The sequence below is a fragment of the Impatiens glandulifera genome, chromosome 9 (genome assembly GCF_907164915.1).
Source record: "Impatiens glandulifera chromosome 9, dImpGla2.1, whole genome shotgun sequence".
NCBI lineage: Eukaryota > Viridiplantae > Streptophyta > Magnoliopsida > Ericales > Balsaminaceae > Impatiens > Impatiens glandulifera.
Window position 1 is genome coordinate 36936690 of NC_061870.1, and position 226592 is coordinate 37163281.

The 226592-nt window shown below is 29.9% G+C and overlaps 38 protein-coding genes, 3 non-coding genes and 1 pseudogene across 45 annotated transcripts; 14 read left to right on the plus strand and 28 right to left on the minus strand.

Annotated features, from left to right (window-relative positions):
* Positions 1-9595: 9595 nt before the first annotated feature.
* TRNAL-UAA lies at positions 9596-9678 on the plus strand. Its single transcript has one exon. It is a non-coding gene; the product is annotated as a tRNA-Leu (tRNA).
* A 778-nt stretch (positions 9679-10456) lies between these two features.
* On the minus strand, positions 10457-11408 carry LOC124914991 (transcription factor bHLH147-like). The gene has a single exon (XM_047455630.1). It carries the CDS (start codon positions 11106-11108, stop codon positions 10509-10511), a length of 600 nt encoding a protein of 199 aa, XP_047311586.1. The 5' UTR covers positions 11109-11408; the 3' UTR covers positions 10457-10508.
* A 3731-nt stretch (positions 11409-15139) lies between these two features.
* On the minus strand, positions 15140-17002 carry LOC124914923 (probable protein phosphatase 2C 42). The gene is made up of 4 exons (XM_047455555.1): positions 16412-17002; positions 15939-16312; positions 15601-15837; positions 15140-15508 (listed from the first exon to the last, which is right to left on the minus strand). Exons 1-4 carry the CDS (start codon positions 16698-16700, stop codon positions 15296-15298), a joined length of 1113 nt encoding a protein of 370 aa, XP_047311511.1. The 5' UTR covers positions 16701-17002; the 3' UTR covers positions 15140-15295.
* A 1516-nt stretch (positions 17003-18518) lies between these two features.
* Positions 18519-21410, minus strand: LOC124914309 (probable enoyl-CoA hydratase 1, peroxisomal). Its single transcript, XM_047454824.1, has 3 exons — positions 20941-21410; positions 19815-20097; positions 18519-18879 (listed from the first exon to the last, which is right to left on the minus strand). Exons 1-3 carry the CDS (start codon positions 21354-21356, stop codon positions 18775-18777), a joined length of 804 nt encoding a protein of 267 aa, XP_047310780.1. The 5' UTR covers positions 21357-21410; the 3' UTR covers positions 18519-18774.
* A 2265-nt stretch (positions 21411-23675) lies between these two features.
* LOC124916392 (pectinesterase inhibitor 10-like) lies at positions 23676-24566 on the plus strand. The gene has a single exon (XM_047457105.1). It carries the CDS (start codon positions 23676-23678, stop codon positions 24564-24566), a length of 891 nt encoding a protein of 296 aa, XP_047313061.1.
* Positions 24567-24739: 173 nt separating this feature from the next.
* Positions 24740-25297, minus strand: LOC124913656 (bZIP transcription factor 11-like). Its single transcript, XM_047454065.1, has one exon. It carries the CDS (start codon positions 25115-25117, stop codon positions 24740-24742), a length of 378 nt encoding a protein of 125 aa, XP_047310021.1. The 5' UTR covers positions 25118-25297.
* Positions 25298-26954: 1657 nt separating this feature from the next.
* On the minus strand, positions 26955-28254 carry LOC124914380 (lichenase-like). Its single transcript, XM_047454918.1, has 2 exons — positions 28159-28254; positions 26955-28070 (listed from the first exon to the last, which is right to left on the minus strand). The coding sequence occupies exons 1-2, from the start codon at positions 28211-28213 to the stop codon at positions 27046-27048; spliced, it is 1080 nt and encodes a 359-aa protein (XP_047310874.1). The 5' UTR covers positions 28214-28254; the 3' UTR covers positions 26955-27045.
* Positions 28255-32200: 3946 nt separating this feature from the next.
* On the minus strand, positions 32201-33214 carry LOC124915573 (lichenase-like). Its single transcript, XM_047456324.1, has one exon. It carries the CDS (start codon positions 33188-33190, stop codon positions 32201-32203), a length of 990 nt encoding a protein of 329 aa, XP_047312280.1. The 5' UTR covers positions 33191-33214.
* A 2512-nt stretch (positions 33215-35726) lies between these two features.
* LOC124916393 lies at positions 35727-36705 on the minus strand (annotated as a pseudogene).
* Positions 36706-39423: 2718 nt separating this feature from the next.
* On the plus strand, positions 39424-53510 carry LOC124914183 (bromodomain and WD repeat-containing protein 1). Of its 2 annotated transcripts, XM_047454681.1 has the most exons (25): positions 39424-39816; positions 39916-40017; positions 42003-42354; positions 43587-43738; positions 44011-44250; positions 44403-44512; positions 44591-44668; positions 44742-44848; positions 45037-45131; positions 45207-45328; positions 45477-45577; positions 45656-45733; positions 45863-45941; positions 46083-46251; positions 46450-46520; positions 47478-47558; positions 47664-47734; positions 48365-48461; positions 48560-48619; positions 49475-49529; positions 49613-50013; positions 50094-51791; positions 52201-52770; positions 52862-52920; positions 53050-53510. In XM_047454681.1, the coding sequence occupies exons 3-25, from the start codon at positions 42008-42010 to the stop codon at positions 53279-53281; spliced, it is 5073 nt and encodes a 1690-aa protein (XP_047310637.1). In that variant the 5' UTR covers positions 39424-39816; positions 39916-40017; positions 42003-42007; the 3' UTR covers positions 53282-53510. The 2 variants fall into 2 exon arrangements, with proteins under 2 accessions (XP_047310637.1, XP_047310638.1); XM_047454682.1 differs by lacking the exon at positions 39916-40017.
* Positions 53511-53851: 341 nt separating this feature from the next.
* On the minus strand, positions 53852-55500 carry LOC124915014 (DNA-directed RNA polymerases II, IV and V subunit 9B). The gene is made up of 4 exons (XM_047455656.1): positions 55338-55500; positions 55128-55203; positions 54622-54780; positions 53852-54124 (listed from the first exon to the last, which is right to left on the minus strand). Exons 1-4 carry the CDS (start codon positions 55364-55366, stop codon positions 54044-54046), a joined length of 345 nt encoding a protein of 114 aa, XP_047311612.1. The 5' UTR covers positions 55367-55500; the 3' UTR covers positions 53852-54043.
* Positions 55501-56894: 1394 nt separating this feature from the next.
* Positions 56895-57991, minus strand: LOC124915016 (DNA-directed RNA polymerases II, IV and V subunit 9A-like). Its single transcript, XM_047455658.1, has 4 exons — positions 57963-57991; positions 57759-57834; positions 57273-57431; positions 56895-56975 (listed from the first exon to the last, which is right to left on the minus strand). Exons 1-4 carry the CDS (start codon positions 57989-57991, stop codon positions 56895-56897), a joined length of 345 nt encoding a protein of 114 aa, XP_047311614.1.
* Positions 57992-64243: 6252 nt separating this feature from the next.
* LOC124915017 (DNA-directed RNA polymerases II, IV and V subunit 9B-like) lies at positions 64244-65339 on the minus strand. The gene is made up of 4 exons (XM_047455659.1): positions 65311-65339; positions 65102-65177; positions 64611-64769; positions 64244-64324 (listed from the first exon to the last, which is right to left on the minus strand). The coding sequence occupies exons 1-4, from the start codon at positions 65337-65339 to the stop codon at positions 64244-64246; spliced, it is 345 nt and encodes a 114-aa protein (XP_047311615.1).
* Positions 65340-77098: 11759 nt separating this feature from the next.
* LOC124915015 (DNA-directed RNA polymerases II, IV and V subunit 9B-like) lies at positions 77099-78383 on the minus strand. The gene is made up of 4 exons (XM_047455657.1): positions 78285-78383; positions 78086-78161; positions 77733-77891; positions 77099-77179 (listed from the first exon to the last, which is right to left on the minus strand). Exons 1-4 carry the CDS (start codon positions 78311-78313, stop codon positions 77099-77101), a joined length of 345 nt encoding a protein of 114 aa, XP_047311613.1. The 5' UTR covers positions 78314-78383.
* An 18047-nt stretch (positions 78384-96430) lies between these two features.
* On the plus strand, positions 96431-97633 carry LOC124915184 (GATA transcription factor 16-like). 2 transcript variants are annotated; one of them, XM_047455854.1, is made up of 3 exons: positions 96431-96816; positions 96906-97028; positions 97125-97633. In XM_047455854.1, the coding sequence occupies exons 2-3, from the start codon at positions 96912-96914 to the stop codon at positions 97398-97400; spliced, it is 393 nt and encodes a 130-aa protein (XP_047311810.1). In that variant the 5' UTR covers positions 96431-96816; positions 96906-96911; the 3' UTR covers positions 97401-97633. The 2 variants fall into 2 exon arrangements, with proteins under 2 accessions (XP_047311810.1, XP_047311811.1); XM_047455855.1 differs by having other exon boundaries at positions 96911-97028.
* A 9452-nt stretch (positions 97634-107085) lies between these two features.
* Positions 107086-109950, plus strand: LOC124914196 (COBRA-like protein 7). The gene is made up of 2 exons (XM_047454695.1): positions 107086-107811; positions 108281-109950. The coding sequence occupies exons 1-2, from the start codon at positions 107241-107243 to the stop codon at positions 109696-109698; spliced, it is 1989 nt and encodes a 662-aa protein (XP_047310651.1). The 5' UTR covers positions 107086-107240; the 3' UTR covers positions 109699-109950.
* Positions 109951-110722: 772 nt separating this feature from the next.
* Positions 110723-110917, plus strand: LOC124916838. The gene has a single exon (XR_007096929.1). It is a non-coding gene; the product is annotated as a U2 spliceosomal RNA (small nuclear RNA).
* Positions 110918-112472: 1555 nt separating this feature from the next.
* On the plus strand, positions 112473-112668 carry LOC124916837. The gene has a single exon (XR_007096928.1). It is a non-coding gene; the product is annotated as a U2 spliceosomal RNA (small nuclear RNA).
* A 765-nt stretch (positions 112669-113433) lies between these two features.
* Positions 113434-114120, minus strand: LOC124916394 (E3 ubiquitin-protein ligase CIP8-like). Its single transcript, XM_047457106.1, has one exon. It carries the CDS (start codon positions 114118-114120, stop codon positions 113434-113436), a length of 687 nt encoding a protein of 228 aa, XP_047313062.1.
* A 762-nt stretch (positions 114121-114882) lies between these two features.
* Positions 114883-118007, minus strand: LOC124914375 (probable polygalacturonase). The gene is made up of 6 exons (XM_047454912.1): positions 117689-118007; positions 117117-117428; positions 116905-117025; positions 116655-116829; positions 115840-115910; positions 114883-115749 (listed from the first exon to the last, which is right to left on the minus strand). The coding sequence occupies exons 1-6, from the start codon at positions 117764-117766 to the stop codon at positions 115094-115096; spliced, it is 1413 nt and encodes a 470-aa protein (XP_047310868.1). The 5' UTR covers positions 117767-118007; the 3' UTR covers positions 114883-115093.
* Positions 118008-119785: 1778 nt separating this feature from the next.
* Positions 119786-122634, minus strand: LOC124916695 (60S ribosomal protein L19-1-like). Its single transcript, XM_047457447.1, has 5 exons — positions 122474-122634; positions 121944-122066; positions 120322-120635; positions 120157-120230; positions 119786-120054 (listed from the first exon to the last, which is right to left on the minus strand). Exons 1-5 carry the CDS (start codon positions 122583-122585, stop codon positions 120030-120032), a joined length of 648 nt encoding a protein of 215 aa, XP_047313403.1. The 5' UTR covers positions 122586-122634; the 3' UTR covers positions 119786-120029.
* A 1085-nt stretch (positions 122635-123719) lies between these two features.
* Positions 123720-124279, minus strand: LOC124916395 (ethylene-responsive transcription factor CRF1-like). The gene is made up of 2 exons (XM_047457107.1): positions 124268-124279; positions 123720-124037 (listed from the first exon to the last, which is right to left on the minus strand). Exons 1-2 carry the CDS (start codon positions 124277-124279, stop codon positions 123720-123722), a joined length of 330 nt encoding a protein of 109 aa, XP_047313063.1.
* Positions 124280-129710: 5431 nt separating this feature from the next.
* LOC124916396 (probable pectinesterase/pectinesterase inhibitor 21) lies at positions 129711-131503 on the plus strand. Its single transcript, XM_047457108.1, has 2 exons — positions 129711-130728; positions 130812-131503. Exons 1-2 carry the CDS (start codon positions 129711-129713, stop codon positions 131501-131503), a joined length of 1710 nt encoding a protein of 569 aa, XP_047313064.1.
* Positions 131504-131650: 147 nt separating this feature from the next.
* LOC124915610 (RING-H2 finger protein ATL2-like) lies at positions 131651-132597 on the minus strand. Its single transcript, XM_047456368.1, has one exon. It carries the CDS (start codon positions 132590-132592, stop codon positions 131777-131779), a length of 816 nt encoding a protein of 271 aa, XP_047312324.1. The 5' UTR covers positions 132593-132597; the 3' UTR covers positions 131651-131776.
* A 2842-nt stretch (positions 132598-135439) lies between these two features.
* On the plus strand, positions 135440-137947 carry LOC124914684 (epoxide hydrolase A-like). Its single transcript, XM_047455278.1, has 3 exons — positions 135440-135956; positions 137279-137520; positions 137617-137947. Exons 1-3 carry the CDS (start codon positions 135474-135476, stop codon positions 137867-137869), a joined length of 978 nt encoding a protein of 325 aa, XP_047311234.1. The 5' UTR covers positions 135440-135473; the 3' UTR covers positions 137870-137947.
* Positions 137948-146004: 8057 nt separating this feature from the next.
* Positions 146005-147372, plus strand: LOC124915638 (epoxide hydrolase A-like). Its single transcript, XM_047456393.1, has 3 exons — positions 146005-146505; positions 146752-146999; positions 147097-147372. The coding sequence occupies exons 1-3, from the start codon at positions 146023-146025 to the stop codon at positions 147350-147352; spliced, it is 987 nt and encodes a 328-aa protein (XP_047312349.1). The 5' UTR covers positions 146005-146022; the 3' UTR covers positions 147353-147372.
* Positions 147373-151332: 3960 nt separating this feature from the next.
* LOC124916398 (epoxide hydrolase A-like) lies at positions 151333-152608 on the plus strand. Its single transcript, XM_047457109.1, has 3 exons — positions 151333-151856; positions 151981-152253; positions 152353-152608. The coding sequence occupies exons 1-3, from the start codon at positions 151333-151335 to the stop codon at positions 152606-152608; spliced, it is 1053 nt and encodes a 350-aa protein (XP_047313065.1).
* A 92-nt stretch (positions 152609-152700) lies between these two features.
* On the minus strand, positions 152701-156890 carry LOC124915636 (protein GAMETE EXPRESSED 2). 2 transcript variants are annotated; one of them, XM_047456392.1, is made up of 12 exons: positions 156563-156890; positions 156128-156469; positions 155720-156046; positions 155311-155640; positions 154928-155236; positions 154704-154828; positions 154397-154614; positions 153841-154313; positions 153532-153773; positions 153284-153455; positions 152954-153182; positions 152701-152852 (listed from the first exon to the last, which is right to left on the minus strand). In XM_047456392.1, exons 1-12 carry the CDS (start codon positions 156813-156815, stop codon positions 152780-152782), a joined length of 3093 nt encoding a protein of 1030 aa, XP_047312348.1. In that variant the 5' UTR covers positions 156816-156890; the 3' UTR covers positions 152701-152779. The 2 variants fall into 2 exon arrangements, with proteins under 2 accessions (XP_047312348.1, XP_047312347.1); XM_047456391.1 differs by lacking the exons at positions 156128-156469; positions 156563-156890 and having other exon boundaries at positions 153532-153776; positions 155720-156057.
* Positions 156891-159611: 2721 nt separating this feature from the next.
* On the minus strand, positions 159612-161189 carry LOC124915529 (dynein light chain 1, cytoplasmic-like). Its single transcript, XM_047456263.1, has 3 exons — positions 160840-161189; positions 160642-160747; positions 159612-159954 (listed from the first exon to the last, which is right to left on the minus strand). Exons 1-3 carry the CDS (start codon positions 161014-161016, stop codon positions 159872-159874), a joined length of 366 nt encoding a protein of 121 aa, XP_047312219.1. The 5' UTR covers positions 161017-161189; the 3' UTR covers positions 159612-159871.
* A 4394-nt stretch (positions 161190-165583) lies between these two features.
* On the minus strand, positions 165584-172129 carry LOC124915129 (Fanconi anemia group I protein). The gene is made up of 13 exons (XM_047455791.1): positions 171031-172129; positions 170853-170934; positions 170438-170626; positions 170254-170318; positions 169972-170131; positions 169285-169533; positions 169064-169180; positions 168721-168909; positions 168549-168630; positions 167142-168052; positions 166606-167056; positions 166319-166509; positions 165584-166198 (listed from the first exon to the last, which is right to left on the minus strand). Exons 1-13 carry the CDS (start codon positions 172065-172067, stop codon positions 165755-165757), a joined length of 4167 nt encoding a protein of 1388 aa, XP_047311747.1. The 5' UTR covers positions 172068-172129; the 3' UTR covers positions 165584-165754.
* A 4755-nt stretch (positions 172130-176884) lies between these two features.
* LOC124914777 (glyoxysomal fatty acid beta-oxidation multifunctional protein MFP-a-like) lies at positions 176885-181997 on the plus strand. The gene is made up of 18 exons (XM_047455384.1): positions 176885-177050; positions 177467-177538; positions 177626-177691; positions 177775-177831; positions 177931-177998; positions 178083-178164; positions 178686-178741; positions 178824-179126; positions 179208-179294; positions 179474-179648; positions 179738-179859; positions 180142-180305; positions 180377-180631; positions 181037-181158; positions 181251-181372; positions 181485-181633; positions 181725-181863; positions 181955-181997. The coding sequence occupies exons 1-18, from the start codon at positions 176948-176950 to the stop codon at positions 181988-181990; spliced, it is 2178 nt and encodes a 725-aa protein (XP_047311340.1). The 5' UTR covers positions 176885-176947; the 3' UTR covers positions 181991-181997.
* A 1003-nt stretch (positions 181998-183000) lies between these two features.
* On the minus strand, positions 183001-183902 carry LOC124914779 (60S ribosomal protein L22-3-like). The gene is made up of 2 exons (XM_047455388.1): positions 183583-183902; positions 183001-183337 (listed from the first exon to the last, which is right to left on the minus strand). The coding sequence occupies exons 1-2, from the start codon at positions 183819-183821 to the stop codon at positions 183193-183195; spliced, it is 384 nt and encodes a 127-aa protein (XP_047311344.1). The 5' UTR covers positions 183822-183902; the 3' UTR covers positions 183001-183192.
* A 482-nt stretch (positions 183903-184384) lies between these two features.
* Positions 184385-187986, minus strand: LOC124914778 (eukaryotic translation initiation factor 2 subunit 3-like). Of its 2 annotated transcripts, XM_047455386.1 has the most exons (10): positions 187882-187986; positions 187306-187465; positions 187130-187191; positions 186560-186672; positions 186379-186481; positions 185966-186193; positions 185658-185876; positions 185072-185332; positions 184697-184978; positions 184385-184621 (listed from the first exon to the last, which is right to left on the minus strand). In XM_047455386.1, exons 2-10 carry the CDS (start codon positions 187409-187411, stop codon positions 184598-184600), a joined length of 1398 nt encoding a protein of 465 aa, XP_047311342.1. In that variant the 5' UTR covers positions 187412-187465; positions 187882-187986; the 3' UTR covers positions 184385-184597. The 2 variants fall into 2 exon arrangements, with proteins under 2 accessions (XP_047311342.1, XP_047311341.1); XM_047455385.1 differs by having other exon boundaries at positions 184578-184978; positions 187878-187985.
* Positions 187987-189204: 1218 nt separating this feature from the next.
* Positions 189205-190808, minus strand: LOC124915616. Its single transcript, XM_047456374.1, has 3 exons — positions 190601-190808; positions 190431-190521; positions 189205-189549 (listed from the first exon to the last, which is right to left on the minus strand). Exons 1-3 carry the CDS (start codon positions 190668-190670, stop codon positions 189414-189416), a joined length of 297 nt encoding a protein of 98 aa, XP_047312330.1. The 5' UTR covers positions 190671-190808; the 3' UTR covers positions 189205-189413.
* A 1969-nt stretch (positions 190809-192777) lies between these two features.
* On the plus strand, positions 192778-193207 carry LOC124916750. The gene has a single exon (XM_047457507.1). The coding sequence runs from the start codon at positions 192800-192802 to the stop codon at positions 193172-193174; it is 375 nt and encodes a 124-aa protein (XP_047313463.1). The 5' UTR covers positions 192778-192799; the 3' UTR covers positions 193175-193207.
* Positions 193208-194347: 1140 nt separating this feature from the next.
* Positions 194348-202434, plus strand: LOC124913687 (isoleucine--tRNA ligase, chloroplastic/mitochondrial). The gene is made up of 22 exons (XM_047454100.1): positions 194348-194540; positions 195068-195263; positions 195386-195540; positions 195621-195722; positions 195884-195953; positions 196090-196202; positions 196343-196411; positions 196581-196688; positions 196875-197025; positions 197369-197600; positions 197969-198255; positions 198364-198500; positions 198627-198774; positions 199188-199319; positions 199905-200033; positions 200403-200530; positions 200608-200772; positions 200923-201048; positions 201242-201315; positions 201387-201636; positions 201726-201905; positions 201983-202434. The coding sequence occupies exons 1-22, from the start codon at positions 194514-194516 to the stop codon at positions 202223-202225; spliced, it is 3222 nt and encodes a 1073-aa protein (XP_047310056.1). The 5' UTR covers positions 194348-194513; the 3' UTR covers positions 202226-202434.
* A 3053-nt stretch (positions 202435-205487) lies between these two features.
* LOC124916399 (flowering-promoting factor 1-like protein 3) lies at positions 205488-205814 on the minus strand. The gene has a single exon (XM_047457110.1). The coding sequence runs from the start codon at positions 205812-205814 to the stop codon at positions 205488-205490; it is 327 nt and encodes a 108-aa protein (XP_047313066.1).
* Positions 205815-210054: 4240 nt separating this feature from the next.
* On the minus strand, positions 210055-210389 carry LOC124916400 (flowering-promoting factor 1-like protein 3). Its single transcript, XM_047457111.1, has one exon. The coding sequence runs from the start codon at positions 210379-210381 to the stop codon at positions 210055-210057; it is 327 nt and encodes a 108-aa protein (XP_047313067.1). The 5' UTR covers positions 210382-210389.
* A 1940-nt stretch (positions 210390-212329) lies between these two features.
* On the minus strand, positions 212330-212685 carry LOC124916401 (flowering-promoting factor 1-like protein 3). The gene has a single exon (XM_047457113.1). It carries the CDS (start codon positions 212654-212656, stop codon positions 212330-212332), a length of 327 nt encoding a protein of 108 aa, XP_047313069.1. The 5' UTR covers positions 212657-212685.
* A 2190-nt stretch (positions 212686-214875) lies between these two features.
* Positions 214876-215202, minus strand: LOC124916402 (flowering-promoting factor 1-like protein 3). Its single transcript, XM_047457114.1, has one exon. The coding sequence runs from the start codon at positions 215200-215202 to the stop codon at positions 214876-214878; it is 327 nt and encodes a 108-aa protein (XP_047313070.1).
* A 7633-nt stretch (positions 215203-222835) lies between these two features.
* On the minus strand, positions 222836-223162 carry LOC124916403 (flowering-promoting factor 1-like protein 3). Its single transcript, XM_047457115.1, has one exon. It carries the CDS (start codon positions 223160-223162, stop codon positions 222836-222838), a length of 327 nt encoding a protein of 108 aa, XP_047313071.1.
* Positions 223163-225400: 2238 nt separating this feature from the next.
* On the minus strand, positions 225401-225729 carry LOC124916772 (flowering-promoting factor 1-like protein 3). Its single transcript, XM_047457536.1, has one exon. The coding sequence runs from the start codon at positions 225727-225729 to the stop codon at positions 225403-225405; it is 327 nt and encodes a 108-aa protein (XP_047313492.1). The 3' UTR covers positions 225401-225402.
* Positions 225730-226592: the final 863 nt, after the last annotated feature.

The following is a 226592-nucleotide window of genomic DNA, read 5'->3' on the forward strand; positions in this document are numbered from 1 at the left end:
ATTAAATATGAATATTTTAACACCACTTATATATTTTGACTGTTTTATATTATTAGGTGAAAATATTAGAAGAGCATTTATATTAAATAAATAAAAAACAATTGATTTAGTTGATGTATCGGATAATTTAAATTATTAAAAAAAAGGTTATTTTAAACATTTTTTTGTCCAATAAGGATAGAAACGTCTTAAAATATATATATATATTTTTTAAATTGGCTCAATAGGAAAATTTTCTTCCTTAATAATCTCTCGGATATTTTAATGTTTTTTGGTTTTTAAGAAAATGATTTAAAAATAATAAAGTAACCTGTGGATCACAACTGACAAATGTCGGTGGCTGTAGTAATAAATGGAGATTGGATTTGGACCGCCAGTGTGGTCCGATCCGACGAAAACAGTCTATGCTTTTCCACGCGGCTTGTTGACCGATAACCCGTTGGTGAGAAAACGGTTTTCATTCCACCTGAATTATATCAGACTTAATTTGTTTCAAATCAATTATTTTTTAAAAGAAATTTATCTCATTTTTTATTTATTTTATGTTCTACACAGATTAGTAAGATATTTCTTTTTTTGTAATTCACTTCTAGAGCTGGGCAATGGGTTAGCTAAATACGAACCGACACGATTCAACACGATATTTGTACGGAACGACACGATACGATATTATCTCACTCGGGTCTTGGGTTGACACGATACAAGCACGAGACGACACGGTCACGACACAATTATGAGTTTACACGATCGAAACACAGTTACGAGTCGACACGGACACGACACGAGTATAGACACGACACAAATATAGACACAAGCACAAGTATACACACGAAACGACATAAACACAATTAGTCAAATGACCTAAGCTACCCACATTAACATTCTCTAAACCTATTACATTTTTATTCAATTAATAAATTATTTAATTTCGTAAATGTAATATTTATAATTAAAATTAAACACACTAAAATATAATATTAAAATAAAATAAATATAAAAAATAAATTATATGAATAAAAATGCGAGTCTATTAATAATTCTTTAATTACTTATTAATTTTTTTAATTATTTATAATTTCAATTATTATTAATACATTAAATATAAATATATGATAATAATTTTAATTTTAATAATATAATAATATATATTTATAAACTTTACCCACCTTTCTCACTTTCTCTCCCATTTTCTTTCTCAAACTACCCACTTTTACATTAATATTATCAAATGGTCACGTCTCTCTAAATATATTTACATTTTTATTAAATTTATAAATTATTTAATTTTATAAATATAGTATATATAATTAAAATTAAATATACTAAAATATTAAAATAAAATATAAATATTAAATAAATTATATGAATAGAGATTTGAGTCTCAAAATAATTATCTCACATATTATTTTTATTAGTTTACATATTATTTTTAAAATTTTAAATTATTTTAAAATTTTAATTATTATTAAAATATTCAAACAAAATATATGATAATAATTTAACTTTAATAATATAATAATATTTTATAAGTTTTACTAACAATATAATTTAATATAAATAAATAAATAATTAACATGAGTGTTAAGACTCGATTGTGTTGACACGATAACAAAATCTAGTCGGAATAACACGAAACACGAATTTAAACACGAGTTAGTACGACACGAATAAACTCGTGGACACGAATAACATGACACGAAAGAGTCCGTGAATCATAATGTTTTGAGTGGGTCAAGACACGATACGACACAACAAGACACGATTGAGAGACTAACACGACTTGCCCGAGTCGAATACGAACGTTTATGTACGATGTTCAGCTCTATCCACTTTATTCTTTTTTTAATCTATTTTATACTTTGTATAAATTAAATGTAAATAAAATTACTTTCTCACAATTAAATAATATAATAATAATAATAATTAAATTCCAAATGATTTATATCTATTTTATTGATACTTTTCATCAACCCACTAATTCCTCTTTCTTTTCAGAGATTACTATAATTTAATATAAATAAATAAATAATTAACATGAGTGTTAAGACTCGATTGTGTTGATACGATAACAAAATCTAGTCGGAATAACACGAAACACGAATTTAAACACGAGTTAGTACGACACGAATAACATGGCACGAAAGAGTCCGTGAATCATAATGTTTTGAGTGGATCAAGACACGATACGACACACATAAGATTTAGACACGACACAACACGACACGATTGAGAGTCTAACACGACTTGCCCGAGTCGAATACAAACGTTTATGTACGATGCCCAACTCTATCCACTTTATTCTTTTTTTTTATCTATTTTATACTTTGTATAAACTAAATGTAAATAAAATTACTTTCTCACAATTAAATAATAATATAATAATAATAATAATAATTAAATTCCAAATGATTTATATCTATTTTATTGATACTTTTCATCAACCCACTAATTCCTCTTTTCAGAGATTACTATAATTTCGTTACAACATCTACACGCCGGTCATTTTAGGTTGTTTTCATACACTTCATTCTTTTTTATACATTAAAGGGTCTAGAAAATGTTTAAAAAATAAATAAATAGAAGAGTCACATGTATATTATAATTGGAATTTTCATTAAAATCAAATGCATTAAAAAAAAGTACTGTCGTCCTGAGAAAAAAAAGAAAGTGTAACATTAATAATTTAATGTCCTTTTTTTTTCATTATATTTTAATTCTTGTTTTCTTCCTTCTATACATAATACTTAGTTGTCCTTTTTGCCGACGGTTAGAAGAAGCAATCGAACACATGGTTTAGTGTTCCTCATTGAGCCTTGTGGATTAAAAATAAATAAATAAATAAAAATGGAACTCTAGGGGTCCCTCTCCTATGTTTTAAAGGCCAATTCAGTTATACATGGTCCAACGCCAACCCTTGATGCAAATATATATATATATATAATTCAATCCCTACTTTACGTGTTTAATTTTAATTTGAAAAAATATAAATTTTGATATATATATCTAAATGTATGAACTATGAAGACTCATATTAATTTCTAATATAATGTAAATTAAGCTTTGGATGTACAATTAATCAACATGCTTGAAATTAAAATTAAGCTTTATAGTACTATACTATGTATTAAGTACTTAAAAGTAACATGGATGTTGCTAATTTCATTGAAACATGTATAAAGCTGATCCATTTTAAGCCTAATTAATGCTAAAACCTTGTTTTAAAATGTACATAAGATAGATAATTAATATAATTATATCTCCAATACTATTTTTAGTTGAATAATAATTTGGGACGGTGATTATATAAATATAAATATAAAAATAAAAATAAAAATATACTCTCTCTCTCTCCTCTTCATATAAGCAAAGCACATGCACATTACGCGGTTTCACTAACCCATCCATCTAGCTAGGGTAATATTCTAATATCATTACATTATTAAGTTAGCTCAATTCTATAAATATTAATAATAATACATATTCCTAACCCTGATCATTTAAATTAAAAAAAAAAATGTTTTTAAATAAGAATCAAAACTTATAATTTTTTGTTTTTAGGTACTATTTACTCTATGTTGTTATAAATAATTTCATTAATTCATGCCACAAAACAAAATCAGCATGCGACAGTATATAGAAACCCAGTAATTTTTTTATGTCATTAGTTGCTTAACTAAGACATTAAATAAAATTCAATTATTATTATTATTATTATTATTATTATTAACCCTCTTACTTTCTCCTCATTTTTTCGGAATCTCTCTTTAATATATATCAAATACAAACTCATTTCAAAACACTTGTTTGGATTGGGTTTTCTAAAAATCTGATTATTTAAAAAGTTATCTGTAATAAATTTGATTTTTTTTTTTTAATATATAATGATAAAATTAAAAATATATAATATTTTAATATTAATTAATGAACGATGTAATGAATGAGAAAAAAATGAAATGATATTTTAATTTTGATTATTTGTATAATCCAAACCGAACGCTCATTAGATTTGGAATTGAATATGAGTTTGTTAAAAGTAATTTTTTGTTTTTCAAATATTACATTTAATATTGATTCAGATAAGATATTTTTGAAATATACCTTAATTATATAATAATAAATTTAATAACAATTTTTTTAAACACAACTCCACTATAATTTTAGGTGTTTTCAATAAAGATTTATCAAAATATAAAGCTCATGTATATGAAAAAAAAAACTCTGATGATAATATATAAGATTACAAACAAGTAAACAACGTTCAAATGAATTGACCAATGTCAAGTTATTTCCTTATAATGTCATATCCATTGATGGTACAATGCTTTGTAATTTACTATAAAAGCCTTAATATATAGTTTAATTATATAATCCACTGCTCTAACAATAAAAATGTTAAAATTGGAAAGACTAAAAAAACAAATCATCCCTTCATTAGTCCCACACTTATTTGACCTATTTTTGGTTATTACGTCTTTCTTTATAATTAAGTTTGTGGTTGTATTTCGAATTAGATAGAATCTTGTCACATATACTACGAATATAAAGATATTTTCGTGTTTAAGTTAAGATAAACACTATAAAGTTAGATTACGCATGGGATTTGCCCTCAAGTACTATATTATTAATTATTGCAAAATCAACATTATTTGTATTTAATTTGTTTTAAATTCCAACACAAATGGTTTGTTATTATCAACAATAATATAATTAATTAGATTAGCTATAGGTAGAAGTAGAATGCATGCATGTATGATAAAAGGGTATGAATAGGACAGTCCTTATCCTTCAATCCATCGATGTTGCATGCTCTTCTTTCGTTATATGTTACTAACTTTCTGCTCATTCATTGAATGCTTACCATATATATATTTTTAATTTCAAAACACTTTAATTTTTTTATTTTTTATTAATTATTAGAAAATTGATTCTTTTTTAAGGCTTTTATATAAATAATGGGGATTGGGGTGGGATAATATTATTACTTTATCGTTATAGTTAATAGCAGTTAGTATTAATGATTCTGTTTCTAGAAAAGAGTATCAATCATTGGGCCGCTAGCAGTTACTAAAATAATAATAATAATAATTAATTGGAGGGGTTTATAATTATTATTTATTGTAAATGCAGGTCAGGTTAAGATAAGTAGGCAACAACCTAAGAATTATTAATATTGATTAAATGGTCGAATAATATCTTCAGCAAGATTTTCGGTAATTAATGGGATTCTGTTCCTATCACAATTTTTCTCTTATCTTTAGAATTAGAAGAAAGACTAGGCCCCCTATTTTCATTAATAAATAAATTAATATGCAACATTTAAAATAAAAAATAAAAAAATATGACTTTAATTGCGCATATAGCTAGGGCTCTATTGATTAATCGTCAATATGTAGAAAATAATATTGAATAGTCCTTGAAATGAATTAAAATATCTATACTTAATTTGTGGAAAAATCAAATATATTTCATTGTATATTTGAACATATATATATTATAGTTATTTATTAAAAATGTTATCAAAATAATATTAGAAATGTTAAATATTATTGAAACCTTACCTTTTCAACTAAAATCCAAACTAACCTACAGTGGGTTTATTAACCTATTAAGATTAAGATTGTTTTATTATTATTATTATTATTATAACTCATTTTTAATATTGAATATTCATAACTTTTTTTTTATAAAAATAAAAATAAAACAGTCTGTAAGAAGTCTATCCGTAAGTTACGTTTGTAGAGTAGGTAGTAGGGGGGACTCCCATGATTTTCCGTGCACGTCTATACCAATAAACACAAACCAATTTAATTGATATTGAGATTATTAAATTTATAAGTTATTTATTTTTTTATTTGAAAATATTTTTAAATCAGTAATAAACATAACAAACAAAATAAAAAAAAAATCAAATCACAAACATAAATAGGATAACAAATACACCGACACCAAACTTCCATCATCCCAATTACAATCTGCATAATAAACTAAGTACCCATCATTCTTTTTATATATGATTATGAGATTTTAATATATATATGGTGTAAAATTAAATATAATTAAAAGATGAGAAAAAGTAGATTCCAGTTTCTTGTCTTGTCCCTTCCCAATAAGAACTCGTTTGATCTTAATTTGTTTTTCTATTCTATTAGAGTTTATTTCCAAAAAAAACTTGTTTGATAATTTATAAAATAAAAATCAATTTTTGATATTTATTTAAGAAATATTCTCATTTTTTACCTTTCTAAGTGATAAATTAATTTTAAATAATTAAATAAAGAATAATTTTGGTTTTTAGATAGATAAAGTGATAATTGAGTTTTAGGTCAAGATCCCTAGAGTTTGTTTGATATTGTGTTATTTGAGATTTATTTTTAAAATATTTTATGAGTAAAGTATGAATTATTTAATTACTATAAAAAAATTATTTAAAATTTTAATTGATAAATTGAGTGATTGAATATTTTAAAATACATAAGATATGATAAAAAAAAAAAAAAACTCAAAAGAACAAAGATCAAACAAACTCCTAAAGGGCTGAATAGGAATTCCCTATTATGATTAGCACAATAAATAATTTGTTGAGTTTTGTTTGAATTTTATAACTATTTTATTTAAAATAAAAAGAAAATAACCAGTTGATTTTTCAAAAAAAAGAAATCCTTGACAGTTGAAATTGAATGCTTGGATTTTGATAAGCCCCACACAGGTTTGACATTTTTTACTACAAGACCAAGAAAGCAAGACAAGTTTCAGCCAATTTTAAAGTGGCAATAATAATAGGCAGCAGAAACATTGATTTTTATTATCTATAATTTGTAAAACTAAACCAAAATAATTCAACATTCTCCCATCGATGATGATGACATTACTAAATTCATTCATTTAAATATTAAAATATCATAAATATTTTTTAATACTAATTTATCATAATATATTAATACCTCCAGTCATTTAAAAAAAAAAACTTACTTTTTCAAAATTAACTTATTCAATATTTTTTAAGCATTACAAGATTTATTAAATAAATCTATCTGTATAACAACTATAACACCAAACAGTTTGTGTATAAGTTGTACAAAGAGAGTATTGAGTTTTTAATGGGTTGGGCTATACCCGCTTATGAATTATGAGCCCCTTAACACTTACCATTTCAAAGCCCATTATACCTTATAATAAAATCCACTAAATTAAACATATTTAGCCCAAGCATATATATAATTAATTATTTTTTTTCCAAAAATTATTTTAAAAAAAACATATTTTATAATAATTTAATTGAATAAATAATTATAAACTTTTAGAGTTTAGACAGGAAGTACCATTTTCTCTCTCACACACATTCTAAAAGGGAATTGTGTTTTTACTTTTTTGCTAAGAAAAGGGGATTAGGTTAGGATTAGGGACACACCTTTATCTTTTTTTAAAGAGTTGCCTAAAAGTTAATGACCCCTCCATGTGGCTTAGGGATAACTTTATATTTGAGAACAAAATAAAATAATTTAGTAAATAATAATTAAATCCATTATTCCAATAAATTAAATGGATAATAACAACATTTTTTTTAAATTGTGATGGATAATGCAAATAGATTAAAAAGATGTGAACGATATTACAAAGAAGTAAACAATATATATATATATATATATATATATATATATGACTAAAAATGAGTATTTAGTATTTACATAGAATTTTCTATATATTATAAGTGTTATTATTTTAAATATCTCTTTAGCCGTTTGTTAATGATAAATTATGTCATAATTTTATTTTTTTTAAATGAATGGACTGAAATGTTTTTTTTTTTACTTAAATGAGATAGTTTATATTTTTTCTAATGTTAAGATACAACATTAAATTAAATTGTTGACCCGTTTAAAAACATTTTGATTTCAATGAAAAAACATGATAAATTTGTTTGAAAACATTTGTTTTTGTTGAGTATTTGGTATGCATTTTAATTTAGTGACTAATTAAAATATACTTTAATTATATATTATTCCAGAGTTCTTATTCAATCTTAAATTCATACATAAATCTTTATTTATAAATGTAGAAGAAGAAATAGAAAAATATATAAAAAGGCTGATTTGCAACTTATATATAGTGTTTGACTTTAAATTTTAAATATTGTTATGTACATTTAGTATAGATACCCATTATTCTCTAATATCTTTTTTTTTTAAATAAGTTATTCATTAATTGTGATTATTTGAATACACAAAATTTGTTTAGAGTCTTGGGCACATGTGGACATGTAATAATAATAATATAATATTATTGTTTTATAGAATCGCGGGCACATGTATGAGACAATAATTTTGTCACGTTATGGCGAAAGTAAGTGGTGGGACCAACTCGATTGACACGTGGCCAAAACTTTGCTTACAGTTTATGCGGTTGGTGCACATTGTCTTAACCTATGACACGTGTATTTAATTTGTTACCGCCCTCTCACATTTTATCCCATCTAAATATTTTGCTTCTCCATAAAATAAGAGATAGTATCAAAAAGTAAAATTAGCTCGGAACGAAGTTATTTGAATAATTTGAAAAAATAAATAAATAAATAATAATTGATTATGATTTTGAGAATATAATAATATTTTTTTTATAATTTATTTTAAAAATGTATATATATATATAAATAAAATTAAATATATGATATTTTAGTATTTTGGTTATCTGTAATATATAATAATTGTAATATATAATAATGCTTAATTTTTAAAGTTTTCCGATTGCAAAGTCGAGAATCGTGGTTAATTTGGTTATGTGTAATATATAATAATGCTTAATTTTTAAAATTTTCGGATTGTAAAGTCGAGAGTTGTGGTTAATTTGGATATGTAAATGAGAGTAACAGTTTTCGGATTGCAAGTAGGGTTGACTCGCCCACCCAAAAACTTGAAATATTAAATAAAAAATGTGATATACATAGGCTTTGAACTTACAACCTCACAATATAAATTTAACATTTTAATCAACTAAGTTAACACCACTTTATATTTTAAAATCAATTTCTCTATATATATAATAATGCTTAATTTTTAAAGTGTCCGGATTGCCGGTCGAAAGCCGTGGTTAATTTGAATATGTATATGAGAGTAAATGGATATTTAGGTAGGGTCTTGAGTTGACCCGCCCACCCAAAAACTTGAAAAATTAAATAAAAAATGTGATATACACAAGTTTTGAACTTACCACCTCAAAATATAAGCTTAACATTTTAACTAAATTATAAATTCATACATAAATTTATAAAAAAAAATCAAGAACCTTAAGGGTTGTAATGGTTAAGTGTTCATTTACATAATAAAAATTCGAGGATTCGAATGTTATCTGGTGCAAATTTGTAAAAATTATAAAGATGGTTTAAAAAATAGGTTGGTTGGTTGACGATAAAACTTAGCAAAGAAGAGATAGTTGTGCTTGATTAACGAAAATTAGTCGATAAATACTAAATAGGTGTGGATAAAATTATTATTTTATTTTTAACTGTATAATGATGTGATTTATGAGAAAGAGAATTTGTATGAATAACTCAAATCGAACAAGGAATAAATAAGATAAATTTTGAAATAATAAACAATCAGCTAGTTTGCCCGAGAGGTTAAGGGGGAAGACTTAAGATCTTCTGCACATCAGTGCGCATGGGTTCGAACCCCATAGCTAGCAAGAATTTTTAATTTTTTTTTCTTAATATAAACTTATATATCAAACAAGTCCTTGGTATATTTTACGTAAGTAAGATGAAAGAGGGTGAAAATCTATGATTGATTCATTGTACCTTCCCCATAAGAAAACAATTGGGACCATAACCACAACAAACAAAGACATATCACACGTGTCGCATCACGATTCGGTCAGATGTGAGTGGGAGTTATTGTGACTTTGAGAAAGTGAGATAAGCTTTTGTATTCCATTAAATTTTCCTCATCTTTTAACAAAATTTATGCCATTTTTTACAAAATTTTGTTTTTCAAATAAGAACTTTCTTTAGTTAAATTATTTCATTCAACTTATAATATGTTAATAATATAAAATCATACTATTGTTAAAAATAACCCCTCAACCAGTATTAGTCAATGACATGTCTCAATGTTCATATATATATATATATATATATATATATGAATTGTATGGAAGATATAATTAAATTCCATGCAACATTTTTACTATTTAATACTTTCATACCCTTCAAAGGACATTTCATGATTCATATATTTTCGACAAATACAGTAAATAACATTGAAAACCCAATATTATTTTTCCAGGGAACAAGATGGGTGAGGAGGATGATATTTATAACATTTTCAAGGATTCATACCCCCCAATCATCCCCAATTCTGATATTATTTCTCAAATCTAAACCATTCTTCATCAATATTGATATTATTACTAGTATATATATATATATATATATATATATATATATATATATATATATATATATATATTACATAAAAGAAAAACAATTTACATAATAAAGAGACTGGAGAAATCGATCAGTTGGGGAAGGGAATGGTAGCTGAAAGAAGCTTGTCAAGACCACTCATGACTCTGATCTGCATCTGCAGAGCAGATATATAATCAATTGTTTCTTCTAGAATCACCGGAAGTGTCTCTTTACGGCAACCGGGGACCAACTTTCCCAGAATCCTTACTTTCCTCTGAACCGCCGGCAACTTCTTTGATTTCAACCTCAAAATACTCAATCTGGGTTTCTTGGGTGGTCTGTTTCTAACAGCCAATGTTGCCATAGCAACCCTCTGTCTCCTGTTCTTCATGAACTTGAGGGTTACACGGTTCTTGAGAATCGCGCGGCTCCATCTGGTTCTTCCCTTTGCAGTGGCGGCCAAAACTCGGTCGGCGGCCTCTCGCATGACTTTTCCACGGCGAGGAGGTGGGTATGAGGTTAGCCGAACTTGACGGAGAGCCTGAAGTAGTTTGGAGGAGTAGACTTGTTGATGTGCCTCGGATTTCCATTGAAGATTCGTGATATTATTAGAATCCTGAATCTGATCTCTGACGATTTTGGCTTTCTTCTTCTTTCTCCGTGTCATCATCATCATCGATGGATTCGGGATCGGACTTGACATCATCATGATGATCGAAAAACGATGAGACAGACCTGTACCCAGAAATCAGAGTGGGTAATAATCGGAAAATGCGGATTCAAACATCCAAAATAACTGTACAAACAAACATGAGGATAGATTATTATTATTACCCGTAGGAGAAATTCTGGTACCTGAATCACTTTCTGGCGAATGAGATATAGATCTTATCATACAATATAAGATCAAACATCAAACAAAAATGATAATCAAAACAGAGAATCATACATACATTTCTTTCTAAGTATTTTATGTAGAGAGAGAGAGTGGTGATTCTGGTTGCAACAGGGCAGAGTAAAGGATGGGGTTTTAGGCTTTAAAAGGGGCAGTCACAAATGGCAAACATGTGATTCTGCCCCCCTTTGCTTTGCCTGTTACAGTGTTATTTTTTTTATTTTTTATTTTTAAAGAAGTTAACTTTAATAAGATAAAAATTAAATTATTATATGTCTTTTTTATTTAAATTAAATATATTTTAGTTGATAAATTGAATGATTTAAAATAAATAAGATATTATAAAAATATTTTTAATAAAAAAAAAAAGAATATTGAGCTTGTTTTATTCGGACAATAAGAATGTTACAAACTGAATAAGAGACAAGTGAATTTACTTGCCTCAGTCAATTTACTTAATAATCTCACCTACTTAAATTAAATATAAAAAATAAGTAAAAGAATGAGTTTCTTACAACAAATATATGACCTAAGTGTCCATAATTTGTGTAGGTTATGACTATTTGTTTTTTAGATTTCTCATCACTATTTACTTAAACTATTTCTTTTATTATTCATGATATATATATATATATATATATATATTTTTTTTTTTTTCAAATACAGCTATATTTTATTTAGAGAAAATAAAATGCAGTAATATAGTTAATACTTTGAGTGCAAAACTTACTAAGTTATGACCCTTTCAGAAAGTTACACAGTTATGGAATTTTATCCTCACAAGTTAAGATAAAAGGGAATTTGACCCCTTCTTCAATGTTGCGATAAATTACAAGAGGTTATATTATGTTTTTGAAAAGGTGAAATTATATTAATAAACTAAATTAACTTATCAGTAGATACTTAACTTGGAAATTATAAGACTCAATGCCTCTTGTTTCTTTCTATATTGGAACATATATCATCAAGCAAGGTGTTTGATTTTAAGGGTTATTTCATCATGAAGTATTTCAATAATTAAACTATTAAAATCATTAACATACCAAAATACCCATTTTAAATATATACTAATCATTTAACCCAAATAAACAATATTTTTTCTAAGAAAAAAAACTATATAAAACAAGCTATAATAGTTACCTTATCATAAATAGTAGTATGACGACCACATTCAAAGTATATTCCAGAAGGTCTAATTAGTCTTAATCAGCTCTTAGATCTCGACCAACTTCCGTAGACTTACCTGTTAGATCTCATTCTGGTAGATGTCTTATTATAAGTATCTTAATCAATTAAGTTGAATGGATAAGTCACAAACAAGACAGCTGTTTATGTGCTGTTCAAGAGTGTTGTTATTTACCCACACAATTAAGATTCAATAGTTTTTTTGATTAATTTAAAGAATTAAGAGGGGCCACCATTCAGAATTTTGAGCTTGTGTAGATCCCTAAAGGGAGGACTGCAGCAAATTACAAACTTTGTATCTTTGATCATTCTTATATTTGATTAAAATCTCATTTGACTAGTTTCTTTACCATTCACAACATATATATATATATATATATATATATATATATACAAACTTCTTATAAAAAGTTAAACCCACCGACGAAGACGTCGGTCGGTCAATAGACTTTGAACCCACAACATGTTCTATTTCGTACCTAAAAACTAAGGATAACAGAGAATTTTGTTTTTGGGGATTTTAGTTATCTATAACTGTTTGAGCTGATATCATCAATTATGAAAAATGAGAAATCATGTAGTTTGAGAGACTATTGCAGGTAAATGTCTCATCATGCATAATAATAATAATGATAGATAAAGACAATGAATGATAAGAAAGAGAAATTAATTATGGTAAGAATGGCAGACACTCACCTGCATATAAAGATGTTGGGCTGTTGCCTTCGAAAGCAGCTATTCACCAACCCAAGATGTGTTGTAATGCCAAAGCTCTTCCTTCTTCTTCTGCCTACCGTTTTTGTCTGTGGCCGGCCGACTCATCAGCTAAACCCACCACTATAATGGTCTGCTTAATTAATTAGACAACCAAACAAACATATATGTATAAACTAAAATTTTCAATTATCCATGTTTAATACTCATTTTAGCAAAAAGGGTGCCGGATAGGAATCTGCAGAATATCAACATTATTGTTTAAGCTATGGAATTAAGGTGGGTGTTCTATATGATTTGCAATGTGGCTATGGCCTATGATGATTCTAAGGAAGTGCAGACTGCAGCAGACCAGTAGTACCAAAGTCATCAAGCAACAGATTTTGTAAATAGAAAAGAAAAAGACAAGTGTGTGAACTTCATGCCAGTAAATCAATCTAGCCCTCAAAATACAAAATAGAGATTGGGCTTGTTAATTGTAAAGAGTCTAAGACATTATTTGAAGTTTATGTAAAGGGAATGATATATACATACCCAATGAGGCAATGATTATCAATATTCAGAGAAATTTCTCCACCTCAATGATTATCACTAATACTGGTGGTAAATATGAGAATTGAGTCAAATGCACAATAATGTCAAACAAAAAATTTAAGAGAGTCAGAAGAACAATAGCTAGATTTTATCGTAACAAAACTTTTAAATCTTTATGCGGAAACAATAGCCATTAGCCACTACAAGTAACAAGAAAGCTAGATATTTGTTTAGCTACAGTTATCCACTGTCTGTCAAATTATTTTCTCTGTTATCACCATCAGTCCACCTGGAAGAAGAAGATGAGAACAAGTCCAATCTATAATGGTGGAAGAGCAATCAGAGTTCTTTCCCTTAAGGAAACCTATAGAGATTTTGATCGATAAATCAGAGGATGCATACAGTGCAAACAAGTATAATATTAAATATAGACTAAAGAGAGGAAAAATTAAGAGATCAAAAAGAAAGGCTCATCCCATTCAATGCTACACTATTCTTATCCTCTATAGTCTAGGGCTCTATCTTCTTACATAAGACAAGCTTTCCATTAACAGCCTCCCTCTACAAAGGGCTATATCCTCTACATCTCCCCACCACATTATACAAGAATCTAGTTTCAATGAGTTCGTGTTCCTAACGTAAATGTTGACAAAACTGTGTAGACTAGAAAGAGCCAAATCGAGACAGATGTGCTCGAAATTAAAACATTAGCCGCCTAATGATCAAAGAGAGAGTTGATGCAACTACAAATGGGAGAACGTTTTAAAGAGCCTTGAAGAATCAACATAGCAATAATGATTCTAATGAACAGTAAGAATGAAACTAGAACAATATCAAATCAGTCTTAGGTTTTCAGAAACTTCAAATTCAAGCGTTCCTTAGTCAAAACCTGTCTCAACCTCTAAAGTTCCGTTCATCTAATTTCTAGTAACACCAGGAACACAAAGAATTCAAAGCTTAATAGATTGTTCAGTAAGAGAACACGAAGGTGAATTTAGATCTAGGTACATAACTATCTCCGGACAATCAACAGACGTGCTTCAAGACGAGTAAATCATCTGTTTCATTCAAACATTGTGTATCGTAACTATTCTAACAAAGGATCAAGTACCATAACAACGATTACTGTAACTACTAGACAATAGAATTTGAACTTACATAAGCAGATCCAGAATACCTGAAATGAAAAGAAGTTAATCGGACAAATGTTATGATTCAATAGCAGTCAATGATCTTATGAGTTAATGATCCTTCAGCCACGTCTTCATAGCATTTGGTCACCACTCAGGATTTGAAGTTCTTATGAGTTTTCAGCGTCCTAAATGCTTTTATACCTCAGTTTGTTAAGATTTCCTTTTTTTGTATAATAAAAATTAACATCTGAATTCTGAATCATAATCTAAATTAAATAATTTCAAAATAATAATGTAACTCATTCATAAATTAGACAAAAATAAGTCAGATGCAGTAATAATAAAAATAATCACATTAGCCTTCTTCTTCTTCATCATCATCATCTTATTTCTTCTTCTTCTCAATACAAGCCAAATGCAAAACTTTTGTGAATATCAGTAGTGTTCCAAAGCACTTCGAAGGGAAACTGGAGGTTGGTCCTGCTGGGCGCCGGCAGCATCGTGGTTTAAGAACAAGACAATAACGGTAATATCGTCGTGAAAATGGCGTCTCACTTTCTTCTCAATCTTCTTTAGGTCTGAATAACGCATCTCACGCTTCTTGGCCGCTTCATGAAGAGCTGCCTTCACAAGCCTCTTGGCACTTCCCTAAAAACATAACAAAACAAAACAAAACATTGAAGAGAAAGGCGTTTTTTCATGATTGCATCAATCAAAAGGGAAAGGGATGAGAAACTTACAGCTCGTGGATGAGAGTGGACGATATCAACAGCTGTTTCGTTACTCAAATGTTCCCACAACCCATCGGAGGCAAATATGAGAAAAGAATCATTGGGTTGTAAAGGATGAGTCAGAATAGATGGAGTTGCGGTTAAGTAAGGCATGTCCATTGGCTCTGAAAGCCTAAACTTTTGATTTATGGGTGCCCTGTTGTATTGTGCATCTTTCATATACACATCTCCTATAGATCTTGAAACCTACAATACAACAACCAATTCATGTATAATAATAAGAAGAAGAAGAACCACCACACCAACACCAACAACAACAACAACATCTTAATGGAATTAAATTTGACCTGAATGATGCCTTTGACTCTCCAGACACCATGTTTGAGGACAACTACTTGAGGATCATTTGGGTGCATTTCTTTAAGTTCCTGTCTGATTTCAGCATTGTTTACATTATGTTCTGTTGATAGCTGAATGGCAGCCATACCTCCTGTATTACCGACTTTCCTCCCAAGAACCACGCGGGAATCGCCCAAGTTTGCCACGAAAAGGGTCTGCCGGAAAATGATGCCGGCTAAGCAGCAAGTACCGACTGTGGCCATGTTGGGCCGGGAATTCCATAATTGATCCACCATTGAACTAGTAAACCCTCTCTCTGTTTCAAGAAAGGCCCTTTCAATGGTATTCGAGTTCACAACACCTCCATTCCCAGCCGAAATTTCTGCGAGAAATTACAATAGAAAATCAATAATATAATATAATATAATATAATTTATTAGAGTGTCTGAAAACAGAGAGGAAAGGAATAGGAGTAAGAAACCTTGGATGTTTCGGAAGAGATGATCGCAAACATATCTTGAAGCCTCAGGGCCGCCGTGGCCATCATAGATTCCGACGAAAGTTCCAAAATTTCCAGACTCGATCTGACTCTGATCTTCAAGAACGAGATTAGCCTGAATAACAGCCATGGAGAAATCGGCGGCGGCGGCATACTTGCCGATGTCGCGAAACCAGAGCAACCCATCTCTGGAAAAGTCGTTTCCCACAAGAGCGTTGCCTTCAATTGGCCTCCAACAAAGCGAGAGGAGATTCATCAAAAGCTCGAGCATCCCACATCTCTCGAGGACCCAGAATCCGATTTAGCTCACTCAGTCAGCCCCCCTCCTCCTCCTCCTCTTCCCCCAAAAGAAAGAAAAAGCCCTAGGAGAGAGGAAGAGTGTGAGCTAATGAATGAAAGAGATGGAGATGGGACTTGAGAGAGAGGGAGGGCTAGCTGTTCGGTAGTAAAGGGTTCCAGATAATTTGCTTTGCTTTGCTTTGCTTTGCTTATTACCTTGCTTGCTTGGGAGGAAAGTAGCTAGCTAGCCTAGCTAGATGACGTGGGGACGAACCCTTTTCTTCGCTTCTTCCTTTCTCATTTCATCATCTCATCTTCTTATATGCGTTTCTTCTCTAATCCCATCATCTTTTTTTTTTTTTTTTATTTAATTAAAAATTAAATATGGAATAATATAATTAATGAAAAATTATGTAAATACAATTTGAGTGACTATTGTATTAATTTCTTAAAATTAAACAATGTATTATATTTAAAAGACTTTATTTTTAATATATGAATAAAAAAAATATATAAATAATTAAATAACATTTTAAACTCTTGTCTAATTCATTCATAAATCAAAATATGAAAAAGTTATTTTATCAATGTTTAATTTCTTAAATTTATAAATTATTTTATTTATTTAAAGTTAAAAATTTTCTTGTCTTTTTTTTATTTAAATATACTATCGCTTTTCTTATTTATAAAATGACCTACTTGATTGTAGTTTTTCAAAAACTGGTAAATAAACTATAAAAAATAGTAATATATGATTATAAAATAAAAATAAATTATAATAGATAATATTTGAATTGAGTAATTTAATAATGAGATATGGTTGAAATTATTGTTTTTTTTATTATTCAAATAACCCTGACCTAACTATGGCATAATTTGTGTTCCACTAGCAGTAAAAGAAGTCATAAAACATAAATAATGGTGGAATAATGATGATAGGTCAGTTTCACATAGGTCAAATTTACCTACAAGTATATGCCATGTGTATTCCACAAGGCCTAAAATAGCTCAATAATTCATATAACGGTATTCTGATCATGATCATGATCAATTGGTGAACACACAATCACAATATATATAAAATTTTTTATTTTTTTATTTTTATTTCCATTTTGGCATGAATAAAGTGTAGAACCCCTAAAACAGGACTTTGTCTCTAAAGGATGGGGGCAACATAGAAACTATTATTATTGACTCTATGTTGCTGGCTTCCAAACAAACAATTTTATTATTGTAAATTCTCTGTAGCTTAAGGTTTAGACTTTAGACCAACCAATTTGTTTGGCCCTTGCAAAATATTAGACCTTTTTCCTGTTAAGCAAGCAAGCAAGCAGTCAGTCAGTCAGGTTTTACCTTTCTATCAAACTCCAAACCCTAAACCCATATCATTGGATTCAAAAGAAAAAATAAAATCAACTAATAATTGAGATGTTAGAGAAATGCTTTAATGTTAAAGATATGAACATGATCACCAAATGGCCCCGAATTCCTTTCCTCCCATCGTACTGTTCAATGCATACAGCAATGAATTAGTTATGGAGTTTTCAGGAATGGGACCAGTATGGTTACATATTTGGAAACACGTCTCATTTTGGTCACTTACCAGAAACATGTCTTGTCTGCCCACAGCACTGCTTTAGTCTCTTTCTCAGGTCCCATCACTGCTGCCCTTCAAGCTTCATTTTGTATGTCTCTTCTTCTTCTTCTTCTTCTTCTAACATGTCTTATCCCTTATCCCTCTGTCAATGCATCAACTTACAGCTGCACTTTCTTCATATATGGAATCAAAATGCATTTAAGGAATACCAAATTCACAGCAATAATTTTCTTATTTTCTCACCTATGTTAAAAACAGTCATGACCTACAATAACATTACAAGTAATTCTGGGAAAAACTGAAATCCTAATACAATCTATATCATGTCACAATGTAATTCTGCAAATCAAACAAATTACATGCATTGCAGGTTATCTTGACAACCTTGTTATTCATTATTGTGATTTTGAGTTCCCACTATGGAACCTGATTTCAAATCAGGCATGAACAACAGTGAGGGTATTCAAGTCTACAGCTTTGAAGAAGGTTTCTTTGAACTTCGACCAGCTATGAATTCCTGCATTTTCTTGAACTGCTCCTTGGTCATTCCGTTGTAGTACTTGTGAGCTCTTTCCTGGATAAACCAACAATTACATCAAGATAATCATATTTTTAAATTGTATGTGATGTTAAATATGATTAAACGAAGGGCGATATGAACTAGCATTGAAAGTGATATAAATAATGCAACCAGAGGGAAACCATCCCATCTTAGAGTGGGTCTTAGTGGTTACGACTTACGAGAACTTTGACTTGGAGCAATGAGCGCTCAACTGTCTTGGTTTCTTGTGTTATGGGCCTTGTTTGATCTGGGGTTATTTGAATAACTAAGTGGTTATTTCCAAATAACCTTTTAATTTAGGTTATAGAAAATCAGGTTAGATGGAGTTATTTGTGTAAAAAAGACACCAGGAGCATAAATATTTAATGATTTAATATAAAAGATTTGATATTTTGATTGATGATTTGAATGATGTGATTGATGAGTTGATTGGATGGTGGGAATAATCCTCAGTAACTCACATCAAGCAAGGCCATGGTATTGACATGCTCTGACTTTTGATGGTTGTCCGATCAAATGATCGCTCCCTTGATTTCATTTCAGAGGATGAAAACATAGGAGATTGGGAGGCCATTGGACCTCATTAGCCCATTGAAGGAGAGGTAAGATTGTATCTCATAGAAGTTATTTCGCAAGCTCTGGCATTTTTTACTATGATGTTGGCTCCGGAATGAATGTTTTCCCTTTGTTAAACACGGAATTGCAGCCTTCATAATTTTGTTATATTAATAAATTGATTGTTCAAAAATAAATAAAGATATTCTTAACAAAAGTTGAATTAAATGTCCAATGGAGTACTACTGCAAAGAGATTATATACCAATCAAAACATGAGACTATCCTTTGGACACAGATTGGAAGAATGAGATTTTTCTTGTTTTCTGAATATTGATGAGATGCTACTAATATTAAGTCCAAAGAGAAGAAATTGAAAGAGTTAAGTAATACCTTTTCTAGTGAAAGAGCATTTCCAAGATTCAGCTTGATGCCATCATTAATGACTGACTTGTAAAGAAGCACCAAGTTCTGATTATTTTTCACAATGGCCTCAGCAATTTCTCGGGCTTTCTTCAGCACTTCACTCTCTTCGACAACATGATTCACAAATCCCAATTTCTCTGCTTGTTCTGCGATCAAGGGTGTGGCTGCCAAAGACACTTCTCGAGCTTTGTTTGGCCCTATGATGCGAGAAAGCTTCTGGGATAGACCCCATGAAGGGAATATCCCAAACCTAAAAAACCAGTAATATTCCATATCTGAGAGATAACACAAAAGGAGCTGTACAGGAAACACATTTTCCAGTAGATTGTACAGGACATATTCTATTCATTCAATTTAGTGCGGAATCTTTCTTTCTTAGTACAGATTAAACTGCTGGAAGCTTGAGCAGGAGCTGATACAAGGTATCATCGATTTCGATTTGATCCTTAGGCTCAACCAGAGTATACAACCCAGAGCTTATTTAGACCATCCAGTTGCTTCAATTCATGCATTTTCTTCTTATTTTAATTGTTTTATCCTATAGTTTCTTGTCCTCTAGAAGATGGTCATTTGAGAAAAATGATGATTCAGTTCATACAAAGTAAAATTATTTTGTTCACTTCCAGCTCAAACAGCAGAGACTGTTCACCTCTATGCATCAAAAACAGCACAATTTCAGATGTTTGGAATGCCTAGTTCTTGAACACATCTAAGTTAAACGAATCAAAATTTACATAGACCTCTTAACATTGCTTATAATTTCCATCAAGATTCCAGCATTCAAGGTCTGACTCTCATTCGAGAAGGTAATTAAACTAGATTATGTCCTGAAGGGCGGAGCCATGATTTGAAATCTACCCGGGCTAAACAAACAAAATAAACTAAGTTTACAATCACTAATACCTTTTAGATGAGAAATCATTAATAATATTACCGTCGTCGTTATTTCTAGAAACATACAAAATATTTTAGACTACCCGGGCTACAGCCCGGGCCGGTCAACCTTAGACTTGGATCCGCTTATTGTCCTCCATAGATTTAAACCGAATTTAAGTCTATAAATCGATGAATGCAAGTGAGAATTTCGTCAAACCTTGCATGGGTATCGATGAACTTAGTTCCCTTAGCCGCGACTAAAATATCACAAGCTAGGGCAATTTCGAAGCCAGCAGTCACTGCAAATCCTGCAATAGCTCCAATGATCGGTTTGCGACAACGCTCCATTTGTGCCACCGGATCGCTGTCCACGTCCGCCACGTCCCCTTTGAAAACATCCTCCGCCGCCGTCAAATCGACTCCAGAGCAGAAAGCCCTACCGGCACCTGAAAATATAATGACTTTGACGGAATCGTCGGCGTCGAGAGATTTGAACGCCTTGGCTAAATCTGCCATCATCTGCCTCGTGAGAGAATTCAGTTGCTTCGGTCGATTGATCGTCACGTAAGCAATGCCATCAGTTTCCTTTCTTAACTGAATCAAATCTTCAGGCGAAGAAGTTCGATAATCCATCTCTCTCTCTGGAAATTACAACTCTCTTGAGCAAAGTAGATTAGTAAATAACAAGAGACGTCTAGGTTCTAGGTTCGCGTGCCAGGTGCGTTGCTTAATATAATCACATCGCTAATTGTTTTCTTATTAATCTATAGAAAAATAGAATTGGAGCTATTGACTTTTCTTATTAATCCCTTTAATTATTGTGAAATTTATTTAATCAATATCTAATATTCTAACACGAATTAAATAGGCGTGATGCATTTATTTTTATCAACTCATAGAAATGCATTTGGTATGACCATCAGGTTGTTAAGGTTGTTGTTGATGATGATAGAATGTCATTTTTTTTCATTATTTTTGAGTTCTTATATATGATTTTTTATCATTTGGACCCTACTCACTCCATTCATTTTAAAAATGCTAATATATATATATAAGGAAGGCTAAAATATTAGACAAACAACAAACACAACCAAATTGTAATCTATAACTAGTACATAAGGTCGGCTCTCTTTCGATTTAAAAAAAAAAAAATCAACTGAAATTAATTTTTTTTATCGATCACCTCATTCATTTTATTAACCAAAATACTAAAATACTATTTTATTTTAAATTATTATTTTTTATTTTATTTATATATATCAATACCCTTTAATCTTTTTATTAAAAATAATGATCACATCCTCAAAATCATCACAAATCATTATTTTGTTCTCTTTAAGTTTTTTAATCAACTTCAATCCTAACAAGGCCTAAGATATAAGATATGATGTATATATGGTATACCTAAATATTAGGTATATGGATTAATCCATCAAATTAGGTCCAATTCAAATGGTTCTATTGGTGTGGTTAATTTGTATTATGGTGAAATTGAGTAGGATAATATTTAGAAAAAAATGTCAATTAGACGTATGTACTTGTACAATTATACATACATATTATCAAAAATACTCATTTAGTCTCTAGTTAATAAATTTTAATTAATTTTAATTTTTTAATTTATATATTTATTATTTAAATATTAATATATTTTTTATCTTTTTTTATTAATTAATGAACTCTATTTTTATTATTTATATATTATATGAGTACTTATTGATTATATATATATATATATATATATATAAATGTTTATTATTAATTATTTTAATTTTATATTTTTTTATATTTTTTTAAAATAGATTAATTATTAATTATTTTAAAATAGTTTGGTCCCTATAGTTGGATATAACAATAACTTATCGTTTCAACAATAAAAATTCTCAAAAAAAAAAAATAACAAGACAATATTCATTATTACTATAAGTTATGAATCAAAAATTAAATAAAAAATTATTAATTTTATTTTTGTTTAAACTAAATTAAATAAGAAAAAATCATTCATAAAAATATTAAAGTATAACCAAAATTCACAAAAAAAAGTTATTAAAATTTTTAAAAAAATAAAAGTTTATGAAATAAGAGTAGATAAAAAAAAGATGAAATAAAAGAAAACTAATATAAAAATAATAAAATTTTAGAAATGGGATAAATTTAAATAGTTTAATTAATGAAAAGATAAATATATTAATATTTAATTAATAAATATAAATAAAAAATAAAAATTAACTATGATTTATTAACCGATGCTAAATGATTATATTTTTTATATACATATATTTAAATATCTTTTATTAGTAGATACGTTTAAGTGAGGTAGTTATACAAATATATATGTTAATTGAGTTTTTTTCTTAATATTTAGAACAAAAAAAAAAATTATATTTTTTATTTGTAATTTATTTGAAAAATTGGATGAAAGATATTAAAAATTAAATAATACATTATTGTAATAGATATAAGGTGTTACTAAATATATATAAGTTATATCATTAATTTTAATATATATATATTTATTTTTTATTTAAAAAGATGACCAAAATGGGTTGAGCCGATTATATTTAACTATAACTTAACACCTAAAAGCTCCAACACAAAAACACTTCGATAAACTAATTTAATATTTGAGATAGTTATCCTATCCCTAATATCTCTCCCAGAACACACTATAATCAAATGTAAAATAATTACACAAAAGGTTGAAAACTAAAATACAAAACATGAAAGATTTGAGATTTATTACACATTTTCACTTATTTGTAACCATTTATTACTATTACACATAACTTAGCCCAAAATGCCAATGGAGAATGAGTCTCTCTATCTATCTGTCTGTCTTTCTGTTCTTCCCAGATTTTTACGGAGAACTATTCAATTTTGAATGGTGAATTTTGGTGGTAAGTTTCTCTTATCTAAAAACCTATTTTCTTGTTTCCAAATTTCACTTCAAAAATGGAATCACCCAATATTCAACAATTCTCTCTATTACTCCTCCTCACAATCTTCTTCCCCATTTCATTAGCCGTCTGCCTTCCCAAAAACCCTAGTTCTTTCCCTCCATTCGCCGCCGCCCCTTCACTGTTTACTTCTCCGGCTTATGCCCCAAATGAAGATTCTTCATTCCCCCCAGATTACTCACCTTTGTCCTCACCGGCGTATCCCCCTGTCGTCGACGATTTTCCCTTCAACGATTACTCATCTTTACCCTCACCGGCGTATGCCCCTTCACCTTCAGAATTAGATTATTCATTACCCCCCGATTACTCACCTTCATCCTCACCGGCGTATGCTCCTAATTCCCCAAATTACTCACCTTTATCCTCTCCTGCGTACGCCCCTGAAATTATCCCCGATTTCTTATTCAGCCCTGATTTCGCTCCATCTGTAAACGGAATCGACGTTAATCCTGACCTCGAGAAGATTTGTAACTACACGGATTATTACGAAATCTGCGTCCAATTAATCTCTCCTCTGTTAAACGGAAAAACGGACGTAATCTCCGTATTCAAGTTGGCGGTAAAGGTGGCGGCGGATGGTACAAAACAGGCGATCGCGTCCGCAGATAAGCTAGCCTTAGATAAGGGAAATTCAGCACAATTGTCGTCCATCATTGGGGATTGCAAAGACAGTTATACAGACTCGCTTGAGAACTACGATGAGACATTGTCGGCTCTGTCTGGAAAGGATGTCGGAACGATGAGCAGCATGCTTAGCGCTTCCATAACGGATTTCAGCGATTGCGATGATTTTCTAACGGGTTATAAATCTCCATTGTTGGATTATAACAGTAAGCTAGTCAAGTTGACTAGTAATTGTCTCGCCATAGCATCGTTGATTAAATAATGTTATATAAATTTATCAAGAATGATATCATGATCATGATCTTGCTCTTGTTGTACTACTACTATATAATACTGTTCAAAGTTCAACCCACCAAATTAATTGTTTTTTTATGCATGCATCATGGTTTATACATTAAAATTAAGAATAGAGAGAACACATGCAGATTCAGTATACTAGTAAAATGAGTTTCCGGCAAGAGGATGAAAAAAGTTGAGATTTTGAACTGGAAATTCATGGCAGTTTCTAACAGCCTCCGCCGCCGCCGACGTGATCTGCAGCTGCTGCTGGGTGTACAAATAAGAAGAGAGAATGTCCAGGCGCATCTGAAGCTCGTAAAGCTGGGTATTGAGCACTTGATTCTCGGACTGAACGACGTCGTTTCTCTGTTTGATGGAACTCAATCTGAGACGAATCTCTGTATTAGCGGCCTCAAAGTGGACGACCCAATTGGCGAGACCCTGCATGTGTTGTGCTCTTTTGATTCTCGATCTTTTTGCAGATTCCCGGTTGGATATCATTCTCTTTCTCTTCTTAATCGTCATCTCGTCCATTTATAATTAATGTATTTGGAGTAGTAGTAGAAGATATGGATCAAGGGAAAAAGTAAAACCAATAAAGAAAGACAACAGAGAAAGATTGGATTAGACAAAGAGTAAACTGGTGAACACTGATACTGATCATATCATGATGATGAAGAGAGAGGGGGGATTTGAAGGAAATCTGGTTGTAATTTATAGGGTTTTGAGTAAACTTAGAACGATGGGTTAGAGGAAGTTTCGAGAGAGGTCAAGGTTTATTTAAAATGAACAAAACAAACAAACGTGGGCTAAAAAAGAGGCTGCTGCTGCTGCTGCTTATAATCTAGCTTTATTTGATTGTCTGATTTTCGGATAAGGATCAAATTACTTTATCATCATCCCAAATCTGACTTCTAATTCTTTTCTATTTTAATTGTGTTACAAAAATCTGATTTTGGCATCCCGCTGCTGACTAATACTAGTAATTAACCCATTTGCCAAATCTTCAGCAACTTTCTACTGAATTCTTAAATATAGCTAAGAACACATATCATGATAAGGGTATGAGTTCGAGTTTTTAATTAATCACTTATAATATTAAACATGCCAATAAGATAAGATAAGGTTATGTGTTTGAGTTTTGACTTTTGGGCCATGTATATTAAATTTTAATAAGTGTATTTGATTGGATAATATTAATTGTATCATTTACTTATGTTATAAAATAAAACTCAAATTTATTTCAACAAACTCTTATATCTCATTTATCTTTAATCCATGGAGTTATAGTAGAATTGGAAGGAGTTTTTTTTTTAAGGATTAATTAATTATTTTCAATATAAACAAATGTAAAAAATTAATTTGTTTAATTTTCTGTTAATAGTCAACTTGTTGAAAAAAAAAAAAATATATTTGGTCAAAAATCAAAACAATGTTTGCTAAACTAAAGTCATCTAAAAAAATTAGTTTCATCAAAAATTAATTTTATCATTTATTTTTTTATCTATTATTTTTATTTAATCTAATCATATCTTTTATACCAAATAAAAATAAAATAAAATTTACTTTTTACTTTTTACTTTTTCTTTTGACAATTTTTAAAATTGATTATGATTGTGATAATGATGTGACAAAATACTAATTTTCAAATAATTTTATGTAGATGACATAAACACTCTTTTAAGTTTAGTGATAAATATTTTTATGTCTTTGTGAGAGTTATTTTTAAAATTTATCTCTCTCTATATATATTAAATTTTAGGAAGGTAGCCTTCATTTAAGATTTATTTTTATATTTGATGTTAAGGTAAGATCTATCCTATAATAATAAAAAAAATAGAAAAAAAACTTGGAGTCAATCCGCAATCCATGGAGTTGACATGTACATATAAATTGTTTATACAACATTATTGATGTTACTTTTTTTTAGAACATGATTTAAATTCAATCTCAACATATATAGAATTGGTCATATGAATCAATTAAATAAAAATCCTAGGTAATGCTTTTGGCCTTAGCTCATAAATTTTCTATCTACTCCCCCACATTATTTAATATAGATAGAGATAGTGAGATATGGAGTCTTAATCAACTCCGCTTACATCATGCTTATCAATTATTTTTCCTCTTAATTATATTAATTAATTCTATTTGCACAAACTAAATTTGACTTGGAGATCAAATTTTAGAGATAATTTCAAAATCTTAACTACAATCAATTTGTTATTCTACCATTTTTGTTTTGGATTGTAAGGAAAATAAATAGTTCAACTTTATTCAATATTTTTTTAGATGGTTTACGGTATAAAGAAATGGTTGAACTCTAGGAGTACATTTTTTGTAACCCATTACAAGTTTACGACAAGTTATAATACTTTATTGCATGTTTTTATTTTATACTTAAAGAGAGTTCTTCAACTTTTAAACATTACACTTATTGATTAAACGAACAAGAGAATACTTCAAATTTCACTCCTGAGACCGGTTGACGTCGAATTGGTTTCCGCTTCAATAGGAAGATCCCAAATACTTTCCGACCCAAAGTTTAACGGATATTTCGGCTGCTTATTTGGAGAAAACAACCCGAAATGTTTTTCCAACTCAGGTTGTTTATTATTCTCATCAAACATAGCAAACAAATAAGTCTCTATGGCACTATTTGGCCTCCTTGGTGTCCCACCCTTGACATGTTGAACCAAATTAGTTAAATATGTTCTAGCATTGTCCGTGGACGCTCCAAAATCCCCCGCCGAAGGCCAACCGCTCTCAGAAACCACGATGTTAAGCCCCGAGCCTCCTCCAATTCTCCCGAGGGCCGCATAAACTGCATCCAACATGGCGTCAAAGAGGTTTCTATATCCAAACTGACCATCCTGGACCACCACGTTCGGTGAAGTGAATATGGCGTATGATAGTTGAATATCGCGCGGGTTCCCTTTGTAACTAAAGTAAGTGTAGATGTTTGCGAGTAATGGCGAGTTTGTTTGCGATAAGAAACCGACGATGGGGTCCAAGTACCACCTTATATCGTTTCGAAAAGCTCCTGCCGAGGGAGGGAATGAGTTGCCTATGAGTGTCATGTCGATCGCGGTTGAGACCTTAATCTGGTTTTGCAAACCGGCTGAAGCTATGGCATTGTAGATATTCCTCATGGCTGGGAGAACGAATTGGGCCGGACCACCTCCGAACGGGCTGACCTCATTTCCAACCGCGATGTAACGGAATTTAACACTTGGCCAGAAGTTTCTAATGTTCTTTTGAACCCATGAATTTGCATTAGCTTGGTTCGAAGCAAGGTTTTGAAGATCTGAGTTTGGAACTCCTAAAATGACTTCAATGTTTGAACCTCTTAGAGCTTGGAGAGCCGCTTGATTTGGATCGTAAAGTCTCATCCGTCGGATGTTGCGTTGTTGATACAGGGTTATGACTTCGGGTGCAGATGGTAAGTTGTTGCCCATCATACCATAGCATACCCCAGTTTGTGCTTCTGTCCAAACAAATTATTAAGATATTAAATATATATATTAACATGCATTAATTTTATTATCATATATAAAACACATGATAATTAAAACCTGCTACGCCCAATATTGAGACTAGGGTTCCAAGAAGAATAAACACGAAAGCCATGGAAGATCTGTAACTTGAGCAGCAAGAATAATCCAAGGCAACCATATGCATAGAATTGAAATATTTCACAACATTATTATTGCTAAGAGGCTATTTAAATAGTCATCATTTTCCGTATTTTAATATTATTATTAATTATATATATATATATATATATATATATAATAAATTGTTGAATAACATTATTGCAGACCCAGACAGGCACTTGACTTGTTCAATTGAGGTTGATAATCGATCACATCGTGTAATTAATTGGTTTCATATATCGTGTTTTTTTTTTTTTTTGCTAGAATTGGTTTGATGTTTGTAACTCTCTTTTTGTATTATTATTTTATTGAAACCATGTATGAAATAAATAAAATTAGTTAAAGATAAACTTTAATTAGAGTGCCTTTTTGGAAACATTAATTGTTGCAACATATTTGAGATGTTTTGATTAAAATGCTTATAATAAATAGTCATGAAATTACACATATATTATTCATTAAAATCTTTAAATAAAATATAAGGTTGGTAATGACTAATTGTTATGTTATGCCTCAAAGAAAAAATAACTGACGTGAAAAAAGAAGAATTTTGAAAAGAATATGCTAATTATGATGAGTCACGTCCATGACTAAATTAACTTGTTAGATGTCACACGCAAGTATTAATTTCAAGCAGCCTATTTGACTAAAGATCACATTCCAAACTTATCCGCTTTGTACATTTAACTTCTGTTTTTTTATAAATAATTTATAGAAGTCTATGTTCACAATGTACAATTAACTCGTTTTCTTTTTAAGGAACACAATATTTATTATTGTTAGTATGGATAATAGTGGAGCGGATATGAATGGAGATGGAATATATTTCGTCTCGTTTTAATTGGATAGTTTTCATGGACTATCTATTTTCATTTCATTCGATTTTTGTGGAATTCTTGTGGGTACTATTTATAATATATTCTCAATAATTATTATTTTTTTAAATTTTTTATAGTATATATAATGTAATATATTATATAAAATCATATTATTATAAAAAATAAATATAGATGATGTTATACATTTTTTTTATTAATGTTTAAGAGTCAAGACGAAATTGGGACGGGACACAAATACCCTTCTTGTTCAATTATAGATAGATGAAAATTAAAAAACTATAAAATAATTAATGTTCGTGGTTTGAAATTTTGTTCACATGCTAAGGTTTGTGGTTTGAAATTTTGTTCACATGCTAATATATTCTCCTCAAGTCTTATCTATTTAATTTGTATTTCATTCTTATATATATTAATTAATTATATCTAAACCTAATAATGATGTATATTTATTACAAATAGGCGAGACTCAATAAATAGTCTTGGCTTTTGGTCATTAATTTGATATATAGCCGCCCCACTATTTGTGATGGATCGTAATTTTTTTAATAAACATGCCTTTATATATTCATATTTGACTAACTATTTGAATTTTCTTACTCATGCCTAGATATATAGATAAATAATTAATTAAGCATATATAAAGAAGTTCAGTAAACATATCCATCATTTTTTTTTTCCGTAATTGCTTTTTCTAATTTTTCTTTATTTAATAACTACTATAGCAAAATGATAATTTAAAAAATGCAAAAGTAACATACAAATTTGAGAAAGCATATTATAATAATACACAGTTCTTGTACAATAATTACTTTAATTAAGTCAGTTATCTCTTATTTCTTTTCTCCCTACTTGTATTTTTTTAACATGGTTGACTAATTACAACTAGATAGGAGGATATTTAAATTATTATAAATATCCGTGAAATACTCTAAAAAAATACAAAGGAGATGATCGGCCTCATTTGTGATCCAAAAAAAATATATATTATCTTGAGTACTCCCACAAGCTGTTACTTCAAATGAGGTAAGCATTTTTAAATTTCTTAGAAGTCACAAAGTTAATTAAATTTTTAAAAAAATATTTTATTTAAGTGAGCCTTTATACTTTTGTTCACGAAGGAAACTCATATCTATTCTTGAGAACCTTTGTGCTGGTTAATCTCTTGATATTTGTAATATATCTTGGAGAATGTTTGTGTTTAACAATTATGGAAGAATAGAATAGGAGGTCTAATTTTAATTCTTAAATTTGAACCATTATAAATTTATAATTCTTAATTTTATTATTTTTATCTCATAATTTTAATTTTAATATTTAATTTTTATATATTTTTCAAATAAAATATCTTATTATTTTATAATTTACATGATAATGGTGTTCAACCTATAACTTTTTTTTAATTTAGAATTTTAAAATGGCAATCCTATAATCTATAAATATATATATATATATATATATATATATATATATATATATATATATATATTTAGGAATTTTAATTTTGAACCATTATTTCTTTTTCAAATTTAAAATTTAAAATGTTTATGTTTTTTTTTTTAATTTAAAAAATTAATATGTCAAATAGATATTTTTCTTAATAATAATACGACCTTAAACAAAAATTTTGAAGAACTCATATTTTTGATAATATATATTAAAATTATATTTATTAAAAATTTTAAACTTAAGAATTGAAATTGAATTATAATTTTATAGTTTTTTTTTATCATATAAATTAAGAGAAATGATTAGGTGAGAGAAAAAATCAAATAATTTTTCTCTTTTCTCTCTTTCTTCTTTTTTTACATTTTTCAACAAATGAAGATGATGTGAAGTTATTCCCTCACCAAATTCTCCATCTCTATCACTCATCATAAATTAAATTATAAATAAGTACCCATTCATAACCAATATCAGTTACACTCATACATACCTACCTTTAAGGAATTCTTAAATTAGTAAAATTTACACAATTGTAAATTTAAGATTATAAAATTTTACTAGTTTAATTAATTTATTTTTCAATAATTTATATAAACTCTCTAATTTTTTTCTCTTGTTTTATTCCTTATTCCTTACATTGATTTTAATTTTTGCCTTTTTAAAATGTCAAAATTAATTTGTGCCTAAACTAATATTCTTCTTTTTTACAATATATTGATATTTTAAAATTTGTGTAAGTTTTCTTAGCCCATTCATATTTTCAATCTCCTTACAGGGCTCCTTTATTTACAGCCCATATTATTAGTTTAAAGATCAAAACAATAAAAAGAAATGAGCCATAAAATTACCCATGGCCCGATGGCAAAATCAGACTCCAAATTTAAGTTCATATTCATTTCCGAAGAAGGACTTGTTAGTGTGTTTTTCATTAATTTTACTTTTGTCATAATTTTTATTTGTATATTAAGTACCATTTTTTTATTCTGACAATTATCCAAATAAATGAAAAATAAATTGATAGTTAAGTATACATGACATTACAGATTTGTAAGATAATCCACTTGTATAGATTATTTGTGTAGTTCGTTATTTTTTTTTAATTTTTTTTTTTTTGTTAAGAATTTGTTTTCTTTATCAATATTATTTGGGGATTGATTGGATTGAGATAAATGAAAGAATATTAAACAACAAACTCATTTAGTGAGATTTTTTAAAGTTTTTTATTATCCCCTAACCCTGATTCAGAGTGACAAACCAACTATTTCAGCGGAGTAAATAGTTGAACTTTTTGACGGTGTGAACATTGGTTGAAGAGTTAATATTTGATGTCATTTATTTTTTATGTCTTTATTTCTCTTTATTGTCTAGTTTGTGCTCAAACGACTTTCTTTGAATGAAATAAAATTATTTAAAAAAAATAATTGTATGATACAAGAAGAGACCGATTATTAAATTTAAGTATGAGTTGTTAATTATGACATTTGAATATATATCATGTATCATATAATAAGTTTTTCAAATAAGGCACTACTAGCTTTATAGAAATTGAGTTTATTCTAAATATAGAGTACATTTATTTTGAACAGGTTAATTATAACATTTATTCAAGACTAGAAGAAAGTTCTTAAGCTTTGAGCATTACAATTATAATATTAATATTACAAACACATGTAATTCCTTCAAATTTCGCTCCACATCCGACTAGTTGACGTCGCATTGGTTTCACCGTGAAGATCCCCGACTCTTTCCGCCCAAAAGTTCAACGGATATTTCGGTTGCTTATTCGGGTAAAAAACTCCAAAATTCCTTTCAATTTCGGGATTTTTGTTATCTTCGTCAAACATTGCAAAAAGATAAGTCTCTATTGCCTTGTTTGGCCTCCTCGGAGTTCCTCCTTTCACGTGTTCAACCAAATTAACATAGTACGATCTAGCGTTGTCCATCGAGGCTCCAAAATCCCCTGCGGACGGCCAACCGCTCTCCGAAACCACCACCTCCAACTGGGATCCACCTCCGACTCTCCCGAGGGCCGAGTAAAGTGCGTCCAACATGGCATCAAAGAGATTTCTATACCCGAATTGCCCGTCCTGAACCACAACATTCGGTGCGGTAAATATGGCGTAAGGAAGTTGAATGTCATGAGGATTTCCCTTGTAACTAAAGTAAGTGTAGATGTTTGCGAGTAAGGGCGCGTTTGTTTGCGCTAAGAAACCGACAATGGGGTCCAAATACCACCTTATATCGTCTCGAAAAGCTCCGGCCGAGGGAGGGAATGAATTGCCTATGAGTGTCATGTCGATCGCGGTTGAGACCTTAATATGGTCTTGTAAACCGGCGGAAACTATGGCATTGTGGATATTCCACAAGGCTGGGAGAACGAATTGGTTAGGACCCCAAAACGGGCTGACCTCGTTTCCAACCGCGATGTAGCGAAAGTTAACACTTGGCCAGAAGTTTCTAATGTTGTTTTGAACCCATGAATATGCATTGTCTATGTTTGCAAGGCTTTGGAGATCTGAGTTTGGAACTCCTACAATGACTTCAATGTTTGAGCCTCTTAGAGCTTGGAGAGTCGCTTGATTTGGATCGTAAAGTCTCATCCGTCGGATGTTGTGTTGTTCATAGAGGGCTACCACTTCGGGTGCAGATGGTAAGTTGTTGCCTACCATACCATAGCATATCCCCGTTTGTGCATCTGTGGAAACAATAAAATAAAATAAACATTTGTTATTATAGCGAAACAAAACGGTTAATGATTGCGATTAGAGTTGGGCCGAAACCTGCTACCCTAGCGATTGCGACTAGGGTTGCGATAAGAATAAGTATAGAAGCCATGGAAGATCTATAACTTGAGCGACAAGGTTGGATGGTAACTATGGTGGACTTAAGACAATAAATGGATAATCTTACTACATTGTCACGAGGCTCATTAAATAGTGGGATGAGATTCAATAACTTATTATTATATTGATTTTATTTGGACATATTCATTTTGGATTTGAGTTTAAAGAAAATAAAAACTTCTAAATTAAAGTGGGACTAATATATATTGCACTAGCTTCTCTTTAATATAAAACGGATATAGTTGTAAATTTGTAATAGTTTATTACAAATAGGCTTAGACTAGACTAGGCTAGGCTTAATTAATAGTCTTGGCCTTGGTACATTAATTTGCTAGCCGCCTCCATTAGTTAATTATGGTGATGATAATAATAAATAAGATTTGATAATGATATGGGTTATTGCATATTGACCTAACTACTTGCATATGGCTGTTACATGCATGGATAAGATAAATGAGATTAATTAACCTATATAAAAAATTACATGCAGTAAGCCTAATACGACCTACCCAACATTTTTAGCCGCCATTATTTCTTTTTCCTAGTTGGATTTCTTTTTCCTAGTTGGATTTCTTTTATTTATTTATATATTTTGGGTTATTTGATGTAACATGGACATTAATCCTTTTAGACCATCTTCAATCGATCAACAAAACTAAAACCCAAAACTCGCAAACTAAAACCCAAAATGCGTTCCTTCATTTTCTTTCTCCAAAAATTCCATATTGAATGCATAATTTAATCAAATTGTTGTAAGAGACCCTTCAAATCTATTAACATTTTAATTTTTATACTTTAAATTTATTAACATTTTAATTTTGATATTTAACTTTCTATATTATTTATTTTAAACATTTAATTCAGTCCTTTAACTTTAATTTAAATAAATTTTTATTTTTATATAAAATTTAAAAATACATTACAATTTATCACATATATCTTTTTTTTTAATTTGTGTTTTTGTAAATTTTGAATTTATAATGAATTTTTATAATTAAATTATAATCAAATTTAAAATAATGGGGTGATATTAAAAGATTGTGATATAATTTATAAAATTGTAAAATATATGGGGTGATATTATAAAACTATAAAAGTTGATATAAAAATTATATTGTAAGAATATTCTTTTAGGTTTGAGAATGAGTTTTTCGTTGGAGAAGAATTACAGTTTGATGTGATATTTACACCAAAATAATTTTAAAAATGTATTTTTCGATTTAAAATGGTCTTAGGCTATTAGGTAGCTATGAGTATAAATTCATTTCTCATTCTCTCTACATGGATGATAATTTTCTCTCATTAAGATTATCCAAATATCTGTCAAAGCTCTTTATTATCAATTTTGTTAATTGTTTTTGTTTTCGATTTTGTTTCCATACATATTAATATTAATATTAATATTAATATTAATATCAATATTTGGGATAAATTTTATAATAAACCATATTATTAGTTTAAACTTTAAAAATCAAATAAAAGTTATTTCAAAAAAAAAAGAATAGACCAAACAAAAACAATAATTATAAAAAACGTAGCCATAAAAGTACCGAATGGCCCAAATCAAACTCCCAAGTCTAAGTTCATCTTCCTTTCCGAAAACTTCAAATATGGAAGACTTGTTAGTGTTTTTTATTATTTTTATTTTGTCACAATTTCTATTTATATTTAGTAGCTTTTTCCTTTTTTACTTTAAAAATGATCCAGAATATTAAAGGAAAATAAATTGATCCATAAGTACATGATCAAACATTCCAGAAATAAAAAAATAAATTAAAGTACTTACATTAAAATAAGAAAGGAGAAAACAAATGAAAGAGAAAAATTATATAGCTCGAAATCATCTTATCGAATAAGAAAGATCCTCCCTTACGAGATTCTCTTTGTCCCTCTCACAGGGGAGGCAAATACATATTAAATTTTTTTTTTTTGACCATTTTACCCCTCCTCCTTGCGAGGGACGGGGATCCCATAAAAGGATCCCTTACTGATATCGAAATATGGATGGTTAAACCTGACGGGTGACCATACCGCTTATCAGTCAAATATGATAGCAATATAAAAAAATTATTGAATAAGATGAACTTGAGAAGTGATAAATAAATTTCAATAATTTAATGATATTAGGAGATACTATTGAGATTTGAGTTCTTATGAGATTTGTATATCATGTATCAAAGATCTTCAAATAATGGTAAAAGAAAGAAAGAGGCAATCCAATCTTTATAGAAATTGATCGAGTTTATTGAAAATAAATGCTTGAACTTATAGAGTACATTTTTTAAACAAGTTATTGTAATAAGGTTTTCAACTTAGGCATTGCAATTATAATATTGTTACAATTTACAAACACAATATTCCTTCAAATTTCGCTCCACATTCGACTAGTTGACGTCTCATTGGTTTCACTATGATGATCCCCGGCCCAAAAGTTCAATGGATATTTGGGCAGCATATTCGGGTAAAAAACTCCAAAATTCCTTTCAATCTCGGGATCTTTATTATTTTCGTCAAACATGGCAAACAGATAAGTCTCTATAGCCCTGTTTGGCCTCCTCGGAGTTCCTCCTTTCACATGTTGAACCAAATTAACGTAGTACGACCTAGCGTTGTCCAACGACGCTCCAAAATCCCCCGCGGACGGCCAACCGCTCTCCGAAACCACCACCTCCAGCTGAGACCCACCTCCAACTCTCTCGAGGGCAGCATAAACCGCGTCTAACATGGCGTCAAAGAGATTTTGATACCCGAATGGCCCGTCCTGAACCACAACATTCGGTTCGGTAAATATGGCATAAGAAAGCTGAATGTCTTGAGGGTTACCCTTGTAACTAAAGTAAGGGTAGATGTTTGCGAGCAAGGGCGCGTTTGTTTGCGCTAAGAAACCGACAATAGGGTCCAAGTACCACCTTATATCGTCTCGAAAAGCTCCGGCCGAGGGAGGGAATGAGTTGCCTATGAGTGTCATGTCGACCGAGGTTGAGACCTTAATCTGGTCTTGCAAACCAGATTATGGTTGGGAGAACGAATTGGTTCGGACCCCAAAACGGGCTGACCTCGTTTCCAACCGCGATGTAACGAAAGTTAACACTTGGCCAGAAGTTTCTTATGTTGTTTTGAACCCATGAATATGCATTGTCTATGTTTGCAAGGCTTTGAAGATCTGAGTTTGGAACTCCTACAATGACTTCAATGTTTGAACCTCTTAGAGCTTGGAGAGCCGCTTGATTTGGATCGTAAAGTCTCATCCGTCGGATGTTGTATATTTTATACAGGGCTACCACTACGGGTGCAGATGGTAAGTTGTTGCCCTGCATACCATAGCATATCCCAGTTTGTGCTTCTGTTGAAACAAGAAAATAATATTAGAACGCTACATATTTATTATTTTTATTATTAGAACGAAATAAAATGTTTAACGATTGCGATTAGAGTTGAAGCGAAACCTGCAACCCTCGCGATTGCGACTAGGGTTGCGATAAGAATAAGTATAGAAGCCATGGAAAATCTGTAACTTGAGCGACAAGGTTGGAAGGAAACCATTGAGGAACTAAGGCAATAAATAGATAATCTTACTCATTAAATAATGTGATGATCAGATTCAATAACTTATTATTATATATCAATTATTTGTTGGATGTCATTATTGCAGAATATTGACTCAAACTCAATTTATTTCAGTTCTAGTTATTTTCAAATAAAGCCTACCTTGCATGTTGATGATCATATCTGTAATTTTCTAATATAAGCATTTCATTTCATTTTTCTGGTTTACAATATATTATTGATAGATGAGTAAGACTAGATTAAATTATATCAAGCAAACTAGTTGACTAAACAATTAACCTGGGAGGGTGGTTTCCCAAACTGTGTTTTAAATTTATTTTAAAATGTAAATAAAATAAAATAAAATTTAAATCTTATCTGCTTATATCCTAGTTAGGACTTGTTTGACTTTTTTTTTCTTTAAAGAATTTTATTATTTAGATTTGACATATGCCTACTTTTTTTAATAATTAGATTATCTGAGATAAATTATTCTTATATTAATTTTGATTTGATATAAATTTATATATACCTTATAATTCTTCTAATAGATTAAGTTTTTCTATTAGAATTTCATTTAAAACTTCTAAATTAAAGTGGGGCCAATCTATATCGTGCATTCGTGCTAGCTTCTCTAAATGGATTTAATTCTAATAGTTTATTACAAATAGGCTAAGCTTAATAAATAGTCTTGGCCTTGGTCCATTAATTTGCTTTTATTAATTATGGTAATGATCATGATAAATAAATAAGATTATAATATATATGGGTTATTGCATATTGACCTAACTACTTGCATATGGCTTATACATGCATAAGATAAAAGAGATTATAATTAATTAAACTTTTATAAACAAGTTTCATGGACCATAAGCCTAATAAGACCTACCCAACATGTTTTATCCCTCAATATTTATTTTTATTTATTTATTTGGGGCTGGTTTGATTAAGCATTATTCGAGTTTTAGTAGCTCCTATTATTCTTTTTATCTGGTTACAGCTCTGTTTGGATGAAAATTCTCTTTCTCATTTGGATAATCCAAAAATTTGTCAAAGCTCTTTATTATCATCACATATCTTTAATTGTTATTATTTTCTAAGTTTGTTTTGAAACATATTAATATATAAATCAGAGATAATTTTTTTAATAAATTATGAATGTGGTAACGAATAACTATTTTTTTATTACAATGCCTTTGATCTGTATTCACCTCTCAATCAACGTACCAAATTAATTCAAACTAATACATCATTATAGTCATTAAATTGTTTATAAATAACCGAGTCAACAAAATATATGATTGATGTTTATATAAATATATATTAACTTAAAATTTTATTTTTTAATCATTTTAATAATATTTAATTTGTTAAATATTAATTATATATATATAAGAAATATGTACATATATAAAAATAAGATAGTTTATTTTTATTATTGTTTTTGGTTAATGTTAAATATCATATTTTTTTAAGTAATTCAATTATTAAATTCCATTATTTTATTTTTTAATTATTGTTTATCTATTTTTATATTTATCTAGTTAATAAATTGTATTAATTTTAAATAATTATTTTTTAATATTATTTTTAAACTTGATTTTTTTTGAAATTTATTTAATATATATATTTTTTAAATGGTTATTTTTTTAGTGTTTATTTATTAGTATTTTTATTTAATTTAATTTTTTATCACGAAATGGACTTAATATCTATTATAAAATAATGTACTAAAGCGGGATTAAAATTTTATCTGAAAAATAAAACCCGAACAGAAGCGCGCTGAAATAGGCTTTTATCTAGGGTTTTTTTCTAGGCCCATTTACATTTCAAGTTTTCAGTTGTGGCCCATTTACTTAAAATTTCAGAATCTAGATTTCAAGTTTAACTAAAGACCTAATGGCCCAATAATACTATTAATACGAGCCCTATATCAGACTCCAAGACCAATGTCATTTAAGACTAAGGCCCAAGATGTTATTTTTTTGTAATAATAATATTTTTCAACTGTTTTTATATTTGGGCCCAAAAATTTTTTTTTGTATTTAAATATTTTTTTTATATATGTTTTGCTTTTATATTTATAATTATATTGAAATAACTTTTATATTAAATACAACAAATTTAAAAGGGTAAGAGTTCTAAAATAGTAAAATTATATTATTATAATAGTTAATTTTGATATTTTAACAACATATTTCCAAAACCCTCAAACATATTTATTTATACACTCAACTTCTTGTCTGATTACAAATAATTTTTCATTTTGTTCAATTAAAATAATCTTATATATATATTATAAATTAAGAAACATAAACAACTAGCTATATTTTTTGTAACAAATGATTCCATTATGTACTTTTTAAGTTTTTAGGGACCCATTTAGTAAATTTTATATTGCAAATTCAGTTATTGAATAAAAATATATATATATACATAGGCGTAAAATAATTGAATAAAAATAAAAAATATATATATACATAGGCGTAAAAAGCTAGAAATTTTGGAAACGCCTCTTCTTGAAGACTACTACTATATACCCTTATTCGCTTCTCTCTCTTGTTCTTCTTCTTCTTCTCGGTCTCGGGTCTCGGCAAGTACAGGGGGCCTCCCAACACGAGCAGGCAGTCGAGCTCCCTCCAACATATCTAAAATCAATCTGTTGTTCTTCCTTCATACATCTTTCAAAACCCGAATTTTCATTCACAGTAACCCTTCAAATTGCATACATCTGTCGACTTTCGACTGTCGATCCTCCCATTACCCAAGATTCATCTCTCTCGTAATCAATCAGATTGGAGCCTTCACTGATTCTCGCTTTCAAAGATGGTTCAAGTTTTTTCTTTTCACTTCAGAATGCAATAGGGCTTTTGCTGCATGTGCCAAATTGAATCTCACACTCACAGGTAGGTACCTCTATCCACTTTTGGACCACCGTGTGTTTCATTGTTAGTGGGCGGTAAGAGCCGGCTCATGTTTTTTTCTCTTATTTGTGTATGATACAGTGAATGCTTATGGGTTATGTTTGGTTTGAGTTCTCTAGTAGAAGCCTATTTCGGGATTCTGGTGATTGTCCGCCCGGTTAAGGTTTCAAGAACGTTTAACAGGTTTTCATATCAATTTATTCTATGTTTCTCTATACGATTCTTATATGGCTAGTGACATCTAATACAACAGTAGAAACTATGTTAAATGTTATTGGAAAATTTTATTCTATTGGCTGTTTCTGAAAATGATCCTTCTAGAACACCCTCGATAAGCTGATTTGCAGCTTGAGTGAGAAGAACAAGACTGGAATGATATTTGGTTGGTTAATATGTTAGTACAAGTAGTAGGGTTTTAGAAAAGCTGTATATCAATGGGATTCAAGGATGTAATTATAATATCTGGTGGAGTACTGGACTTAGGTTTTCACTATACTTTTCAAGGTGCAGGCTGTAATCTTTATAGGTCTTCGGTTGTGATTAAGTTGCTCTTGGGTTCTGTTGAACTGAAGTTTGCTTCAGAGTATGTGGGGGCGTTGGTAGGATCTGTTTCTCTCAGGCTTAACATTGTTGTTGAACTCTCATTTACTTTTAGGCCTGGCTAAAATGTCAATGTTTAACAATAGTATTGAGAAAACAATTGAAGAAACTGCAATGACTATTAGATTAGAATAGAAACAAAGGAGAATACTACTTACAAGTTAATCATGCCTTCTTGTAGTCCACAAGGTTAGCCTTTTCAAGAGTTGTAATGTTGGATATTATTTCCCTATATGTCCCTTTTATGCTTTAAATTGTTAGTACAAGGAGGGTTCCTATTAAAATGAGAAGATACAGTGTTAAAATTTCAAACTGCTTAGTCATATTGAATCGAGCAGGCTTCCAGGAAAATCCAGTTGTAACTTTGAATCATAAATCATAATGTCTTTCACGCTAGTTTGGTGCTTTAAGAAATACTTAACTAGACCTTATGTATACAGTTCAATTTGCTTCACCAGAGGCCAATTTAAAGAAGAATATACCCTTCATGTTGGCATTGCATCGCTAGTTATGCATGATGTGTTTGGACTAGGGACACTGATATGTAAAAATAAGAGGAAAAAAAGGATGTCATTGAAACACATTATATGAAGATGCTCCTATTGTTTATCCCACATTCTTAACTTAGAAGTTTTAAATGAATTTTTGTAAATAATATGTACAACTTGTTCAAATTTCATAACGAACATATGAAAACAACCATAGTGAAAATTTATAGTCAAGCTTTTCTTAGATCATCATATGCACCAAGTATTCTTATGTTTTTATGGGTTCAGGAATCAAATAATCAGAATGTGCATAATCTCTCTTAACACAATTTTTCAGTGTTCATGAGGAGAAACACTGTATATCCTTCTCCTCTTCCAGGAAACTTTGGTTAAAATTATAACTGTTCTTCACTTGCAGTTATATCACCTCATATCCAATTGTATACATTATCTATTTTCTCCAGCTTCCTGTTATTGTCCATCCATCCTTAAAAGGGTTATGAACAATTTAGACAGACATGTGACAACTTGGGATTAAAGGGGTACATGACTATCTTAGAATTCATATAGTTGCATTCATAGGATTAGCTCATTTTTTTTGTTTGGTTCTTTTGTAGAAAAAAGACTGTATATTCAATTTTGATTTCTAGGCTGTGATAATATTGGATACATGGACTGATCATGCTACATCTCTCTTCCCCATAGAAATAGATATTTTCCTTGTTCTTTGGGATTATTTTGATTTATGTGATCAAACTTAGTAAGTCCATTTTTTGGAACCTTTTATGCCAACTTGTTCAAAGAAACTTTTGAGTTCTACATCAATTAATTATATCATTGTGTGGAGTCAACAAGCTTTGTGCAATAAAGGCATGTGTGATCTGCTATTGGGGTCCCTTACATGCCGTGCTTTGTTCCCCTATACATCTCTTTTAAATGAGATCCTCAAAGTGAGCTAAGGAGGTGTATATATTAACTAACTTGAACTTGTGTTTTTTTCCTTCTAATAATTGAAAATTCCACTGGGTATAATGCTCTTCAAATGTTCTCAAAGGTTTGGTTTATTTTGTAACATCATAGGATAAATGGCCCTCCAGAAGTTTGTTCCTTCTCACAATGTGCCTCCTATAAAGTTGAAGCAGGCAACACTCTCCAAAAAAGGAATTGAAAAAGTTCAAGTTACTAATTCAGATAGAAGTCCAATGGAAGCGGATGTTCCTGTTGACCTGAGAGAGGTCTATTTTCTCATAATGCATTTTCTGTCAGATGGTCCGTGTAAGAGAACTTGTGGACAGTTCTGGAATGAACTTCTTGAACATAAACTTTTACCTAGGAGGTATCATGCTTGGTACTCGAGGAGTGGGGCACCAAGCGGTGATGAAAATGATGATGGTATATCATTCCCATTGAGTTATAACAAGTTGGCTGAGAGGTAAGTCGTCTACTTCTGCTTTTTCTAGAATTCATTTGTTCTGTTTCCCAGTATTGATTTGCATGGGCAAGAATATTTTTTTTGCTATTCTCTTCTATATACTCTCCGATCCATTTTAAGGAAGTTTGCTGTGAAATTATTTTAGACTAAAATGCCTCTAAAAAGTAAAAAGAGAAAAATAAGTATTGAATAATGACTTCATTTTAACTTTATTTTTGAATTTTCATCCTTTTCATTGTTGATGTATGTTTTACAACAACGTTTTTCTTATTCACGGGGACACGGGGTTTATGGCGATCACAAGAATCTTTAATTTCTTTGTATGGAAAACTATTGATTTGGTCTAAACTATATGAGTCTTCAATCTAAGAGTACTCCAAATGCTGAAGAGATCTCAGAAGTAACCCATATAAACTAAGTTTCATCTGCAAATTCTTTGAAGAGCTTAAATTCAAATGACACTAAACCGGTTTATGGTTTTGAAATCTCAAGAAGATGAATATGAAGAAGTATTTATACAGCTTTGAAATCAGTTTATTTCAGTTACATTGAGTCTATTTTAATTCATCAATTTGGCGGCAACATTGGCACTAACTTTTTGTTACTAGGGGAGCGGGTGGGATTCAAATCCTTGACCCATAAGTTAGCAGGCGAGCACTTTATTATTGTGCTAATAGCACATCCCATGTTGTCTACTTAACTTGTTAACCCTCCATTGTTCCTTGGATCAAACCACTTTCTTTCTATGTCACATAGCCAAACAGTAGGTCAATGTGTCGATCGCCTTTTTATTTAGTTATGTGCCCTAATATTGTTGGGATATGTACTTAATCTCAGCCATTCACTACTTCCACTATGACCATGGTTTACTTTAAGTTAGACAAAACTCAAATTGAATAGCATGAATATATTGGTTTTTCCAGTTTCTTGTGTCATATGGACTTATTCCAATTAAATGTAATAAAATTAAATGCTGTTCATTTGGGTCAATATAATTCCCAACATTTATGAGAAAAATACATCAGAAGTTCAAAGAAAACTTTGAACAACCTGTGGTGAAAGAAGACTTTGAGAGGGATGAGGGTTGATCAAATTCTAGAATTGGAGTTTGCTTTCTTTAATTTAGTGAAAGAGGTCTATTTTTCCCTTGATGTTAGTATCTGCTGACCTGTTATATCCCATTCTTTTTATTCTCTTGCCTACTATATTATCTTCTGCTGTATAATATGCAGATATCCTCATATCAGAAGTGATCATTTGGTGAAACTGCTAAAGCAACTGATATCAACAACTATTTCCCCTTCCCAAGGACTGGGTGTTCGGAGCAGTTCCAATGCAGCCACTGTACCTACACTGTTGGGATCTGGCCCTTTCTCTCTGATAGGTAGTTAGCTGTGAATAGATATTTGATATGAAACACAGACATTAGTTTATCTGTGTACATGTACTTCTCTTTTTCTTTCTTTTCTTATGTATGTATATAAGCAGACAAATTCAGACATTCTTAATAAACAAAAGTAAAACCATAGTATTTTATTGAGGAGATGTTTAATAATTCTAACTTGGTTCCTGCTATCAGTTTGACTATTGAAAAGTTTCTTGGTGATTGTTGTTCTTTGCTTTATGTGTGGTTTTGTTTTCTCTGCTTCTCTTTAGGTGATCAGCCTAAGGTTGACGATGAAGCTAAATTTCCCCCTGCTAGCTTGCGATGGCCTCATATGAAAGCTGACCAGGTGCGTGGGCTTAGTTTGAGGGAAATTAGTGGAGGTTTTGCCAGGCACCATAGAGCACCATCTATTCGTGCTGCCATTTATGCAATTGCAAAACCATCCACTATGGTACAAAAGATGCAAAACATCAAAAAGCTTAGAGGGCATGTAAATGCTGTCTATTGTGGTAAGAGATTCTACTGATTCTTTTTGTTTCTTTTTCACCATTGGGATTCTGGTTCTGGCTCATTATCTGTTTTTAAAGGGTCGAATATTTTTTTTTGGCAATTATCATGGTTTGGGGTTTGACAAGGTGGTGATAAATTTGCTTCCATGCAGCAACTTTTGATCGTTCAGGGAGATATGTTGTTACTGGTTCAGATGATCGTCTTGTAAAGATTTGGTCAATGGAAACTGCATATTGCTTAGCAAGCTGTCGTGGACATGAGGTGAGTACCATTCTTGAAATATCTCTCCCTGCCCCCTTCCTCTTATGTTGGACTCATTAGTTCTTATAACCTTGGAAGGGTGACATCACTGACTTGGCTGTGAGCTCCAACAACACTTTGGTGGCTTCTGCTTCAAATGACTTCAGCATCCGTATTGTAAGATTATTGCTTTTTCTTGCATATTTCCTTAGGTTAATACTCATATTTGACACACATACTCGTACCACAGTGGCGCTTACCTGATGGGCTCCCTATATCTGTTCTAAGAGGCCATACTGGAGCTGTAACTGCTATAGCATTTAGCCCTAGACCTTCCTCTGCCTTTCATCTTCTCTCGTAAGGCCATTTACATTATTTGGTTGATTGTAGCATATTAAGCTGCAGGAATGTTTACTTTTTTGTGAAAAAATTGTGGTTAAACATGTTGCATGATATTTCTTCCCTTTGTGGTTGACTTCGTCTTTACTTTCATGCACCTTATCATCTCTGATTTTATTTGCATTATTTTTTATCATATTTTTCAGGTCTTCAGATGATGGTTCATGCAGAATATGGGATACAAGATTCTCTCAGATTAATCCCCGAATATATGTACCCAGGCCTCCCGATTCTTCAGCTGGTTAGTTTCCCTTGTCATTTGGAGTCATTATTATTCATTAACAGAGATGCAAGGAACTCAAAGAAATGGATGCAGGTGCTGCAAGAAGTAATGCCCCATCTTCAAGTTCTGGTCAACAGAAACATCAGATATTTTCCTGTGCATTTAATGCAAGTGGAACTGTCTTTGTGACTGGTAGCTCAGATACACTTGCAAGGGTATGTTTATTATGTACATGTTTTGCTGTTATGTCTTGTGTTGTTTAACAAATTACTTTGTTTTTTTAACAAAAAGATTATGCAATTAGTGGTGGCGAAGTTTGAACTAAATATATTTATCATATCTGCAAGTGTTCGTCATCTGCAGGTTTGGAGTACCTGCAAATCAAACACAGATGAGTCAGAGCCATATCATGAGATGGACATATTGGCAGGGCATGAAAATGATGTCAACTATGTGCAGTTCAGGTTATGATTTCCCCAATCTTGTTGGCGCCTCTTCCTAATCCTGTTTTGCAAGTTGATGAAAGATTTATGGTGTTGCAGTGGCTGTGCAGTGGCGTCTAAAGTCTGTGCAGCTGACTACCTGAAAGAAGATAATGTCCCCAGATTTAGGAACACTTGGTGCGTGTACATTTTGTTTTCCGACTCAAAAGACCAAATCTTGTCCCTTTTTTATCCATGAAGAATAATATGTGAAAGTTTCAAGTGTCTCCGAATTTGGGAGCAATTTCATGTTGTCATTGCTTGCAGGTTGAACCATGACAATATTGTTACCTGCTCACGTGATGGAAGTGCAATCATTTGGATTCCAAGGTCACGTAGATCACATGTGAGACCTCTTATTTGTTTATTTTTGGAGTTACTCTAATTAACTTCATAATAACCGTCCATTTTCAAGATTTTTGGTGAATATTTCTTTGAATGGATTGCACGTCTTTACTCTCTGTTTTCTTATTTTGTGGTTTACAAGGGAAAAACTGGACGATGGATACGTGCATATCATTTGAAAGTTCCACCGCCACCTATGCCGCCTCAGCCTCCACGAGGTGGTCCACGACAAAGAATTTTGCCAACACCTCGTGGTGTTAATATGATTATATGGAGTCTAGATAATCGATTTGTCCTTGCTGCTATCATGGGTAAGTAGTTCATGTTGAGCCTGTTGCTGAACTGTTCAGTTTCGGTACCCCAGTGATTTAAATAGCATGTCATGACATGCTGTCTTCTGTTATTTAGCAGGACATGTTTTGTCAGACAAGATCCACTGAATAATATTTGCAACTAAACATTGCCTGTCCAGAATAAAAAAATGGGGTTCAATGAACTTTTTTGTGCAGATTGCAGAATTTGCGTCTGGAATGCCATTGATGGTAGCTTGGTTCATTCTTTGACTGGTCATAGTGAATCAGTAAGCCATTGACAACTTTTATACTTACATATCAATCTAAGAACATATAGAAGAATGTACTATTTTGCAACCCTGTAATTATCTTGTGGTTCTTTAAGTTTCACATGTAATTCAGTAAATTATCATCTTAGCCATACTCTGCAGATTAGAAATAGGAAAAAAGTTAGCCCTTTACAGCACTAAGAATGAGCTGATTCTAAAGCATTTTTGACAATTGTATTGTCAGCTCAATGCAACAGTTTGAAGCCACAGTTGGAACTAGAATTACTAGGCAGGTTCTTATTTAGTTTCCTCCCTTGCTATCCTTGAATCCAGCACTCGGAGCCTTTATCACTCCCTCAATGACTCACTTGGAGAGAGAAATGTATAGAACATTCTTCTGCAATGCTACTCATCCTGCTTTTTAGACCACTCTAGAATAATTATGTATCCCTTTTTGAGTAGGGAAATGCTTCATCCCTTTATCTCATTGCCGCATCACAAGGGTGTGCTGTCATGCCTCTCCAAACACCCTGGACATGACATTGTGATATTACTTTGGGGAATTGTGATGCACAATATGCTTTTTTTTTTCAAATTTACTGAAATATTCCATCTAAAATTACTTTTTAATCCTTCTTCATATTTGCTCTCCTGTTATATAACTGCTTCAAACCATGCAAGATCTACCATGGGTTCCGTGTATGGGTTTATATGGCTTCATCGTGCAAGTTTTTTTTAAACCAACTAAGCTTCTGTAGGCAAACTAATTCCTTCTTTCACCAGCTAGGCACCAATAGCCAATACTTTAAACAGCTTTCAGACATAGGTGTTCATATTTCCTCACAATAACTATGTGTTCTGATATGGGAATCTCATTTATCTTTATGCTTTTCGATTTGACATAAAGTGTAAAAAACCAAAAAGTTACTGAGTTTTTATGTGCATCTGTCTAATGATTTCGCCGTGTGTGTGCAGACTTATGTTCTTGATGTTCATCCTTTCAATCCCCGGATAGCAATGAGTGCTGGATATGATGGGAAAACAATTGTGTGGGATGTAAGTTCTTGATTTGAAGTTCTCTACATGGATGCTTCTGTCGTTCTCATCACTAATTCACTATTCAATACTTCTAACTCATCACTGTTCATCACTTGCAAAAAGATCTGGGAAGGGAAGCCTATCAGGATATACGAAATTGGACCCTTCAAGTTGGTTGATGGGAAATTTTCTCCGTAAGTTGACTCCATGTTTGTTGCATTTCTTTTCTTAAAAAAATGTTGCATTTTTCTTGATTGTTTTGGTCAACTATTCTTAAAAAAAATGTTTAAAAATCCAATAAGATTGGCCTATTTCATTTACATCCAAAAAAATACTGTATTTTTTTTGTCACCTTCCAGGCTTCCACGTTGACATATTGCTCACATTTGATATAACCAGTTGACCTGGCCTTTTATTTTTTTGTCTACCAAATTGACAAACAAATTAATGAGTGAGTTAAAGTCTTTGATTGCGAACTATGTGATCTAGATGATAAAATATATATTCTTTTTTTTCATCCGAATCTTGGTACACGACTAGGTCATACTTCCATGGGTGGTTGTTAGATAAGGTACTTCTGAAAAAGAAACAAAGAACATTTCTTCTGCTCAAATATTACTCTAACGACCAACCATGGAAGTACCTTAGAGACAACTATGGATTTCTATTGCCAATGTTTATGGACCTTTCCTTGGAGACTAGTATTGAACAGTATTATTGTCCTTCTATCCATACTGACAGATCTTTGCTTTTTAGCTCTTGAATAATAACTCTGGCTATTCTTTTCTAATTTCAATGTATTATTCTTTTTTTAAATTATTTAGGGATGGCACATCAATAATTCTTTCAGATGATGTTGGTCAACTATACACACTGACCACAGGCCAAGGGGAGTCCCAACGGGATGCCATGTATGATCAGGTAGTAATTGATATCGATGATGCATCCACTTTATGTGTTTCTGGAATATCAACCAATTGCTTGTTGTTCTAATGTGGTGTCAATTCCTATGAAAACAGTTCTTCCTTGGGGACTACAGACCTCTTACTCAGGATACCCATGGGAATGTTGTTGACCAGGTGAGTTGATTTTTCACATCTACTTGTTCATCTCAAGCAAGAATTTTTGTTTTTGTTTTTACCATCTGCTACATGAAAGTGCTTTTGTTTTAGCGTATGATACATTTCATCTACCATGGTGCTTCAGGTCTCAAGAATCCTAGGCTGTTGTCACCCTTTGTGTTCGATCTTGGACCACATTGTTTTTGTTTCATAGATTTACTTTGAATAAGCATTGAACTCTTGACCTTCCATTTTGTGGTCAAGCTTCAACTGCTAGATTTCAATCACTTTGTGAGGAAACACGTGGTTGAGTCAACACATCTATCGAAATGTATCTTCCCAATCTTTCTGATACAAGAGGAAAGAATATTAGGGCTATTACACTTTGGCGGGAGTGGCAGTTATTGATAGACTAGTATAAATATAATATTGGTTGTTAAGAATAGATATAAAATCATTTTCTATCTATTCTTAACAACCAATATTATATTTATACTAGTCTATCAATAACTGCCACTCCCGCCAAAGTGTAATAGCCCTAATATTCTTTCCTCTTGTATCACTTTCTTTGTCCATGTATTTGACCCATATAGAAACTGGTATTTTGTCACAATCACATTGGAAAATCACCAAAATTCCAATTGAAACTGATTTGTTTCAATTGTTACAAGATTTTTTTAATCACGACTTTATAGTGCGATTTTTGTTATTCCATTTGCTATATACATTATTTTTCAGATCATGATCTAAATGATAGTGTATTCACTTTTATTGTTGTTTTGTCTCTAAATCTTCATCACATTTCTGAATTTGTTAATGAAATATATGAGTTTCAAGACACTATTTTCATAATGTTACTTGTAATGCTTGTAGGAAACTCAACTTGTGCCTTACAGGAGGAATATGCAAGATCTCCTCTGTGATGCAAGTGGGCCCAAACTCCTCATTCTGTTACTTTCCTCCATGTATTGTATATCATTGTGTACTAACTTGCCTTTTATTATATGTTAGGAATGATACCATACCCTGAGCCATATCAGAGCTTGTACCAGAAACGACGACTGGGAGCTCTAGGAATAGAGTGGCGTCCGTCTTCAGTAAGGTTTGCTGTGGGACCTGAAATGAATCAGGACCAAGGCTACCAAATGCCTGTGCTGGACTTGGATTTATTATTAGCCAATCAAATGCCAGAATTTCTTGATCCTGTGGAATGGGAACCAGAAATTGACGTACAAACTGAAGATACCGATTCCGAATATAATGTGACAGAGGAATTTTCTTCAGGAGGTGGGCAAGGCAGTTTGGCTTCAAACCAATTTGATGATCCAGAATGCAGTGAAGACGACAGTTCCAATGAGGGAACTTCTAGGGATGGTATCCGTAGATCAGGAAGGAGAAAGCCGAAAGCAGAAGTATGTAGTTATTTCTTCTTTTGGCTTGTATGTTATTTTACTAGAAATGCTAAATTGTGGGTTTTATTCTCTGGCTTCAGGCTGAGATCATGACATCTTCTGGTAGGCGTGTCAAAAGAAGAAACCTGGATGACTATGAGGATGAACCAGTAAAAATTAACCGAAACAGGAAATCCAGTGGAAAGAAATCTTCACGAAGAAAATCGTCTTCATCAAAGTCACTCAGACCCCAAAGAGCCGCTGCCCGAAATGCTCTGAACTTGTTTTCTCGTATTACTGGAGGAGTATCCACTGACGGTGACGATGACGATGATGAAGAAGAAGAAAGCATGGAAGGCGATTCATCGTCAGAAAGTGATGCGTCATTGGGGGACCTTGGTAATGATGAAGAATCAGGTGAATCTTTGCCAAATGACTTATGTAAAGATCTCAAAGGAAAAGAAGTTTGCTCTTATGATTCAGAGAATGTGAATAAGCATGGCGAACACTCCACATCCCATAAAAATACCAGCACCAGGAAAAAATTGGTCCTCAAAATACCTATTAATGATTCAAACAAGGCTTCGTTAGCAGATAAAGCAAAATTTGAACATGATAATGGCACAGATCCTGTAAGCTTATCATCTGGAGCTCCACATGAAACTAGTAATGGGAAAAAAATATTCGTTCACGATCCTGAATACCCAGTTGATCCAAACTTCAGTGAAGCTAAAATTAGCAGAAGAGAGGATCTTCTCAAAAGCAACCATCACTTTGATCTATTTGAAGGATATGATGGTAAAGCTAGGTGGGGAGGGTCCAAGGTTCGCACATCCAAGAGAATGAAAATGGAGGGTTCCTTCACATCTCTTCAGAATGCTCAAGATAGTAATAGTGATAAGGCTAAGGACATTTCTAATGATCTACCAACTTCTCAAATGGACAGTTGTGGAGTTCCTATAAATATGGAAGCAGAAAATCATATTGGGCAGACAGAAGATAAACTGCAATCTTGTGGGAGCGGTTATGACAAGGTTCCTAGTGATACAATGTCATTAAGGCTTATTAATAATGCTTCTGACTTGAAAGATAACTTGACACCAATTTCGACTAAACTGAGAATAAAGCTGGGTCAGAGTTCAAATGACGGTGAGAATTCTTCATATATAAGAGTCCAATCTTCAACTATAGATGATACTAGAAATGGTGAATGTCATCCACCACCTGATAGCTCTTTGTTAGTTGAAAAAGATACAAGGCATGAAGCTTTGCAGAAGACAATTTCAAATGATAGGATATTTAATGTTGTGTATAGAAGGTCAAAGACAGCGAAGTCCAAAAATGACCTACAAACTAAGAATGGAAGTACAGAAGCAACAACTTCAAATGCCAATGGAAGCTGTCATGAATCTGGAATGGATCACTCCGAACCTGCTTCTGCTTCTGCCGGGGTTTGTCAAACTCGATCGATGGGTTTGAGAACAACTGCCATTGACGTAAATGTGCCTTCTGATGTCAAACTTGACGATTCAGAGGATGCATCTTTTAGTGGAAAGTCATCAAGCGGTGACACTTGCGACGAACATAAATCGGAGGAATGGGGATCAAGCACAAAGATAACAACAGCTGGACTAAGGTCCCGAAGAAAGAGGAGGGGAAGTTATCACTTTGGTGACTCGAGTCCACCCGACAGGAGGAAAATTCACCAACCTGCAAAAAGCTCCTGGTTGATGCTGTCTGCTTTTGGTGACTTGAGATATATACCCCAGAATGGGGATGATGTTGCCTACTTCAGACAGGTTTGTACAGCTGACATCCTCCTTATCACTACAAATTTCTATATTTGCGATAGAGTTCAAACTCTAGGGTGTAAGGAAGGGGGAGGGGGTGACAAGAAACATAGAATTCTTCCATAATTGTATTGAATGATTAAATTGATAACACAAGTCCAGAAATACTAAATTATTCAATTATAATTGTAATACAATTAGGATTTTCGGACTAATATTAATTAGGTTCATAGATGATTATTAGATTTAACTCTTGTGTTTGATTCAAGGGGGTGTGGAGAAATCTAGATGGGGGAACATCAAATTGTTTCATAATTATATTGAAGGATAAAAGTCTGGAATTCCTAATGTTTATTATCTATTATTATTGTTGGATATCATTTGATTATAGAGATTTGTTTTTTCTCTATTTTTCCAGGGACACGAGGATTATATAAGTCAAACTGGAGCTAGAGATGCAGCCCCTTGGAAAACAATCAAAGGAGACGTAAGAGCTGTTGAATTTTGTAAGGTTATTGGCCTGGAATATTCAACACGGCCTGGTTCTGGGGAGAGCTGCTGTAAAATGAGAGTTCAATTTGTAGATCCATCATCTAGTGTTGCAGGCAAGTGTTTTTCGTTGACCCTGCCAGAATTGACGGAAACGAGCGACTTCCTTGTGGAGAGAAGCAAATATGAATCTGCTGTGGAGAGAACTTGGAGTTGTAGAGATAGATGCCAAGTATGGTGGAAAAACGATGACAGTGATGAGGGAAGTTGGTGGAATGGACGTATTGTAAGTGTAAAACCTAGATCCCCTCAATTTCCAGACAGTCCTTGGGAAATGTACGGAGTTCGTTACAGCAGTGATTCGAATGTCCATTTTCATAGTCCTTGGGAATTCCGTGATCACAAAAGTCAATGGGAGCCGCCTCACATTGATAACGAGATCAGATCTAAATTCCTTAACTCTCTTGGGAAGTTGATTGAATTAGGGAAAAGAAGCAAGGTAAAAAAATCACAATCTAGTATGATTATTATTATTATTCTTATTATTATTGTTTCTCCTTCCATTGATGTTTTTGTTGTTGTTGTTGCAGGATACTTATGGGATTCAAAAGCTGAAACAAATGACACAAAAGACGAACTTTATAAACAGGTATTCTTCAATTGCATTGAGAAAATGTTCTTTTTATTATTGTAGGATTTGTTCCATATAAGCGTCTATTTGAGGATGTTTCTACTATATTTAAGTATATTTTAATTTATGACTGGAAATTTCTTACAGGTTTCCAGTTCCTTTGTCTCTGGAAGTGATTCAGTCGAGATTGGAGAACAACTATTACAGAAGAATAGAGTCGTTGAAGCACGATATTGAAGAAATGTTGAGGAATTACGAATCCTACTTTGTGAAAAACGCAGAGATCTCAACAAAAGTTAGACGGTTATCAGGCTGGTTCGAGCGGACATTGTTATCATCCGAGAACAACAACGGTGGCCATGATGAAGATGATAGGTAGAGAAAGAGAGAGAGATGAAAGGGATTTTAACATCATCCGGTTTACAAAGATTTTTCTTGTGTTTTAATTTGTTGATTCTTTGTTGATCTATCTTTCGTTTCTTTCCCCTGGACAGATATGACTTAGTGTTTAGGTAGAGATTTTATATCATAATGGATCATTCCTTCCTTACGCTAACTTTCATTGGAATAGAGGATTTGGTGGTATAATTCATGGGAGAAAATTTGGTGGTACATTATTGTTTCATGGTTTTAGAGATGTAATGTTTTTTTTTTTAAAATCAACTTTAGGATTATTTTTTTGAAAAAAAAGACCTTTAATAATCAACTAAATTAATAGTATAAATAAGTTTTAAATAAAAATAGTAAAGTTTATTTAATAAAAGTAACTTATTAAAAGAGAACTAACATGAATAGTTATATAATTCCATTTAAAATTTAGAGTGCTTCTAAATGAAAGTCTCAGTGCTAACTAGCTTATTGTTATAAATTAAAGTTGTAATACTTTTAATATCTGAGTGAGAATATTAAAGGATAAATATTGAGCAAAGCTATAAATAATAATAATAATAATAATAATAATAATAATAGAAAAATAACCATCTACAGATAACAACATATTTTTGATTGCCCATCTGATAATTGTGTTTTTTTTTCTTCAAAATAAACTTAGCACAACAAGTTTTCGTCCTAGCAGTTTGAAAGTAAAAAGCTCAAAGTCTTCATCCTTCCCAAAACAAGCACAGCTATCCTCCTTTCCTCATCAATCCCTCCAACGGTTGCCACAGTCAGGGTTGCAGCAAACGAAGAACAATGTCATACCTTCTTCTCCCCTAGCAGTCGCCTGCACCCAAAATATGTTTAATTATTCATTCCCACATTATTTGCATGCAAATTGAAGCCAAAATAACTACAATAAACCCCATCATGACAATCAGGCATGAAGTTGGCTAAGATATCCTTCCATCAACAAATTGTGATTTCCTTTTTCATTCTCACTAATAAATAGTAACTTAGTTCAAAAAACCCCTCTATCCAATCGTATCAACAAAAGTGATCCAACACAGGTAGTACTTCATAATATGGGGGGTTTCAAAGTATCTCATTCGGATATAGATTTAAATTGAGATAACGTTTCAGACATATATTCATAAATTTAATAAAGTTTTCTCATCCAAACCCAGATCCAAAATGTGCTTCCAAATGAGCCACATATCTAAAGCAATACGGAAACAAAAGAAAGCATTACTAGTAAATAGGGATTACTTTGGAAGCAGCTTGTGAGAGCTATGTCAAAATTGATTGGATATGGGTACGAAAAACAACAAATTAAGTTCATACCTGGAAGAAAACAGCTTCTCCGTGGCCACATGATGTACAACGAATAGATTTTGTTCTTGGTAAAGTTGGATCTGCAGTTACATCATGCAAAATTTGAGTTTGTTCTTCAACTGCATGATGTACTTCATTTCTGTATACACAATTGTTGTCAGCTATTTCCTGCATTATTATCACATATATATATATGATGATCAGTAGTTAACATTACAACTATTTGTATTTCAGCACAATGATAACACTTCCAATTGAATATTTGATTCATTGAAGTGATTGGAATTGGATATAAAACCATTAAAATGCATACTGCAAACAGTACACATTTTCCTTAGAAATGGACAGCACTACAGTTCATCTAACTAACTGAAGAACAGATTGCATGTTGATAAGCATATTGTACAAAAAAATAAAATCAAACTTCGAAATCTCTAAAGCTTCAAACATCTATCTATTCGCAGGAGAGATCAGGAAATAATATAACTTCTAGAACATTAAAAGAGGAAGATAACCTGGTGATCGCAATTGCGGCAGGCAAAAAGAAGGACCTTTCGTTCCTTGTCTTCCTTGGGGTAGAGAATGTTGTTGCTGAAATGAATTTCAAACAACAACAACAACAATGACTCCATTAAAACGAGTCTTGCTTCAATTGTTATGTGCATACATACTAGCTAGAACAACAAATTAGATGAAAATACAGGAAATGAGAAGAGAGAGCTCACCACTCGCGGCAAAATTTCATGGTACTCATGGTGACGGATGAAAAACGAAGCTCCGAGATCCGAGAGTGTTTTTAGGGTTTTCTACAGAATCTCCTGAAGAAGATTTTGGAGAAGACAAGTTATCAGGAGAGTAAGGCCCGATTTGGGGCTTTTGGTATTTTCAGTCTAGTGTATTTTGTTAAATTAGGGCTTAGAGTATTTATACTCCAAGTAACATGTAAACTCATCCTCAATCTTATATATTTTGAAAAGTTATTAGTTATTTTTTTTACATTTAATTGAGATTGAAATATTTTCTTATACTTAATCTTATTTTAAATTGCATTTTATTTTTGTTTTCTCTTTAAATATCTAAAAATATTATAATACTGCTAATTATGGTTGAAAATAGGCACCGCATCTCTTTTACGTGTATTTATATATTTTATTCTTATTGCAAACAAAACTTTCGCTTCAATCTTCGTGACTTCTTCAGTTTCATTTGTAAGATAAAGTTAATTTGCTTTATTTCTTAACAATGATATTGTAAATTAAGACGACGATGATGTTGCTAGTCAATTATATATTCTATATTTAGATGTTATTTTTTTTATTATACTCTTAAAATCATCTTTAAGCAATCAAGTATATTGAAAAGACGAATAAACAACAATCTCGTCGTCGACTCAGTCTGCAACATCATTAGCATCATTGTTTGTAAATAGAGTTTGACAGCTGCATCGTCGTTTGAAAACGGAGCTTAAGAAGTCATTGAAAGACGAAGTTTAAAGTTTTGTCCACTGTGAAATCTAGAAAAATAAAATATAAATATATTAAGAAGTCAATGAATTAGTGCATGTTATCAACATATATAATTATAACATTTTAGATGTTAATGAAATAATTTCAAACAAAAATAAATAAATAAATTTATAAATATATAATAAAGAATATATTTATTAATTTTATGTTATTGGATTTTACAAAGATTTTGGAAAAATAAAAATATTGTATATTTTAAAAATGAAAAGTAGTAGTTAAGAAGGCATGTATCCTTCCTTTCCTTATATCTATCTATCTATCAGTAACACAAGTCCAGAAATACTAAATTATTCTATTATAAGTGTAATACAATTAGGATTTTCGGACTAATATTAATTAAGTTCATATATAGATGATTATTAGATTTTAACTCTTGGGTTTAATACAAGGGGGTGTGGAGAAATCTAGATGGGGGAACATCAAATTGTTTCATATATAATTATATATATTTAAGGATAAAAGTCTTGAATTCCTATTGTTGGATGCTAATGTTGGTTGGATGTCATACCTTCTTCTCCCCTAGCAGTAACTTAAATCAACTAAATTAATAGTAGAAATATAAGTTTTAAATAAAAATAGTTGCAGGTTTATTTGATAAAAGTAACTTCAAAATCAACTCTGAGTGAGAAGAATATTAAAGGATAAATACTTGAGCAAAGCTAAAAATAAAAATATGAAAAAGGAGCAAAATAATCATCTTCAAAATGTTTGATAATTCTTTATTCTTCCCAAAAACAAGCACAGTTATATCGATCCTCAATCCCTCCAACGATTGCCACAGCTAGTGTTGCAGCAGACGAAGAACAATGCCATACCTTCTTCTCCCCTAGTAGAAGCCTGCATCCAAAATATATATGTTTTATAATTCATTCCCATATTATTTGCATGCATGGATGGAAATTGAAGCCAAATCATTATGCATGATGACCATCAGCACGAAGATATCTTTTTTCTCACTAATAATAATAAATAGTAACTTAGAAATAAAAAAAAAAAGTGTTTTCAAATGAGTCAATATATCTAAAGCAATACAGAAACAAAAGAAAATATTATACTTTGAAAGCAGCTGGTGAGAGCTATGTCAAAATTGATTGGATATAGATACGAAAAACAACAAATTAATTAAGTTCATACCTGGAAGAAAGCAGCTTCGCCATGGCCACATGATGTACAACGAATAGATTTTGTTCTTGGTAAAGTTGGATCTGCATTTACATCATGCAAAATTTGAGTACGTTCTTCAACTGCATGATGTACTACATTTCTGTATACACAATTGTTGTCAGCTATCTCCTGCATTATTATCAGATATATATATATGATGATCAGTAATTAAGTAGTTAACATTACAACTATTTGAGCACAATGATAACACTTCCAATTGAACATTAATTTGATTCATTCATTCAAGTGATTGGAATTGGATATAAAACCATTAAAATGCATACTGCAAACAGTATACATTTTCCTTAATTAGAAACGGACAGCACTACAGTTTATAAGCATGTAAAAAAAATAAAATCAAACTTCCAACTCTCTAAAGTTTCAAACATCTATCTATTTGCATGAAATAATATATAACTTCTAGATCGAACATTATAAAAAGAGAAAGATGATAACCTGATGATCGCAATTGCGGCAGGCAAAAAGAAGGATCCTTCGTTTCCTGTCTTCCTTAGGGTAGAGAATGTTGTTGCTGAAATGAATTTCAAACAACAAAAATGACTCCATTAAAACGAGTTTTGCTTTAATTGTTATGTGCATACATACTAGGTATAACAACAAATTAGATGAAAATACAGGAAATGAGAAGAGAGAGCTCACCACTCGCGGCAAAATTTCATGGTACTCATGGTAAGGTAAAAAAATGAAGCTCCTAGAGTTTGTTTTAGGGTTTTTTACAGAAAAAGATTATCCTAATAAGTAATTGAAGAATACAACCTAATAAATGAGTTAGACCGGGTACTTATATAATCGTAATATTCTCCATTTTTATCTAGGTTATAATATATTATATTATAGTTATAATACATAACTATAGTTATTTTCCTATGTTGTAGGGACACGTGATGTGATTAGAGTTATTTCCCTATGTTGTAGGGACACGTGATTAATCAAATTTTAAAGAATTAAATATGTATTAGTTATTTTCTAAATTAAAGATAATTAAGATAAGTATAAATTAATATACAAGTTAAAATGATAATATGATAATATTGTATAAATTGGTATAAAATTGAATGTGTGTACACATAATTAATAAAATCATAATTAAGAGTTTGAAAGAAAAAAAATATACTCTCATACTAATAAATTAACTCAAATATCAAATTTAAAAGAATATAAAAGGTAAATGAATATTATATAAAATAAGAGTAAAATTTAAAACTTTTAATAAAAGACTTGTATAATACATTAAGAAATAGTGTATATTATTAGTATACAATAACAAATAAAATAATGTTCAACAAAAAATTAAGCTAAAAGTAATCGTTAATAAATAATAAAAAAAATATATAAATATAAATTAATTTTCTCATAAATAAAATAAACAAATAACAATAAAGTTAATAAAGAATTATGAGATAATAATTATCAAGATCAATTTTAGATAAAACAAACTTTATTCATTAAACTAAAAGATATTATAATTTAACTTATTTATATTAAAAATAAATAAGTGAATTTGTCAAACAAATTTTAAAACTAACAAAGAAAAATTTAATATACAAATTAAATTCTATCATTATATTAGATTACCCAACTTCTTCTTTATAATTACTTAAACCTTCTTAGGGTAATTCGTCTCTAAACTATGAGAGTGTAAATACTTGAATGGTTCTCCGGTTCTAGTAAGAAGATTAAATTTGTGTGCATAAATTATAGAAACAAATTAATATAAGAAAAATGTATTTATAACCAACAATTCGATTTTCGAAAGCATCAACATCAACATGGAAGTAGTGTTAGACTTGTATGTTAACTATTTTGATAATAATAATAAACTTTGATTTTTTATGATATATATATTATCTGTCAACATTTTTTATATACATATGATTATAATAGTCACTACGTTTATAAATATTTGTCTGATATTAACTATATTGTCTTCACAAAAATTATCATTTAGGAGAAGTGAATAATTGATGAATCTCTTGATAAATCATAAATCATAATTGACGAAAATTTTATAATTATATTATTAATAATTCACTTTATTTATATATATATATATATTATGTGAAAAATTTCAAATTATTTAATACATTTGAACTTAGTTCTTATAAATTTATATCTCAAAAAAATTATAATTAAGAAAATAATCAAATTAAAAGTTTTACCTGTAAAATATCATCCATAAAATATACTTATCTCATATTTCTCTTTTAAACGATATCTTAGATAAATTAAACGATAAAAACTCAAAATGTATAATTGAGTATATACTAAGCGGAAAAACAAAACAAATAAATGAGTTTATATATGTCAATAAAAATTAAAAACAATGAAACTTTGTAGATTTGAGCCATTTTAATTATGGTACGTCCATATGTAGTTAATAAATGAGTTGGTTCAGCATTATAATCTCACATCACATGTTTTGTATAGTGGCACCACAAATTTCTTTGGATAGAATCACTCATTTTCTAAACCAACCATAGGATTGTATAAGTTGGTTCAGCATAACAGTCTCACATCACATTTTTGTATAATGGCGGCACAAATTTATTTGGGTAAAATAACTTATTTCTTAAACCAACCAACCATACATACACAATATCATTGAATCAAATAATGAATAATCGATACGAATTCAGACTCCATTGGCAAACACCTAAAGACACAAATGCATCAATTTCTCCATATTAGGTATGCACGTATGTCATCTCTGTATGTCATCTCTGTAGAATGTAAAAGCAAATTATATAGTAATATGTATTGAGAGGGCACTTGGATCTAATGTATACTAAGTGGGAAAACAAAACAAATAAATGTTTATATGTCAATAAAACAAAGAAACTTTATAGATTTGAGCCCTTTTGACTATGGTACATCCATATGTAGTTAATAAAATAGAGAAATAGCCTAAAAATGACATGCATAATGGTATTGTAATTGTTCATGTAAAAATTGATACCAAAAATTGATACCATTGCAACGAACCCTCCGATAGCCATTTGTTTCTTTTATTAGAGCTATGACAAAACAATTACACATATTATTAAAATTTTGAAGTTAACATAACTCTATACTACCTGAAATAAGCATATTCAAGGAAGTTAAAGACAAACGTGGCCAATCAGATCATGGAGCTGATGATGGCCTCTAACCAGCAACAACAGTCTTTCAAAGAGTGTCTAGATATATCTGCAACGACATTCAACAATCAAATTCAAAAATCTTTGTATTTCATAATCGAATATTTATGGCATAGCTATCCAACGTGTCATCATATATATATAACCCATAAGGAAAGAAATCACTCATTTCCTAAACAAACCATAGGATTAGGCAAACCACAAAAAATGTCAACTCTAGATGGCTTGGATAAGTTGGTTCAACATAATAGTCTCACATCACATTTTTGTATAATGGTGTAACACATTTTTTTAGGTAGGATCATTAATTCCTAATCCAACCATAGGATCAGGCAAACCAAAAAAAATGTTAGCTATAGATGTTGCGAACATTTACATATACAAACAACGAACCTTAGAGAGCCATTGATCTATTTGGGAGGAGATGTGACAAAAAATTACACATATTGTAAAACTTTTAAAGTCAACATAACACTATACTATTTAACATATTCAAGAAAGAGTTAAAGACAAACGTGGTGAATCTGATCGTTGAACTGATGATGACCTCCAACCAGCAACATTGAAAGAGTGTTTGGATATATTTGCAAAGGCATTCAACAATCATATTCTTAACTCTTTATATTTGATAATAAAATATTTATGGCATATCTATCCAACATGCCATCATATATCTAACATAAAAGAAGAAATCACTTATTTCATAAACCAACTATATGAATAGACAAACCACAAAAAGTGTCAACTCTAGATGTTAGAAAGACATCTAACTAAGAGCTAATTCAGAGAATAAAATTCAGAAACAAATTTTAGGCATCATCCCAACTTAGATGCTTAGTATCTGATTTTCACATATTCAATGCTACGAGAAATAACAAAATGTCTATTAACCCTAAATTTGATGACATAGAGAATGTGCGAAATGCAAACCACTCCGTTAATAATATATGTATTTATTATTACTATAAATATAAGCCTCCATTGCATCGCGTTCGTTTTCCCTTTGCCAGCTCATTTCTTTTCCGAAAAAATCAGCTTCCTGTCGCCGTCCAAAACTCTAAATTTTGTGCGCCCTATTATTGTCGGAAAACAATATAAACCAGTTAAGTTGTCTATCATGTTAGGATGAGAAATGAAAAGAGAGACTACTCTACCTTTGTTATGAGCTTGATCAAGTTGAGAAAATGATGGATGTCACTCCTCCAATCCTTCTCATCTCTCCTCTTCCTCGTCGTCTTCATCGCCACCATCGTCTCATCGGCGGAAGAAGACAATGCACTCACCGTCTACGATGTCCTGCAACAGTACAATTTTCCGGTGAGTCTTTACCACAACGTGTAACAGGATACAAGATCAATCAAAATGTGTACATTAAGGATACCTATAGTTATAACATGGAAGGGTAGTAAGAGACAGCGTGAAAAACACCACATCATCTTGCGAATCGATCCCATGTCCTTGCACAATCAGCTTCTGCATTACTTCTCTCTCAAATAAAAACCTAGATTCAGTTAAATATATTCAGTAAAATATTATAGATAATTGGAGCCCAAAACTAGCAAAATCTATAAAATGACCCGGATTAATGTGGGAGGTACATGACACCTTCTATGTTTGACATTATTATATATGTATAGATTATATAATAAGAGAAAAAATAAAAACTTAAAGAAAGAGAAATTAGTAATTATGAAAGTAGATATAAATTAGTAATAATGAAATTAGGGTTAAATTAGTAAAAGAGAGAATTTAAAAATTATTATTTATATATATATATATATATATATATATATATATATATATATATATATATATATAAAAGAAAAGAGAGAAAATAAAAAAAAAAATAGTTAGGAATATAAATTAATATATATAAATTTTAGGTGAGAGATGTTATTTATTTTTTAAATATTTATTTTTTAAATAAATTAAAATATATATAATTCTTTATTTGATTAAAAAAAGTATAAATTTTATTTGTGTGACAATATGAAAAAAAATTGTATTTATATAAAATTATTGATAAATGAGAATTATATTATAAATATTTTTACATTCAAATAAATAAATATTTAATATTAAATATAAATTTATTAATAAGATAATATATATTTTATATAATTTGTGTGAAAAAATATATATTATATGAGAGATAAAATAAAATAAAAACTAAATAAGAAAGATAAATTTATAATTATTGAAAGAGAGATAAATAAGTATTTATGGATATGTAATTATGATAGGAAAGAGAAAATACGTAGAAACTAGAAACTCAAATGAAGTTGTGAGAGCGTGAATGTCACCCTATCTTTTTTTATTAAGCATCATTTATATATATATATATAGATAATATTTTATAGATATATTTAAAAATATATTATAATATATTATATTATTTTGTGACAATATAATATATGAGAAATGCTGAAGAGTGATAGGGGAGAGAATTTGAGTGAGGGAATGAGAGAAGAAATGACTTGAAATCACCTCATTGGTTGGAAAAATGGTAAAGTAAAAGGGTAAATTAATATATATCATATTAGGAGAGAGAAAAAATTGGTTAAATTAAAATTTTGAATAAATTGTATAACGTTAATTAATAAAAGATAAATGATTGACTTAAAAAAATCAAATAATTTCTCTCTCTTCTCTCTTTCCTCCTACTTTACCCTTTTTCCAACCAATGATGCCAAGTCATTCCCTTTCTCATTCCCTCACTCAAATTCCATTCATCTGTCACTCCTCATAATATATTTCAAATTTTCATTTTTATCATAATAGCTATATAAATTATTTTTTTTTAAGTAATTCTATACAAATTATAATTTAAAAAATAAAAATAACTAATATTATTTATAATATATCTGCAACATCATTATTTGTAAATAGTGTTTAACAGCTGAAAGTAGTTTAAAACGGAACTTAAGAATTCCGATTTATTTGTAAATAGTGTTTAACAGCTGAAAGTAGTTTAAAACGGAACTTAAGAAGTCATCGGAAGAAGAAGAGGGAGTTTAAAGTTTTGTCCAAAGTGAGATCTAGAAAAATAAAATATAAATATATTAGGTATACCAATTCCATGAATTGGTGCATGTTATCAACATAATTATAACATTTTAGATGTTTATGAAGTAATTTCAAACAAAAATAAATAAATAAATTTATAAATATATAATGAGAATATATTTATTAATTTTATATTATTGGATTTTACAAAGATTTTTGTTAAAATAAAAATATTAGATATTTTAAAAATGAAATGTAGTAGTTAAGACTTAAGAAGGCACGTATCCTTCTTTCCTTGTATCTATTTATCTTACTTGTAACACAAATCCAGAAATACTAGATTATTCTATTATAAGTGTAATACAATTAGGATTTTCGGACTAATATTAATTAGGTTCATATATAAAAATGATTATTAGATTTAACTTTTGGGTTTAATACAAGGGGGTGTGGAGAAATCTAGATGGGGGAACATCAAATTGTTTCATATATAATTATATATATTTAAGGATAAAAGTCTGGAATTCCTATTGTTGGATGCTAATGTTGGTTGGATGTCATACCTTCTTCTCCCCCTAGCAGTAACTTAAATCAACTAAACTAATAGTAGAAATATAAGTTTTAAATAAAAATAGCTGCGGGTTTATTTGATAATATTAAAGGATAAATACTTGAGCAAAGCTAAAAATAAAATATGAAAAAGGAGCAAAATAACCATCTTCGAAATGTTTGATAATTCTTTATTCTTCCCAAAAACAAGCACAGTTATATCGATCCTCAATTCCTCCAACGGTGGCCACAGTTAGTGTTGCAGCAGACGAATAACAATGCCATACCTTCTTCTCCCCTAGTAGAAGCCTGCATCCAAAATATATGTTTTATAATTCATTCCCATACATATTATTTGAATTCATGGAAATTGAAGCCAAAATAAACATTATCCATGATAACCATCAGCATGAAGATGTCTTACTAATAATAAATAGTAACTTAGAAATACAAAAAAGTGTTTTCAAATGAGTAAATATATCTAAAGCAATACATAAACAAAAGAAAATATCATACTTTGAAAGCAGCTGGTGAGAGCTATGTCAAAATTGATTGGATATAGATACGAAAAACAACAAATTAATTAAGTTCATACCTGGAAGAAAACAGCTTCGCCATGGCCACATGATGCACAACGAATAGATTTTGTTCTTGGTAAAGTTGGATCTGCAGTTACATCTTGCAAAAATTGAGTACTTTCTTCAACAGCAGGACGTACTACATTTCTGTATACACAATTGTTGTCAGCTATCTCCTGCATTATTATCAGATATATATATATATATGATGATCAATAATTAAGTAGTTAACATTACAACTATTTGAGCACAATGATAACACTTCCAATTGAACATTAATTTGATTCATTCATTCAAGTGATTGGAATTGGATATAAAACCATTAAAATGCATACTGCAAACAGTATACATTTTCCTTAATTAGAAACGGACAGCACTACAGTTTATAAGCATGTACAAAAAAATAAAATCAAACTTCCAACTCTCTAAAGTTTCAAACATCTATCTATTTGCATGAAATAATATATAACTTCTAGATCGAACATTATAAAAAGAGAAAGATGATAACCTGATGATCGCAATTGCGGCAGGCAAAAAGAAGGATCCTTCGTGTCCGGTCTTCCTTGGGGTAGAGAATGTTGTTGCTGAAATGAATTTGAAACAACAACAATGACTCCATTAAAACGAGTTTTGCTTTAATTGTTATGTGCATGCATACTAGGTACGTATAACAACAAATTAGATGAAAATACAGGAAATGAAGAAGAGAGAGCTCACCACTCGCGACAAAATTTCATGGTACTCATGGTAAGGTAAAAAAATGAAGATCCTAGAGTTTGTTTCAGGGTTTTCTACAGAAGAAGATTATCGTGATGAGTAATTAAAGAATAAGACCTAATAGAATGAGTTAGACCGGGTACTTATATAAATTTTCATAATATTCTCCATCTTTATCAATCTTATATATTATAAGATATTATTGCTATAATATATAAGCCAATTACAATAATATCTTCTTCATATCTCACAAACAAAGATTTTCCAAAATATTCCTTACCATATTTTTTAATTTTATTTTCATAATAAAATATTTATTTTTAATCTTATTTCATAATATCAAGATTATATACTAAAATATATAGTTTCCTTTTTTTGAATATACCCTTCATTATACTAAGATTGGGTTCCATTAATATACCATATTTGTCAACACTCCATCTTGATTTACCGTCATTTGTATTTGTATTCTTTAGTTGTTTTCTTTTGTTTCTGCAATTTTTCGATGTTGTTATTCTTGAATTAAAATATTTCATCTTCTATATCTCAACAGTTTGATGCATTTTATTTTTCATTCATGATATTGTACTTTTTTGCTTTCAAACTAAACTTATGATAATTATTGTTTTCAATTTATTTTTCCACGAAAAATATATTTATTCATGTCAGTTACAAATTAAAATTATTATTTTTCAATAAGAAAAAGTTTTTGTCCACTTAATATTTATAAACTTTTATTTACAAAATGTAATGATCTTCATTACACTAGTAGAAAAAGAGATATCAGTAAGGGCGAAAACCGTTACTGAAAACATCAAATGCCGCTACTGAAACATATTTGTAACGGCAAATAAAACCGTTACCAATCGTTACAAAGAAATATGAAGAGAACAAGTCAGAGAGAAAGGAGACTCCTATAAGAAAAAACCGTGTAACCAAAGTTCCCCAACCTATACAAGGGAGGCGGAGCGCTAAGAAAGAGAAAACGTTATCACTATACTCTATGAAGCAGCGGCTAGCACGCGTTGATTAACCACTTGGAGAAGGCGTCGTCTTTCTTAATAAGAACAGTGGATTCCGATTCATGCGGTTGGGTATGGAATGGTCAGTAATAGCCTATCTTTTCTCTAGCCTAGAGCCCGGTATGAACTAAAGGGATCGATCCCAATAGCTTGGTTTGAGTGTCATATCTTCCAAAACCAAGTTGTGTACCGTCCGGTTTGCAACCCCTACTACATCTGCCTTTACGGCCCTCGACATCAAATCAAACAGACGATTCTATGTTGTCCTCTTCGCCCGGGAAATGTATTCTGTTTTTTTGTACTGATGTAAATCTGGAGACTCTATTCTTTTTTCCCTGACATCACAGGGCAAGGCTTGACTACGTTAACCTCCTTCTACGATTCCGAACTCTGAAACCGAAGTGAAAGAACCAAATCACCGAAAGGAGCATTCGACTTCATCAGTGCGACTAATAGAAAGAAGAGAGAAATAATCAAATAAATAAATTTGTTTTTATTTAAATATATAGCAAACTAAGTTTTAAAAAAACTGTTATATATATATTTAATATAATAAAATAATTGATACAAATCAAATTATCATTTTATATATATATATATAGTTAGTCAGAAAGGAAAACTACTTTTCAAATACTCTTATTAAAGTTTAAGTTTAGTGATTAATTATTAATTTATAGATTTTTAAATATATATTTTTTATAAATATAAATTATTTTATAACTAAAAATATCATTATAAATTTACAATCCACAATCTCGAACTGTTAGAACATATTATATTATATATATTTTATAAGATCGCGATCTCATTTTGAAAAGAGTATATAGGATAATATTAACTTTTAATAAATACATATACTTTTAATATTATTATTATTATTAATATTAATATTATTATATTATTATATTATAATAATATTAATATTAATATTAATAATATTATTATTATTATTATTTGTTAGGATCGGGATCGCCTTTGTAGGATCGGAGTTTCGGTTTCTTAAAGGGTGAACGCTTACAACATTGCAACAATGCACATAATTTATTGGTGATAGTCTTGTTAGAGACTAAAACCGTTTTTTAACACTGCACAAGCTGTCACAGACTCTTGAACCGGGTTCAAGGGCGGAAATGTCTATTTCAGCTTGAAGCAATACACAACGGTTTGGTTGATATTTATAAGGAGTCGGTTGGAGAGGATAGATAGACCGGTTTGGTTAAAGGAGGAGGATTATGTTTCTGTTTGGTTTGAAGAAAGTGATAGTTCGGTTTAGAGTGAGTAAGCCGGAAATAAAAAAAATAACACAAGACAGATTTTTTATGGATGTTCGGAGCAAACTCTCCTACGTTACCCTTTCTTCTCAGATGATGAGAAGGATTTTCACTAACTTGAATGTTACACCACTCACACAATGCCAAACGAGTCTTAATCACTACTCGTCGGTTACACCACTTCACTCTGATGTAATACAATAACTCAATACAACAACAATTGCTTTCAAGAATTGAAACTACTATTTAGAGTTGCGCGTGAGATTTCCCTTTACTGTTGGATGTTCAATTCTCTCTCTTGTTAGTTCAGAACCGATATTTAATGAAGACCCTTCATCTTCTTTTATAGTGGAGAATGTCATAACGGTCATCTTTTTCTCTCTCCGTTTGATTGGTTATCTGAGGCCACGCCGGTTCAGATATGTTGCGTGCACGTTTAACTTTTCTAACACTTGGCAAACATGCGTGCACCGGTCAGGTTCTGATAACGTGAGCGACTTGCATATTTGGACACATGACAAACATGCACGCTTCGGCCGTCTGATTCAGATTTTGCTTCGGATCTTGGATAAGCAGATCATCATTGTTTTTATGGCATGCTTCAGATTCAGATCTTATCTTCTTGTATATTTTCAAGAAATTTCTATCTTCGTCATATTACATCATCTTGTATTTCAAAGTTTCTCGTTTGATCTTTTCGTAGTATGAGCCGGCTGGATTTGGAAGGTTATTGCTTGTCGGTCCGGTTAGAATATTGAAGCCGGTTCCTCTTGATCATGACTTGATCATTTGGAGTCGGATTACTACGGTATGTGCTACAGCCGGTCTATGCGGCTTGATCTGTACCTGCACATTGAAATTAAGACTAATTAAGTTCTCCAGTTTAAAATTAATTTACTTAATTTTTCTAACATTATTAATAATATTATTAATAATATTAATTATAATAATATTATTATTATTATTATTAATATTAATATTAATAATAATAATATTAATATTAATTAAGTTGGGCTTCTATTAGCATTCTTTTTTCTTCCACATCTCTGCTTTCACTTGCAATCACGGGCCTGGGCTTTGACGCACTCTTCTGGCCCAATGCATATGAATTGTATTATGATCCAATAACATTTAAGTAATGTACTCTCTTTTTTAATATCATAATAGTTTGAATTCACAAACTGATGTAGTATTATGCTCTTAACCTAAACAAAGAGTCTTCAATTAGAGGTATATTTGGAGCATGACTAAGATGGACATTAATAGTTGGTTCAACTATATATCCTTATTATCTTTAATGGATTTTATATATGTTTAGAAATAAATTAAGTATTTTCATTGATTTATATAGTCAGATCCTTTTTTTTTTTTAATAAATTAATATTTAATAGTATTATATTATTAAATTTATTTTTTTCTTTATTTCTCTCCTTTAATATTAAATATATATTATACACTATATATATAACTTATTTTTATATTAAATATTTATATCTCATTTTATATTATTAAAATTTAAAAAAATAATTATAATTTTAAGGAAAAAAAATTAATTTGAATTGGACCCAAATTCTTAGAATTTACAGGTTTATAACACAAACATTCGTTAAAGTATTTTAAATGATATTTTTGGACAAATTTATATAATTTATAATATTATTATTATAAGATTATATTCAAATGTATAACAAATAATGTTCCGTGAACAGGCTGGGCATGATTCTTGAATAAGTATATAACTCTTATTGAGGTTGAAATTTTTTTGACGCAACACTTATCGTAGATGAATACATTGACTCGGAAAATGAAAAGGGATAAAAAAAATTTATTAAGTTGGATATTGAATAAACATATATAATGTTAATTGAAATTTTTATTTGATGTAATTGGTATAATAAAAATGAGAAATAAGTGGATTAGATGGATTAAATTAAATTTTCTAGCTTTTCCCTTCTTCAGTTTTTTTATTATTATGCCGTTGGTATTCACAGCCCTTCCTGGTGCAGATACTCCCTATTCTATCTCTGGGATCCTACGTACACACATGACACAAATAGTAACTCATATCAGCAAAAATTGAATACCACGTTCAATGGAAAAAATATTAATATTATATTAATATTATCTCATTAGGGGTATTGCGTTGACACGATATAAACTCGAGACACTATGAGTTTATACCATTGAAACACGGTCAATAATAAATAATATTAATATTATTAATATTAATAATATTATTATTAATATTATTAATATTAATAATATTATTATTAATAATTATAATAATATTAATATTATTCTTATTCTTAATATTAATATTAATAGTATTAATATTAATATTAATATTAATATTAATACTAATATTAATATTAATATTATTAATATTAATATTAATAGTATTAATATTATTAATATTAATATTAATACTAATATTAATACTATTAATATTAATATTATCTCACACGGGTATTGTGTTGACACGATTGAAACAAAGATAATAATAATATTATTATTAATATTAGTTTAATAATGGTATTGAAAAAAATTAAAAATCTTAGTATATAAAGATAAAATAATTCATTTATTTTTAAAATAAAAAATATTTTAATATTTTATGAGTAGAGATAAGAAAACCCTAAAATCTATCACTGAAAAATAAAATGTGAAAATAAAAAAGAACATTTTAGTTAATGTAAAATTGCACAAAATTATTCTCTTTCTCAATATATAAATAAAAGATTAATGTTATTAATTTTATTTTGAATTTAGCAGAATTTAAGTTTTTGACTATTAAAATTTTAAAATTAGTTAAAATTAAATAATTAAATTAATGACATCAAAATTTTATATATTTAATTATAAATGAATTGTCAATACTTTTTTAAGCAAAAAGTTTTGCTTTTGAAACACTTAATTCTTTGGCTTTGGAGAGTTTTTGTGATAAGACACTAATCAAATTGCAATACTTAAGTGTTTAATAAGAGAGGATTATTTCATGTAATTTTTCTAACTTCTGAAATCAAGAAAATCTTCAAGAAAAGTAATATTAATATTAATATTATCTCACTCGGATATTCGGTTGACACGATATAAGCCCGAGACGACACGATCACAAGAAAAATAATATTAATATTAATATTATCTCACTCGAATATTCGGTTGACACGATATAAGCACGAAACGACATTATGAGTTTATACAATCGAACACGGTTAATATTAATATTAATATTATTATTAATATTAAAAACATTAATATATATTAAATATTAATATTATTAATATTAATATTATTAAGATTAAGAAAACGTACCGTGTAGAAATACGCTGATCGGTTGCCAACCAGACTCGCACTGTTCACCTCTCTTAATTGGAAGAGAGAGATCGCAAAGCACATTTTTGCTTTTGGTAACATAAAAGAGGATTCTGCAAAATAATCGTCCCTTATTTTTCTTCTTCAGTGTAGTGACACATGCAGCATGTTAGAACCAGACATTTTTTCCCCATATTTTCTTTTGCTTCGAGTAAGCTAAATACGAACCGACACGATCCAATACGACATTTGTACGAAACGACACGATACGATATTATCTCACTCGGATATTGGGTTGACACAATATAAGTACGAGACGACACAGTCACGACACGATTATGAGTTTATACGATCGAAACACGGTTAATAATAATATTAATAATAATAATAATAATATTTTTTTTTCTTTTTTATTGTGCATTTAATTTATAAAATATAGTAAAATCTACCTTTATCACAAATATATATATATAACCTATCCAATTTTTGTTCCAAATAATAAGGTGGTCGGTCCATTGTGAAAGAAAGAGTGGGTAAATAAGTACATAATCAATGAAATTCCAAGAAAGTTGGTATGAATAAAGTTGTGGTCCGCCAAATGGTGGCAAGAGTGTCTTATAACGTGATAACATAATATTGCTACGTACTTAACTCATTTTTATAATTCTGCATATTTATCTGGTGCTTATGAAAATTTAATTAATGTATTTAAATGTTATAGCATATGCGGGAGAAAAAGAATGAATTCATTTCAATCCCAATATAATATAATAAAATAAATATCTTAATTTTGATAATCATCTCTAACTGGGGTGTAAGTTGCAATCCAACTTTATATATTCTCTTGCATTGCACCCTCACCCTAGAATATGTACATTCCCAAATTGGACCCCCATGCATTCCCATATATACTCAATATAAATAGTCATGTTTCAAATTAAATTAATAAGAATATATATTCTTTGTGAGACCAAATTAAAAGGTGGGTAAATTTTTTTTGAAAGAATGATATGAAATCTTTGAATTCTTGCTGGAATTTTTTAAAAGTAATGGTGATGAAATGTTAAAGAGACTGAGTAAATTTTAGCTAAAAAAAAAAGAGTAATGAAAAATCAAATAATAAAAAATGAAATATACACCAGGGCGGAGTCACGTATATCCACATCAGGGCGATACTTTTATAATTATTTAAATAATAATAAAATAAGGTTATAATGGATAATAATTTTTTAATGAAAAAAAGAGAACAGCCCGGGTGACCTTTAAAACAAGCTTTTTTTAAACGAGCCTAAAGCAGAAATATTGGTAAATGGGCTTGGAAGGAAATTTTATATAAAATTAATATTATTTATTATATAATAATAATAATACAATTAGATATTCCCCAACTCAATTATATAATAATAAACAGTCAATTAGCCCTCACTAAAAGTTATATAATTAATTTCTAATTAAAAAATATTGACACTACCTCTAATATTAGTGAAAATTTTGAAATTTATTATCTAACAAATCTATATAATTTCTAAATCTAAAATAGAAAGTTTTTATTTATCGGTTTAAAATTATTCTCTCAAAGTGAATTGTTTTTATTCTTTTTATGTTTTGATAATAGTTTTTTTATTATCTAATATATATATATGTTGAGATTATTATAATTCAACAACTTTTTAGAGGTTAAATTCAAAGAAAAAAAAAATATTTTTATATTATTTTAAACAAAAACTTGATAATCAGTCATTATTTAAGCCGATGAAAACATATACTTTAATTCTTAGTTTAGAAATCTCATTCTAAATCTCAAAAAAGTTAAGTTGAATAAAACTACCCTTGAACGAGATTTTGGTTTACATATTTCTATGTGGTGACATCTTGTTAATCATAATGATGAAATTAGACGAGTTTAAATTAAGAGGCATGATACAAGAAGCGAATGTGGGGGAACGAATTGGGGAGCGAAGCCACCTGGCATGCCAGGTAGGTCAAATTTTAATTAATTTTATTTTTTTTTTCCACGTAGGATAATACCCCTCAATTCAAACTCCTCTCATTTCCTCTCAACCCTTTCTCTTTCTTCAATCTGAAAACGCTCAAAATTCTCTACACAACCATCTCTTCAAAATCTCACTCCGATTTCTGATCAATCTTCAATTTATCTCCTCCGCTAAAATCACTCTCATTTCTGATTAACAACCTTCTCTTCAATCTTCATTCTATCTCCGCTAAACTCACTACCATTTCCGCTCAAACCCACTCTCAAATCCGTTTAAACCCTAGCCTAAGTATCCGCTCAAACTCTAACCCTAAATATCCGCTCAAATGGAATCCGCTCAAACAATGACAGAGAAAAACAAAAACACTTTAGGTAAAAGGAAAAAGCCAGATAGAGATGCAGTGTTAACTTCAGATAGAGATGAAAGGTAAGTTATCATTGTTGCACTATTTTCATTTACTGTGTCCCCTGTTCATTGTGGATCTATTGCAGCGTTAACTGTCTCCTCTTGTTTAATCTTCATTGAATCAGTTCTTTATTTTATGGTATACGATTAACTGTCGATATATCTATATCATTTTATGAAGCAGAGGTATTAGAAATGATTAACTCTTTGTTTATGAAGTAGAGGTATTTGGGAAATGATTAACTCTTTGTTTATGAAGCAGATGTATTAGGAAATGATTAACTCTTTGTTTATGAAGTAGAGGTATATGATTAAATCTTTGAAATTTAGGTGAGTGGTATTAGGAAATGGAGAAGATAATAGAGTTATGATTAAAGCAGCTGTTATGAAATAAGTCAGGAAGAAAGACAGTTGATAAATATTAAGCTTAAATTGTTAATATTGTGTTGTCTTGTGTGTTAGACTATGTTGTCCTGTGTGTTAGACTATGTTGTCCTGTGTGTTAGACTATGTTGTCATGTGTTTTTAGTTATGTTGTCATGTGTTTTTAGTTATGTTGTCATGTGTTTTTAGTTATGTTGTCATGTGTTTTTAGTTACCACACTTGAGAGTTAGGGACAAGGTATACGCGAACCTGGTATTCGCAGAAAAGACAGATCAAGAGGAGATTTTATACTTCAGCATTATGACTACTCTCAAACGCGGCACCTTAAAGACAATTCAGAAAAATAGTTGGTTGAATGCAGGGATAATCGATGCCTGGGCTCATGAAATGAATATCTGCGTCAAACACACTACAAAGCCAGGAGCACCTCGAAGCCGAGTTTTTTTCTCAACCATTCATAGTGTGAGTACTACACAGGAACATTAAGTCTTTATATAATACTTTTTTTCTTGTCTAACATAAAAGTTCTTCAACAGGGTGCAACAAATTTGTCACAAAAGGACTATAATACTATATTACTAAAGGAACTGACGGAGTTTGGATTAATGTTTGGAGACCTTGAAAGGTCTGAACTTGTAAGTCTTTTGTCTTGTGTTTAATACGCTATTGTACTGCGTTTTGTACTGTGTTGTACAGTGTCTTACACTTTATTGTCCCTTGTCTTACATTAAACTATGTTGTCCTATGTTGTTACGGTGTGTTGTCACTATACTATGTTAACTTTATTGTGCTGTGATATTTGGATGCAGATTTTTCTACTCATAGGTTATGATTCTCATTTTTATTTGGTCGTTTACAATACGAAGTCGAACACAATGGATATCATTGACAATAGGCCACTCCCGAAGGGTATAGATATGGGTTCAAAGTACGCAGTATTGAAGACTATTGGATGCAAGTTTTTGAACTTTGTTGCGGATATGAAGTTGAGCATTTTTGACACACTCTTGAAATGCGTTGCGAGGCTATTGAAAATGACCTGGCAAGACGCAGGGAACTATAAGGATTGTGGAGTATTCTGTATGCTGCACGTGGAGACATACAAGGGAGATCCTAAGTGGACTTGTGGCATAACCCGAGCAAATGCGAGCAAAAATATTCATTGTCTACGAATCCAATACCTATCGAGGATTCTACAATCCGATTCTAACATTTGTCGGATGAACTTAAAATACAAGACCAGAAAGTTGTACAAAACCAAATTATCCAAAACAGTAATGTAATGGTTTTATGTTAGTATAATTAAAACATTTACTTTTTGAATAGTATTGTTAGTTGATCACCATCTTTCTCTTCAATCCAAAACTATTATTATATTATCTAAGAATGGTTAATTCAATTCAATGTAATGGTTTATATTTATAATTGAATAGTATTGTTAGCTGATCTCTTAAGAATGGTTTGTCAAAGTTGATGATCCTAGTTGTTGTCGTTATTGTGCTCTTGAGCCAGGCACGGACAGAGGCAGCAAGAGTCCTACCGGAATTCAGTTTTATTATTATTATGATTAAAAGTAGTAGTTAAATGGTGAATGAATACATACATGATGATTCTGGACATATTTTGCAGTATATCATTTCATTTCAAAATAAGAAACATTTCATTTCAAAGTAGCAGTATATGTTGTAGAAATATAACATTTATGTACTCAGGACAACATAATAATAAACACAGGACAACATAGTACAAAATACAGGACAACATAGTATAAGACACAGGACAACACCGTTATGAATATGGGACAACATAACAACATAGTATTGGTTTCTAGAACCGTTATAATTTTTGACACTAACGCTATTTCTAGAACGTATTTATGTCCCCAATTGTTGGTAGGTTATTTTCAGAAATGAATGACATCCCAACATTGAGAATTTTGTCTTCGGTACATGGTGATGATGGTTCATCCATAGGGCTACATAAGACAAAAAAGAGAAATCAGCACAAAGAATACATGACAACACATGAACAACATATTACAGTAATACATGACAACATATTTAATAAAATGCAGGAAGACATATTGGATAAAACGCATTAAAACGAAAAAAATATAGTTTAAAACACAGAACAACATATTACAATAACACAAATGACATCAAAATATTAACCTTTAGAGCAACTTCAATATTTACACGGGACAACATAGTTTAAGACACGGGACATCATAGTTTAAGACACGGGACAACATAGAACAAAACAGAGGACAACACAAGCCAACAAAAATATTAACAGTTTTATGCAGGTTCTTGAAAATAACAAAAATATTAACAATTTTATACAGGTTCTAGCTACATATTGGTTCCTACACATAACAATCACATAACAACAGAAAAACGTGAATCCAAGAAACAAACAGAAGAATAATAAAACAAAGAAAAAAGTAAGCTATGATGGCAGAGAAGATATACCATTAGAAGAAGAAGCTAATCGGACAGTGACGAAGACGAATCTAAACAAAATGCAAGGAGAAGACGACGAGGATGAAGACGAAACTAAAGAACGGAAGGACGACGAGGATGAAGACGCAAAACAGTAAAAAGTTAAACGACGAGGATGAAGACGAATCTAAAGAATGTAAGGAGAAGAATCTAGACGGCGCGGATGAAGACGAATCTAAAGAATGTAAGGAGAAGAAGCTAGACGGCGCGGATGAAGACGAATCTAAAGAATGGAAGGAGAAGATGATAAACAGCGTGCCGAGGGTGAAGAAAATGGAAGAAGAAGAATAAGGAGGGTTTTGTTTGATGAACAGGAAATGATCTGAGGGTTTGCTAAAGAAGAGATATAATTTTTTTCTCTTTCCTCCGTGGCATGCCAGGTGGCTTCGCTCCCCATTTCGTTCCCCCAATTCGTTCCCTATATCATTTCTCTTAAATTAAATCTAGTTATAACCTATTCGAGATCTGAATCTCGAAAGCAGTAAGGTCGATTTCAATGCTCTTAGTTAAAAAAATTCTCTTGATTTGAGTACTATATTACAAAAAAATCGTAGTTCCCAACTTCAATAATAGTAAATGTATGCCTACTTAATTTTTATTATTGTGTTATATTGGTTTTTTTTTAAATAATTTAGCCCGGGTAACTTTTAAATTCGCTCCGCCTTTAAATATATACACTAACTTTCTTAGAGGGTTAACCGGGACAACAAAGTTATAAGGAAAGTAAGTTCACAAAGACAACGTGACAACGTTGTAGAAAGAAACTCGGAAGATCAAATATTCGGTTGAACCCTGAAAATATTATTTATTCTGTTATTCTACATTCCACCTTAAGAAGTTTGGTACATAATTGTTTCATGGTTTTAGAGATGTAATGTCATACCTTCTTCTCCCTTCCTCAATTCCTCCAACGGTTTCTACATTCATTGTTGCAGCAGAGGAAGAACAATGTCATACCATCTTCTCCCCTAATAGTCGACTGCACCCAAAATATATTTGATTAGAAGCCAAAATAACTACAATAAACCCCATCATGACCATCAGACATGAAGTTGGCTAAGATATCCTTCCATCAACAAATTGTGATTTCCTTTTTCATTCAAACTAATAAATAGTAACTTAGAAATATGATATTAGACATACCACATGTGTATTACCTAGGGATCATATCAACAAAAAGTGATCCAACTAGGTATTACTTCATAATATATAGCTAGGAACTAAGGCTACCTATGATATGTACCCATTTGGAAACACCTTTTGTTTTGTTTTTTTAAGTATCTCATTCGGATATATATCTAAATTGAGATAAAGTTTTGAAACAAAACTTTTATAGACATATATTCAAAAATTTAATGAAGTTTTCTCATCCAAACCAATATCCAAAAAGTGTTTCGAAATGAGTCAATATATATCTAAAGCAATACAGAAACAAAAGAAAATATTACTAGTAAGTAGGGCATGCATACTTTGGAAGCAGGTGAGACTTGAGAGTTATGTCAAAATTGGATATAAACAACAAAAGTTCATACCTGGAAGAAAAAAGCTTCTCCATGGCCACATAATGTACAACGAACAGATTTTGTTCTTGGTAAAGCTGGATCTGCAGTTAGATCATGCAAAATTTGAGTACGTTCTTCAACTGCATGATGTACTACATTTCTGTATACACAATTGTTGTCAGCTATCTCCTGCATTATTATCAGATATATATATATATGATGATCAGTAATTAAGTAGTTAACATTACAACTATTTGAGCACAATGATAACACTTCCAATTGAACATTTGATTCATTGAAATGGTTGGAATTGGAAATAAAACCATTAAATGCATACTGAAAACAGTATGCATTCTAGAACATTATAAAAAGAGGAAGATAACCTGGTAATCGCAATGGCGGCAGGCCAAAAGAAGGACCTTTCGCTCCTTGTCTTCCTTGGGGTAGAGTAAGTTGTTGCTGAAATGAATTTCAAACAAGAACAATGACTCCATTAAAACGAGTCTTGCTTTAATTGTTATGTGCATGCATACTAGATCGAACAACAAAGATGAAAATACAGGAAATGAAGAGAGAACTCACCACTCGCAGCAAAATTTCATGGTACTCATGGTAACCGATCGACGACAGATGAAAATCGAAGCTTCTAGAGTTTTTTTTAGGCTTTTCTACAGAATCTCCTGGACTTTTGGTATTTTCAGAAGAGTAACATGTAAACTCATTCTCAATCTCTTAAATACTTTTTCAAATGATATTGGTTAAGATCTTGAACTCAAGAATTATTAGAATCTTGAAAGAAAGAGGTAAATTAGAAATGGTATTATTCAAGTTGTTATTTCAAATAATTAGATAGTTACATTTCTAACTAACTGTAATTAACAAAATTAACTAACCCTTATTATAATTAGATATAGTTTTAATTACTAACTAATTAATAATTTATTAAACTATAAATTATTATTTTTACAATATTCTATGTTTGTATTATCTTCCTTTTCAAAAGAATTCTAAAAAAACAATATATATTTTTTTAGAAAATTTATCCTTAAAGTTGTTTTAATTTTTCTAAATTTGTCAATAACTTAAAAATCGATTATATTTATTCATTATCTTATAATTATGTTTATATATATAGAAACGAACAAAATAATTAATTTTTGTTATTGTCAGCGTCCTCATATTATTTTTTCAGTTCAAGGGGCATATTTTATTACTTTCTAATATATATATATATTAATCTATATAACTTATCTCCCACTTGCAAATATTAATATATAAAAAATGATGTCGTCAAATACAAAACTTCACCTATATTTTTTTAATGATTTATATTAATCTTTATGGATAGCTTAGTAGTTAAAGATGAACCATTAAATAAAATATAGGTGGGTTTTGTATTAAAATCTTGGCAACATAATTTATATATAATTAAAAAATAATAAAATATGCCACATAAAATGAAAAAGTAATATATAGACTCTGACATGGCAAAAATTAACATTCGGTTAATATTTTTGTTTTCTTTTGTACATTTAAATATATATAAACATGATTAGAAGATCATGAATAAATACATCAAATTGGTAAGTTTAGATAAATTTAAGAAAGCGCTACAAACCTTAAATATAAATATAGTATTCTTCATATAGTTTTTTTTAATAAGTATGCTGTTCCAAATCCCAATGCAATTTAGGAGTTGTTATTAATATATATTTAAATTTTGTTTTCTAATTTTGATAATTGCAAGTAAACTAATTGAAACATACTTTCTAAAATCACATTAAAAATTAGGATTCATCTACATTATTTACATCATGAAAAACAAATTCATTATTATCCATAAATTTGGAAGTATATCCAATTTGTTTCATTTCATACTAATATATTGTTTTTAAAATTTACTAGTGTGTTACCGTGAGTAATTATATAAAATCGAGAAAAAAAATTCATTTACTTTAAATATATATATATATCCAAATTAATCACAGGTCTCGACCCGACAATTCAGAAATTTTAAAAATTAAGCATCATATTTTATATATATTTATATATATTAATTAGTTAAAAAGTTGAATTATATTATTAAAATGTGCCTAATTGGTTAAAGGGTTATACTTATTTTGTTATGTCACAAGTTCGAAACATAAAATTTTTAATTTTGTTTTTAACCGTTTTAAATTATAGGCGGGTCAACCCACCGTTGTTATTTATTTTCAATTTTAATTTTTTATTAATCATTATATATTAATACCTTTTAAATATTTTTATTAAAACAATATTCATATCAAAATCATCCCAAATTATTTAAATAACTAAGCTATTTAAATAATTCAAATTCAAACCAGATCTAAGGCTTTGTTTCATATTTGAGTTTCTTGAAAATTAAGGTGAGAAAGTTTATAAAATTACCGATAAAAACAAATTATTTGTAAAAAAACAAATTAAACAACAATATAAAACAAAACAAACAAACTCGAATCAAATAACCATTCGTCAAACAAGTCTTTTTAAGAACTCAACGACAAATCGTTTTTATATCCCGACAAGATCATAAATATTTACAGCTTTTACCTTTCTCTGCCTCTCCTCTAACAAAGGATTTTTTTAACGTTCACTTTCCCAAACTAACATAGTTTGTTCATTCATTTCCAAACTAACCTAGTTTACTATTCAAACTCAGTTTTATTTATTTATTTTTATTTTTTACATTTAAAATTTATTATATATAAAACTAAATTATTTATATTTTGATAATATTAATAATATAAGCACAAGTATAATATATTAATAATATTAATAATAATATAGATACGAGCACGAGTATAACATATTAATAATACACGACACAAGTATAGGCACGACACGAGCACGAGTATAATAATATTAATAATAGATTTATCTTCTCTCTGTTTTGTTATCTCTTTTGTTAATTAACTTATCGAACAGTATCCTCCGAAACAATTAACCACTGAACCAATTAAGAAAACGTCCGTGTAAAAATACGACTGATTGGTTGCCACAAGACTCACACTTCTCACCTCTCCTAATTGGAAAGAGGGATCGCAAAGCACGTCCCTTGCTTTTGGTAACATAAAAGAGGATTCTGCAAAATAATCGTCCTTTATTTTTTCTTCTTCAGTGTAGCGACACATGCAGCATGTTAGAACCAAGCATTTCTTCCTCGTATTTTCTTTCACTTCGAGTAAAGTGTTGCTAAAAAAGAAATTTGAATACATTAGTATTTGTAATATTTATGTACATGCATATCTGGAAAATGGAAATTAGATAACCATCTGGGACAGAGCTTCATTTTGACTCCAATATTTTGGAGCTTTCTTGATTTCAGAAAAATGAAGAAGAAATGACATGAAATCAATTTAAGTACTACTAATTCATAATTAAGTGTTCCAAAAAGCAAGATTTTTTTTCACATTTTGCTTAAAAAAGTACTTAAAATATCACTATTCATAATTATTCAAATAAATCCAATTTGAAGAAACTCACTCTTAAGACGTGTTTAAATGTAGTTATTTGAATAATCATAACCAAAATATTTCAAATCACTCTCCATAAATACATAACTATTCATTAACTAAACTATTATTTATTTTCAATTTTAACTTTTTATTTATTATTATATATTAATATCTTTAAATATTTTTATTAAAACAATATTCATATCAAAATCATCCCAAATTATTTGAATAACTAAGCTATTTAAATAATTCAAATTCAAACCAGATCTAAGGCTTTATTTCATATTTGAGTTTCTTGAAAATTAAGGAGAGAAAGTTTGTAAAATTACCGATAAAAACAAATTATTTGTAAAAAAACAAATTAAACAACAATATAAAACAAAACAAACAAACTCGAATCAAATAACCATTCGTCAAACAAGTCTTTTTAAGAACTCAACGACAAATCGTTTTTATATCACGACACGAGCACGAGTATAATAATATTAATAATAGATTTATCTTCTCTCTGTTTTGTTATCTCTTTTGTTAATTAACTTACCGAACAGTATCCTCCGAAACAAGTATCCTCCGAAACAATTAACCACTGAAACAATTAAGAAAACGTCCGTGTAAAAATACGACTGATTAGTTGCCACAAGACTCACACTTCTCACCTCTCCTAATTGGAAAGAGGGATCGCAAAGCACGTACCTTGCTTTTGGTAACATAAAAGAGGATTCTGTAAAATAATCGTCCTTTATTTTTTCTTCTTCAGTGTAGCGACACATACAGCATGTTAGAACCAAGCATTTCTTCATCGTATTTTCTTTCGCTTCGAGTAAGGTGTTGCTACAAAAAAAAAATTAATACATTAGTATGTGTAATATTTATGTGCATGCATAACATAGGAAAATGGAAATTAGATAACCATCTGGGACAGAGCTTCATTTTGACTCCATTATTTTGCTGCTTTCTTTGATTTCAAAAGAATGAAGAAGAAATGACATGAAATCAACTTAAGTACTACTGATTCATAATTAAGTGTTCCAAAAGTAAGTGTTCTAAAAAGCAAAAAAAAAATCACATTTTGCTTAAAAAAGTACTTAAAATATCTCTATTCATAATTATTCAAATAAATCCATTTTGAAGAACCTCACTCTTAAGACGTGTTTGAATGTAGTTATTTGAATAATCATAATCAAAATATTTCAAATCACTCTCCATAATTACATAACTATTCATTAACTAAAATATTATTTATTTTCAATTTTAATTTTTTATTTATCATTATATATTAATACCTTTTAAATATTTTTATTAAAACAATATTCATATCAAAATCATCCCAAATTATTTAACTAAGCTATTTAAATAATTCAAATTCAAACCAGATCTAAGGCTTTGTTTAATATTTGAGTTTCTTGAAAATTAAGGAGAGAAAGTTTGTAAAATTACCGATAAAAACAAATTAAACAACAATATAAAACAAAACAAACAAACTCGAATCAAATAACCATTCGTCAAACAAGTCTTTTTAAGAACTCAACGAAAAATCGTTTTTATATCCCGATAAGATCATAAATATTTACAGCTTTTACCTTTCTCTGCCTCTCTGCTAACAAAAGATTTTTTTGGCGTTCACTTTCCCAAACTAACCTAATTTGTTCATTCATTTCCAAACTAACCTAGTTTACTATTCAAACTCAATTTTATTTATTTATTTTTATTTTTTACATTTAAAATTTATTATATATAAAACTAAATTATTTATATTTTGATAATATTAATAATATAAACACAAGTATAATATATTAATAATATTAATAATAATATAGACACGAGCACGAGTATAATATATTAATAATACACGATATAAGTATAGGCACGACACGAGCACGAGTATAATAATATTAATAATAGCTTTATCTTCTCTCTATTTTGTTATCTCTTTTGTTAATTAATTTATCGAACAGTATCCTCCGAAACAATTAACCACTAAACCAATTAAGAAAACGTCCTAATAGAAATAGGACTGATTGGTTGCCACAAGACTCACACTTCTCACCTCTCCTAATTGGAAAGAGGGATCGCAAAGCACGTCCCTTGCTTTTGGTAACATAAAAGAGGATTCTGCAAAATAATCGTCCTTTATTTTTTCTTCTTCAGTGTAGCGACACATGCAGCATGTTAGAACCAAGCATTTCTTCCTCGTATTTTCTTTCGCTTCGAGTAAGGTGTTGCTACAAAATAAATTTGAATACATTAGTATGTGTAATATTTATGTGCATGCATAACATAGGAAAATGGAAATTAGATAACCATCTGGACATAGCTTCATTTTGACTCCATTATTTTGCTGCTTTCTTGATTTCAAAAGAATGAAGAAGAGATGACATGAAATCAACTTAAGTACTACTGATTCATAATTAAGTGTTCCAAAAGCAAGATTTTTTTTCACATTTTGCTTTAAAAAGCACTTAAAATATCTCTATTCATAATTATTCAAATAAATCCAATTTAAAGAAGCTCACTCTAAGGCGTGTTTGAATGTAGTTATTTGAATAATCATAACCAAAATATTTCAAATCACTCTCCATAATTACGTAACTATTCATTAACTAAAATATTATTTATTTTCAATTTTAATTTTTTATTTATCATTATATATTAATACCTTTTAAATATTTTTATTAAAACAATATTCATATCAAAATCATCCCAAATTATTTGAATAGCTAAGCTATTTAAATAATTCAAATTCAAACCAGATCTAAGGCTTTGTTTCATATTTGAGTTTCTTGAAAATTAAGGAGAGAAAGTTTGTAAAATTACGGATAAAAAAATTATTTGTAAAAAAACAAATTAAACAACAATATAAAACAAAACAAACAAACTCGAATCAAATAACCATTCGTCAAACAAGTCTTTTTAAGAACTCAACGAAAAATCGTTTTTATATCCCGATAAGATCATAAATATTTACAGCTTTTACCTTTCTCTGCCTCTCTGCTAACAAAAGATTTTTTTGGCGTTCACTTTCCCAAACTAACCTAATTTGTTCATTCATTTCCAAACTAACCTAGTTTAATATTCAAACTCAATTTTATTTATTTATTTTTATTTTTTACATTTAAAATTTATTATATATAAAACTAAATTATTTATATTTTGATAATATTAATAATATAAGCACAAGTATAATATATTAATAATATTAATAATAATATAGACACGAGCACGAGTATAATATATTAATAATACACGATATAAGTATAGGCACGACACGAGCACGAGTATAATAATATTAATAATAGCTTTATCTTCTCTCTATTTTGTTATCTCTTTTGTTAATTAATTTATCGAACAGTATCCTCCGAAACAATTAACCACTAAACCAATTAAGAAAACGTCCTAATAGAAATAGGACTGATTGGTTGCCACAAGACTCACACTTCTCACCTCTCCTAATTGGAAAGAGGGATCGCAAAGCACGTCCCTTGCTTTTGGTAACATAAAAGAGGATTCTGCAAAATAATCGTCCTTTACTTTTTCTTCTTCAGTGTAGCGACACATGCAGCATGTTAGAACCAAGCATTTCTTCCTCGTATTTTCTTTCGCTTCGAGTAAGGTGTTGCTACAAAATAAATTTGAATACATTAGTATGTGTAATATTTATGTGCATGCATAACATAGGAAAATGGAAATTAGATAACCATCTGGACATAGCTTCATTTTGACTCCATTATTTTGCTGCTTTCTTGATTTCAAAAGAATGAAGAAGAGATGACATGAAATCAACTTAAGTACTACTGATTCATAATTAAGTGTTCCAAAAGCAAGATTTTTTTTCACATTTTGCTTTAAAAAGCACTTAAAATATCTCTATTCATAATTATTCAAATAAATCCAATTTGAAGAAGCTCACTCTAAGGCGTGTTTGAATGTAATTATTTGAATAATCATAACCAAAATATTTCAAATCACTCTCCATAATTACGTAACTATTCATTAACTAAAATATTATTTATTTTCAATTTTACTTTTTTATTTATCATTATATATTAATACCTTTTAAATATTTTTATTAAAACAATATTCATATCAAAATCATCCCAAATTATTTGAATAGCTAAGCTATTTAAATAATTCAAATTCAAACCAGATCTAAGGCTTTGTTTCATATTTGAGTTTCTTGAAAATTAAGGAGAGAAAGTTTGTAAAATTACGGATAAAAAAATTATTTGTAAAAAAACAAATTAAACAACAATATAAAACAAAAACAAACAAACTCGAATCAAATAACCATTCGTCAAACAAGTCTTTTTAAGAACTCAACGACAAATCGTTTTTATATCCCGACAAGATCATAAATATTTACAGATTTTACCTTTCTCTGCCTCTCTTCTAACAAAGGATTTTTTTTGGTGTTCATTTTCCAAACTAACTTAGTTTGTTAATTAATTTTCAAACTAACCTAGTTTAATATTCAAACTCAGTTTTATTTATTTATTTTTATTTTTTACATTTAAAATTTATTATATATAAAACTAAATTATTTATATTTTGATAATATTAATAATATAAGCACAAGTATAATATATTAATAATAATATAGACGAGTATAATATATTAATAATACACGACACAAGTATAGGCACGACACTAGCACCGAGTATAATATATTAATAATATTAATAATAATATTATTAATTATATTAATATTAGTATTAATTATATTAATATTAGTATTAATAATATATTATTAATATTAATATTAATAATATTAATAATATTAATATTAATATATATTAGTTTAATAATGCAGAATATTAGGATATTCAAAAAAATTAAAAATCTTAGTATATAAAGATAAAATAATTCATTTATTTTTAAAATATAAAATATTTTAATATTTTATGAGTAGGGATAAAAAATCCTATGGATAAGAAAACCCTAAAATCTATCATTGAAAAACAAAATGTCAAAAAAGAGAACATTTTAGTCAATCAAAATTGCACAAAATTATTCTCTTTCTTTGAATATATAAATAAATAAAAAATCAATGTTACTAATTTTATTTTGAATTTAGCAGAATTTAAGTTTTTGACTACTAAATTTTTAAAATTTGTTGAAATTAAATAATTAAATTAATGACATCAAAATTTTATATATTTAATTATAAATGAATTGTCAATACTTTTTTAAGCAAAAAGTGCAAAAAGTTCATAATTTTGCTTTTCAATCCGGCACTTAATTCCTTGCTTCTGGAGAGTTTTTGTGGTAAGACACTAATCAATTTGCAATACTTAAGTGATTAATAAGAGACTAATCAATTTGCAGTACTTAAGTGTTTAATAAGAGATGATCATTTCATGTAATTCTTCTGAATTCTGAAATTAAGAAAAACCCTAAAGAAAAGTAATGGAGTCAAATACCACTAGACCCATCATGAAATTATATCCCATATGGTTATTTGTTCTTTCATCTTCCTATGTTCATTTACTTCATTATGCATGCACATAATTACACATACTATGGAGTCAGTTTTTAGTAGTAGCAACTCACTCATAACGAAAGAAAATATGGAGAAGAGATGTTTGGTTCTGACATGTGACATATGTGGCGACTATGAAGAAGAAATAATGGACGCATTCGTACTTACAGAAATGAGGCAGTCGGAGATGATGTTTTAGAATCGTGTTATAATATTTTACCAGAAGCAAAGGACATGCTTACAGATTAGAGTTGGGCAATGGATTAGCTAAATACAAACTGACACGATCCAACACGATATTTGTACGGAACGACACGATACGATATTATCTCACTCGGTATTGAGTTGACACGATATAAGCACGAGACAACACGGTTACCACACGATTATGAGTTTATACGATATAAACACGATTAATAATAATATTAATATTAATAATATAGTCAGATCCCACTTTTTTTTAATATAATGGATTTTATATATGTTTAGAAATAAATTAAGTATTTTCATTGATTTATATAGTCAGATTCACTTTTCTTTTTTCTTTTTATTTATAATATTTAATAGTATTATATTATTAAATTTATTTTTTTCCATATTTCTCTCATTTAATATTAAATATATATTATACACTATATATAACTTATTTTTATATTAAACATTTATATCTAAATTTATATTATTAAAATTTTAAAAAAAAATTACAATTTTAAGGAACAAAAATTTAAATTTAAATTGGGCCCAAATTCTTAAGGTTTATAGGTTTATAACAAAAACAGTCATTAAAGTAATTTAAATGATATTATTGGACAAATTTATATAATTTATAATAATATTATTATAAGATTATATTCAAATGTATAACAAATAATGTTCCGTGAACAAGCTGGGCATGATTCTTGAATAAGTAATTTCGGCGGAGCGGTAAATCATCATGTTGGCTCCCGTACTAGGAATCGCATCGAGCTAGAACTCGGTAGCGAGCCTGTTGTCGGCCTTACGAGGGGCGATAGCGGTCACAACTGGATGAATGACAGGCAGGAGTTCCTATTGATGGAAAAAAAGATTCCCTGGCTTAATGCTCCATCACCTAACCAGCTAAAAAAAACTAAGGCCAATCTGTCCATATGGGGGTTGTTGATGTTGTCCTTGGAACACCGGCAAGGCTCTAGGGAAGGCTTGCTAATCGATACCGCCGCTCGATCGCCCCTATTCTCCTTCTGATGGGAAAGCCTTCGCTTAACAGAAAGAATCGAGTCTCAAACCTGGGATTCGTTCGCTGGAGACCAAGAACTAGCTGCGTTGGCTACTTGCAGGGTGGGGCAATCATCCGTCAGTAAAAGGCTTGCATTCTCATTTTTATTGAACTAGTGGCAAAAAAAGGCTAATCCCGGTTATTCCCCCAATAAAATTCCCTCGTCCGCTTTCGCTTAAGGCTAATCATATGACTCTTATCGAGGATCGAAAAATTTTTGACGCAACACTTATCGTAAATGAATACATTGACTCGGAAAATGAAAAGGGATAAAAAAATTATTAAGTTGGATATTGAATAAACATATATAATGTTAATTGAAATTTTTATTTGATGTAATTAGTAGAATAAAAATGGGGAATAAGTGGATTAGTTGGATTAGATTATGCGTTTCGACGGCCAACTACTTTTTGATTGTGAATAGAAATTCTAAAGATTTTTTGAATGTTAAAGGGGTATTAGACAAGGTGACACGATATCTCTATTCTTGTTCATTATTATGAAAGAAGCACTTTCTAGTGTGAAGAATTGTTCACAAAACAAGTTGGTCTCATCAAAAAAGTGGATTGTGCAGGCAAGGACGTTTCTTTTTTATCACTTCCCATATGCTCTTCGTTGACGATACAATGTTCATGTTATAAATCACGCGTAGAAATGTCAAACATCTGCGAGAATTTTATGATTGTTCGGAGCATGTTTTAGATTACGAGTCAAATCAGTAAATCTTATATTTTATTCTTGTACTTTGTTTACACTATTGAGAAAACATACTGCAAATATTTTGGATTTTATATTTCTACACTTCCATCCACTTATCTTGGTATGTCTTTTGGTGCTAGAGTCTTCTCTCAAGCCTCCTAGGACCTAATTATCTAAAAATGGAGAGAAAGTTAAATATATGAAAAAACAATATGATTTCGAAAGGGGGGCGTTTGATACTTGTCAAAAGTGCATTGGCCTATATGCCTACTTTTATGATATATTTATTTTTATTCCTAAGACGGTGACCGTAAAAATAAAAAAAAAATGTCCAAATATCTTAGGGGATCTTCTAAATCCTCCTTTAGTCATTTGGTGAGTTGGGATAAAGTGAAGAGAGTCAAATAGGGGTTGGGAATTAAAGATTTAGTTTCATTTAACAATGCTCTCTTGTCAAAATGATGTAGTAGATTTTTTTCGGAGTCTAACTGTTTATGGACCGATATGATTAGATGTAAGTATGGACATGATTGGTTGGATGATTCACTAAAACTAGCTTTCGACTAACTAATTGTAGTGTTTGGAGAAACATTTGTACTATGTGGACGTATTTTCGTGGGTAGTGCATATTTATAGATGAAGACTCATCGATCAGATTCTTGAACAATGTTTGGTGTAGTGTCAAAAGTCTTGTCATATCATTCACAACTCTCGCTTCAGTAGAGATCTATAAAAATGCATTGATCAAGTACATGTTTAATCAACGGTTGAATAGTTTCACGAATATATTTAGATATAAGAGAAGACTTAATGATAGAAAAGTCATCTTAAATGAAAGATTGTTGTTCTGAATGGGACATAAGGTGGTGATTCAATTTCGTGTGATATTTTACATTGGTAAGACATTGACTCCTTTAAAATTGTTCACTGTTACACATTATTTGTAAAGATTGCTCCATATGACTTACTATGCGAGAAGTTATGAGATTCTAAATTCCCTTCAAAAACCTCATTTTTTGGATGGAATGTCATGCATTGAGGGGTCTTGACGGACGATAGATGTATGAAAAAATAATGCATTGTGGTTAGTCATTGTAGAATGTTGTGAAGAGGTGGAGACGCCACATCACTTGCTTTTGCATTTCAAAGGATTTGATGCGATTTGGAGCCTACTTTGGAAATGATTAACATTGAACGAGTGATGTGTAAATCAATCGTCGATTGTTGGGATGTCTAAAGAGAAACCGCGAGCTCGGTTGGATTGAGTCGATGGTTCCCATTCCGATTATTTTATGCTGGACTATTTTGCTTGAAAGAAACCGTATGACGTTTAGTAATTGCATTCGACCGATACGTTTACTCCACAATACTATTATTATGACGATTGAAATATCTCTTTTGGAAAACGGTGATTCGGTCGGTGAACTCATTTATCTTTTGAAAATTTCCGAGCTTTTTAAAATTTGATTTTATGTCATGCTTATTCATTGGTGAGCATTTTTTACTTTTGTTTTTCATTGTTGCTCCCCATGGTTGATTTCGTTGTGTTTAATGGATGATAAGGTGAACACCTGTGTTTTTTATTATTTTTGTGGTTATGTTTAAACGACTGTTATATATATCACATTGTATAAACATTTTTAAAAAATAAAATTTATAATATTATTATTATTACATTATCAAATTTGTTTTGATTCATGAATTAGTCAATAAATGAGGCTATCTATTAAAAATAATATTTTATTGTAATTTATATTTGTTTAAAAAAAAAAAAAAAAAAAGAGGGAATTCAGTCCATAAATTTATGGCTGTCCATGACCAAAATAATATAATTTTTTTTTATAGGTTGAGAAAATAAAAAAGTAATTGAGAAAGTGAAAGGGAAAGGAAAAGAAGAAAAATAATTATTTGTTTTCTATTACAGACTATTGAGCTATTAGGAATGAGTCTACTCTAGCCCATAAGCTTATTGGGCCTTGTCTTTGAAATTGAGAGTTAATTACGGTCTCATAGTTCAGTAATCAGTGACATTTTGTATTTGTTTATCTTTGAATCAATTTTAGTTTTCAATTTTGATTATGCCTAAATTATTTTAATTTTTTATTAAAACAAATAAAATTAATAAAGAGAAAATAGGTATATATAGAGACACATATGATTCGTTATCATGTGTTGATTTTTCTGAATGTTTAACTAAGAAAGAGAAAGCCGAGATTTTAATAGTGTGGTCCTTGTATATATTTTTGTCTTATAACAATCTGCAATGATAAATACAAAACGGTCTCGTGATCCATCATTTTCCTAATTTGCTGTCACTACGTACCAATATTATTATTGCTCTTATTTCTTTCTCCATTTTATCAAAAAAATTATCTTCTCCTTTTATTTCCATAACTATCTATCTAACAACATCTCTTCATTCTTTTTTGCACCACACGTACTCTCTCATTTTATCCCGTTTTCTAAACCCTAATTCTCCTCATACTAAAATCATCATCTTTCGTACAATAATAATTATTTTTCAATAATTATAAGAAATACCCATTATTAATTACCCATCGGTATGAATGATGGAATATTAATTTGTACCAGTACATATATAATAATGCCCACAAGGAAGTATTTATTTGAATTAATTGATATCTCATTCATATATATATATGCCGTAATGTGTAAAGTACCTGATAGAGATTAATCCCATGGTCATTATTGATAAACAATGTTACAATATATACTAGTCAAAAGACTCTTAATAAGGTAAACCACTAATCTAGGAATCTAAACAAGGTAACCCACTAATCTAGGAATCTAAACAAGGTAACAAGATATATACAATATACTAATACACCCCCGCAGTCGAAACGGGAGATTCTCGGACGCTGAGACTGTCTCTGAAATCTTCAAATAGTATGCGCGGAAGTCCTTTGGTGAATATGTCAGCGATTTGAAAACGAGAAGGCATATGAAGAATGCGAACTTTACCTCTATCTACTTTTTCCCTTACAAAGTGTATGTCCATTTCGATGTGTTTGGTACGTTGATGTTGGACCGGATTTTGGGAGAGATAAATCGCACTTATGTTGTCGCAGTAGACCAGTGTGGCTTTGTCCAATGAGATACGAAGTTCTAACAATAAATTGCGAAGCCAACAGGATTCGGAGACAACATTGGCAACTCCTCTATATTCAGCTTCAGCACTAGAACGAGAAAGTGTGGATTGCCGTTTTGACGACCAAGACAGAAGATTATCGCCTAGGAAGACGCAATAGCCAGATGTAGAGCGACGGGTATCTGGACATCCTCCCCAGTCTGCATCAGTATATGAAACGAGTGTAGACAGTGAGGATTTGTAAAGATGAAGGCCATAGTGCTTTGTACCCTGTAAGTATCGAATGATTCTGTGTAAGGCAGCCAAGTGAGCCTCTTTCGGATCATGCATGTGGAGGCAAATTTGCTGGACTGCATATGAAATATCAGGACGTGTGAAAGTAAGATACTGTAGTGCTCCGGCTAAACTTCTGTAATGAGTGGGGTCAGAGACTGGTGGACTAGTTGATTTTCCAAGTTTGCCATTTGTATCGACCGGCGTTTGTGTTGATTTGCAAGTAGACATTCCAGCACGATCAATAATTTCTTCAGCATATTTCTTCTGACTAAGACAAGGTCCATCCTTAGTATACGATACAGCAACTCCCAAGAAATAGCTTAATTTACCTAAATCCTTCATAGCAAATTCTGCGCCTAAGCTTTTCATGAGAGTCTGACGTAACTGATCAGACGAAGCCGTAATGATAATGTCATCAACATACAAGAGTAGATAGGCAATTTCGGACCCATGTTGATAGATAAAAAGCGAATGATCAGTCGTGCTGTGTGTAAAACCGATTGTAGAGACAAAATCTGCAAACCTTTGATACCAAGCACGAGGAGCTTGTTTTAAGCCGTATAAAGATTTGCGCAATAAACAAACATGGTCGGGAAAGATTTTGTCTCTAAAACCGAAAGGCTGATGCATGTAAACTGTTTCGTTGAGATTACCATGTAAAAATGCATTCTTGACGTCCATTTGGTGAATGGACCAAGACTTCGATAAAGCAATGCTCAGAACAGTTCGTATGGTGGCTGGTTTGACAACAGGACTAAAGGTTTCTTCACAATTGATTCCAATCTGCTGAGACCTGCCATCACCAACAAGACGGGCTTTATGCCTCTCAAAAGAGCCGTCAGAGTTAGTTTTATGCTTAAAAATCCACATGCATCGTATAATATCAACACCCTGAGGACGCGGAACCAAGTCCCAAGTCTTATTACTAATTAAAGCGTTAAACTCATCGTCCATGGCGGCTTTCCAATTCGGGTCTGATAAAGCTAACTTTGGGTTTTTGGGAATAGGCGATGGAGATGTGAGTGTGTTTAGATTGAAAATGCGTTTTGGACAGACAATCCCATCCATTGCGCGGGTTCGTATTGTCCGTGTTGGATTGATGATGGTTGGTGAATGATTTGGACGGTTTGGTCTTGTGGACGGGCTGGTCGTGTTTGGGTTTGGGCCTGGTGAAGTGGTGATGGGTGATGGTGGGTTTGGTGGAGTGTGTTGAGTTGATAATGGGCTCGGTAATGGAGTGTTGTTTGGTGGGGAAATGGACTCGGTGATGGGCGGGGTTTGGATGTGTATTGGGATGGTTATTGGTTCGGATTGAGATGGGTGAGTTGAGTTTGGGTTTTGGACAAGAGAAAAGGGAAATTTTGTTTCGTCAAAAATGACGTGACGAGAGATGATAAATCTTTTTGAGGCTGGGTCGTAGCATTTGTAGCCGCGATGATTAGAGGGGTATCCTAAAAAGACACAAGGGGTAGAGCGTTTATGAAGTTTGTGAATAGTGGTTGGAGGAAGAAGAGGATAGCAAAGACAACCGAAAATTTTTAGGTGAGAGTAAGAAGGAGTTCGGTTATATAGAAGTTGAGTGGGTGAGAAATTTCGAATTTGTTTATTTGGAAGAATATTTAGGAGATAAGTGGTCATTTCGAGGGCGTGATGCCAAAAATTTAACGGGAGAGAAGCATGAGTAAGCAATGTTCGAATCATGTTATTTATGGTGCGTATTTTTCTTTCTGCTTTACCATTTTGAGGAGAAGTATAGGGGCAAGAGAGGCGAAATTGTAGACCATTTTTGTCACAAAATGTACGAAATTGACTGTTGTTATATTCAGTTCCGTTGTCACATTGGATTGTTTTAATGGGCTTTTGAAATTGTGTTTGAATTTGATTTTGAAGTGTAGAGAAGACGGAGAATACTTGGGATTTGTTTCCAATTGGAAAAGTCCAAAGGAAATTTGTGTAATCATCAAGAAACAGAATATAGTATTTATGTCCATTTGTACTTAGCACAGGCGACGTCCACAAATCACTATGAATAATATCGAATGGGGAAGTAGTATAAGAGACAGAATTGGTAAATGGTAACTTAACTTGTTTACCAAAGATGCAAGACTCACAGAGTTTAGACCCTAAAACGGGCTTACAAGAAATAGAATTTGATTTATTGAGAGAATGCAAAATATCGACACCGGGGTGTCCTAATCTATTATGCCATAAATTTGACGAAATTGCAGTAAACGAAGAATTAGTTGGGGGTTTTTGGCTTTGGCTCGACAGAGAGAGTGGGTAGAGATCCCCCGAGCTATTGTTCCTCATGATAACCTTCCCCGTCTGGAAATCCTTTACAGAAAAACCAAGTGAGTCAAATTCTACAGAGACGTTGTTATCACGAGTAAACCGACGAATAGATATAAGATTTTTAATGAGTTTGGGAGCATGTAGAACATTGTTCAGAAGTAAGGGTGGTAAGGGTGGTTTTAAGTTAGTTTTACCAATACCGCGAATCGGGATTTCCTGTCCACTCCCAACAATGATATTTTTAACACAATTTAAATTAGAATAAGGCGAGAGACTACCTGAGTTGGGTGTCATGTGTGAAGTTGCTCCCGAATCCATGTACCAAGTATCGTCAGGCGGAGTAAGGGATAAAGTGTGCATCGCCTGATTGATATCGGTTGCAACGTAACTTTGGGGCTGCTGCTGGCTCGTCTCAGCCATGTAGGCCTGCTGTGGCCGAGAACCGAGTACGCCTGCTCCTGCTGTCCGAGTGTGTTGCTGCTGATAGCCAGAACCGCGCCAGGAGGCGCCTTGTTGCTGTTGACCAGATGCGTGCCAGGGGGCGCTTTGCTGCTGCGGCCAGATCTGTTGTGTCGGGTAGGGACAAGGGGGTGCTGTCCAGCCCGCAGGCGCCCACTGTGCCCATTGCTGTTGGCCAGGAGGTGCCCAGAATTGCTGCTGCTGGTGGTATGTGCGGCTGGTGTTGCGACCGCGTCCTCTGCCGCGCTGGCTGCGTCCTCGGCCCTGGCCGGCCTGTTCCTGCGCGCTAGAGGTGCCCTGCTGCTGCTGCTGGCCGGTAGCACGGGCTGATTGGCTAGAGTTGTTTCCGCGGCCTTGGCTACGATCGTCCGAGGCAATAAAAGAGGTGTTTGTGTGGACGAATTCATCCTTCCTTGTTTCAACAAGGAGCAAATCAGATCTAGCATCGTAGAAAGATGGGAGAGGCTTCTTTTGACCTATTATGGTGGCGATTGTTTCGTAGTTTTCATTCAAACCCCCAAGTAGACGCAACACCAGTCGATTTTCAGAAACGGGGCAATCAACATTAGCAAGTTGATCCGCAATCATCTTCAATTCAGTGCAATAAGCACTCATGTTTGGGAAATCATTGAGACGAATTTGAGAAAACCTATTTTCAAGATACATAGCGCGAGAACCTGTGTTATCTTGAAATATATTCGCTAAACGTTCCCAAGCCTGAGCAGCCGTCATACCAGGTTTTTGGATCGTGTTTAGTAGATCCTTGGATATTGTTCCAAATATCCATTGCTTGACAAGGGCGTCAAGGCGTTTCCACAGAAGAGAGTCGGTCTCGGAAGATGTTGAAGGTGTTTCGGAGGCGTTGGGAGTTTTTGGTTTGAGATGTTCGTAAACATTGTGAATCAAGCAGTGGTTTTCGAGAAGGTCTGCCCAAGAGAGATATTCCTCGCTACCCATCTCTAGGGTGATAGGAATTATGGAGCGGAGATTGTTAACAGAGAAAGCAGAGTGGTATTGAGAAACAGACATGGTGGTGGGCGTCTGACTTTGATTGGAGGAGGAGTCTGAATTAGTAGGTGGGACAGACATTAGAAGTTTGTGCGTGAGGCAGCAAGGTGGGAGGAAGAGAAAAAAAATTCGATTGATGATCTTGAGAGGATCTTTACTCTGATACCATGATAGAGATTAATCCCATGGTCATTAACACACAGAAATGGCAAACTAACAGTCTTACCTATTTGTATATTCCAAAGAGGAAAAATGAATTGATTGTAATAATATATAGAGAGACTATGAACAAATGAAAACAAATCATTTATTGAGAGATTGAATTAATTGTGTACTTATTTATTGTTATAGAAGAACAAAGATTTTATATTAGATTATAATTTCTAAGCACGTGCATATAGTATATTTTAACTAGATCTTCTAGCACAATATTGACCGTCGGATGCTTGTTAATCACATTATTTTTGACCTAGCTTCCTTCTTCAGAGTTACGGCTGGCTGGCTGTGATTAATTATTTTTTTATTTTTTATTTTTTATTTTTTATTTTCTGGGGTTTGTTTTGGCGGGTGTATTGTTGATAGCCCAAAATAAGGAAGGGAAAACAGAAGGGTAGTTTAGTAATTTAACGATAGGGTTGCAGCTAGGGTTTTGAAGGCTCCGTTATAAAGTGTTTTGAAATTGGGTGTCGGTTTATTTGCTTTCGCTATTTCTCTCTCAACAGTCAGTCACTCACCTTTCATCTTCTCTCTCTAGTTTCTCTCTCTACTGTTACTGCTACTATCATCAAATCAAATCTTCTCTCTCCGGCTGCATTCATAGCTTCTTGTTCTTCTTGGCTTGAAATCATTACATATATTATTAGTAGAACCTTGATCGCGCCGTCCTCTGCTCAACGGATCATATCGTGTTTTGCTCTGATCTCATTCGATATCTATCACTGTTCTTCGTCTTGATCTTTCACTGTCAACATCCGCATCCGATCATGTTTCACTAGTTCGTGATCAGATCTTTAAAATAGGTAATCTAAGTGGTGGATCGGTGTAATCAAGTGACTTAACACAAGGTATTTTGCTTTATAAATCTCTTGATCTCTATTTCGTCTGATGAAATGTTAATCGTTGAGTAGTACGTACTGATTTGATGATTTGAAAGATAAGTATGGACGGTACGGCGATGGATTGCGGAGATTTGTCAGACGGAAGCCGTGTGAAGATATGTGTGGATTGCGGTACATCCAAAACACCGCTATGGAGAGGCGGACCAGCCGGACCTAAGGTCGGTCCGATTTAGATTAGGATATATATATAATACTGAAATGTCATCATCATAACTGCTGCTGCTGCTGATGTTATAATGTGTTTATTATTGCAGTCATTGTGCAATGCGTGTGGAATCAGGAGTAGGAAGAAGAGAAGAGCTCTTTTAGGTCTGAATAAAGGATCAGTTGGTGAGGAGAAGAAATCGAAGAAAAGCAAATATGGAGAGGATGATGATGATCCGATGAAGAGGAGGCTGTTGGCGCTAGGTAGTGGAGTATCGTGGCAGAGATCGAGATCGACGGTGGACAAGCTGCGTCGGAAGCTGGGAGAGGTAGAGCAGGCGGCCGTACTGTTAATGGCGCTCTCCTGTGGATCTGTTTATTTTTGAGCATTTAGATAATGACTACTAGTTTTAGTTATGGACCTAATAATGGTCATCATCATCTCCCCTTCCCCTAGTTTAGTCATCAATGAATGAATGAGTGATAGAGAGAGAGTGAGAGTGAAACCCCACAAAAAAAAAGGAAAAATTAAGAAAATTGTACTCTCATCTTCGAGTTAATTTTGTGCTCAACGGCTTCAAATTTATATTAGCATTAATAATATTCTGTTTGTTATTCTATCTTATTAAAAAGGACCAAATTGCCCTAAAATGGGATTTTTATCATATGTAAATTACTAAAATTAGTTGGTTAATAAAATATTATAAAGTTTTGAAAAAATAACTTTACATAAAAAATAATGAATTTGAAGACATAGGTTATTAAGTTTACTACATAATTCTTTACATTATAATCAAATTCCATATTGAATTATTTGGTAATCATTTTTACAGAATTTATACAATGATATTTATTCTCTCGTATCAAAACATTAAATTTATTCGATTTTAAATAAATTGAGTTTTATTGTTGGTGTGTTTTTATCTGAAATCTCTTTGGATGTCTTTGATTCTGTTGGTGGTGAAGTACTCATTCTAAAACGATTATCATTTTACTAACCCACCCTGATAGATATCTTTTTATATCTCATTACCCAATTAAATTTTTATAAAATTATATAAGTTGAAAAATAAAAATATAATTTTATAAAATAATAAATAATTTAAAATTTTTATTATAGAGTTGAAAAAAAATGTTAGAATAAATAAAAAAAAAGTAAAAAATAAAGGTGAAAAAGATGAGAGAGAAATAAAATTTTGTTATTTAAATAAAAGTTAAAATGATGAATTGAGGTGTAATGAAAATAAATTTTTTTTTTTTTTTGAATTTTAAAATAAAATTTAAGAGAGGTGTGAATAAAAATAAAATAAACTATATATTTAAGATGATATTTGTTATAATAAGTTACGTGAAATGTCACATTAATTCTTAATAAATAAATTGGATTTGGAACATAAAAGACTTTTTTTCATGACCCAGTGCTTTCTAAACTTGTTTTAAATTAATATTCGTTGCTAACCAATGCTTTCTAAACTTGTTTTAAATTGATATTTGTTACTAACAAGTTATTAGTGTTTATTATGAAGGCCCTTACCCTATCTTATTATGTCCAATGAAATCAGTGTGTTTGTTTCACAATTGATATATACTTTGATATTTGGCCTTTAAAGGTTGTTTTTTTTATTTAAATTTCCATTAATGTTGCAACTTGTTGCTCTGTATTATAATTTTAAAAAATAAATGTTTGGCTATCTGTTTTATAATATTTTTTTTATAATTTAAAAATGGTCAATAAAATAAATTAAAACTTTAACATACTTTTTATAGCAACATTGATTTTGTAATATTTAAATTACAAAAATGTATTTGAAAATTTCTATTATATTCCAATTCTTCAAATTTTAGTTTCATTTTATATAATAAAATATTGACTTTCATATTTGTACAAATTATATAAAAAAAAATATTTATTTTATTTAAATAAGTTGAGATTGTTAGAGTATTTGGAATTTTTTACCAAAAACTCGGAAACAATTTTTTATCGAATCATTTAATTAAATAACCAGAATATTAAAATATTTATATAAAATTTAAATACAAAATAATATTATAATAATTATAAAAAATTAAAAAATAACTTATTTTTCATTTAACATGATTTAAAACCCAAATAACTACCTCACACAACCCTATCTTATGTGAAATTTCTCTATTTTTTATATTATACCAAATATTTTTTATTTTTAAATATTTTCACTTACAAAAATAAGGTAAATTTGATTTTCATGGACAAGCTCATGATATACACATCATTGTTTGGTTTGTAAGGGTGTTTAATAACAATATTGTCAAGTCAACAGTAAATATTGACTTTCTTGAAGATTCCCTAAAGTAAATAATTTTTATTTAATTGTTTACTTTTAATATAAAAAAAATGTTAGCATTTTAAATTACCAAATGCATTACAGTAGAGTAGATTAAAAGTTCTAGTTTTTGATAAAATAATTTGGATATAATAATAATAATAAATGATCTAAAATTTATAAATTATATAAATAAAAACAATTTAATATGTAGTTGAAGAATAAACAATTTAATAATTTAGTGATTGAATAATAATTAATAAGCCATGTAATTGGAAGCACATTCATTACAATAATTATATTTAAAAAAAAAAAAAAAGAATCATGTGCTCCACTAGAAACCAAAGATTTTGTCAGTAACAACAACTCATGACCCATAATTGGGTTGAGGGTAGGACCCGCACCTGAAACTCCTGACCCGTTTTTGTGCTGATTTGCTCCATCTCTCCAAAAATGAGCTAAATTGAATTGTAAAGCATTATTCTAAAGACCCAATATCAGAGGTTATTTGTAGTAATTCTTGATTTGATAACAAATAATTGGAATGAATAATGATACACTGCAATTAACTTTTCAAAAATAAATAATAGAATGATATAAAGTAGCAAATATATAAAGGCAAATCCAGCCCATGCTATAATGTTTATCAGATTATTTCTCAATGGGCCTCTTTATTCACTGATAAATGGTAGAGGTGATCATTGAATTTTACCAAATAGTCTTACACACTTACCGATATATTGATACAAGATTTTAATATTATTATTATTATATATTTAAATAATTGAACAAGTTCAATTTACACTCGAATATATAAAATTATACAGATATACAAACTTGATATTATTTTTCTTTGTTATTTTGTTTGAATGTGTTATTATATGAGTGTTTTATACATAATTTTATTTAATTATCTATTTTTTAAAAAATTTGTTTAAAATTTATATAGAATTATTAAATGTACAACATATCAAAAATTTATCAAACAATATATTTATACTGGTCTGATATATGATTTTTAATTTTGATTCAATATAATCTATTTATATAGTCAAATTTAAAATTATTCAAAAACAGACAAAACTCAATAGTCTATAACAACTTATTTTGGATTTCATTTTTTCTAAAATAAATAAAAGTATATGTATTTTTTAAGATAGTATGATTATACTCTTTTAAAAATGAGATCCGATCTTATAAAATATATATAATATAATATGCTCTAAGAGTTCGATTATGGATTGTAAATTTATAATGATATTTTTAGTTATAAAATAATTTATATTTATAAAAAATATATATTTAAAAATCAATAAATTAATAATTAACCACTAAACTTGTTTTCCTTTCTAACTATTATATATATATAAAATGATAATTTGATTTGTATCAATTATTTTATTATATTAAATATATATATAACAATTTTTTTAAAACTTAATTGGCTATATAAATAAAAACAAATTTATTTATTTGATTATTTGTCTCTCTTCTTTCTATTATTATTTTTACTTCTCTTCATATTTCTTAATTTAATTTTTAAAAATTTTATACGTTTTTCTCAATATAAAATTTTAATAAATAATTTTATATTAAACTTTAAAAATATTTACACCTTACTTTTTAATTAAAATTTCCAAATAATTTATTAAAAATAATAATTTTACACCTTCTCTATATATTTATTATTTATATAATATATATAATTAGTATATTAATTAAAATATACTAATATAATATTGTACAAAGTCCAAACCCATTAAAATATAAACTCTAAAATAAGAACTGTATATGGATTATCACATTAGTGAGTAATTAAATTTACAACAAATATCAACCACTTAGAAGTTAGAACCACACCGAATCCAACACGGTGGAGTAACTAAAAAAATGGCCAATTAACATAAGTTTTCTATATTATAAACAAAATTTAAGTTACTGGGCCTACTGGCTGGATGATAAAGACTGGGCTTGATTAAATAGCCCAACAAATGACGAAGAACAACAAAGCCTTGAGAGTTGAGAAATTAGAAGAATAAAAAGACAACTTAAACTCCAAAATTGAGAGTTAATTAAAATTGTAAAGTTTAATTTAAAAATATTAGTTATATATAAATTAAGTATTTTAAATATTAAAATTTTTAAAAAACATATATATTTAAATATCAAATTAATTTAAAATTAATAACTAGAAAATGACAATATATAAAAGTTATATTTATAAAATTAATCATGTCAATTTATTTATTTGAATAAATAATATTTTTTTTTAATTTATAAATATAAATTAGCTCTTTTTAATTTAAAAACGTAAAATCGATATTATTTATATTTGTAAAATATTATTACTAAATATAAAATCGTAAAATTTAACTATTTAAAAGCTTACCTAAAATAATACTCTTTAACTTTTTATAAAATTGTGAGATTAGAACCGGTCACAATTTCATTGATTAAGCCAATAGCTCTATTATAATTAATACTTAGATTAGCATTTGTCCAATTTTTTAAGCCTCTCTTAGAATTATTGGAACTCTTAGTGGAAGTTACACAATATGCTCTCCCTCTTCTGTGCAACTAATTTAGGAATAGATTGTGAAAGAGTTAATGAGACCTAACCTTTTTATTATTAACTTTATCTTTGTAGGCTACCCTAAAAAAACATTTTTAGTAGTACTGTAACGTCTAAAATAAAATCGACAATTTTTTAAAAGGATTATTTTGAATTCGATAGTCGTCGTTACATAATTTATATTTCTTTTGAAACGATAAATCTAAATGATAGGAGAAAAATATACATTTAAAATTTGTCGATTTATAATAGTTTTATTTTTTTAGAGTCATTGTCACATAATTTTACTCTTTGAAAATTATGAAAGAAAAATAATTCGTGCGTTCGAACGTATTTTTTGAAATTTTATTATTGGTTCAACGCTATATTTTACGTGTTCGTCAAATACAGTTTCTACATTCAACTTTTAAACTTTTGACCATTTTATAAAATATTATTTTACACCTTAGTTATTTATTTCATCACAAAACGTATATGCCAATTCAACCTTAAACATAAGTCTAGTTTTTAGTACCAATTTGTTAAAAAAATCAAACTTTTACGCAATTTGATTTTATTATTTTTAGAATTTGTATAATTAATTAAAAGCATTTAAAATCACTAAATAAAAAATAAATAGCCCTTAACTAGTTGAGGGGCCGATTTGGGCGGCAAATTTTAGTGAAAAGGGTTTGTGTGCATGATTGTAGTATGAGTCGACAGCAGTGACGGACTCATAAATATTTTTTCGGGGGCCAAATACATAGTAACGTAGGAGGGGGTCAAATACATAGTAACGTAATATTTTTTTTGCGATCAAATAAATGTATTTTTTAATTAAAATTTTACTCGGTAATTACATAAAAATACTAACAATCATAATTACAAAACAATTACTAAATTATTCTTGTCAATGAGTCGGTACAAAAAGAAGACAAAATCTATTCATTACGTTGACTATATCAATTCAAGAAAATTACCTTTATTTGATGAACTACTTGACTCATCATATCCTCGAAAAGGTAATCTTTGTCTCAATAGAAAGCGTGTTACATCAAACATTGTCGGTAAATGGGTGCAATAATTTATTTCTATGTCACGACCATGTGTACATAAAACGTTTCTCACGCTATGTCTTTGATCTTGAAATGATTTAAATTGAATTCTAGCTTCATTATGACAACTATTTGAAATTTCCATATGACGATTGAATCTTTCTAATGCCCTTTTTCAATTTTTGTACACATCTCCTATAAATGTATCATCTACGTTTTCTATATTTAAAGGTTTGAAAAGATAACACCAAAAATAAAATGATGCATTTTTTGATATTCTATATTCTAATCATGTATATTTGACCAGTAACATTAGACTCATTAGTAAGCTCATTAATTGATTGAGAAGGCTCACCCTGGTCATATAATATAGAAGTACAAATTCGTTTATAGAATATCTCTATTATTTTATATCCTACATAAAATAAATAACTAAAAATAAATATGTGTCACAATCTTAGACCCCTAAATAAAATCTAAAAAATACATTTATTTGTTATTTATTTGTTGAAATAATTTAAAATTAAGAAATATAAAATAATATTTTATCTTTATATTTATATAAATTATTATTTTATCCTTATATTTATATAAATTGTTATTTTAATCTTTATTTTATAAATAATTTGTATTATTAGTTATATTGAAATTAATAATATATATATATAATTAAAATATAAAAATAATAATAATATATGATTTTCATTATTTTATATATAAATTCTTTATATTTTAACTTATATAAATATATTAACTAAAATTTATGTATTATTATAAATATTGTATCTTAGAAAATATTGTTCGTATAAAATAAAATATTAATAATAATTACTTTAATAAAATTATATTTGAAATTAGAATACTATAATTATGAATTAATTTTTTTTATTAATTTTTCTAAAAAGAAAGTGTTAGTTTATATATTAGAAAATAGTGTTGGTATAAAATAAAAAAAAATATATATTTTAACTTTATAAGTATGAGGTTATTATAAAGGAAATGTGAGAGGCAAAGTTTGATTAACTGACCTCCATTATACATTTCAGCTTCAAAATCAGCGAGACTCTAGTAGATCCGTCACTGGTCGATCCAACCGTGTGGATAGGTCCGCAAATCTAAGGCTTTCGGTTGCGTGACCACCTTGTTAGGGTCTTCAATTAGGCATTTTGATCGTACCCTCACCGGTCATGGACCTCGGTCAATGTAGAGGCAGGTGACGTAGGTCAGGAATTTTCTGACACGACTTCGATAAAAAATCAAACTAAAATTTGTTATTTTTGGTTGAAAATAATATTATAAACTAGAGCGGTAAATAAAAACTGATAACCGAACCTAACGTTTACTAATTTTATTTTATCAGTTTATTGGTGAATCGGTTCTAACAATTCCGATTAACCGATTCGATTGTACTATTTTCTACCGGTAATAATTTAATTATATATTTATATTTAATAATTTATATATATTTTAATATTAGATAAATTATAATATTTAATAGTTTATATATATATATTATAGTTTTTTTATAAATTTGAAATTATAATTTTCATATTATTATAATAAAACAAGGTAACTATTATTTTATTAAAATAATAACTCATAGATTTCATTTCTCATTTTTGTGTTAGAAAAAGATTCAACCGTACTGATCCATACTTTGCTGGTCAAATTCATACAAATTAGTTATATAGTAAATTTAAATATAAATATAAAAAAGGTAAAGAAACTAAAAAACAATTATTAACTTATAAAGGTACACTTTTAAAATCTATTATATTATTACACTAATATAATATATAACATATCTCATAAATATATTACCATATAAAAATAATATAATATATTTTAACATACACAATAAATAATAAATAATGAAGAGTAACATAACAGAACAATCGCAAACAGGAGTTTTGAAAAAAATTCATTTAATCAATTTAATATTTAATTAAAAATAATAATTACCGGGTTTCGGTTAAACCCGATTAACTGAGCAAAACTGGTAAAATCGGTAAATTTATAAAATAAAAGATAAAATCACCGAAATGATTAACAAATAAAAAAATATTTGGATTTTTTTTATTAAATAAATTAAAAATTTTAAAATATTTTAAAAACACAATAAAAATGTGGAAGAATAGAGGAAAAAAAAATTATTATTTTTCAACAAATCAAATTAAATTATTTCTACAATATTCTCTCATAAATTATTTTTCCCACTTATTTCTTTATTTGAAATGTAACATCTGCCTATTTTAAAAGCCACAGCTGCAGAACTTGCGGGTAAGTTTTTATTTGTTTTTAAGTAAATAAAAATATTTTAATTAATTTATTAAAAAAATGAAAAATGAGATAATGATTTCATTTTATAAAACGCAATAAACTACATCAAACAATCTCAACGGTGCAATTAATATTTGAAGTTTAAATCTAAAAAATAGTTGAAATAAAGTTCATGATAAAAATGCTCAAACATGTAAAATTCATATTCTTTTAAATCGAAGAGTGGGACCGTCAAAAAGGAAACATGGCTGGCCAATATATAATAATTAAAATATTTATATTTCCGATGGACTCTTTCTATTTTCAAAATTTGAACTACTCTGACCCCAAGTTTCCCACCCTTCACCATAACGCATTTCCCCTATTATATAAAATACATATATATATATATATATATATATATATATGCTATTATAAAAAACAAATTAAAACAATAAAAAATGCTCATTTATTTATATTTAAATATTAATATTATGAATAACAAATAAATAACTCATTAATTCCATTCATATATTTCATTTTTTAATATGTAATTAGTCTGTTTAAATAAAAATATGTCATCTTAAATTAATAAGATTATAATACTTTTGTATAGATCTTTTATATATTATCTTTTGTTAAAAATCAGTTAACTGGTAATATTGTTGATAAGTTGTGAGATTATTTATATAATTTTGACTTCTATTTCAATATTTAATAAAATATTATTATTTTGAATTAAAAGTTTACAGTATTTTTTTTTATCTGTCCACTTTAATCGATTAAAATAATATAAAAGTTATATAGATACATAACGGACATTTTAAACTCAACGGCAATGTTTATAATAATTAATTGTAAAAAAAAACTAAAAAGGAAAATACTTTAAGAAAAAAATGGACACATTCAAACACGCCGTCCTTTAAAATTCAAACAAATGCGACCCTTTTTATTTTGTTATTTTCACAAAATAAAATAAAATAAAAGTAAAATGATAAATATGTCCTTCAACTTTCACCGTGTACTCGATTTTAACCCAATGTTTTGCACTAAAATGGATCATATTGCCTGGTTTACTCACCTGTCACCGGAGACGTTTTTTTTTATTTTATTTTAATAAAAATATTGTTATCGTTTATAATCCTATAATGATTTAATTCCATTTAAAGGGTTAGATTCTAAATAAAAAAAGTTATTACAAATATAAAAAGCTTAATTAATTACAATTATAAAATAATGATAATTTTGATAACTTATTGAGTACAATTTTTTTCATATCATATTTTATTATTATATTATTTATTTTTTCATTTTAAGATATATGGATCTTAAATTTTTTTTTTTTTTAAAAAATCACTAATTAGACAACACCTAAAAATAAGGCTTTCCTAATATCTCATTTGTTACCTTTTTATTTTATATTTTTAATTTATTTAAAAATTATTATTTTTTATCGTATTTATTATAGTTTGATTTAGATTAAATAATGTTGTGAAATATTTTTTAATTAAGTATATATTAACAAATTTAATAATATTTATTCGTTAATCTCAACTTCAGTTTTAAACTTTTTCAAATTGTCTGCATAAATTAATCTAGATGGTTAATTATTAAAAAATCTCAATGTATGTGAATTTATAATTTTTATGTTTTATTTAGTTTATATTATTTCATTAAATTATGACAATTATTATTAATTAATTATTTTGTTTACATGTTTTAATCAAGTTAACACGACATCATCAGTGTTGACCGTGGAATAACGGAGAAATTGAAAGTTTATAATAAAAAAAAGTGAATCCATGAAAGTTGAAGGACAACATTGGAAATATGTTGTTCCGCATAAACAAATAGAAGAAATCTCAAAGACAGCTTTCATTCATTCATCATCTCCTTCCACTCCGCGTTTTCTTTTCTTCACCAACTCTCTCTCTAGAAATCATCACCTGTCTTTACATTACTCGGTCATCTCTCTCTCTCTCCTTAAATAAACTAGATCGTTTATCAATCCATCGCTAATACATTTCACAGTTTGAAGTTCGAAAAAGTAGTCAGAAAATGGCCCCTGTTTGGTTCTCTCTGGGCGGCTTATTAGTCCTTTCCCTCTTCTCATCCATTATTACCCTTTCTCTAGCTCAAACCCCTACCGCCCCTATCCCTCCAGTCGCCCCTGCGCCATCGCCGGACTCTGATTCTTGCAATGGAATCTTCTTGTCATATGCCTATACAGACGGCGAAAGGATTCCTCCGATCCTCAAATCCAACCTGTCTGCGCAACCCTACCGGTTTGAATCCACTTTGACCGTGCTTAACAACGGCCTTGATGAGCTTAAATCATGGCAGGTCTTTGTCGGATTTCAGCACAAAGAGTTGTTGGTGTCTGCTTCTAATGCTGTCATCACTGACGGGACTGTTTTTCCGGCTAATGTCGGTAACGGGACTGTTTTTGCTGGGTTTCCTTCAACTGATCTGAAAACAGCTATTGACACCGCTGGTGACTTGACCCAGATGTCTGTTCAGATCAATTTAGTTGGAACCCAATTCGGAGTTGCATCACCCAGTATACCTATGCCGGTGAATATATCTCTGGTGAATGATGGGTTTGTCTGTCCTAAACCCACTATGCAAGGTACGGTTTTTCTTCCTATATTAGTCAACTTGTATGTGGTTCATCGATCTTAATCTTGATGAAACTTTTTTTTATGTGCATTTGATCGATTAATTGATCTTCTCCTTTGTCTGCTTCTGTTGATTTCTATTTAAGCGTAAGATACGATTGCTGATTGATTCATCGTATTGAAATTTCTCCATTCTGTGATTGTTAGAACGAGTCTTGATTGAAAATTAGCAAGATCATATTAGATTAGATCATCCATTGAGGAATAGTTCAAAAGTAGCATCCCTGACTCATTCTACAAAGAATCAATTTGAGAAACATATTATATTATTACTGTGGATCTTTGAAGAAGTTCTGAAACTTTGATTGTTCACCTGATCTGCTTCAATTCAAAGTAGAAATGGTTAACCATAGCTTATAGAAGTAACTTGTATTCTTTGATCGAATCAAGAAGAAGAAATTCATGAGAGTTTAATTGCAGGAAGGAGACTAATGGAAGTTTGCTGCATCAAAGATGTGAATTTCAAAACAAACGTCACCTTAGACAATGGATTCCTTCCCCGGCAAAAGGGCGATCTCACGATAGTCTATGACGTTCTCAGGACATACGAAACAAGTTACTGGGCACAGGTCACAATTGCGAACCATAATCCCCTCGGACGTCTGGATTATTGGAAACTAAGCTGGGATTGGATGGTGGATGAGTTTATCTTTGCCATGAAAGGTGCTCATACTTCTGTGGTCGATTCAACCCCCTGCATATTCGGTAAACAAGGTCAGTTCTACAAAGACTTGGATTTTTCAACTGTCATGAATTGCGAAAGAAGGCCAACAATTGTCGACCTTCCGTTGGATAGAGCCAACGACACAAATATCGGGAAGATACCTCTTTGTTGTCGAAACGGCACAATCCTACCGCCCCAAATGGACTCGAGCAAATCGGTTTCAGCTTTCCAGATTAATGTCTTTAAAATGAGTCCAGATCTGAACCGGTCTCAGATTACCCCGCCCCAGAATTGGAAGATAAATGGAACCTTAAATCCCGATTATCAATGTGGCCCGCCAGTTCGTGTCAGCCCGAGCGAATTCCCAGACTCCAGCGGTCTTCCGGTGAATTCAACTGCCGTGATAAGCTGGCAAGTAGTCTGCAACATCACACAGCCGAAGGGAGTAAGCCCGAGATGCTGTGTTTCATATTCTGCGTTTTACAACGAATCAGTCATACCATGTAAAACATGCGCTTGTGGCTGCCCGGGTAATTCTGGTCGGACATGCAGCACAACTTCACCCGCCCTTCTCCTTCCCTCCCAAGCACTTTTAGTCCCTTTCGAAAACCGAACTGCGCTTGCTCTCGCCTGGGCTGATCTCAAACACTTCCCCAAGCCCAATCCACTTCCCTGTCCTGACAACTGCGGTGTTAGCATCAACTGGCATTTAAACGCAGACTATACAAAAGGATGGACTTCAAGGATAACCCTCTTCAACTGGGAAGACATACCCTTTGCCGATTGGTTCGTTGCAGTTGAAATGGGAAAAGCATTTCCGGGTTTCGAAAAGGTGTACTCCTTTAACGGATCGACAATGGAAGATGTTAACAATACCATATTCATGCAGGGGCTGAAGGACTTCAACTATCTTGTAGCAGAAACCGATTCGGTTGACCCTACAAAGAATCCACGTGTGCCAGGTAAGCAACAATCGGTTATATCGTTTACAAAGAAGCAAACGCCTGGAATTAATGTGGTTACGGGAGATGGGTTTCCTACGAAAGTGTTTTTCAATGGGGAAGAGTGTTCGCTTCCCACAGTTCTTCCTCTAAGCCATGCTGTTTATGAAAGGGCCTCAACCATTTCGTTGCTCCTGTCGACAGCAGTATTCTTGTTGTTGGTCTGGCAATAGATCGTTTTGCAGATTAGTTGATGATAATGAAAGGATACACATAAGAGCAGAAATTGGAAAACATTGAATGAAGGTGGTAATGAGTTAAGAAGTGGATTAATATTGCAAAATGAAAAGAGGGATATTCACAATTGTTGTACATGTTTGATGAACCATTTTATTTTTGCGTTCTTGATTCTTTGTATTACTATTACAATATACTACAAACATCGTTTTGATGAACTGAAAATAGGATTATAACATGTTTAGTGATTCTCAGTTTGCAGGTATTTCTATTATAGACATTCTGTTTCATTGCATAGTTTTTTAATGAACATATTTTGTAACTTATTGAAAGAATTATTAAGCAGATGTATGTTGATTATTTCAATTAACAACTGACCCGTTTCTCAAATCTCTTCCCCATAACAAAAGCAAATGGAGGTGTGATTGGAAAAATGTGTCGTTTTTATTTAGAAGCTTAAATCTCATCTGAGGCTGGTTAATTACTCCTTGCTGCAATTTCATCAGTAAAATCTGTAAGGCAAGATTAAGGGCTTCTCCATGGAATGGCTTCCCATGGGAAGAATGCAATTTTAGAATGGTCTTGCAATTCTAATTCTGTATAAATTTAGATACAAAGCAATTGCAATCCTTGTTCAAATAAAAATATATACCAGAAGCATCTTCTTCTCCATTATTCAAGCTGCAATCTATCAGCAATAGTACTATTCCTTAAGCGTCAATCTTTGATGGCAACACTCAGAGAATCTTTGGAGATCAAAATTCATGAGTAAATAGGCAAATGTCGAGCTACAGAAGGACAAATTCATTTTAATGTACGATTAAGTTCTTCAAGCTTTTTAGCTCAAGGCTCATCCTCATATCGTCTACACAATAGATAGAGAGAAACCAGAACGTCGTCTTTGTAGATCTTCATAAAACATTTTGTGTGTTCTGTGATAGTTAGTCCCACATCGGAATATAACTGGGGCGTATAAAGAAGCTGGAGATTTAAATTGGAGACAAAACTATTGTTCAATTCATACCTTTCTCGGCCTTTTGGCTAAGATCAAGTGTAGTATCTGTTCTTATCAGTTTAATATCTGATACGTGGGCCATCGGCCTACATGATATTAAATTAATTTTTCTAGGGTGAAGGCCCACCACAGTAGCTTGCTATTGGGGACTTCAAGCGTTGTCTAGGCGTTGCACTATTGCCCAGGCCTGCGCACCCACCCACCCAATATAGTTTAAATATCTGTGTTCCAATTCAGTATGTTTCTTTTAATCTTTAATTTAAGTGACAGTTACATTTATGTAATACTGTGAATTTATTTATTCTTTTGTTAGAAATAATATTAGGAATCAAATTTGCCATTGCTAATGCTCTAGCTTTATCTTGTTATTATAAATATACACATTATTTCACTCCATATTTTTTTGTTTATAAGTAGATGAGCTGATGTAAACTATGTGCAAATCATTGATTTGATGGTCACTATGATTATTGGATTATGCTAATGGTTACTATGACTATATGCTAATCCTTGTTTTCTTAATTCATCAAAACCTTATGAAACTCCAACATTCTTTGAGAATTTATAAAACTATTTCAGCTGTCAGTAGTCCTCACAGAACCCGTTTGTTCAGTGTTCTTGTTCCTCAAATGCAGGTAAATAACGTAGTAGTCTTTTTTGTCACCTTCCATCCAACCCCATGTCACAAAGTCAGCAATTTTGGTATCATCTTTGCATATCTAAGTCCACATGTTATTATATGTTGTTGAGTGTTAGGGTTGCTGTTTTGATCATTCTTTTTGTGTTGTTTCTTCTTTGTAATCTCCTTATATTAATATAATTTAGTCTGTTTTAGTCAAAAAAAAAAAAAAGAAGAAGTGATGAGTTTTCTTTGACAATTGTTGTACATGTTTGAACTATGTTATTGACCAGTTTGATAGGAACACTCAAGAGTCTGTCTCTTCGGAGATCAAGATTGTTTCCTGTAATATGCAAGAACACCGTATATCACACCCAAAGGAGTTACCCAGTTAACCGAAGATCAAATCAAGAGCAGAAAAAAGAAGGCCCACACTAATGTTCAAGTCCACAAGGCTCACCTCTTGGCTAATCCAGACTTCTGAATTGGGAAAACACTAACACTTCTGTTTCATATTCTGTTGCTTTTTATTTTATTTGTATTCACAGCCTGCTTGAATCTCATTTCAGCTGAAGCAAGGCTGGGATTGCATTCAAGCATGTTGAACTTCTTTCATGACTGGTTTCATATTAATTATAAAAAAACTGTCGGGAAACTTCCTTAACATATATAAGTGAATAGACATACAAAGTAAGAAAAGGGACAGATTCATTTCAACTTGTTGATTGAATTTCTTTAAGATCTCAAGAAAGAAATTCCATCTGTATTATAATAAACCCCCTTTTTAAAGTGGAAAACTTAAGGAAGCCTGAAACACACGAAAACGAGTTGAGCTGGACAAAGAGATAAGAGAGATTCATTTGCAAATAGACAAATAAGAGATGAAGGAGAACAAAGGTTGAGATAAGAGAAGAAAATATCGAGTTAGGGAAGAACAAATCAATTTTATGCCGTCGTCTACATATGATACAAGAGAAACCAGAAAGTCGTCATTGTAGATCTTCATGAGGTTTCATGTGTTATGTGAAAGAAAAAAGATAAGAAAAGAGAAGAGTTGTTTATCCCACATCGAAATACGAGAGGCAAGGCTCAAGAATCTGGAGAAATAAATTGGAGATGAAACCATTGTCTAAATCATACCTTTCTCGGCCTTTTGGCTAAGATCAAGTGTAGTATCTGTTCTTATCAGTTTAATATCTGATACGTGGGCCATCGGTCCACATGATATTAAATTAATTTTTTAAGGGAGAAAACCCATCACAGTTGCTTGCTTCTGGGGTTTTCAAGCGTCGCCTAGGCTTTGCACTATCGCCCAGGCCTGGCGCATCCCCCAAATGTAGCCCAAGTATTTATGTTAATCCAAATGTAGACTAATAACACAAATATAGCCATTGACTTGAATATGGATTCTAATTAAGAAGAAAAGATGGAAAAAAATGAAAGATAAGAAATGCCCATTGAATTAAAGAGGTCACCTTAACATCTTGGACATTCATATACTCACCTCAAGAAAAACTAAGAATAGTTGGCTGGGCCCATTAGAAAGGCATTATAATATAATGACTACACCTGTTTCTTCCTATACGGGCTACACCCATGACCCAACACCAATTGGATAACTCCTCAAAATGAGCAGTAGCAGCAGCAGAGTCACTTCAAGACTAGCATATCTTTCAAAACAACTCTAATGGCCATGGAGGATTCAGACTAGAGAGAGCCAGCCACACACACAGAGACCAGTCTATGAATGTCACCCAAAGCTATAGTCCCTCAGCCTATTTAATAACTCAATATCAAGATGTCCATTTACCACCTATTCACAGCCATATCACTACAATCATGATATCACACTATCAAATCAGCAACAACAATGGGAAACATCATCAGTTTCATCATCATAATACCAATTGATTGAATTCATAAAGAAACACAAACTACAATGAAGAAGATATCCAGGATGCAAAACACCAATAGTCAAATTCTAACGAAATATACAAAGTCAAATATGCATATACTTGCTTGTACAGAAGCAGTAGTAGTATTAGTAGTAGTAGTCTCCTTCAAGAAGATGCATTGGAAAGGAAAAAAGAATGGAAGTTAGAATTTCACCCCAATGGCTTTGCAGATGGGACAAGTATTATTCCTCGTTAGCCACAACTTAATGCATAGATTGTGATAAATATGGCCGCAATCCAATTTGCTTACAATCTTCCCACATGTGTATGCTTCCTTGCAAATACAGCATAACCCGTATTCTTTTTCTTCCACCTTTTTTCCCGTAAATATACATTGTTCCAACATCATTTCTAGTACCCCTTCGGGCATCCCTCTATCGATGATCTCAAATTGCTCTTTAATGGACAACAACTCCTCATAAGACATGTATTTGAAGGTATTATTTTCTTCATTTTCATGACTAATAGGGTCCCCTGTCAACCAAAATTCTTGTGCATCCACCCACTCCCAAATGTATCGGGCCATTCTTGCTTCTTCATCAACCTTATTTAGTTCAACATTGTACCACTCCCCTTCTACCACAAGAGACCTTTTTTGTCGCACATTTCTACTTTGGCCATTGTCGTCTTCGTCCTCCTCGTCATCCTCGTCCTCACAGTCTAAGTCATTATAATCGTTATTCTTGTTGTAGTTGCTGGCGGCTGCACTAGTAGTATTTGAACAAGTGCCGCTTTGATTCAGACCAGTACTATTGATATTCGCTTCTTTCGAATTATCATTCATCTCCAATTCTTGCTTTGCTCCATTTAAGTCTTCGTTTTCAGACATACTTTGCAGGAATTGAAGGTATTGAAACTTATCTTCGATCAATTTGTCAACAAAATGCTAGTTTCCCTGGATTCTTGCAAGAAAACCCAAGTCTTCTTCATCAGATATGAGATAACTTCCAAGAAATCTAAATTGCAGAGAATAAAAAAACAACAATTACCTGAAAACACTTGCGAATGAACCTCTCAGCTTTCTCTTCTGTTATTATTAAACAAAACGGTTACAAAATTCAAATCAAATATTTAAACATTTTACACAACAAATAAAATGTAGTTTTTTTATTCACTATTCATTTAAAATACAAATATATATATTTTTTATATTTTATTCTGTCAGTATAAATTGTAAAAAAAAAAAAGTAGTTTTCTAACTATATATAATGAACTATAAAATTCTTACCTACCCACAATTATTTCTATCCCTTCAACGATCTTTATACCACTGGATTCTTTGTTATTTTCTTTTTCTTTTAAAAAAAATGGGACAATGGGAAAAAAGTAGGACAATGGCGCAGAACTTGCGGGGAAAAGTTTCAGTTCGAACACAGGAGTATCCAATTAATAATATTATTATCGCTAGGTTAATTTTTATTTTTTTCTTATTTTACTATCTTCATTTCTGACTTGTTTTACATATTTACTTTTTTTGAAGTTATTATTATTAATAATTTCCTTTGATAATTCACTAGATTCATTATCAACGAATTTAGATAATGAAGTATGATTTTGATTTGAATAAAAATGATGATACACAACAAAAATGACTGTTTACCAAAAATTCCTTACACATGAATCAATAGAATCAGGCTGTAGACTGTACAAGGAATTCACCCAAAATAAAAAAAAATGTAAAAATTGAAAACAATTAATGCTCACAACTACAAATTCAAACCACCTTATATATAGTATTTTCCTCCATCCACCACCATTATTATTCTTTATTCCCAAAAGAATCAAAACCTTTATCTCTAATATCATATAGCTGCCCGTCCATTAGATTCCACCTCAGAATAACAGCTCGACTCCGAATTCAAAAGTTGGGCACAAGGCTCCGGTTTCACCAACCGAGAAGAACCCGACACGTCTGAACAAACCCACGAATCCAACTCGGTCAAAACCGACAACGAAACATTCCACAAACATATCGAAGTAAAAGGAGATTCCTCAATTCCTATAAAGCTCCCTGCCCGACTAATCTTCTTACCCACCACATTTCTCAGCGTTATTCCATCAAAGACCGGAATTGCGTTCGGATCGAAATCAACGTCCGGATGTTTTCCCTTATGTCCGGAGAAACTGACTGCGGTTTTAACGTTTGTGAGCTCGACATCGGAGATCATGATGTTTTCTATGTAACCACCTCGGCCTTTAGTTGTTCTTAGCTCGATTCCAATAAAGGAATTAAGGAGTTGAATTTGTTCGACCAGAATGGAGGAAATTCCGCCCGACATTTCGCTTCCGAGGGCCAGACCGGAGCCCGTGGAGGCTTGAAGGGTTACTTGTTTTATGTGGATGTCGGTCGTGGGTTTACCGTAGGCTATGCCGTACTTGTCCCAACCGGATTTTAGTGCGATTGCGTCGTATCCAGTGCTTATACTGATATTCTTTATGCACACTTGAGAAGATGAATCTGTCAACAACACAAAATTAAAAAAAAATTAAAAATTTATTTGTAAATGAAACCGAATTAAATGGAAAACAAATTTATTGAGATATATACCTGGGACGATACCAACCGTGTAAGGTGATTCCGGAGGTGCATAAACTGAAATATTGTGAATATGCACATTGCTGCAAATAATAGTATAGAATTATGCAATGTTTTATTTTGTGAAATGTTACATGTTTGTATTATTGCTAAGTTTGATTATAAGCTCCTGATACAATAGTTTGATCAATTGAATAATTAAATAAATAACCACACTGACCAAAACATAAAATATACTTGATCAAGCAATACTGAGCTTGTTTGATTATTGAAAAGAATATTGTTAGATGAAAAAGTTATTTATTTTAGCTTTTAATTAGTTGAATTACTATAATATTTTATGTATTAATATTTAAACTTTATAAAAATAAAACAAGGGTATTTTAGTGAATAAATCAATCATATTAAGTAGTTGAAAGAAATCTTATGTCAATTTGTTTTATGGTCTTTGTTTGACTAGGGTTGTAGAATTTTCTAATGATTAATCAAATAATTTAAATTATTTGCTAAATACACTTATTTTTTCAAAATATTTTAATATTTTTAACCCACATAATTTTACTTTTACATTTAACAATACATGTAATAATATTTTCAAATAATGTGTGGCAAGTAGTAATACATGAAACAAGCCAATGGTTTTGGTTTTGTGACCAGGCCATGTTTGTCTGTCTTTTTCTCTCTCTTCTTTACTATTATTCTTCTCATTTACTTACCCTTGTAGTAGATTCACTTATCTTTCCATATTCAATGAGAAAATGGGTCTGACTATGAAATAAAATAAAGAGATTATTTTTAAGCACAAAAAATAAAATAAGAATATTTACCTGCAATAAACGGGATGGAGAGCATAAGCCGGAGAATTGATGAATGTGATGTTTGAAATTACAATATCTTGTGAAGCAATAAGTTCAACAAGATGAGGACGGCTCAGATTTAGACTTCCAGATTTATACCAATTCCACCAGATCAATCCCTGTCCGTCGATTGTTCCATTGTCTCCTATAAACATCAAACCAATTCAATTCAAAAAACAATTCAAAATCTAGATCTAAGAATTCTTCTAATTAATTTTACCCGTTATGACAACATCGGTTAACTTGTATCCATTGATTAAACTCCGATGCCTTCCACCGGGATGTTCAACGCCTCGCCCATATGATGGCAATGCATCTGCAATCCCCCAATTTGAAGAATCCTATGTATAATTAACCAACCAACCAAACAAACATTCGATCACATTTAAGAAATGGGTTTGATTTTCAAATGATATAAAAAACCCAACCCACCTGAGATCCAAGAATGGTTGCTCCTTTAGCCAAGAAAACAGTGAGATGACTTGTAAGATTAAAGCTTCCCGTCAGCCACTTTCCCGGCGGCACATAGAGCTGAGCGCCGCCCTTATCAGCTAAAGAATTGAGATAAAAGATAGCATTCTGAAAAGCAAGTGTGTTTAATGTTTTCCCATCTCCAACTGCTCCGAATTCCAAAATAGATACACTATGAGGCCTATGTTTTAACGTTGGATTCTGATTACATTGTCCCTCCTCACTACCATTGCTCACTACCGCCAGATACACCAATGCCACCGCCGCCGCCGCCTGAGGTTAATTAATTAATTAAATAAATAAATAAATAAAGAAATCTCAAAAGACTCAGATTTGAATCAAAACCCAGATTCAAATCATCGCAATCGCAAGTGGGGGAAATCAGAAAATCAAGAACCCTAAATTAAAAACATAGAAAAAAGATGAAAAGACAAGAATGCAGAATCAAGAAACGTTTGCAATTCTTCTTGATTTAGATATATATAGAGAGAGAGGATGAATTGAATTTGAAGAAATTAAGGAAACATACTTACTAGAAGCTTCATAAGAAGAGCGGGTTTGTGGATGATGAGCAGGGGAAGAGACAACACCAGACTCTGATGCAGCATCATCTCCACTCCACCAGACCAAAGAGAAAGAAAAAGGCAGACTATAAAAATACTGTAGCTTTCTAGTTTTTTTATTATTATTATTTTCTTATATTCTAAAATATATGGATCCAAAAATTTCGAGTCTTATTAATTACATACATGACAAGAAAATTTATAACAAGCCTAGCATCCATCCATTGGCCTTGTTTATATATATATATAAACCAAAATTATGAGTTGGCTTATATAATTAACCAAACGGTTATATATTTCTTTTCAAATATCACAATTCATTGATTTTTATTCAGATTAATTTGTATATTGGGTAATTGTGTATTTTTATATTATAATTTTTATATAAGAAACACACATAGTAGATTGAGAAGAAAATTGGATGATTTTTTTGCATATATTTCTTTCACATGAATAATGTCCCCCAACAAAAAACTATATTTATCATTTTCATCCAAAATTACAAATCTAAAATACAAACTACCAAATAAAGTATACTATATCATAATCCATACAAAAACATTTTCAACTTTAATTTTTTTTTACGATTTCTTAATATTCTTGCTAAAACAAATTTTCAAAAGAGTTAATACCACCACAATAATTTGATTCAACTTAATTCATTGTTATTTAAATGATAATCACTTAAATATATTTGATAATATTCATTTTATTTGAATAGTTGAGTTTGTGATAAATTTAATGGCTAACTTGTTTTTTATTTGAATAATTGAGTTAGTTAGTCCTTAATAATATATATATATATTGCTTAATCTTCTACAAATATTTATTAATAAGGTAGCAATTAATTTAATTTTTAATAATTATATGTTTACTTTTACTTCAAAATATCTTATATCATTTGTGCCACTAATATAAGTGAAATGCTAATTTTAGAGTAATTTAAAAAATAAAAGATATTTGTTGGATATTTTAATGGGTGATTTAAATAATTAAAGAAAAAATGAAAAAATAAATTATAAAGCAGAGGAAAAGTGTCATATAAAGCAGTAAAAAAAGAAAAGAAAAAGTAATTATGAAAGGGTTAGTTATGTTGTTTCATTAGTAACGTTAATCGCCGACAAATAAGGTGTAACGGTAGTAATTATGCTTAAGACAAAATTAATAGAGGTGATTAGTGTTGTAAGTATATGATAGAGACACAAGAATGTGCAGCATTGTCAGAGGAAAGACCATTGAATGTTGGACACGTGGCGCCGTCTGTAGTGGGTGGTCAAAGGTGAGAGAGAGAGAAAATAATGCAAGTGCAGTGCATGGGTTGTCGAGAGTCGGGCCCCACGTGATATGGGACCCACAATCAATCATGTGTTGGTGTGCCAGCCTGGCATCTTTCAACTTGACAGATCATGGAGTAGAGAGAGAATTGAATTATCCTATGTGGACAACAATATTAAATAATAAAAAAAACATTTTAAGTGGCATAATTCCAAACTATTGTCTGTCTATATTTCAAAAGCTGCACTTTTTTGTTTCTTCTTTTTAAATAAATAAAATAAATAAATGCAAGCCAGCTCATTTTCTATATTCATTTTCTTTACATAATTACAGGTGAAAATTCATTCATTCTTTGTTTTTTTTTTAAATTTAAAATAAACATAAAATGACATATGGAGCTTGAAAAAGTAAAATTCAACCACACCCAACAGTTGTCATATTACTTTTGAAAATCTAATACCAATATACATGTAAATAAATAAAAACAAATTAGGAATGGGACCAACATATTATTATGGCCAAACTATATATTATACCATTTGTAGCTATCTGCACTGTTTTCAGAGACAAAGATACCAATTGACTGACAACATTAATTATACTCTTCAATCTCTAATGATCTATCAAGATTCTAATCATATTTGGGATTTCAGCAAAGGACACTAACAATTACCATTTGGAGATGATGATGTAAGGTCATAAGCAGCAATAGAATTATTATATAAGACATTGTTTGGGATTCAGTTTCCATACATTCTTGATTGAATCCACATTAAACTACACAGCTTTCTATCATAATAAATCTTAATTCTTATCAAAAGGGAACAATTTAGGCATTGCTACAATCAGAGTATTGTTTTGAATAAAAAACCAACAGAAATGGCATCTTACAAAAGCATTAGTATCAGATTCCTACTAGAATTTAATAAACAGTTCACATATGCCCCACAAACAAAAAGAAACAAGAAGCATGTATGTATAGCCTAAAGTGAAATCAGAGAATCAGACTACACATTCGGATGCATCAATCAAACAATCACTTCTTGCTTTTCTTAGCTCCCCTACAAGAAGAAGTAAAAGGAGTTCATTCATCATTATCAGTAAATAACAAACAAACAAACAAAAATCCAGAAACGAACTTTAACCAAATAATCACTTCTTACCCTGCAGGTTTAGCTACTGCTGCTTCTGGTGTAGGGGCAGCTGCTGCTGCTGGTGGTGCTTTCTCAACAGGTCCCTGTAATATTACCACACTTTTAAGGTAAAAAGAAATTGAAAATGCAGTAAACTGAAGAATTATGTTATTTCTTCAAGGGAAATTATCCTACCTGAGCTAAACGCTCTTCCCTGCGAGCAAACTTTCTCTCTCTGCTTGCCTTGTTCTTGGCACGTTTAGCCTCAAACTGATCTGACAAAGTCTTCTCTCTGGCCTTCTCAGCTTTAGACTTGTGGATACTCTCCATAAGCACACGCTTGTTCTTAAAGACGTTACCTTTGACTTTCATGTACATATCATGGTACATGTGTTTGTCAATCTTCTTTGCTTCCCTGTACTTGCGAAGTAACCGCCTAAGCACACGCAATCTTCTCATCCACAGAACTTTAGTGGGCAATCTTGCTTCCCTAGTACCCTTTCTTTTACCTGAATTTTTTTTATAGAATAAAATTATTACTACATATCCTCGCCTAGTTCAATTTTATGAACATGAATATAATGTGTACAAACAAATGTTTGATGAAGGATTATCAGGATTTAATCCCCTTATCTCATCATCAATTACTTCATCCATCAACTCACTAAACCATCAATTAAAATACCCTTACCCTAACATTTTTACATATTAAATACAAAACGAATAACTTGAAATAAAATCTTGGATGATATACATGTTAGCCATTTCAGGCATAAGCATATTGGAGAAATTCCACATTATATTCACCAAGAAACCAATAAAAAATCTCCATTGGTTATACTAATTCCTGAACCTTATGTAACTCTCCTCTCTAACATGATAAAATGTCAACAAAAATAATCAATAAAAGTGATATAGACTCCTGAAGTTCAAATATTTCGAAGGAGCGTGTATTCAAGAGTTTTGAGGGATGCAGGGTATGGTTGATATGTGTTTCAGGATTTATGTTTTTAGTGCATTGGGGACAAGAGTACTTTAGTATTTTGTATGGACATTAAAACCTAGGGTTATTTTGAAGTTGGGAGCATTGGATCATGAAAATCAATAGAATGGGCAACTCCCTAAGAACATAGGCACTATTGGACAAACCTACTTAAGTTTCGTTCATTCATGTTCATTCTATTCTCTAATGTTTTAGATTAGTGTTGGTGATTGCTCAACAATTGGTATTAGAACAACATGAGTTATCCTAATCTATGGTTTCTAGAAAAGAAGGTCACAATCTAGGAAATTCATAAGGTCAATTAAAGATATGCATCACTAATCTCCCCTAGCTATTATAACCATTTTATACTTGCAGACAATGCACTAAAAACATAAATTCATATGCATCACTAATCTCTGCTTAGCCTTATAGTTCTAACAAATAAGTAAGAAGTTAACATTGTATCCAAAATACGAAATTACCCCTACTCTATTTTTTATAAAATAAAAAAAAAATACAAAAGGATCTTTTAGTAAATTAACACAACTAATCCATCTTTCCATCAAAAGGGTAACCCAAATTCCTAAGAGAAAAATAGATCAAACTAGGTCTTAGCCATCTAAATATTAATAGATAGAAGTGATTGTAATTCCAACTATTAATATACATATATGTTGGGAGAAAAAGATCAGCATATGACCACATATTCACCCACAAGCCAGTGAACCAGATATGCTACATTCCATTTGGGATAATGCATTAACATTTAGTGGATTGACCATTTCAAGTTAAGCTACCTTGTCCTGCACATACTGAGAAAGCAAAGACATACCATATCCTGCATGACGTCCCTTTCTCTTGGCCTCTTTCATCCGACGAGCCCGAGACCTCGAATGAATCTTTGTTGGTTTCCTGATGATAAAACCATCTTTCACAAGCTTCCTAATGTTTTGCCCTACAAATGATAGTTCATCAATTAAGAAAACCGATATGCAAATAAGCAACCACAAACAAATACAATCCATAGAAAAACATATACACTGCTTAATAATCAAGCCAAAAACCTATTCAAAATTAATGTAAACAAGATATTTGATTAGGCAAGAAAATTAACCTTTTGAATGACAAGTTATTACTCAGAAGTGATTTCACACATTAAAGATAATACAAGGTAAAGAAATTGATCTCATATTTCAATATTGGTCTTGTGTAATTACATAGAACGGCAACACCCACTGCACTCAAAAAATCTTCAAAGATGTATACTATCTTATATTTTTCCCATACTTAATTTTAATTCAATAGATCTAACAAAACTTCATCCACAAAAAATCGTGTTTATGGAGTGAAAGGCAAACTTACTGGAGTTGGCCATGGAGATATCGTTGACCTCATTAGGGTCAAGCCAAACTTTTCCTTTACCGCACTTGAGGACGCTCGCAGCAAGCCGTTTCTGTAGCTTCAGCGACACCATCGTTTCCTTCTTCCTTCACTGAATTGAAGACCAAAAGGAGGTAGAAGAAGAAGGAAGACGGCTTTTATATTGGTGTTGAATTAGGGTTAACACGTCTGGACCGGCCCTAGATAAGCCCAGCAAAACCCGGATTATGACATTCTCATTCTGACAGCCCAAACACTAAACCCAACACAAATTAAAACCTCTTTTCAGTTTCTTATTTATATATATATATATATATATATATATATATATATATATATATATATATATATATATATATATATATATATATTTTTCATAATCTTAACAAATATACTATTAATTAAACTTATCTTTTAAATTGAGATTCAGCCAGATCCCAATTTCATTGGGTTGAGAATAGTATAATGAATATAAAAATTACAATTATTGTTAATGTCTTAATTTGTTTTTCTTCTATTTCTATTCAAAAGTAGGTTAATTACACTACTACTATCATCACAAAATATATAAAAAAAATTGAACATTCAGAAAAACTTAAACAAACATAATTTATATATATATATATATGACGAGTCAAACAATAATTAGGAAAAAATTGAGTATATAATATACTCTTTTTTTCTTAAATTCAATACAATCCTTACAAAGATCAGTTCTTAAGTCTTGTATACTTCTCTATTTTTTAAAAAATATTTTTAATATCTTTTATAATAAAATAGAGATTTATTATAGTTTAATGTTAAAACAACAAAAATAACTTAGTTTAATTTATTATAAGTTATCTTCTCTATAAACTTAATTATTATAGATGAATGGATTTTATGTGCCCTCTATATATGCAAATATTTTGCCTAATTTAATAATATGAAAATGTTATATTTGTACAATTACACATTTTATAAAGTTGCATGTAAAATATAAATTTATGAAAGTTGTAACCATTTATTAAACAAATCACACAAACCTCAAATTTGATTGTCATACTATTTGTACATATATATATATTTTTAATAATTAATACTTGAGGAATATTGTATCAATGAATATAATAATAAATTTAACATAACAAGAGTGAGTGAACCAAGTAGCAAATATATAGTAACATTATAATAAGAGTACAAAATAACATAATTAATTAAAAATCTATAACCCCCATTTGATCAAATCTTACAACATCCAGAAATCATGGGATTCCTCCACCTCGCCTCGTGTTGGGTCAATATTCTCGTGGTTCAAACCTAGAAACGACTCCAAGTCATAAATCATCTCCCTGAACTCAATCTCCTCACGATGATGATGATCAAGACCGATCATTTCAGGCTTATCCTCGACTATAACTTCAAGGTGTATTGGTCGGTCGGGAAAATTGAGCTTGGCTTTATCACCACGGATGCATTTTGCGGCATTGTCATAGACAATGGCAGCTGCCTCAGCTGTTTCGAAGGTCCCAAGCCACACACGAGCACCCTTTTGTGGATCGCGGATCTAGGCTGCCCATTTTCCCATGGTCTTTGTCTTATCCCTTTATACACATTCTTTCGAATCTGATTAGCCTTTTCAGTAGATAATTCTTTGCTCCTAACTACACTTATATATATATATATATGTGTGTTTATACTAGTTTAGTTATTTAATAAATAATCATTTCAGAAGCAACATAATGCTTATTCAATAAGAAAAATAAAATAAAAAGGTCACCGAGCTCTATATAAAACCTTGCCATTCATGTTTATGTACATGCACATAAAAAGGATACGCAGATTCTTATATGATGAAATTGAGGTGGTATCTAGAAAATGAAAGAATGAGATCGGTACCTTCTTTTAGTAGAAGACATTTTGATTAGTGATTGTTGACACCCATAGTTTTATGAGGTAGTCCAAACTTTTGATAATTGAGTCTATGATGTTGAAGTTCAAAGAAGTAGCTGTTTTGATCCGGACACATTTTGCGGCTTAGACTTAAAGTGACATAGAATCACCGCACATAATTGTTGTTATTACTAATTTCAAAAAATAAAAATGATGTTGATAAGAGGGAGTTTGCTGGGAGAGAAGTAATTTGTATACGGAGTTGGCAACAAGGTTAAGGATTATAGAAGTGTTACAAAATTCAATTTGACAAAAAAGAGGAGAAATGCGTACATCCCATGACTTAATCTTCTCTATCTATTTAACTAATTGATTTCATCCCCCAACTTGTCACAAATATACACTTTTTTTCAATGTAAATGCAATTAATAGTGTAACAAATCTGAAACCACATGTCAATATAAAAATAAATAAATTGTGTTTTATATAATTATTTTTATTTTTTATATTTACTGACTAATTTGGCACAAACAAAAGCACAAGCACGGAAAAGTGCAAGGATAGTGTCACACATTATGTCATGGTCTATTTTTTTTAAGTAAGCCTTTTTGGTGAATACATCTTCTATTATGTGTCCCTTATTTTTTATTTTTTCAATAAAATTAAATACTTAACAGATTTTATATTATTAATAATTACATAATATATGTTTTACTTTTAAATTAAGAAAATAAAATTAATTTGATAAAATAAGATAATATGGATCTAAAGAGAATAAATCTTTTCAATTAAAATTCTGAGTAAAATATTAAAACAATGTTTTAAAAATATTAATTTAATATGTTGACTAATCATTTATCTTTGAATATGGTCATAATTATTTGTTATAAATATTTTTTTATTATTTCATTAAAATTAAATACTTTACATATTATTATTTAAATTTTATATTATTAACAGATGCATGGTATATTATTTTACTTTTAAATAAAAATTAAAACTAATTTAATAATCCGATAATACAAATCAATATATTTATGTAAAACTCTTAAAAGCAAATATTACCTTCCTTTCGTGCTTAATTTTAATTCAATAAATATAAATAAACACTCTATCCACAAAAATGTGTTTATCAAATAGATGAAAAAAAAATAAAAACTTATCAGTTTATTATCCAGATATGGCCTCACTAGACCAAGTCAATCTTTTCCCGCATTTGAGAACACTCACAGCAAGCCGCTTATATAGCTTCAGTGACAACATTTCCTTGATAACATATCTCAAAGCATGGTCGGTCTTAGATAAAATCATAAAACCCTTATCATTTTTCAAATGACTTATAACAGGGACAACCTTAGAGTAAGTTTTCTTGAATAGACTCATTTGGGCAACCCAAATTTCAAATGACACAAACAAATTTTTTAATTAATTTCAAATAAGTATTTTAATTATTTATTTCATTTTATCCTTAGTGATCATAACAAATATATTACTAATTTATCAACATATAATTAAACTTCTATAGTCAATATGACATCCAGATAAACATTTTACCTTATAAAAATATATTGTGTTTTATATAATTATTCTAATTTTTTTTATATGGCACAGGCACAAACAAAAACACAAGCACAGGAAAAGGCAAGGACCTACACATATAGGTCTAGATTTATTTTTTAAGTAAAATGTTTATAGTTAATACCTTGAAACTATTATGGGCCTTATTTTTTTATAAATTTTATTTTTTCAGTAAAACGGTAAAAAAATATGAATATTTTTATATAAAAATTACAAATATAATTTAATAATATATTTTATATCCAATTCTTATTTGGTTTGTTAACAAGTTTACAAGATTCTATATATATATATATATATTTTTTTTTTTTGTAAAGTAGAAAATTTCTTAGTACCGGTCCCGAGTTTTAGGCTGCTCCGCCAAAAAAAAAAAAAAAAAAAAAAAACGCGTGCTCGAATTTTTCGGAAGTAAATGTTGATGAAATGAAATTAAATATATCACACCAGTACTGCATTCCTTATCTCTAGGATCCTACACTAAAATATGTTTCACATAAATGGTAACTTCTGGAGTATTTTGGGTATATGAGAATGTAAAGGAATTACTTTTTATTTTTGCCGTGGGGTATTTTGGTGGCAACGGTTTTCACTTTTCAGGTCGTTGGGTTGGGGTTTGTTAGAGTAGAGAGAAAGGTAAAAACTGTAAATATTTATGATCTTGTCGGGATATAAAAACGATTTGTCTTTGAATATAATTATATATTCAAATTTATATATTTACCTAGCAAACATAATTAAATATTTACTTATTTATAATATATTTAATTTAGAATAACTATTAATACTTACAAAATAATACATAACTAAACTAAACCATCTCTTTAATATTAATATTAAATAAAAAAATTTAAGATAATAATTTACTTTTTTAATATTTTAATATATAAAATTTTATTTAGAATAGTTATTAAAATATTAATACATAAATACTTCTTATAATATAATTTTTAAAACAGTTGTTTTTAACTTAAAATAATTTATTAATTTATTTAAATTTATAAAACAAATACTTTAAAATGTAAATTAAAAAAAAGAAGATAATTTATAGGACTATATATTAATTTTATTTATAATACATTTTTATTTATTGAATAATCTATTAAAAATTTTATCTGTTATTTATAATTATTTAAATTAAATTTTTAATCTTACTAAAAAAATTTTAAAATAAAAATATTGTTTAAAAATAATTAGGTATCATTAATTTTAAGATCTTTTATTATTTAATTAGTTGACATCTTTTATTCTATTTTTTTTATATATTACTGGCACAAACAAAAAAATAGTGTTTTATATAATTATTCTAATTATTTTTATGCGTGGCACATGACACAGCACAGCACATGGTCATGATTTATTTTTTAACTAAAATGTTTTTAGTGAATAACTACATAATATTCTTTTTATTTAAAATCTATTTGATTAATAATTACATAATATATTGTTTTAATTTTAAATTAAGATGTATATTCAGTTTTAATATTCATTTCTTCTATCTACTTGACTTTATTTATAATATATATTTAATATTTTAATTTAATCATTTTTATTCAAAATAATATATATATATATAACATATATATTTTTTAAATTAATAATAATAATTTTAATTTATTTTTTAAATAAAATTAAATATTTATTTATAATATATTTAATTTAGAATAACTATTAATACATAAATACTTCTTATAATATAATTTTTAAAACAGTTGCTTTTTTAACTTAAAATAATTTATTAATTTATTTAAATTTATAAAACAAATACTTTAAAATGTAAATTTAAAAATAAAAAAAATATAATTTATAGGACTATATATTAATGTTATTTATAATACATTTTTATTTATTGAATAATATATTAAAATTTATATCTGTTATTTATAATTATTTAAATTAAATATATTATAAATTGAAATTTTAATCTTACTAAAAAATTTAAAATAAAAATATTGTTTAAAAATAATTAGTTGAATTTATCATTGATTTTAAGAAATAAACAGATTATATATATTATAATTATTAATCTTATTAAAACAAATAAAAGTAAATCATAATTATAAAATATTTTATTATTTAATAATTTAAAATAAAATAATTAAGTTAAATATTAAATATAAATTATAAAATAATAATTAATACATAATTTATTTTTATTAATTTGACTGTATAAATTTAATATGTAAATAGGATATTATTCTCAATTATTATTTAGTTTGATTAAATCAAAAATAAAAAGAAATTTTCTCATTCTAATAAAGTTTAATAAATAGAGAAAAAAATTGTTTACACATTAACATTCAAATATCTTGAATATACACAATTCTATATATATACCTTTTTTTTTACATTTGGACAAAGTTATTAAAACTTATATTTAGTTATTTTTAATCTTATTTATAGATATTAATTTATTTTATTTTATTACTAATTGGAGATGAAGTGAAAGTTGAATTTGAATAAATAAATATTATCAATTTTGTTAATATATGTATAATTATAAAAAAATATTCAAAATATTATTTTATCTAAATTAATGACCATGATATTTTATTTAAATTAATACCTAATAAGATATTATAAAAAAATAATAAATTTAAGTAAACTAAAAATAAAATTGCCCAAACACAACTCATTTCTCTTCGTTTCCCATAAAAATCGAACTCGTAACTTTATGATTTAATTTTGATAACTCTTCTTATCTTGTTTTTATTGTTAGACTCCTTCTACCTATACAATTATTTGAATTTATTTACCTATTATAATACATAATTTTGTTCTTATAAATTGACACATTAATAATATAAAATTTAGGATTGTTTTTACAATAATAAAATAATAATTTTTAGGAACAATGATTTTATTTTTATTTTTGTAAAAAAGATTCAAGACTCACTGGATTACTTTAACAAAACTAATCGTGGTGTGGGACACATCATTTAAAAAAATACTATCCAAAACAATTTATATAAGTTTTGAGCAAGAGTTCCTAACTTGATTTTGGAAGGTTATTTAGTGTAGGTAGAAGAGTTTGGTGGTTAAGTTCCCATGTTGGCTTTTATTGATATCTTTAGGATGCCTCAGGTCATGACAGTTTTGATCTTCGATTTAGATGATTTGTGAGATACAAGAGGTGTATGGACAGGAATGAGAGTTTGTCTCATAGAAAATTGTTGGGATGGTAGGACTTGTATAGTTTAAGTAAGATCGATCTTCTTTTACATTGTAGCATGGTGACGAGAATAAGTTAGGATTTTGTGAGTGATGGTAGGATTGATATATTAACCGTTGTTAAAAAGTTTGGTTTGAGAATGCTTGCTTGTTGTTCTAAAATAGTGGACTTTTTGTGTGTAATATTTGGTTGAAAACGAATTATAGAACATTTAAAGAATGTATATTATCATTATGTGCAATAAAGTACATAGTTTTTTTTTTTTTTTTTTTTTTATCTATTTTTGTTGTTTTTATTTATTCCCTTTATTACATTGCATTTCCTAAAATTAATTAGCATTAGAGAGTGAGACAAAGAGGGAAATACGGACTGTCTCTAAATCCTCTGCATTTTCCGACCATGCAATTGTTAACCAAAATAACTGCCATCGAACATTTATTAATTACAATCCTTCTTCCATTGATTGTTCTTGAGAGGAGATTAAGGAGGACTAATCCGACTGTCTTGGGGGGATTGGATCGAATTTATTCAATAATCCCCCTCTTAATTCATTAAAAAAAAAATTTAATCAATAGCTAGCTTTCCCTAGCTAATTAAGTCATGGCTAATCAAAGGGTGGTCGTCCTCGGCTTTTCTTCCATGTTGCTTGTGGCCATGGTCATCGGAGTAGCAGTTACAGTCACCAAGGAAGATGATCCCTCCTCCGATGGAGTAAACTCCAGCGGGTTATCCACCACCACAAAATCCGTCGAAGCAGTTTGTCAGTCAACCGATTACAAGGATACGTGCGTTACCACTTTATCATCTTCCGCCGGCGGCACTTCCGATCCTAAAGAGCTCATCAAGATCGCTTTCAACGTTGCGATTAAGTACGTCGGCGATGCCATGAACAACTCCACCGTCCTTCAACAAGCCGAGAGCGATCCAGTAACCCACGCCGCATACGAGAGCTGCAAGGAACTTTTACAAGATTCAATAAACGATCTTCAAGATACATTCGACAAGTTCGGAACATTCGACCTTCACCACCTTCACGACTACGTCCAAGACCTTAAGACATGGCTTAGCGGAGCACTTACATTCCAAGAGACATGTCTAGACGGGTTCGAGAACACAACCGGTAACGCTGGAGAAAACATGAAACAACTTCTCAAAATCTCCGGGGAGTTAACAAGGAATGGACTCGCTATGGTAGATGAATTCTCTAAAACCGTTATGAGCCTTAACGTGTCGAGTTTCGGGGCAAGGCGACTTTTATCATCAGACGGAATTCCCTATTGGGTCGATTCCAGTAGGAGAAAGCTACTCCAGGCTGCTGCCGTACCTTACCCATCCTACACCATCAGCAAATTTGATGTAGATCCAACTCCTAACGTTGTCGTGGCTAAGGACGGCTCAGGCAATGTTAAAACCATCGCTGAAGCGTTGGCCAAGGTACCTCTCCATAGCAAGGTTCCATTCGTTATACGCATCAAGGCTGGTGTTTATGCAGAGTATGTTGAGGTTACCAGGATGATGACCAACGTTGTCATGCTTGGAGATGGTCCAACCACGACCCGAATCACCGGAAACAAGAACTTCGCTGACGGGTTACCATTCTTTAAAACACCCACATTCGGTATGTATTTCTTATATATATATATAACATGTCAACCAAAAACAAGTATATATAATTAATTAATCATTGTTTTACTTAACCAGTGGTGCAAGGAGCCCATTTCTACGCCAAGGGAATCGGTTTCGAGAACACAGCCGGAGCCAATAAGCGCCAAGCCTCGTCAATTCGTGTCTCGGCAGACATGTCAATATTCTACCAATGTAACTTCGACGGTTATCAATCCACCCTATTCACCCACGTCCATCGCCAATACTACCGCGAGTGTTCCATCTCGGGAACAATCGACTCCATCTTCGGCGACGCCTCCGCCGTTTTCCAAAATTGCACCATGGTCGTGAGAAAACCTATGGATGGCCAATCGTGCAAGATCACGGCTCAAGGCCGCGACGACAAGCGAGCCAACACGGGCCTGGTTCTCCAAAAATGTTCAATCGTAGCCGCTCCTGAATTCACGTCATCGCCAACACCCATTTTGGCTTACTTGGGAAGACCGTGGAAGATGTATTCGAGGACTATAATTGTGAACACGAACATAGATGGATTCATCGATCCACAAGGATGGGTTCAGTTTGCTGGATCTTTCGGTACTTCCACAAGCTTCTTTGTTGAGTTTGGAAATACAGGGGAAGGTTCTGATAAGAGTAAAAGGGTTGTGTGGCCTGCAATCAAGAATATGAATGCAAGGCAGATTGCTCCATTTTCTGCCAGCAAGTTCATTTCATCAGATTTATGGGTAAAGCCAACGGGATTACCCTATGACTCTACCATTAATTAATTTCAATCATCATTTTTCAAAAACACAACTCATTATTTCATATAGACACTTTAGAATAAGATTTTTACCATTCTTTATTTTGTAATGTTTGAGAATCTGTACAATTACTTATCTTACATCATAATTAATTAGTTTCATTAAACACATAATAATATTCTCGGCTCAAATAAAATAATAATAATATAGAAAAAAAATGTGTAATACGACACATGTTAATTTCTTTTGAACGACAAGTCAGAGTAATGTTTGTTTTATTCTCGATCGTCGGCGCCGTCATCTGGGTGTTTGGGAACGACTTTGATACTGAGTTGACTCGTTTACTCCTTTCTCTATATCCAACTCATGACTACATGAACTCGACGGCGATCCTACACCGCCGGACGGCGTAGTTCCGGCGGTGCTTCTTCTGTTTCTCGTCAAAGACATAAATCGACTGAGTGGTGATTTAAACCCATGAGTGGCCGGAGAATTCTGACCCATCTCCGTCAAATTCAACCCTGACCAGCTCCTAGGAGGAACCTCAACCGCTAGTTCTTTCCTTCTCTCGCTTGGACCCGGTTCAGTGACTTCCGGTGGAGGTTCCGCAACCGAAACAACCACATCCTCATTATCCATTACCGGTTCAACAAGAGACCGGCATAACGGACAAGTCGAATGCGAATGGAACCACATGTCAATACAATCAATATGAAAGCTATGGTTGCATTTCGGAAGGAGTCGTCCTTTATCGTTTTCCTCGAATTCAGATAAGCAAACGGCACATTCAGGCAACTGATGGTGTGTTTCGGGCGAGTATTCGAATACAGGGAGGGAATTGAGGACGGCGGTGTCTAGGCCGTGGACTGCGGTTGTGGGAGTGGAGTCCATGTAGATTACTATCTGGCGGTGGCGGCTGCGGAGGTGGCGGCGCCTTGATCGGAGGATGGAGCAACGGGCGTAGATGTAAAGGGCGAGTATGAGAATGATGACTGCGAATAGGACGACCACGGCTGAGAAGAGGAGTTTAACGGTCAAATTGTCGTCGGATGATTGTTTGATCCGGTAGTTTTGTGGGTCGCGGTGGATGGGTGTATCGAAATCAAATTCCATCTTTGTTTGTAATTTGGAAGCATGAATGAATGAATTGTTGTTGATAATTAATTATATATAGGCTAGTTTGGAAGGAGACAAGAGTATGAAAGGGGAAGGTTCATTAGTGTTTCTTAATTTGGACTTGGAAGTCAAACCAGCACACGCAAGCAGCCACGACTTATTTCTTAATATTTCATTTCCCATTTCAAACCCTTTTTTTTTTTTATCATAAAAGAGGTTAATTAAACTTATTTGAGTTAATTAAACTTAATATTTCATTTCCCATTTCAAGCCGTTGAAACTTGAAAGATCATTTGCCACAACAACTAGTCATTTCTTTTGGTGAGTTGTTTTTGCCATTTCTAGACATCTTAAGTCTTTTTCTCAAGGGTCCATCAACAATTAAATTATTTGAAAAATATTATTTTATATTTAATTGATTTAATCGTTAGGATGATATATAACCAACGGTTAGTGTGAGGAATAGTCCGTTCAAACTGTCTGCGTCAGCATCATATTTTTCTATAACCAATTATTTTTTTCAATACAGAAATATCCTTAAATATAAAAATATAATCATTTTTTTCCGTCAATAATAAATACATTTAATTTATCAAGGAGGAATTGATTTTTTTTTATATATAAAAAGTAACTACTTTTTTTAAGATTATAAAACTTTGTTCTAAAAAAAATAGAATAAAGAGAGTTATTTTTGTTGTGTATACCTAATAATTTTTACTAGACTAAACAAAGCATAATTATTCAATAAAATATACTACCATGCCATGAGTACATTTTTACAAGGGATAGATTCGGATCTAATCTGTAAAAAGAAAATGTATATGCTTTTTAAAATAAATTGACTATAAATTGTGTTTATTATGTCAAATGAAGCTGAGTTTGCAATTTGCAAAGGTAGGTTTTAAACAAGTGTTGAAAATGTTGCTAGCATTCCGTGATCCAGCTCCCTTTCTTTTCCCCAAAACCAATAACTTCATTGACTCGTAACACATTCCGATTGCTTTACCCACTGGTTGTCCGAGGGAGATCTCGACTATTATGTTTCCATTTTCGAGAAAATTTAATTCACTGGAGGCATGAACTATTATCGTGCTTTCAACTTGTAACTTTTCCATTATAATTACATTATCAAAACCCACGTACAAAGTAGTTAAAGTAAAATTTCTTAACTTAAAAGATGTGTGTTATTAAGTTTGATTCTCATTTAATTAAAACATATGTTTGTAATATCATCGTGTTTCATGTTGTCTTACAAATTGGGAATTATTAGCCCCGTGGACGGATACTAAAGTGAATGTGCCGGTTAAATTTGCGGTGGGAGACCTTGATCTAGTCTATCATATACCACTAGTGAAGGAGTATATACACGGTGGTGGGTTCAAGAAAAATGTGCCATTGTTGGACGATGAGATTGTGGTGATGAAGGGGGTTGCCCATTTCATAAACCAAGAGAAACCTCAAGATGTCAATTACTACATCCACAACTTCATTAAAAATAATTGATCCACTATATATTGTGATAAGTATTATTACATTGTTATTTATAATTTTATACTAACTAATTTTTGAGTTAATTTATGTATAATATAAAGTTTAAAGATCATTAGTTAGTATAATAAATTTAATACATTATTTAAATATAAAGTAATATCTTGAGAACTATTTTATATTTTGTTGCAACTGAAATAATCATCCAAAAATGACCCTTCCTATGTAAAAGATATTGGTAATCACCACTATTCCTTCTTTAATAAAATCTCAGACAGTTTTCTCTCCAGCCACCTTCCATCATTAATTCTTGATCTTGATTTATGAATTCATGTTAATTCTTCAAGTTTTATTAACAACAAATCATACCTTTCTGCAATGTTCACTCCTCATTTATGCACGTTATATATACTTCATCTAGTGTTTGAGGAGGTTACTTGTGTAATATTATTATTATTATTATTGTAGGAAAGATACTAGTGCACAGGTTTGATATTAGTTCGATTTGAAAACACTTAAAATTGAAGTTTAACGAAAAAAATGTTATTAAATTTGTTAATATATAATTAACTAAAAAATATTTAAAATTATTTATCCATATTTATACCCTAATAAGATATTAAAAAATAGTTTTTATGTAAAATAAAAAAAAATCATAATCCCAACTCTAGCTCCTTCCGGAGATGGGGTTCTAAACAGGGCATATTGCACATTTTCCATAATAATTTGATAAATAGGCTTTGTAAGCAAGATTGTTGTCACATAATTTTAGTAAAATCATGTGATTTAAAAGAAAAAAATGTATTTTGGAAAAACTCAAGTCCTGACAAGACGTAAGCTTAACTTGAGGTGGCATGTTTGTCTCCACATGATTATTCAATAGGTTTGGTGGAAAAAAATATATATATACACAAGTATGGATCCAAGAATCTAAATTAGTGTTAGGTTAAAAAAATAATAATTTGAGTTGAACAAATTATAGATAAAATGAAAATAAATAAAATTAATTTTATCTTTTTTTTATTAAATAAAAATAATATATTAAATTAAAATTTTGAAAAATTTAAGGCATTTGTACTACATAAAATTATATATATGTTTATTTTTTATAAAAGTAATTTAGACTGGATTTGCACCCACCCAAACCCAAATCCATACCCCTAAACAGGATAGACACACCTACACTATATTCGTAACAAAAGGAGACATCATATTCTATATATAGTTTTTTCTAACTATTCAATTATTTGTAAATTTAAATTTTAAATAGAAAAATATATTAATAATTAAAAAAATCATAAAAAATCAAAATAACACAACTGTCAAACAAGTTATAAAGGTAAAATTGATGTTTAGCATCAGATCTAGCTGGATAATTTAGAGAGAGAAAATGGAGGAGATTGAACACAGAAACTTGAAGATAAATGGCATAAACATGCACATAGCAGAAAAGGGAAAAGGTCCGACGATCCTATTCCTCCACGGCTTCCCTGATCTATGGTACTCATGGCGCCATCAGATCCTCTACTTCGCCGACAATGGTTACCGCGCCGTCGCCCCAGACCTACGCGGCTTTGGTCAAACAACCGGAGCCCCAACTCAGGACCCATCCAAATTCAGCGTCATGCATCTGGTCGGCGACATCGTTTCGCTCCTCGACGCCATCGCGCCGGACGAGGAAAAGGTGTTCGTCGTGGGCCATGACTGGGGAGCATTCATCGGGTGGTACTTGTGTCTCTTCAGACCCGATAGAGTCAAGGCCTTCGTATCCCTTAGTGTCCATTATCTCAAACGGAACCCGGATCCTGCTATGAACTTCACGGATCTTTTCCGGGCCATCTACGGCGATCACCACTACATTTGGAGATTTCAGGTGTACTTCTCTTTCTCTCTTTCTTAATTTCATTTATTTTATTAACTTTTTTTATTTTTTTATTTTTAAATACGGTTTGTTACACTTCCCCGGCCAGATTGGAGTAAATTGGTTGAGTATAATTATTATTTATCATCATTATTGACTCACTCAGTATAATATATATATATACTTTAAAAATATTTTTTTAGTTTAAATATATATATATATTCTTTATTACTCTTTTTAAACTATTATTATTTTATTTCATATTATGAATAATTAAAAAAAAAGTTTTTTTTAAAAAGTAAATAAATATAAAAATAAATTAAAAAATAAAATAAAAATTATTTCAATTTTACTCTGCCGAATGAAAGTGGGGGCTCCACGTATGGAAGTGGGGGGAGATAAGAGATGAGCCTGACTGCATATTTAAATGTGAAATTGGTATGGGCTTATAATAACCATTTTCAAACACACATTTATTAAATAAACAAATAAAAGGATAATAATTTAAATAATAGGATAAATCGGTGGGGTCGGCCGACGTACCATTCATCCTTTTCCACTGTATTATTATCTTATACTATTATTTAGGCCTCGTTTGTTTGATAAAGGGGTTTTTGGGATAAAATTCAATTTTTATCCCAAAATTCAAAAATCTTATCAACCATCAAATCAAATAATTTTATTATTTAAATATCAAAACTACCTTCTAATTTTATCTTCTTTCTCTAAACCATCATTCTCTCACCTACACCATATCTTTAAAAGTCAAAAGGCAAATTAGTCTTTAAATTTTAGAAACTAGTTTTTTTCCTACTTTTTATCGAACAAGGATTTTTTTGGATAAAACTGAGACAAAATCCAAAAAACTCCTTCCTCAAACAAGGCCTTATTATAGAATAAAAAAATGAGAGAGTAGTCTTATATTAATTTTAAATAAAATTAAATATTTTAAATTATAAATTAATAATTTTATTATTTTAATACACATGTATCTTTTTCAACAACATTAACAAATAATAAATAAATCCAAAAATAATAAAAATTATTTAAACCTAACAAATAAATAATATAATAATTAATTTATGTATAAATTCAAATAAGAATATAGACGATAAACAAAGCAAAATTATTTAATAAACACCACAATTCAACAGGCTTGATTGGGACCACATTAGACTGTTTGAGTCAAAAATACATGGACCAAATTAGAGTGCTTGAGCAAAAATTACATTTTTACATTAGCTAAAACTACCACTTATTATAGGCTAAAATGAAAACGTATATGGCTTTCAAAATAAATTGGCTACAAATTGTATTTATTACATGTTGTGAAGGAACCTGGTGACATTGAAGCTGAGTTTGCAAAGGTTGGTTTTAAACAAGTGATGAAGAAGTTCCTAACATTTCGCGATCCAGCCCCCTTTTTCTTCCCTAAAACCGATAATTTCATTGACTCGTACCACACCCCGATTGCCTTACCCCACTGGTTGTCCGAGGAAGATCTCGACTATTATGTTTCCAATTACGAGAAAACTGGATTCACTGGAGGCATAAACTACTATCGTGCTTTCAAGTTGTAAGTATTAACCATGCATGCATTTTTTTACTTGTTAAGTATCACATCCTTAATTATTAAGTCCGGCCGGTTTAATTTTACTTGTAATTGTCTCAGAGATTGGGAACTGTTGGCGCCATGGGAAGGTGCTAAAGTGAATGTGCCGGTGAAATTTGTGGTTGGGGACCTTGATCTGGTCTATCACATACCACTAGTGAAGGAGTATGTACACGGTGGTGGGTTCAAGAAAGACGTGCCATTGTTGAACGATGAGATTGTGGTGATGGAGGATGTTGCCCATTTTATAAACCAAGAGAAACCTCAAGACGTCAATTACCACATCTACAACTTCATTAAAAGTTATAATTGACTCCACAAATCATTTCTTTCTACAATGTCTCCTCCTCGTTTATGCACCTTACAGTACTTCGTCTCGTACGTGTTTGGGGAGGTTATTTACATATATAGTCTATTATTATTATTATTATTGTAATAAAAACACTAGTTGAAGATGTTTTCAATTGTAATTTTATAAGGATGCTTTGTGGACAAGATTATCTTCATTTGTTTTTATTAAACCGTGTTATTACAATTGAATGACTAGACGAAGCTTTGATAATGGTTTGTAGTCTACTCATCTCAAACTAATAGGGGTATCAATAGGTTTGGTATCAATAAGGTTAATGCGACTACGAGATACACATAGTATTCGTTCTGATAAATTTGTTTGACTATGTTTTATTAGGATCTATTCGGTCTAGAATTTCTATTAAAATCATTTTTTCGGGTGAAAATCATTTTAACTTATGATGATAAATGAATATTTAAGAATTAAATTGTAAAGGTTTCTACAATATTTAAAGTCTTTTTGGAGCAGGACTAATATCCATTAAGTTATGACGAGAACTATTACTAGAGGTGGTGTTATCTAGACATAAGGATGTCAGATTCATCTCTATTATATTTTTTAGATAATTTAGTTGGAGAGGAACAACACTTCTTTCAATAGACGATTGCAAATCATTCCTAATAATATCATATTGACATTTTTGTAATTGTTTTCTTCTATAATTTTTTTATATATCATATTGACGTTTTTATTATTATCTTCTTCTATAATTTTTTTATTTTATTTTTTCAGATGGTAATACAAAATTAAAAAGTTGAAAGTCAACTAAATAATGTATAATTTAATATGATTATGAAGAACATTAATAATTTTTTTGAAAAGGAGAAAAAAAATTAATATTAAAAAAAAATCATTTTATGTTCTAAATTTTAATGAAAAGCTTTTTTTTAAACATACTATAGGCTCGTTTTAATTTATGAGATTTAAAAATGATTTAAATTATTTTTATGTGGTCAATTTTTATTAACTAGCTAGTATATATAGATATGATTTTACATAAATAAATAAGTCAAATTTTGTCGGTAAAGATATATAAAAATTATGTATAAATTCTTATATTAACTAGCATGTATCCCGTGCATTTGCACGAGTAATAATATAAAAAACTGTAAAAAAAATATAACGGTAAAAATTTTATGGGCGAGTCAACCCACAATCCGACTCAAGTATCCATTTACTCTCACATATATCCAAATTAACTACCGCTCTCGACCCGGCAATTCAGACACTTTAAAAATTAAGCATCATTATATATATATATAGATTAGTTAGTTAAAAAGTTGAACTTATATTGTTAAAATGTCACGCGTTTATCAAATATTGGGTTGAATTTAAAATATAAAGTGTTATTAGCCTAGTTGGTTAAAAGGTTATACTTGTTTTTGTTAGGTTGCAAGTTCAAACTATACCTATAGTTTTTTTCATTTTATTTTTAACCGTTTTAAGTTTATGGACGGGTCAACCCACAATCCGACCCAAGTATCCATTTACTCTCACATATATCCAAATTAACCACAACTCTCGACCCGACAATTCGGACACTTTAAAAATTAAGTATCATTATATATATATATAGATTAGTTCAAAAATCTTTCTCATAATTTCTCTATCTAATGAAGAAAATTGGAGACTAATCATATGATATGATGGAGACTAATCATATGATAGGATGAAAGATCACTTCATTCTTAAAGCTGGTTAATTTGATCTTTCAATTTTTCAATTTTTGTAACCATCGAGGTAACAGTGAACTTACCATGCCCTTTCTATTTCAGAAATTTATTTGTACTACTAGTATTATTCCGTTCCATTTAATTTTTTTTTATATATATTAAAATATATGTTGTATATTTATTTAATTTTATTAGTATTTGAAAAATAAATAAAATGGAACACAAATTCCATTCATGATCAATTATTAGTAAAAAATATATATAGACTTAGATCTTGAGCTCTAGTAGTAATTTAAACATTAGATCTAGGAAGAACCAAACATATTTGGTTCAAGGTTTAAAGGTAGTCACATTTTCAAATATTAGACTTAGATCTAGTTTGATGTGTTTTTTTTAGGATTTTTTTTAGATTATAACTAACTTTTAAAAAAAAAATTATTTTTCTATCGTATCATTAAAATTATATTCAACAAATCAGTCGTTTCATAATTAATTAAAATATTTTTATTTTTATTAAATTTAAATTTAAATTTAAATTTTAAATACAAAATAACATTTTAATAATAAACCAATTAAAAACTCAAATAACTTAAATTTATTAAAAAAATATTTTTAGACAAAATTAAAAAAAATATCAAACAAATTCTTAAAATTATTTCTAAATCATGCCTGCATGTACAATTATACGTCTAGTTTCCTATTAAGATGCTTTATTAATTATACGTCAATTTGGTATTTGAATAACTAAAATAATTAAAATATATTTTACTTTATCCTTATATCAAAAACTTTTGGATCTCTTCAACTGATTTTTAATTTATAAATTTTACTTTTAATTTATTATTTTTTTTGTTGATATATATATATATTTATTTTATATTTATTCATTTAAAAACGATAATTTTATTAAAAATTGATAAACTCAACGAAAAAATCAGCGAAATAAGTCCACGAAATAACGTGACATTATACATGGGTAGAAGAGAGAAAATTTTTAAAATGTCCCGAAACGGTGATTTCGAGAAGAAAAAAATTGTCCCGAAATGAGCATTTTCGAGACATAGGGACAACATGGCAGGCCACATCGGATTCGTAGACTTACTTTCGTTGATTTTTTCGTTGAGTTTATCCATCCTCATTTTACTATCATACAATAAAAAATAATTTATATTTTTAAGATAATCTCTCATTTATGGTACTTTAATAGGAATTAATAACACTTTGAGAATTACAATATTACTCACAGTTATAAATGCTATTTTTTTTTTATATAAACTCATTATTTTTCAAGTTATCACGAATATTATATCTTTAATATATTGGTTTCATATCAAATTAATTATTTTATTAATTAAAATATCGCTACTTTATTTTTATAAAATTTAAACGTGAAATAAATGAAGAAAAATTATTTATAATTCAGTAGGTTTGATAGGTTGTTTTTTAGAATTTTTTTATTTTTTAAGTTTTTTTTTAAAATTATACCATTATTTTAACTATCAAATTACTAACTTTATCAACTAAAATATTATTGTTTTATTTTTATTAAATTTCAATTTTAAATAAAAAAATAATTTTAATAATTTAACTAACTAAAAATTCAAATTAACTTATTTTTTTATTCAATTAAAATTTTAAATCAAAATTCTAAAACAAAAAAAATTCAAAAAAATAAAATCAAATCAGAGAGAATTGAGTGGGTCCTACATATTTAAATAATTAAAATAAGATTGAATCAAAGTTCTACAAGAAATTCAAAATGTTTGCTGCCATTGTAGAGTTTCCAAATAATGTCAATTTATAATAATTTAGAGTTGGCTGTGATTTTATTTCATCTATTTTTTTCAAATCTATTCTTATCTCTTTATATTTTTTTAATAAATTTATATAAAATTATAATAATAATAAAACATAAATTTAATATATATATATATATATCTCCTTTTTCATTTTTTACAAACAAATACAAATTCATATAATAAATTTATTTTTATTTATTTTAAAAAAATTATTTTAAAAAATATATTTTCTAGATAACATATAATAAACCGAATATAAAAAATGTATGCAAAGATTAACAACCTTGTTATAATATTTAATTTTTTAATTGTATAATTGTTAGAAAATATAATAAATTAAATTTTATAAATTTTTATAATGAATAAATTAAATAATGAATAAAAGATAAACAATAAGAACTATAGTATATATAAGGAGATTTTTATAAGTTATTTGGGGAGGGACTGGCAATTGAAGGATTTAATGTCATTTTGAAAATTTGTTAGGAGAAATGATAATTAATTTGAAAGTAAAAGAAGATAATGAGAATTGAAAATTTTAAATTTTAAATTATTGAAAATAAATATAAATAATTTTCTATATAATAATTTTTTCTAAAAATGAATATAAATTATAATAAAAATTATTTATATATATATTTAATATCATATTCATATTATATCTAATTAATATCTTGATATTATATATTTTAAAATATATTTTTTTAATTTAAAATTTTTATTAATATTTAAAATTAAGTTATATATATATTAATTATTAAATAATATTATAAATATTTTAGGTCTGTAATTATTTTTTGTCAGACTTGTTTCGTCATTTTATAGGATTGTCGTGGGTGTTAAAAACAGTCTTATCTAGTAATTAGATGTTCATTAAATGTCGTCAAATCTATGATGTCGTATTAATAGTCAATTAGTGCATTGATTCAACTAATCCAAGAGGTGAAAAATGTGTTTTTGTCAAGTTAGACATCGAAAAAGCTTATGATTGTGTCAATTGGGAGTTTTATTTGATATAATGGACAAAATAGGAATGAGTACGAAATGAATTGGTTGGATTAGATTTTGCCTTTTGACGGTTAATTTTTTTTTATTATTGTTAATGGAACTTCTCAGGAATTTTTTAAGAGCTCTAGAGGAATCAAAGAGAGTGATCCACTTTCTCTTTTTTGTTTTTCATTGTTATGGAAGCTCTCTAAAAAATGATGATCTTCGCAAAATACCCGGAACTCATCTGTGGAGTGAGTTGTGGGTCAAAAAGATATCATTTGGGCATATCACATTTGTTTTTCGATGATGACACGCTCTACATGGTTCAGACTACTTATAGAAATTTTAAACACCTTCGAGATATTTTATGGTTATTCAATGCATGTTTCGGTCTTCAAGTTAATCTTAATAAATCAGACATTTTTTTTTTAAATTATGTTTTGAATAGAAGAAGGATAAAGTTGACAAATGTGTTGGGGTTCAAAATTAGTGATCTTCCGTCAGCATGTCTTGGTATGTCATTTGGTGCTAAATTGCAATCCAAGGTCTATTAGGACCCGATTATCTCTGAAATGAAATTTAAATTGTTTAGATGGAAAAGTAAAATAATCTCGAAAGAGGGTCGGCTAATTCTCATTAAGAGTGTGTTGTCATCTATGCCCACATATATTATGTCATTATTCATTCTCCCTAAGAGTGTGGCGGTGAAAATCGAAATAATAATGTGTAAATTTATATGAATATATATCCCATATATGTCTTTCATCTTATTATTTTCCCCATGAAATTTAGAATACTTCAAGGGTCGATTCTTTTTTTTATTCTTACCTTCCACCTTGGAAACCCTTCTTATTGGATGATCATGATACCTCCCAAAAATTGAAATTCTTGATCAATGGAGGAACAAAATCACCAGTTTTGTTTAATAAGATACCAAAGTGGATGATTGACTCATTCCATACTAGAAATAATCACAAGAAGTCCTTTGATAACACACATTCCTATTTCTTAATGATATTCCATGATCAAGATAATTGGCTGAATCCCGTGAAACCATTTCATATAAGTTCATTGATATCTTCTTTTTACGAAGCAAATCGACTTCGATTCTTGAACAATTCACATCACTTCTCCTTCTATTGTAATAAAAGAATTATGACATAAATCAGATGTGAAATTCTTGAGTAGTCTATTTCCCCTCGAATGATAAATTCCCTTAACTTAATTATTGATTAAGCAAGTAAATTTCTATGAGGATATTCTAACTCATCATTTTGTCATCTAGTTAGTTGGGATAGAATTAAATATTTTAAAGATCAATGAAGTCTAGATATTCGAGATCTTATTTATTTTAATAAAGCTCTTCTATCAAAATGGTGTAGAAGATTTGCAATGTAGCCGAATAGTCTTTTGGCATCGATAATTAGATGTAAGTATGGTAATGATTGGTTTAGTTGGTTCACAAAAATGTCCAATTATCCAGAAGGGTATAGCATTTGGAGGGGAATTTATCCTATGTGGAAAAGTTTTCGTGTGCAGTCTAGATTCGTTGTGTCAAAAGTCTAGCTACAACGTATCATGAGCTTGTTTCCATTGCTATATGTAGAAATGACATAGTTAATGACATGTTTGATCCTCGGTCTAGTGATTTTACTAGCCGAATTAAATATAGAAGAATATTAAATATAATGGACACTTCGTCCCATAATAGAGTTTAATTTTGGTAGGACACAAACAAGTGTCACAGTCTAAACATTATGCGTTGGCAATATATTGATATTTTCATGTGATGCATTACTACAAGTTGTTCGCTAAGATGATTCTATATAATTTTTATTGGGAAAAACTTTGGGAGTCAAAGATTCCATTCAATAAATCGTTTTTGGATGGAGAGTTATTCATGGTGTAATTCTAATAAATGATATGTTCATGAAAAAAAAATTGTATTATAGTTAGTTGTTGTCATATGTGACAAGAATATGTTGAATCAGCAACTCACTTATTTTTGCATTGTCTAGGGTTGACTAGTATTTGAAGTCTTTTGTGGAGTATTACTGAGATTAATTGAGTGATGCCCGAGTCTTTAAGTAGTTGATGAGAAGATTGGATTGATGCAGATGATATGGTAGGCTTACATATTTGGGGTTATCATTCCAATTATTCTTTGGTGGACTATCTGGTTTAAGAAAAATTGTCGAACTTTCAATGATCGTAGTCATCCGTTGCGTATAATTCATAATATTATTATTATGATGCTTTCTAAGATTCGTTCAGAAAAATCAATAGAGTTTGTCGGGAAGTTAATTGTTCTTCTCGAGAATTTACGAGCTCGATAATTTTTTCTAAATTTTTATTTGTTATTTTTATGTCATGCTTTATCTTTGTGTTTAAATAATTTATTTTTATTTTTAATATACATAGACCTTTTTAAAAATAAAATAATATTATAAATATAAAAAATAAATAATTTGAGAGTATAAACTTAATTAAATTTACCCGAATCAAAATTACCCAAATTAACTATTAAATAATTTAAAATTAAATAAGTTGAAACAAACTTACCCAATATTAACAATTAAATAAATTAATCATATCACACTTACATGCAAATAAGCTTCTAAAAGTATAAATTGAATAAAACTTAATCTTAGAGTTGGTTCGGATTAAAATTATTTGAATAACATAAAAAAATTAATGATTTTCTATGATTTTGAAAAAATATTATTATTTTTGATAAAAAAAATTAAAATATATTAATAAATATAAATAAAATAATAATTTAAAATAAGAAATATTTTAATATTTTAATTATAAATAATATTTGATTTTGTTTGATTTATTTTAATAACTTAAATCAATAAAGTCTTAATGTCTAAATTAATGGATATTAAATATTGTTTTTATTGTACTCCATTTTAATTTTATTTTTTTAACAGTAATAAGACTAAATAAATATACCAGATCATATATATATATAATTTATAATAATATAATATAATTTATATATATATATATATATTTTAATATTTATAAAAAAAAGTTTAAATTCTAATAATAATATAAATTTTAATTTATAAATTATATATAATATTATTATTTTATTCATTAAATCATTCATTTTATTAATTAAAATATAGAATATATTTACTTAATTTTTATTAAATTTAAATTTTAAATAAAAAATATTTTAATAATACACCAATTAAAAACTCAAATAATAAACAATTTTTTTATCAAACAATTTTTTTGGACAAAATCCAAAAATAAAATAAAATAAATCAAACAAGCTCTTAAAGTTATTTCCAAATCTGTCTGTAATTTCCCAATAAATACTTAATAATTAATGATTCATTGAAGAAATTCAAAATCTATAGGCCCCACTAGGATTTGAATTTAAATAATTTGATGGAGATTGAGATTATAAAAAAATAATTATTTGATTAAAAAATAATTTATAATTTAAAACATAAAATTAAAGATATTATAATTAATAATTAGATTCAGCAGCAAATAAAAAAAATGATAGAGAATTATTTAAAAAAAAGTTAAAAGAAAGTATAGACAAAAATAGGCTATTAATATGTGTGAGGGGAAGTGATATATTTAGCAACAACTAGGTCAACAATTATTGAGAGAGAGAGAGAGAATAATAATGGAGGAGATTGAGCATAAGAAGGTGAGAGTGAACGGGTTAGATATGCACGTAGCAGAAAAAGGAAACGGTCCGACGATCCTATTCATCCATGGCTTCCCGGAGTTATGGTACTCCTGGCGCCACCAAATCCTTTACTTCGCCGACAACGGCTACCGCGCCGTCGCCCCTGACCTCCGTGGATACGGCGGAACCACCGGAGCTCCAAACGACGACGTCGGGAAGTTCACCATCATGCACCTTATAGGCGACTTGGTTTCGCTGCTCGACGCCGTGGCTCCGGCGGAGGAAAAGGTCTACGTGGTGGCTCACGATTGGGGAGCCATAATCGGGTGGAATTTATGCCTTCTTAGACCCGATAAGATTAAGGCCTACGTGGCACTTAGTGTTTATTACAGCCCCAGAAACCCGAACCCGGCAACAAGGCTACCCTATTATTACAGGGCCATTTATGGTGACGATCATTATATGTGGAGATTTCAGGTTCATCATCATTTCCTTCCTTCCTTCCTTCATTCTTATTATTATATTTTCAATTATTTTTAAAAAAAAATGTTCAATCTTTTCTCCAACAAGAGCTGGCCCAGGACAATAAATGAAACGTATGGAAAAAATGGTAATTAATATATGGCCTAGTTAGCTAGCTAACAAGCTCTTTTAATAATTTACTTTTGATTTGATAGGAATTTACCTATTTGAACTAGATCTTGGTTAAATATGTATGAATAGGAAGTTGGTGATATTGAAGGTGAATTTGAAAAAATAGGCGTTAAAGAAGTGATGAAGAAATTCCTTACATACCGTAAGCCTGCACCTCTGTTTTTTCCCAAAGGCAAAGGATTTGGAGATTCCGGTGAAGATGATGATGATGATTCATTGTCTTCCTGGTTGTCGCCGGAAGACCTCGATTATTATGCCGACAACTTTATCCGGACTGGTTTCACCGGCGGGGTCAATTACTATCGGGCATTGAATCTGTAAGTAAGAAGAAGTTATATTATTATTATTGTTACATAATAAATAAATAAATGGCGGATCATATATATACATATATATATATATTTATTGGTGCAGAGATTGGGAACTATTGGCTGCTTGGACCGGAGCTCAGGTGAAAGTGTCGGCGAAATACATAGTGGGAGACCTTGATTTAGTATATAACAATAAAGGCGCCAAGGAATACATACATAATGGAGGACTGAATAAAAACGTGCCATTGTTGGAGGACATAGTTGTGATTGAAGGAGCTGCACATTTTATAAATCAAGAAAGACCCGATGAGGTTAACAAACACATTCATCATTTCTTCCAAGATCATCACGATATATAATTAATATTAATATAATTTGTATTCCTATGTTTATTTTTACTACTACTATATAATCTTGTCTTCTCTATCTATCTGGTTTGTTGGTGTGCCTGTAACTCAAAATAATAATTACCAGTCTTGAAATAAATTATACATTTGGCCTGTTACCTTAATAAAGGATTATAATCCCATTTGTTAGAATGTATCTAGAAATTAGAGTTGAGGTGTACTTAATTTATTTGTAATCCCGAACTCCAACCTTAATTAGTCTTTCATTTTGGAGAATAGTCACTAAAATTTCACTAGATTGTAAAAGAAATTTAAAATACTTTCACTATATTATTTGGATTATAAAGATGTTACAGTTTTGACTAGTTTGACTCTCTCTTTTCTTAAAAATGAAGACAACAATATATATATATTTTTTTAAGTAATCTAATGTTTTATTTTTTAGATATATAATTTATTATATAATGTTATTTGAACAAATAATTAAATGTTCAAAACAATCCAACTATGTTTATATTTAATTTTAAGATAAACTCGGCTATTAAAGTGAAAGCAATTTATCAAACAATTGAAATACAATGATAAAAAAACTAAGTAATATTAAAATGATAACAAAGAGTGGATATTCTCACCCTAATGTCACGGGCTAACCCGTCAAGTGACAAGTTCTGCGTCTAGTTAAATGTGTTTGCGGGCTACATACTTAATTCATTGTCCATTTTTGTTTATTCAAAAATGATAAATTCTCAAGATTGTACATTCAATAAAACAGTGAAAAAAAAAATCTAAATTATTTTGCTTGTAAAGGAAACTAAAAAATAAATAAATGTGAAACCATGGAAGAATTAGAGTAATACTTACATTTTTTAGTTTTTTTAAGGGCTGGGCTTAAGCCATGCATTATTTTGTTTAAAAGTTTTGTTATATTATTTTTAATAAATTTAATCTTAATTAAAATAATTTTATTCATTATCTCATCCACTATATTACTTAATTAATTGACTAAAATACCTTTTAAAAAAATATATTTTTGAAAAAATTTCATATATATTAAAAGTGATAATGGTTAAAATACTCTTTAAGCAAAACGATAAATCATGATATAAAAAACATAAATAAATAAAAACGTTACTCGATAGGTTATCGAGCTCGAACGTTCTCGACAAGAATAATTAAATCCCTGACGGACTCTGCTAATTTTTTTAAATGAATCTCAGAGAGTGTCATAATAATAACATTATGAATGATACGAATCGGACGACTACGATCATTGAAAGTTCGACGATTTCTCTCTAACCAAATAGTCCACCAAAAAACAATTATGATAACTCAAATATGTAGATCTGATATATTAGTCGCATTATTTCAAACTTTTAAGCAACTACTCAATAACTCGATCATCACCCAATGAATCTCATTAATACTACACAATGACTTTATATATATATTAGACATTCCTCGACAATGCAAAATTAAGTGAGTTGCCGATTCAACATCATCATGACACATACGACTAACTATAATACAATATTTTTTCATTCACATATCATCGGTAAGAATTTCACCGTAAATAACGCTCCATTCAAAATATGAGATTTTATATGGAATTTTTTACTCTAAAAAAAATATATTGAATCATCTTAACGAACAACTTCTAGCAATGCATCACATGGAAACTATCCATGTTTTGTTAACGCGTAACGTTTTATTCAAACAGGGACATTTGCTTGTGTCATACTAAATGTAAAATTCATAGCGTTTAATCTCCTTCTATATATATAATTTGTCTAGCAAAACCACTAGATCGATGATCAAACATGTTCTTAAATGTGACATTTCTACATGTAATAACGGAAACACACACATGATACATTGTAGCTAGACTTTTGACATTACACAAAATGTCGTCTAAAAAATTGTGAATAATCATCCCATAATGAATCTAGACTGCTCACGAAAACTTTTTCAAATAGAATAAATTTCCCTCCAAATGCTACAATCCACTGAATAATAAAACATTTTAGTGAACAAAACTAGACCAATCATGACCATAATTACATTTGATCATCTATGCTCAAAAACTATTCGAGACTTCGTTGCAAATGTATTACATTATTTTGATTGAAGAGGCTTATTAAATGACTTGAATGTTCATTCCTCCTAAATCTTTAAAACATTCTCAACTAAATAGATAATAAAAAGATGAGTTAGAAAATTCCAAAAAAAAAAAATTATCTATTACTTTTTTCATTTTCACATTTTAAAAAAAATAATCATTCTTACATTTAAAAAAAAAAATATTAATATGTCTTTTTATAAAAAAAATAATTATATTCTCAAAATCACCTCTCAATCAATATTTTTGTAAAATAAATTCAGCCTTGCAAATTCTAAAGAGTATTTAAATTTTTAAGTTGATATCTAATACAATTTATATCTAAATGGTTTATAAAATTATAACTAATCTCTAATTAATACAAACTTTTCTTATACTCTTCGTTTTTAGTTTCTAATTATAAAATTATTAATATTATTATTATATATATAACTCATTATCATAATATAATTAAATATACTTTATTTTATAATATTTTATTTTAATATTATAATTTCATTATTAAAAAAATTATATCTACAAAAAATAATAATATTTTATAAAAGTATTTATATATATAATGGTAGACCACCAAATTTCTCACCACAACCCACTATCAATATTATGAGATTAAACTTCTTAATTCATCCAGAGTGGATCCATTCATAAAATTTTAAACAATTAAATTAAAAATAATTTTTATATATATGAATATTAGTTAAAAATAATTATTATATAAAATTTTACAATAATTTAAATTCTAAGAATATTAGTATTTATAAAATTATTAAATAATAATAATAATTCAAATTTTTTTTAAAAAAAATGTAACAATAAAAATTGTCTTTTTATTTTATATTATATATATCAACCATAAAACTAGGGTGGGAATCAAACCATCACATTGGGGTCTCTTAACACAACTCTTAATAATTAATTTTACATCCTTACCCATTTATACATAATACATCTATAGTTACTTACAATTAAATTAGAAGTTAGAATCAAAGAGCACAACTATAAGAAAAGAAAAACGCTAACATTTTGTGTTCTTCCGTTATTTTATTATTTCAAAATAAAAGACTTTATCAATATATTTTTATTTTATATAAAATTTAAATTTTAAATTTTAAATGCAAAATGAAATTGTAATAATTTATTATCAACCTCCAATAAACAATATCTTGATTAGATATATAAGATAATGTTTTTTATTTAGGTAAACCCTTATATTAGATGACTGTTTTTATTATTATTATTTTGTTTTTGGAGCTATACATAACTTGACAATATAGAGTTCATGTGTTCTACAAGTCTCCACTAAAAAAAATTGTATTTAAAATATTTAATACATCAAAATTTCGTCATTGCTTTCATATAGTGTCTAATTTTCTTATGTTGTTGTTATGTTTTTAACTTGTTCCATTTAGACGGGTTGTGACTTGAAATAATAATATATTTTTTTCAAACCTTCCTTTAGTCTTGCCGTCTGTCTGTCGTTCTTTTTCACATTAATATCTATAGTGCTTTGATATATATCTGCATATTTTTTTTTTCAGAACAGTTTGACTTAATTATTAAAAAAATTACTAGATTGCGGGACAAATTAAACCGTAATTGAATGCGACCAAAAGTGAATTAAGAAGCTGAATCAGGTGGCGTCCATTTAGATCATGCACTTCATCATCATCATGCAACAACAACAACAGGTGTTCAATTTTGTTGAATCAACCTTAATAACTCTTAATTAGGCTTTGTTTGATTTTTCAAAAAAAAATCCATTTATATGCTCTTATCTAATTTCAATGTCTATCGGTTAACACTTGATCAAACAAGCAAGCCCATATAAATATGTGAGCGGATCGAAGTGATAATATTTCCTTAAAGAAAAAGAGCCATGGAGGAGATTGTACAGAAGAAGGTGAGAGTGAACGGCTTAGATATGCACGTAGCAGAAAAAGGAAACGGTCCGACGATCCTATTCATCCACGGCTTCCCGGAGCTATGGTACTCTTGGCGTCACCAAATCCTTTACTTCGCCGACAACGGCTACCGCGCCGTCGCCCCTGACCTCCGGGGATACGGAGGAACCACCGGAGCTCCAAACGAGGACGTCGGAAAGTTCAGCATCATGCACCTTGTAGGCGACCTTGTTATGCTGCTCGAGGAGTTGGCTCCGGACGAGGAAAAGGTCTACGTGGTGGCTCACGATTGGGGAGCCATAATCGGCTGGAATTTATGCCTTCTTAGACCCGATAAGGTTAAGGCTTACGCCGCCCTTAGCGTTTATTACAGCCCCAGAAACCCCAACCCGGCAACAAGGCTCCCCGAATATTACAGGGCCATTTACGGCGACGACCATTATATCTGGAGATTCCAGGTCATGTTCATCTTTCACCTAACTCTCTTATTATATATCTTGTTTTCAAATAAGTTCAATTATTATATATGGCCAGCCCTATCTAGATAGCTCTTTTAATAATTTATTTGTAAGTTGGTCAAGATTGATTTGACATGCTAATTAATTTATTATGAATTGAACTAGTTGGTTTTGGTTAAATATATATGAACAGGAAGTTGGTGATATTGAAGGTGAGTTTGAAAAGATAGGCGTTAAAGAAGTGATGAAGAAATTCCTTACATACCGTAAGCCTGCACCTCTGTTTTTTCCTAAAGGCAAAGGATTTGGAGATTCCGGTGAAGATGATGATGATTCATTGCCTTCCTGGTTGTCGCCGGAAGACCTCGACTATTACGCAGACAACTTTACCAAGACAGGTTTCACCGGCGGCGTCAATTACTATCGGGCATTGAATCTGTAAGTAAGAAGAAGTTATATTATTATTATTGTTACATAATAAATAAATAAATAAATGGTGGATCATATATATTATATACATAATATATATTGGTGCAGAAACTGGGAACTATTGGCTGCTTGGACAGGAGCTCAGGTGAAAGTTCCGGCGAAATACATAGTGGGAGACCTTGATTTAGTGTATAACAATAAAGGTGCAAAGGAATACATACATAGTGGGGAGCTGAAGAAAAACGTGCCATTGCTGGAGGACATAGTTGTGATGGAAGGTGTTGCACATTTTCTAATGCAAGAAAGCCCTGATGAAGTTAACAAGCACATTCATCACTTCCTCAAAAATCATGAGAAGAACTAATAATGATCAGGTTAAAAACTCATCAGTCTGCAGTACATGAATAATAAGATCAGAATAATGTTTTTTTTTTTTGTAATCTCCCTTCCGGGCTGTTTTATAAATAAAATCTGCATGTTTGTGGTAGCTGGAACTTGAAAGTATAGACACTTGAATTGATGATCATGAAGAAGATCATAAGAATGATTGATTTCCTCCTTTACTACTACTACTACTGGCTTCTCCATTTCTCAGTTGTCCTTGTAACCTGAAAAAATTAAAAAGTATTGATTATGCATGCACAAGCAGCTTCATGTAAAAGTAAAACTATAATGGTAATTAATTCAGAGGAAGTTAGTTGTTACTTACCTCTGTTGGAAGGGAGTTGGCTGCAGCTTGGTTATAGTCCCTGCTGTGGTGGTGGTTGTCGGTGGTGGTGGTGGAGAATTCGAGGAAGCAATAGGCTGGATGTCTAAATTTGTTCGTCTCTTTCTCCCGTTAACGAGTAGGAGGAATGAACATTTGCATATAAAATACAGCAGCACTACTCCAAATGTAAGCACCATTATTGATCCAATCACAATTGCTGACCCTAGAGCTGCAAACTCCATACATAAGTTACAAATTCTTCTAAGATCTTATCTTATTATCTGAAAAGGCCTATAAATAGACAAAAATGTATTTAACATTTTAACTTACAATGAGCTGCAAACGGACTCATTGGTTTACTTCTGATGAGATGTATGTCAGCATGGGCAAAAAGAGGCCCTGACATATTCACTTGGCAAAATGATGTTTGGCAACCGTAGTTTCCCATATCATTTATTTTCACCGTCAACATGGCACCACCACCATGTCCTTCTTCTTCACTCTGTACAGCAGAAACCAAAAATTTGAGTTTGAACTTCTTCCCATGAATTAAAAGTAGAAGAATTGCTTTTCATTACCTGATAGTATGATAAGTCTTGCATAATGCTATTGCAATTATCAACTGTTCCGAGGAACCTAATCCCTCGAGCTTTAACTGTAAAATGTCTTGAGATTGTAACAAAAGTCTGAAGTGACTGCCATTGATAACTGCCTTTAAGCTTCAGTTCAGTTGAACTTATGAGGTCAGCTGGCAGATTGGTTGACACTACTCCAGAATCAACTTCCAAAGAGAACATCACCAGAAACTCAGATTTGTTCCCTGCTGCAGCAGCATGTTATTACAAATTTAAAAACCATTTTTTAAATAAATAATCATCGCAATGTACCAAAAAAATAAAGTAGGTCTGGATCTCCAACTGAGAAATTGAAGTTATCTCTTTCTCTTTCAAAGATTAGATATCCATCTTCATTGTTGCTGCTTCTCTTTTTCAGGATAATAAACTTAGGGACGTTTATGAAAGGTGGGTCATTTATTGGCTCCACGAAAATTGGAATGTCCACATCATTCACCCCGTTTCCATCCGAAGTTGATACATGGATTACATCATCACCCCAGAAGTTCTCTTTTCCCAGATATTGGATTGACTGTAAGGCATAATTGACAACTTCTAATCTTCCCATTATGGTCAGTTCTTTACTATCTCCATCTCCATTATTCATGAGGCAAAGTTCATCCCACATTGTCTTCCAAAACTGGACTAGTATTGGAGAAAGAGAGACAATGCCATGATGGGCGGTTAGAGTAATGGAAATTTTCTTTGTCAAGTCTGAGTACATAATCTCAAATCCTTGGAAACCACTGCATATAATAAAACAGAGAGAACCCAAAAATATCATCATCTGCTTCAACTGTAATAATTTGATAATTTAATATAAACTTACCTAAATTTAGGGGTAATTTCGTCTTCAGTTGCTTGTAACTGACTGGGAAAGGAAATTAACTGTGGTGGTATACTGAAGACTGATATATTTACAGAGCCATTGGCAAGATTGTCATTTGCATCAGAAACTACATAAGAGAATGAATCATTTCCAACATAGCCCCTGTATGGGGTATACCTGTATTGGAGGCCATACTGAAGCAGTGAGCCTCGAGTTGGCTGCCAACATAAAATGGAAGCATATAAAGATATATTTACTTTCAATCTGGATCTAGATACATAAAACAGATTTAAGAAGTATTTCTTACCTTTGAAAAATGGATGATGCTTGCATTGCTACCAGCTAAGTAATCATTGTCAAGGACATTGAAAGCAATCGACTCATCCTCCAGCACATAAATTTCATCGTCGTAAGCCTTGGGAAAATACTCACCTAAATAAAGAAAATTCAAATCATCAACTAAAATACTACAATACCCTTACATGATCCATTTTTGAAATGTGCTTCATGTTTCAGGTTAGGATGACTTACCATTGTAAGCATTCACACTAAAGGGACAGGACAACAAATGTTGGCCATCAAGTGAAGCACATATTTCATAAGTTCCAATCTCCATTACCAGATAAGATGAAGTGTACATGCCATCATAACTATTTGAAAAATTCCAGGATGAGAAATCAGATTTGTTTATGGAAGATATTTCTAGTTTCAGTTTTGGTTGCTGTAACAAGATGGGGTTTGAAAACGAATCCATGAGTCGCACTACTATTTCATTCTTTATCATCTTCGGCACTTTAGAAGAAAAGTTCACCACACCAGAAAGAGATAGATCCACGTCTCCTGCAATATTTGATCAAACCACAATGAAAACAAAAGACTATAGTTATTTGGTAAAACACGATAATCAAAAATACCTGCAAGAACTCTCTTTGTGAAGGGATGGCCACCATTTAATGGGATGTTTCCACAAATCACAGATATTGCATATAGCCCACTCTTTTCAGGTGTGTGTACGATTTCAAACATGTTAGAGCTAGAATTCCAATTAGTGTCAATCTGAAATATGACTGGTTTTATATGAATGCCAGATTCGTGCACAATATCAACTTGAAGATACTCTAACTTGATAGGAGAAGGATACTGATAACTATCTCTCAAGACAACCGAAAAAATTGATGCTTCACCAGCTACAGAATCATTTAGACCCGATCCATTTGCAAAACTGTTCCTCCCATCGCAATATCCTATTCATTTTTCAAATTCAATACAAATGCTAGTAGAAAAATGTTTAAAGAGTAAAGTGGGGGGGGGGGGGGGAAGAACCTATGAAAACTGTAAACTCGAAAGGCATATTGGAGATGAAGTTCTTCTGCTCGTTATCAGAGATCATCAACTTGAAGTTCCCCGGTTCTGTTAGTCCGAAAGAAAATAGCATAATTCCGGGCACTATCTCCTTAGAATTCAAATCAGATATTGGCATGGATAAATTTGTGTCCTTCTCGAAAACTTCAATATCAAAATCATAGAATCCTGGCACTAGGTTCCCATATTGATCTCTCTGGTGTAGAAAAGTTTCCATTACAGAAAACAACTGAAAATATTGTGTATCACTCTTCCACTTGGCAACACAATTCTTCATATCTAACAAGCCTGCGTCAAACCATTTGAAATCTAATTAATTACTGGAGATCCATTATGTTGTAATGGACCAACAACAGTCTCTTAAGTCACCTGGATTGACTTTGAATGGCAAGGGAGAGCCATTCAAGCTTTGGTTTCTCTCCTCAACTGAAAGGAAGAAATTACCACTTGATAAAACTTGAAACTCAATACTGATAAGTCCAGACGGATTCCATCCAACTAGGGCAGACCCAAATTCAGTTGCAAAGGATCCGTTGTTAACATAAGATGCATAGACAGTGAGATTAAAAGAAACGGGTCCTTGATTAGAGGAAGAAGCATTATTTCCAAATGCATCTTTTGGGAGGACGAGTACAGTGCCCTTATTTCCAGCAACAAATTCATTAATCTCATTCATCCAAGAGACAACACATGCAGGCGGATAAATTACACCTTTTAAAAATTGAATTAAAATTAGGGCAACCAACCAACCAACCAACCGGTTCAATTTGAAGATGAATAGTTTAATTAAATAAATAAATAAACCTGGATTAACGTTGAAATGGAGAGAGGAGTCGAGAACTTTAAAGTGGACGTCAGTAAGAAGAACATTAAACAATCCAACCATGATGGGAACAAGAGAAATCGTCCAGGTGTTAGGATCGCCGTCGAAATGAGAAGAGAGACCAGATATGAACGAACTGTTACCCATCTTACCGTTGACAGAGATGTTGGGATTGAAAGGATAATTATACTTATCTCTTTCATAGTTTCCCAAGACTTTAACCTGTAAGATCATGATATCTCCAGCCACATAGGTATCCTTGTCGTCCAACCAACTGAAAGCGAAATTAGGCAGTGGATGACTATTATCTGCAGAAGAAGGCGAGATAAATCGGTCAAATCAGTCAGAAGTTTCTGAATGTGATAAAAAAAAGGACTAAACATTATGGACTCGGAGACCTGATTCCGCGAGTATAGGAGGAAAAAGAAGAAGAAGATGGAGGAAAATAGGCGCCAGGAAGATCAGATGAAATGCCATCAGAGTCTGCAACTAGAAAATGAAAAGAAAGAAAGTCGTCTGATGATGATGACAGTTAAAGGGGGCGGGAATTATAAACGGTTATTTTCAATTTTCTTTGTATTCAGAAATTATATTTTTAATTAATTTGATTAACTTTAACTATATAAAATATGAGAGTAATAATAGGAGAGCGAAATAATTATTTGAATAATGAATGAAGTAAGTGATGATTAGACAACTAAGTAAATATTTATTTTTATCTTTTATCTTTATTAATAATTTTTTCCCTCTTCTCACCATTAATATTTTTTTTTTCTTAAATAAAACGTATTTAATAAAAAAAAATTAATTTTTACTATTAAAAGCACTTAATAATTTATTCTTTAATTTTTTATTAAAATATATTTTTTAAAATTATTTTACATGTCATTTTAATTATTTCTCTCTCTCAATAAATTAATTTTTTTATTTATTAAAAAAATTAAAATTTATTTTCAATAATAAAAATGACTCAAATTAAAATAAATAATAATTAATTGTATTATATTTAACTAAAAACATTTACTTTTAATTAAATTACTATTTTATATTAATAAATTACAAAATTTAATTAAAGAGTATCAATAAAATAAATTTAAAATATAATCAATAAATGGTTCTTAATTATGAATTAAAATAAATAATAATTAAATGTGTTAATTAAAATTTATATATAAGAGAATAAAAAATATATTTTTTTAATTCAATTAATTTTTTCTATCATCTATTAATATAAAAAATAATAAATTAATCTAAGTAAATATTTTTAATTAAATATAATTATTATTTATTTTAATTTGAGTTATTTTTATTATTGAAAATAAAATTTATTTATTTTAATAAATAAAATAAAATAAATTAATGAGAGAAAAATAATTAAAATCCGTATGGCATGTACAATAATTTAAAAAAAAAGAATATTTATAATAACAATAAATTAAAGAGATAAATTATTATGTGTTTTTAATAATAAAAATTAATTTTTTATTGAATGTTTCTTATTTAAGAGAGATGGAAAAAATAAAAATAAAATAAAAAGATAAATTATTAAGTATTTTTAATAATAAAAATTAAATTTTTTTATTGAAGGCATAAAATGTAAATAGTGAGAAGAGAAAAAAAATTATTAATAAAGATAAAAGAAAAAACTAAATATATAATTAGTCAGCAAGTCTAATAAGCACATATCCTTTTAGTTGCAATTATTTTGCTCCCTATATTACTCAAAAATATTAAGGCATTCACACTTCCCAATTATAAAATATCTAACCAAAAAAATTAACTTCATTTTGTTTACTTTATATTCTTTATTAATATGTTTAATATTATTGTCTTGATAATTCATTAAAAAAAATTCATTTTATAGATAATCATTTATTATTTAAAAGATGTTAACCATTTTTTTTCTAAATTAAAAAATTCAATAACTTTCTTAAATTAATAAATATAAATATAAATGTATATGAAATTTGATTGAGGCAAGAAAATTATTGATATTTTTGATAAATCTTCAATATTAATTTTTTTTGGTATACATGCTACCAATACCGAATTTATTGATAAAGACAAATATGATATTTTCAAAATTTTATTATAATCAGTATATAATATTTATAAATTAAAATATATTTACAGAAATTTTTAAAAAAATATAATATTTATAAATAATTAAATTTTCATTTTAAATTTGAAAATTATATTTACACGCATTATAAACTTTTCAGCAAAATCAAATAATTATAAACGGATGAACTCATCTTAATAAATTTATTTATTTTCTAAATAGATTTGAGACTAGACTCTAAAATATATATATTTTTCTGTTTAACATTAATAAATTTATTACTCCTCTAAACAAATTTGATGTTAAGAACGATAATAAACCCATCCCTAAATTTATGTTATTAATAACAATATTACCTAAGGTCTTTCATTCTCTTGAATAAACCTTTTTTTCTAAAATTATCTTAGATATGAAAGATCATCACATTAAATGTTCTCAGAACTTTTGACTAAGCATTTAGTCATGATTAACTAATTGAAAATCTTTATGCATCTTTATTTAGATATGAAATCAAATTATGCATCTTTATTTAGATATGAAATCAAATTAATTTTTTATTTGAAAATCTTATGTACATTACAATATTTCCTAAATATAATTGCATAAAAAAATAACATTTCATGATGATAAGACGATTTCTTGCACTTTTTGAAACTGTGTTGGTGGTCAAAAGAGTCTAACCACCCTACAATTTCAACTTGAATGTGATATATTTAAATAAATAAAAATATTGCTCTAGTTTATTTCAGTTCCTTATCTATTTATTATTTTATTAATATAAGAAATGATCTTGCCATGTCCTATATAAAGGACACTGCCAGCCAATGAAATGAAATGGATGTGCATATTTTGATTATATTCTCCTACTACCCATCATCCCTGCATATTTGGATTATATTCCCCCTTCCCATCCCTAAAATCCATAAAATATCTCATCTTCCTCTTTGATTTCTGACCTAGTTGTAACAGAAGCTCAAATGCATTATGCATATCATCATCAGACATAAAAAAAAGACCCAGAAAACAGGTACACCAATATAGACATGATCAGAAATCAAGAATGGAAGAAGCTTAGCAGCAAGATTGAAACTTAAGTAAGTCTAGCAACAGGTCAAACAAACCATTAATAAACAAAATACTCTACCATTATGACATAAAAGCAAACAAAAGAAGAGGTTTGTTATTACATACACATTCCAGATTGTAAATGTCATCAAATCTCATTCGGTCAGCCAGATTTGAATAGAAGTATGGCTTTTGAGTCCAAATAGAAGTACACAAAGTGATTTGTCTCGTGTGTCACATAAGAACCTATGCAATGGGGAAAACAAACAAGAATTTCAAATGGTCAATGCAATTGCAGAGTAGTACATCACAACTTATTAAAAACTATTTAACCATATAACACGACCTTCTTCAATAAACTATATACATTGATGATGATGTTAATGGAAGAATCTTCTAACCAAAACAAAGAATTGAACCTTCTTGATTAGATTGTCAAGTAGTAGTTCAACATCAGAAGTGATAATGACGAATGTAAATGTAATGAATTAGATTGAAAAAGAAGTGTCACTCAATCTATATTAGCAGCAACAGATAACAAGGTTTCAGCCAGATTGCAGATAAACAACCATCATAAGTTTTTTTAAGTGCAAGAAGATATGGTATACCAAACAAAACTGAATGAACTTAATATTATGACATTTCAACAACAACTCTTCACATTGAAAATTACACTTAATCTAATAATTAAGGTGAGATCAATGGACAATTTCTTACATCTTATAGATAGATCACCATGACAAGAAGCATTGAAGATCAATTATCGACCATTCAAGATCAGATCAGGTCATACATATTCTGAAAATTCAGAGGATTTTAAGTCTAGAAATGGCCCTAATATTTTACAAAATGTAGAGAAGTATTAAGAAAGATTGGATTGGATTGGATTGAATTGAATGATTAAGTGAAGTGAGAGAGTAGTTGGGGGAATACCGAAATTTTTGCCGACGATACAATGCCAAGTTGGGCCATACCTCCGGTCGAAGTCCTTCTTAATTTGCTCGGCGACATCCTTCTCGACAGCGTGCTTCTCGAAAGCCTATAGAAATGAAGACACACACACAGTCAAGAATGGAATGGAATGGATTGTAAAGTGTTATTTGAGGAATGAATAAATAAAATAGGAATTACCGCGACTGCAATGTCGATGGCCTCTTTCTGCACCTCTTCTTTCATATCAGCGCTCTTGATGATGACTTTCTTGAGTGACGGCGGAGACACAAATGAAGGTTTCTGATCTTCGGAGATAGGCGGCTTCGCAGCAGCAACGATACCTCCACCTGAAATTCTCCTACCGTCGATGTTCATTTCTCTCTCTAACTTCGGATTCACACTTAAAGCTAGCTACAGGATCAGATATTCCTTCCTCCTCTGGATCTTCTTCTCTTCTATTCTATGGAGCTTTCTTGCTAGCTAGTTGGATCGATCGTCTTCTCTGCTGCGTAAGAGAGAGAAAGAGAGGAGAAAGTTTGTGGTCGTACCAATTTCGCTAATTGGTCTTCTTTTTTATTATGTTGCTTATTTATATTGGACAAAGATACGACGACGTATTCAAACATTACAAAAGAAAAATTAATAATAATAAATAAATAAGAAAACTATTTACCTATCTTAAATGTCAAGAAAATCAAAAAAAATATTTTCCCCGTACAAACTTCTCTTTTTTGGATTAAGATTAATAAATTCAAGAAGCTCGTATCCATAATTTTTATTTTCAGATTGTCCACCATACAAGGAGGGGAATTGATTTATAGTTGTCCGTAACTTTATTGTCATTTTGATTAAGAAATCAAGATGGTGTATCACATTGAAATTAAAGGAGGTTCTGCATAAAAGCCCACATTCTCTTGATAGTGTCACAATGAAAAAAATATGATCGGTTAAAACAGGGGCGGAGCCAGGATGAAAAATTACCTGGGGCTGACTCCAACTTGCATCTCAGATTTAACTTTCTATGTTCCGTTTTTTTTTTCAATAAAATTTCCACGATTATTAGAAGATGGAAACTCGTCATGCCCTCTCAATGCACACGCTTGCAAAGTGAGCCACCGAGTGATTTCAATAGTTGATGTAAGCCGTAATCTGTTATTTTGTTTTTCATCTGAAGACTGTGCATTTAGTATTTTGTCAATATGACAAGGATATTCATTAGATTATCAAGATATTCAACTGCCCTATTATGTGGTGAAATGTTATATCCTATATGCATAACGAAAGAGCATCTATCCTAATCATTAACTCGCTTTCAATATTTGAATCCATCTATTGTAAATGTAGGTTTTTGGGGTTGCTTATGTTAAAACAAGAAACATGGGAAACAAAAATCAGCATCTTTCAAAGGAGAGTATTCTAACCAAGTAAATTTCTTAAACCAATTACTTTAGAACCGTCGATTTTGATTTCCAAATTTGGTCGGCGGGTACTCATCCTTAATAGGTTGATATGACCCCATCTTGATATAAGCTCGTTTAATTTCATCCCTTTGATTAAAATGATATTTCCATATCGGAATACGTAATGTTGAATCAAGTTTAAGAGAACTTACCTCAACATCAATTCTAGAAGATTTGTTAAGTCTCGAGTAGGGATATAAAATTCTTTATTTTAACTTGTTTATTAATATTAATTTATATTTTCTTATAAATTTTTTAAATAGTTTAAAATTAAGAAATATAAAACACTATTATTATTATTATTTTAATTTTTATATTTTACTCTTATACATAATTTGTATTATTAATTATATTGAAATAAATAAAAAATAATATATAATTATTATATAAATATAATTTTAAAATAAATAATATTATTTATATATTAATTAAAATTTATGTGAGGAGGCCAGGGCTCATATTCATATTTCAATAACATAGTCAACTAGGCTAAGACTCACATGTCAAAAATATATATAAAAAATTTTCTTTTAGGATTTTAATTTAGGTGGGGCTGGAGCCTACCATAGCCCATGGTTGGCTCCGCCCCTGGGTTAAAATATTAGATAATATACAGGTAAGATATCTATATATATAATGATGCTTAATTTTTAAAGTGTCCGGATTGCCGGGTCGAGAGCTGTGGTTAATTTGGATACTTGGGTCGGATTATGGGTTGACCCGTTTTTAAATTTAAAACGGTTAAAAATAAAATTAAAAATGCTAGAGGTATGTTTCGAACTTGCAACCTAACAAAACAAGTACAACTCTTTAACCAACTATGCTACAAAGACTTTATATTTTAAATTCAACACCAAATTTGATAAACGCGGAACGTTTTAACATTAATATAAGTCCTACTTTTTAACTAACTAATATATAATGATGTTGAGTAAATGGATACTTGGGTCGGATTATGTGTTGACCCACCCATAAATTTAAAACGGTTAAAAATAAAATTAAAAATGTTATCCGTAATTTTTTTCGCGGTTTTTATATTATTACTCGTGCAAATGCACGGGCTAAATGCTAGTTATCATAATATTATAAATTGTGATAATATCAAAATAATATTATAATATTAGTTTTCTTATGAGTGTCTATATAATTAATAAATATATTATGTAAATTAATATATAATTCAACACAATCTTTTTTATATTCTTACATAATATCAGAGTCAAAGTTTTGTCCTTAAGCATAAAATATAGTCTTTTGTTGCCTCCATCAATGGTTAATTTAGTCATTGATGGACCGGTTCAAAAAAAACTCTATTATCTCTCTTCATTTCTTTTTTATTTCTCCTCATTTTCGCTATTCTCCTTTGCGTCATTCATTACCTCATCTTCTTTGTCGTTCAGTTCATCATTTTCTATGTCTTCTTCTAAACCTAATCCCAACATCATTCGCTTCCGCTAGTTCCTTTAGTTTTTAAGCAAGTGGTGCCCCTGCCTTCGGATTCGGAACAACGGGTGCCTCGGCTTTTACCGCTTCCACACCTTCCTTTGGAACAACTGGTGACTCGACTCCAGCCGATTCCACACCTTCCTTTGGATTTGACGCAACTGGAGTCTTTGCTTCTTTCGGATTTGGATTAACCAACACAGCGACTTCCACAATTTTCACTCCTTCATTAGGATTTAGATCAACATCACTAGTTCTTCGCCAGCTCCTCCTTTTGGGATGACAACTAGTGCAGCGTCGTCTCTTTTTGATACATCTACTTTCGGATCATTTGCGACCTCACTAGCGCATGGATCTTCATCTGCTGCTATGATACATTTTTTTGGCTTTGGCTGGTACATCATAGTTGTTTGGGTTTCTTTGGGTTTAGCTTCAATTGCACTCACTTTTCCTAGTTGTTTGGATCTTCTGTATCTATCATAAGTGCCTCCTCAGCTTCATTTTCAGTAGTCTCTACCCCTTCATTTTCTTTTCATTCTGCATCATCATTTTCAATACAATCTTCTTCTATATTCTTACATGATTAATGAATTCTTCAATCTTCAAACAAATATTGCATCTGTTAGCGAGATGAATTTTTTTTTTCAGTTTGTTAGATGTCAAGACTACTTCATTGATAACTTCTCAACCAAAAAATGAGATTTTTTATGGAATTTTTTATTTTCACATCTTTCTAAGGAAACCGGAATGAAGTTTTTGGAGAGAATCATGATAGATGTAGTTAGTTTTAAAATTGGGAGAGCCGAACAAAAAAACTCTCGTCAATCGAGTTGGTATTATAATGAGATCTTGTTCATCTCCTCTTCGATGAAAAGTCATTTTTTTTAAGAATTTTTTCAACCAATTTGATTAGATGTGAAAACAGTCTACCACTTTAGCCTTTTTTTTACTAGAAGTTTCAAAAAATCTCGATAAGAGTCCGAAATTTTTCGTTGGGCGAAACGTATCATTTTAAAAATTAATTTTTTTATCATTACCAACCGTAAAAATGAGAAGGGGTGAACTTTTCCCATATTTTAGAGATACTCCCCATAATCCTTAGACCATCTTCAACCGAAAAACTCATTTTCAAACTCATTTTGGTGTAAATGTCACATCAAACAGTAAATCTTCTCTAACCAAAAAACTTATTCTTAAACCCAAAAGAATATTCTTATAATATTCTTCATTACATCAACTTTTATAACTTTTTAATATCACTCCATATATTTTACAATATTATAAATTACACCACAATATTTTAATATCACTCAATTATTTTAAATTTGATTATAAATAAATTATTAAAAGTTCAAAAATTACCATGCACAAACTAAATAAAAAATTATTTTTCACTATTATGATCTTTTTGAATATTATTATAATATTTGAACATTATTATATTTTTTTTTTTGAATATTATTATAATTTTTTTAACATTATTATAATTTTTTTAAATATTATTATAAATTTATATTATACAAAAAAAATATTATATAAATGAATTAAATTATATAAATTATTAAAATAATAAATTATGTAAATAAGTTTAATGTATAAAATGGACCTAAATTAAGTCTAAGGGTTAAATTTAAAAAGCAGACAAAATTTTGAGTTTATGAATAGTGCAAACGCATATATGCGTTTGTAGGAGAGGGAAAATGAGGGAAACCCATTTTGAGTTTGGGTATTGGTATCGGTTGGAGTGAAAAGGGGGTTTTGGGTATGGGTTTGGTGTTCGGTTGGAGTTGCTCTTACTACCCGGATATTAAGTAAGTGTAAGCTCGGGTTTAACATTTAATATTCTATACTTCTATTTCTATTCATAATTAGTATAGGTTAACATTTTGTTTGCATTTTTTAATAAAATAGCACAATAAAAAGATAAAATATATACAAATTTAAGTTTAATCAATTCATATGAATAAATTTACTATTGTTATTTTTATAACCAGGTGGTACGGATCAAATTTAGATGAATTACCCAAGTCCAGTCCACCTAATTTAGGTCCAACCAGTCCACACTTGGAATAATACTATATCGGAAAACACATACTGGCTGGATCCTAACTGCCAAAGCAAGCTCCTTTATACGTTCAAATCCCAAAAATCTGTATTTTTCAGGTCTGCTGAGAAATCAATCAATTCCTTCCTTACACAATCAGAGCTATCTATTCTTCTTCGTCATCATTATCCAGCATAGTTTTACTCATCCTAGCTCTCTTGGAAGATGTTAATGAATTTCGATCTTCATCTGATTCAGATTCTGGAACCATATCATCACCTGATTCGGTGTTCTCCTGTGGTCTATCTGCTTCATCGTCTTCTTCATTTTGTGAAGAACTTGCAGCAGGACTTCCACCCTCTTGGTCACCACCACCAGCTTCGTCTTCTTCTTCTTCTTCAACCATTGGTTCTGGGTCTAAAATCTTGAAATCCCTGGCAGTACTACGCTTAGCATGCCTTAACAAATTTACATTGCTAGCTTTGCTAAGAATAATCAGATATCTTTCATAATCTTCTATCTGGAAAATCAAGTCCGGAATGCATCTATTCTCTCTTTTGATTCTGTTGATCACTCCCTTGCCTTTGCCTTTCCCACTTCCTTCCTGATTCTGCTTGTACTCCAAACAAACAAATATTACTACTTAAATCAATTGGGTCATTTCAGATTATTTTCAAATAACCCACAATCCAATCCAATGAACAATTTACTCAGTAAAAGGCTAATTTACCTGTTGCATATCAGAAACGAAGTTGTACAAAGGACCCGTTAGCAGTTTGCAAGTTGTTTCAACCAACTTCTGGTAGCTCAGGCTTGGGAACAACTGCTTACAGCCTTTGGAAGCAATACGCATCTTTGACATCCGAGCCAAGTTCTTGTAAAGCCTAGCAGCCAATCTAAGCAAATTTTCCGCTTGGAAATCTAAATAAAATGCCATCATATATATGTTAACCAACTACTTTCTATAAATAAATATATATAAACTAGATTTTTGAACTTCCAGTAACTAGACTTTACCCATGAGTTTCATCATCACCAATGAAGACAAGACTTTCACAGCAGCTTCAGTTCTCGAGTAAATGGCTTCCTCCAAAGCCAGACCTATGTACATCTTAAGTTTCATTGTCACCCGATCTATGTCCGCAACAACTCCTTCTATATATTGCAGTATATAAGAGACTAAAGTGGCATGAGTGGAATGGTTAATTAGAGGATATATGTTTGAGATCTCCATCTGCCCATCTGTCGCGGAGCTCATTATTTTCAAAAGCTCTGCAGCAATGTCTTGTGCATGGGCCACATCATGAGGAGATGAACTCAAATTAATACCAAGGGAAACAATACTTTTGGCAGTTTTAGGATTCTGTATGCCTTTGATTTTGCTTATTCCTATAGCCCAGTGTCCTATAGAGTGCCTTCTGTCATAGGGCAATTCGTTACCAATAACCATAATAATATCACATAATATCTGCAAATAAACAAAAAAAAAATAACATCAATTTTAACTCGAAAAATAACACTGTGGCTGCATTCAATCAAATATGAAACTTTACCTCAACCTCATGAGGCAATGGAACTTCCAGGAAGTCAGATAATAATGGTTTTATGTGCTTTCTGACAAACACCTCTATGCTGTCGCTGTAGACAGATACATGTTCATCAAGGTGATCTTCATCTGGAACAAATTCAGAAGTGTGATCAAGTGGCGATATTGAAACTAAATCTTCAATTAAGCCTTTCTGGTCTGGTGTTAAGCTTATTAATTCCTTCAAGCAAACTAAGGCTGAAATGAGAATTCCCTTGTCATCATCTTTCCTCCCTTTAGTTTCTTTTTTCTTTTGATCTGTTGTTGCAAGCTTATTCGGTGATTTTAGCAACCAAATCAACTTCAGGAGGAGAGGACCGAAAGCATTGATATTTCCGTAGATGAGATGGTTTATTGGATCATTTCTTTCTTGAGATGGAAAAGATTTTATTTGATGAAGGGATGTATTCAAAACAAAGGATAGGAATTGGGAACAATGATTCTTGCTGAAAGGCTGCTGGCTGTCGTTCTCGGAAGACTGAACATTCTCTATTTTGTGAGACTGACATGATTTTATTCCTATCTGCAGCAGTTGGCAGATACTTGATGTGGCCATTAAAGGTGTTCTTTCTTGTGAAAATTTTGTACTATTCTTATCGGTGTCCTCCTGCGTATTATCCGAAGACTGCACCTTCAATTTCCTAATGCCCTTACCAGGTCTAGACATACACCTATGCTTCTCTAGGGACTCGTGAATTAGAACAAACTTTATAACTTCTTTCTGAAGGTCTTCATTTTTCTCATCTTTTTGTTTCTCCAACTCTGTGATAATGAAATTCAACAGCACTTTGATCATTCCTGACAAAATTAGAGCCCGGCATCTGCTTTCTTTTTCTCCCTCTGTTGTAGAACTTGTGTCCAAGGTCAAACCTAACAAATCTTATGCAACATGAAAATAAACAGAAACCAAGTATGAGCAGTTTTTTCTAGACAGGTTTTTTTATTTGGAAAAGGGGTCAATTTTGTATTAAAAAGAAGGAACAAAAAATGGAAAGACAAGATACAACAAAGGAAGGTAGATTCCGATCAAGTCTAAATAATCTCATCCTGTGCAAATTCCTCCTTTCTTGATTCACTATGAAAGTGTGTTGAAATGGGATTCAAAAACAACCTATAAGATGCCCATGTTCCATTCTCATATATTATTTGAGAGTAAGGTGAAACTGGAATTCAAACCTATACATTTTCTTCCATTCTTAGTGTTTATTCCAAACAATAGGTTTGAATTATATCCAATTCTAAGAAAAATGATTTTAAAATTTTATTCCAGGTATCCAAACGTAGCCTTAGATCAAAAGTAGGATAATCATGTCAAGAGAAAAAGCATTTTTCATTATATAGAACTTCTTAACATGTCATACAGGAGTATACCAACCTTCCAAATTTTTATTTTTCAAAAATTCCCGAATTATTGAGAAGGACCTTGAAAATAATTCAGCGGGCACCTTTTTCCCTACCTGCAACAATTGCAAAAAAAACAGAAAACAATGCAATTAGCAGTTTTGTTGCAGTAGTTATAGTAAGTTAATTCATCCAGTTATAGATACCTCATTCTCTTGTGTAAGAGCAAAACCAGAACAGACCCATGAAGCAGATTGATTATCAGTTTTACCATGTGGCTGAGTAAGAAGGACCCAGGAGATACAAGAAAGAAGACAATCTAGTGGTTCCTCAATGTATATTCGTCCATTCTCTGTCTTAACGCATTCATCAATGCGAAGTTGGATATCTGCTTTCTAGAAAATACAACAATTTCAAGAGATTAAGGGAAAACAGTCAAAATTAAGGATGAATATGAAAAATTACTTTCATTTACTTGAACATTCATGCTTTCAGTATTGTGTTATTTATCAATGAAACTGGTGAACAATTTCGAATACAGTATTATACCTCGTTGTAATATCTAAGGAAGTGAGGGAAGAGAAAATCAAAAACAGCCCCAGAAGATAGCGGGTCCAAGAGCACAAGTTTTACAAGCCCACTGTACAGAATTTCTTTGACATGTGCCTGAAAAAAACAGGCTGACTGTATCAAAGAAGATACAACTAGAGAAACACTAAGGAATCCCCAATAAAGAATAAGAGTCGGACCATAAAAACATTCAATTATACCTGTTGATAAAGGCATCTTTGGAGCAGACAACTAAGCTCCTGAAACAAACCAGCCCTTTTGCCAGGTGGAATCGCAGGATGCTGCTGGCTGCTGCTGGCCTGGCTAGATGATTCTTGAATAGATGAAGTACCCTTTGTTTCAGATTGTTTATCTGCCAAGATCAAGCTGATAATTGCGCTTGTTGCAGCAAGACGAACTGATTCTTCTCTATTAAACATAGCCTTTCGCACAACTAAGATGATGTAGTCCTTTATAAGCATAGATTAATATAAGAAATTATTATAATCATAGACTAGTGTAAGTAATGATTATAATCATAGACTAGTATAAGTAATGATTATAATCACAGACTAGTATAAGTAATGATACTTCGATTTTGTGGAAAAAAAATTCCTACTGATGAGAATGTTATCAGTTAAAAAATAAAAATAAACTGACACAGGAAAACTACACATTCAAGCATAGAATGTTTGAATTTCTCAACCATAGCTGAGTGTCCTGAATAGTTTAAATGGTTAAATATTTTGTTAATCACAATTCTTTCACATCTCTCAAACAGCTGAAAGAGTATAGGTTTGCTTATCAGTGTGCAATTATTTTACATCCTAACTAGCATTGATGTTTTTACAGTCAAAATTTGTCCATTTTAGTTTCTCTATGATGTGAACCACAAACCAGATAAATACCTGGAGATCACCACTATATTTAATGAGTGGAAGCAGAAGAGTTACAAGATGGCTTGAGACCCTGTCAGGCATAAATGTGAAATAGTCCAACAGCTCTTTCAGGCGAGGGATGTGCTCCGACAATGCATATGGGTATCTCTTAACTAAATCATCAAGCAATCTGTATAAAGTAAATGACAACATCAAGTAGTGATCAAAATCATTTAAAAATCAAAAGGCTCTTGGTACTGGTACTGGGTAAATGAAAATGGAGCAAAGGAGTCGAGATTAAATGCTGCCCACCTTAATACAGACAAACTCTTTTCAGGCTTCAAAGACAGAATTCTGAATTTGCATTGATCTATGATCTATGATATTCAATGGATGTATCAATGATAAGATTTAAGATATTACAGAATTTATCCTAGATAAATGAACTTAACTTAAAAATTGGAAACAGACCATTCAGATTTTGTTAAACACGCACCTCATTCCTTGCCATATCATGAACCTCAAAGAGAGTCTTCAGGACCTGAAGACCCAGGTTCTCAACACTCAAATCGTCAGATTTGGTCATTCTTTTGCCACTTCCTTGCTCCACTGTTTCTAACAATGCAAAGCCAAACTCCACAATACTGGGCAAAATATGTTCTCTTCCACAGTTGCTTTCATTAATCTACAAATAATTACATTCATGTCATCATAACAGTGTTTTTTCTTAAAGAGAGAACAAAAAATAGCACCACAGTGTACCATAACACTGAAACCAAATGAGAAATAGTTAAATATCATTATTCTCTAAACCTCCATGTTGATCACATGTCTTATGTTAGTGTCTTTATTGTTGTTTGCATTTGCACAAGCTACAGTTGACAAAAACAGAGAAAAGACTGGAAAATTACAGCTCGTAAAACAGTTTTCTCCACTATTTTGGTTTTCTGCAAATGTTCTTCCTTCAATTCATTGGATAACCATTTGCAAGTTCTGAGACATAACAAGATGCAAATATAAGTTGAAATAATTCTAGGTTATAGTAAAATATATAGAGATTGGAGAGAGACTGATAGTATTGAACCTTACTTAGCAGATTTATTATCATGGTAGGCTGTAACAACTGCCGTCTTAAGGATTTGCAGTGACCTCTCTTTGAATCTTCGTACTCGGGCAATGGACAACAACACTGAGACAGTGAAATGATTAAAAGCTTGAATATTTGACTTCACGAGTCCCATAATTGTATTTCCAATTGAAGGATCCTGCTTCACCGCAAAATTGACATGCAGCAGCACGGTGCCTTCCACTTGCCTCCCTATAGAGCTGGCTTTCGACCCAACTTTTGTCCCAAAAAACATTACAATGCCTTCTATGATATCCGTCTTACTGAACCCCTTCGATGCCAAAACCAGCAACTGATAAACAAGCGAAGGAAGATCCTGTAAATCAACGTTCTTCATTCCATCAAACACCTTCTCGAGAAACTCCATCTGTCTCCTTCTGTCTATGAATCCAAATTCACGAATAACCAAAACGATTTCCAACAGCAGAGCTTTGGACCAATCGCATGTAAGAAAACGGTCCAAGACTGAATTAATTAAGTCTGCACGCTTCTCGATTTCATTTGAATTCATGATCAAGTTGAGACATTTCGGAAGGAGATGAACAAGCTGAGCATCTTCAGCATCCAGAATTGTCGATAGGCTTGAAACAATTGAATCAGAAACCGACACCAATCCTTTGCTAGGAATGCTCTCGAGATGGACTGCGAAGAGGTGAATAGTGTTTAAGGAGTTCCGATCGTGAGGGATTTTGTGTGAAGTGAAGAGTGTGATGTAAGATAGCAACAGCAAAGCGTGAAGCGTTGACGGGAAATTATCGGATTGAGGTGCGATAGATAAGAGAGAAATAAGAGAAGATACATACTCGGCGACGGAGATAGAAGCAGTGGGAGAAGCGGCGCGGGAATGGAGGAAGGAGATGAGGGTTTCATGGGAGTCCGGCGATGTGAGGAAATTGAGGACGTGAATCTGCGCTTCGTATGGTTGTTTAACCAAGCGTACTATATCAACGTCCGTCAGCTCCGTCGGCGGTGAGGCGCCGTGAATATGCGATCCGGCCATGGCGGTTTCCGGCACCTTGCTTCAGACCTTCCGATGAAAACAAACCGTATACTTTTGACCACGCGCGCTTCTTCGTTCTTCACATACTTTTGCGCGGGAAATTTCAGAATTGTTGTAAGTAGAGTCCCGTTTGAAATTTCAGTATGTTTTCCTTACAGAAATATTATATGTAGATAAATTATTTTATTATAAATATTAATAAAAAAAATATCACTTTATATTAATATGAGACAACAAATTACTACCTTTTATTTGCATCAATTTTGCTTTTAAGTCAACAATATGTTTTTATTGAACAATATTAAACATAATCAAATATTCAAAATAATAATAATAAAGACATAATAGTTTTTAAAAAATCTTACAAAATGAAGATTGTATTCTTTTAGCATGAATTAGTTATAAAATGTAACTTATATTAATCATTTTAACATACCTCTAATTCTAATATTTTGCCTAAAAAAAAACTCTAGTTATAAATTAAATTTTATCTATTAGAGAAACTATTTTTACTTTTTCTCTTTATAGTCAATTTAAATAAAATAATTGTAAATATATTTTTGGAGATACAATTAAACATATTTTAATTAGTTTTAAATTTTATTTTTAAATAGACACTAATATGTTTGATAAGTATGTGGATTTAGTGTTTTTAAATATTTAAAATGAATAGGTAAGAATAATTTAAGATTTTTTTTTATTTAAACTTAAATCTATACTTTTTTTCTAAATGTTAATGAAGTGGGGTATGAAATATGGAACCTTGGTTGTAATATATTAGGGTTATTTAATCAAATATTATTTCACATTTATTATATATTTTAATTCATTAAGTAAAATATTTTATATTTTATATTTTAAATTATTTATTATATATTAATACAAAAATACATTTTTTTAAATAAATAAATAATTGAACTTACTTAATATCATCCCATCATTAATTTTTTAATCTCTTCAGATTATTTGGAAAAAAAATTCCATCCAAATTAGTCTTAGCTAAACGAGAATTGAATAGGTAAGAATATTAGTTAGTATTACTGTTTCTTGATCCGAATTGTTTGTTGGGTCAATTTTTTTAGTATTTTATCCAGTTGATATTTCTATTTATTATTATATTAGTTTTTAACATTAATAAAAAATAAATAAATATAACTGTTATATAGATGTATCCTTTCATATTATAAGTTTCTTAGTATATGATTTTTTAATAATATAAAAAAAATTATAATATAATATAAACGTGATACATGGTAATTTTCCGAATATGAGGTAATAATTAAAGGAAATTTTTTGAAATACAACAAGGAGTCAATCAAACAAGTCCTTAATTTATCACCTCGTAAAGTGTGACAACAGTATGGGTGGGGTTCATCCGAAGGTGCATTTATTTTTATTTATTTTTGCTAAATCAAGTTACACAAAAAAAATATCCTATTATGCTTTGATTGTTATATATCTCATATTTATGTTTTTTTATTAGTTCCTTTTACGTTTTTTTAAATTCTCTATTTCATCTATTTTGTATTTCTGCTCTTTGTTACTTTCAAAATAATCCAAAGTTCCGGATATTAAAAGTACAATTACCGTTTTTATAATATATATATAATTAATTTATAAGATTGTTCTATGTATATGTTTTATTTGAAGAGAAATAATTAAGAGAAAATAATGATGCAACGTAATTTGATTGGCTAAGAAATAAAATAATTTGATTAAGATAAAAGAAAGATGTAGTGTAATGTTAAAATGTTGTTGATGATTCTTCAAGTTTTAGAAACTCGTGAGCTCCATCTAGGTACAAGATGTATATTGACTGATAAACTAACGAAGATGTAGAAACTCATGGGCATTGAATGTTAGGGTGAAACAACAACCGAATGAACTCCAAAATTTGTTAGATAAGAGAATTGTATTGAATGATATGTTTAAAGTTAATAGGTTATGTTTAATATATAAACATTAGATTATACTTATAAGAAACTAATATAATATCAGATGTATTATCTTTATATTATAACCCTCCTCACACTCAATATGTAAATTATTTGAACAACTTGAGGTTGAAGACGAAATGTTGATGATGTAATCTTTAAGCTTTAGAAACTTATGAACTTCATTTAGTTACATGATGTTAGTGTGTTGACTGATAAACCAACGAAGAAGTATAATCTCATGGGCATTGAATGTTGGGGTGAAATAATAACCAAATAAACTTTGAAGTTACTCGTGAGTCTCAAGATTCATCCAACGACGGAATGATAGTGTGTTGTATACCAACAAATAAGGTAGAATCTCATGGACATATAATGTGGGGGTAAAACAACACTTAAAAAGAAATTCATCATAACAAAAGGATAACAATGTTGACTAAATAACTAGTAAAAAAATATATGAATGGATCAAGACCAATAAATTTGAAGCATTGACATAATTTATTCTATTTAATTTATTGTCAATAAAATATTCACTTATTTTTCCCTTTATAATTTTGACCACTATATATATTTTTTTTCAATCTTGCTCTATTTTTAATTTTTACTAGCAAAGGAAATAGTTTTATCTGTCCATTCCATGGGTTAAACTATTTTCTTGGTTTGTAGGTTTTGTTTGGATTTAAATTATTTATTTATTTTTTTTGGTATAAATGATGAAAACTTAAGTTAGTAGCTGAAAAAATTTATATTTAACAATAAAATATATTTTAATTGTTTTGACGGATGAGAAGATAGTTATAAATGATTTAAATATAGCTTAATTTATTTACTTCATTATTTTGTTCAAGTGGTTGTGGAATCAGCTGTCATTGTGTATAAATGAGATATGTGTTCTTATGGCGTGTCATTGGAAGCATTCGGTGAAAGGACACATCAGTTATTTTGTGGATTATATTGATTTTATGCTTTGCATGTCTTAATTAGATTTATTGACTTATATTTTTTAATTTTATTTTGTCTTTATGTTTTTAGTTGAGATTTATTTTTTAGCTCATTAGGTTGTTTATTTATTTAATTAATATAATTAAAAGATAGTTAAATCTTAAATGCATACAAGTTTTGGTAATTAAAAAAAAAACATATCATGTGTATGATTCTCAACCGTTATTAGGTATTACTTATTTGGTATGTCATAGATTTTTAGGATCAAATATTTAATCATAATCTTCACCCATTATAATGCTCTTATCATTTTAGAAGCTTATAATTGACCATTATTAGGAATTGAATTTAGTATTGACAGTTGAATTATAATTTTAATTCTATAAAAATTGACATTAAATTATTATTTAATTTTTATGTTTAAAAATTAAAAAATTGTAATTCAATCTCAACTTGTATGTTCGAAAAAACAAATATAATACAAATAAGAGGTGAATACTAACATTAAGTTTATTAGTATTAACATTAAGTTTAATATAATACAAATATTAAATAATTAATTGTGTTTGCATTCTACATACTTAATTCGTTGTCTCATTTTATTTTCATCTTCTAACCTAACGACAATAAAAAGTGGATACTCACCATAAGGTTCTGAGTTCGAGTCCGACAAATTTAATCTATTTTGTTAAAATATTATTTGACACAATTAATTAGAATAGTTCAAGTGTCAAGAAATTATTTTAAGTTTAAATTTTTATTATAAAATATCGATTAAATATTTTAACTTCATATATTAAAAAAATATCGATACAACATTTTAACTTTATAAATTCACAAATAAAATATTGGTTCAAAATGTTAACCTACTAAATTAAAAAAAAAAGACATCGATTCAATATTTATTAAAAATTTTAATCGTATTTTAAATGATAAAATAATAAGTTATTTTGTTTGAAAATAAAAAATTAAAATTACAATTCCGAGTTAAAATTTGAAATTAGATTTCTAACTACAAAATTAAACTATATTAAATTTTTTAAAATTTTAATTCTTAATATTATAGGGTTTCATTCAAATTTCAATACTAATTTAAAGATTAAAATTGGTTTGTTTGTGTGATTTAGATAATTTTGATTTCATGATCATATTTTTAAATTTGTGAAGTGGATGCAGTTTTTGTAAATGTGTTTATTTTTTAATTTATCACAACATCAATAATTTTTGTTTTATATTTAAAACTAATGAAAAAAATTTGTTCGACAATGGATTATTAAATAAAGTTATGATGTGATAATTTTGAGAAATTATTTTTTATAAAAACATAAATATTATTAATATACAATAATAAAATATATTTTATTATATTTATTAATTAATTTAGACTAAAAAAGAATAAAATGACATTTAATTAAGGAACAAATCAAATATAAAAACAATGGAAGACTTTAATGCAATGTTTAAGTAATACAAGTTTTAATGATTTGACAGTTAATTTTATTTTTTTTGTATAAGAATATAAAAAAAATTAAAATATCCAGTATCAAACAAGCTCTTGAAAATTATAAATCAATAAATAAGTCCAATTTAGGAATAAAAGAAAAAGAAAAAATGAAGATATTATCACCTCGTATTTCGTAATATATGACAGCAGTATGGGTTTCATCGGACGGTCCAATTGCAGATAAATATTAAAACTATTAGTTTTTATTTATTGAAATTACTCATTAATTTTTAGTACAATCTTTTATGGAAGAGATTGTCATTAATATTCTTTTCATTACTAAATACAGTATTTTTATTTTTGTTTACGAGAAAAGCAATCTTTTTATTTACTGTATTTCATTAAATAATCCAATTTATTGATTAATATGAATCACGTCACCGTGATCGGTCCTGATAAATAGCCTTTCCGTAGCTGATTTCTCCACCATCGCCATTTTCGTTTGTTTCTCTGAAGGTGAAGCTGTTCTTGAGAGAGAATATTCTAGATTCATAGGAATGGGGAGCAACTCGAAAGGAAGAACAACGATGGAGGTTGGAAGTGATGGCGTAGCCATCATCACCATCATCAATCCTCCCGTCAATTCTCTCTCCGTTGACGGTAATCTTCTTCACACTCGATTTTCTCATTAATCGACCGCCTATACTTAGAAATGTGATCATTACTGTCTAATTGATTGCTTAATATCAACTTCAACTTCTTTCATGCATAATAATCTCCGTTTTCTTCTAGAAGTTATTATAGTTCATCGGAGGAAACAGTTGAATCGAATTCAACATTTGCTATTTGTTATTCCGTTCAGTTTCAATTTCTGTAGTTATACTTTATTTATTTGTTCATACCAAACACTGTAGATCACAATAAGAACTTCATGAGTCAAACTGTAGCAAGTATTTGATTTACGATGTTGGATTAACATATTTGATTATTATTAAATTGAAACTGTACTAGCTTCCGGATCTATGTATCCTGAATTTATTGCTTACCTGTTTTTTCTTCATGCTATGTTTCCTCAGTTCTATTCAGTCTGAAAGAAAATTATGACCAAGCTTTACGCAGAGATGATGTGAAAGCAATAGTTGTTACTGGTAAGCTTCATATTCCTTTTTGTGCTACAACTTCATAATCAAAGTGAGTGTTTATACTTCAAACCACTTGTCAATTGTATGAAACAGGTGCCAAAGGGAAGTTTTCAGGGGGTTTTGATATAACTGCTTTTGGAGGATTGCAGGGAGGAAAAGGTATGTGGATTGGTTAAACATTGTTCATTCTTGTGTTGCAATATTCAGTGAGTGTTTATACTTCAAATTGTTTTATTTTCCAGCGAAGCCTATGAAACCTGGATGGGTAGCTGTAGAGATCCTAACTGATACCTTGGAAGGTATGGTTTGGACAAATTGTTATTTGTCAATCTACCTTAAATTTAGGTTGTTTATTGAGTGACAAAGTTAACAATTGCATATGGTTTTTCTTTGTGTAGCTGCAAGAAAACCTTCAGTTGCTGCAATTGATGGCCTTGCCCTAGGTGGGGGACTTGAGGTTGCCATGGTATGGTTTTATGGTTCTATCTTTTTCGTATCAGATTCATTATGAAATTTCATATAATAAATATTGTTGTCTAAATGTCTTCAGGCTTGCCATGCTCGAATAGCTACTCCTAATGCTCAACTAGGCCTACCTGAACTTCAGCTTGGAATAATTCCTGGATTTGGAGGTATAGCTCTCAGTTAAAACCAATCCCTAATTATATATACTTCTGTATTCAAGAGTGAGGTACAGTCACATGCCATTATGTTGCCCAGTTTTCACGGCATAAGATATAAATTAAATCTAGAAAGAAACTTTCTTTTTGTTTTGTTAAAGGTGATGCCTTATTTTGAGATTGTAGTACTGCAGATGACTTCCTCTGCAACACCCGGCCTAAAAGAAGTAGTCAATTAAAACCTTATGAACATGAGTTGTAGTTAATTAAGTATTATTTTATGAGCAGAGAATTTTGTAAATCGAAAAAAGTTGGGTTCTTTGTCTATGTATACAAACAAATGTGTCAGCGTAAAATGATAATCACATGGTTGTTGTCCAAATGGTTATTCTAAATTGAAGTCCCAAAATTTATTGTTTTTTAACTCGTGGTGGTGATCTTGATATATTTGAAGCATGTACCCGTTCTTCTAGCAAAGTATCTATTCACTTCTATTTTTCACGTTTAATCATTTATTTCTATATATGTATTAGGTACTCAGAGGCTTCCACGGCTTGTTGGTCTTGCCAAATCACTTGAAATGATGCTGGTTAGATCACTTTGGACTTGTATCTTCCAAGCAAACTATTAACTCATCTCTTGCCTAACTTACTATGTTAATGTTTCACTAGACGTCGAAGCCTGTCAAAGGGACGGATGCTCATAGTTTGGGTCTTGTAGACGCTATAGTCTCTCCAGAGGAGTTGGTAAGTGTAGCTCGTCAATGGGCCCTGGATATTGTGGATCGCAAGAAACCATGGCTTGCAAGTCTCAACAGAACTGACAAGATAGAGCCCCTGGGTGAGGCAAAGGAAATACTTAAATTTGCAAGAGCTCAGTCCCGAAGACAAGCTCCTAATCTTGAGCATCCAATAGCTTGCATAGATGTCATAGAACATGGTATTGTCGCTGGTCCTCGAGCTGGACTTTGGAAGGTTCTGAACCGTTTGTCCACTTTTCTAATGCCTTCCCAAGTGTAGTATGTTAAGAAAATGAGCGTTTGTTCTATATTGCAGGAAGCTGAAGCTTTTGACAAAGTTCTAAATTCAGATACTTGCAAGGGCTTACTTCATATTTTCTTCGCTCAGCGTGGAACCTCAAAGGTAAGAACATTACATGGGGTCACGTTGGCTGATGAAGAATTGTGCCTTTTCTATCTTTTGTGATCAGGAATAATTTCACATATTTTTTAATAGTATCTTTTGGATTTAATAATATATTTTCTAAGCTTGATAAATAATGAGGAGTCTTCAATTGATATTTTTGCTTGCAACAATATCAGGTTCCTGGTATAACTGATCGAGGCTTGGTACCAAGGCCAATTAAAAAGGTTGCTGTCCTTGGTGGGGGTTTGATGGGGTCCGGAATAGCGACAGCATTGATTCTTTGCAACTATCATGTAATCCTGAAAGAAGTGAATGAGAACTTCCTACAATCTGGTTTAGGAAGAGTGAAAGGTGAACCCAGATTCATATCTTGGAAGGCTAGATTGAGTGCATGAGTTTACTTTTTGTTCAATATGACTGATTGATTCTCTTTATTTCAGCCAATTTGCAAAGCAGTGTAAAGAAAGGAAAAATGAGTCAGGAGAAGTTTGAGAAAACCTTTACCCTATTGAAGGGCACTTTGTCTTATGACAGTTTCAGAGACGTGGACATGGTCATAGAGGTAATGCAGAATTGTTTTGGTTGAGCCTATTTGGAAATTAGTATTTTGTCACCATCATGATCTTTCATTTGTGATGTTCAAATGATATTTTTATCATGATTTAGATTATAGTTTTATTTTTGTTGATTCATTTGGTATATAAATCATTCTATAGATCATGATCCAAATTATTGTGTAAATTTTTTCTTTCTAAATCATAATGAGATTATTTTAAATCATGATCCCCTTGTTTTATTTTCTAGTATTCAATATTTAGTTTATTGTCTATGGATTTTCAAACAGGCAGTAATAGAAAATGTCTCTCTAAAGCAACAAATTTTTGCTGATCTTGAGAAATACTGCCCTCCACATTGCATTCTTGCAAGTAACACTTCAACAATCGACTTGAATCTTATTGGGGAAAAAACCAAATCCCAAGATCGGATCATTGGAGCCCATTTCTTCAGGTATTATCTGGATTATTGACCTATCTATTTTTATCCATTCTTGACTATATCACATGCTTGTTGTTTTGCAGTCCAGCTCATGTGATGCCACTTCTAGAAATTGTGCGTACTGAAAGAACATCTGCACAACTTATTGTTGACTTACTGGATGTGGGAAAAAAGATAAAGAAAACACCAGTGGTTGTTGGAAATTGCACTGGATTTGCTGTGAATAGGATATTTTTCCCTTATTCAATGGCTGCACATCTGCTTGTTGAACACGGTTCAAATGTCTATCAAATTGACAAAGTCATCACTAAGTTTGGTATGCCTATGGGCCCATTCAGGTAAAAAGTCCTTTTGTTGTTTCAAAATCAATAATATGATTTGTGATGTTTCGAATTGTTTTCTGATTTGATTTTACTTGAAGTGTTGCATGCTAAATACTGAATTTTAAGCGAGTTGAAGCTTTTGAAAAATAAATAGGGAATACATCAAATGAAAATATATAAATTTTAAGAACTTGATTGATTTGATAAAATGTGGAACTAATTAAAGACTATAATACCTTTGTAGAGTTGTAGCAACAGTAATTTGATTAATTCCGAGGGATTAAAGTTGTATTAATCTATAGCTTAGCCAGATTTAATAACAATTATCAAATTAATTTGTTGCACTGAATTATTTAGTTAAAGTGATGTTTGTATTATCAAACACCTCCTTAACCTTAAATATGTCAATTATGTATGCAGATTGTGTGATCTGGTTGGTTTTGGGGTGGCAACTGCAACTGGCTCGCAATTTGTCACAAATTTCCCTGAAAGAGTGTATAAGTCGGCCCTCGTTACTCTCTTACAAGAGGATAAAAGAGCAGGTAATAATATCATCAGTAGCGTTTTCTCAGATTTTGATATTCCAAATTTCCATGACTGATAATAACCTTCTTTTGTTCTCCATCTATCAAAGGTGAGGCTACTCGTAAAGGGTTTTATGTTTATGATGGGAAACGCAAGGCAAGTCCTGATCCAGAAATAAACAAGTTTGTTCAGAAAGCAAGGGAGATTTCTGGGGCTAAAGTTGATGCTAAGGTCTCTCGATCTTTTTCTCTTCCCTTAGCCTATTTGGATACTTATGTTATTTATAGATCGCTATACAGATTATAACAAAAGTGCAGTGAGTAATATATGTGTTTGCTTGCAGCTAACAAAGCTATCAGAGAAAGATATTGTGGAGATGATATTCTTCCCGGTTGTAAATGAGGCTTGCCGAGTCCTTGATGAAGGTATTGCAGTTAAAGCAGCAGACATTGACATTGCTGGTGTTATGGGAATGGGCTTTCCAGCATACAGGTTAGCCGTGGTTGTTGTCGTTGTTGTATATATCTTCTTCATTATTGAGTAGGATAAAGTGTGAATTGTGATGATTGGGTTTCTTGAGCAGGGGAGGGGTTTTGTTCTGGGCAGATAGTCTTGGATCAAAGTACATCTGTTCGAGGTTGGAGGAATGGTCGAATACTTATGGAGGATTCTTCAAACCATGCTCTTACTTGGCCCAAAGAGCTGCCAAAGGGGCTCCTCTGGTAAGAACTCACTCCTAAACACAACCAAAGGAATTTATGATTTCAAATTTTGAATGTTTTGAAGTAATGAAAATGGAAATTATTGCTGCAGAGCTCACCAATGGAGAAGGGGAAATCTCGGCTATAATGAGGTGGTGAAGGAAAATGTTGTCTTGTTCAATTTTAAAGCTTGAAATAATAATAATAATAATAATGAGAATGGGATGTAATCAATAATGTTAAATCAATCTTAGGTCTGGGGGAAATATATTTATATGTTCTTCTTTCCAGTGTTGATGGGATGATGATGATTATGTATGTTTTGTTTTTGTTAATTTCTCAACAGACAATTTCATTTTGATGTCATATAATATGTTGTATTATTATTATTATTATGATGTTGTGCAATTCCTAGTCCTACCTAGCTGTTATGTTGTTAATTATCATGTTTGGCTAAATTGTTCTCATCTGAAATTTTTATATATTTTTCAAAAAAGTCTTAAATTTTTTATTTTAAAAAGCACTTTCACAGGAATTATTATTAGGTTGGTTGAAGTGAAATTCAAATAAGAATTATGCTAATTTTTTCTTTATTGAAGAGGACTTCACAGGATATCAATTAGTAGTATGTCGAATGATCTGGCTCTATCTGATTAAAATAATTTAGTTTAGTAAACAAAAATGGATGAAATAAAGACTTGTAGAGATGACCATCTGCAGCATTTGTGATATAAAAATGCAGTTGTTTTTGTATTTCATAATTAACAGTTTGATTACAAAGAAGTTTTAAATAAAAATTAATAATGAATAAATAAAATTGGGTATCGAAATAAGATTTCAAATCTTATTAATTTGTCATTTTGATAAAAAAGTTAAGAACTAAGAATTTTTCTAATTTGAAAATACTATTGTATAATTAGCAAATTTATCAAAAAATCACTTCTTTTTCATCAATTTTTCACTTCAAAACCCTAAATCCAATGCAAACAATATTATCACTTCGATGTTTTTAAAATAGTAAAAGTCCAAAGATGCTCCCTAAATCAAAATTAAGAGAAAATAGTACAAAAATGCTTATATTATCATTTCAAACCCAATTTAACAAGTAGTGTTAAATTCTGAATTTTGCAAATGATACAACATACAAACAATTAATAATCATCAAATCAAAATTGATAATTTCAATAATGAATCTATTTGTCCATTCATGATCATCATCTCTTAACAGTCTGTTAATAATCTTTTTGCAACAAAATTGAATGAAAACAAGCATCATAACACAAAACGAATTCAGAATCTTTAATAAGACAGTATCATCATAAACCTCAAAGAAAAAACCACATGTTACACTTAGTCTTCCTCTTCAGCCTCATTTTCAGCAATATTAAAGTATCGCAACTCATACACATTGCGTTCTTTGTTTGATGCAATCACACGAAGCCAATCTCTCACATTGTTCTTCTTCAAATACTTCTTCGTCAAATACTTCAGATACCTGAAATCACACACAATCAACCTTAAAAAACATTTCTACTTATAATAAAAACCAAAACCCACAATCTATTATATCATTGTTACCACTCCTTATGTTATTTCAGATCAAAAAATCTAATCTGAATTCAAAAGAAATGGTTTAATTTTATATAGGGATCTATATTCATCCCTAAAGCATAACAATTGCCATAGAGTCAAACTTCAGTCCCATCTAAAAGCATATAAAATAAACTATGTAACTTTTACCGCTTAGAGAAAGTGGAATCAGAGGTGACAGTGATCTTGCTCTTCTCACGAGAGATGGAAACAGTATCACCGAGAGCACCGGCCTTTCCGCCGACTTTGATGCGTTCCTGGAGAAACTTCTCCAGAGAAGCGATCTCCATAATCTTATCCTCAACCGGCTTAGTACAGTCGATGGTGAATGTTACGCCCTTCTTCTTCCCCTTCGCCCCACCGCCGGTTGATACATTTCCTCGGCTCATCCTCGCTCGCTCGCTATCTATGGAATCGGAATGGAATAACGATTGCGGGCGGCGATTAGCGTTTCAAGACTGCAATTTAAAGAGATCTCTTATTTAGGGTTTTCAATGGTCAGCTATGGGCTGGGTTGGACCGGGCCTTCATATATAATAATAATAATAATAATAGATCACACCTGCTTCCGGCCTTATTTACGTATTTATTTTAAAGTTGATTTCTTATGACAACATTTTTCAACAAAATAAAAAAATATATATAATCGGATTCTAACAATTTAATCATTTATTATTTTTGAAAAATACTACTCAATTTTGGAATTAAAATATCATTTACTTCAGTAAATTTTATTAATTATATATTATTATTTTTAAATGTAAAATTAATTTTAAAAAAATGAATTGATTTATTTGAATATATAGCAATTTAAGTTTGAAATTATAAAATATAAATTATTATTTCTGTAAAATGAAAATTTTAAAAATGAACAGCACAGTATTATTATACACTCAACTCCTAGCCATCCAAAACAAACAATAACAGACCTTGCATTGAAAGATTAGGTAAAGATTAAAAAATCTAATATTTAGGAATGAGGATGAGATAATGGAACAATAATTGTATGCTAACAAACATATAATAAATAATCTCACACAAATAGTTAGAAACAAAAGCAGCAAAAATAATTTTAAGAAAAAAAGACTGTTGTTCTTCACAAAAATGTTATACCAATAAATTAATAAATTCTCTGCTGTGGTCGGTTTAGTTGTTGTTAGTGTTCTCAAAATGGGGAAGGGGTTGGAACATCAAGGGTGAGACCAGCTTGAATCTGACCCCAACCAATTAGACGCCAATGCTAAAATGGGGAAGGGGTTGGAACATCAAGGGTAAGACCAGCTTGAATCTGACCCCAACCAATTAGACGCCAATGCTTCTCAACACGTCTACTAAGAGCGATTTTCTCACCTTTGCTGGTGCACACCGGAGATGTCAGTTGAAGTTTTGTAAGATCGTTCTTCACAGCAATAACGCGAGCACCTGTTGACATCGAACCTATGTTCAACATAAGTATCTCTCCCTTTGTCAGCTTTGCAACCTTTCCTTGTCTCTCTGTTCCCTTTGTTCTCAATCCCAATAGCCGTCTCAACAAGAAGAAATTCACCTTTCAAAATACATTTTTCATTTTTTATCATCAAATCATATCATATGAAATCTTACAACCCAGAAGAGTTTTAAGACAGAATAAATAACTCACCTCTAGTTCCACATATATATCGGGCAGAGACCCCACCTCTCCAAGAACCTGACCAACCAATCTATCAGCACGTGTCAACGTAGGGTCCATGGTAGTACCGACACCAATCAGCCCACCCGGAACAGCAAATTGCAGCTCATTTTGCTCAGCATACAATGAAACAATCCTAGAATATATTGGTGTGCATTTAATCGTTCCATTCACATCCTTAACCACAATGCCAGGGCGAACCTCAATGAACTGATTAACCTTCAAAACACCCTTCACACACACACAGAAACAATATATATATATAAATCAAATGGCCAATTTGTCTCTAGGAAACCAAATTCTTGATACTGGAGATAGATATGACATTCAAACTATAACTTGTCAAGTATGAATAGGAAAACATAGCTCTAAGAAAACATACTACTTCATTAACTATCATGTTGGCATCTAGTATTTACATAAACTTCCATTGTAAGTTCTATAGTCAATAGAAACTGTTTTAAGCCCTGTTTTATATTAAACAATACACATAAATCCTTCTTTTTTGTAAGAGAAAAAGGGTTATCAAAAGAATGAACTGAAGAAAGCAGTGTACCTTGAGAATGCTTCCACCAGCAACACCACCTCTAATTTCATCAACTTCAAATCCAGGTTTATTAACATCAAAAGACCGGATAACTATCATGTTTGGAGGTGAAATGAAGTTCCTCTCTGGAATGGGGATCTTTTTCACAATATATTCACACACAACGTCAATATTATATTTCAACTGAGCAGAAACTGGGATCACAGGTGCACCATCGGCAACAGTATTCTGGTTCGGGAAACATTGAGGGAACAAGTTAGTAGAAAGCACGTATATGATCAAGCTTTTACCATTGTAAACACTCGAAGGTGACAAACCTGGATAAATTTCTGAATTGCTTCATGTTGATTGATGGCTACATTTTCCTGAATTAGGTCAACCTTATTCTGGAGAATTATTATATGTTTGAGCCGCATTATTTCAACAGCAGCCAAATGCTCTGATGTTTGAGGTTGAGGACAACTTTCGTTAGCAGCAATCAGGAGCAATGCTCCATCCATGATTGCTGCTCCATTAAGCATAGTAGCCATGAGAATGTCATGTCCCTATATGAAAATAGAAAACAAACAGAAGAAATTCAGACTCATGTTGTGATCTTAAAAAAGGTTAGCATTGAACAAACATCAAACAAAATGCTACATTCAGTCAACAATACATATGCTACATGTACTAAAAGTTTAAACAAGATCATCATCAATGATTTTAACCAAAGATTAGACATGTAACTTACAGGGCAATCTACAAAAGACACATGCCTCAGAAGCTTCATCTTGCTGTTCTCATACCCTGGCACATCGCACAAAGGACTGTCTTCCTTTCCACTTCCATATGCCCTGTGATAAAACAAAAATGGTTGGATAAATGTAAAAAGAAGAGCTGTAACATAATAGCATTGAAGGCAAGCTGCTTACTTATAAGACATAGGCCTAGGGCACTTTTCGTCTTCGCATTTATAGATTTTTGCATTTGCATATCCAAGTTTAATAGTAATATTACGCTCCAGCTCATTTTTAAAACGAACAGTCTGCATAGGAAAAAAACATTAAATTATAATCAACTAGTGAACCTCTCTAACCAGAGTAGGAAGAAAAAATGGATTTTTGTCTCACAAAGACGAGATTTCATGTACTGCAACGCTAGATCAGAAGATAACAATAACATCTCACAATAAAGCCATATCAGCATAAGCTTATAACAAATCTCACCTTCAATTTGCTTAGTCCAAACATTGAGAACACAACAATGACAAATTAAGTGGCCAACTATCCTAGTGTATATGTTCTAAAGCAAGCCTTGATTGCCAATCAATCATGTTTTGTCATTATATCATTTTGTTAGTTTCTGAAAGAAGAAATCACTTAATTAAACAAAAATATACATAAATGTCAAAACTGAATGTGCTATAAGAAACTCTAATAGCATACAACTTAGTAAATGCAATATTTACTATTGCAACATTTAATAGAATACATAATAATTACCTGAACACCAGATATTGCTTTCACAACCGTCGACTTTCCATGAGCCACATGGCCAATAGTGCCTGGACAGACAAATTGAAACCGAGTCGAACTCTTCAAACTAACACTCAGATTGCTAATTAAGAAGAAAGGGAACTAAAAAGAAAGGATCTCCATTAAATTCAATGAGAAGTTACCAATGTTTATAGTCGCCTGCCGCGAGATAACTTCAGGGGAAAGTGGATGTAATTTTGTAACATCCAGTTTACTCAGATCCTGCTCCATTAAGCCTTTTCGAGACATTTTGACAATTTTTTATCCTACTTACACTCCACCAAAACAAATATGCAAAGGTAGCTGATACACAAATATGCAGCAGGTGTTAATATTCCAAAGAGATACATGTTCTATATCAAATACTGAACAGATTATATACTACTCAAATATCACATAAGACATACTCAAACTAATACAAACAACACTATCGAAGTAACAAGAAGCTTGAGCAAGGGATAACAGAGTTCAATGAAGAAATTCTCAGCTCAAGCGCATTATTACCTCATTTCTGAGCTACTGGAAAATCTGTTGCTTAGCATCAAAATAGTAACTCTAGAAATTAATACTAAGGAGAAGAAAATTTGATCGTTTGAAATAATCATTTCAACAGAATCAACCCTAGACACTTAAAAACAAAATTTGGTACATTAGAAAAATGCAAACAAGTTTAGCATCGATAGAAACACAAGACGGATAACTGGTTGAAACGTACTTACAAGCGTCGAGAGAAAGTCGCCGGCGTAACTATCTGGGGCAGCCGACGGGATGCTCTTCGGAAGCAGAGAGATGAACGTTCGCGAGATTCTCCTCTTGTGAAAGCCGAAATTCCAGAACTTCTCCGTGTTCGTGAAAATAAATATCATGGGCCTGATCTTAATGGGCCAAAACAACAATGAGCCTTCATTATTGACTATTAAATATACTATAGCAAATCTTATTGCGGAATTAAAAAAAAAACATTTTTAAATTAATTAAAATTGTACATAAAATTTTATATTTATATAATAATATAACAAATATATATATATAAATTTATAATAACATCAAATTCTCTTCTTTATTTTCTCATTATTTATTATATAAATATACATAAAAAAAATATAATATCTCTCATCTTTTATTAATTAATTCACATTGAGGAAAATAAATAATTTCTCTCCTTATAAATTTATATATATTTTTGAATAATTATAATTATTTTAAATTTTTGTTAGATTGATTTTAAAATAAATGATGTTTAATTTTACTTTTTATACTATTAAATAACAATATTGCTAACTTTAAAAAGGTAATACAGTGAGATAAATATATATATATATATTTATAACAAAAGTATTTTAAGTAACTGAACCTTATTTATTAAGAAAATGATTAAATTAATTAATTATTAGTTATTAAATATTAAAAATATATAATTATATATTGATTATATAATTTGGTCTCTATAATTTGTATATTATTTTTTAAAAAATATAATTATAATTACATATAAAATATAAATATATATTGTAATTATGAACTATATTTATATAATAAGTATATAATATTTTAATTTTAAATTTTCTAAAAAAAATAGTGTCAAGGAAAACCCGTTTAGTATTAATGATACTTTTATATTTTTATATTTAAGTTTAATTTTAAAAATAATAATAATAATAAATTTTACTGTTAACAAACTTTATTTATTTTTATTCTAAAATTGTATTTATATTTATATTAAAATAAATTTGTAATGAAAACACATATAATCGTTTTATTGGAAAATTATGTATAAAGAAAACTTACTTAAAAAGTTTTCAATTAATTCGTGTTTATAATGTATATCATTATACTTACATGATTATTAGTTTTTTTATGTGTTTATTAATTTTAGAGCTTTGTCAATAATAATCTACTCTGTAAAGCATCTAATACTTTTTTTCTTTTTGCAATAATAATTTATTATCTAAACCCAAATTAACACTACTAAGAAGACCCCCACGAAATGTCTCACTTACAGAGTTCATTTAGGTAATTTACTTAATGCAATAATAACTTATCTCATTTGTTTATTAATATCAAATTCTGTAGTTGCAAATGTTCAGAGCTTGTATCACTCTATTGTCCAGAAATATTGCTTGGGGAAAGTAACCGCAACAATTTTACATGCCATGAGTTTTGAAAAATAGGTTTGTCACCTGAACAAGAGAAAAATGAACAAACCCGAAATAGAAATATGAATCTAGTAGATAAAATCATGCCGATTTCATTATTTCTTATGGGGTTGTTGCTCAATGTCGAAAAGCTTTGCAACGCGTTCATGCTTTGCTCCTGATTTGTGGTCATAATACTCCACCACTGCTGCTCCAGCTAATGCAGCCAGTGTCAATGCTTGTGCGTGCAATCTGTAAGTAAATTGTAATCATATTCAAAGCATGATCAGACTCTAAGTAGAAAGAACACACACTAACAACACTGATGATAAACTGAAAAATATTGTAATCATATATATTCAAAGCATGATCAGACTCTATGTAGAACACACTAACAACACATGATAAACTGAAGAAACGAGAAATAATTCTTCAATACAAGTTCATAAAAGAACTGAATGCTTAATCATTTCTTCTTCTTTTTTAAGTTAAAGTTTGTATGGGTTAAGTGTCACGAAAACAAATTCTTGCAATACAAACCAATCATGTCTCGAGAAAAAAAAGATGAAAATGCATCAACATCACAAAAGATAACCTCGAAGAATGAAGATTATAACAATAAAAAAACATTAATCCAGAAAACATGGATCATTAACCTCCAAAGAGAAAACTCAATTCAACATAGTGCTGATTTTATTATGCAGAACATTTTCAAGTTTGGAATTTGATTTGTTAAAGTTTTCATGAATACAGTGTCGCGAAAACCAACTTCTTGCAATACAAGCCAATCAAGTTTCAATAAAGACGATGAATAAGCATCTACGTACATCAGGATAGATAATCTCCAAGAATGAAGATTATAACACTAAAACTGAAAAACATAAAACACAATCCAGAAATCATTCTCAAGTTTGGAATTTGATTTCTTTTCTTATCTCCTTGTTTGTTTTATAAACCAAATTCAACAAACTCTGTTTAGGGCAAATGGGTTTATTGTAATAGACACAGATAGGTATCCAATAAGCTCATTGGAGATCCATGAAATTACCAATTTAAAAGTGATCAATTGATTTAAAAGTGATCACATTAAGCAAGGGAAACACAGATCGATAACCCTAGGTAAGGAATAATACCTAGCGTGGATGATTTTAACGCTGGTTTTCATTTCCGGTTTGGACCAGTTGTAGGCGATGGAAGATGCTATGCCGCTAAGCCACAAACAACCTGTAGAAGAAAAACGGAACAAAATCAAACAAAGACCGTCGTCGTCGGCGGCCAATCTTCAAGGATGTTTAGAGATTACCAACGGCGCGGAGCTTGTGATCGACGACCCATTCCCTGACAGAATCGATGGTGTTTTTCTTTTCTGCCATTTTCTTCTTTCCTCCCACACCAACAGCGATGTGTCCGGTCAAATATTGTTTTGAAAGAGGCTGCCTGGCACCACAAAACTGACCCGCCGCCTCGACCGACCGATCGCGCCACGTATTCTTGCTAAGCAGTTCACCGATTTGGGTTCTGCCGCCGTGAAATTATAGACTAATTTTTTTTTTTTTTAGCGTTACTTGTTTTTCTTTTTTTTTTATCTCAAAATATATTATTAAAAATATTAAAATATTTTCTATTTTAAAATTATTATTTTTTATTTATCATTATATATTAATACATTTTAACTTTTTTATAAAAAAAAAAAAAAAAAAAAAAAAAATACTCGCCTCACTTCATAATTAATACCAATCATTTAAGTAACTGGATTTTTTAAATCGAACAAGGCCTTACAAAATATTTTTCTAGACAATTTTTTTTTTATTAAAGTTAATTTCTACCCGAGACATAACATTCCTTACATAAATTAAGAACCTATTAATGATAATCAAAAATAAAACTTTTAAAATGTTAAATAATATTTTTTTACAATTAATTATTCAAGTATATTAAAAAAAACTTACCATGCATAGGTATTGTAACACCTTAAATTGAATCACAAAGTATTATATATGTGTACTTTAAATTGGATGAGTTTGATATTAGTTTATACAAGTTAAAAATAAGTTATTGTGTGAGTTTGAAAATACTTAAATTTAAAGAATAGTTAGAATTTGAATGAATAAATTTTATTAAATGTTATTAATATATATAAAATTAAAATATAATTTATAACATTGTTTTATCTAAATTAATATTCTAATAATATATTTTTAAATAAATTAATATTTAATAATTTCTCAAATTCAAATCGGAAGTTTGGACATTTTCATTCAGTACCATTAGTTTATGTATATTACAAGACATTCAAAAGTGCACTTTAATCTCTTACAGAACAAGTCACGTTCAAATCATTAATTTATTATATTCAAATTTGATCAAATATAATTGAATAAGCTTGAAGTATGAATTGTATGTTTTTATAATATTTAATTTCAAAATATACCAAATATCAAAATTATATTCAAGGACTTCTCAAATACATTAAGAGGTTCTTTTCAATTTCCATATAAAGAAACTCGGATTTGAAGGCCGGAAATCAGAATTTATTTGATGTTGGGATTTGATTAGGTTTTACAAGAAATATATACTATTGGATAAAAAAATAAGTTCTTTTGAATTTGAATATTTAAATTACTATAAGAATGTGCTTGGTTACTTTAGTAACCTGAAATTATATTGAAATTGAAGTATTTAATTTTAATTTTTATGTTTAGTACAAAAAAATTAGAATTAAAATTCTAAAGAATACAATCCAGTATTACACTAATTTTAAAGTTTTTAATTTATAATTATTTTTTTTGAATTTAAAAGGTTAGAATATTAAACTTGTATTTTTTTAGGTTAGTAAGTTAAAATTTTGAAGTGATATAGATTTTTTAATTTAATAAGTTATCATGTTAAAACTATATTTTGTTTTGAATTTAAGAAGGTAAAATTTTGAACAGATATATTTTTTTTAATTAGGAAGTTAACACATTGAAATACTCAAACCCGATTTTAACCCGACCCCAATTTTAAATACATGAACTCGAACATAATCATCGGATACCCACAAGTACCGGGTATACGAGTATCTGCCATCCATATCTTGAACCGGTTTTTTTTAATGAAATCAAAACTTATAAAACTTGAACTATCTTGTCTCAAATTAATATTTTAATAAAATATATAATATATATTAAAATTATTTTTTCCAAATATAAGAATTAAGATTAAATTTCAATTTTATATATATTTTTTTCAAACATAATAATTAGAATCTAATGAAATTAAAATTAGAATGTCTCATCCAAATATACCTTAATATCTTTTTTAATTTTAATTTATAAAAAAATAAATTATTTTAACTAATAAATAAAATAATTAAAAATAAAATAAAAATAATTAAACATAAAGAGATCAAATTTACTAGCTACAATTTCCCAATATATAAGGAAAAAGCTTAGTTGAAGACTGACTGACTGTACACGCTTTCTCTATCAATAGTCTATTTTCCTTCTAGTTATTAGAAACAATGAGACCTGAAGAAATGATGGACGATCGACGTGGTGGAGCTCCGTACGGCGTACTTCTCGCCGTGGTGGTCGTTGCGGTTATGGCAGCGCCGATGCTGCTCGGCGACAGAGGAGAGGCGATTAGAGATCTCATATCCGAAATGCTAAGCCCGATAGGTCTTCTACTCCTTCCAATCGGCCTTCTCCTCCTTATTCAGTTCCTTTCCTCCGAGCGAGGATCCAGCATCTTCTCCGCCACCGGATCTCCTGACACTATCCATCGCATTACCGGATCTCCAGTTGGCGTCGCACTTTTCCTTCTTCTCCTCCTCTTTCTCCTCTACAACCGTTTCTCAATTTTCAACGTAGGAGGCGATGATGATTCCGGCGACTGATTCATACTGATTTTGTCTATTAAGTTAATAGTATATGGCTTGCATTTGCATAGAAATAAATAAATGGTGCTTGTGATTTAAATTCTCAATGTATCAAATCAAGTATATATATTTCAGTGTGATTATTATTATTATTTTTTGTTAATTAATTGTCAATTATTAAAGTTATTATATTATTACAAATTCAATTTTATACAAACCGAGAAGAAGAGTCTACCGGTTGATGCGTAAAGGTGCAACAGAATAAAATGCTTTTGGGATGTCTAATATGTAACTTTATTTTATCATTTATAAAGATGATTTTAATTTGAAAATTGTTAATATTAAAATTGAAACTTTTTTTCTTTTTCTTTTCAGTTTGGTATTAAATTGTTTTATGTAATATTATCCAAAGTATAATATGGTTTTTTTAATTTAATTTTATTTGATTTAATAAATATTTTATTGGATCACAATTTATATTATTATTATTTTATTATTTAGTAAATAGTTAATTCTCATTAAATTAAATAAGAAGTTACAAAAAAATATAACATATACAAATTCATATTATAATTAAAGACAATTTGTGTATTTAAAGTGACTATAAGAATTACAAAGAGAACATTATTTTTCATTTAATCGTAATTAAAATTTTATTTTCAAATATACTTGATTATATATATATTTTTTCTAAAACAAAAGTCAACCCCAAATATACTCAATTATGTGTACAATAATAAATAGCCAATTTAAATTATACATGCATATTAAATGGTTATCTCAAATCATAAAAAAATAACTTATATTGATGGAGAGTTGAAAAATAATATTTATATAAAAAGAAGGAAAAATCACAAATTATAATATCTAGAAAGTAAGATCATAAATTTTAAAAAATAAATTAAAAAATAATATAATTATAGTTATAAAGAATTTTTTAATAAAATCATGATCAAAATAATATAATTTTTATTATCAAGTCCTCAAGATTGGATCTCGGCCTCCCAACCCCCAACATGCTTTAAGCCAAAGCAAGACGACCTATTTCCACTTTTGTAAACACAAAATAAGAAAATTTATTATTTATTTGGGTTAGAACTAGAGAAAAAGATTGGGTGTCAAATAATAAAAAATTAGAAAGTTTGGGGGTTTACATTCATTAATTTGTAGTGAGTGAGGAATGAAATGGGAGTGGTCAGCGCCTTTGCTGTTCTATCCGTAAACCCTTTCAATGGAGAAGCAGCTATGGGAGTAAGCAGAAGCCACGCCAACTGTTTCTCATCATCATCATCATCTGAAGATCCTCCACCAGTTTTTCCGGCCGCCGCCAGCTCAGTACTTTCAAGGCGGAGCTGCAATGGCCTTTCAGACTTCCTCAAACAGAGTATGCACAACAATCCTTAATCATCCGCGTAACTTTTATTTTTGTTTAAATTCAGATTCAAAAGCTAGTAGTCAATGTGAACAATCAAACTTCAATAATGTTCTAATGGATATAAGGTAAATTAACCTTCAAAATTCATAAAATGAAGTGTGAAAACTGACAGATAATAAGAGAAGGCAGGTTGCATAGCTGATTGCTGAATCATGAACATGACTGAGCTAATTAATAGTTAGATGAAGAGATTGGAAGATCGAAATCAATAGAATAATATTTTTGAATGTAAATACAGTTGCATAGCTACCTAAGTAATTCACGGCAAAATAAGCTTCAATTTAAACTTTATTATTTGGTTAATGATTCATGACTTTGACCAATTAATGAGCTGGCGTTAATAACTTCAATTTGTACAACACGAGTATTTTGAATTACTTTTAAAATATTCAGTCTGAAAAAATCATGTTAATGATTCCAAACTGCTAGTAGGATTCTGCGAATTGCAACCTCTATAATGGTGTAAACTTCTTCAGGTTTTGTCTCTGAGAACTTGCTCATCACTTAGGAGGACTGCTTCGATAAGCTCATTATGTTTCAGAAGAAGCTCATCTGTTGGACTCCTCTCTACATTAAACTTGGCATATTATTCCACATATCCTGAGAGTGATATATGTTCATCAAAACGGAGATCTCGTGGACCTACCATGGCTGCAAAGAAAGCTTCTGAAGGTACGATGATTTATTTGAAATGGATACAGCTTTTGAATTCTTTAATCCGACGCTACGTATGAATGTGGAGATCCTGGGAATTTTCTCTTTCTCATGTTATATGAGTTGATTGAGGTCAGCAGGGGTAAAGCCAGAGGATGGTAAATACAAACATACAGTTGACTTGCCAAAGACAGCATTTGGCATGAGAGCTAACTCTGCTGTAAGGGAACCTGAAATTCAGAAATTATGGGATGAGAATCAGGTGTTTAAGAAAGTTGCCAGTGGGAATAATGGAGTGAGTTTCTCTTATGCAGTTGATATTAGAGTTTAGAACCAGTTTATACAATTTTTATCTGATGTCAAAGTATATGGCAGGGGAATTTCGTTCTTCATGATGGTCCTCCTTACGCCAATGGTGATCTTCACATGGGCCATGCTCTAAATAAGATTCTTAAGGATATTATTAACCGCTATAAGGTTCGGTATTCAACTTAAACCTCCAATAATTTCACTTTCTTCTCACACAAGTCTGTATATCGGAGTAGAAGTATGTAGGAGTCATATGCTTGGCATTGGATACAAACTTCTGATGTATAGCAATTGTTCTTCTCATTTACGTACTCCTCCTATTGTTGCAGCTTCTTCAGAACTATAAAGTTGATTATGTGCCTGGTTGGGATTGTCATGGCTTACCAATTGAACTAAAAGGTAATTTATAATACTTGATTGATGATATAGAGTATATCTCTTCTACATGTACAACATCACCTTACATACAATTGTTCATTTTTAGCTTTCCTCTAGATGTTGTGGATTGTTTAGTTACTATTTTGAATTATCTCAGTGTTGCAGTCGTTGGATGACAATGCTAGAAAGGAGCTCACACCTTTAAAGTTGAGAGCCAAGGCAGCCAAATTTGCAAAAGCCACCGTTAAGACACAGATGGCATCATTTAAGGTTGTATAGCCTTTCCATGTAGTGGAAACGTGTTACAGAATATTCTATTTATTGATTCCTCTTTTATAAACAACTCATTCTTTAATGTTGCATAGTATTTCTGCATTTGCCTTCAGACTAATTAAATCCAATGCTTTCAGCGCTACGGAGTGTGGGCAGACTGGGACCATCCTTATCTTACTCTTGATCCAGAGTATGAGGCTGCTCAGGTATAGCTTGTTGAATAATCCTAGAAGTTAGTTTTCACTGGTAATTGTGACCTAGAAGTTCATTAGTTAATTTTAGAGTATGATTGAAGCTGTAAGCAGCATTTCATTTTATAGTCACATGAAAGTAGTTAACAACATTTTATATGATCCAGTGTATGTGTTTTTCTAGATTGAAGTATTCGGTCAGATGGTCCTTCAAGGATACATATACAGAGGTAGAAAACCTGTCCATTGGAGTCCATCATCACGAACTGCTCTGGCAGAGGCTGAGTTGGAGGTAAATAAAATCCTTAGCCTTTTCTTCATTGCGGTGGAGTTATTTTGATGTGATATATTCTATAGATTATGGTGAGAGTCTGTACAGTTGAAATTGTTTGCGTTTGCACACATGCTTTGGCAGTGAGATAGAATTGTTAGCTCTAATAGCAAAATCTCATTGTAATAGAGATTAACCATTTTTCAGTATCCTGAGGGGCATGTCTCGAGAAGCATGTATTCCATATTCAAATTAGTCAGAGCACCTTCAGCTTCAGGTGGGTTGTTGGAGGAATTCTTCCCAGACCTGTGCTTGGCCATTTGGACAACAACTCCATGGACTATTCCTGCCAACGCTGGTATGCTTTATGTAGTCTTCTATGCACTCCATTTTATGCAATGCAATTTTTATCCAAGTTTTGCACGCCTGTGAAATTCACAGCAGATACTCTTTGGATGCCAAATTATAGTATTCATTTATAATCAAGCCCTTTGCTACAAGTCTTCACCTTTTTTTATTTTGGCTGGCAACATTTTAATACAGCCATTTGTGTCAATTCGATTCTTGCTGAATTAATGAGGAAAACTCTGCAGCTATTTACAACAAATGGATGATTGTTCTGTTTTGTTTCTTTGGACTATGATACCATGCTTCTGTTTGATCTCATCCAGTTAGCTGATCTACTAGTCTGTAATGCTCAGCTGTTGCAGTGAACTCAAAACTCCAATATGCTGTTGTTGAAGTTCTCCCTCCTTCTGGAGATGTCTCTACGTCTCCTGGAGAGGGAAAGAAAAGGCTTGGCAATATTTTGAAGGAACAAAAGATACCCTTTCTTATTGTGGCTTCAGAACTTGTGCCAACCCTGGAAGCAAAATGGGGGACAAAGCTTGTTGTTAAGAAACTCATGATGGGCTCAGACCTTGAAAACTATAGGTATCCAATGAATCTGTTTTTTTAGAATGTATTGCTAGTTAAGATGAATAAGAGCCATCTTTCTTACCTCCTCAAGTACCATACTGATCGCTGCCCTTTGCTCACTGCATATTCTGGGCAAAAATTGGCAGATTGATGAAGTGTTATTTGGATTTAGTCCAATTAACCCCTTATCCCATCATCAACTAAAATACTGTTACTTTTTTTTTGGAATATTTTAAAATATTAAATACAATCAAATAACCTCAAACAATCCACTTTTTCATCAAATAAGTTTGTTTTTGTTTCCAAAAAACGGTTTATTTAAAATAAACCCTCCATCAAACAAGTTTCTAGTTTCTGATTTATAGTTCTCTATGCCTTCTCAGGTATATTCATCCAATTGATAACAAGGAATGCCCAGTTGTCCTTGGGGGCGACTACATTACAACAGAGTCAGGGACTGGTTTGGTCCATACTGCACCTGGTCACGGACAGGAAGATTATGTGACTGGCTTGAAGTATGGCTTGCCTGTATTTTCCCCAGTAGACGACGATGGGATTTTCACTGAAGAAGCTGGACAATTTAGAGGCCTTGATGTTCTTGGAAACGGCAATACTGCTATCATCGACTACCTTGATGAACATAAATCAATGGTTATGGTAGAACAATACAGTAAGTTGCATCTCTTTCCCCTTTTTTACTATATATTATCCGACTATTTCTTCATGTTGTGAAAGCAGGAGGCATGTTAAGTTGATATATCACGCTTCTCTTTTGCAGAACACAAGTATCCATATGATTGGCGAACAAAGAAACCTACTATATTTAGGGCGACAGAGCAGTGGTTTGCATCTGTAGAAGGATTTAGGAAGGCTGCAATGGAAGCAATTAATACAGTGGCATGGTTTCCATCACAGGTGGATCTGTATTTTTCATATATAGGAGATCTGTGATTATTTGAAACATCTTTTTTCCTCACATTTCTTTTTCTGTTTGTTTTGGTATTAACTGATGAATTAAATTTTCCTGGAATTAATACTCAGGCCGAAAATAGGATCACTTCAATGACATCTAGTCGCTCGGATTGGTGTATTTCACGTCAAAGAACGTGGGGAGTTCCTATTCCAGTCTTTTATCATGTTGATTCTAAAGAGCCTCTCTTGAACGAGGAAACTATGAATCACATCAAGGGTAATGACCACCATGCTTTCTGTTCTCATTGCTAGTGTTGTATTTCCAAAAGAAAGAAACTGAAAAAAATATTAGAACAGTTAAAGTGAGAAAGTCAGCAATGTTTGTATGGGTATTTCTTGAGTAGCGGATTTTCTGAATGAAAGAAGTGCCTACCATACCAGTATATGGAAGAAGAGGAGTTACTTTCTGAATTACATTATGAAAAATGCTTGAAAATGATTTTAATATCTCTGACATGTTAATAAAATGCAACACAAATGTGTTTGTCAATCTCTTGCAGATATATAATTTGAATTTTGTAAATTTCAATTAAAAAACATCATTCTGCCCGTCCCCTTCCCATGTCACTCCAAGACATGAAAAAGTAAAAGAAAATTTTGAGCAAGTCTTAATTTTTCTTCTTCTTCCAGCTATAATCTCTCAAAAGGGAAGTGATGCTTGGTGGTATATGAAAGTCGAGGAACTGCTTCCCGAGAGTTATCGTGAAAAGTCATCAGAATATGTTAAAGGGATGGATACGATGGATGTTTGGTTTGATTCAGGTATAAAACATTTTTCACGTTTTTTTCTGTTCTTCACAACTGCACGAAGCTAAAATGGTAGTCTTTCGTATCCATTAGTATTTCAAAGTTTTTCCTTTAATTATTTATTTTCCATCATGCTCCTAGAGTAAATATATGCAATTCTATCAGAAAAGAACTTGACTCAAATTTTTTCTTTCTTTTTGCAAGAACAATCAAATTCTGATATTAATTTCACTAATTATTAAAGCTACTTATGTGCCTAAAAACATGACCACCTAGATTGACCAACTAAGATAGACATTTTGTTAGCACTTAGAGACCTTCTGAAATCTATAAGTCTCCTTCTCTAGCGTTTCTCTATAGTTAGGTTCTCAGCAAAAGAGGATGACAGGATGATTTGTTGGACTTTAGCTTTTTAAATGTACCATCTTAACACAATAAAATATGACCTGCTCTAATTTCATAATACATCATGATCACAGGAGCCTAGATACAGTTGAGTTATGTGTATAGTGTTATACTCGACTAATATTCTGATTAGCGAAAGTAAGTAAATAAATAGCTATTGCAGGACCTGGATTTTATTAGCCCATTGTATGTCAGGTTCCTCATGGGCTGCTGTACTGGAGAAAAGGGATGGTCTTCGTTATCCCGCAGATTTGTATCTTGAAGGCACAGACCAGCACCGTGGATGGTTCCAAAGTTCCTTATTGACAAGTGTTGCTACAAAAGGTAATAAGCACCTAATTTTGATTTGGTCATTCATTGATAACGATTTGGTAGTACAGTATGTTATAATATCTTTTTGGTACCTCTTAGAAGATGAGGCTTGTTTTCATTAGTAATTATGACTTAAGTAGTCCTTGCATATTAGTCCCGAGTCTACAAGGAAATTTCACCATTTCCCATCTTCCAATATAGTAAAAGCTTCCATTATCACTTTCTTTCTTATTCAAGTATAGATAACTATAATAAGCACATATTTGAGGATAACTCAATCATTGTCAAGGTAAGATTTCTTATTGTGAAGATCTAGAAAAAAAAGGCTTCATTATCCTCTCTTTTTTTCTTTTTTTTCATATAATGTCTCTCTTATTGTAGGAAAAGCACCTTACGCAGGTGTTATCACACACGGATTTGTACTGGACGAGAGGGGTTTAAAGATGAGCAAATCCTTGGGTAATGTTGTAGATCCTACTATTGTGATTGAAGGTGGGAAAGATGCCAAGGTTAGTCAGCCAATGAAAATAGTTATTGAATCTAATTTTGTTGTTTTTCTAAATCCCCTGTAATTTTATTGCGGCAGGAATCACCTTCTTATGGAGCTGATGTTCTGCGACTGTGGGTTTCTAGTGTAGATTATACAGGCGATGTATTGATTGGGGCTCAAGTTCTCCGTCAAATGTCAGAGATATATAGGAAGCTCAGAGGAACATTGCGGTTTCTTTTGGGAAATCTTCATGATTGGGAAGTATGTGCAACTTTCCCACCACTTGTATATTCGTTTCAATGATGTATGGTGCTCGCTTTGATGTGAATGGGCTTCTTCCCCTTCCAATCTAGCTGAGACACTTAACGTTTGATCTCTTTGCACTTTGACTTATCATGACTATGTTTGTAGGTGCATAATGCTGTTCCATATGATGATCTCCCGTCAATTGACCAGCATGCTTTGTTTCAGCTAGCCAATGTTGTAAATAACATCAAAGAGAGTTATGAAAATTATCAGTTTTTCAAAATATTCCAGGTATTTTGTAATCCATTCTTCTGATTGAACCTTCTACATAATGCTTTCCCTAATCAATAATAGGCTGGGTTAAGTTAATGATCCCCCAAGTGTTTTTCTTGGTAGAGTACATTGTCCCCTTTTGTAAACACTATACAATTTTTGTTTCAGATTCTAAATGAACCATTATCTGAACATTTTCCTTTTTCAACAGATTATTCAACGTTTTGTGATTGTTGATTTATCGAATTTCTACTTCGACGCAGCCAAAGATCGGCTTTATGTTGGGTAAAAACCACAATAACCCCTGCTTCCATTTCACATAAAGTAAAGACATCATTTTTTTTTCATCTTGACAGGGGTTCTACAAGTTTTACTAGGAGAAGCTGTCAAACAGTTCTTGCAGAACATTTACTTTCTATTTCAAGAATAATCGCTCCAATATTGCCTCATTTAGCTGAGGATGTCTGGCAGAACCTTCCTTTCCCGTTTACTAAACCTGAAGGTTCTATTGCTAAATTTGTTTTTGAATCAAGATGGCCCGATTTGGATCAAAGATGGCTCTCTTCCACAAACGAAGAAATTGATTTCTGGGAAAATATTCTCGAGGTAAATTACTATTCTTTATGATCATTCCTTTTTCTCAGTTAAAGTAATTCCATCTAATAAAATTAGATTGCCCTGTTTTAAATTGACAGTTAAGAACTGAAGTGAATAAAGTTCTAGAAGTTGCCAGAACAGGAAAGACAATTGGGTCCAGTTTGGAGGCGAAGGTTTATCTTCACACATCCGACGATAGCCTTGCCACAAGATTAAACGCAATGTGCATTTCCAAAAACGACGCTGACACCCTGAATCGCATATTCATAACATCCCAGGTATAGGTTTATTATTATAGTAGTAGTACATCATTCCTAGATTTTGTTTTTGAATATATTTGATCTATCTACAACAGGTAGAGATTCTTCCGTCTGAAATGAGCAGCGAGAAGATAGAATATAAGGGAGAATACATTATTCCAGGAAAGGAGAAGAAGATATGGATTGGCGTTTCTCGAGCAGAGGGATTGAAATGCGAGAGATGCTGGAACTACTCTAGTCAAGTTGGTTCTTTTATTGAACATCCAACACTGTGTAACCGCTGTCATGACGTCGTTTCGGTTCAAGCTCCTCCAGCATTAGCGGCAGCTGTCAGTTAGAAAAAAACGCAAAAAGAGTTAAAAATTGAGGAAGAAAATTAAAACTAATAATTTGATGTATACTGGAATATTTTTTTATTTTTTTTATTTAACATTGTAATACAAAACAGTTGAGATCTGTGATCCTCGTCCACTTTTCTTTATGTAACAAAATATGATTGCATTGGATCATAGTTTAGTTTGACAAATGAAATTGCGGGTGGTATTTATATGCAAGATCCTCGTTCATAAATAATGTTATTAAATTTGATAATATATACATAATTAGAAAATATTATAAACAAATATAATTTTTAAATAAATTTTAAAAAAAAAGCTAAACATGGAGCTGTTCAAAACAAACAATACTGTAAACACAAATTTAAATGATTCAATTACTCCCTTCAGTTATACTTTATATTTAGATTTTTTTTATTCAATAAAATAGTTGACAACTATTTGATTTAGCTTTTTCACGTTAACTTGTTTACTTTTATAAGAGAATGAGATTCTTTTCCATTCTCTTTCCAAGATGTGAAATTTGATCTTTACTTTATTGCTATTTAAAAACCACACCTATCTTTTAGTTAGGAAGAAAAATCAATTAAAGTAAGCCATTTTTAATAATAATAATTATTATTGATACATATTTTTTTAGTATTAAACTTTAGTTTAATAATGCAGAATTTTGGTATTTTTTGGCCAATTATTTTTATCATTATTTATTTTTGGTTTCGTGACATAATATTTTCATTCGGATTTAAATATATATTTTTTTCTGAAAATTTTATTTATGTTTTAAATTTTCTACATTGGGTCTTTGAAAAAATAATCTAAAATCAATCTACCATTATTTTATACTGTTGGTTGGGTTGACGGTAGAAATAATCATCCAAACCTATTCCAACTACTTTACCGTTATGATCCATCAATGATAGATTTATATATAGATTTTTGATATAAAATACCTATATATTAAAGTTGGATTGTTCAAATAATCGAACAAATTCAAAATCGAAATACATTAATTAATATTTTGTTTTTAACGTAAGAACTAACATTATTTTGTATCCATGATATTCACTTTCATTTATTTTCTTAAAAACCACTCTAACTACTTAATTCTCTTCATGAATTTATATTAATTAATATAATGATCAGAAGAACTTTTACTTATATATATCCATTTGATTTATAATTTTTTTTTGTTTAATATTGTTTTTGTATTAATGTTCTTTTTACTTGATTTTGTTTAATTAATTATTTTAAATTTAATTTCAAACATGACTTATATTAATTATCAAATAAATAAGTTCTGATATTGAGTATATATATAAGGTCGAATTTAAATTTATAAAAAAAAAGATCAGGTTACGGTTGGATTTATTTAATCCAATATTCTGAGTGATCATTGCTCACAAAAAGGGAAATTTGATGAGGTTATTTGATAGGATGGTAATTTGTTAATTTTATTGCGCTCGTGGTGATTTTATTTTTTTTTTGACGATTTTGTCCTTGTCGTGAAACGCTAAGTGACTTAGCGTTTCGCTAAGTGGATTAAATTTAGTATAAATACTCTAATTTTTCATTTCTTTCATTTTCTTTCTCTCTCTTCTTTTGTTTTCTCTTTCACGGCGGCGACGGCGGCGACGAAAGCGACGGTGCTTATGCAGATACAAATTTACGTTCTTATTTACCTAATCTTTATTTCACCCTAACCTAAATCGATTTTTTTTATTATACGATCTTCATTTTTTCAAACCCTAACCTTAAACCTATTGTTATATAAAATAACCTGTTCTTATTTGATTCATATTGGTTTATATTTGGTATTTGATTCATATTGGTTCATATACGTCGATGATAATATTTGCAGATAATCTCGGATCATATGGGTTCCGTTTCAGGGAAGTTTCTCCAAGAACTTACCGTTTCGCTAAGTGCTTACCGTTTCGCTAAGTGCTTACCGTTTCGCTAAGTGCTTACCGTTTCGCTAAGTGCTTACCGTTTCGCTAAGGACTTTTTGTTTGGTGAATTGTGATACACTATTTGATATTCAATTATGTTAAAACTACATACATAAACATGTTGTCTTAGCTCAGTTGGTAGAGTGCGTTTCTTTTAAGTATGTGGTCGTGGGTTTGAGCAGGGGACCCAGTTCCTATCCAGAGCCCCATAACTTATGTAATTTGTCCCCGTCAAAATGCGTCGGTTAATCTCCGAATCCATCTGATACTCAACTTCCACATCTTCCGCGCATTTCTCTATCGACACGATACAAGCCTCTGTCGTCGGAATCCACCGTCCGATCTTTTGATTACCTAAAGAGACTAATAGACCGCAAAAACATAAAATCCTAAAAATCGTCACAAATTTGTTTATCATTGTCGCTCGTAAATGTTTTCTTCCTATCTCACTCCACTTTCTTGCTTTTCGCCCGGATATGGCTAGTGAGTAACTATTTATCATTAGAAAGGAAAAAAAAAGTGATTTTCGAAACTACTACAATTTAAATTTAGTTGTGTTTAAAATACAACACATATTTTAAATTTAAATTCTCCACTCAAAAAGCATTAATTTACTATAAAAAAACAAAACTTATTTGTTAAGGTATTTGATTATTATTTGGAAGGACCATACCTCATCTCTCAATAATAACTCATTTTGTAATATTTTTTCATTAATTCAATGATGGATCTAGGGTACTTTTAGAATATTTTTCATTATATTTTGGGTAATTCTGACTGAATATATATTTAAAATAATAAAAAAGATATTAGGTTAACATATTAAAAATTTATATTATTAATCTTCGAATTTTCACTCATCACCAGACGTCCATGAGTCTGTCGGAGAGTTAATCGTTTTTTTGAAAATTTACGAGCTCGATAACTTATTGAGTAACATTTTTTTATTTTTTGTTTTTGTGTTTTATTTTTATTTATTTTCTTTTCATGTGTTCTTGTCCTTTAATAATTTTTATCATTTTTAATATATATGAATTTTTAATAAAATAAAATTATATTATTAAAAAAAATATTTTTTTATAAAATATGAATGTTAATATTTTTTTACTCCTTTCTTTTCAGATTTAGTGAGCGAAAATACACTTTTTATAGAATATAGAGTAAAAAAGAAGTTTACTCTTTATTTCCAAAATCCGATTTAGTGGGCTTTTCAGCCCATTTATATTGAGATGGGCTCTTCTGATCCTATATATATACATTGACAGTTATATGTTGAGTCCTAAATGAAGGTGGTTACTAAATATTGGTTTAATTAATTACATGATTACAATATCTCTTACTTGGAAGACATTTTTATTCTTGACAACTATATCAAACATGTACATAGACTTGAAACGGCTAAAATCTGCAGGAAGAGAGATGAGGTGAACGGTGGAGCTCTTATGAAACTGAAGTAAGTCTGGATCATCGTAATAGCGTTCCCATCCGAGAGAGGTCAATTTCTTCTCAAGAACGGAGTATGAAGTGATCACTTCATCGCTCGAAATGTGAACCAACACTTTTCTCTTTTGCATATACCCTTGATTCGACTCGTTCTCCACCAAACGAACTACTCCGTTTTTGAATAACCAAACACCCGACATTTAAATAAATATATTTAATGAAGTTCCTAACAAATGAGATTATTATTTTTATAAGCTGAGATTGGCAATGGGCTGAAAATGAGTTTATATATAAAGAGAAAGATCTAGAGAGATCAAGCAAATTTGTGTCCAAGTGGAATTTCAGGCTAATTTGTGTCACACACGTGCACGTCAAAGTGATATTCCACCATTATTTATATCCACCTTTCTTTAATTTATTTGGTCTCATCTCACCAAGAATCTCCCATAGTATTTATTTATTTAATTTTAAACATGACATAAGAGCCTATGAGCCTGGGCCAAATTTGGGATTCTAGGTGAGGGTTCAATGCAAGAGAATAAATAAAGTTAGATTGGAACATAAACCCTAAGACCACCCACAGGGTGTCAAATTTTTTCATTTAACATACTGCCACGTCAGCTTAACACCTCTTTTAACACTCACTTTTTAACATGTTATACAGCAGCGTGTTATTCAAGGTATCAATATTATTCATCACATGATAAATCAAACATACAAATATTATTGGTTCAATGATGGTTATACGGGTATTGCATGCCAAAGTTGGGTGGCATCATATATTGTTGTGGAATATTAGGATGGATTCCGATATTCATGGGATCTTCCGGACGTTCAATGTTTTGGTTCGAAGGTTGTATATTTGGGTTTTGAGCTTGATTTAGGAAGTAATTTGGAAAGAAGTTGTAGTTTTGTGAAGGATCCATGAAAGAGTTTGAAGATTTCAAAAGAAAGGTGATATAAACAAGGATGATAATATGGTAGAAAATTTCTGAAAATTTTTGGTGTCCAAATGACACAAACCAAGTCTCTATTTATAGATCGTGAAAAATAAAAAATATTGATATAATTTTTTTTTTATTGATCAATTATTATTAAAATGTATTTTTAAAATAAGAAAACTAAAATCAAAAGGTAGATATTATCCTGCCACATGGCAGCCTCTCATTGGGCCAAACAAAATTTGACACCCATGTCAAATTTTGACACCCAAAATTTGACACTCACTTTTGCCCCCTGCTGCCTCCAACCCTCCTTTTTTGACACCCAAATGACACCCCAAATGTCCCCTACTGCGGCTGGTCTAATTAACTATCTCGAGATCATAAAAGTAATAATTTATTATTTATTTGGATTGACAAGAATCTATTAATTTTTATACAAATTAATTAATTACACAAATAAGAATTTCAATAACATATTAAGTAAGCTCAAATGTAAAAAGTGATGCATCTTATATTTAAAAAATAAATAAATATAAATTTCAATACATTAAACTTTCACATGTCTAAGTCAAATATTTGGTATAATGCAATATTAATACCACATAGAATCACTAGTTGTTTGTATATATTAATATTATTACATTAAATCTTTACTAACAATACCTTAATTATCTATCTATATATATATATGATATAGAAATGATAAACAAGAATATTACATGTCTATCTAGTTTCAGGGTATGTATGTATAGACCTTTCGAAATGAATATATATATATATATTGTTATTGTTTTGAATGCGGAACAAATTGGTCCTACTCCTCGTGAAGAACATTATCTGGTTGCATGAAGAGGGTTATAGAACACCCTTGCCACCATTTGCTTCGGACCACAACAACTTTCTCCAAATTTGATAGTTTCTTTTTCAACTTTTTCTTACCAGGACCACTTAACTAATTATCCAAATTTTGTTCCAAATAGTTATGGATATATATATATAATATATATACCTTTAGGATGTACTTTGATCGTGATTTGTAGCCAGTTATGTTTTTAGTATAAGTCTTATTTGAAAAATGAAAAAATAAAATAGAAGAGCTTTTCTAATTTGATATTATTCCCTTTTTCTTTTTGTTAGAAGCTATTGGTATTTTATTTTTAAAAAATTGGCTTTCTTTCATTTATCCATAATACCATGAAGATTATACTAATTGTGGACACAATCATATGCTCAAACAAAAATCAAGTTATGATACATAGATTCTACCATGTATCCGGTACGTTGTTCTTATTGTATTCTCTCTAGCAGAAATTTTAAAAAATAACAATGAGTTTTTTTTTTTTTAAATATAATAAACTAGCATGACTTCACTGCACTCTAATGGGTTTAGAATAAAAAATAATAATTATTTTGATAACTTAACTTCTCTAATTGTTGAGAAGACTTACAAAACACGGTTGGGATCCTTTCTTACTAAAGGGTCTTGTGCCATCTTAGGGAGGGGTATGATTTTTTTTAATAATAAGTCTTTCATATTATATATTATTTAAAAAATTATTTATATTAATATTAATTCAAGATATAAACAATTTTTTTTTAATAAATATAAGTAATTTTATATTTATTATATATAAACAAATATTTTTTTATAAATGCACATATTTTTATATTTATTTGTTACCTTATATATATATTTTATTATTTTTCATCATTAATTTTATATAAATACATTTTATTTTTTATCATATACTTTTTCTCATATATATATATATATATATATATATATATATATATATATATATATATATATATATATATATATATATATATATATATATATATATATATATATAATATTTTCTTTATGAGTATAAATATTTTTTATGTTAATATAAAAATGAACTAATTGGTAATAAATATTAGATACAAAATATATATACATACACAAAATAATAAAATTATTTCAACAATCATAAATATCTACCGGTTTAAGTGTTCACATTTCATGTTAAAGACCAGAGTTCGAATCTCAAAACATGCAAATTTATATTTTCAAGGTGCCGCAACTTTTAAAAAATGATAAGCATCTAATGGTGTGAGGTCGGAATTAGGGGTTGGTATGACAAATATTTGAAAGTCTGAGGACTCGAGATAGAGGTCGGGTGGTGGGTGATTTGTCGAGTGTGATGTCGGAATTAGTGGGTGGTTTATCGAGTGTTTGAAAGTCTGAGGTCTCGAGATAAAGGTCGGGTGATGGATGGTTTGTCGAGTGTGAGATCGGAATTAGTGATTGGTATGACGAGTATTTGAAAGTCTAAGGTCTCGAGATAAAGATCGAGTGGTGGGTGGTTTATCGAGTGTGAGGTCAGAATTAGTGATTGGTATGACGAGTATTTGAAAGTCTAAGATCTCGAGATAGAGGTCGGGTGGTGGGTGGTTTGTCAAGTTGACGTGAGGTCGGAATTAGTTGTTGATTTGGCGAGCATTTGAAAGTGTGAGGTCATGAAATGGAAGTCGGGTGGTGGGTGATTTGTCGAGTGTAAGATCAGAATTAATGGTTGGTTTGACGAACATTTAAAAGTGTGAGATCACGAGATGGAGGTCGGGTGGTGGGTGGTTTTTCGAGTGTGAGGTCAGAATTAGTGGGTGGTTTAGTGAACATTTGAAAGTGTGAGATTCACGAGATGTAGGACAGATGGTGGGTGATTTTTCGAGTGTGAGGTCGGAATTAGTGAGTGGTTTAGTGAGCATTTGAAAGGGTGAGTAAAAGAGATATTGTCTAAGATTGGTGAGTGAATTGTCGAGAGATAGAGACATGAAAAAGTGTAAGTCACAAGATTATGGTCATTGGGTAGTTTGTCGATGGGAATAAAGAGACATATGAAAAAGTGTGAGTCACAAGATAAAGATCAATTGAAGAGTTAATGGTTGAGTTTGATAAAATATAAGAGGTGTGTCATCAATTGAAGTCGACTAAGATTGATGGGCGGTTTGCCGAATGGATAAAAAATGTATATAAAAAAGTGTCAGTCACAATATAATGGTCAATTGAAGAGTTAAGATTAAAGTTAACTTTATCTAAAATATTTATAAATAAATAATATTATATATATATTCTTATTGAATCTGTAAAAATACTGTTTTTATTTATGTACGCATTTTGGGTTAATTATTACAAATTATAATTTGGAACTAATTAATACGATTCTTAAAAAATGTGTTGAATACTCTCTTGTTAATCATGCAAATAAATATTATGATTTGTATTATTGGATTTTTTATGCAACTAAATGACCTTTGATATATTAATCAATTTTTTTTCAACTGAAGAAATCAGATAGGTATTTTTTATGGAACAAACAAACACTTAATTAAGTTAAATTGCTTCTAATCACAAACTATATATATACATTTGGTCAACGACCAAAATAACACTTACTATGTTAGCTACAAATAAACTTGTATTCATTCTAATAGGAGACAGGAACAACTTAAATTACATGAGGACAATATCTCTGACTTCGAACACATTTTTGTTCTTGACGATGATGTCAAACATGTGCATAGGTTTAAAGTGACAAAAATCTCTTGGGAGGGAGATGAGGTGGATGGTGGAGCTCTTATGGAATTGAAGTAGGTCTGGTTCGTCGTAGTAACGTTCCCAACCGAGCGAGACCAACTTCTTCTCAAGAATAGAGTATGAAGAGATGACTTCATCCGTAGAAACATGAACCAACACTTTTTTCCTCTGCATATACCCCTGATTCGACTCGTTTTCCACCAGACGAACTACTCCATTTTTGAACAACCAAACTCCCGACATTTAAACTAATATAAGGAAAGTATATATGTTTGTAGAGAGATATGACTTGGTAGGACTAACTAACTGAAGTTGGAGATGAGATTTTGAAGGGGGCGGAGAATGGATATATATAGATTTACTGGAAAGGTCTATATCAAGAAAGATAGCTAGATCGATCATATCAAATTAGATGCGGGCTGGACGACACTATGCAAATGCACGTGATCATATATGATATATTCGATTAATTTATTCGTCTTTATGTTTTGGTCTAATCATATATGAGATATATATCGAGTCCAAATTGGTAGCAATACTATTGTTGTGGTCTCTTAAATGTGTGACAAATTGATTCTTCTACTTGTGAAATTTATGGTCCCTTCCCTCGTGAAGAGAGTTATATATATTATGACAATATTCTTGCCACCATTTGCATCGGACCACAATATTATCCATACCAACATCCTTTGAATTTCTTTGATTGTGTCGATATTCTTTCTTTACTTTATGGACCACTTTATTAATATTTCTTACAATGGTTTGGATAATTTATGATCTATATAATATATCTTATAACTTCTTATTTTTTTTTTTTTTTTGCTACAATCACATTATAAGATTTTTTTTACTTCCAAAGATATAAGTCCTTCGAATTTAAAAGAAGTCAAAGTTTCATTATTTTTTTAGAAATGGAATTTGTTAGCATGTAAATTACAATTTATATACAAATGATTAATATGGACTAATTAATGACATCATATATATGTACACAGATCAAATGATAATCATTTTTTCTTCTTTTATTTGTAGAAATGATTGTAAATAACTAATCAAGGTGGTCCATTAGACATCAAAGTTTTATTCATTTTTTTAGAAACGGTTTAATTAATGACATCATATATAATTAACTAATAAAGGTTTTCTTCTTTTATTTATAGAAATTATTGTCAATTAACAAGTAGAAAAATTCGCCTTAAAAGATCAAAATGTCACGGGTGGATTCTCACTTAAAGCGTTTTAAATGTAAGCGAAATGTACGAAGGTGAGGTGTAATGCTAATTCTCTTTAATTAAAAATAATTTTAAGATTATTATCACTTATTTAAATAAATTATTAATTAGTCTAAAAAGAAATGGGACAGTGTTGTAGACACATTTTGTATCCCTATAATCAAGTTGAAATTTCAAATGATTTTGACAACAAATATATATTAACATTTTGACCACAAATAAATAAGAATTGAAAAATTACAACTTTTTCAAACTATGTGAAAGATTACAAGTTATGGCCTTTTGTGATTTTTGAACGTGGATGCAAAAATGTTTCATCATTTCAAATTATTAAACTTTTTTTTAACCAAAAAAAAAAGGTAGATTTATAAAGTTTTTTCTTAGTATAATATTTTCTATTTTTTTCATTTGTCATACTCAATATATATAACTATTAATGCCCTTATCAAGATTTAATTTTGAACCTTTATCTTAACAATCAAATTTGACCTAGTTGTGCATATTTCATTTCCTCTTTTTCTCATTAGATTTTTCTTTCCTCTTTCTTTTAGTTGATATTTACTCTAGTTCTCTTTACATTTTATGAACATTTCTTAGCTTAATTTGTCATACTTTAAATAAATTCGAGCAAAATTAAAAAATTTCATATCATTCCTTCAAAACAAAATTTTTTTCCTACAAAGTTTGTTTAACTAAAAAGTACGTAAATTAAGAGGCAAATAAATTCAAATTCACATATTCATTTATATATAAATGAAGAAATGTTGAGTACATTTAAAAAGACAATTAAGGCAAGTACCAAAGTCTGACTCTTGATCTAATAGTGATTCATACAAGCATTAATGACCAAATACATACCCAAACAATGACAGTTATGTTCATACTAAACCTACAAACCTTTCAACTAATTAAAAGATTCGATGAGAAATCCAAATGGAGGTAAGTAATTAGTAATTGGTTTACATCATGATTATATCTCTTACTTCAAAGACATTCTTGTTCTTAACAACAATATCGAACATGTGCATAGACTTGAATCGGCAAAAGTCCGTGGGAAGGGAGATGAGGTGAATGGTGGAGCTCTTGTGAAACTGAAGGAGGTCTGGATCATCGTAGTAGCGTTCCCACCCGAGGGATGCCAACTTCTTCGCAAGAACGGAGTATGAAGTGATTACTTCATCCGTCGAAACGTGAACCAACACTTTCCTCTTTTGCATATACCCCTGGTTCGATTCATTCTCCACCAAACGAACCACACCGTTTTTGAATAACCAAACACCCGACATTTAAATATATATTTAATGAAAGTTCTTAACTAGACTAGAGAGATTATTTGAAATTGAAGATGGGATTTTGAGGGGAAGGAAAATGGGTATATATAGAGAGAAAGATTTAACTTGGAGAGATCAGGCAAATTAAGTGGAAAGAAATTGGCCCACGTACACACGTGTATGTGATATTCTACCCTTATCCACCTTTTAATTTGGTCTCACAAAGAATGTTCTTATTAATTTAATTTGAAACATGACTATATATATTGAGTATATATGGCCATGCATGGGGTCCAATTTGGGAATACATATTCTAGGGCGAGGGTGCAATGCATGAGAATATATAAAGTTGGATTGCGATGAATTTAATTTATTTTATTATATTGGGATTGAGATGAATTCATTCTTTTTTTCTCTATAGGCTATAACATTTAAATACATTAATTAAACTTTCATAAGCACAAGATAAATATGCAGAATTATACAAATGAGTTAAGTATATATATAGTAATATTATATTTTCACGGTCTTTCGAATGCTGGTCTTTCGAATGCTGGACAAACTGGTCCTACTCCTCGTGAAGCGCATGATGAAGCGGGTTATAAGACACCATTGCCACCATTTGGCCCGGACCACAACTTTATCCACACTAACTTTCTCGGAATTTCATTGATTGTGGCCTTATTTCTCCACTCTTTCTTAAGCAATGGACCACCTTATTATTTGGAACAAAATTTGGATAGGTTATATATATATTTTTGTGATAAATGTAGATTTTACTATATTTTATAAATTAAATGCACATTAAAAAAGAATAAATAAAATGTTGCTCTTGCCTAGCATAAACTTGATTTTAATGTTCAACAAAACAGTTAATGTAAAAAATTAATTGAGCAATTCAATTTTTTTTTAAGATTTAAGAAAATGTTGAAAGAACTAGAAAGTTAAATTCTAAAAAAAAAACATAAGAAAATTCATAGTTTAGTTATCTATGATAGGAAGAGACGAGAGATCTGATGTTGGAGATGCTCCAACGGTGACTGACATATTTGTAAAAACTTTGTCCATTCGAGTAATTTGAGATTTCTACACGTGTGCTTTGATTAACAAATTATAACTTCACCAAGATGAAGATAAAAGTAAATAAAAGTTCACAAATTAATATTAAGTGGATAAAAACTTTTTCTTGTTGAAAAACTTGAAACTTTTCGTTTATAAATGGCGTGAATAATATACTTATTATGGAAAAATAAATTGAACATTAATCAAGTTTTGACAATAAGTTTAGTTTGAAAGCACAAAAATGTACAATATCATGAATGAAACATAAAAAAAAAATACATCAAACATGCACATAAATGTCAATGTAGTAAAATCAACATGACACTAATAAAATATATAGATTTTTAAAAGAACTCAATTCAATTCGATATGAATATGAATGTCTTTATCTTGATTTAATTTGGACATTTAGTTTGACAATCAAAATTGACGTGGATATGCATCTTTTTTTGCTTTGATTTTTCTTTCCTCAATGCCTTTTTAATCAAGTTTTGCTCTTAATTTTTTTTTTGCGTTTTATCAACATCTTAATTTGTCATTGCTAACCGAAAAGGCAATAAAATATTTCATATCACTCTTTTAGAACAATTCATCTAATTAAAAATATTGGTCCTAATCTATAACAAGCAAATAAATGATGAAATGTTGTCTTACATGAAAACTTCATTTTTACCGCACAAACATTAAAAAAAACCGAATACATGTATACGATTTAATCAACTACATGTATCCAAAAGTAGGTGCTTCTTATTGGATGCTCTTTGGCATAAATTAAAAAAAAAAATAGCAATGAGTTTTTTTTTAAATACAATAAAAAAATATTAATTTGACAGCTTAATTTCTCTAATTGTTGAGAAGACCCGCAAAAGGCTGTTGGAATCCTCTATTACGAAAAGGCTCGTGTGTCCTCTAACAAGGAAGATAAAAATGTACTATTATTAGATATTTTACATAACTAAATGACTTTCCATATATATATATTAATCAAATTTTATTTTTCCAACTGAAAAAATTAGACAGGTAGTTTTCATGGAACAAACAAACATTTAATTAAGTTATATTGCTTACTATATAATATACATTTGGTCAACGACCAAAATAGTGACACTTACTATGTTAGCTAGAAATAAACTAGTGTTCATTCTAATAGGAGATCACAAGAACAACTTAAATTACATGAGGACAATATCTCTGACTTCGAACACATTTTTGTTCTTGACGACGATGTCAAACATGTGCATAGGTTTAAAGTGACAAAAATCTCTTGGGAGGGAGATGAGGTGGATGGTGGAGCTCTTATGGAATTGGAGTAGGTCCGGTTCATCGTAGTAACGTTCCCAACCGAGCGAGACCAACTTCTTCTCAAGAACAGAGTATGAAGAAATGACTTCATCCGTAGAAACATGAACCAACACTTTTTTCCTCTGCATATACCCCTGATTCGACTCGTTTTCCACCAGACGAACCACCCCATTTTTGAATAACCAAACTCCCGACATTTAAACTAATATAATTATATAAGGAAAGTATATATTGTTTGGAGAGAGATATGAGTAATTGGTAGGACTAGCTAGTTGAAGTTGGAGATGAGATTTTGAAGGGGGCGGAGAATGGATATATATAGATTAATTGGAAAGGTCTATATCGAGAAAGATAGCTAGATCGATCGTATCAAATTAGATGCGGGCTGGACTACACTATGGACATGCACGTGATCATATATGATATATTCGATCATTTTATTCGTCTTTAGTTTTGGTTTAATCATAAATGAGCTAGATATATATTGGTAGTAATATTATGGTTGTGGTCTCTTAAATGTGTGACAAGTTGATCTACTCGTGAAACTTATGGTCCCGCCCCTCGTGAAGAGAAATATATATATTATGACAATATTCTTGCCACCATTTGCAATCGGACCACAATATTATCCATACCAACATCCTTGGAATTTCTTTGATTGGGTCTATATATATTCTTTCTTTACTTTATGGACCACTTTATTAATATTTAAGACAAGGTTTGGATAACTTATCTATATAATATATCTTATAACTTTATATTTTTCACTACAATCACATTATAAGATTTTTTTTTTTACTTCCAAAGATATAAGTCCTTTGAATTTTAAAAGAAGTCAAAGTTTCATTCATTTTTTTAGAAACGGAATTTGTATGTATGTAATTACAATTTATATACTAATGATTAATATGGACTAATTAATTAATGACATTATATATATATATATATTGATGATAATCATTTTTTCTTCTTTTATTTGTAAAAATTATTGTAATTAATTCATTAAGGTAGTTCATTAGAAAAAAAATGACTTAAAAAACTAAAATATCACGGGTTGAATTCTCACTAAAAGCGTTTTGAATGAAAGTGAAATATTATGAATGCGGGATGTAATGTTAGTTCTCTTTACTTAAAAAAAAATAAATTATTGTCACTTATTTAAATAAATTAATAATTAATTAGAAAAAGTATGGTAGACACATTTTGTATCCATATAATTAAGTTGAAATTTCAAATGATTTTGACCATACAAATATATATTAACATTTTGACCACAAATAAATTGAGAATTAAAAATGACAACTTTTCCAAACTATGTGAAAGGTCATGAGTTATGGCCTTTTGTGATTTTTGAACGTGGATCCCTGAAAGTTTCATCATTTCAAATTATTACCCTTTTTTCCAAAAAAAAAGGGTAGATTTATAAAGTTTTTTCTTAGTATAATATTTTCTATTTTTTCATTTGTCATACTCAATATATATAACTATTAATGCCCTTATCAAGATTTGATTTTGGACTTTTATCTTAACAATCAAATTTGACCCTAGTTGTACATATTTCATTTCCTATTTTCTCCTTAGATTTTTCTTTCCTCTTTCTTTTAATCGAAATTTACTCTAGTTCTCTTTTACATTTTATCAACATTTCTTAGCTCAGTTTGTCATACTTTTGAAAAATTCGAGCAAGAATTAAAAGATTTCATATCATTCATTCAAAACAACTTTTTTTGAACAAAGTTCAATTATTAACTGAAAATGTATGTAAATTAAGAGGCAAATAAATTCAAATTCACACATTCATTTATATATAAATGAAGAAATGTTGAGTACAATTAAAGACACCGAAGTCTGACTCTTAATCTATTCGTGATTCATATATACATTAATCAACTACATACTCAAACAATGACAGTTATGTTGATACTAAACCTACAAACCTTTCAACTAATTAAAAGATTCGATGAGGAATCCAAATTGGTTTACATCATGATTATATCTCTTACTTCAAAGACATTCATGTTCTTGACAACAAAATAAGTTGCTCTCGTAAGGCTTGTTTTACTTTATAACTCTATTTTTTCCTCTTTTGTTTTGATATCACGAATCTTTCTTCGAATGAATGACCAAAGAACTACATAATATTGAGCAATTAAAAAAACCACCATTTTGTTGAAAACAATACTAGTTTATTTAGTTTTTGTCTTTGTTTAGTAATAGGCGGACAAATCATTTTATGTACGTTTAGAAAAGTTTAATAAATATCTCAAATATTTTGTTTATTAATCAACTATTGGTTTGGTTTGAAAGAGGCTATAATGGACAATCTTAAACTTGGAAAAAACATAAAAAAAATACTGGAGAAGAAACAAAGAAGACAAAAAATTACTTTGGTGTCTGACGACCAATAAGAAATTAAGGCATCCACGTGTCTTCAAGAGAGTTTACCTAAATATCCCCCAAATAGTGGATGATAGAAGGACTCCCTAGTACAAGATAATCAATAATTTATTAATTAATTATAACTCCACCAATCACTTATTTTCATTTTTTTACCCTTTCCATTTTTTAAAACCACAACCAAGCACAACCTTAGTATCCATTAATAACCCCTAAATTGCATTGGACTGCTAACTTATTAAACAATGTTTTACGAAAAGAAAAGAGAGAAAATAGAAACTTAGAATATCGTTTTATAATGTATTTAAAAGATTGACGATGAATTTACATATTATTTGGAGTATAAATAATGTAAGCCTTAATTCATCTAAATTACTCTTATGAAAATACAGAAAGTCCCAAATCGGGCCTAGGGATGGTAACATGCTTACCCGCTGGATAGTGAAGTACCTATTTCCGAACTCACATTTTATTTTATTACTCGACTCCGAACTTGATGAGTATCTCTATTTATATTCTCATTTTCAATTCGTCGGGTATCCGATTTCCGACGGATAACTAATTATCCAATGAAAATATGAATTTATATTTGTTATTCTCTAAATATTTAAAACACAAATTAAAATATTAATTATTTGCATGGTTATGTTGTACAAATTGAAACATATTTATTACATATTTGAATTCAACCAAAATTAAAAAAAATATAAAAAAGTTAGAATAAATATTTTTGGAAATAAAGAGTATAGAGTGATTTGGGAGAGAACATATTTTGTGTTATTAAATAATGAAATATTAAGAATAATATTAATAATAATAATAATATTAATATTAATAATAATATTTTTAATATTATTTTTAATAATAATATTATTAATATTAATATTATTATAATTATCATTAATATTATTATTAATATTAATAATATTATTAATAATAATATTATTATTAATATTATTATTAATGTTATTAATATTATTATTAATATTATTATTATGAAAATTATTAATATTATTATTATTATTAATATTAATAATTATATTATTAATAATATTAATATTATTATTATTAATATTATGAATATTATTAGTATTATTAATATTATTATTATTAATAATATTATTATTAATATTATGAATATTATTAATATTATTATTATGAATATTATTAATAATAATTAATATTATTATTAATAATAATTAAGATTATTATTAATAATATTATTAATATTAATAATAATATTATTATTAATAATAATATTATTATAAATATTAATAATATTATTATTATTAATAATAATATTATTATAAATATTATTAATATTATTATTTGTAAAAAATTAATATTTTTATATATAAAAAAATTATTAATAATATTAATATTATTATTATTAATATTATGAATATTATTAGTATTATTAATATTATTAGTATTAATATTATTAATATTATTAATAATATTAATAATAATTAATATTATTATTAATAATAATATTAATAATAATATTTTTATTAATAATAATATTAATAATAATATTTTTATTAATATTATTATTAATAATATTAATAATAATAATAATATTATTAATAATAATATTAATATTATTATTAATAATAATAATATTATTAATAATAATATTAATAATAATAATAATAATAATATTAATAATATTAATAATATTAATATTATTAATAATATTATTATTATTAATATTATTATTATAAAAATTAATATTATTATATAAAAAATTATAATAATGATATAAAACACAATAATTAATAATATTATTGGAGTACACAATTTTTTTGAGAGAATAAGAAGAAAATGCCTTGTAATATTAATATTAATAATAATAATAATAATAATAATAATAATAATAATATTAAAAGTAATATTAATAATAATAATATTAATAATTTTAATAATATTAATTTTAATATTAATATCATTAATTAATATTAATAATAATATTATTAATAATAATAATAATAATATTAATATTAATATTATTATTATTATTTTTATTTTTATTTATAATATTAATATTATTAACAATATTAATATTATTAATAATAAAATTAATAATAATAGTAATATTAATAATAATAATAATAATTATAATATTAATAATATTAATAATATTAATAATATTTATAATATTTATAATATTTATAATATTTATAATATTAATAATATTTATAATAATATTAATATTAATATTAATATTATAAATAATAATATTATTATTATTATAATAATATTATTATTATTAATATTTTATTAATATTATTATTATTATTTTTATTTATAATATTAATATTATTAACAATATTAATATTATTAATATTATTAATAATAAAATTAATAATAATAGTAATATTAATAATAATAATAATAATATTAATAATAATAATAATATTAATAATAATATTTATAATATTTATAATATTTATAATATTAATAATATTAATAATATTAATAATATTAATAATATTAATAATATTAATAATATTAATAATATTAATAATATTAATATTTATAATATTAATATTAATAATATTATTAATATTATTAATATTAATAATATAAATATTAATAATAATATTAATAATAATATTAATAATAATATTATTATTATTAATATTATTAAAATTATTAAAATTATTAATATTATTAATATTATTATAATTAATAATAATAATATAATTATTATTAATATTATTAATAATATTAATATATTAATAATATTATTATTATTATTAATAAAAATAATAAAAAGATTATTATTAATATTAATAATAATAATATTATTATTAATATTAATAATAATCTTTTTATTATTAATAATAATATTAATAATAATAATATTATTATTATTAATAATAATATTATTATTAATATTAATATTATTATTATTAATATTATTAATATTATTAATAATAATATTAATAATATTAATTAATAATAATAATATTAATATTATTATTATTATTAATATTACTATTATTATTATTATTATTATTATTATTTTTAAATTGATTTTTGGAAAAATATTCTTGAGGCAAATTATTCTTTATTTTTATGGTTGTCAGAAAACAGTAGTAAAGATAACTGGGTGTTTCGAGTCGAAGATTTACATATTAATATTATTATTAATATTACTATTATTATTAATAATATTATTAATATTAATGTTATTATTATTAATATTAATATTATTGTTATTATTATTAATATTATTATTGTTATTAATATTAATAATAATATTAATAAAAATAATAATAATAATATTATTATTAAAATAAAAATAATAATATTAATATTATTATTAATATTATTAATATTAATATAATAATATTAATATTAATATTATTAGTAATAATAATATTATTATTAATATTAATCATATTAATAATAATATTATTAGTAATAATAATATTATTATTAATATTAATAATATTAATAATAATAATATTATTAATCTTAATTATATTAATATTATTAAAATTATTAATATTAATATTATTAATATTATTAAAATTATTAATATTAATATTATTAATATTAATAATATTAATATTATTAATATTAATAATAATGTTATTGATAATAATAATATTATTAATATTAATAATAATGTTATTAATAATAATAATATTATTAATATTATTATTATTATTAATATTAATAACTATAATAATATTAATAATATTATTAATAATAATAATATTATTATTATTATTATTAATAATAATATTATTATTATTATTAATAATAATAATATTATTAATATTAATAATAATAATATTATTAATATTAATAATAATAATAATAATAATATTAATAATATTAATAATAATATTATTATTAATATTAATAATAATATTATTATTATTATTAATATTATGAATATTATTAGTATTAATATTATTAATAATAATTAATATTATTATTAATAATATTATGAATAATAATATTATTATTAATAATAATGTTATTATTAATATTATTATTATTGAAAAATTAATATTTTTATATAAAAAAAATTAGAATAATAATTTTATTATTAAAAATATTAATAATAATAATAATATTAATAATATTAATATTATTAACATTATTATTATTAATAATAATAATATTATTATTATTATTACTATTTTTAATAATAATATTATTATTATAATTTTTTTATATAAAAATATTAATTTTTCATAATAATAATATTAATAATAATATAATTATTAATAATATTATTAATAATAATATTAATTATTATTAATAATATTAATATTATTATTAATATTAATAATATTAATAATATTATTATTATTAAAATTATGAAAATTAATAAAATTATGAAAATTATTATTATTTTTAATAATATTATTAATATTAATATTCTTATTATTAATATTAATAATAATATTATTATTCATAATAATAATATTTATATTAATAATGGATCAAAAAATATTATTAATAATAATAATAATATTAAAATTAATATTAATATTAACATTAATATTAATAATATTATTATTAATATTAATATTAAAATTATTATTAATAATTATAATAATATTATTAATATTAATATTATTATTATTATGAATATTAATATTAATATTATTAATATTAATAATGATATTATTAATAATTATAATATTAATAATAATAATAATAATATTAATATTAATAATAATAATATTAATATCCTTATTTAATTAACCAAAATTTCAAAATATTTTTTATTTTCAAATTATTATTATTTTTTATTTATATATATCAATAATTTTTAAGTATTTTTATTAAAAATAATCTTTATATCTTCACAGTGCCCATTATTCAATTGTTTTCTCTTAATTTTTTTAAAACCATAACCGTACAAGACTTAGATGTTCAAAAGAGCTCAATTGGATATGAATGTATTTATCTAAATTTAATTTGGACACTTAGTTTGGCATTCAAAATCTAGTGGTTATGCATTTTTTATTTTCTTTTTTTCTTTGATTTTTCTTTCCTCGATACCTTTTTAATCCAGCTTTACTCTTACCTTTACTTTTACTCTTACTCTTTTTATCGATATCTTAATTTGTCATCCTACCCGAAAAGACAATAAAACATTTCATATCATTCCTTTAGAACAATTTTCTTTTCCAACAATTCATCTAATAAAAAATATTGGTCCTAATGTAACGAGCAAATAAATTCAAATTCATACATTTATTTATAAATGATGAAATGTTGTCGTACTTAAGAACTTTATTTTTACTGCACAAATATTTAATGAAACTGAATCGTAATATACATTTAATCAACTATGTAGCCAAACAATGAAAATTATATTGCTACTAAACCTACAAACCTTTCTCCTAATTAAAAGATTCGGCGAGGAAGCCAAATGGATGTAAGTGGTTATAAGTTATTGGTTTACATCATGATTATATCTCTTACTTCGAAAACATTCTTGTTCTTGACAACAATATCGAACATGTGCATAGACTTGAAGCGGCAAAAGTCCGTGGGAAGAGAAATAAGATGAATTGTGGAACTCTTGTGAAACTGAAGAAAGTCTGGATCATCGTAATAGCGTTCCCACCCGAGAGGTGCCAACTTCTTCTCAAGAACCGAGTATGAAGTGATCACTTCATCACTAGAAATGTGAACCAACACTTTCCTTTTCTGCATATACCCTTGGTTGGACTCGTTCTCCACCAAACGAACCACCCCATTTTTGAATAACCATACACCCGACATTTAAATATATATGTAACGAAAGTTCTTAACCAAAGAGACTATTTGATAATGTGTAGTTGAAATTGAAGATGAGATTTTGAGAGGGATGAGAATGGGTATATATAGAGAGAAAGATTTAAGTTGGAGATCGAGATCAGCCAAGCGAAAGTGGAAAGGTAATTGTGTCCAAAAAGAATTCAGCCACGCACGTGCACGTGAAATATATTCCACCATTATCCACCTTTTAATTAATTGGTCACACCAAGAATGTTCTTATTAATTTTATTTTATTTTGAAACATGACTATATTCTATAATGAGCGTATACATGGGGGTCCAATTTTGTAATACATATTATGGGGTGATTTTGAAACATGACTATCTAGAGATGTTCATAATTGTTGGATCTTTATTTTATTTTATTTTATTGGGATTGAGATGAATTCAATATTCTTATTCTCTCTTATAACATTTCATTATCAATTAAACTTTCATAAGCCCGAGATAAAAATAAGTTTGAATTTACAAGGTTTGCAATAAGCTTTTATACTAAAAGAAATGAGAATATTATGATAGTGTTGAGTTTTAGAATATGTATTATATTATTATATTCGGTCTCTTGAATGTTGGACAAATCGGTCCTACCCCTCGTGAAGCACATCATTAGCAAGGTTGTAAGACACCCTTGCCACCATTGGCCTAGGACCGCGACTTTATCCATATCAACTCTCTCGGAATTTCATTGATTAATGTTGGCCTTCTTTTTCAACTTTTTTCTACATAATGCATGGACCACTTTTATTATTTGGAACAAAATTTGGATAAGTTATATATATATATATATATATATATATATATATATATATATATATATATATAATATCATGATAATACTATATATTTTGATATAATATTCAAAAGATGTCAAAGATTACATTTTATAAAAAAAATTACATATATCAATAAAGATCAAAACTCGGAAGATATTGGGATGAGGTTTCAACCGAGCTTGATCACGTTTAACCTTTTGGTGTGCGATCTCACACCGTTGTTGAAGATGCAAACACCTCTCTTTGCAAGCTTGCAAGAGAGAACTCAAATAATTCCATCAATATTGTATGCTCAATAAATTTATTAAATAAATGGTCATTAATGACAACAGTTCTCAAAATTTTATGAAACCACCTAAGAATGGATAAAAAAAATATTTGAAAATGCCGAGAAGCAAGGATAAAAAGACAAAGGCAGTAACTTAAAATTTATAGTGGTATAAATTATTATGCAAAAAATCTCATGCACATAAATTTATAGTTATTTGTTTATTTTAATCTTTGTTTAGTTCATGAATCATGACAACATTGGTGTATCAATATATTTTTATTGGCTAGCTTGTTTCAATTATTTAAAAGTCATTTCCTTGAATTTATTTTCCTAAAAAAATCTGCCTATATATATAGTAGAGCCATTGACAACATTTAATTATTTGTTTAGAAATAATTTGCATTTTTTAAATATACAATTCCTTAAAAACACTTTCACGAAATATTTAAATAAGTGACAATACAAAACATTAATGTTTGACCACTATTAATAGATTAAAACAGAGCTCATACATGCATGCTTTATGTATAATTGTACAAAATGTGTGAAGCCTTGCTTTAATGAGTGTTTTTTCATTAACTTTAATCGTTTTGTTGTTACTTCATTGATTGAGAATAGCTCGAGTAGATCTTGACTCCGCCCGAGAACCATGATATCCATACTCCATGAAAATCATCGATCTTTACTCATGATCCTACTCGGTTTTTTTAAAGCCTCAAATTGTGACCCCATAGGTGTGCCTAAAATTCAGTTTCAGTCTTTTAAACTTTGAGTTTTTTTTTTGGTTGTTGGGACTTTCACTATCATTTGATGCTTTATGGTACTGTGAACATACTCTCTTGATTAACTCATTACGTCACAACTTGTATTATTATGGTTTCAATTTTTCTTAATCTAAAAGCAACTTTTAGGTTTGATTAATTAATAGTTTCACACTTATAAAAGGAAAATCACACATTCATTTACAAATGATGAAAAATTAAGTTTGATTAATCTTCATATGTATATACATAATTTAGTCAACTTTATACAATGACCAAAGCTACGTACAACCTTAATTAATTAACTAATTAATTAATCACAAATGGAGGTGGCTCATATATATATAGTTAATAATTAGCTTCCTAGCTAATTAATTGATTTAATTAATTAATTAATTAATTACATGACAATGATATCTCTTACTTCAAAAACATTCTTGTTCTTGACAACGATGTCAAACATGTGCATGGATTTGAATCGGCAGAAGTCTTTGGGAAGAGAGATGAGGTGAACGGTGGAGCTCTTATGAAATTGAAGTAAGTCTGGATCATCGAAATAACGTTCCCACCCGAGAGATGCCAACTTCTTCTCAAGAACCGAGTACGAAGTGATCACTTCATCCGTCGAAATATGAACCAACACTTTTCTCTTCTGCATATACCCCTGATTTGACTCGTTCTCAACTAAATGAATCACTCCGTTTTTAAACAACCAAACCCCCGACATTTAGTTAATGATATAACTAACCTAAGTTGGTGCAATGAAACCCTAGTAGTTGAATTAGTTGAATTTGGAGATGAGATTTTGGTGGGAACTGAGGATGGGTATATATATATATATATATATAGATAAGGGGCAATACATGTGGAAAGGTTTTTGATTGAGTATAAATAAATAAATGATGTGGATATTAATTTGATCTATTAAAAAAAAATTCCAAATCAAATATTGAATCGACACAACCCACGGACTTGCACGTGAACATGATATTCCACCAAATACAATAACGTCTTTAAATTGTTCTCTCTAATTGGTCCAATTTGAATCAGTGCTTTTAATTTTATTTTTTTAGATTCTGTCCCCTTAATGTTATTTCAAGATTGCATAATAAATATTTAAATATATAGTAAGATTGAAAAAAATATAGTTTATGTGTTAAAAGAGTTTCAGATTTAATTCCTATTGAAGTATTATTTTAAATAAAAATATTTATTACTGTGAACTTTGTTAGATTACCCTTAAAGCATCTTTATTCATGACCCAAAAATGGGTCAGGATGCCAGTTATAGTTGATTTTGTGAATTTATCATGACCAATGACCAAAACCACAATCAGGTCATTGAGTCTTGGTTTTTGTCAAATTTTGACAAAAATCATAACCAAACTCATTCAATAAAATGCTGTCATTTGTCAGCATCTGATTGGTTGTCCAGATTTTCTTTATCTCTTATCTTTAAAACCCGATTTTAGTATTATTTATAATTAAAAAAATATATATATATCAAAATTCATAATTTTTCGAGATCTGTAAATAGAGACCAATCTTCCTCTATTTCGGAGCAAAAAAAATCACAATTTTCTCCATTTTT

Excerpts from the sequence above, each read along its gene's own strand:
- LOC124914991 (XM_047455630.1), bottom strand. The coding sequence starts at position 11,108 with ATGATGATGTCAAGTCCGATCCCGAATCCATCGATGATGATGATGACA.
- LOC124914923 (XM_047455555.1), bottom strand. The coding sequence starts at position 16,700 with ATGCTCGAGCTTTTGATGAATCTCCTCTCGCTTTGTTGGAGGCCAATT. Across the intron at positions 16,313-16,411 it reads TCTCTTCCGAAACATCCAAG|AAATTTCGGCTGGGAATGGA; the intron begins GTTTCTTACTCC and ends AATTTCTCGCAG. Across the intron at positions 15,509-15,600 it reads TCCACTCTCATCCACGAGCT|GGAAGTGCCAAGAGGCTTGT; the intron begins GTAAGTTTCTCA and ends TTATGTTTTTAG.
- LOC124914309 (XM_047454824.1), bottom strand. The coding sequence starts at position 21,356 with ATGGATTATCGAACTTCTTCGCCTGAAGATTTGATTCAGTTAAGAAAG. Across the intron at positions 20,098-20,940 it reads TTCATCGATACCCATGCAAG|GTTTGGGATATTCCCTTCAT; the intron begins GTTTGACGAAAT and ends CTGGTTTTTTAG. Across the intron at positions 18,880-19,814 it reads ATGCTCTTTCACTAGAAAAG|GAAAGAGCTCACAAGTACTA; the intron begins GTATTACTTAAC and ends TGGTTTATCCAG.
- LOC124916392 (XM_047457105.1), top strand. The coding sequence starts at position 23,676 with ATGGAATCACCCAATATTCAACAATTCTCTCTATTACTCCTCCTCACA.
- LOC124913656 (XM_047454065.1), bottom strand. The coding sequence starts at position 25,117 with ATGGACGAGATGACGATTAAGAAGAGAAAGAGAATGATATCCAACCGG.
- LOC124914380 (XM_047454918.1), bottom strand. The coding sequence starts at position 28,213 with ATGGCTTTCGTGTTTATTCTTCTTGGAACCCTAGTCTCAATATTGGGC. Across the intron at positions 28,071-28,158 it reads CTCAATATTGGGCGTAGCAG|AAGCACAAACTGGGGTATGC; the intron begins GTTTTAATTATC and ends TTGTTTGGACAG.
- LOC124915573 (XM_047456324.1), bottom strand. The coding sequence starts at position 33,190 with ATGGTAGGCAACAACTTACCATCTGCACCCGAAGTGGTAGCCCTCTAT.
- LOC124914183 (XM_047454681.1), top strand. The coding sequence starts at position 42,008 with ATGGCCCTCCAGAAGTTTGTTCCTTCTCACAATGTGCCTCCTATAAAG. Across the intron at positions 45,132-45,206 it reads GCCTCCCGATTCTTCAGCTG|GTGCTGCAAGAAGTAATGCC; the intron begins GTTAGTTTCCCT and ends AAATGGATGCAG. Across the intron at positions 51,792-52,200 it reads ATGTTGCCTACTTCAGACAG|GGACACGAGGATTATATAAG; the intron begins GTTTGTACAGCT and ends CTATTTTTCCAG.
- LOC124915014 (XM_047455656.1), bottom strand. The coding sequence starts at position 55,366 with ATGAGTACCATGAAATTTTGCCGCGAGTG. Across the intron at positions 55,204-55,337 it reads ATGAAATTTTGCCGCGAGTG|CAACAACATTCTCTACCCCA; the intron begins GTGAGCTCTCTC and ends AATTCATTTCAG. Across the intron at positions 54,781-55,127 it reads GCCGCAATTGCGATCACCAG|GAAATAGCTGACAACAATTG; the intron begins GTTATCTTCCTC and ends ATAATAATGCAG.
- LOC124915016 (XM_047455658.1), bottom strand. The coding sequence starts at position 57,991 with ATGAGTACCATGAAATTTTGCCGCGAGTG. Across the intron at positions 57,835-57,962 it reads ATGAAATTTTGCCGCGAGTG|CAACAACATTCTCTACCCTA; the intron begins GTGAGCTCTCTC and ends AATTCATTTCAG. Across the intron at positions 56,976-57,272 it reads GCGAAGCTGCTTTCTTCCAG|GCTTCTACTAGGGGAGAAGA; the intron begins GTATGAACTTAA and ends TTTTGGATGCAG.
- LOC124915017 (XM_047455659.1), bottom strand. The coding sequence starts at position 65,339 with ATGAGTACCATGAAATTTTGTCGCGAGTG. Across the intron at positions 65,178-65,310 it reads ATGAAATTTTGTCGCGAGTG|CAACAACATTCTCTACCCCA; the intron begins GTGAGCTCTCTC and ends AATTCATTTCAG. Across the intron at positions 64,325-64,610 it reads GCGAAGCTGTTTTCTTCCAG|GCTTCTACTAGGGGAGAAGA; the intron begins GTATGAACTTAA and ends TTTTGGATGCAG.
- LOC124915015 (XM_047455657.1), bottom strand. The coding sequence starts at position 78,313 with ATGAGTACCATGAAATTTTGCTGCGAGTG. Across the intron at positions 78,162-78,284 it reads ATGAAATTTTGCTGCGAGTG|CAACAACTTACTCTACCCCA; the intron begins GTGAGTTCTCTC and ends AATTCATTTCAG. Across the intron at positions 77,892-78,085 it reads GCCGCCATTGCGATTACCAG|GAGATAGCTGACAACAATTG; the intron begins GTTATCTTCCTC and ends ATAATAATGCAG.
- LOC124915184 (XM_047455854.1), top strand. The coding sequence starts at position 96,912 with ATGGACGGTACGGCGATGGATTGCGGAGATTTGTCAGACGGAAGCCGT. Across the intron at positions 97,029-97,124 it reads GCGGACCAGCCGGACCTAAG|TCATTGTGCAATGCGTGTGG; the intron begins GTCGGTCCGATT and ends TTATTATTGCAG.
- LOC124914196 (XM_047454695.1), top strand. The coding sequence starts at position 107,241 with ATGGCCCCTGTTTGGTTCTCTCTGGGCGGCTTATTAGTCCTTTCCCTC. Across the intron at positions 107,812-108,280 it reads TCCTAAACCCACTATGCAAG|GAAGGAGACTAATGGAAGTT; the intron begins GTACGGTTTTTC and ends GTTTAATTGCAG.
- LOC124916394 (XM_047457106.1), bottom strand. The coding sequence starts at position 114,120 with ATGTCTGAAAACGAAGACTTAAATGGAGCAAAGCAAGAATTGGAGATG.
- LOC124914375 (XM_047454912.1), bottom strand. The coding sequence starts at position 117,766 with ATGATGCTGCATCAGAGTCTGGTGTTGTCTCTTCCCCTGCTCATCATC. Across the intron at positions 115,911-116,654 it reads CTCCATCCCGTTTATTGCAG|CAATGTGCATATTCACAATA; the intron begins GTAAATATTCTT and ends TATTATTTGCAG. Across the intron at positions 115,750-115,839 it reads CACGGTTGGTATCGTCCCAG|ATTCATCTTCTCAAGTGTGC; the intron begins GTATATATCTCA and ends TGTTGTTGACAG.
- LOC124916695 (XM_047457447.1), bottom strand. The coding sequence starts at position 122,585 with ATGGTGTCGCTGAAGCTACAGAAACGGCTTGCTGCGAGCGTCCTCAAG. Across the intron at positions 122,067-122,473 it reads TATCTCCATGGCCAACTCCA|GGCAAAACATTAGGAAGCTT; the intron begins GTAAGTTTGCCT and ends TATCATTTGTAG. Across the intron at positions 120,231-120,321 it reads GGGAAGAGCGTTTAGCTCAG|GGACCTGTTGAGAAAGCACC; the intron begins GTAGGATAATTT and ends GTAATATTACAG.
- LOC124916396 (XM_047457108.1), top strand. The coding sequence starts at position 129,711 with ATGGCTAATCAAAGGGTGGTCGTCCTCGGCTTTTCTTCCATGTTGCTT. Across the intron at positions 130,729-130,811 it reads CTTTAAAACACCCACATTCG|TGGTGCAAGGAGCCCATTTC; the intron begins GTATGTATTTCT and ends TTACTTAACCAG.
- LOC124915610 (XM_047456368.1), bottom strand. The coding sequence starts at position 132,592 with ATGGAATTTGATTTCGATACACCCATCCACCGCGACCCACAAAACTAC.
- LOC124914684 (XM_047455278.1), top strand. The coding sequence starts at position 135,474 with ATGGAGGAGATTGAACACAGAAACTTGAAGATAAATGGCATAAACATG. Across the intron at positions 135,957-137,278 it reads ACTACATTTGGAGATTTCAG|GAACCTGGTGACATTGAAGC; the intron begins GTGTACTTCTCT and ends CATGTTGTGAAG. Across the intron at positions 137,521-137,616 it reads TACTATCGTGCTTTCAAGTT|AGATTGGGAACTGTTGGCGC; the intron begins GTAAGTATTAAC and ends TAATTGTCTCAG.
- LOC124915638 (XM_047456393.1), top strand. The coding sequence starts at position 146,023 with ATGGAGGAGATTGAGCATAAGAAGGTGAGAGTGAACGGGTTAGATATG. Across the intron at positions 146,506-146,751 it reads ATTATATGTGGAGATTTCAG|GAAGTTGGTGATATTGAAGG; the intron begins GTTCATCATCAT and ends ATGTATGAATAG. Across the intron at positions 147,000-147,096 it reads TACTATCGGGCATTGAATCT|AGATTGGGAACTATTGGCTG; the intron begins GTAAGTAAGAAG and ends TTATTGGTGCAG.
- LOC124916398 (XM_047457109.1), top strand. The coding sequence starts at position 151,333 with ATGGAGGAGATTGTACAGAAGAAGGTGAGAGTGAACGGCTTAGATATG. Across the intron at positions 151,857-151,980 it reads ACTCTCTTATTATATATCTT|TTGGTTTTGGTTAAATATAT; the intron begins GTTTTCAAATAA and ends GAATTGAACTAG. Across the intron at positions 152,254-152,352 it reads TACTATCGGGCATTGAATCT|AAACTGGGAACTATTGGCTG; the intron begins GTAAGTAAGAAG and ends ATATTGGTGCAG.
- LOC124915636 (XM_047456392.1), bottom strand. The coding sequence starts at position 156,815 with ATGATCTTACAGGTTAAAGTCTTGGGAAACTATGAAAGAGATAAGTAT. Across the intron at positions 153,456-153,531 it reads AAGACTTATCATACTATCAG|AGTGAAGAAGAAGGACATGG; the intron begins GTAATGAAAAGC and ends TCTGCTGTACAG. Across the intron at positions 152,853-152,953 it reads CCAACTCCCTTCCAACAGAG|GTTACAAGGACAACTGAGAA; the intron begins GTAAGTAACAAC and ends TAATTTTTTCAG.
- LOC124915529 (XM_047456263.1), bottom strand. The coding sequence starts at position 161,016 with ATGAACATCGACGGTAGGAGAATTTCAGGTGGAGGTATCGTTGCTGCT. Across the intron at positions 160,748-160,839 it reads CCATCGACATTGCAGTCGCG|GCTTTCGAGAAGCACGCTGT; the intron begins GTAATTCCTATT and ends TCATTTCTATAG. Across the intron at positions 159,955-160,641 it reads TATCGTCGGCAAAAATTTCG|GTTCTTATGTGACACACGAG; the intron begins GTATTCCCCCAA and ends CCCATTGCATAG.
- LOC124915129 (XM_047455791.1), bottom strand. The coding sequence starts at position 172,067 with ATGGCCGGATCGCATATTCACGGCGCCTCACCGCCGACGGAGCTGACG. Across the intron at positions 170,132-170,253 it reads AAGAGTTTGTCTGTATTAAG|ATTGCTTGATGATTTAGTTA; the intron begins GTGGGCAGCATT and ends TACTTTATACAG. Across the intron at positions 166,199-166,318 it reads TCGTTTCTGATATGCAACAG|AATCAGGAAGGAAGTGGGAA; the intron begins GTAAATTAGCCT and ends GAGTACAAGCAG.
- LOC124914777 (XM_047455384.1), top strand. The coding sequence starts at position 176,948 with ATGGGGAGCAACTCGAAAGGAAGAACAACGATGGAGGTTGGAAGTGAT. Across the intron at positions 177,051-177,466 it reads CAATTCTCTCTCCGTTGACG|TTCTATTCAGTCTGAAAGAA; the intron begins GTAATCTTCTTC and ends ATGTTTCCTCAG. Across the intron at positions 178,742-178,823 it reads AATCACTTGAAATGATGCTG|ACGTCGAAGCCTGTCAAAGG; the intron begins GTTAGATCACTT and ends ATGTTTCACTAG.
- LOC124914779 (XM_047455388.1), bottom strand. The coding sequence starts at position 183,821 with ATGAGCCGAGGAAATGTATCAACCGGCGGTGGGGCGAAGGGGAAGAAG. Across the intron at positions 183,338-183,582 it reads GATTCCACTTTCTCTAAGCG|GTATCTGAAGTATTTGACGA; the intron begins GTAAAAGTTACA and ends GTGTGATTTCAG.
- LOC124914778 (XM_047455386.1), bottom strand. The coding sequence starts at position 187,411 with ATGTCTCGAAAAGGCTTAATGGAGCAGGATCTGAGTAAACTGGATGTT. Across the intron at positions 186,673-187,129 it reads AAGCAATATCTGGTGTTCAG|ACTGTTCGTTTTAAAAATGA; the intron begins GTAATTATTATG and ends TTTCCTATGCAG. Across the intron at positions 184,622-184,696 it reads AAGCTGGTCTTACCCTTGAT|GTTCCAACCCCTTCCCCATT; the intron begins GTTCCAACCCCT and ends CTCACCCTTGAT.
- LOC124915616 (XM_047456374.1), bottom strand. The coding sequence starts at position 190,670 with ATGGCAGAAAAGAAAAACACCATCGATTCTGTCAGGGAATGGGTCGTC. Across the intron at positions 190,522-190,600 it reads TCACAAGCTCCGCGCCGTTG|GTTGTTTGTGGCTTAGCGGC; the intron begins GTAATCTCTAAA and ends TTTCTTCTACAG. Across the intron at positions 189,550-190,430 it reads GTTAAAATCATCCACGCTAG|ATTGCACGCACAAGCATTGA; the intron begins GTATTATTCCTT and ends ATTTACTTACAG.
- LOC124916750 (XM_047457507.1), top strand. The coding sequence starts at position 192,800 with ATGAGACCTGAAGAAATGATGGACGATCGACGTGGTGGAGCTCCGTAC.
- LOC124913687 (XM_047454100.1), top strand. The coding sequence starts at position 194,514 with ATGGCCTTTCAGACTTCCTCAAACAGA. Across the intron at positions 195,264-195,385 it reads TGCAAAGAAAGCTTCTGAAG|GGGTAAAGCCAGAGGATGGT; the intron begins GTACGATGATTT and ends TGAGGTCAGCAG. Across the intron at positions 201,906-201,982 it reads GCATATTCATAACATCCCAG|GTAGAGATTCTTCCGTCTGA; the intron begins GTATAGGTTTAT and ends TATCTACAACAG.
- LOC124916399 (XM_047457110.1), bottom strand. The coding sequence starts at position 205,814 with ATGTCGGGTGTTTGGTTATTCAAAAACGGAGTAGTTCGTTTGGTGGAG.
- LOC124916400 (XM_047457111.1), bottom strand. The coding sequence starts at position 210,381 with ATGTCGGGAGTTTGGTTGTTCAAAAATGGAGTAGTTCGTCTGGTGGAA.
- LOC124916401 (XM_047457113.1), bottom strand. The coding sequence starts at position 212,656 with ATGTCGGGTGTTTGGTTATTCAAAAACGGTGTGGTTCGTTTGGTGGAG.
- LOC124916402 (XM_047457114.1), bottom strand. The coding sequence starts at position 215,202 with ATGTCGGGAGTTTGGTTATTCAAAAATGGGGTGGTTCGTCTGGTGGAA.
- LOC124916403 (XM_047457115.1), bottom strand. The coding sequence starts at position 223,162 with ATGTCGGGTGTATGGTTATTCAAAAATGGGGTGGTTCGTTTGGTGGAG.
- LOC124916772 (XM_047457536.1), bottom strand. The coding sequence starts at position 225,729 with ATGTCGGGGGTTTGGTTGTTTAAAAACGGAGTGATTCATTTAGTTGAG.